Below are 287,693 nucleotides of genomic sequence, written 5' to 3'. Positions count from 1 at the left end.
CATCTTAGTCTTCTGTCTGCCTCCAGGATCATCATCAGGTACCACACCCAACTGAGAAAGAACACATTTAAATTACAGTTGACTCATTTAGCAGACCCTCTTACCCAGAGTGACTTACAGTTAGTGCATTCATCTGAAGATAGCTAGGTGGTACATTTTTCCTCAAAGTAGCTAGAGTCAAAGTCTAGTAAAACAAAAAAGGAAAGTGCAAGGCATTCTTTTCTTTTTTTCGGGGGGGGGGGGGTTGGGTGAGAAGGGTGTTGTGGGATTATTTAAGATACTTTTTGAAGAGGTAGGGTTTCAGATGTTTCAGAAGATGGACAGGGACTCTGCTGTCCTAGCTCAGGGGGAAGCTGGTTCCACCATTGGGGGGCCAGGACAGAGGAGAGCTTGGACTGGGCTGAGCGGGAGCTGCCCTCCCTTAAGTGTGGGAGAACCAAGAGACCAGAGGTGGCAGGACGAGTACTCTGGTTGGGGTGTGAGAGTTCCAATCAAACCAGCAGTATGGTATTGATGCACTTCCTAATTTCCTTCATAATATGATTCAATATAATCACATTTGTGTGGACAGTACTTGCATAGGACAGTATTTTGTAAACAAAGACTTCATGAGCGTTGCGTTGGTGGGCTTGGACTGGGATTTCCAGACTGAGACTGACTAACGTTGTATTCACATCGGCATATACTCTGTGTAGACACAGAGAGTGGAAGACTAGAGCTGTCACTCTATGTTACTGAGGGTAACCTAGCAGATAGCTCAGAGTCTGTGACAGCGCAGTACGTCCTCCGCGTCTGTCTCCTAAACCCTCGCACACACACACAGACACATGCACGCACACACACAATATAATACAGCCGGCACTAATCCGTCTGCCCTGTGCCAAGGTCTGCTGAGAGATGAAATCTGAACAAACAGGAAATCTAAATCCAGCCTTAACGAGGGGTTATGACTTCTGCTATTAGTTTAGCAGACCCGCTGTGTGTGTGGGGGGGTGGGGGGGTTCTTCCAGTCCAGCATTAACACACCTGATTAAACTAATCTGAGTCTAGATTGAATACCATGACTAGTTGATTGGGCTGGAACCAAAGCATGCACACGCTGCCGTGGAGGCAGTGTCACATACCTTAACATACGAGTCACATGTGGCGTGTTTCTTTCCCATAAGGCTCTTTGCCTCCATAACTGTGGGTACAAGATTGGGTATGTAGAAATGAATAATTCACAACAAACAATGAAATACCATCAGGACAATAAAGGGGACACATTTGTTGTGTGACTGGTCTCTGGTATTCAGTGAACCTACATGTATGATGAGAGGTTAGGGCGATGGAAGAGGTAGAATTACACCCTTTGATATCATAAGGAACACAGTATATAAACCAAATCATAAAATGGTTTGAGATTGAGATTTAAAACTGAGATACATTGAATTTAATCCAGGCCTAGATCCTCTTCCACTGGTGCACAGTGAGGTTGAAACTATCTGTGTGTGTGTGTGAGGGCACTAGGTGACATGTCCCACTTTACCTCCCCACTGCTGCAACACAACCTCCACTTTACCTCCCCACTGCTGCAACACAACCTCCACTTTACCTCCCCACTGCTGCAACACAACCTCCACTTTACCTCCCCACTGCTGCAACACAACCTCCACTTTACCTCCCCACTGCTGCAACACAACCTCCACTTTACCTCCCCACTGCTGCAACACAACCTCCACTTTACCTCCCCACTGCTGCAACACAACCTCCACTTTACCTCCCCACTGCTGCAACACAACCTCCACTTTACCTCCCCACTGCTGCAACACAACCTCTACAACTGCTGCAACACACTACTTTACCTCCCCACTGCTGCAACACAACCTCTACTTTACCTCCCCACTGCTACTTTACCTCCCCACTGCTGCAACACAACCTCTACTTTACCTCCCCACTGCTGCAACACAACCTCTACTTTACCTCCCCACTGCTGCAACACAACCTCTACTTTACCTCCCCACTGCTGCAACACAACCTCTACTTTACCTCCCCACTGCTGCAACACAACCTCTACTTTACCTCCCCACTGCTGCAACACAACCTCTACTTTACCTCCCCACTGCTGCAACACAACCTCCACTTTACCTCCCCACTGCTGCAACACAACCTTTAATCTGCAGCAGCAGTGGTGACATATTATTTCAGAGAGTGTGCTGCACTGGTGGGTGTCACCGTGCTGGGGACACTGTGTGTGTGTGTGTGTGTGTGTGTGTGTGTGTGGGGGGGGGGGGGGGGGGGGGGGGGGGGGGGGGGGTGTTCTATGTGTCTGACGGAGGCACACACGCAGTCTGGCCTCTGACTTGAGCTGGGTTGACATTTGTTCCCTTTGTGTTTTCCCTTTAGGCTGCAGAATGACTCTCCACCACAGCCACACAAATTAGAGAGCAAACAGCAAACAGCAACAGAGAAACAGAGAGTGAGGAGAACTAGATGCCAGTGCAAAATAGCTTGGCAGTAAGGCAGAAACCATACAGAAACCCCACTATGATTTGCATAAAGAGCTGCACAATTCTACAGTGCCCTCCGTAATTATTGGGAAATTACAGCAGTTTTTGTACATAGTCCCCCCATTTTAGGGCACCAAAGGTACTGGACAAATTCACTTATTTGTGTATTAAAGTTGTAAAAAGTAAATTACTTGATCCCATATCCGTAGCACACAATGACTACATCAAGCTTGTGACTCTAAAAATGTGTTGGATGCATTTTCTGTTTGGTTTGGTTGTGTTATAGATTATATTGTGCCCAATTGAAATTAATGGTAAATAATGTATTGTGTAATTTTGGAGTCACTTTTATTGTAAATAATTATAGAACTTGTTTCTAAAAACTTCTACATTAATGTGGATGCCACCATGATTACAGATCATCTTGAATGAATTGTGAATAATGATAAGTGAGAAAGTTACAGACGCTCAAATATATTGTACAATATATTGTATATTGTACCCAAACTATTTGAAATTCTACTTTTAAAAATCCACCTCTCTAAAAACAAGTCTCTCACCGTTGCCGCCTGCTATAGACCACCCTCTGCCCCCAGGTGTGCTCTGGACACCATATGTGAACTGATTGCCCCCCATCTATCTTCAGAGCTCGTGCTGCTAGGCGACCTAAACTGGAACATGCTTAACACCCCAGCCATCCTACAATCTAAACTTGATGCCCTCAATTTCACACAAATTATCAATGAACCTACCAGGTACCTCCCGAAAAGCCTTAAACACGGGCACCCTCATAGATATCATCCTAACCAACTTGCCCTCTAAATACACCTCTGCTGTCTTCAACCAAGATCTCAGCGATCACTGCCTCATTGCCTGCATCTGTAATGGGTCAACGGTCAAACGACCTCCACTCATCACTGTCAAACGCTCCCTGAAACACTTCAGCGAGCAGGCCTTTCTAATCGACCTGGCCGGGGTATCCTGGAAGGATATTGATCTCATCCCGTCAGTAGAGGATGCCTGGATATTTTTTTTAAATGCCTTCCTAACCATCTTAAATAAACATGCCCCATTCAAGAAATTTAGAACCAGGAACAGATATAGCCCTTGGTTCTCCCCAGACCTGACTGCCCTTAACCAACACAAAAACATCCTATGGCGTTCTGCATTAGCATCGAACAGCCCCCGTGATATGCAGCTGTTCAGGGAAGCTAGAAACCATTATACACAGGCAGTTAGAAAAGCCAAGGCTAGGCCTCCCGGATGGCGCAGTGGTTAAGGGCGCTGTACTGCAGCGCCAGCTGTGCCATCAGAGTCCTGGGTTCGCGCCCAGGCTCTGTCGTAACCGGCCGCGACCGGGAGGTACGTGGGGCGACGCACAATTGGCCTAGCGTTGCCCGGGTTAGGGAGGGCTTGGTCGGTAGGGTTGTCCTTGTCTCATCGCGCACCAGCGACTCCTGTGGCGGGCTGGGCGCAGTGTACGCTAGCCAAGGTGGCCAGATGCACGGTGTTTCCTCCGGCGCATTGGTGCGGCTGGCTTCCGGGTTGGATGTGCGCTGTGTTAAAGAAGCAGCGGCTTGGTTGGTTGTGTATCGGAGGACGCATGACTTTCAACCTTCGTCTCTCCCGAGCCCGTACGGGAGTTGTAGCGATGAGACAAGATAGTAGCTACTACAACAATTGGATACTACGAAATTGGGGAGAAAAAGGGGTAAAATTCAAAAAAGAAAAAAAAAAGAAAAGCCAAGGCTAGCTTTTTCAAGCAGAAATTTTCTTCCTGCAACACTAACTCAAAAAAGTTCTGGGACACTGTAAAGTCCATGGAGAATAAGAACACCTCCTCCCAGCTGCCCACTGCACTGAAGATAGGAAACACTGTCACCACTGATAAATCCACCATAATTGAGAATTTCAATAAGCATTTTTCTACGGCTGGCCATGCTTTCCACCTGGCTACTCCTACCCCGGTCAACAGCACTGCAGCCCCCACAACAACTCGCCCAAGCCTTCCCCATTTCTCCTTCTCCCAAATCCGTTCAGCTGATGTTCTGAAAGAGCTGCAAAATCTGGACCCATACAAATCAGCCGGGCTAGACAATCTGGACCCTTTCTTTCTAAAATTATCTGCCGAAATTGTTGCCACCCCTATTACTAGCCTGTTCAACCTCTCTTTCGTGTCGTCTGAGATTCCCAAAGATTGGAAAGCAGCTGCGGTCATCCCCCTCTTCAAAGGGGGGGACACTCTTGACCCAAACTGCTACAGACCTATATCTATCCTACCATGCCTTTCTAAGGTCTTCGAAAGCCAAGTCAACAAACAGATTACCGACCATTTCGAATCTAACCATACCTTCTCTGCTATGCAATCTGGTTTCAGAGCTGGTCATGGGTGCACCTCAGCCACGCTCAAGGTCATAAACGATATCTTAACCGCCATCGATAAGAAACATTACTGTGCAGCCGTATTCATTGATCTGGCCAAGGCTTTTGACTCTGTCAATCACCACATCCTCATCGGCAGACTCGACAGCCTTGGTTTCTCAAATGATTGCCTCGCCTGGTTCACCAACTACTTCTCTGATAGAGTTCAGTGTGTTAAATCGGAGGGTCTGCTGTCCGGACCTCTGGCAGTCTCTATGGGGGTGCCACAGGGTTCAATTCTTGGACCGACTCTCTTCTCTGTATACATCAATGAGGTCGCTCTTGCTGCTGGTGAGTCTCTGATCCACCTCTACGCAGACGACACCATTCTGTATACTTCTGGCCCTTCTTTGGACACTGTGTTAATAACAACCCTCCAGGCAAGCTTCAATGCCATACAACTCTCCTTCCGTGGCCCCCAATTGCTCTTAAATACAAGTAAAACTAAATGCATGCTCTTCAACCGATCGCTACCTGCACCTGCCCGCCTGTCCAACATCACTACTCTGGACGGCTCTGACTTAGAATACGTGGACAACTACAAATACTTAGGTGTCTGGTTAGACTGTAAACTCTCCTTCCAGACCCATATCAAACATATCCAATCCAAAGTTAAATCTAGAATTGGCTTCCTATTTCGCAACAAAGCATCCTTCACTCATGCTGCCAAACATACCCTTGTAAAACTGACCATCCTACCAATCCTCGACTTTGGCGATGTCATTTACAAAATAGCCTCCAATACCCTACTCAACAAATTGGATGCAGTCTATCACAGTGCAATCCGTTTTGTCACCAAAGCCCCATATACTACCCACCATTGCGACCTGTACGCTCTCGTTGGCTGGCCCTCGCTTCATACTCGTCTCCAAACCCACTGGCTCCATGTTATCTACAAGACCCTGCTAGGTAAAGTCCACCCTTATCTCAGCTCGCTGGTCACCATAGCATCTCCCACCTGTAGCACACGCTCCAGCAGGTATATCTCTCTAGTCACCCCCAAAACCAATTATTTCTTTGGCCTCCTCTCCTTCCAGTTCTCTGCTGCCAATGACTGGAACGAACTACAAAAATCTCTGAAACTGGAAACACTTATCTCCCTCACTAGCTTTAAGCACCAACTGTCAGAGCAGCTCACAGATTACTGCACCTGTACATAGCCCACCTATAATTTAGCCCAAACAACTACCTCTTTCCCTACTGTATTTAATTAATTAATTTTGCTCCTTTGCACCCCATTATTTTTATTTCCACTTTGCACATTTTTCCATTGCAAATCTACCATTCCAGTGTTTTACTTGCTATATTGTATTTACTTTGCCACCATGGCCTTTTTTTGCCTTTACCTCCCTTATCTCACCTCATTTGCTCACATCGTATATAGACTTGTTTATACTGTATTATTGACTGTATGTTTGTTTTACTCCATGTGTAACTCTGTGTCGTTGTATGTGTCGAACTGCTTTGCTTTATCTTGGCCAGGTCGCAATTGTAAATGAGAACTTGTTCTCAACTTGCCTACCTGGTTAAATAAAGGTGAAATAAATAAAATAAATACAAAAATATTACCCCCAAGACATCCATACCTCTCACCATTACAAGAACAGGGGAGGCTAGCATTTTGGAAGGGGAGGGTATGATATTTGTGCATCTGTAACTTTACTTTTTACTAATAAGTGAATTTGTCCCAATTCTTTTGGTGCACAATTACATTTCCATACGGTTAACCCGATATGGATGAAAATACCCTCAAATTAAAGCTGTCAGAATCCTAACTTTTGGAGTATAGAGCCGAAAGAAGAAATAATGCTTTACCGTCCCAGTAACTACAGAGGGCATAGTATATTCTGTGAATGAACTTACCATGTTCATAAGTGCCCCACTATCAAACCTATTTAACCATGTTAAAAGAAGACAACTGTTTTACATGTCTGTGGTGGAGTTGACAACATGGAGCCTGCTGACGGGAGGATGACATCCTGGTACTCACCATGGACGATAAGGAGTCCATCCTCTGGGATGATTGACAGCTTCAGCTGACCTATAGGCAGAGAGCAGACAAGAAGAGATTCCTAATGATTAGGTCAAACATAGTGGTACATCCATGTGCAACTGTGTTAGCGTCCTCTAGTCTAGTCCAGAACAATATGTGTGCTTAATCGGTAGGCTTAATAGACGTAAATACATTGTATAACCTTGAGCATAAATATTTGCTTTTATGAATCTCTGGATTTCCTTTTTGCATCTCCAGGATCTGAGATAAGAATATTTCCTGTGTAGTGTGGAAGGAAGATGGAGGGGGGGGAGGGACATTGCCTTGCTGATTACACACACAGAAGAGATCTGCACTGTCATTAACACAAGTAACTCAGTGTTGTATTGTGTTCTTGACTTAAACAGGATAGGTGCTGGGAGCTGGCAGTGCCTACACCCAAAGTAAACAGAATTGGCAGAGTTTGCAATCAATCTACGGTTGCTGTGTCCTGGGGCTTTGTGTGTTAGCATATCAACCATGCTGCTATTTACCCTGTGTGATATTGACTTTGGCACTGTAGCTAAACCCTACCCACCCCCATTATTATGTAAAGATGGGATTGGACCAGCTAGGTATGACACTGGCCCAGTGTGCCTAGTGATGTTTGAGATTCCCACACTGAAGTTGGCATGGCTTTCTAGTAAGACTACTGTATTTGTCCTTGAATAACTAGCTGGAAACACTGTTTAAGCATGTGGTGGGTCACTAGAAGGGAGGTTAAGTGGGTCAGAATCTCAAAACGTTGAGAACTATGGGCTGGGGAGCGTTGAGGAAACTAAGGTAAAGCACGGTCATGGAAGGGGAGAAGGAGGTATTTCCAAGACAGGGGTAAGTACCAGGACAGGGAGGGGATAGAAGGAGTGCAGTTTACCAGGACAGAGAGCAACTGTAGCTTTTTAGAAATGAAGGGCACAGCCTGAGAGACAGGGAGTGAATTAATAGAGCTTGGCAGACGAGGGAGCATTGAGCTCGGTGCATTACACCCCACAGACCCCGATGCTACACTGCTTTACACAGAGAGGGCACACACGCACATACACACAGACACACAGACACACACATACAAATCACATAACAGTGTTTTATAACACCTTGAGGAATCTTATTTACACCAAACCCTGTTTTGGCTTTGTGCACCTGCAAATCAAATATCACTTATTGTTCTTTATTTCTGAACAGTGCCTGCTTTAAATGCTGAATAGTACACAGCCCATTAGAGGGCTTGAAATAATTCAGCTGAAGGTGAGAAAGCAGTAAACCTAAACACATTAGCTTTAAAGATCAACAACAGGTGGTGAAAGTCCTAATGCTTGAATGAGGTTAGCTAAGGAGCTGCTAAGTGAGGTTTGGACAGAATGGAGGAAACACCAGCTGGCTATAACAACAGAATGAGATTTAAATGATCTCAAATAGACCCAGTAGTCAACCAGGTGATTGTTGTGTAAGAAAACATATTAAAGAAGCCTTAACTGGCTCAATCAAACTGAGTCACCTATTCCCAAAACAGACAATGGGAGTTCCAGGCAATGGGAGTTCCAGGCAATGGGAGTTCCAGGCAATGGGAGTTCCAGCACACCACAAGATGGCATTACTCTCAATGCCATCACGGGGCCAATCAATGACTAATCAGAAATTACAAGGATTCACATACCGTATACTTTCATTTAATCTCATGAGCTGTTACGAAGTCTGTAGGAATTCCCTGGTTGAAACAGGTTAAACAGTAAAAGGAAATAAAGAGAGGAGTTCAATGCTTAGCCAACTGTATGTGCATGCCTGGGGTAGTAGGAGTAATGCCATCTCCTGCGCTGTCTGTGTCCGTGGCAGCAGTGTGGAGCTACTGGAGCGTTGTTCAATAGCCTGCCATGATGTTAGGGTGGTGGGAGGTCAGAGGGAAAGACCCAGTGTCTGGCGCCAACCAGTCCAGAGAGGAGAACTGTGCTCGGGGCAGAGATAACGGGAGAGACTGGAGACAATGGGAACGCATCTGATGCACCTGTCACTGGCATGCCAGTCTCCATAGTGAAGGACTGAAACTGGTAGAGGGTAGGAGACAGGAAGAGACGGGGAGACACAGAACGACACTGGAACTGGGAGACATTGAGAGAGACTGGGAGAGAAGTTGAGAGACAGAAGGGGAGACTAGGAGAGACTGTGACAGAAATAAAAATGGGTCAGACTAGGAAAGCCTGACAACAATGGGCATCTATCCTTTTGGCATACCAGCTCCCAGCTCATGTCACACAGAGCAGAACCCAGCCACAGTACCAGAGCCAGGATAGAGGACAAAGAGAGTTCAGAGACAACAATGGCTTGGACAACACTACAGAGTTTCAACTTTATTCAATCAAACAATCAATCAAATGTATTTATAAACCTCTTTTTACATCAGCAGATGTCACAAAGTGCTTATACAGAAACCTAGAGGGCAATTGGTGTTGCAGCGAAGGTGAATAAAACACTGAACATATAACATCCACATGGGTCACAATGCACAGTTACACTAAATACAATGAGCTAGTACATCATGTCATAGGGTCGACAGCCTTCAATATAAATATACTCAGTCAGCCTACTAGTGATCAGCATTAGCAGCAGCACAAAAGTATAGCAAGCCAAAGTTGCCTAATACAGTGCCTTGCGAAAGTATTCGGCCCCCTTGAACTTTGCGACCTTTTGCCACATTTCAGGCTTCAAACATAAAGATATAAAACTGTATTTTTTTGTGAAGAATCAACAACAAGTGGGATACAATCATGAAGTGGAATGACATTTATGGGATATTTCAAACTTTTTTAACAAATCAAAACCTGAAAAATTGGGCGTGCAAAATTATTCAGCCCCTTTACTTTCAGTGCAGCAAACTCTCTCCAGAAGTTCAGTGAGGATCTCTGAATGATCCAATGTTGACCTAAATGACTAATGATGATAAATACAATCCACCTGTGTGTAATCAAGTATCCGTATAAATGCACCTGCACTGTGATAGTCTCAGAGGTCCGTTAAAAGCGCAGAGAGCATCATGAAGAACAAGGAACACACCAGGCAGGTCCGAGATACTGTTGTGAAGAAGTTTAAAGCCGGATTTGGATACAAAAAGATTTACCAAGCTTTAAACATCCCAAGAAGCACTGTGCAAGCGATAATATTGAAATGGAAGGAGTATCAGACCACTGCAAATCTACCAAGACCTGGCCGTCCCTCTAAACTTTCAGCTCATACAAGGAGAAGACTGATCAGAGATGCAGCCAAGAGGCCCATGATCACTCTGGATGAACTGCAGAGATCTACAGCTGAGGTGGGAGACTCTGTCCATAGGACAACAATCAGTCGTATATTGCACAAATCTGGCCTTTATGGAAGAGTGGCAAGAAGAAAGCCATTTCTTAAAGATATCCATAAAAAGTGTTGTTTAAAGTTTGCCACAAGCCACCTGGGAGACACACCAAACATGTGGAAGAAGGTGCTCTGGTCAGATGAAACCAAAATTGAACTTTTTGGCAACAATGCAAAACGTAATGTTTGGCGTAAAAGCAACACAGCTGAACACACCATCCCCACTGTCAAACATGGTGGTGGCAGCATCATGGTTTGGGCCTGCTTTTCTTCAGCAGGGACAGGGAAGATGGTTAAAATTGATGGGAAGATGGATGGAGCCAAATACAGGACCATTCTGGAAGAAAACCTGATGGAGTCTGCAAAAGACCTGAGACTGGGACGGAGATTTGTCTTCCAACAAGACAATGATCCAAAACATAAAGCAAAATCTACAATGGAATGATTCAAAAATAAACATATCCAGGTGTTAGAATGGCCAAGTCAAAGTCCAGACCTGAATCCAATCGAGAATCTGTGGAAAGAACTGAAAACTGCTGTTCACAAATGCTCTCCATCCAACCTCACTGAGCTCGAGCTGTTTTGCAAGGAGGAATGGGAAAAAAATTCAGTCTCTCGATGTGCAAAACTGATAGAGACATACCCCAAGCGACTTACAGCTGTAATCGCAGCAAAAGGTGGCGCTACAAAGTATTAACTTAAGGGGGCTGAATAATTTTGCACGCCCAATTTTTCAGTTTTTGATTTGTTAAAAAAGTTTGAAATATCCAATAAATGTCGTTCCACTTCATGATTGTGTCCCACTTGTTGTTGATTCTTCACAAAAAAATACAGTTTTATATCTTTATGTTTGAAGCCTGAAATATGGCAAAAGGTCGCAAAGTTCAAGGGGGCCGAATACTTTCGCAAGGCACTGTAAGTAAGGTGCTCTGTGCATTCTTAGAATGTCTAGTCGACAAAATATCAACAATGTGCTGACAAAACATCTTCAACGTCATCATCTTCCTCTTCAACAACATATTACCATCGTCATCCCCAGCCGGCGCAGAGTTCTTCTTTGTGGAGAATAAGGACAAAACCCTGCATCTCTGCATCGACTACTGAGGTCTCAGCGACATCACAGTGAAGAAACGCAACCCGCTACCTCACATCTCCTCGGCCTTCGAGCTGCTCCAGGGGGGCACCGTGTTCTCCAAGCTGGACCTACCGAACACCTACCACCTGGTGCGCAACATATTAAACCGGTTCGTCTTCGTCTACCTCGATGACATCCTCTTCTTCTCCCACTCCACCCAAGAACATGTGCTCCACGTCCGACAGGTTCTGCAAAGAACCCATTACTCCTGCCAATAATCGACCAATTAGTCTACTCCCTACACTCAGTAAGATATTGGAGGGTATTGTGAGTAGACAAATGTGGGAGTACATGGAAAATAATGATCTGATTACAGCCAATCAGCATGCTTATCGCAGAAACCATTCCACTACCACTGCATTGGTTGACATGACTGACCAGTGGCTCAATGCTATGGATAATGGCAAATTAGTAGGTGTACTATTTTTAGATTTCAGTGCAGCATTTGATTTAGTGGATCATGAAATAATTTTGACAAAATGAATGCATTATGGTTGTTAGGAGGTAGCATTGAATTTGTACAGTCATATCTAACTGACAGGAAACAGTCCACCTATATCAATGGTACATTTTCTTCCCCTAATGTGTTAAACTGTGGAATACCTCAGGGCACTTACACGGTTTGTGCACAAAACAAGACTCCTCAGCAAGCTCCGGCTGGTCTCCTCCAACCTCTGCCTGTCCCTCACCATCCCTGATCTCACATTTCCCTGGTCTTTGTCACGGGTCTCCCCTGTCTGATGGCAACACCGCCATCGTGACTGTGGTGGATCGGTTTTCCAAAGCCACCTACTTAATTCCTCTCCCCAAACTACCCTCTGCCAAAGAGACTGCCCAGCTCATGGTGCAGCACGTCTTCCGGATCCATGGACTACCAGTTGACATGGTCTCTGACCGGGGCCCTCAGTTCTCGTCCCGGTTCTGGAAGGCATTCTTCACCCTCATTGGGTTGTCGGCCAGCCTGTCCTCCGGGTTACACCCCCAGTCCAATGGCCAGTCGGAGCCAGCCAACCAAGACCTAGAGACTACCTTGCGCTGCCTGGTCTCAGCCAACACCACCTGGAGCCAGCAGCTTGTGTGAGTCGAATACGGTTGCAACATCCTTCCCTGCTCTGCCACAGGCCTTTCACCTTTTGAGTGTTCCCTGAGGTATCAGCCCCCTCTCTTCCTTGAGCAGGAAGAAGAGGTCGGCATACCTTCTGCCCAGATGTTTGTCCTCCGCTGTCTGCCCTCCTCAAGACCACCTCTAAGTATCGAAGACAAGCGGCTCGCCACCGGACCCCGGCTCCCCGGTATCATCTCGAGAAGAAGGTATGGCTGTCCACCTGGGATCGGCCCCTCTGGGTGGAATCCTGCAAACTCTCCCCCCGGTTTATCGGCCCGTTTCCCATCTCCAAAATCATTAGCCCGCTGCTGTTCATCTGCTGTTGCCCTGTACCCTTCGTACACATCCTACCTTTCATGTGTCCAGAGTTAAACCCATGTCTCACAGGCCTTTGTCTCCTGTTTCCAGTATACCCGTATTCTTGGTTTGTCTGTTGCCAGTTTGTTTTGTCCTTAAAACCTACCAGGGTTTGTTTCCCTGCTCCTGACTGTTTTCCTGCTCCTGTTTTCTAGTCCTTCCCGGTTTTGACCATTCTGCCTGCCCTGACCCTGAGACAGCCTGCCATTCTGGACCCTTTACACCCTTTCTAGATTATTGACCCCTGCCTGCCTTGACCTGTCGTTTGCCCCTATGGTTGTAATAAACTCTTGTTACTTCTACATTGTCTACATCTGGGTCTTACCTAAACGTGATAGGATGTGTCAGTTCTCGAAATGGCTGCGACAATCATCAGTGTACAGGATATAGGGCAGTGGTGAGATAGGACAGACCTGAAGTCAGCCTGTTGATGGTGACTTTAAAATGATATGGCTCCCTTTCTATTTGGGGATGAAAGTTAGAGTATCAACTGTGCCATAATCATGTTAAATTAATCAAATTAAGTATGGCTAATACTTTGGCAAGTCAAGGGACACTTGGAAATATATGTTCAATTAAACTTAGTGGCATAAAGACTATGCAGTATAAATAAAAAGCTGTAAAAAGCAGTCACACATGGGCGTATGGAGCAAGAGACGCCAACCCTGGTCCTGGAGACCTATAGAGTGCATGAGTCTGAATACACACTGTAGATCTCCAGGACCAAAGTTGTTGACCACTACACTATATACAGTATACAGTACACTACACATCAAAGCACCCAACCACCCACCTACCAACTATACAGGACATCTTATGCATCATCGGTCAAAGACAACGCCAACACAATGGCCTCAGCAGGCGGCATCTTGCTGTCTCCTGTCAGACAGGCCAGTGAAGGCTACAGGAGACAGCCAGTGAACCGCTGCTAATGAGACCTTGTACCCTGGTAACCAGCGGGAGACTGAGCCAAGTCCAACGTTGTTTCATTAACTGAACCCTGTCAGAAATCTTATCTCTCTTTCTGTCTCTTTCTCTTTAAGCTCTGAATCCCTCCACTGCTTATTTGTCTATTTACAGTTTGAAGGCAGAGAGGAGGCATTTCAAAGAAATTCAATCAGAGACCGAAGCGTTTCATTATCAAACACACTGCATCAATAGGACAGCTGGATAAATGATTAGGCGATTGAGAAAGTACAGATCACACCGCTTTTCATGTTACCTCACCACTCTGGGCTGACTGGGTAACTGTAGCAAACTTGCAAGAGCTTTTAAAAAAATATATTGCTTATCTGAAATGGAGAGAAAATGGAACGAAAGACTGATTATAGGAATAAAAAGCTCTCAATGACTCAACAATGTATTTTAGTTGCTAGCAGAGAGAGAGAGAGAGAGAGAGAGAGAGAGAGAGAGAGAGAGAGAGAGAGAGAGAGAGAAGATTTGATGGATTGGAAATTATTTTCCCACCGTAGCAACTGGCTTTTTGTGGTTTTATGCTAAACAGTACTACTCAATTCCTAATTTTATGATTGGATCCCCACACCGCCAATTATGCTTGGTTTGGCCCTCATCCTCGAGGCCGTGGTTTGAGAAGTGAAAATAGTTGTGCAGGGCTTGTAAAGAGAACAGAGCAATAGTTCCTCTCTCTCTCCACTCTCTTCTTAACAAACCCCTAATTCTGTGTGCTAACTGGTAACAAATAAAAAAGTACAGTCACATTTAACATGGTAGATTCATAAGCACAAATACGAATTATATAGAGCAGGATATTTTTCAAGGTTTCTATTGCGAAGTGGTGGGAGTGAAAAACGAGTGATAATTTGCAATGGCTATATTTGGCTCAATTTTGTTGGTTCAAAGACGACAATAGTAGTATTATAAACTTTGAAACAACTGGTTTGAGGTAGGCTTCACTAGAGAACTAGAGAAAAGAGAAAAGAAAAGAGAAAAGCTGTTTCTCCGAACCTCAGGCAGTATAGGCTCAAGCATGCCAGTCAGAGGCAGCCTGTCTGTCTCCTTATTTATGTTTAGAAAACAAATATGAAAACCAAAATTATGGGGGGGAGCACTCATCATGTTTATGCACCCTAATAATCACCCTAAGAATACTTCCAGAACCAACTTTATATGTTGGTGCCTACCCTAGTATTTGTGAAATGTGCCTACCCTAGTATTTGTGAAATGTGCCTACCCTAGTATTTATGAAATGTGCCTACCCTAGTATTTATGAAATGTGCCTACCCTAGTATTTGTGAAATGTGTCTACCCTAGTATTTATGAAATGTGCCTACCCTAGTATTTGTGAAATGTGCCTACCCTAGTATTTATGAAATGTGCCTGCCCTAGTATTTGTGAAATGTGCCTACCCTAGTATTTATGAAATGTGCCTACCCTAGTATTTATGAAATGTGGCTACTCTAGTATTTATGAAATGTGCCTACCCTAGTAATTATTAAATGTGCCTACCCTAGTATTTATGAAATGTGCCTACCCTAGTATTTATGAAATGTGCCTACCCCAGTATTTGTGAAATGTGCCTACCCTAGTATTTATGAAATGTGCCTACCCTAGTATTTATGAAATGTGCCTACTCTAGTATTTATGAAATGTGTCTACTCTAGTATTTGTGAAATGTGCCTACCCTAGTATTTATGAAATGTGCCTACTCTAGTAGTTGTGAAATGTGCCTACCCTAGTATTTATGAAATGTGCCTACCCTAGTATTTATGAAATGTGCCTACCCTAGTATTTGTGAAATGTGCCTACCCTAGTATTTATGAAATGTGCCTACCCTAGTATTTGTGAAATGTGCCTACCCTAGTATTTATGAAATGTGCCTACCCTAGTATTTATGAAATGTGCCTACCCTAGTATTTGTGAAATGTGCCTACCCTAGTATTTGTGAAATGTGCCTACCCTAGTATTTGTGAAATGTGCCTACCCTAGTATTTATGAAATGTGCCTACCCTAGTGTTTGTGAAATGTGCCTACCCTAGTATTTATGAAATGTGCCTACCCTAGTATTTGTGAAATGTGCCTACCCTAGTATTTATGAAATGTGCCTACCCTAGTATTTATGAAATGTGGCTACTCTAGTATTTATGAAATGTGCCTACCCTAGTAATTATTAAATGTGCCTACCCTAGTATTTATGAAATGTGCCTACCCTAGTATTTATGAAATGTGCCTACCCCAGTATTTGTGAAATGTGCCTACCCTAGTATTTATGAAATGTGCCTACCCTAGTATTTATGAAATGTGCCTACTCTAGTATTTATGAAATGCGCCTACCCTAGTATTTATGAAATGTGTCTACTCTAGTATTTGTGAAATGTGCCTACCCTAGTATTTATGAAATGTGCCTACTCTAGTAGTTGTGAAATGTGCCTACCCTAGTATTTATGAAATGTGCCTACCCTAGTATTTGTGAAATGTGTCTACCCTAGTATTTATGAAATGTGCCTACCCTAGTATTTGTGAAATGTGCCTACCCTAGTATTTATGAAATGTGCCTACCCTAGTATTTGTGAAATGTGCCTACCCTAGTATTTATGAAATGTGCCTACCCTAGTATTTATGAAATGTGGCTACTCTAGTATTTATGAAATGTGCCTACCCTAGTAATTATTAAATGTGCCTACCCTAGTATTTATGAAATGTGCCTACCCTAGTATTTGTGAAATGTGCCTACCCTAGTATTTGTGAAATGTGCCTACCCTAGTATTTATGAAATGTGCCTACCCTAGTATTTATGAAATGTGCCTACCCTAGTATTTGTGAAATGTGTCTACCCTAGTATTTATGAAATGTGCCTACCCTAGTATTTGTGAAATGTGCCTACCCTAGTATTTATGAAATGTGCCTACCCTAGTATTTGTGAAATGTGCCTACCCTAGTATTTATGAAATGTGCCTACCCTAGTATTTATGAAATGTGGCTACTCTAGTATTTATGAAATGTGCCTACCCTAGTAATTATTAAATGTGCCTACCCTAGTATTTATGAAATGTGCCTACCCTAGTATTTATGAAATGTGCCTACCCCAGTATTTGTGAAATGTGCCTACCCTAGTATTTATGAAATGTGCCTACCCTAGTATTTATGAAATGTGCCTACTCTAGTATTTATGAAATGTGTCTACTCTAGTATTTGTGAAATGTGCCTACCCTAGTATTTATGAAATGTGCCTACTCTAGTAGTTGTGAAATGTGCCTACCCTAGTATTTATGAAATGTGCCTACCCTAGTATTTATGAAATGTGCCTACCCTAGTATTTGTGAAATGTGCCTACCCTAGTATTTATGAAATGTGCCTACCCTAGTATTTATGAAATGTGCCTACCCTAGTATTTGTGAAATGTGCCTACCCTAGTATTTGTGAAATGTGCCTACCCTAGTATTATGAAATGTGCCTACCCTAGTATTTGTGAAATGTGCCTACCCTAGTATTTGTGAAATGTGCCTACCCTAGTATTTATGAAATGTGCCTACCCTAGTATTTGTGAAATGTGCCTACACTTGTATTTATGAAATGTGCCTACCCTAGTATTTGTGAAATGTGCCTACCCTAGTTTTATGAAATGTGCCTACCCTAGTATTTGTGAAATGTGCCTACCCTAGTATTTATGAAATGTGCCTACCCTAGTATTTATGAAATGTGCCTACCCTAGTATTTGTGAAATGTGCCTACCCTAGTATTTGTGAAATGTGCCTACCCTAGTATTTATGAAATGTGCCTACCCTAGTATTTATGAAATTTGCCTACCCTACTATTTATGAAATGTGCCTACCCTAGTATTTTTGAAATGTGCCTACCCTAGTATTTATGAAATGTGCCTACCCTAGTATTTGTGAAATGTGCCTACCCTAGTATTTATGAAATGTGTCTACCCTAGTATTTATGAAATGTGCCTACCCTAGTATTTATGAAATGTGCCTACCCTAGTATTTATGAAATGTGCCTACCCTAGTATTTGTGAAATGTGCCTACCCTAGTATTTATGAAATGTGCCTACCCTAGTATTTGTGAAATGTGTCTACCCTAGTATTTATGAAATGTGCCTACCCTAGTATTTATGAAATGTGCCTTCCCTAGTATTTGTGAAATGTGCCTACCCTAGTATTTGTGAAATGTGCCTACCCTAGTATTTATGAAATGTGCCTACCCTAGTATTTATGAAATTTGCCTACCCTACTATTTATGAAATGTGCCTACCCTAGTATTTTTTAAATGTGCCTACCCTAGTATTTATGAAATGTGCCTACCCTAGTATTTGTGAAATGTGCCTACCCTTGTATTTATGAAATGTGCCTACCCTAGTATTTGTGAAATGTGCCTACCCTAGTTTTATGAAATGTGCCTACCCTAGTATTTGTGAAATGTGCCTACCCTAGTATTTATGAAATGTGCCTACCCTAGTATTTATGAAATTTGCCTACCCTAGTATTTATGAAATGTGCCTACCCTAGTATTTTTGAAATGTGCCTACCCTAGTATTTATGAAATGTGCCTACCCTAGTATTTGTGAAATGTGCCTACCCTAGTATTTATGAAATGTGTCTACCCTAGTATTTATGAAATGTGCCTACCCTAGTATTTATGAAATGTGCCTACCCTAGTATTTATGAAATGTGCCTACCCTAGTATTTATGAAATGTGCCTACCCTAGTATTTGTGAAATGTGTCTACCCTAGTATTTATGAAATGTGCCTACCCTAGTATTTATGAAATGTGCCTTCCCTAGTATTTGTGAAATGTGCCTACCCTAGTATTTGTGAAATGTGCCTACCCTAGTATTTATGAAATGTGCCTACCCTAGTATTTATGAAATTTGCCTACCCTACTATTTATGAAATGTGCCTACCCTAGTATTTTTTAAATGTGCCTACCCTAGTATTTATGAAATGTGCCTACCCTAGTATTTGTGAAATGTGCCTACCCTAGTATTTATGAAATGTGCCTACCCTAGTATTTATGAAATGTGTCTACCCTAGTATTTATGAAATGTGCCTACCCTAGTATTTATGAAATGTGCCTACCCTAGTATTTATGAAATGTGTCTACTCTAGTATTTGTGAAATGTGCCTACCCTAGTATTTATGAAATGTGCCTACTCTAGTAGTTGTGAAATGTGCCTACCCTAGTATTTATGAAATGTGCCTACCCTAGTATTTATGAAATGTGCCTAGCCTAGTATTTGTGAAATGTGCCTACCCTAGTATTTATGAAATGTGCCTACCCTAGTATTTATGAAATGTGCCTACCCTAGTATTTGTGAAATGTGCCTACCCTAGTATTTGTGAAATTTGCCTACCCTAGTATTTATGAAATGTGCCTACCCTAGTATTTGTGAAATGTGCCTACCCTTGTATTTATGAAATGTGCCTACCCTAGTATTTGTGAAATGTGCCTACCCTAGTATTTATGAAATGTGCCTACCCTAGTATTTATGAAATTTGCCTACCCTACTATTTATGAAATGTGCCTACCCTAGTATTTTTTAAATGTGCCTACCCTAGTATTTGTGAAATGTGCCTACCCTAGTATTTATGAAATGTGCCTACCCTAGTATTTATGAAATGTGCCTACCCTAGTATTTGTGAAATGTGCCTACCCTAGTATTTATGAAATGTGCCTACCCTAGTATTTATGAAATTTGCCTACCCTACTATTTATGAAATGTGCCTACCCTAGTATTTATGAAATGTGCCTACCCTAGTATTTGTGAAATGTGCCTACCCTAGTATTTATGAAATGTGCCTACCCTAGTATTTATGAAATGTGCCTACCCTAGTATTTGTGAAATGTGCCTACCCTAGTATTTGTGAAATGTGCCTACCCTAGTATTTATGAAATGTGCCTACCCTACTATTTATGAAATGTGCCTACCCTAGTATTTATGAAATGTGCCTACCCTAGTATTTATGAAATGTGCCTACCCTAGTATTTGTGAAATGTGCCTACCCTAGTATTTATGAAATGTGCCTACCCTAGTATTTATGAAATGTGCCTACCCTAGTATTTATGAAATGTGCCTACCCTAGTATTTATGAAATGTGCCTACCCTAGTATTTGTGAAATGTGCCTACCCTAGTATTTATGAAATGTGCCTACCCTAGTATTTGTGAAATGTGTCTACCCTAGTATTTATGAAATGTGCCTACCCTAGTATTTATGAAATGTGCCTACCCTAGTATTTGTGAAATGTGCCTACCCTAGTATTTGTGAAATGTGCCTACCCTAGTATTTATGAAATGTGCCTACCCTAGTATTTATGAAATTTGCCTACCCTACTATTTATGAAATGTGCCTACCCTAGTATTTATTAAATGTGCCTACCCTAGTATTTATGAAATGTGCCTACCCTAGTATTTGTGAAATGTGCCTACCCTAGTATTTATGAAATGTGCCTACCCTAGTATTTATGAAATGTGCCTACCCTAGTATTTATGAAATGTGCCTACCCTAGTATTTATGAAATGTGCCTACCCTAGTATTTGTGAAATGTGCCTACCCTAGTATTTATGAAATGTGCCTACCCTAGTATTTGTGAAATGTGTCTACCCTTGTATTTATGAAATGTGTCTACCCTAGTATTTATGAAATGTGCCTACCCTAGTATTTGTGAAATGTGCCTACCCTAGTATTTATGAAACGTGCCTACCCTAGTATTTATGAAATGTGCCTAGCCTAGTATTTATGAAATGTGCCTACCCTAGCATTTATGAAATGTGCCTACCCTAGTATTTATTGATAGAGATGCACAGCAGTAAGCTGGTTTATTTATTTTCTTCTTGATTTCAAAATGGAAGGGAAACCAGGTACCGGTGTTTGTGTGTACTGTATCTAGATGAGTAAAAGGTATTCTTATACCATATTCTGTGTAACATAGTAGCAGTTCATTCAATTGGGGGAGGTAAGGGGGCATGGGATGATCCCTCGTTATGAAAGAGGTCGTGACTGAACAAGTTTGAGAATCACTGATCTTGCTCATGATTAGCAAAAATACAGATGGGCATGCGTCAGCCTATTTATTAGAGCCACTGTGCTGCATCAGTTTGGCCACAGGTGATTATGTTTATTGCTAAATAACACACCAGCCTGACAATATGGACCAATATGTTGTCAGGCTCATTTTTGGAGGGGAACATTTTATTTAAATGATATGACCATTCATTCATTTTGGAGTCGAAAGTCACCAGGGCTGCGTTCAGTTAAAAAAAAATGTAATGCAACGATCAATTAAACGGAAACGGTGTTGTTCTAAAACAACCAGTTGAAAAACAGGGAGGGGTTGGGCTTCAAATATGTCACTCGTTGCTTCAAGCTAGAGGTCTTCACGGGTTACATTTTTTTTTACAGTTTTTCTCAATTGCTAAAACACAATTTCTGAAACCTTGCTCCATTTCCTGAAAACATTAAATACAAAACCTCATCGTCAAGCACTATTTACATAACCTCTGACTCCTCTCGCAAAATGAAACATTAGTCTCAAAACAGTTTTACTTGTGTTCAAAATCAAACACTGCCCTCAAAATCATAAACAAAGTGATCAAAATGATATACACTCTCAAGCAGTCAGTAAACAATACACCGAAAAATAGAAAACACATTGTTCAAAACGTACAATTCTCAGGAGAAGTTCATTTTTAATCTAAAAAAATATTCATATTTTTTCGTCATTGTCTTTTGATGAACGAAAACATGTTCTATCATAGTAGCTCAGAATTGATCAGAAATTACTACTCTGCTTTGCTCTTTGCTATTTTGTTTTCTGTTCCTCCTCCTTGTACCCCTATTTTTACAGTACTGTACCCTGCATCTCACAAACTTGTCCTTTGTCTCTGTGATACTGTAATTCTTGTTCTTTGTTGATTTGAACCTGCAACCAGTCAAAATCTATTGAGCAGTCAGTACTGTTAATAAATGGAAAGCACAATGTTCAGGGCCATACAATTTATCCATTGTACAGTATACAGCCTACAATGCACTGTACTTCAGTATCCATTCTCAGACTTTCTCCTTCCCACCTTCAACAACCTGTTTGCTCTCTGAACTGGCTTATATTGGTTGTGTCGCATCATTTGAAACCGGTTAAATCAATTGTGAGTGGTTGTGTTCAATCAATGACATGTGTTCTCTATTTGTATTTGATTGTTGCCACTTGTGTTTACCGGTATGGATGACATGTGCATTAGAGTGCAGAATGTGTTTTGAGAATGAGAATGTGTTTAGAGTTTTGCTGAAAAGTCTAAGTGAGATCTGCAAATTGTGTTTTACCATGTGAAATGGTTTAATGTATTGACAACAGACTGCATAATAAGCTAAATGAGTCCAGGCAACTGAGAACTTTGTTCAGCCAATGGGTTTTAGTGTTTTAGCAATTGAGAAAAACTGTAAACTGAGACCGGTTCCAAATGGATCCGAGGACAGTCAGACCCATTCCGAAAAGGCCCGTGGAAAAACAGACCCGTGCCAGTTTGGATCCGAGAGACCCAGATTCAAAAGAAGAAAGAAAAAGTAACCTTTGACTGGGTGCTGCCAGCACCATCAATAAACAAGTGATATTGGCCAAATTATCCACAGTTACTTGTCCTTAAAATCGACCTATGACAAATGGCAAAAAAACTATTTGTTGTGTTTGGATGTGTCGCATATCAAAACTTTATAGTCTATTGTTTTATTGGTTTTTCCTAAAACAATAAATGTCCACCTCACGGTTCAGCTGTTGGAGATTAGGGCACAAATGTATCAGGGCATTGTATGCATATAGGCCTATAGGACTAGGCTGCCACTGTATGATATTAATCATGTCGTGACGTGACTATCATTAATGTGATGACTGCTATTTATCGAATACGTAATATAGAATACGTAAACACACACAGTATAGGTTATTGATTACATACATAATACAATGAAAACAGGTCCCTAGTGGACTAACAAAATATACATTATTTTCCCATATTCCATCTCTCATCATTCCCAACATTCGGATGTTGAAATACATTGTCCCAGTGTCCATTGATTGATGTTGAAGTTTTTGGCGGCAAGAGTCTCTCACTCAGTAACAAAGGGATTTTTTCCTTCTCGATACTGCAGGGCAAGAGAGAGAAAGTTTACGACTGGCTGTTAAGTCATAAAACCGGCCCAACTCCTCCCTCTTTCCTCTCTGGTGGGAGAGAGGGGCGTTCTGGCTATCTGCCAGCCATGTGCCGAGCTGATCTGGCACCTTTGATCCTCACCAAGGAGACAGAGTATTAACAATATTTTTAAAAAGAAGCTTAGGCCAAGCCCTAGAGAGACCGAGAGAAAGATAGAGATATGCTGGTGCCATGTTCCCGACACTGACATTTCTTTATCCTTATCAGAAAGGCTACTACTGCTATATAGATATTGGCGTACAGAAGGAGGATCGTTCGGAAATTTCCAATCAGAATATTTTTTATAAAAATAAGCATTATATTGTTAGATTGAAGGAGTAGCTCTGGTAGGCCTAAAACATTATTTTTCATCTCATGTTCAACTGTCAGTCAGCACCGGTGCACACGGCCTTCTTAGGCCTACAGTAGCTAAGCCAAATAATAGCCATACCACACCATACCTTCACAAATGTTTCACAACTTTATTGTTGTAATGTCAAATGTAAGTCAAGTAATACAAATAGGTTATTATATTGTGCCATTAAATTAAGTTTTGCATCTCACCCTCTTAGTGTTTTCCTTTTCAGGGTTTGAGTGCGAGTAGATATAGGCCTACCAGTATGCTATTGTATTGCGGCAAACACAACATTACAGTTGGACTTTAATTTAGCAAAAGAAAATGGCTGAACAGAATGAAACAAAACACTTATTTAAAGAGTTGGTTTAAACCTTCACAAAAGTTTTGAACAGGCTTGGCCAATATTGCAGCAATTACCAACAAGGCGAGTGCCTACCGTAGGCATCCCCAAAAATTCAATGACAGTTCAAACTTAATTTAGCCAATGAAAATGTTACAACAAAATGAAAGAAAATACTTTTTGCGCTGGTTTAGATTCTTAAATAGGCCTACCATAATAATAATAATAATGATATACAATAATAATAATGATAAAACAAATGGTAATAAATACAAATATTAATAAATTCAAGTTTGAACATTTCATCAAGCCTGAATAGCGAGTTGCACACACACAGTCTGCCAACATTCTTCTCATCTTTGTCCACAACAATATTACAACTTGTCCCAACGGAGGACATTACCCTTGTTGGCTTCTTTTCACTGGGCTATACTTTTTCTCATCTAACTTTTGTTTTACTTCAATGAAAAAGGCCTTCCGGACCCGCTCAGGTCCCGGGACGGATCTCGTAATTCAGGGTCTGATGGACCCGTGAAGACCTCTACTTCAAGCCACACTCCGTCACACCCACCAAACAGAGAAAACATAGGTAATCTAAAAGTCTGTTCAAGAACGATTTTGGGGGGAAACGTGACGTTCAGTACAAGCCGGTACACAACGTAGCAAATGGTCAATTTAATTAAGCACAACCCAGAACTGACATAGTCGTTCTACAAACAAATTTCCAACCATGTTTACTTTCTGAACTGTTAGAGTTATACCAACAGTTTAAAGTAATACAGAAATGATTGGTATTTCAGTTGTGGTTGGGATATATTGACCAAATTATCAGCAATGTTTGGGATGTATTTTTCCTTCAAAATTCACCAGAAACAACCCTTTCACAAACAGTTTGTTTTTTTAAATGTCACAGGAAGGAATTCCCCCGGACCTCCCTAGAAGTGTGTTGACCCCCGGAACCCATTGACCCCCCAAAGTTACGCCCTTGAGCTAAGAATCCAAACCTCAGTTAGCATGCACGAATAGAGTCATGTGAAAGACTTATCACCCTCTACACATTACATTTTTCTCTATAAAGTGAAATATTCATGCAGCTTTGAGAATCAAAGCAACAGCTTTCATTTAAATGAAATCAACTAGCAGAGTCGTTTTGGGGTGGGTGGGAGAGGGTAGGATATAGGCAGAGGAGAAATAGAGGGGTGGGAGTGATGAAAAAGGAAAGAGAGAAAAACATGTTTTAAATGAGAAGGATCAGGGTTATGAGACATCCCAGTTCCCTTTTCGGAACAGTGGACAATAACCATTGCATCACACTTACATAAGAAATTAAAGCATAACTGAGAGAAAAGTCTTCCACGGGAGAAGTGAAAGAAGCCATCTGTACTTCACTTGCACAAATTCATAGAGCTCAGTATTTACACTATCATCTTCCATCTAGCCTCCTGTCAACTGTTTTACTCACAAAGATACCCGGCCGCAAACTCCAATAAGATGACAGACTAAACGCCGAAAACACTATCTAAGGCTGAAAGCCTCCTCTCTGCCTACTTCTCTCCATTTTGACATCACCCAGTATTCTCTCTCTCTCCCCTAACAGCTGCTTACATAATTTACATACCATATTCTTCTCTCTTTGCTTGTCACAGAGAAGCAGCACCAGCAGTACCTACAGCTCAGAGCACAAAGTTTCCCAGTGGTAGCCTGACAGTGCTGTCGTCACAATCAGCCCTAAAGTGCCTCTCTCAGCAAAGGACCTCAGCTAAGGGAAGGGAAAATGTATGTCGGCCTATGTAGCCAATTTCCTAATAGGTGGCTCTCAGAGGGGAAATCAGTGAATGGAGACTTAAGTGGCTCTTAATCCAGAGTGGCCGTTCAAGATCTGTCAAGTTCAATCGTGGTACCAAGCACACTGGGGCTTCCTGTTCTGGTTGGGTTCCGGCTGGCACAAGTGTGTGTGATTAATGGCCGTTTATGGGGTTGGCAAGGGCACATTATTGATGGTATCCTCCTAAAATTCAACCAACCACCATTAATAAGGTCTGAGGTCAATGTGGAGGGTCAGCAAAGTCAGCAAATAAGATATTGTGTGTAAGCACCATATTCAAGGCAGAGGGATGAGGAGGAAACATGATTTGACCCCATTTCTGGGTCAATCTTTCAGGAGCTTTTCTTACATTACATGCACCGCATCTGCCAGTGCGACAACTGAGGAATGAGAGAGGAAGACAAGTCAGCATTTTGGATTTAGGGGGCAAAACCTTCCACTTATCCAGGGAGAGGCAAACGAATAAACAACACATTGTGTATGTGGCAGTGCTTCTTCCCCCGATGGGCTAGAACACCACAAGCGAAAGCATTACTGAAGGAACCCGGCAGACATGACCAGGTTTAAAACACGTAAAGGGCATGGGGCCAACGGCTTTGTGCAGGCTTTGCTGGTTTTATCATTCCTTTGTGTGTCATGTGAAAAAGAAGGAGGAAAGCATCTGCTGCACTACAGTAATGACTCTACAGATGTAATCCTCATCTCATGCTGCTGGTACACAGTTACTTCAGTCTCTCTGGGCCAAATACAGCCTGATTATAGTGCAGTTATAGCTCTGTCTATTTTAAGTGTTTAGCTGGGATATAAAGAGGGTTTGAGAACATCCAGTGCAGATCATGATAACAACAACAACATACATGTGTAATGCATATAGTGTCATATCTAATGGTTCAAACCAAGGCTTGGAACTGGTTTAGGAAACAGAACCGCAAACCTGAAAATATATTTTTTTTTGGGGGGGGCAGAACAGAAACAGAACCAGGAACGAAAGTGATCTATGCTGTTCCTGAACAGAAACATTCTTTTAAAATCACGAGAGCTGATAAATAATGTTATTTTACGTTCCATGCATTTTTTTCCAGTCCCACAAAAACGCAACAAAGTGCCTATGCACTCTGTTACTCAGAAGAATGAGTTAACTTTTTCAATGTTAGATTTTCACCTGGTCAGCTCGGGGATTCGATCTTGCAACCTTTCGGTTACTAGTCCAACGCTTTCAGTTACTAGTCCAACGGCAGGTAGCCTAGTCTAACCACTAGGCTACCTGCCGCCCCAACGCTAAGCCAACTCTCTGAAGTTCAAATACATTCAAAGTTATTTCATAGAAGCCGCTCCTTAGGTATTATTCTGTGAGCCTAATACAGATAATTCATGTCATAACAGCAATATGCCCAGCACTTCAATCCAATCCTCCTCTTCCACCCTCTCTCGCTCTGTCCCCACCCGCAAACTTTTGCATCTCGCGCCCTACACTTGTCTGTCCAATGCATGTAAATAGCCTGCCCGCTCCATAGCAAGCTGCTCTATCCGCAATGATTGGTGAAGTAATGAAATGTCGAGCTAGCTAAATGTTAAAAAAATTATAATAATGATGATTTCAGAGGTTAAGAAAGGAGCAGAAAGGAACTATATAAACTGTAACTTTTTTGGGGTTCGAACCGGTTCAGAACTTTATTTTGCTGGTCGGAACAGAGGAACGTAATGAAAAAAAAAAATGTTTCTGTTCAGAACGAAAAAATATAAAAATTATTTTGGTTCCAACCCCTGATACAAACACCATGACCTGAGCCGACCCACCACCAATGTGTAGCACCCACAATTTGTGCTAAATCATAAAAGTATTGAATAGATGTAAAAGACTATAGATCATCTCCAAAACACATGCCTTTCCATTACTTGTTCATGTCTTTTCCAGAGGAGTATATTATATTTCCATATGTATTGTGTCTACTTATACTATCATTCTCTCATGGAACAAATCTGTGACCCCATTAAACCTTGAGCTCCATCTCAACTCCCCCAACCCCCTGGTGCCTATCCTAATGTTCCTCTCCTAGCTTCATGCAGGACAGCTAAATACTACATTATTAATGAGTGTTGCCTTTTGAAACCAGGTGCATCGTCCTGTCTAAATACCATATATGAATTATTTAGCGTTTGAGAAACGAGGGGACCCTCATTACCAGCCAAATGACTTCCCAGCACACCTGAGCCCACTAAAGAGATGCTGGTAATAGGGGCTCATGTTCAGGTATGGTGTATCGGTGTATCATGTGTGTCCATTTACCGAATTCCTGCACTGTCACTGTCTTTATCAATGTGGTGAAGGAACTGTCCAAGTGGCACTGAAAGTTACATTGACCCAAAAGGGTGGAGCTTGACTGACTTCTCAGAACTGACTCAGTGTGGACACACTTTACTAAAATATTCATCATAAATGAAAGTATTTTAGTGCTTGTGTCCATGGCTCTTGGCCTCAAGTGCGGATGGATAGAGAGAGTGAGAGGGAAAGAGAGAGAAAGAAAGAGAGATCGTCACCCCCATATGACTCAACCTCTGTAGCAGAGAGTCGACTCCCCATGGGTTACCAGGAAGTTGACAGGACAAACCCATCTGATTGGCTAGTGCTATGCTACAAGTGTACAATCACAACAAATACAAAAACCTACAGAATACCCCACCAAAACGACAATTAACCACTCAAACCTTTCACTTGGAGCCAAAAAAAAAGGAAAAAGAAGACTTGTACTCACCAAAAGTTTTCAGCGTGAACTCAGGTGAGTTGTCAGGTAGGTTGCCCGGGGTGACGATGTGTACACTGGGAGCTTCCATCCCAGACTGAGGCTACAGCGGGAGAGGAGAGGAGGTCAGAGGAGCTGAGGAAAGAACCAGAAACCAGATGCTATCTGCAGCTAGTAGAGAGAGATAGAGAGAGAAAGAGAGAGAGAGAGAGAGAGAGAGAGCGAGAGAGCGAGAGAGAGAGAGAAAGAAAGAAAAGATAAAGAGAGAGAGAGAGCGAGAGAGTAAAATGGCAGACTGAGAAAGAGGAAAGCAAGGAGAGACAGAGTGGGAGGGGAGAGAGGAGCAGACTGAGCGCAGGGGAAAGAGAGAGAAAGGCAAAAACACAGCTATCCCTGTCAAGTCCACATGAATCCTTTCTTCTTGAGAGAGTGGGGGAAATCCAACTGTAAAAGAGAGAGAGAATGCATGTGCAGGAGGAAGGAGGGGGGACAAGAGCATGCCCAGGCAATGCCCTTTTAACCTCCTAACATCCAACCGCCTGTCACTTTGATAGAATGACAATCATGGACACTTGTGATTGGTCAGGGCAGGGGGAAGCATTTGATTGAAGGAACCAGAGGGTGGGGTTAAAGGAAAGGATGCTGGGTGACAATGGACCAAATGCCTCCACCACATAAACTCCACACACGCACACGCATGCACACACACACACACACACACGCACGCACGCACGCACGCACGCACGCACACACACACACACACACACACACACACACACACACACACACACACACACACACACACACACACACACACACACACACACACACACACACACACACACACACACACACACACACACACACACACACAGTTATCCTGACACTATGATGTAGTATATCTCTCTGTAGTCACTCACACCAGCCTCTATGAATTAGTGATGGCTGGATTTAGCTTCAGTTTTTCCAAGGAACATTATACTTGTCAATACTGCAGAATGTATCTTTGTGTAAAACTCAACAAAAATAGGCTTCCATGACAATAATGATGACGATTGCAAAGTGTACACTGAGTGTACAAACAGTAAAAACCTCTCCTAATATTGAGTTGCCCCCCTTCAATTCGTTGGGCCATGGACTCTACAATGATTCGGAAGCGTTCCACAGGGATGCTGGCCCATGTTGACCCCATTGCTTCCCACAGTTGTGTCAAGTTGGCTGGATGTCCTTTGGGTGGTGGACCATTCTTGATACACAAAGGAAACTGTTGAATGTGAAAAAACAGCAGCATCGCAGTTCTTCTCACAAACCGCTACGCCTGGCCCCTACCACCTTACCCCGTTTAAAAGGCACTTAAATATTTTGTCTTGCCCATTCACCCTCTCTGAACGGCACACACACACAATCCATGTCTCAATTGTCTCAAGGCTTAAACATCCTTCTTTAACTTGTCTCCTCCCCTTCATCTACACTGATTGAAGTGGATTTAACAAGTGACATCAATAAGGGATCATAGATTCACATGGATTCACCAGGTCAGTTTATGGCATGAAAAGCACAGGTATTTATAAATGTTTTGTACACTCACTGTACATGTACACTCATATATTATACAAACACATGCTTGGTCTCTATCAACAAGAAAACAAGCTTATTCAACAGAGTTAAATGACAAAATGTGTTTTGTTTGTTATCCATCACAAAATCTCTCTCAAAAATAACATTTTTAAAATAAATTACCTTGGAAGAGGAATTAATGCCAAGCTACACCATTGAAGCGAATGTGTTCATCTACACAATTGAACTGCATTACACTAAACAGGAAAGAGATGACACTGTCTGCTCAAATTACATGATAAAACCAACTGTACAAACAAATCTGGGGTGAACCTCACATATTTTGGGGATAGAGGCTACTCCCACCATCTCACCCAAAGCACATGAATTCATCACCAATACAGTGCCTTGGAAAAGTATTCATCCCCCTTGGCGTTTTTACTATTTTGTTGCATTACAACCTGTAATTTAAATAGATTTTTATTTGGATTGCATGTAGTCCACAACATAGTCCAAATTGGTGAAGTGAAAAAAAATTACTTGTTTCAAAAAATTAAAAGGGAAAAGTGCTGCATACACATGTATTCAGCCCCTTTGCTATGAAGCCCCTAAATAAGATCTGGTGCAACCAATTACCTTCAGAAGTCACATAATTAGTTAAATAATGTCCACCTGTGTGCAATCTAAGTGTCACATGATCTTAGAATATATAAACCTCTTATGAAAGGCCCCAGAGTCTGCAACGCCACTAAGCAAGGAGCACCACCAAGCAAGCGGCACAACAAACCTGCCAAGAGAGGGCCGCCCACCAAAACTCACGGACCAGGCAAGGAGGGCATTAATCAGAGAGGCAACAAAGAGACCAAAGATAATCCTGAAGGAGCTGCAAAGCATCACCACGAAAACACCATCCCCACAGTGAAGCATGGTGGTGGCAGTTTTTCATTGGCAGGGACTGGGAAACTGGTCAGAATTGAAGGAATGATGGATGGCACTAAATACAGGGAAATTCTTGAGGAAAACCTGTTTCAGTTTTGCAGAGATTTGAGATGGGGACGCAGGTTCATCTTCCAGCAGGACAATTACCCTAAGCATACTGATAAACAACACTTAAGTGGTTTAAGGGGAAACATTTAAATGTCTTGGAATGGCCTAGTTAAAGCCCAGACCTCAATCCAATTGAGAATCTGTGGTATGACTTAAAGATTGCTGTCCACCAGCGGAACCCATCCAACTTGAAGGAGCTGAGCAGTTTTGCCTTGAGAATGGGCAAAAGTCCCAGTGGCTAGATGTGCCAAGCTTATAGAAACATACCCCAAGAGACTTGAAGCTGTATTTGCTGCAAAAGGTGGCTCTACAAAGTATTGACTTTGGGGGGGGTGAATAGTTATGCACGCTCAAGTTCTGTTTTTTGTCGAATTTGTTTGTTTCACAAAAACATATATTTTACATCTTCAAAGTGGTAGGCATGTTGGGTAAATCAAATGATACAAACACCCCAAAAATATATTTTAATTTCAGGTTGTAAAGTAACAAAATAGGAAAAATGCCAAGGGGGGTGAATAGTTTCGTAAGCTACTGTATCTCTGTTTGAAATGTAATACCCCTTGGACAATAAACCGTATTCTGCCCTTCAGCAGAGTTAAACACCTCATAGGTGAAAGGACAATAGCAGATGGATAGTGACTTGTCTTTCTATTGGTTTTGTCTGGATGTTAGCTCCAGTGGTCTAGTAACCTGGTGATGACCTGCCCTTTCCTGGCCAAGCTGGACTAGCAGGGTCCCTACTAATCCTGATTAACGGGCTGTTTTTCGCAGAAGGGGTCCAAATAAAACCAGCACTCAATTGGTGGAGAGATGAGGAGTGGCTTAAAAAGACGACTCACTCTGCATGTAGCTTTATATGTAACTGTATATAGCCCCACCCCAAAACTGCCACAGTAACCCTAATATGTTATTTCATTCGGGCTCCAGAGAGCCTGGTTCGTTAGGTGCGCACACACACACACACACGAACACAGGACACACTTTTCCGTAGCCTTGTCACTCTCTCTTCCCCTCACTCCCTTTCTCTAATTTATGTTCTACTTATCATTGCTTCTTAAGAAAAGACAAAGCAACGTTTTGAAACTCTTGACATTCCCACTCTGCTGGAGGGGGGGAAGCCCAGATAAGCACAGCCCAGGACAGAGTCTACCTCTGGGAATAGACTAAGACAACCACTGAGTCAGGCTGGGTAGACAAAGGATATCCGCAGCAGCTATTTCATGTCATCTCATGTCGAGAATCAGACAAGGAAGGATAGGACTGGACAATTGGTGTCAAAATGTCAAGATTCTCCAGAACTATAATGAATTGAACTTGAGATGGACTTTCTGGCTGCCATGTGTAGTTAATGTCATTTTCCTCTATTTATCTCATGCTAAATCACCAAACATTCCTGGAAATTGTGACACTTTGTTTCTGAGGGTGGAAAGGAAGATCTCAGGCCTGGTTCAAAACTATCTCCCACTCTCTACTCTGTCAGTCTGGTTCCCAGAAGGGTTTGTCATGTCCGGACCTTAGTTCCTTTTGTACGTTTCTATTTTAGGTTGGTCAGGGCGTGAGTTGGGGTGGGCAATCTATGTTTTGTTCTTGTGTTTATATTTCTATGTGTTTGGCCTGGTATGGTTCCCAATCAGAGGCAGCTGTCAATCGTTGTCTCTGATTGAGAACCATACTTAGGTAGCCTGTTTCCCACCCAGTGTTTTTCACCATTCGGGACTGGTTTCAGTTTTTCTTTATTCGCTTGTTCATTTGTTTCCTGTGTTCAGTGTAATAAATATGACGAACACTTACCACGCTGCATATTGGTCCGATATTTCCTACTCCTCCCCAGAAGAGGAAGACGACAACCGTTACAGGGTTTTTCTTTATTTGTACTATTTTCTACATTGTAGAATAATAGTGAAGACATCAAAACTATGAAATAACACATATGGAATCATGTAGTAACCTAAAAAGTGTTAAACAAATCAAAATATATTTTATATTTATGGAGACAGGCGCAGTAATATGAAATAGTGTTTTTTATTTACTCAACACAACCAAAAGAGTGAGGTGTAAACCTCTAAATAATACACAGGAAGAGACCCGTAAAACAAGCGCACAATAACATGTAGCATGGACACTGATACAACAGCACAGGTACTCACAGGACCAACGGGGGTCCGTGAAAACATTTGAGATTCTTCAAAGTAGCCACCCTTTGCCTTGATGACAGCTTTGCACACTCTTGGCATTCTCTCAACCAGCTTCACCTGAAATGCTTTTCCAAAAGTCTTGAAGGAGTTCCCACATATGCTCAGCACTTGTTGGCTGCTTTTCCTTCACTCTGCGGTCCAACTAATCCCAAACCATCTCAATTGGGTTGGGGTCGGGTGATTGTGGAGGCCAGGTCATCTGATGCAGCCCTCCATCACTCTCCTTCTTGGTCAAACAGCCCTTACACAGCCTGGAGGTGTGTTGGGTCATTATCCTGTTGAAAACAAATTACAGTCCCACTAAGTGCAAACCAGATGGGATGTCGTATCGCTGCAGAATGTTGTGGTAGCCATGCTGGTTAAGTGTGCCTTGAATTCCTACTAAAGCTGCATGCTTTAACACTCGGCGGTCCCGTTCTGTGAGTTTGTGTGGCCTACTACTTTGCGGCTGAGCCGTTGTTGCTCCTAGACATTTCCACTTCACAGCACTTACAGTTGTCCGGGGCAGCTCTAGCAGGGCAGAAATTTTGACTTAGGGCATCCTATGACGGTGCCACATTGAAAGTCACTGAGCTCTTCAGTAAGGCCATTCTACTGCCCATGGCAGTGTGCTCAATTGTATAAACCTGTCAGCAACGGGTGTGGCTAAAATAGTCAAATCCACTCATTTTAAGGGGTGTCCACATACAGTGGAATTGCCTGTATGTATGTCTGTCAAATCAAATCCAATCAAATCAAATGTATTTATAAAGCCCTTCTTAAATCAGCTGATATCTCAAAGTTCTGTACAGAAACCCAACCTAAAACCTCAAACAGCAAGCAATGCAGGTGTAGAAGCACGGTGGCTAGGAAAAACTCCCTAGAAAGGCCAGAACCTAGGAAGAAACCTAGAGAGAAACCAGGCTATGAGGCGTGGCCAGTCCTCTTCTGGCTATGGCGGGTGGAGATTATAACAGAACATGGCCAAGATGTTCAAATATTCATAGAGAGCGTACTTATATTCACACAGGACACCGGATAAGACAGGAGAAGTACTCCAGATATAACTGACCCTAGCCCCCCGACACATAAACTACTGCAGCATAAATACTGGAGGCTGAGACAGTAGGGGTCGGGAGACACTGTGGCCCCATCCGATGATACCCCCCGGCCAGGGCCAAACAGGCAGGATATAACCCCACCCACTTTGCCAAAGCACAGCCCCCACACCACTAGAGGGATACCTTCCACCACCAACTTACCACCCTGAGACAAGGCCGAGTATAGCCCACAAAGATCTCTGCCAAGGGGGGGCGCCAACCCAGACAGGAGCTATATATATCAAAGCTATACACTGTGTATACAAACCACAGACTACCTCTAGTTTTAAAAAAATAGGGCCAAGTTCTCTTTTATTCCGAATGCAATTCTTCAACTAATTGCACTTTGCATTTGCACTCTGAAACTGCACTTACCCTGCCTATTTGTTTGTAAATATCCTTTGCTATTTATTTTACATTTTTAGATGTTATATGTTTTATGACTGCTGCAAGATTAATTGCCTCTTTGAGGACATTAACGTTTTCTGAAAATGAATCAATATTAGGAAGGTGTCCTTAATGTGTTATACACTCAGTGTATGTAAGTTGATTATACAGACAATTTGGGACTTTCAACACAATAATATTTCTACCTTGAGCCAAAAGAGAATCTCATTCATGCTGTTGACAATAGCCCTCTATGTACATTGAAAGGCTAAATGTGCTGCTCTGTTCTGGGCCAGCTGCAGCTTTTCCATGTCCTTCTTTGCAACACTTGGCCACATCACTAGGAAATAGACAAGATCAGATAAAACTAGAGCCTGCAGGACTTGTTTGGTCAGCTGTAGTGTTAAAAACTCTGAGCATCTCTTTATCACAGACCTCCCCCCATATTTACAACAATTCAATCAATATGCCTTGACCATGAGAGTTTACAGTCTAAGGTGACACCAAAAAGTTCAGTGTCCTCAACTTGCTCGACAGCCACATCATTCATTACCAGACTCAGCTGATGTCTAGAACTTAGGGAATGATTTGTTAGAACCAGTAAAGAGCGCTTTACCATTCTTGGGTAGAGGAATGACTTTAGCGTCCCTCCGGGTCTGAGGACAAACACTTTTCTCCAGACTCAGATTAAAGATTTGACAAACAGGAGTGGCAATACAGTCCGCTACCATCCTGAGTAGCTTTCCATCTAGGTTGTACGAAAAAAGTATGAAAACGTATGCAGTCAGTACTGTAAGTGGCTCTGGATAAGAGCGTCTGCTGAATGACTAAAATGTAATGGAAATTTAAATGTCAATAACAGTTGGTTTCCCACACCAACTTTACAGAATTCAAAACTGCAATGCCTTTCTATCATCATTAGGTCTGTTATGCATGAATATGATGGCTCACAGTTGTTGTTGGCATTTCATTCCTGAGTTTGCCCACTTTGCCAATGAAATAGTCATTAAAATAATTGGCAACATCAAAAGGTTTTGTGATGAATGAGCCTTCTGATTCAATGAAAGATGGAGTTCAATTAGTCTTTCTGCCCATCATTTCATTTTGGATTGATTTTATTTTTTAAGATCCCCATTAGCCGATGCCAACAGTCTAACTGGGGTTCGACACATAATGAAAAAGACATTACAGACTAAATGCTTTGCAATTTACATACATTTAAAACATGAACATGTAGTGTGTATGTATCTATCAGTTACACATACATGACAGTACATACAACAAGTAGGTCCCATGGGGGAGAGGTGTTGTGCCATGGGGTATTGCTTTATTTGTTTTTTGAAACCAGGTTTGCTGTTCACTTGCGCTATGTAAGATGGAAGGATGCACCCATGGCTCTGTATAATACTGAACATTTCCTTTTAAAGTACTATAAAGCATTTCTCCATCATACTTTATCATATTTATCTTAATTTCATAATAGAGTTTCTTCTTTTTGTTCAGTTTGGTCACATCATTTCTCAATTTACAATACGTTTGCCAATCAGATGTGAGCCAGACTTATTAGCCACTCCTTTAGCTTCATCTCTCTCAACCAGACAGTTTTTCCGTTCCTCATCATTCCACGGAGCCTTAAAAGTTCTAACAGTCAGTTTCTTAATAGGTGATGTGTGAAACTTACTCCTTAGCCTAAAGTGTCCCCACTTGCACCAGCGTATAGCTAGCCTTTTGCATGGCGCGACTGGTAAGGCGGCTTCAGGAAGGCGGTCACGGGCTAGCAAAGCAGCAGTCCTGAGTAGAGCCTCGGTGTGAGCCAAATCAGGAGGGAGTGGTACTCGCTAAGCAAGCAGCGTGACGTCCTTTACAGTGGTGCCATGACCCCTATCTATAGCTAAGTAAGTTTGAGGGGGGAATGTATCATATGGGAATGTGTGAAACTTACTCCCCAGCCTGAAGTGTCGCCACTTGCACCTGCGAATAGCTAGCTTTTCGAGTGACGCGACTGGAAAGACGACTTCAGGAGGGAAGTCACATGTGATAGCAAAGCAGAGGTCCTGAGTAGAGCCTCGGTGTGAGCCAAATCAGGAGGAAGTGGTACTCGCCAAACAAGCAGCGTGACATCCTTCACACATGCTAACTGGAAGAAACAATGTCATAAGTGCAGTTGTCTGGATGCTCCTCATTACACACATAACTCCCCCCAAAAATGTACATCTACAAAACATTGTGTATGATCTCTTACACACTATTTTAGGCCTAGTCTTTGGAATATAGGCTTTTCTGGACATAATTGCTATATGATGGTCACTGTATACAATGGGTGTGGATACAGCTTCATAAAACAGTTCTGCAGCATTAGTCAATACACATGGATGATGTAGTTCCTGTAGTGCCTGTAAACACCCTGGTAGGTTGATTAATAACCTGAACCAGATGACAGGCACTGGTTACAGTGATAAGCTTTCCCTTGAGCGGACAGTAGGATGAATACGAGTCTATATTCAGGTCACCCAAAAAAATAGACCTCTGTTAACATCACACACATTATAAAGCATTTCACACATATTATCCAGATACTGACTGTTAGCACTGCTATAGGCACTTGGTGGCCTATAGCAGTACCCCAAAAGAACAGGCTTGTACCCCAAAAGAACAGTCTGTTAGGACATCTACTGTGTGCATGACACAAGTCATTTTTCCAAGAATTGTTTACAAACAGATTATTTCACTTATAACTCACTGTATCACAATTCCAGTGGATCAAAAGTTTACATACACTAAGTTCACTGTGCCTTTAAACATCTTGGAAAATTTCAGAAAGTGATGTCATGGTTTAGAAGCTTCTGATAGGCTAATTGACATCATGTGAGTCAATTGGAAGTGTACCTGTGGATGTATTTCAAGGCCTACCTTCAAACTCAGTGCATCTTTGCTTGACATCATGGGAAAATCAAAAGAAATCATCCAAGACCTCAGAAGAAAATTGTAGACCTTCACAAGTCTTGTTCATCCTTGGGAGCAATTTCCAAACACCTGAAGGTACCCCGTTCATCTGTACAAACAATAGTACGCAAGTAGAAACACCATGGGACCACGCAGCCGTAATACCGCTCAGGAAGGAGACGCGTTCTGTCTCCTAGAGATGAGCGTACTTTGGTGCGAAAAGTGCAAATCAATCCCAGAACAACAGCAAAGGACCTTGTAAAGATGCTGGAGAAAACAGGTACAAAAGTATCTATATCCACAGTAAAACAAGTCTTATATTGACATAACCTGAAAGGCCGCTCAGCAAGGAAGAAGCCACTGCTCCAAAACCGGCATAAAAAAGGCAGACTACGGTTTGCAACTGCACATGGGGACAAAGATCATACTTTTTGGAGAAATGTCCTCTGGTCTGATGAAACTGTTTTGCGATAATGACCATTGTTACATTTGGAGGAAAAAGGGGGATCCTTGCAAGCCGAAGAATACCATCCCAACCGTGAAGCACGGGGGTGGCAGCATCATGTTGTGAGGGTGCTTTGCTGCAGGAAGGACTGGTGCACTTCACAAAATAGATAGCATCATGAGGAAGGACACTTATGTGGATATATTGAAGGAACATCCCAAGACATCAGTCAGGAAGTTAAAGCTTGGTCGCAAATAGTCCTCCAAATGGACAATGACCGCAAGCATACTTCCAAAGTTGTGGCAAAATGGCTTAAGGACAACAAAGTCAAGGTGTGGCCATCCCAAAGCCTTGACCTCAATCCCATAGAAAATGTGTGGGCAAAACTGAAAAAGGATGTGCGAGCAAGGAGGCTACAACCCTGACTCAGTTACACTAGCTCTGTCAGGGGGAATTGGTCAAAATTCCCCCAACTTATTGTGGGAAGCTTGTGGAAGGCTACCCAAAATGTTTGACCCAAGTTAAACAATTTAAAGGCAATGTTACCAAATACTAATTGAGTGTATGTAAACTTCTGACCCACTGGGAATGTGATGAAAGAACTAAAAGCTGAAGTAAATCATTCTCTCTACTAATATTCTGACATTTCACATTCTTAAAATAAAGTGGTGATCCTAACTGACCTAAGACAGGGAACTTTTGCTAGGATGAAATGTCAGGAATTGTGAAAAACTGAGTTTAAATGTATTTGGCTAAAGTGTATGGAAACTTCAGACTTCAACTGTATACATACCTACTCAATCAAGGGTTTTTCTTTATTTTTACTATTTTCTACACTGGAGAATAGTGACGACATCAAACTATGAAATAGCACATATGGAATCATGTAGCAACGAAAAAAGTGTTCATCAAATCAAATAAGCAAAGAGAAACGACAGTCGATCATTACTTTAAGACATGAAGGTAAGTCTATCTGGGAACATTTCAAGAACTTTGAATGTTTCTTCAAATACAGTCACAAAAATCATCAAGCACTATGATGAAACTGGCTCTCATGAAGACCGCCACAGGAATGGAAGACACTGAGTTACTTCTGCTGCAGAGGATAAGGTCATTAGAGTTACCAGCCCCAATAAATGCTTCTAGCATGACACAAGGCGAGACCCAGATGCAGACACATGAGGCAGATGGTTTTAAGATGTTTAATCATCCAAAAAAGGAGTAGGCAAGAGAATGGTCGTAGACAGTCAAAAGGTCAAAGCCAGTTCAGAGTCCAGGAGGTACAGAGTGGCAGACAGGCTCGGTCGGGGTCAAGGCAGGCAGAAAGGTCAGGCAGGCGGGTACAAAGATCAAAAGCAGGCAAGGGTCAAAACCGGGAGGAATAGAAAAAGGAGAATAGTAGGAGTACGGGAAACCCGCTGGTTGACTTGGAACATACAAGACGAATTGGCACAGAGAGACAGGAAACACGGGGTTAAATACAGGGTTAAATACACTGGGAAAACAAGCGACACCTGGAGGGGGTGGAGACAATAACAAGGACAGGTGAAACAGATCAGGGTGTGGCAGCTTCACAAAGTTCAAGTAACAGACACATCTAAACATCAACTGTTTAGAGGAGACTGCGTGAATCAGGCCTTCGTGGTCGAATTGCTGCAAAGAAACCACTACTAAAGGACACCAGTAAGAAGAAGAGACTTGCTTGGGCCAAGAAACATGAGCAACAGACATTAGACTGGTGGAAATCTGTCCTTTGGTCTGATGAGTCCAAATTTGAGATTTTTGGTTCTAACTGCAGAGTAGGTGAACGGATGATCTCTGTGTGTGTGGTTCCCACCATGAACCATGGAGGTGCTTTGCTGGTGACACTGTCTGTAATGTATTTAGAATTCAAGGCACACTTAACGAGCATGGCACCACAGCATTCTGCAGCGACACGCCTTCCCACCTGGTTTGTGCTTAGTGGGACAATAATTTGATTTTCAGCAGGACAATGACCCAACACACCTCCAGGCTGCGTAAGGGCTATTTGACCAAGAAGGAGAGTGATGGAGTTCCGCATCAGATGACTTAGCCTCCACAGTCGCCTGATCTCAACCCAAATGAGATGGTTTGGGATGAGTTTGACTGCAGAGTGAAGGAAAAGCAGCCAACAAGTGCTCAGCATATGTGGATTCCATATGTGTTATTTCATAGTTTTGATGTCTTCACTATTATTCTACAATGTTGAAAATAGTAAAAATAAAGAAAAACCCTTGAATGAGTAGGTGTGTCCAAACTTTTGACTGGTACTATATATATATATATTTGTGTATTTACACTACCATTGAAAAGTTTAGGTCACTTAGAAATGTCCTTGTTTTTGAAAGAAAAGCACATTTTTTGCCCATTAAAATAAGATCAAATTGATCAGAAATACAATGTAGACTTTGTTAATGTTGTAAATTACTATTGTAGTTGGAAACGGCAGAGGCCAGAACAAATAACTTTCTTCTGAAACTCGTCAGTCTATTGTTGAGAAGGCCAGCATCCAGGAGTCGCCTCTTCACTGTTGACGTTGAGACTGGTGTTTTGCGGGTACTATTTTATGAAGCTGCCAGTTGAGGACTTGTGAGGCATCTGTTTCTCTAACTAGACACTCTAATGTACTTGTCCTCTTGCTCAGTTGTGCACCGGGGCCTCCCACTCCTCCTTCTATTCTGGTTAGAGCCAGTTTGCGCTGTTCTGTGAAGGGAGTAGTACACAGTGTTGTACGAGATCTTCAGTTTCTTGGCAATTTCTCGCATGGAATAGCCTTCATTTCTCAGAACAATAATAGACTGACGAGTTTCAGAAGAAAGTCTTTGTTTCTGGCCATTTTGAGCCTGTAATCGAACCCACAAATGCTGATGCTCCAGATACTCAACTAGTCTAAAGAAGGCCTGTTTTATTTATTTTTTATTCAGAACAAAGGTTTTCAGCTGTGCTAACATAATTGCAACAGCGTTTTCTAATGATCAATTAGCCTTTTAAAATGATAAACTTCGATTAGCTAACACAACGTGCCATTGGAACACAGGAGTGATGGTTGCTGATAATGGGCCTCCGTACGCCTATGTAGATATTCCATAAAAAATCAGCCGTTTCCAGCTGCAATAGTCATTTACAACATTAACAATGTCTACACTGTATTTCTGATCAATTTGATGTTATTTTAATGGACAACGAAATGTTTTTCTTTAAAAAACAAGAACATTTTTAAGTGACCCCAAACTTTTGAACGATAGTGTATACACATACACTGAAGTATCTATACCAATGTTTGCATCTGCACAGTTCTTCCACCAAATTTGTTTTTCAAAAATGTTGTATATATATTTGACTATATGACATTTTAAAGTGAAAAGACTGAGTTAAAGTGTCATTCTGTTACATTGGAATTGCAAGTACGTATGTCTGTCAAAGCTATACACCGAGTATGCAAAATACTAAGAACACTTGCTCTTTCCATGACATAGAATGGTGAATCCAGGTGAAAGCTACAGTATGATACCTTATTGATGTCGCTTGTTGAATCCACTTCAATCGGTGTAGATAAAGAGGAGACAGGTGAAATAAGGATTTTTAAGCCTTGGGACAATTGAGACATGGATTGTGTATGTGTGCCATTCTGAGAATGAATTGGCAAGACACATTGAGGCTGTTCTGAGGGCAAAAGGGGGGTGGTGGTATCGCTACTCCGTTTCGCTGCTAATGTATTATCAAATTAATGATCTAAGTCTCAGATATAGTCAATAAATTCATGTTATTTCTAAGGCTACATATATTAATATGGGCCATCTTTGGAAGTTTACTTGGTAGCTTATCTGAGATATTCATAATATTGACAGAGAAAAAAATAACAAAGCAAGAAAATAACTTTATTTGGCAATCAGGCACTTGTGAGTGTAATAGTGTGATGTGGGGCTGGAGCTCTCTCACCACTTCCAGACTTTTGGGTGGGAGGGTGGACAATGATTATGTCATAGCGGATGCAAGCAATGTTCCCAAGCTCACTGGCAGGCGTCTTCCCAGTCTCTCTATTAGTAGTCCTCCCAGTCATCCTCTTGGGTAATGTGCGTGTTGGGATATTTAGTCCTGCAACAACAGTGACCTCGTGTGGACACATTGGCACAGCACACAGACTCTTCACCTGCGCAATATCCATGACGACAGCGCTGATTCGTCGTTTACGCGCGGACACGACATTTTGTTGTTAGCTAGTTGGGAAAGCAGCTAGTACATATTTTCGTGCAGCTAAACCGTCAACATGTCTTTATATTGATGAATGTAGCTATATTATACATCATATAATTGAAATAGCAGCTAAACGACGTGCAACAGATAACACTGAGCCTTCGAACGTGGGTGAGTGAGCGAATGAACTTCCTATCTACGATACTGTTAGCTTCTGATTTCATGCTTTATAACATCAGTTAGCTAATTAACTGTCATCTGTCTTCCTTTCATATTGAATGAATATGATCGAGAAACCTTAGTTTAACTTTCCCAGTGTGGCATGGTACATCCAGCAGTCTAGCCAAATAAATTTCACCTTCTATTTGTGTAAAGAGACGAGATTATGGAAGGATGATCTCGCGAGATCCCTTCTAGCCTAATTTTACAGCAGCAGCATTTTCTCCCCCAGAATGTTAGTGGACACAATGGTCCGGTTTATGCCTGAACTGATCTGATCATCTGAATGGATGCCTCCCACAGAATGGAATCAATGGAATTACTTCCTGTGCTGGAACCAGAGGATAAACCACGAGCAGGACTGTGGTAAATAAACGTACAGTTCAACAAACTAGGATGAAGTAATACTAGACTTTCAATTCTGCTATTCATGACATGGTGTTCCTGTCTTTGTCCCCAGGTATGCTATGATACCCAGAGGAGGTGGTCCAGGAGTTAGTGTGGGCCACACCTGTATATACATCCCCTCTGAGGATGATGGCAAGGGGAAGATCCAGATCATAGGAGGAGCCAACCCTAATGGCAGCTTTTCAGAATCCCATGTCATAAACCTGGGTAAAGACAAAATGTCACATCAACACAATATTATGCCTGGCACCTGTCTCTTTATTGTGTTTCACATCATTTCAATGTTTTATTTCATATCAATGAGTCAACTCATTATCTTACCAATAACGTCAATCTGTTCTGATATATTCTTTGACTGACAGTTCCATGTTTGTCCCTCTCACCCTATCAGACAGTCACGAGTGGGACATTCCTGAATGGGAGGGTCTGGAGGCACGGTATGAACACTGCAGCTTTGTCCCTGAGAGCTGTCCACAGAGCCTGTGGGTGTTCGCTGGGGCACAGCAGAGTGGCAACCGCAACTGTGTCCAGAACCTACAACTCACAGGTATGGAGATTTGTATAGTGTGATTTGAATACATTGTTGTAGCTAAGTCGGGAGATATACAGTGCCTTGCGAAAGTATTCGGCCCCCTTGAACTTTGCGACCTTTTGCCACATTTCAGGCTTCAAACATAAAGATATAAAACTGTATTTTTTTGTGAAGAATCAACAACAAGTGGGACACAATCATGAAGTGGAACGACATTTATTGGATATTTCAAACTTTTTTAACAAATCAAAAACTGAAAAATTGGGCGTGTAAAATTATTCAGCCCCTTTACTTTCAGTGCAGCAAACTCTCTCCAGAAGTTCAGTGAGGATCTCTGAATTATCCAATGTTGACCTAAATGACTAATGATGATAAATACAATCCACCTGTGTGTAATCAAGTCTCCGTATAAATGCACCTGCACTGTGATAGTCTCAGAGGTCCGTCAAAAGCGCAGAGAGCATCATGAAGAACAAGGAACACACCAGGCAGGTCCGAGATACTGTTGTGAAGAAGTTTAAAGCCGGATTTGGATACAAAAAGATTTCCCAAGCTTTAAACATCCCAAGGAGCACTGTGCAAGCGATAATATTGAAATGGAAGGAGTATCAGACCACTGCAAATCTACCAAGACCTGGCCGTCCCTCTAAACTTTCAGCTCATACAAGGAGAAGACTGATCAGAGATGCAGCCAAGAGGCCCATGATCACTCTGGATGAACTGCAGAGATCTACAGCTGAGGTGGGAGACTCTGTCCATAGGACAACAATCAGTCGTATATTGCACAAATCTGGCCTTTATGGAAGAGTGGCAAGAAGAAAGCCATTTCTTAAAGATATCCATAAAAAGTGTAGTTTAAAGTTTGCCACAAGCCACCTGGGAGACACACCAAACATGTGGAAGAAGGTGCTCTGGTCAGATGAAACCAAAATTGAACTTTTTGGCAACAATGCAAAACGTTATGTTTGGTGTAAAAGCAACACAGCTCATCACCATCCCCACTGTCAAACATGGTGGTGGCAGCATCATGGTTTGGGCCTGCTTTTCTTCAGCAGGGACAGGGAAGATGGTTAAAATTGATGGGAAGATGGATGGAGCCAAATACAGGACCATTCTGGAAGAAAACCTAATCGCAGCAAAAGGTGGCGCTACAAAGTATTAACTTAAGGGGGCTGAATAATTTTGCACGCCCAATTTTTCAGTTTTTGATTTAAAAAAGTTTGATATATCCAATAAATGTCGTTCCACTTCATGATTGTGTCCCACTTGTTGTTGATTCTTCACAAAAAAATACAGTTTCATATCTTTGTTTGAAGCCTGAAATGTGGCAAAAGGTCGCAAAGTTCAAGGGGGCCGAATACTTTCGCAAGGCACTGTAGATCTACAGAATGTGTTGCGTGGATTATTGTAGAGTGTAGTACCATAGAACAGTTCATGAATATGTCAAGTAGCTGTGTTTGCAGAGTAACAATCTCCTTCATATCATGTCTGGCTCTGAGCAATGTCCCATACCTTTTAGTCTTCTGAGGTTTTGTGTTGCTATGTTTTCAGGCGGTGGGTTGTGGAAGGGTGTAGAGGTGAAAGGGACGCCCCCCTGTCCCAGGACGTATCACACTAACTCAGCCAGCGTCGGGGACCGACTGTTTGTCTTCTCTGGAGGGGACTCAGGGGCCACACCTGTCTCGGACCCCAACCTTCACGTCTTCGACACAGGTTGAATATGCATGAATCAGTCTGCCAATACAACACTTACAACACATTCACAAAGCAGTTACAGAGGAACCAGCCCAAATGTGTATCAAAAGCTCAGTAGTTAGAGGCAACAAGCTTGTTGGCCAAATTCGGCCTTTAAAGTTAAATTTCAGAAAGTACCAACTGAATTTAGAGTTAGGAGGAGATATTTTGTGTTTTCCTCTGTCTCCGTTTTTAGTTTCCTGCACCTGGTCTCAGCCAGACACACAGGGCAGACATCCCCCTGCAAGACACGGCCACGTGGTGACTGCGGTAGGACCCAAAATCTATATCCATGGAGGCATGGCAGGAGAGAAGTTCTACAGCGACATCTACTCTCTAGACACCAGTATGTATTCAAGTCAGTCATACACATGAAGATCTTGATCCTGCTTTAGGTGTATTTTATTGTTTCCTCTGTTGAAATAAAGGACACAATAGAATAGAATGGAATGGCCTCCAGTCGAAGCTCGCATCATCTTCAAGACCCTGGTGCTTGCATAAGGAGCAGCAAAGGGGATTACCCCTTCTTACCTTCAGGCTATGCTCAAACCCTACATACCAACCCGAGCACTTTGTTCCTCCACCTCTAGTCTCTTGGCCCTCCCACCCCTACGGGTGGACAGCTCCCGCTTAGCCCAGTCAAAGCTCTTCTCTGTCCTGGCACCCCAATAGAGTACCACAGTATGAGTCATAATATCCATTAAACCTAACGGTCAGACAGGGAAATGGTTCTAATCAATTTTCCTCCATTAATTTTTCCCATAGGTGATTTTAGAAACACTTAAAATAAGGGCTGTTTCATGTAGACTTACCCCGGCGAGACGTTTTGATAACTGTGTTAATCTCTCTAGGACAAGGTGACTTTTATATCATATTTGCCTGTATTTACCCCCAAAAAAGGAAATGCTAAATGACTGCTAATGTGGCTATCATAAAGAACTACAAATGCCATGATGATCTGGGGGAGACTGGCGAATCAAGGCAAATGTAAGAATCTCTGGATTAACTATCTAATGTTATCTAAATGTAGTAATGAATATAATGGCTACATTTCTTTAAATTGGCCATTCTGTGAACTGTTTAAAACTGCAAGTTTTAAATTGACACAATACCTGTTAGCAAAGGTGTCAGCTAGAGATGATGTGCAGGAGCTTGCAGGGATTTGTAGTTTTGCATGAAGTCTACTTTGATGCTAATTAGCATTTTCGAATCAGAATAAATAGAGCTGAATATATTGATAAAAGTCAGCTCGAGATTTACATGGTTAGCAAACTGTCACCAGGGTAAGCCTTCACAAGAAACAGCCCTTATTTTAAGAGTTTCTAAAATCCCCTATGGGAAAAATGAATGGTGGAAAAACGATTGGAACCATTTCCCTGTTTGACCACTAGGTTTTATGGGTGTTATGACACCTCCACTATGGGGCTCTGTGGTGGAACAATAAAGTCAGGAAAGCGGAGTCCCTGCCCATTTTCCGAAAACGTCTGAAACCCTACCTCTTTGAAGAGTATCTTAAATAACTTTCCCGACGCCCCCTCCCTACAAAAAAGGCACTTTCCTACTATCACTGATTTTGCTGATAAATAGTTTGTTGAGGGAAAATGTACTTGATACGATTGTGATGTTGTCTCACCTAGCTATCTTAAGATGAATGCACTAATTGGAAGTCTGCTAAATGACTCAAATGTAGTTCCAGTAAAATCTCTCATTCTATGTTGGCATGAGAAGTGGTATGGCTGGTCCTGTTAACTATTTGGTGCTACACTTTATCTAGGCAGTATGAAGTGGGAGAAGGTCCAAGCCAAAGGAGACATCCCCCCGGGGGTGGCTGCCCACTCAGCTGTGGCCCTCGGAAAGAACATCTACATCTTTGGAGGGATGACCCCAGAAGGGGCCAGCAATGCAATGTACAGATTTCAGTGTGGTGAGGCCAAAAATATCTACTTTGGAATATTTAATGAATGTGGTATTTATTCTGGATCCCCATTAGCTGCTGCCAAGGTCTGGCAAAATGAAGGCCGTTATATCATTTTAAAAACATTACAATGCATTCAAAACAGATTTCACAACACACTAAGTGCGTGCCCTCAGGCCCGTACTCCACTACCACATATATACAACACAAAATCCATGTGTACGTGTGTGTTTAGTGCGTATGTTATCATGTGTGTGTGTACATGTGCTGCCTCTATGTTTATGTTGCTTCACAGTCCCCGCTGTTCCATAAGGTGTAGTTTTGTCTGTTTTTTTCAATCTGATTATACTGCTTGCATCAGTTACCTGATGTGGAATATAGTTCCATGTAGTCAAGCCTCTATGTAGTACTGTGCGCCTCCCACAGTCTGTTCTGGACAAGTAGTGATGAAGTCAATCTCTCCTCCACTTTGAGCCAAGAGAGGTTGACATGCATATTATTAATATTTGCTCTCTGTACATCCTAGGGCCAGACGTGCTACCCTGTTCTGAGCCAATGGCAATTTCCTAAGTCCCTCTTTGTGGTACCTGACCACACGACTGAACAGTAGTCCAGGTGCGACAAAACTATGGCTTGTAGGACCTGCCTTGTTGATAGTGCTGTTAAGGCAGAGCAGCACTTTATTATGGACAGACTTCTCCCAATCTTAGTTACTGTTGTATTAATATATTTTGACCATGACAATTTACAATCCAGGGTTACTTCAAGCAGTTTAGTCACCTCAACTTGCTCAATTTCCACATGATTTATTACAAGATTTAGTTGAGGTCTAGGGCTTAGTGAATGATTTGTCCCAAATACAATGCTTTTAGTTTTTGAATTATTTAGGATTAACTTATTCCTTGCCACACATTCTGAAATGAACTGCAGCTCTTTGTTAAGTGTTGCAGTCATTTCAGTCGCTGTAGTAGCTGACGTGTATAGTGTTGAGTCATCCGGATACATAGAGACACTGGCTTTGCTCAAGGCCAGTGGCATGTCATTAGTAAAGATTGAAAAAAGTAAGGGCCCTAGACAGCGGCCCTGGGGAATTCCTGATTCTACCTGGATTATGTTGGAGAGGCTTCCATTAACCCCTCTAGGGTATGAGGGAGCGTCCCGCCTGGCCAAAATCCAGTGAGATTGCAGAGCGCCAAATTCAAATACAGAAATACTCATTATAAAAATTCAGAAAAGATACAACTGTTTTACATAGGTTTAAAGATTAACTTCTTGTGAATCCAACCACGGTGTCAGATTTCAAAAATGCTTTATGGCGAAAGCATACCTTACAATTATTTGAGTACATAGCCCAGCAGACAAATCATTACAAACATTACAAACAGTAACAAACAGTAACCAGTAGAAGAGTTACACAAGTTAGAAATAGAGATAAAATTAATCACTTACCTTACTTACCTATGATGATCTTCATATGGTTGCACTCAGATGACATTCATTTATTCAATAAATGTTCCTTTTGTTCGATAAAGTCTCTCTTTATATCCGAAAACCTCCGTTTTGTTTGCGTGTTTTCTTCAGTAATCCACATGCTCAAACGCAGTCACAACAGGCAGACAAAAAAATCCAAAATGTATCCGTAAAGTTCATAGAAACATGTCAAACGATGTTTATATTCACTCCTCAGATTGTTTTTAGCCCAAATAATCGATAATATTTCAACTGGACAATAACGTCGTCAATATAAAAGGTAAATAAGAAAGGCACTCTCTCGGTCGTGCGCATGAAAAAGCTCTGTGACACGGCAGGGTCCACTCATTCAGACTGCTTTTACTCCCTCATTTTTCAGAATACAAGCCTGAAACCATTTCTAAAGACTGTTGACATCTAGTGGAAGGCATAGGAACTGCAATTTGACTCCTAAGTCAATGGATACTGTAATGGCATTGAATAGAAAACTACAACAAACAAACAAATCCTACTTCCTGAATGGATTTTTCTCAGGTTTTCACTGCCAAATCAGTTCTGTTATACTCACAGACATTAATTTAACAGTTTTGGAAACTTTCGAGTGTTTTCTATCCAAATCTACTAATTATATGCATATCCTATCTTCTGGGCCTGAGTAGCAGTTTAATTTGGGCACGCTTTTCATCAAAAATTCCAAATGCTGCCCCCTACCCTAGAGAAGTTAAATAGGTAACTCTTTATCCACAATGTAGCAGGGGGTGTAAAGCCATGACACACATTTTTCCAGCAGCAGAATATGATCGATAATGTCAAAAGCCTCACTGAAGTCTTAACAAAACAGCCCCCACAATCTTTTTATCATCAATTTCTCTCAGCCAATCGTGTAAGTGCTGTGGTTGTTGAATGTTCAATTTGTTTACTGTATAATTGCATTGTATCTGGTCAAACACAATTTTTTCCAAAACTTTACTAAGTGTTAGTAACAGGCTGATTGGTCAGCTATTGGAATGACTTTTGCCTGCCTCCAGACCTGAGGGCACACACTTTCTAGTAGGCTTAAATTGAAGATATGGCAAATAGGAGTGGCAATATTGGCTGCAATTTTCCATCCAAGTTCTCTGTATGTGTCATGTTTCTCTACTTTCAGATGTAATAATTGCCACACAAGTCACTGTTGTATCTATCCTGGAGAGAATATTTCCTGACAGCCATACTGTTTTGGGATACTAATGCACCTTTAGGATTTTGTTTCTCTTATCCTGTGCAGACAAACAGCGCTGGACCCTGTTGAGGTTTGAAGGGAACATGCCACCCAACAGACTGGACCACTCCATGTGTGTCCTACCCTGGAGAGTAAGGCCTGAGCACACCAGTGGAGAGAGAGACCAGGCCCAGAGCTCCTCAGCGTCAGGGACCGTACAGCTGGCATTTGTGTTTGGAGGGATGGACACTCAGGGGGTCATACACAGTGACTGTGTTGTAACTGTCTTAACGTGACCTTGATAGCTACTGCTCTGGGAAATATCGTGTGTATGTGCCTGTATGTTTAACTGTTGGTCAATAATTGTTGCAGTTCATTTTAGCGCCACCTTTTTCAAATAAATCCAACCAGTGTCATAAGCCGATCATGGATCAGATGTTGGTTCAGTGCCAGTAGAGCTTAATTTACACCCCACATACATACGGAACTACAAGTAGCTATGCAAAAATGGTGTTGCATGGCAGATGCACGCAGGCCATAGAGCAGGATTCTCCAACCCTGTTCCTGGAGAGCAACAGTCCTAATAATTAGCTGGATAAACTGCACTTGGTTAAGTGTAGTTGGAGTGAAAAATCTACAGGAAGGTATCTCTCCAGGAAAAGGGTTGGAGAGCCCTGCCATAGAGCGCTTAACATTGTCGTCAACTGTGTGGGATGTTAAACTACATTAGCTGATCCCTCCTGAAGTCATATCCGGGAGGGAAATCAGCAAATTGACTACTTCAAAATGGATAGCATGGGCAGTGCCATTGAGGCGGTCACAGATGGTATTATGGTGCAGACCACCAATTCATACCACAGTTACATGAATTTTAAACATGGAATAGTTTGGAAATTTACAGAAAATGAGTGGATGTTCTGTGGTCAGAGGCAATAGGACATCTACCCGCTGCACACAGCCAACAGCCATTGTGGTGTCTCATTAACATATGATTACACAGGTGTAAATTGATGCAGAATAATATCAGAGACAAATCAAAGACATTTGTATCAAACATTTATTTCAATGTCTTTACAGTAGAAAGTATTTTCTACAATGACCAGATTAAATAAATAACTTGTTAACATTGCTTGTGAACATGTTACCCTTCACCCAGAAACCCCAGTCTAGCACCCACCCCACTAAACCCTCCCCCTAGAGAACTCCTTTTCAAACTGCCTGAGAACAGCAGCGAGCCTCGAACAGGCCGACTAGTATACCTCCGCCACTCAGCGAAGAGAACGTCCCTCACGTTGAAACAATATTTCACAAGTCTTTCCAGCAGATTCATGGTTGCGTTTTTGCAGCCCCTTTTTTAACATTTTATGTCCAATATGTACATCTGTGCCACTCCAGACAGCCTTACAACTCATCCTTATCGCCCTGATCTGCCTCGCCCTCTTCTTCTCCTCCCTCAGGCGGGGGTCCACCTGCACTTCCGTAAAGCTTGCTGACGATCGGCTGCACCACCTCTTCCAGCTCCTTCTTCTTTGCCTGGAAGTCCTCCAGCTCAGCCTCTTGGTGAGACTCCATCCACTCAATCTTCTCCTCTACTGCTTTCTCTATGGTTTCCTTGTCCTCGGCTGACAGCTTGCCGCCCAGCTTCTCCTTGTCGCCGATCTGGTTCTTGAGCGAGTAGGCGTAGCTTTCAAGCTCGTTGCGGGCATCAATGCGCTCCTTCAACTTCTTGTCCTCGTCAGCGAAGCGCTCAGCATCGTTGACCATGCGCTCAATGTCCTCGGGAGTCAGACGGTTCTGGTCATTGGTGATGGTGATCTTGTTCTTGTTGCCTGTTCCCTTGTCCTCAGCTGTGACGCGCAGGATGCCGTTGACATCAATCTCGAAGGTGACCTCGATCTGGGGCACACCACGAGGTGCGGGGGGGATGCCAGTCAGGTCGAAGGTTCCCAGCAGGTGGTTGTCTTTGGTCAGGGGACGCTCACCTGGATGAAGGAGAGAAGCAGAATTTTAAACAGATCCAATCTTGTCATTCTTTACAGTGTAAAACACCATTTATGGATGTAGCAACAAGGGGCAGCGATTAATCAAAGGAACATACCCTCGTAAACTTTGATGGTGACAGTGGGCTGGTTGTCAGAGGCGGTAGAGAAGATCTGGGACTTCTTGGTTGGCACCACAGTGTTTCTGGGGATCAGCTTGGTCATGACTCCTCCCACAGTCTCAATACCCAGGGTCAGGGGGCACACATCCAGAAGAACCAGGTCACCTGATGGACAAGACAGGAAACCATTAGTTGTGATCAAAAATGTAACTGCTGTGATACACATAATAGGAACAGCACTGATGTTTTATGACCTGTAGGTATCCATTGTTTGGTTTCAAATCTAAACATCTAGCCTACATTTCCTTATGTAGAAATATGGAAATATGAAGATACCTCATGGTATAGCCTTAACTTAGCATAGTGCATGGCGTAAGCACATGGACCAAGACCCACCTGTGTCCTCCTCTCCAGACAGCACTCCAGCCTGCACGGCAGCTCCATAGGCCACAGCCTCGTCAGGGTTGATGCCCCTAGAGGGCTCCTTGCCATTGAAGAACTCCTTCACCAGCTGCTGGACCTTGGGGATACGGGTAGAGCCACCCACCAAGACAATCTCGTCAATGTCGGTCTTCTTCAAGTCAGAGTCCTCCATCACCTTCTGCACGGGCTTCATGGTGGAACGGAACAGGTCCTGATAGACAAGTAATACAAATGGCAAATTAAAAGAGGTTCCATGAATGCGTTTTCAATTTGAATTGGATGTTCCAAGATCAATGGGCCAGCAGTGTCAGTGTTTTATGGTCATTAGAACCAACTTACCATGTTGAGCTCCTCAAACTTGGCACGTGTCAGGGTCTCTGAGAAGTCCTCTCCGTCGAAGAAGGACTCAATCTCAATGCGAGCCTGGTGCTGGGCAGACAGGCCCCTCTTGGCCTTCTCCACCTCACGACGCAGCTTCTGCACAGCACGGTTGTCCTTGCGCACGTCCTTACCGGTCTTCTTCTTGTACAGCTTGATGAAGTGCTCCATGACACGCTGGTCAAAGTCCTCTCCTCCCAAGTGGGTGTCGCCGTTGGTGGCGACTACCTCAAACACACCGTTGTCGATGGTCAGGAGGGAAACATCAAAGGTGCCGCCGCCCAGGTCGAATACCAGGATGTTCTTCTCACCGTCCTTCTTGTCCAGGCCGTAGGCGATGGCAGCTGCAGTTCTGGAATAAAGGGGGAAACAGATGTAACCAGCACAGTCTTGGCAGATATTTGCAGTGATTTAAATAAATATTGGGCCAGTCATTCTAATGTTAATTCAGTTTCTGCATTGTGAAGACCAACACACTTACGGTTCGTTGATGATCCTCATGACATTCAGGCCGGCGATGACTCCAGCATCCTTGGTGGCCTGACGCTGGGCGTCATTGAAGTAAGCGGGGACAGTGACCACAGCATGTGTCACTTTCTTTCCCAGGTAAGCCTCAGCAGTTTCCTTCATCTTGGTGAGAACCATGGCAGAGATCTCCTCTGGAGCGAAGGTCTTGAGCTGACCTCCACCGATGTCCACCTGAATATGGGGCTTGCTCTTCTTCTCGATAACCTAGAAGATTTAAGTAGTCACCATTAAGCATTTCTCCTCTAAAAACAATTTCAGAGCTACTTCAGCATAGTTACATGCTGAATAAGTAGTATATTATTTGCATAGTGAGTGCTTCAGGAGATTAGGGCAGGGGGTGTGTTTGTTAGGGCTCACCTTGAAGGGGAAGTACTTGATGTCATGCTGTACAGCAGAATCAGTCCAGGCACGGCCAATCAGTCTCTTGGCATCAAAAACTGTGTTCTCTGGGTTGGAGGTGAGCTGGTTCTTGGCGGCGTCACCGATTAAACGCTCCCCCTCTGCGGTGAAGGCCACATAGGATGGAGTGATGCGGTTTCCCTGGTCGTTGGCAATGATCTCAACACGGCCATTCTTGAACACACCAACACTGGAAAAGGAGAAGCATATAGATGAGAACCATGGAAAGTATCAACTACATCACATGATACGCTAGAGTCCTTTAGCCAAATGATTGGGAGTATGAAACCTAAGAATAAATTTGCTATTCATTACAAAATGCTTACCAGGAATAGGTGGTCCCCAAGTCGATGCCAACCACGGTTCCCACACTTTCCCGCTTGTCTTCATCATCGGCAAAAACACTGCTGGCGACCAGCAGAACCATGCACAAAAGCCTCATCTTTATTCTGTGGCTGTTCACGCAACTCTGAAGTACTGTCAAAAAGAGAAAGTCAAGACACTATAAATGTTGTTGCCTAGTTCACGGTGTAGGCCTTTCATCCTTGTACATCAAACGGAACGAGTTAATTTGGCCCTCTGATGCTGACATGACGGTGCATACTGGTGTGTGTAGACTCCTAGGCCAGACCGAGGTTAGCCCCCATGCTAAAAAGAGTTAATGGGTGGCGCACAAAACTACCGGTAATAAATGTGCCCAAATAAAGGCAACATTACATTTGGTAATTTAAAAAATTCGGCGATTTAAAAAAAAAAAATATTTTTTTTTACGAATATCTATCTAGTGGTTGGCTAGCTAACATCGCCATATTATAGGGATTTAAACTAGAGCTAGTGGTTAGTTAGCTGCTGATGCTGCTTTACCAATTGGAGACACCGGTTTCAAAAGGCGTGCAAGCTAGCGAGGTAACTTAGCTACAAAACTGGCTGACCTTTTTCAAGCATGATGGCTAACGTTAGCTAGCTGACGAAAGACAGACAATTTAAAAGGGTAGCTAAACTGTTGTTAAACAATCTCCATGTTTAGATATAAATTAGTTAAATATTCAATTTAATTTCTGGATAACCTGCTGGTCAGATAGCTAATTAACTTAAGTTAAACAGGAAACTAGCCCCCCCAAAAAAGCTCCCTCTGGCATTTATGTAAAATTGAATCTTTATTTTGAGTTAACTTGCGTTTAATTCACATACCTTTGTAAATAATTCGATGGAGTCTTCCTTTGGGGTTTATCTCAATGGAAGTGATTTGCTTCACAGCCTGTGTTCTTCAGAAACCTCTACGATTGTGAGTCTGTAAAATAATGTTTAATGAACGGTGCTCTCCGTATATAAGCCGTCACTTCTTCCCCATCGTGGAGGCTTCCCATTGGCCAGACAGCAGTTCGTTGGAACGCGTTCATTGGCAGCACCAGACATGCTGGCCGCTGCTGATTTGCACACGTTTGGTCAAGTGAACGTCATGATTCATGCTTTACTGTACGACGCTGATAGGTTAGGTGTCAATGTGTCAAGTCCCAATTACGTGAAATGCCGGTGTCATACATAGAAATGTAGTTGGTGCATTGAATTGACAGTCATTTGGGGGTCATTTTCCAATTTCAGTACCACTGTAATCTAAATTGTACTACATTACAGTAAACCCAAGCCTAATACTTGTGCAAGGGAAGTAGTGAACTAAAACCAGTGCCATATAGTGAATTGTATAACATGATGATGGTAGGCAAAAGCCAAATGATCTGTCTGTATCTGTGTGTATAAAAAAAAAGGTAATCAAAGTTAGTTGTTACATCAGGTAAAGTGTACATAAGGATCTGTGCTATCTGGAATCCTTGGGACGTTAGGGTCAGGCAGGGGTGAAAGTAGATTTAATTTATTTCCTGTATAGAATCTCATATGAGACCACCCCCTCCCCCCATACCCGTTAACTAGAATAGTGTAAATAAGGGGTCGGAAATAGTTTTTTTTTTGCCTTGGGCCAATTATTTTCTCAACGTTCGGTAACGGTAGGGGTTAGGATGTGCGGTGGTTGTGACGTCCCAAGGATCCCAATTAGCACGGACCCTGTTCTAAAAGATTTGTCTTCCTTTTCTACCGCATTAACCAATCAGCTGACTGTTTGCAGAGGCGGGGTAATCGCCGATAGCGGCGTTCCATTAGATAGCACAGCCACAAACTCAGAATTGGCCAAATCGTAAAAATGAATGAAACATTTTGTAAAATTTTATTTAAGATGAGGCATAAGGTAGTGTGGTAAGTTTAGAGTTAGGTTTAAAATCACATTTTAAGCAGATAAATTGTAGAAATAGGCTAGGTTTACGACTTTGTGGCTGTGGTAACTAGTGACGACCCTGATATCGTCAATTTGTTGTGCTCACCACTTGTGTAAACAACCGTTACAATCTGTTTAACAGTAGCTGCCTATCTTCTGTTAAATTGCAACGAAACCGTTTATCAGGTGACATACAGTTTACGTTATGTTTATCAGCATACGACGGCACAGCTAGCCAGCTCACCAAGGATTTCTAGGCTAGTTTTGTGTACTTTTGATAACCGTAGACCTGCATCATATCCTTTTTTATGCTCGTGGTAGCGCTACGTTCATCCACGAGCGCCTTTGTATGTCAAGTGAGTAAGGGGCTTTGGTCAACTGATGTCCACTCTTTATTCTGCGAGGGTTCGATCACTGGGAAAAGGATACAACTTGCATCAACAAGGTATTCTAAAAGTAAAGTGTCAGCCTATTTCTGATGTCAATGTCATTGTTAGTAACTAAATGAGCTAACATTACACAACAGTGTACATTGCCCTGTTTCTAGACGTCCTATCTAAACTGTTTGTTAAGAAAGTGTTTGAGAAGTCTTGTAGTGTTAAATCCTGGGGGTATCGTATCATGCCTCAAACCATACAGTAGCAGTCAAAAGTTTGGTCGCACCTCCTCATTCAAGGGCTTTTCTATATTTGTGCTATTTTCTACATTGAATAATAGTCAAGACATCAAAACTATGAAATAACACATATGGAATCATGTAACCAAAAAAGTGTTAAACAAATCAAAATATATTTTATATTTGAGATCCTTCAAAGTAGCCACCCTTTGCCTTGACAGCTTAAAAAATATATATGTATTTCACCTTGATTTAACCAGGTAGGCTAGTTGAGAACAAGTTCTCATTTACAACCACGACCTGGCCAGGATAAAGCAAAGCAGTGCGACACAAACAACAAAACAGAGTTACACATGGAATAAACAAACATACAGTCAATAACACAATAGGGGGAAAAAAGTCTATATACAGTGTGTGCAAATGAGGTAAGATAGGCCATAGTAGCAAAATAATTACAATTTAGCAATTAAACACTGGAGTGATAGATGTGCAGAAGATTAATGTGCAAGTAGAGATACTGGGGTGCAAAGGAGCAAAAATAAATAACAGTATTGGGATGAGGCAGTTGGGCGATTTACATATGGGCTATGTACAGGTGCAGTGATCTGTGAGCTGCTCTGACAGCTGGTGCTTAAAGTTAGTGAGGGAGATAAGGCAGCCAAAGTAGGAATAGGCTTTGGGGGTGACCAGTGAAATATACCTGCTGGAGCGCGTGCTACGGGTGGGTGCTGCTATAGTGATCAGTGAGCTGAGATAAGGCGGGGCTTTACCTAGCAAAGACTTTTAGATGACAGCTTTGCACACTCTTGGCATTATCTCAACCAGCTTCATGAGGTAGTCACCTGGAATGCATTTCAATTAACAGGTGTGCCTTGTTAATTTGTGGAATTTATTTCCTTCTTAATGCGTTTGAGCCAATCAGTTGTGTTGTGACAAGGTAGGGGTGGTATACAGAAGATAGCTCTATTTGGTAAAAGACCAAGTGCATATTATGGCAAGAACAGCTCAAATAATACAAGGGAAACGACAGTCCATCATTACTTTAAGACATGAATATCAGTCAATACGGAATATTTCAAGAGCTTTGAATTTTTCTTCAAGTGCAGTTGCAAAAACCATCAAGCGCTATGATGAAACCGCTACAGGAAAGGAAGACCCAGAGTTACCTCTGCTGCAGAGGATAAGGTCATTAGAGTTAACTGGACCTCAGATTGCAGCCCAAATAAATGCTTCACAGAATTCAAATAACAGACACATCTCAACATTAACTGTTCAGGGGAGACTGAGTGAATCAGGCCAAATTGCTGCAAAGAAACCACTACTAAAGGACACCAATAAGAAGAAGAGACTTGCTGGGGCCAAGAAACACGAGCAATGGACATTAGACTGGTGGAAATCTGTCCTTTGGTCTGATGAGTCCAAATTTTAGATTTTTGGTTTCAACCGCCGTGTCTTAGTGAGACGCAGAGTAGGTGAACGGATGATCTCCGCATGTGGTTCCCACTGTGAAGTGTGGAGGAGGAGTTGAAACCAACTCGGCAGTGTAGCCTAGTGGTTAGAGCGTTGGACTAGTAACCGAAAGGTTGTAAGATTGAATCCCCAAGCTGACAAGGTACAAGATCTGTCGTTCTGCCCCTGAACAAGGAAGGGGCTGTTCCTAGGCCATCATTGAAAACAACAATTTGTTCTTAACTGACTTGCCTAGTTAAATAAAGGTAAATAAAAATTGTGTGGGGATGCATTGCTGATGACACTGTCAGTGATTTATTTAGAATTCAAGGCACACTTAAACAGCATGGCTACCACAGCATTCTGAAGCGATATGCCATCCCATCTGGTTTGGGCTTAGTGGGACTATCATTTGTTTTTCAACAGGACAATGACCCAACACACCTCCAGGCTGTATAAGGGCTATTTGACCAATAAGGAGAGTGATGGAGTGCTGCATCAGATGACCAAGCCTCCACAATCACTCAGCCCAATTGAGATGGCTTGGGATGAGTTGGACCAAAGAGTGAAGAAAAAGCAGCCAACAAGTGCTCCGCATATGTGGAAACTCCTTCAAGGCTGTTAGAAAAGCATTCCAGGTGAAGCTGGTTGAGAGAATGGGCTATCTTCTGTATACCACCCCTACCTTGTCACAACACAACTGATTGGCTCAAACGCAGTAAGAAGGAAAGACATTTCAGAAATTAACTTTTAATAAGGCACACCTGTTAATTGAAATGCATTCCAGGTGACTGACTACCTTATGATGCTGGCTGAGAGAATTCCAAGAGTGTGCAAAGCTGTCATCAAGGAAAGGATGGCTACTTTGAAGAATCTCAAATATAAAATATATTTTGGTTTGTTTAACATTTGTTTGGGTTACTACATGATTCCATATGTGTTATTTCATAGTTTTGATGTCTTCACTATTATTCTACAATGTAGAAAATAGTAAAGGTAAAGAAAAACCCTTGAATGAGTAGGTGTGTCCAAACCTTTGACTGCTATCATTATGAATGTTTTTACCTGTAACCAGTAACAACTTGTCTTTCATGTCCTCGCCTCATTCCCACTGTGTCAGCTGACAGAAGGCCTGACCGAGAATCCTCTATTCTGCAAGCTCCTGGTAACGCTGTTACAGCATGTGGACCGCCTCAGCCTTACTGTTACACTGAAGAGAGAGCTGGAGAAGGTATTACACACAAACAACTTATCATCTTCATGTGCTCAAAACTTTGCTCTCTCAAGCCTGATTGTAAGAATTAACCGATTACTGTAAAGTACATGTCTCAGGACCGCATTTAAAGATTCTGGTGCATCCAAGAGTATTAATTTGTCCCTCTCATAATAATACAATTGTGGTTCTACTTTAAGCAATGACATTGTTGTTGTGTTATTACACTACTAGAGTTGTTGTTGCTATTTAAGACCATGTTATGGACTTGGACTACTCTGTGTGTGGGTGCGTGTTGTGTGAATCGCTTTAAATGACTGAGATTATGTTGTTTTAATCCAGGCTGAGAGGGACCTGCAGACAGAGGCTTAATGGGCTGTGTTCAGAGAGCCTGTACAGGCTACTGCAGGAGATGATCCAGGAGCACTGTGTCAGAAAGCATCACTCCACTGTGCCTCCAGAGGACGACACTGTACAATACAGAACAGTACTCATTGCTCATTGCTCTCTACTATACATAACTCTAGACTGCTCTATTCTTGTTGTGTGTCCAGCAGAGCAACACACAGTACACTTAGTACCATAATCCCTCTTTAAGGTTACACCTATTAATGCACAATTAATGTCTATAGGCCTAGATACAAGTAGATCATTGGTGAAGTAGTTTAACCACCCAAGTGAATTTGATTTCCGAAAGGTTACTTTTTGTTTACATTGATCCTCCAAAGTACTGTATAATGTTAGAATAAACCTAAATCTTGTTTCCCCCTGGCAGTTCTATGAGACTGTGGAGCAGTGTCTGGTGGTGGCCCAGTGTGTCAGGTAGTTGGACCCTAGTGACACCACCAGCCAGGACCAACCTCCTGTCCTAGGACTGAGTGTCCAACAGGTGCTGTAGCTGATGCCACAAGAGGAGGTAGGTACACTTTGTCCGTGATCCGTGAGGCTGATACCTAAAGCATGAGTTCTTTTTATAACCAATGTAAAAAAATATATATTAAAATGGTATGTTATAGACACCTTTTGTGTGATTTCACATGTTTTTGAGAAACTTACCCCAAACAGCTAATCCTTTTCTCATCGTCGTTGTGTAGTAAGGGGGGCCCGGAACTAAAAGAACCAAGGCTCCAAAAACACCCAGATAGGTCATTTTAGAAACAGCAAAGCTCTCAGTGTTGTGATGCAGGTCTTTAGATGTTGTATACATGAAATTGTGTCATTCTGAACTTTATCCGCAATGTTATATAAATCACAAAAGGTGTCTGGACCCTTGAATAACATGCTATTTACATAAAAATGGTGATTTGGTTGGAAAAAATGAAACTTCTTCTTTAAGATCCATTAGCACAAGTTATACTGGCAGGTGCAGCGTGTGTTTAAAAATAAAGAAATGTAAAAAATCCAGCAATTTTCAAATAATTCCCACGCACCGGCAACAACTAATCAAATCAAAGTTTATCGCTTGCCCAGGATGCAACAGGTGTAAAAATACAGTGAAACGCTATAAACTCTTCCTCTGCAATGCAGTGATAAGCCTGTTGTCTTATTTCCGAGTGCTTTTCCTATTTATGTACAGTATCACACTCACACTGCTCTTCTAGAGCTCTGGTAACCCCTAGAGGTCTTGGATTTCTTGGACTTGTTCATGTTTCGCTAAACAGGATATGTGGAAAATGAAACAAACTGCCCAGAGAATTAGAAAAGCATCTCTGGGAGACGTGTTTCCAGTCCTACTATCAGCCTGAATGGGGTAAAGAGACACCAGACTTTTGCCAAAACGTAGATATGTAGCATAAATACGATTTTACATATGACAGTATGTGTGTGTCTTGCTATGTAATGGACACCAAATGTATTTAGTAAATGTGGCAGTATCTGGCTTTATGGTATAGCCGCTCACCAGCATGTGTGTGAATGGTGAAACATACCACTCCTCTTCTTTCTTGGACAGAGGGTGAGAGTGAAAGGCTGAAGAACATGAAGCTGTCTCGCTTGTCTGCCCTTCTGGAAAGCAAAAGGAAAAGAGCAGAGAGTCTGAAGGGGAAGAGCCGTGAGTGCCGCCCTGCTGCAAAAGCAGACTCCCTGCTACCTCTCTGTAAGAGACTCTCAACACTTGGTTTGATGTATTCTTAGGTTTGTCTCACGTGTTGCGACCTTCACTCACGATCGACGTGTTTTCTCCAGGAGCTGTTAGGATGCATTCAGATTCTCCAGTGACTTATCCTTGACCACAGGCTAAAAGCCCAGAAATAACTTGACAGGAAACAGTTTGAGTACTTTGAGGCCAAATGTGAGATCATCATGCAGAAGATCAGGTGTGATTAGCCCCTCCTGTTTACATCTACTCTACACTGGGCTCCTTCAGATGCAGTTGACTGTTAATGAGTGTGAGAAATTGGTATTTCATGCATGTCCATCAGCAATGTTCCGTTTTCGTGTCTCTTTTACATTTCTTAAATATGTCTCTTCACAACAGAGGAGATATGTTGGAAATTCAGCTGGACACCTACACAGCAGACACAATGTCAGCCTATAGAATAACAAGGTGAGAAATGCTGCCCAGCAACTCAATGTCATTATCATATCAACCACTCTGGGGGCTCTCAACACCTACTCGTCATTCCCACTCATGTTGTTCTTTTTGACAGCTTTGTTCATCTACTATGCCTTTCCTTGCCTAAACATCAGATGGTTACTGCATGAATATCAGTCTGAAAGAAGTCGCTGTAAAAAAGACTCATTAGTCTTTACAAGGCAGAATATAAAAAATATATATATTTACACTCACTTTACCGGTTGTGCATGCTGTCGGTCCTTTTGGCGGTAGGTGGAGATAGGGTATCCACAGGAAAGCGTTGTTTACCAGACTTTTTTGCGCCGCCAATAGGTTCTGTCACTTGTATTTTCAATCTGTTGACACATTGCACTTGATGACCGAAGCACATTTCCTGGCAATCAACTGTTAGTGTTTGCCATTTGTTTAGGCTCGCCAATATTGTGCAAGTCTTTGTCACGTGCAAATTGTAACAGGAATGAAAATGAAAACCGGAAATACAAACTATATACAGACATAGCCGTGGAAAGTAGTTTGGGGGTGCAGTGATTTATTAAATGTTTTATGCCAAGGGGGGAAAGATGAATTGCCCCCACTGAAGAAGTCTGTATCGATCCACTAATACAGGACTAGTAAAGGCCCAGTACACTACTTTTGTTAAACTGTTTTAACTAAATGTATCTGAGTGTTTTCCAGCATTTGTAACTTGAGTCTGATAATTATCTGTACAAAAATTAATCTGCTAATAAAAATACTTGCTTGATATATGTTTTCCAGTTTCTTTAAATACTTTGCAAATGCAACTTATTTCTATATGAAAACTGAAATGGTCTATTCAATATTTTTCAATTTTAGCAGACGCTCTTATCCAGAGAAACTTACAGTAACGAGTGCATACAGTTTCGTACTGATCCGCCATGTGAATCGAACCCACATCCCTAACATTGAAACATTTCAAAGACTCCAGCCACCCTTCTCATGGACTGTTCTCTCTGCTACCGCATGGTAAGCGGCAAGTCTAGGTCCAACAGGTTTCTTAACAGCCTCTACCCCCTAGCCATAAGACTCCTGAACAGCTAATCAAAGGGCTGCCCAGACCCCTCTTTTGCGCTGCTGCTACTCTCTATTTATTATCTATGCATAGGCACTTTAACTCTACCTACATGTACATATTACCTCAATTACCTCGACTAACCGGTGCCCTGCACACTGACTCTGTACCGGTACCCCCTGTATATAGCGTCACTATTGTTATTTTACTGCTGCTGTTTAATTATTTTTTACTTTTATTTTTACTTAACACTTTTTTTCTTAACCAACAATACTTCAAGAAGTTTTAATGGCTTGTAGTAAGCATTTCACTGTAAGGTCTACCTGTTGTATTCGGCGCATGTGACAAAAATATTTATCCTTTTTTGTTTTTGAACATTGCAAGTGCCATGCTCTACCAACTGAGCCACATCACCATAAACCACTTACTGTCTCAATGTACTCAATTATTGTATTGTGTATTGTTTTTCTTCATGGTGATGGAGACTACAGGTACAAACCTAGATGACCAGCATTACCAGTACCATACAGTAATGCACATTTCATATTAAGTGGTTTGTAAGGATGGAAAATTAATAATGCACAAAGTGGTTTCCCGTGTTATTTGATCAAGAAAAATATTTAGTTTGATATGGATGTTTTGTCTGCCCATAACCTTGCACATTTTAATGTAAATGTTTGAGGACAGGGTTTTGTTGTTACTGGATGGATTCCATTAGAATGACCATTCTGCATGCAGACGAAGGGACAGGGCAACCACTCTTACAATTCCAACTATTGAATCCTGCAAGATACTGTTCTTAATAATAAAGTGGAGATGCTGAAAAAAGTTTTTGCACACATGACAGACATATATATTGGTCTGCTAATACTAATAAAGGCCCCGTGCACTACTTTTTGTGAAAAACGTTTTTTTTATATATATACAGTGCCTTGCGAAAGTATTCGGCCCCCTTGAACTTTGCAACCTTTTGCCACATTTCAGGCTTCAAACATAAAGATATAAAACTGTATTTTTTTGTGAAGAATCAACAACAAGTGGGACACAATCATGAAGTGGAACGACATTTATTGGATATTTCAAACTTTTTTAACAAATCAAAAACTGAAAAATTGGGCGTGCAAAATTATTCAGCCCCTTTACTTTCAGTGCAGCAAACTCTCTCCAGAAGTTCAGTGAGGATCTCTGAATGATCCAATGTTGACCTAAATGACTAATGATGATAAATGCAATAATCAAGTCTCCGTATAAATGCACCTGCACTGTGATAGTCTCAGAGGTCCGTTAAAAGCGCAGAGAGCATCATGAAGAACAAGGAACACACCAGGCAGGTCCGAGATACTGTTGTGAAGAAGTTTAAAGCCGGATTTGGATACAAAAAGATTTCCCAAGCTTTAAACATCCCAAGGAGCACTGTGCAAGCGATAATATTGAAATGGAAGGAGTATCAGACCACTGCCAATCTACCAAGACCTGGCCGTCCCTCTAAACTTTCAGCTCATACAAGGAGAAGACTGATCAGAGATGCAGCCAAGAGGCCCATGATCACTCTGGATGAACTGCAGAGATCTACAGCTGAGGTGGGAGACTCTGTCCATAGGACAACAATCAGTCGTATATTGCACAAATCTGGCCTTTATGGAAGAGTGGCAAGAAGAAAACCATTTCTTAAAGATATCCATAAAAAGTGTCGTTTAAAGTTTGCCACAAGCCACCTGGGAGACACACCAAACATGTGGAAGAAGGTGCTCTGGTCAGATGAAACCAAAATTGAACTTTTTGGCAACAATGCAAAACGTTATGTTTGGCGTAAAAGCAACACAGCTGAACACACCATCCCCACTGTCAAACATGGTGGTGGCAGCATCATGGTTTGGGCCTGCTTTTCTTCAGCAGGGACAGGGAAGATGGTTAAAATTGATGGGAAGATGGATGGAGCCAAATACAGGACCATTCTGGAAGAAAACCTGATGGAGTCTGCTAAAGACCTGAGACTGGGACGGAGATTTGTCTTCCAACAAGACAATGATCCAAAACATAAAGCAAAATCTACAATGGAATGGTTAAAAAATAAACATATCCAGGTGTTAGAATGGCCAAGTCAAAGTCCAGACCTGAATCCAATCGAGAATCTGTGGAAAGAACTGAAAACTGCTGTTCACAAATGCTCTCCATCCAACCTCACTGAGCTCGAGCTGTTTTGCAAGGAGGAATGGGAAAACATTTCAGTCTCTCGATGTGCAAAACTGATAGAGACATACCCCAAGCGACTTACAGCTGTAATCGCAGCAAAAGGTGGCGCTACAAAGTATTAACTTAAGGGGGCTGAATAATTTTGCACGCCCAATTTTTCAGTTTTTGATTTGTTAAAAAAGTTTGAAATATCCAATAAATGTCGTTCCACTTCATGATTGTGTCCCACTTGTTGTTGATTCTTCACAAAAAAATACAGTTTTATATCTTTATGTTTGAAGCCTGAAATGTGGCAAAAGGTTGCAAAGTTCAAGGGGGCCGAATACTTTCGCAAGGCACTGTATATATATATATATATATATATTATTTGTTTACTTTTTATTTTATATTCAGATTTTTCAGGGGGTACTGCAGCACCTTCAGCATTCCTACTTCCAGCGGCTATGTATACAGACCAACATACTGAAGGTGGGGTTGATAACACTACTGGATATTTTGTTTCCCCATTCGTACCAGCAATAGGACCGACCACACAGACCACCAGAAAATATCATTTTATTCATCATTCTGGCTTGTAGAGGTCGTGAGAACTATCCTGATCCAAACACGAATTTCTGCCCTGACATAGAATTCTATGCAATTCAATGTCGGGTCTTCAGGCTGCCTTTTCCAGGAGTCTTTAGGTGGCCATGCTAGAACAGATTAAGTGGAAAAATAGACCAAATCAGAACTGATAAGAAAATGTATGCTATTAGTTCACAATTGAATTAATCAAATGTGTTTTCAGAAAGTCCCATACTTCTGTCCTTTAGCTTTGCCAGATAATTACACCTGCCTCTCCCCTCTCTCAATCAGTCCTTGTGTTTTCATTGAAGGAAGCTAGAAACAGAGCTGAAGACCGCCCAGTTAGAGAAGAAGTCTGTGGAGTCCAAACTGTCATCCTTTGAGATATTTGGCAAGGGATTCGAGGCAGTAGCCGAGGAATATTCCAGACTGCATCAAGAGATTGACACCAAATATTGGTCTCTGAAGGACTTCTCTCAGAACACGGGCTAACTGAGTTGGTGTCAGACAGTTCTGCCGCAGATCTCTGACACCTTTGATGACAAGCTAACTCCATAGTTATATTATTGTTTGTTTTTGTAATAAAATGCATGATTAGCCGGTGTTGTCTTGAATGGTGTTCATTCTGATAATAATCACCCTGATATGATACAACAAATTCTAAATTCAGACATCAAGTTAGCTGGCCTATTTGAAAAACCACGCCTGACACGAATTTTCCACGGTCAGAAGGGAGATTTTGCGCCTCTAGCGGGAAGATAGTTTCTTGCATCACCGACTGATCTCAAGTTGATGACGTGGGGCGGTTCGTCGACCGGACGATAAGGATGGCCGACCAGAGCAGGCAAATCAAACTCGCCGCAGCCAAGAAAAAGGTAAACATATTAATTCCCACAACACAGGGAATATAACAAGTGTTCAATCCATTACTCTGTTCTGGGTTCGAGTTGTCTGTAGTTTCATGTTTTCACGAACCCGTGTGATGTTGACATTCCACGTCCCCCGACCTTTCTGCAGTCGCCCATCCGAACTCTCGTCCCCCTGTGTGGCTTTCAGTGCGCACGAAATACCGAGGATTCGCTTGGGCCTCTAATCTTAGCTAGAACTATTATGTGGACGATTTATACAGGGCAGTGACTTAGTTTTGCTAATAATGCTGCTCGGCTAGGTATAAATCTGTGATTTGATCAACCCAACTGGCAAGGTAGTTAGCGATATCTAGCTACCGTGCTGATGTTTGGCTAACGTTAGCCATAGCGATTTAGCTAGCTATCACGTTGTCATCTTGTACCGAAGCGACCGGCTAACTCAATATAATATAGAACGGGGTGTCCTATAAATAGGCTTGCTTATTGACACTTTTAACCTTAATGAACTAACTTACGATGAATGCTGCCTAGCTTATTATTGAGTCATGTTTGACAGGAACGGTGATGTGTCACTGAAGAGTGACTGGTAGTTTTGACAGCAGACGCCCCCTTCCCTGTCTGTGTGAGCTACCTGCTGTGTGTACCTAGAAAGACCTAGCTAGATAGCTAGCTACTTAGTTAATCAAATAAAGCACATGCTGTACCATTAACGTTATTTGTTTAAAAACAAATACACTTGTGCATGAAAGTTCTTTCATTACAGATTATAAAAACAACAATTACCTTCCTCAAACATCAGCTGTTGCAGCAATTGGTTATGCTATAAGATCTTGTTGGATTGCATTGGATCTTTCTAAATAGTCGTTCCATTGTCACCCACACCAATGATACCAACAGTACATATTGTAGATCTCTAGTCGAATCGTATATATAGTATATATCTATAGTATATATAGATAGTTCTGAACAGTCTCTGAACAGTCTCACCATTTTCAGCCACACCAAGGCTCCCTGTACTTCCTCTGCGGTTTGTAAGGAATGTCTGCTGATATAGTTAGCCTAGCAAAGGTGTGAGTTCCAGACAGTTGAGTGCTCTCATTGTCCGCTCCTCCTCTCTTATGCCGGCCAGCTGAAGGAGTTTCAGCAGAAGAGTTCTCCTGCCAGTGGAGGAGAAGGAGGACCAGGGGCCAAGAAGACGAGAAAGGTGAAGGGAGGGAGCCAGCCAGACACACCCTCAGCTGACCGACACTCTCCAGACAATGTAAGTCACCCAACTGTATGCTGGCTGTCTCTGTCTGCGTGTGTTATGACTTTGAGTACTCTTTCTGCACACTGCTTCCTTGCAATATTTCACTTGCTGATATTTGCATTTCAATAACAAAGTGAAATGTTGCAAGAAAGCAGTCTGATGATACTTCTCTGGAATCACATTGAACGTTCCAGTGCAGCTTCTGACTTTTACTGGATGTGTGAGGGTCTCCCTTTGCAAGTTTACTGTCAGTGTTTGTCGTATGTCAGGTTATGGTATGTGAAACGCAGCTATGCTCCCGCGATGAAAGGATATGTCTTTATCGGGTGAGAACAGACTATCGTGCTCTTGTCAATTTGTATTCCCGTCAGGACATTGCATCTTTACACACACACCCTTCTGTTTGATTAAGGGTCAATATTATGTTGTGTGTTTAATTGTTGGCAATTGTTTCTTAGTAAAAGTGGTGTGGCAGTAGATGGTTGCTGTAATAATTCTGAGGTTCCTGGATCGTTTTTTGCATTCCTCACTATCTACTGCCTTAGGCTTCCCTTGGGGAAAACAGTTTATCAGCCATCAGTATAGACTTAGCCTGTGCTCCCACCCAGACAGTCACAATGACAGTCATTTGCTTGGAGGAACATTGTCACAGAATATTTTCTGTACCTCCCAGAAACAGATATGATTGTGATGAGTCGGTCACTAACATTGTCTGGCAGTGATGAACCAGGTTGTGGGCTTTTAAAGTCTCTATCTTTCAATGAATGCCCAATTCCAAATGGACCCCTAGCGTTAATCCAAAGCACTTCTTGAAAATGGGAAAGGAAAAGTAGCTATTAGCTTTGTGGTAGTAGCGCCACCCTCTGGTAGGCTAGCGAGGTTGAAGTTCCACCATATTGATTACACCTCATCACGTACAACAACAGGGGCTTAGCGGTAGATAGGGTTCTATGGGTGCTAGTCTCCCTTTTTACGTCACCTCTTGCTGTCTCTTTCTCCCTCCCTCACTTGCTCATTCACTGTCCCTCTCTCTTTCGCCCTTCCCCTCTCCTCTGCCGTAGATTCAGAGTATTCTGAAAGGTCTTAGTCAGACCAATGGATTAACTATGCCTGCCTATGGCAAAAGCCAGGTGAGCCTCTCTCCTTCCTTCCTTCTCTCCCCCTCTCTCTTGGGCTATCGTTCTTCCCTGCTGTCTTTTTCCCTTTTGTTATTTTACACCTGTCTCTTTCCTTCTGCTTCACTCTCTCTTGTATCTGTCCCACTCCCTCCCTACTGTTTCTCTATCCCACCCCTTCTGTTGTTTTTGCTCCTCTTCTCTCCCGCACGCTATTCCTTATGGTCACTGGCTGCTCATAAGTCATTTTTGCGACAGTGAGAGAAGTGCTTGGTATTTATTTTGCCATTGTTGACTTACTAAGATTCTACCAGTATTAAGCCTAGCTAAATGCTGGGTCAGTCCATCTGGGCGTGAGGTTTATAACTTCCGGACCTGATGTTTACTTTATTTACCACACTGGCATGTCTCCATCAGTGAAAACAAGATGTGTGCATGCGTGATTGTCCGTCCACGTGTTGTGATAGTGGTCTCTGACACTACTTTGTTTTCTAGGATATGATGTGTGTATGTGTGTGCTGTGTATGTTTCCAAGTTGCTGTAACCACGCACTCTCTGGATGAGCACTGAAAAGTAATGGCTGTGTGTGTGTTGCTGCCTCAGACCCACGTCCATGGGGAGGTGAGGGGGTCCCCAGTTACCCAGCTACTGGAGGACCCAAACGGAGAGGCCGGCCGCGGCTCTCCTGTGTCTAACCCTGCTAGCTCTGCTACTAACCCTGAGTGTGCCAGCCAATCCCACAACACTGACCTGCAGCAGGTGTGTCCCTCCGTCAGTCTTCTCTCTCGGTCTCGGTGTCTCGGTCTCGGTGTCGCTCTCTCTCTGGTCTCTCTCGGTCTCGGTGTCTCTCTCTCTCTCTCTCTCTCTCTCTCTCTCTCTCTCTCTCTCTCTCTCTCTCGGTGTGTCTCTCTCGATATGTGTCTCTCTCGCTCTCTCTCTCGTTGTGTGTCTGTCTTTCTCTTGGTCTCTCTCTCTTGGTGTCTCTCTGTCGGTGTCTCTCTCTCTCTGTCGGTGTCTCTCTCTCTCTCTCGGTGGGTCTCTCTCTCTCTCGGTGGGTCTCTCTCTCTCTCGGTGGGTCTCTCTCTCTCTCGGTGGGTCTCTCTCTCTCTCGGTGGGTCTCTCTCTCTCTCGGTGGGTCTCTCTCTCTCGGTGGGTCTCTCTCAATGTGGGTCTCTCTCAATGTGTGTCTCTCTCGGTGTGTGTCTCTCTCTCTCGGTGGTGTCTCTCTCTCTCTCGGTGTGTCTCTCTCTCGCTCTCTCTCTCTCTCTCTCTGTTTCTCCTGCTCGGTGTGTGTGTCTCTCTCTAGGTGTGGGTCTCTCTCGATGTCTCTCTCTCGGTCTCTCTCGGTGTCTCTCTCTCTCGGTCGGTATCTCTCGCTCTCTCAGTGTGTCTCTCTCTCTCTCTCTCTCGGTGGCTTTCGGTGGGTCTCTCTCGGATAGGCCTAGCTTACGTTTAACGTATTCACCTCCCTCAGTTTCACTCACAGCTATTTCCTCTCTTTCTTTCTCTCCTTCTCTCTGCCGCAGAACTGCCCCCATGACGGTAATGAAAACCATGCGGATGAGAATAGGTTGGTCACCTCATCATCCAATGCACACCCACACACACAACCTCTCAATCCCTCTTCAGAATGAGTCTGCCCCCTGGTCCTCACTGCCCCTTCTCTACCCTTCACTGCCCTGCCCCCCTCGCCTGCAACTGTTGATCACACACAGAATTAGTAGCACAGTTATGATGGCTGGCAGTGCAATTTGTCACATATTGACTGGTGAGTTCGTTATCAAATGACACTGGGCTAATGTTGTGTTTGTTGTTGGTGTGTGTGTGTCACCAGACCCCTGTCGTCCACAGAGAGCCTGCGACAGCTCTCACAGCAGCTCAACGGTCTTCTCTCTGGGGTATGTACTTTATGGCCACAAAAAGGAGAAATGTGGCTTTTAAGGTCTTCGACCCCTGAGATGTGCACATTGGATAAGTGCAAGCAGTTCACCCCTGTCCCAATGAGGATACACTCTCTTACTTGCTTTGTATATATGCTTGCTCCCAGTTTAGTGTGTTGCATAATCAAGAGTGTTATTTGTGATACTCTCATTGGCTTTGAAAAGCTTGCTTTATATTGGTTTGACTTGTACTGTTTTGTTTCTTTCCCGACCTATTCTAGTCATCCACCACCTATATAAATGGAGACAGTGCTCCCTCGCCAGCCAATGAAAAAGAACTGGAGGTAGGTGACACAAATCAAATCAAATCAAATTTTATTTGTCACATACACATGGTTAGCAGATGTTAATGCGAGTGTAGCGAAATGCTTGTGCTTCTAGTTCTGACAATGCAGTAATAACAAGTAATCTAACTAACAATTCCAAAACTACTGTCTTGTACACAGTGTAAGGGGATAAAGAATATGTACATAAGGATATATGAATGAGTGATGGTACAGAGCAGCATAGGCAAGATACAGTAGATGGTATCGAGTACAATATGTACAAATGAGATGAGTATGTAAACAAAGTGGCATAGTTTAAAGTGGCTAGTGATACATGTATTACATAAGGATACAGTCGATGATATAGAGTACAGTATATACGTATGCATATGAGATGAATAATGTAGGGTAAGTAACATTATATAAGGTAGCATTGTTTAAAGTGGCTAGTGATATATTTACATCATTTCCCATCAATTCCCATTATTAAAGTGGCTGGAGTTGTCAGTGTGTTGGCAGCAGCCACTCAATGTTAGTGGTGGCTGTTTAACAGTCTGATGGCCTTGAGATAGAAGCTGTTTTTCAGTCTCTCGGTCCCAGCTTTGATGCACCTGTACTGACCTCGCCTTCTGGATGATAGCGGGGTGAACAGGCAGTGGCTCGGGTGGTTGATGTCCTTGATGATCTTTATGGCCTTCCTGTGACATCGGGTGGTGTAGGTGTCCTGGAAGGCAGGTAGTTTGCCCCCGGTGATGCGTTGTGCAGACCTCACTACCCTCTGGAGAGCCTTACGGTTGAGGGCGGTGCAGTTGCCATACCAGGCGGTGATACAGCCCGCCAGGATGCTCTCGATTGTGCATCTGTAGAAGTTCGTGAGTGCTTTTGGTGACAAGCCGAATTTCTTCAGCCTCCTGAGGTTGAAGAGGCGCTGCTGCGCCTTCCCCACGATGCTGTCTGTGTGAGTGGACCAATTCAGTTTGTCTGTGATGTGTATGCCGAGGAACTTAAAACTTGCTACCCTCTCCACTACTGTTCCATCGATGTGGATAGGGGGGTGTTCCCTCTGCTGTTTCCTGAAGTCCACAATCATCTCCTTAGTTTTGTTGACGTTGAGTGTGAGGTTACACACATCACAACACCACATGTTGCCCCCTCATCATGGACACGGTACACAGGGAAAAGCACTAAAATGCTATCCATTTGTCCTGATGAGACAGACCCAGTCCCACTCTCCCCGAAGGTGCCCTTGTGGCCCCAGGTTATGTAGAGGTATTCTGTCCTCTGTCCACTTTCACTCCACACAGGCCCCTCTACTCTCTCTCACAATCCCTCCATTCTGGTTCTCTGTGCAAGTATGTGACTGGCCTCGGCCACACAGCTCACATGACCACTTCCTGTTCCTGCATCCTGTCTCGGGTTACACACACATGTACTCCACATAAGTGATACTCATGATTAGAACTGAGTTTGTGTTGCACGGCTGAGACAACAATGCAATCTGAAAGATCGTCGCAGTCAGAACAGAGCAAATGTATGAATTGCTGTCCAGGCCGCCCCACTGTACCTTGCCCAGGCCCTGCAAACATACAACGTTTAATGCATATATCTCATATCTCTCTTGCTCTTGTCTGATAGTCCTCAGATCTCACCTGTTAGATTGTCTTGTAGATTGATGGAGTCTATATAGAGAATGGACTCTCTTCTGTTTGCAAATAATATTTTCAGGTGTCATCTTTCCAAAGCCTAGATCTGTGCTGACTATAGGTATTACCCTTCTCACTAGGATTTCAAAGGATACAACATTTTGTTACAGTGACTACTGGGTTGTTACTTGTTAAATTGGCTGAGATCACATTATGGACTTGTATGTTCTTATTGTGGTCATGCATGTTATGTGGACTTCTAGAGAAACTGGGGTGATGCGAACCCATTAGATCTCATTAGATTACACTCTCCAGTCTGACCGGGTATTGCTGAACTCTTCACTAGTTACCCATGACCCTGTCCTCACTGTGTATGACCTCTCTGAATACTAGTAGGATCAACAAGTACCTGCTGACATCTTTTTCTGTTTGTTATTCACATTATACATCCCTGAAGGAGAGGGACAAGGTGTTATTTACATTTCCCTGAGGGAGAAGGTGTTATTTACTTTCCCTGAGGGAGAAGGTGTTATTTACTTTCCCTGAGGGACAAGGTGTTATTTACATTTCCCTGAGGGAGAAGGTGTTATTTACATTTCCCTGAGGGACAAGGTGTTATTTACTTTCCCTGAGGGACAAGGTGTTATTTACATTTCCCTGAGGGACAAGGTGTTATTTACATTTCCCTGAGGGACAAGGTGTTATTTACATTTCCCTGAGGGACAAGGTGTTATTTACATTTCCCTGAGGGACAAGGTGTTATTTACATTTCCCTGAGGGACAAGGTGTTATTTACATTTCCCTGAGGGACAAGGTGTTATTTACATTTCCCTGAGGGACAAGGTGTTATTTACATTTCCCTGAGGGACAAGGTGTTATTTACATTTCCCTGAGGGACAAGGTGTTATTTACATGTCCCTGAGGGACAAGGTGTTATTTACTTTCCCTGAAGGAGAGGGAGAAGGTGTTATTTACATTTCTCTCAGGGACAAGGTGTTATTTACATTTCCCTGAGGGACAAGGTGTTATTTACATTTCCCTGAGGGACAAGGTGTTATTTACATTTCCCTGAGGGACAAGGTGTTATTTACTTTCCCTGAGGGACAAGGTGTTATTTACATTTCCCTGAGGGACAAGGTGTTATTTACATTTCCCTGAGGGACAAGGTGTTATTTACATTTCCCTGAGGGACAAGGTGTTATTTACATTTCCCTGAGGGACAAGGTGTTATTTACATTTCCCTGAGGGACAAGGTGATATTTACATTTCCCTGAGGGACAAGGTGTTATTTACTTTCCCTGAATGAGAGGGAAAATTTGTTATTTACTTTTACATTAATGAGTTACTGTTTGTATTTCTCCTCCCATCGCTGTTTTTCTTTTCCTTCAATTCTCCCTCCCTCCCTTCCCCTCTTTTTTTTCTTCTTTCGATGCATGCGTGCACGTCAGAGTCGAAACCAGGAGCTGGCAGCCGCACTGGACTCCAGCAACCTAACAAACAATCAGCTCAATACCAAGCTAGACCGGCTGGTAAGAGTGTGTGCTCGTGGGAGTTTGGCGTTCTGCCTTGTGTGGAAAATAACCCCTGACAGCCGCTATAGCAAGACTGACTGGCCACAGATTGAATAGCAAATTACATAACACCCTGGCTAAACAGCAGCTGCGCTGAGTAGTAGCACAGTCGGCCAGTTGATCATGTCATGCACTGTTTTGTTTATTCACCTCACAAATAATTTATTGCACTGCCCTGTTCCCATTGGTAACAGCCAAGCTTTTACATGCTCACCAAGATGGACACGCTGAATGAAATGAGGGCATGTTTAGGCCAACTGTATTGATATTTCTTCTCGAGCCATCTTGCTAACCGTTGCTAACCCCACTGGCTCGGCTAATACGCTGCTGTGCTTCTCTTGAGTGTGCGAGGGAGGTTCCGTGGTGCTCAACAGGGATTTAACTCTTGAAGAGTGAAAGGAGATGACATGGTGTTGGGTTAGATGGGTGACTTACTGGAGATGTTGAGGTGGTGAAGTCTGAGGTGGGGATGATGATGACGTCATGCATTTTTCCTCTGTCCTGTTTTGTCTGACAGACCGAGCACTCTCAGGCGCTCACAGATCAGCTGCAAAAGGTGAGCAGAATAAGGAAGACTCTCTCGTTCTCTCGTCTCCTCCTCAGTGGACAATGACGGGATGTTTTCTGTGTGCTTTCTTTGATCAGGAGCGAAGAGAGTTTGAACAGAAGTGTGTGAAGGAGCAAGGAGCAATGCGGGAACAGCTACAGGTACACACACACAGAAGAAGGAACTTCTTCAAGGTTTTTCATTCCCTCAGAGCACTTTTCTGAATCCATTTGAAGACCTTTGAAAGTAATTGTCTAATGTTCACTCTGCAGTTCCAGATGTGTTCTTTGTATCTGCCTTTGGGGTCAGCACACCATGCTGTTCCCTTTTTACACAGGGATGCGTGCACTGATACACTGAATACTGTCTCATCATTGCAAATGAAACCAAGCTTGATTTGTATCCAATATTTACAAATTGTATCATGCGAGGCGTCAATAACTGGTCTGTCTGTCTCTCGCCCTGTCTGTCTCTCGCCCTGTCTGTCTCTCGCCCTGTCTGTCTCTCGCCCTGTCTGTCTCTCGCCCTGTCTGTCTCACGCCCTGTCTGTCTCTCGCCCTGTCTATCTCTCGCCCTGTCTGTCTCTGTCCATCCTCTCCCCCAGGTCCACATTCAGACCATCGGCATCCTGGTGTCAGAGAAATCAGAGCTGCAGACCGCTCTGTCGTACACACAGCAGGCTGCCCGCCAGAAAACAGGTGTGTGTGTGTGTGTGTGTGGCCTGTGTTGAGAAAGAGAAGGCATTTCTGTGTTGATGTGTCTATGAATGTGAACGTGTTCAGTAATGTGACATATTGTGGTGTGTGTTCAGAGGAGATGAGAGAAAGAGATGGCGTTGATGTGTTTAATATGAATGGGTGAGAGTCTATTTGTGTTAATGCTCACTAAGTGTGTGTGTGTTTCATTCAGGGGAGGCTGAGGAGCTGAGTAACCGTCTCCAGGCCACCAAACAGAGAGTCTCTGAGCTGGAGAGAACCCTGTCCTCGGTCTCCACACAACAGAAACAGTTTGACAAGGTAACACACACACACAGAAACCGTTTGAGAAGGCAACCTACTGTAGTCACACACTGAAGACCGTTTGAGGAGGTAGTCTGCACACTAGACTGATATTGCTACAGTTGAATGCTTTGACGATGATGACTATCGATTTGAGCTTTGCGGTAATGTCTAACAAATGATTGATGTTCTCTTGTATGTGCAGCATAACAAAGAGCTAGAGAAAGAGAGAGACAACCTGAGGCTAGAGGTGTACAGACTAAAGTAAGTCTTACCCTGAGTATGCTGACATTCTACTCAATGGCTGGCCTTTCCTTGTTTGATTTGTGGACTAGGTATGGAAAGGAATGTGGTGGAAACCACACCTCGTCAGTTTGTGTGATTGTGATACATGGAGAGAGATGCCTGTCGTCTGAGGCGAGGTAAATCAGAGGCTCTTTGTGAGTGTGTGTGCACGTTCCTAGCTGACCCTCTGTCTCTGTGCAGTAGTGTGAGTGAGGAGGGGAGGCAGCAGAGTTCAGAGCTGTCAGAGCAGCTCAAGCTGAGGGTGAGTGAGAACAACGCTATGAGACTGGACCTGGATGAACTGCGTAAGAGACTGGAGATGACTGACGACATGCTGCAACAGGTAGGTACACACACACACGGTCTCTCTCACTTAATCACATACACACACCATCATTTGTTCTGCAGTTGTTAAATTATTTCTTTTTATTCCTAGTTTTCCAGTCAGTCAGGGCCTCCCAGTGCCAACCAGCAGATGCACTTACTACTGGAGGAGAAACTACAGATTGAGGCACACACTGCTCAGGTGTGTGTGTGTGTGTGTGTGTGTGTGTGTGTGTGTGTGTGTGTGTGTGTGTGTGTGTGTGTGTGTGTGTGTGTGTGTGTGTGTGTGTGTGTGTGTGTGTGTGTGTGTGTGTGTGTGTGTGTGTGTGTGTGTGTGTGTGTGTGTGTGTGTGTGTGTGTGTGTTTTTGTTTGTTTGTTTGTTTGTTTGTGTTGAATACTTTCCCGGTATTTTATAAATGTTCCATCCCGAAAATAAATAACTTGACCCGCCAAAAGAAGTGTCATTCAAAAGCATTATAAAACATTGGGCTCCTAAGTGGCGCAGCGGTGTAAGGCAATGCATCTCAGTGCTGGAGGCGTCACCAGTTCGAATCCAGGCTGTATCACAACCGGCTGTGATTGGGAGTCCCGTAGGGTGGCCACAATTGGCTCAGCGTCGTCCGGGTTTGGCCAGTGTAGGCCGTCATTGTAAATAATAATTTGTTCTTAACTGACTTGCCTAGTTAAATAAAGGTTCAATTAAAAAAAAATCAATATAAATAGGCCTATGTGTTTATTTGATTAGAGCTTTGGTCATACATTAAAGACATTTAATGAGCCCAAGGTTAAAAAGCCCAAATGATTGATCCAATACATAGAGTGCATTCGGAAAGTATTTAGATCCCTTGACTTTTTCCACATTTTGTTACGTTACAGCCTTATTCTAAATTTGATTAAATTGTTTTCCCACCCAATAAAACCCCATAAATGACAAAATTTTAGCAAATGTATATCATTTTGTCTTTGTTTTTTTTATATCAATTTTACATAAGTATTCAGACCATTTACTCAGTACTTTGTTGAAGCACTTTTGGCAGCGATTACAGCCTCGAGTCTTCTTGGACATGACCCTACAAGATTGGAACACCTGTATTTGGGGAGTTTATCCCATTCCTCTCTGCAGATCCTCTCAAGCCGTCAGGTTGGATGGGGAGTGTTGCTGCACAGCTATTTTCAGGTCTCTCCAGAGATGTTTGATCAGGTTTAAGTCCGGGCTCTTGCTGGTCCACTCAAGGACATTCAGAGACTTGTCTTGAAGCCACTTCTGTGTTGTCTTGGCTGTGTGCTTAGGGTCGTTTTCCTGTTGGAAGGTGAACCTTCGTCCCAGTCTGAGGTACGGAGCGCTCTGGAGCAGGTTTTCATCAAGGATCTCTGTAAATTGCTCCGTTCATCTTTCCCTCAATCCTAACTATTCTCCCAGACCCTGCCGCTGAGAGACATCCACACAGCATGATGCTGCCACCACCATGATTCACTGTAGGGATGTTACCAGGTTTCTTCCAGACGTGACGCTTGGCATTCAGGGCAAATAGTTCAATCTTGGTTTCATCAGACCAGAGAATCTTGTTTCTCATGGTCTGCGTTCTTTAGGTGCCATTTGGCAAACTCCAAGCGGGCTGTCATGTGCCTTTTACTGAGGAGTGGCTTCCGTCTGTCTGCTCTACCGTTTGGTGGAGTGCTGCAGAGATGGTTGTCCTTCTGGAAGTTTCTCCCATCTCCACTGAAGAACTCTGGACCTGCTCAGTTTGGCCAGGCTGTCAGCTCTAGGAAAAGTCTTGGTGGTTCCAAACTTCTTCTATTTAAGAATGATGGAGTCCACTGTGGGGACCTTCAATGCTGCAGACATTTTATGATACCCTTCCCCAGATATGTGCCTCGATTAAAATTCTGTCTCAGAGCTCTACAGACAATTCCTTTGACCTCATGGCTTGGTTTTTGCTCTGACATGCACTGTCAACTGTGGGACCTTATATAGACAGGTGTGTGCCTTTCCAAATCATGTCCAACCAATTGAATTTACCACAGGTGGACTCCAAGTTGTAGAAACATTTCAAGGATGATCAATGGAAACCGGATGCACCTGAGTCTCATAGGGAAGGGTCTGAATACTTATGTAAATAAGGTATTTCTGTTTTTTATTTGTGATAAATGTGCAAAAAATGTCTAAACCTGTTTTCACTTGATGAAGATATATATTTATCTTTTTCATCTATTTTACAAAAAGGTTGTAACGTAACAAAATATGGAAACTTTCAAGGGGTCTGAATACTTTCTGAATGCACTGTAGCTCTACATGCATTGTGATCTGCGCTCCATACTGAGATGGGCTGTCTGTCCCCACCCTGAGCGTTGATTATTCAGAGGACCCAGATTTAGAAATGGCATATAATTGAACAGTTTGAATTTCACGCATGCTGTTATTTATGATGTACCGGTCAATACACAACGTTATTTATCCTGGGGAAAAGGGAGTGGTTGTGGCCGGTAAATCTCGGTAACCGGGTTCCCGCCATTCTACTTAGTGTGTGTGTGTGCCTCTTTAAAGTTTTGACTGCCACGCCATTGTGTTAAAGATCTCTTTTGGTATTATCTGTAGTTAATGGAGTCGGTGGCCCAGCTGCAGACAGAGAGAGACCGCTACGCTGAGCAGATCCAGGAGGAGGGACAAGTATGGAAGGACAAGACGGAGCAGCTGCTCTCTCAGGTACGCTATGCTACCACCCCATTAGCACAGCCTATAGAGGCGGCACAGCCCTGGACGTAACGCTATAAATACCTAGTCACTTTAAGGTTGAGTTGATTGACGTGTGTCCTGTGCAGGTGACACTAGTAGCAGAGGAGAGGGACAGGAGCATCAGTCAGATCCAGGAGCTTGAAGCCCATATCACAGATCTGAAGCACACTGCAGGTGAGACACACAGCTACCCTCCTCAGTTTGCACGTCAATGGTTCTCAAAAAAGACCAGCTTACTGTGTTGAACTTCACCATCCTGTCAATCATTCTCATTAAAAGATTTGCATTGCCGTAAGGACTCTCCTCTCCTCCCCAGCCCTTTTGTCTCAGGAGGGAGAGGCCCAGGCGGAGCCCCAGCCCTCAGGGCCCTCTGAGAGTGAATTGGCCCTCCAGGAGGCCCTCTGCTGCCTGCAGCAGGAGAGAGACTCGCTCAACTCACAGTTCCAAGCCCAGGTGATGACCACACACACACTGCCAGGCAATAATTATTATTATTAATAACACACACTCCTCAGTGAAGTTGCACTCTGAACACTGTCTCATCAAAGCATAAGATGAATTATGGGGTGGGTTGGTGCTGGTATAGAATGAAATCCTGCACACCCTGTCAATCCCTGTTGTGTCTCACAACTGAAAACTCACTGTTCTCTGGCCTCCCTTCTCTCTTTATAGCTGCGTGATAACGAGCAGCTGAGTCGCATGTGCTCTGAGCAGGAGTCCCGTCTCTCGGAGCTGGAGCGTCATGCGGAGCGCGGGGCTGAGGATGCAGAGGACCGCAGGCGCATGCTGGAGGACGTGCAGAGTGACAAGGCCACCATCAGCCGCGCCCTGGCCCAGAACCGCACCCTTAAAGACCAACTAGCTGAGCTGCAGAACGGCTTCGTCAAACTGGTAAAGAGGAGTGGTGCCTTTTTTGCACTCCTGTTTACTTATGTTAAGTCATCACTGATCTGCCAGGTTTTATTAGTGTTTAAACATGGAATATGTGGAAATGAGAATCAGTTATCCAGCCACATTCAGATCGGTGGTGACCTCATGAATGTGTTGAATGTCTCTGTGGTCCTAGACCAATGAGAACATGGAGCTGACCACTGCTCTGCAGTCAGAACATCACGTGAAGAAGGAGCTGGGACGCAGGATGGGACAACTACAGGAGGACCTGCACAATGTCAAGGAGCAGGTAGGGACACGCGGGCACACACATTTCATGGTGAACAGGTACAGGAACAGCATATAGACGCTTGCACGTCTCTTCCAACCCTAGTTGGATTTGAAGTCGCAGGAGTACCAGGCACTGCTGGAGCAGCGGGACCAGGTAGTGGCCCACCTACAGCAGTACTCTGCAGGCTATACAGCCCTGGCGTCAGAGCGGGAGCAGCTCCACAGACAGTACCTGCAGCAGAGCCAGCTGATGGACCGGCTGCAGCATGAGGAGACCCAGGGAAGGGTTCAGTTGGAGATGAGCCACAAACAGCTAGAGCAATACCAGGTCAGGGACGGACACACACGCATGTAGTCACATATCCCCGAACACACACAGAGTCGCACATGAAGAGAGACACACTATGCACACGTACACACAGTGTCTGTATTGACCCCTCTGGCGCCTTCTGCAGGAGAGGCTGGAGCAGTTGTCCAGAGATAACGAGCAGTTGAAGGCTGAAGTCACAGAGCTGCTCAACAGCTCAGCCCTGGCCACACTCCCCAGAAACCGGGGAGACGGAGTGGAGAGCCAATCCCTGCAAGAGAGCCCACAAAAGTCCTCGATCGCTATCCCAGAAGACTTTGAGAGCCGCGAGGAGATGGTGAGGAGAAAACACCTATCAGTGGTGTTAAGTGGGATCTAGTGTTCCCAAATGCTGTTGAGAATCCTACATTACGGATTTCCAAAGTATTTCTCAGATAATTGTCTCTGAAGAATAATTCCTCCTTTCCGTCTCTCTCGGGCCGACTCTTTTCTCTGTATATATCAATGATGTTTCTCATGCTGCGGGCGATTCCCTGATCCACCTCTACGCAGACGACACCATTCTATATACTTCCGGCCCGTCCTTGGACACTGTGCTATCTAACCTCCAAACGAGCTTCAATGCCATACAGCACTCCTTCCGTGGCCTCCAACTCTCAGACCCATATCAAACATCTCCAATCGAAAATCAAATCAAGAGTCGGCTTTCTATTCCGCAACAAAGGAGGAGTTTGTGCGCGGTGCGGTGGCGCGTGTGGAGGCAGAGCGAGATGAGGTGAGGAGCAGACTGGAGGAGGAGAGGAGACTGCACTTCGCTGCCAGACACCAGGCTGCAGCACTCAGCATGGAGCGCCACAGTCATGACCACGACCACGGTCAGTGTCACGGTCACAGCCATGATGACCACAGTCACCTTGAACACACAGGTGAGAGGAGGAGGAAAGGTGTGTGTATGTACGTAGTTGTATGTGCTACTTGCATGACCTGGGTTTTTGTTTTCTAGGAACACTGTCAGTTTTGAGTGTTACCAGTGCAGTGTTTCTGACCAGTTACCCCTCCCTGTTAGTCTCAGGTTCAGAGGGTGTACCAGTGGAGGTACATGAGGCCTTGTATGTTGCCATGGAGAGGTTGCAGCAGCGCTTCACCTCTCTGATGCAGGAGAAGGCTGACCTGAAGGAGAGGGTAGAGGAGCTGGAACACCGCTGTATACAGCTGTCTGGAGAGACTGATACTATTGGTGAGCGAGACACGCATCCATACATATACAGTACCAGTCAAAAGTTTGGACACGCCTACTCATTCAATGGTTTTTCTTTATTTTTGCTGTTTTCTATGTTGTAGAATAATAGTGAAGACATCAAAATTATGAAATAACACATGGAATCATGTAGTAACCAAAAAAAGTGTACAACAAATCAAAATATATTTGAGATTCTTCAAAGTAGCCATCCTTTGCCTTGATGACAGCTAAGCATTCTTGGCATTCTCTCAACTAGCTTCATGGGGAATGCTTTTCTAACATTCTTGAAGAAGTTCCCACATATGCTGAACAGTGGTTGGCTGCTTTTCCTTCACTCTGCGGTCCAACTCATCCCAAACCATCTCAATTGTTTATTTTTTTATATTTTATTGTTAACCCCTCCACCACCACCCCTCTTCTGAGGACAAATATCTTTTTGTTTTTAACAGGTTTTCTGCTACATTTTACATGTACTTTTTACATGTACAGTTGAAGTCGGAAGTTTACTTACTTAGGTTGGAGTCATTAACTTGTTTTTCAACCACTCCAAAAATGTCTTGTTAACGAACTATAGTAATGGCAAGTCGGTTAGGACATCTACTTTGTGCATGACACAAGTAATTTTCCCAACAATTGTTTACAGACAGATTATTTCACTTCTAACTCACTGTATCACAATTCCAGTGGGTCAAAAGTTTACATACTGTGCCTTTTAAACAGCTTGGAAAATTCCAGAAAATTATGTCATGGCTTTAGAAGCTTCTGATAGGTAAATTGACATCATTTGAGTCAATTGGAGGTGTACCTGTGGATGTATTTCAAGGCCTACCTTCAAACTCAGTTCCTCTTTGCTTGACATCATGGGAAAATCAAAAGAACTCAGACAAGACCTCAGAAAAATGATTGTAGACTTCCACAAGTCTGATTCATCCTTGGGAGCAATTTCCAAATGCCTGAAGGTACCACATTCATCTGTACAAACAATAGTACGCAAGTATAAACACCATGGGACCATGCAGCCATCATACCGCTCAGGAAGGAGACGCGTTCTGTCTCCTAGATGTGAACGTACTTTGGTGCGAAAAGTACAAATCAATCCCAGAACAGCAGCAAAGGACCTTGTGAAGATGCTGGAGGAAAGAGGTACAAAAGTATGTATATATATATATATATCCACAGTAAAACGAGTCCTATATTGACATAACCAGAAAGGTCGCTCAGCAAGGAAGAAGCCACTGCTCCAAACTCACCGTAAAAAAGCCAGACTATGGTTTCCAACTGCACATGGGGACAAATATCGTACTTTTTGGAGAAATGTCGTCTGATCTGATGAAACAAAAATAGAACTGTTTGGCCATAATGACCATCGTTATGTTTGTCGGAAAAAGGGGAATGCTTGCAAGCTGAAGAACACCATCTCAACCGTGAAGCACGGGGGTGGCCGCATCATGTTGTGGGGGTGCTTTGCAGCAGGAGGGTCTGGTGCACTTCACAAAATAGATGGCATCATTATGTGGATATATTGAAGCAATCTCAAGACATCAGTCAGGAAGTTAAAGCTTGGTCACAAATGGGTGTTCCAAATGGACAATGACCCCAAGCATACTTCCAAAGTTGTGGCAAAATGGCTTAAGGGCAACAAAGTCAAGGTATTGGAGTGGCCATCACAAAGCCCTGACCTCAATCCCATAGAACATTTGTGGGCAGAACTGAAAAAGCGTGTGTGAGCAAGGAGGCCTACAAACCTGACTCAGTTACACCAGCTCTGTCAGGAGGAATGGGCCAAAATACACTCAGGTTATTGTTGGAAGCTTGTGGAAGGCTACCTGAAATGTTTGACCCAAGATGTTATTCTGACATTTCACATTCACTTAAAATAAAGTGGTGATCCTAACTGACCTCAAACAGGGAATTTTTATTAGGATTAAATGTCAGGAATTGTGAAAAACTGAGTAAAAATGTTTTTGGCTAAGGTGTATGCAAACTTCCGACTTCAACTGTACATGTTACATAACTTTTTCAGATACATTTTTACATACATGCTACTTTTATATAACACAGTCACATAACAATAATACATTACCAAACATCAGCTCTTTAATCCCTACCCTCAGCCACTCTCAGCCCATCCCACCTATCACCTGAGACCCCCTTCCCTTGGTGTCCTTGGTGTCCATGTGTCATTGTTGTGTATATATAGTGTCTTGCAAAAGTATTCATCCCCCTAGGAGTTTTTCCTATTTTGTTGCATTACAACCTGTAATTTAAATAATAGGTTTTTATTTGTATTTCATGTAATGGACATACATAAAAATAGTCCAAATTGGTGAAGTGAAATGAAAAAAATAACTTGTTTCAAAAACAAATAAATGGAAGAGTGCATATGTATTTGTCCCCTTTGCTATGACGCCCCTAAATAAGATCTGGTGCAACCAATTACCTTCAGAAGTCACATAATTGGGTAAATGAAGTCCACCTGTGTGCTTTCTAAGTGTCACTTGATCTGTTGCTTGCTCTGTCACATGATCTCAGTGTGTGTGTGTGTGTGTGTGTGTGTGTGTGTATATATATATATATACACACACACACACACACACAAACTTTGAACATCCCGGAGATTGGAGTATCTGTCTATAGGACCACAAAACTGTACAGGCCACAGAGCTGGGCTTTACGGAAGAGTGTCCAGAAAAAAGCCATTGCTTGAAGAAAAAAATAAGCAATAAGCTTTTCGTGTTCACCAAAAGGCATGTGGGAGACCCCAAACGTATGGAAGAAGGTACTCTGGTCAGATGAGACTAAAATTGAGCTTTTTGGCCATCAAGGAAAACGCTATGTCTGGTGCAAACCCAACACCTCTCTTCAACCCGAGAACACCATCCCCACAGTGAAGCATGGTGATGGCAGCATCATGCTGTGGGAATGTTTTTCATTGGCAGGGACTGGGAAACTGGTCAGAATTGAAGGAATGATGGATGGTGCTAAATACAGGTAAATTATTGAGGGAAACTTGTTTCAGTCTTCCAGAGATTTAAGACTGGGACAGAGGTTCACCTTCCAGCAGGACAATGAACCTAAGCATTATGCTAAAGCAACACTTGAGTGGTGTAATGGAAAACATTTAAATGTCTTGGAATGGCCTAGTCAAAGCCCAGACCTCAATCCAATTGAGAATCTGTGGTATTATTTAAAGATTGCTGTACACCAGTGGAACCCATCCAATTTGAAGGAGCTGGAGCAGTTTTGCCTTGAAGACTAGGCAAAAATCCCAGTGGCTAGATGTGCCAAGATTATAGAGACATACCCCAAAAGACTTGCAGCTGCAAAAGGTGGATCTACAAAGTATTGACTTTGGGGGGGGTGAATAGTTGTGCACGCTCAGGTTTTCAGTTTTTTTGTCTTATTTCTTGTTTGTTTCACAATAAATATTTTGCATCTTCAAAGTGGTAGGCATGTTGTGTAAATCAAATGATAAAACCCGCCACAAAAAATGTATTCTAATTCCAGGTTGTATGACATCAAAATAGGAAAAATGTCAAGGTGGGTGAATACTTTCGCAAGCCATTATGTGTGTGTGTATTGAATTCTGTTGGTGACAAGAATGTTATATATCATTTAAATTGGAAAACTCTTAAGTGTTGAATCAAGCTTTGTTCTTTTGTACCAGTTCATAAACGATGTGCCGTGGAATCTCTTCTAATTTATTTTGCAACCTGTATGGCACAGCTGTCAATGTTTTTGTCCTCAAATTAAACTGGTATGTTTTTCTATTTATGCCAATTCATTTCAGCCTATTTGTATCTTTAATATGTGGCAGGCAAACAAGTTCCCTTATCTTCTCCCTTTTCCACTTCACTCCATTTTTGTGGTAGTGCTGCAATCAGTTGGTTGTGAGTTTGGATTGAGCAGATATTCCGAAATGCAGTTAGCAAAAATATGTGACAACTCCTCCGTTTTCTATTAATAAGTATTATACAATTACAATTATTGATCTGTATATTTGAGTTTAACATTTGTTGTAATATATTTCTGCAGGATAAAACAAATTGTTACCATCTTTGTATGGTAATCTGTATAAAGGCAAAAAGGCCAGTTTTGAACAAAGGATGAGCCTGCCTTAATATTCTACTGGAGAACCATTTTGTGTTTCAGTATAACTTATGTATGAGTGAGGCTTTTAGTGAGCGGTTGAAATCTTTAATATTTCATAAACTCATATTCATTATATAAATAGGCACGTTTAATTTTGGGTTGAGCTCGGGGCATTGTGGAGGCCAGGTCATCTGATGCAGCACTCATAACTCTCCTTCTTGGTCAAATAGCCCTTACACAGCCTGGAGGTGTATTTTAGGTCATTGTCCTGTTGAAAAACAAATGATAGTCCCACTAAGCGCAAACCAGATGGGATGGCGTATCGCTGCAGAATGCTGTGGTAGCCATGCTGTTTAAGTGTGCCTTCTAAATAAATCACAGACAGTGTCACCAGCAAAGCACACCCACACTATCACACCTCCTCCATGCTTCATGGTGGGAACCACACAGGTGGAGATCATCCATTCACCTACTCTGCGTCTCACAAAGACATGGCGGTTGGAACCAGAAATTTCACATTTGGACTCATCAGACCAAAGGACAGATCCACCAGTCTACTGTCCATTGCTCATGTTTCTTGGCCCAAGCAAATCTCTTCTTATTGGTGTCCTTTAGTAGTGGTTTCGACCAGCAATTCGACCATGAAGACCTTATTCACTCAGTCTCCTCTGAACAGTTGATGTTGAGATGTGTCTGTTACTTGATCTCTGTGACGCATTTATTTGGACTGCAATCTGAAGTGCAGTTAACTCTAATGACGTTGTCCTCTGCATCAGAGGTAACTCTGGGTTAAGAAGAAAATAAATTCCACAAATTAACTTTTAACATGGCTCACCTGTTAATTGAAATGCATTCCAGGTGAAGCTGGTTGAGAGAATGCCAAGAGTGTGCAAAGCTGTCATCAAGGGTAAGGGTGGCTACTTTGAAGAATCTCAAGTATAAAATATATTCTGATTTGTTAAACAACACTTTTTTTGGTTTCTACATGATTCCATATGTGTTATTTCATTGTTTTGATATCTTCACTATTATTCTACCATGTAGAAAATAGTAAAACATGATGAAAAACCCTTGAATGACTAGGTGTATCCAAACTTTTGACTGGTTCTGTGTATATATATATACCGCTGTATACAACTGTCTTCAGAAATGCTGTTGGTGAGACACTCAATCATCTCTCTCTGTAAAGACTGGCACGATCAGTGACACACACACTCTTGTCTTTTTCTCTCACACGCACTAACGGGGATGCAATGACACGTTCACTCACGTAGTGTGACAGGTCTGCTCATCCTACTCCTTAATTGTGTATGTCTGTCCAGGAGAGTACATCACCCTTTACCAGAACCAGAGAGCCATCATGAAGCAGAAACACACGGAGAAGGAGCAGTACATCAGTATGTTGGCTCAGGACAAAGAGGAGATGAAGGTACACCACACACACCAAACATGAGAGGGATGCAGTATACCACCAGCAGCATAGCACCCTGCATCCCACTGCTACCTTGCCTCTGAAGCTAAGCAGGCTTGGTCCAGGTAGCCTGGTGGTTAGAGCGTTGGGCCAGTAACCGAACGGTTGCTGCATCAAATCCCAAAGCCGACTAGGTAAAAATCTGTCGTTCTGCCCTTTCCTCTGGTCCCCAAAAAATTATATCCCAATGCCCCCCAGGTAGTGATACGGGACATTGCCCTGTGTAGGGTGCCGTCTTTCGGATGGGACGTTAAACGGGTATCCTGACTCTCTGTGGGCACTGACGATCCCATGCCACTTATCGTAAGAGTAAGGGTGTTAACCCCGGTGTCCTGGCTAAATTCCCAATCTGGCCCTCATACCATCATGGCCACCTAATCATCCTGAGCTTCCAATTGACTCATTCACCCCCCACACCCCCCCTGCTTTCCAGTGTAACTGTTCTCCAAGTCATTGCTGTAAATGAGAATGTGTTCTCAGTCAATTTACCTGGTAAGAGGAGAATATATTTTTGACATACATTTGCACACACGAGTAGTATTTGGTATTTATTAGGATCCTCATTAACCGCTCCAAAATCATCAGCTACTCTTTCTGGGGTCCACATGATACATGGTACAGAACATGAATTAGTCAAGGAATATTACAAGAGTATTGCCAGTGTTCTGAGTGTGTTTCTGTGCCCGTGCAGGCCAAATTGGCAGAGCTGCAGGACCTGGTGATGAGGTTGGTGGGCGAGAGGAACGAGTGGTACAGCCGCTATACTGGGGCGCTGGCTAGCGCTGCAGCTAACCCTGACCTGCTGCCAGCCGGAGAGGAGCAGATCCAGGCTCACCACAGACGCATGGAGCTCAACGCTGTGGATGGACAAGGTATGCTCACACTTATATATATTACAAACACACACACACAGGAAGGTACACCACAAATACACGCACACGGAGACACAAGGAACTCAGCACTGTGGACGGACCAGATACACAAACACACATCAAATAATACAAGTGTGTGTGGAATGTATGCATGTGGAGTAGAACAGGGCTCTCCAACCCTGTTCCTGGAGAGATACCATCCTGCAGGTTTTCACTACCAACCCTAATGTAGTGCACCTGATTGTAATAATTAGCTGTTTGATAAGCTGACTCAGGTTAGTTACGACTGGGGTTGGATTGAAAAAGAGAGCCCTGGAGTAGAACAATACACACACATCCATGGATCGTCATTATACTAACCTCCCTGATCTCTCATCGCTCCCCCCCTTCTCTCTCCAGAGTCTGCGGATGTAAGGTCAGCCGTGAAGCCTAACTCCACCGACCCCCCTCACGGTGGCCCGTCAGACCAGGTCCAGGGGCTCCCCTCAGACTCCCAGGCTCTGATGAGGCCCCAAGAGGACGGCACGACCAGGCAGATCATGCAGCTGCTCCAGGAGATCCAAAACCCCCAGGGGCCCCGCTCCGTGCCCTTCCTGGGGGACAACCCCTGCGTCCCGTTCTTTTACCGGCCCGACGAGCAGGACGAAGTCAAGATCCTGGTGGTCTGATGATGATGAGACTGTGGCGCTACGTTGGAGGATCTCTGAACAGACATACCATTCCACCACGTCACACTCCACTTAGGTCACCTAGGATTTACACGTACACACAGTTCTGGGTATACTGTCTCTCATGCACACTCACTCTCTCTACTTTCTGGGAGAGGTTGTTTCCTCTCCTTCCTTCTCACTCTTCCTGTTGAGTCCTTGGCTGGTCTTGCATGCCGCTTCTTTTTTCTTTTTTTTCATTGCACTAACAGAGTGACTTAAGGATGTGAACTCAGTGTGTGTGGCGGCTTTCCTCTCCTCGTCCACCTCTTCATCCTCCTCCTTCACAACCTCCTTACTTGCAGTGTGAATGTTTGTCTGCTCCGTCTCCTTTAATTGGTATTGAATACCATTCGATGATTGGGAAGTATTCCACCGGATGCTATTGAGATTCTTCCTGTGATTCTCTTGATGGAGAGATGTTTATTCCTGCACATTGATCCCTCCGTCTCTCTCCCCTTCTCTGCCATTTGAACCATAGGCGCAATAAAGTATCTCTGTCGCCTCTCCCTCAGTCATTGTCTCTTATAGGAGAAATGTAAGGCTTTGAGTGATACGTTAGCGGCAACAATGGAATACATGGAACGGTATCAAACACATGGAAACCACATGTTTGACTCTCATTCCATTGATTCAATTTCAGCTATTACAATGAGCATGTCCTCCTATAGCTCCTCCCACCAGTCTCCACTGGTACCTTTATGTTAAGGAACTAACTGGATCCCCATTCACAATGTGTCTGACTCTGGAGCAGAACTGGGCTAGTCTGTCTGTGTGTTTGGTAGGAGAGACAGACATGGCTTGGTTTTGTCTCTGACTCTGGAGCAGAACTGGGCTAGTCTGTCTGTGTGTTTGGTAGGAGAGACAGACATGGCTTGGTTTTGTCTCTGACTCTGGAGCAGAACTGGGCTAGTCTGTCTGTGTGTTTGGTAGGAGAGACAGACATGGCTTGGTTTTGGCGCGTGGGCTGTCTCAATTAATCTCCTCGTCGCCTCTCCTCCATGACCACTGATCGGCGAGTAGACTGACTCACTCAGACAAGTGGTCATGAATGGAGGAGTACCGTATCGAGGCACAGCCCTTGGTAGCTGTTGGTATGTTCTATGGCAGTGGAGTGAGTGAGTTGTCTGAGTAGGACAGGATGGCAGGTGGGGTAGAGGAGGGCATGACGAGTTGGGTACAGTACATGAAGGAGGTAAGAGGCCAGGCTCGAGCCTTGGCCTACCTGGGGCGGAAGTCAGTCAGAAAGCATTGGTAAAGACACTAGCATTTGGAGTGATGGGAGCAGTTTGCACTTTTCACTTCTAAGTAGGATACGCCATAGGACGTCAGGAAAGAGAGGAACTAGCATGTAGACACATGGCTGCTCACCCCTACAACTACCTTGTCTATCCATCCTCTTTTATGTGGAAACACTGAAATTTGAACATATGAGCGTTATCTTATTTATGCACACGAGCCAGTCAACTGATTTGTAATTCCTCAAGTTTTCTCTGCGGTTATTTATTTGAGGCCCCATTTCATAGCACCAGTTGATCATCTCTTGTTTATCAATCTTTCAATTATGTTGTGCTTGTTGCCCCTCAACATATCTCATTTATAATTTAAGTCGCTCCCTTTGAGACTGGATGAAGATTGTGAGTCTGTTTGATAAATGATTCAACCTCAATTGTATCCTCATGATTTGAATGGTAGTTGTCTCTTCTCTCTAAAGTTACATGGGATTTTGCTGTAGGTTATTGCACTAAAATTGTACAGAGCTTCTAATCAAACCCTGTCACATCTCACTTACTTTTGGAAAGTAGCTTTTCTATGGCAGATCCATTCTGACATTTGGTTTCTATACTTGGGAGCCCTATGATGTCATCATGTGCACTTTGGCACATCGGGGCTCAGGGTTCCACGAATGAAGACAGAGTGTGTGTTGAAGTGACTGAAATATTGTGTGTGGTGCACTAGGAGGATGTGTAGGCATGTACAAATGAATAGAGGGTTGTAATCATTCCAGTAACACGGGCAATGGGCAATGGGGGTAAGCTCTGCTGTTTGATTGACAGGTGCAGGAAGGTCCTCTGTTTTTAGATAACCTTACAATGATGACCCAAGTAAAGATAAAATTGCCATAGGCACATCTCTGCCACCCCACAGTTTTTGGGGAAATGTGTGTACTCCCAAAATATTTAGGATATTTTTGAATGTTTATGCTTCCAGTGTATCTCTGACTGCCAATATCCACATTTGATTTTTATTCAAGAATGGAAGTCTTTAAGCATGTCAAAAACAGTCTGGAAAAAATGTTTTGGTGATGCTATGTGAGGTGTATTAAATGAGATATAGAAATGAGTGGTTCTGGAGAGAGTTTTCTGGTGTGTGTGTGTGTGTGTCTGAAGCAAAGCACTTTTTGTAGTAGGACTTGACATGATTTCTGTTGAAAGTGATCCCATCTGAATATTTAAATTCCTGGCTTTCTTAGCATTCTATTTTCCTTTTAGAGAGAGAACTTTTGTTTTGGGAGTGGTAAAACCAAGAGAATATTTTATAGTCATTTACAACTATTGTTTTGAAGGTGGTGACGAGAGAGTAAAAGTAACAGGTGAAATAGTTTTTCCACGCTTTCTAATTCAAACTGTTCTTTTGAATGAATGTGTGGGATTGAGCACATGATGATTAAGAGACAGAGGTGAACTCCTTCTGTTTAAAGGGACTGTATATACTGTAACTGTGTAACATATTGTATATTCATTCTGCCTGGTGTGTGGGAATAAGTGTAATGGCTGTTTGTAGTGTTGCTAGCAGCCCAGAGGGCTTGTCTGTGTGTCTGTCTGATCCATTGTTGGCTTCAGGACACACACGGACAGCTGAAGTGAAGGGGTGGGGGTACCGTCTGTGATTTAATACAAAGGTTAAAAAAAATCTATTTATTTGTAATAAGTATCAAAACTAATCAGTTTTAATGCAATGTAGGATCGTTGTGAGAACAAAATGGCTTCTGGCAGTATATTTCTGATGTGATTTCTCCTGATTAAAAGTGATTGAGCAAAGCAGACAGCATCTGGTCAATGGATCCTTGTAAGCGCTGGAGTTTTTAACTTCTAATATGTCCTGTTAGAGATGTCATTTTGAGTGTGAGATTCCTCGACAAAAGACTCAGACCATTTTGGTGACAGTACGCTGACTTTTAATGTCTTGACAAAGCAGTCCTGTTGGACAGACACATTCCACCGACAGCAGTAAGATAAGATACAGGACAAAGTCGTCACAGCAGGACAGAATACAAATATTTACTCTGCCCCCCCCCATTTCCTCTCCGGACAGAGACTGAGAGACAAGCGACAAATGATTCTACATACTACTAATCAAACACCCTGCCAATACTCAACATCCATAGCCAAGGATTTCATATAACATTATTCACTTATTTGTTTGTCTTTATTTTTGTCATGTTTCATTGTACACCACACTCAGTCACTTATTTGTAATAATTGAATATTCAGTATTCATACAATGTCAACTAACGTCTACACAAGTGGAACACAGTTTCAGACGATGCACCACACAGGATACATTACACAAGTAAGATATGTCCATGATAAAATGTACTCTTAATAATTAATTTTATAATAGCTTTATTTATTGGCTGTTGCTAAGACTCAAGGGTGTTGTGAAGAGGGGTAGGTTTGTATGAGGTGAGTACGATATGGATACTGAAACAGGGGTTTGTGGGTAGGTTAATGAGCCCATGTACTATTATTACCAACGGGGTAAAAAATACAACAAACTACAGATTCCACTGGTAGAAAGGGGGGTCAACTCACATCTCTCAAACAGCAATGGAATGCATGAGTGACATGGGAGCGGGAGAGGTGCACTGTATAGGTAGGTGTGTGTGTATATAGGTTTCTGTATATAGACCATCACTTATTGGGTTGTTGGTGGTTTTAAACCTGACGTCTTCACTCACCCCCTTGACCACTGAGAGAGGGAAAAAAGGAAAGAACAGAAAATGAAAAAAGTTGATAAGCCATGCCAAAATCAGTGTCCCCCGCCCCAACACTTATTACACAGTTCCAATGATATTCAACACACGTTCTCCTGTTACGGTCACTGCTCTTGTAAACACAGGGTCAAAAAAAATCTCATCTTGGACTGGCAACACTTATAAATGGTCTTCCTGAAAACAACTTCAATGTTTGAGCTTTCCTTGTGAGGAAAGGAGAAAGGATGCCATGTGACAGTATTGCGACGAACCGTTAGGGCCTTGTTTGTCTCCTTGCCTCCTCTCAGGCTGAGCATCTACTCTGAGTCTGGTGTGATTGGTGGACAGCTCTCATTAAGCCGTCCAATAAGAACATATTGCACTTTCTATTTAGATCCCGCCTCGCTAAGGTACTGAGTTTCACTAGTGGGGAAGTGGTTCATTGACAAGTGGGAGAGGAGGAGAAGAGACAGACGGATGACTCTGCTCAACGTTGGGCCACAGGTTTTAGCAGGAGACCCTCTAGTTCACAACCCCCCCCCCCAGCACTCGTGGCAGGAGTACAGAGACTGAAGCATGTCTTCAAATGTGCCTTAGGGAGCTGGTTTAGGAGGATTTTACACCGATCTACACCAGATCCACAGGAGGCTGCTGAGGGGAGGACGGCTCATAGTGATCAACGGAGCGAATGGAATGGCATCAAACCCATGGAAACCATGTCCTTGCCCGTCCTCCCCAATTAAGGTGCCACCAACCTCCTGTGACCAGTTCACAGTCTGAACACCTGAACAATCGTTGTATCATTGCAGACACAGCAATACATCATCATCATGGTTATCACATCACATAAGAATGGGCCTTCACAGTGACGCAAGGCCTGGTGGCTACTGAAGGTAGGACATGGACACAGATGCAGAACGTTCCACATGTTCTCCTCACCCTCACTCCTACTGAAGAGGAGGAAGAGGTATTTTGTTTTTCTATCCATGAACAGGAATGGTATGGCCACTCCGAGAGGGCGGGGTTCGCGTTTATTTATTTCCTCTCTCTTGCTCCCCCCTCCACCCTTACTTTGAGGGAGGCTGTGAAGAGCTGCTGAGATCTCTGATTGGTGTGTGAAGGACAGTGTGGATTCACATGTAGGGGCTGAGTGGTGGAAAGGGGGGAGTGTTAGAGAAGAGATGGGTGTCAGGGGGTCCCAAGGGGCAAAAAAGGGGGCTTCTAGGAGTCAAAAGGAGGCAGTGGGCTCTCGGGTGAGAGGGCCCACCCTTCCTTGGACCGCTATTCAATAAAAAGAGTCAAGTAGAAACAGATAGGAAAGAGGACATAATGAAGCCAGATTAAGTGAAGGATGAACAAGTGAATGAAACATAACGAGAGAAAATGTCCCCAAACTCAGAGGCGAGAAAACACTGTTGTGATGTTAGATATAATAGGACACATGAATCAGTGTATCATAAATAATACATAGAAATCACAGAGATAGATACCACATTGTGACACATGAGTCAGTACCATTAATGTGTATATTTTCTCTTTGGGTGTTTTCCGACTAAAAGGGCCCTTGCCCATTTATGTCAGGTTTGTCCGAGCCTGTGACTTTAGGGACCAGTATGGATCATAGCAGAAGACAACAAAAAGAAAGCTGTTGTTCAGATGCAGTTATCCCTTCTGATCCACTCCACTTTCCTAGATAGATGGATAATGCATCTACTCCCGAGAGAGATTCAACACACAGAATAACATGTCAACCAGAACAAAAAAGATCATTATCAATATCCCAAATTATCAGAGAAACAAATATAATTCAGATATGAGAGGAAGAAAGAAAGTCAGCAACCAGAAAGCCATCTGAAGGGGAGGGTGAGAAAGAAAAAATATTTCAGCATAGCGTTCCTTAACCCTCTCGTCCATATTTGCTGAATCCACCCACGCATACACTGCCCTGTCCGTTTAAGTGTGTGACTACTTACACATGTAAATGTGTGTGTCTGAGTGTGTTCGAAGTCTTATCTACAATGGTCCTTAATATACAGTGGAGGGTGAATGCATTTCTCTGTATTCAGGGTATACAATGTGTCTGTCTGTCTGTGGGTTTGTGCGTGTGTGTGACGTGACTGTGTCATCTAGTAGAGAAGGGAGAGGAAAAAGAAGGGTCAGGTCTAGGTAAGGAAGGTTGCTCTGCAGTCCTTGGTCTCTCTGCCGTGGGGTAGGTGGTGAGTCGGAGGGGAAGGGGGCTCAGTAGTCTAGTGGGTTGGTGAGGGCGGGGGTCTTCGGCTGCCAAGAGGACCATGGATACACACAGACGGACAGACAGAAACACAGGGACAGAGGGACACAGATATAAGCGAAGACAGGGATGAGTTAGGATTGTCACTCTGGCTGGGTGTCTCCCCCTTACGCACAAGCAGTATAACTCAATGCCACTCTTAACATACTACTACGCGCACACACACACACACACACACACACACACACACACACACACACACACACACACACACACACACACACATCTGTATGGGACAATGTGGGAGAATACAGTCAGACATAACAGCTAACACATTAAAACACATCATTCCTGCAGATTTCATGAATCTTGGAATATACTGCATACAGTATATAGACTCAACAAAAATATAAATGCAACATGTAAAGTGTTGGTCCCATGTTCCATGAGCTGAAATAAAAGATCCCAGAAATGTTCCATATGTACAAAAAGCTTTTCTCTCAAATGTTGTGCATAAATATGTTTACTTCTCTGTTAGTGAGCATTTCTCCTTGCCAAGATAATCCATCCACCTGACAGGTGTGGCAAATCAAGAATCTGATTAAACAGCATGATCATTACACAGGTGCACCTTGTGCTGGGGACAACAAAAGGCCACTCGAAAATGTGCAGTTTTGTCACACAACACAATGCCAGAGATGTCTCACGTTTTGAGGGAACGTGCAACTGGCATGCTGACTGCAGAAATGTCCACCGGAGCTGTTGCCAGAGAATTAAATATACATTTCTATACCATAAGCCGCCTCCAACCGCAGACCACGTGTAACCATGCCAGCCCAGGACCTCCTCCTCTTCTTCACCTGTGGTATGGTCCAGCCACCCAGACAGCTGATGAAACTGTGGTTTTGCACAACCGTAGAATTTCTGCACTAACTGTCAGAAGCCGTCTCAGGGAAGCTCATCTCCGTACTCGTTCCTCACCAGGGTCTTGACCTGATTGCAGTTCGGCGTCGTAAACGACTTCAGTGAACAAATGCTCACCTTCGATGGCCACTGGCACGCTGGAGAAGTGTGCTCTTCACGGATGAATCCCAGTTTTAACTGTACTGCAGATGGAAGACAGTGTGTAAGGCGTTGTGTATGCGAATGGTTTGCTGATGTCAACATTGTGCCCCATGGTGGTAGTGGGGTGAAGCGAACACAATTTGATTTTATAGATGGCAATTTGAATGAACATAGGTGCTGTGACGAGATCCTGAGGCCCATTGTTGCGCCATTCATCCGCTGCCATCACCTAATGTTTCCGCATGATAATGCAAGGATCTGTACACAATTCCTGGAAGCTGAAAATGTCCCCGTTCTTCCATGACCTGCATACTCACCAGACATGTCACCCATTGAGCATGTTTGGGATGCTCTGGATCAACGTGTAAGACAGCGTGTTCCAGTTCCCACCAATATCAAGCGACTTCGCACAGCCATTGAAGAGGAGTGGGACAACATTCCACAGGCCACAATCAACAGCCTGGTCAACTCTATGTGAAGGAGATGTCATGCAGCATGAGGCAAATCCTGGTCACCAGATACTGACTGGTTTTCTGATCCACACCCCTACCTTTTTTACCTTAAGTTATCTGTGACCAAAAGATGCATCTGTATTCCCAGTCATGTGAAATACATTTATGGCCTAATAAAATTATTTCAATTGACTGATTTCCTTATATGAATTGTAACTCTTCGAAATTGTTGCACTTTGCGTTTATATTTTTGTTCAGTGTACATAGTGTCCATTGGTGACAGGCAGTTGTTTTGGTGCCCAGAAGAGGGCAGTATAGCTCCACTATATTATCATCCATAATATTCTCCTCTCAACCCAATCAGCATGCAAAACGTGAGCAACAGAGGGTTGCAATTTCACCCCTCGAGCTGTGTGGTAGCTGCTACAAAGGCTACATAACACGTGTATAATCTCCATAGTAGTTCTGCCATGACCATCAAGTCTATGCTATCTTTACTTCACTATCAAAAGAGGGGCTAGTTAGCATAAATGCTAAAAAAGTAGATTTCAACTATAGGAGGCAGGGTAAATGATGACCGCCAGAATAGCTAGTTGGATAGACGTTAGACTAGACATAACATACCCTTTACAAATCATTATTACCACCCACAGTATAGCCTTTCTCTGACCGCATCCCTAAGCTCTATTGAATAATATGTTGACATTTAGACAGGATAAATATAGCATAGCAATGTGTCACGCCACCAAACAATCAGAGACAGGACTGGGGACGGGGTGAGATGTCATGAGCCCACACTGACACAAACCCATGGCCTTTGACTTCTGACCCCTAACGAGCAGCTCCGGTCAGGTGTGTGCGTGCACGTGTGTGTATATGCATGTGTGTGTGTGTGAGTGTGTGTGTATGTGTCTGAGTGTGTGTATGCATGTGCGTATCTAGAGGTATCCTCTGACTTTTTTCATCGACACAAACCTCTCCCAAACTAGAAAAAGAAACTTGACTTCAGCAGACAATAACAAAACCAACAAGGCTCACACAGTGACACAAACGATCTGTGTGTGTGCTTGTGTGTGTTTGTCCATGCAATGTCAAAAGAGGCATTAGGGAGTGCTAGGGAGAGCGTTAGAGAGAGCGTGATGGGCATGCAGTGAGGTGACGGTATCTAAGAGAAAGCAGCATGAGGAAGAGGAGGATGAAGATGATGACAGTGATTAGTACCAAACGTACCAGAAGCGTTAGTCCTCATTGGTCACTGATAGTGATTCTGAAAGAGGAACCATAGTCAACGGTGGGATAGAGGTGTGGTGAAGGAGATGGACAGGAAGAAGAATGCAAACAAACACATACAGGTTACAGTGCAGGAGAGACCCACGTCACATGACAAGGCTCTGCTCTCCCCATGGACCAATCAGATTTGGAGCATTATTTGAAAGTTATCTGGGGTGATTGGTTTTATCACGGCTGCTTTAGAGCCCTTGTTTGAGGGTTATTTAGACATTTGAAGGTGTGTGTGAGCAAGAGCATTGTCAGGCAATGTGTGTGTCTCCCGAAGTAAGGCAAGCTGCTGCCCTGACCGTGAGTTCACATCAGATCAGTACAGTGTCCATTAGCTCACAACCACAGGCAAGCACAAGGCAAACGTTAGCAGTGCGGAGGCAGTTTAACAGAGAACGAAAATGTAAAACGCTCGCTCTCATTCTCGCTCTCATCCTGCCCTCTCTTTCTCTCTCTGTTTATTCCAACATGGAGATAGGATAGAGAGGATAGATAAGAGACACCATTCCTAAACTATAAAGACAAAGGTTGGGAGAGGGGGATAAAGGATAATTCTCTAGTACAAAACTATATTCTAGCAAAGGACTCAACCACAGAGGAGGCCACTAGACTACTAGTGAGGGGCTACTGGTGAGGGCTAGGGGAATGATAAGAACATGTGGCCTTAATTCAAGGCACAGCTGTACCACTAATAGTAAATGGAATTGAAGCTGTTAGTTCCTGGGAGGTTCTAGTAGTGTGTAGGAAATGTAAGTCAGTAGCGCCTGAAACCTTCTTGGCAGTTAGCAATGTACAGTGCCTTGCGAAGGTATTTGGCCCCCTTGAACTTTGCGACCTTTTGCCACATTTCAGGCTTCAAACATAAAGATATAAAACTGTATTTTTTTGTGAAGAATCAACAACAAGTGGGACACAATCATGAAGTGGAACGACATTTATTGGATATTTCAAACTTTTTTAACAAATCAAAAACTGAAAAATTGGGCGTGCAAAATTATTCAGCCCCTTTACTTTCAGTGCAGCAAACTCTCTCCAGAAGTTCAGTGAGGATCTCTGAATGATCCAATGTTGACCTAAATGACTAATGATGATAAATACAATCCACCTGTGTGTAATCAAGTCTCCGTATAAATGCACCTGCACTGTGATAGTCTCAGAGGTCCGTTAAAAGCGCAGAGAGCATCATGAAGAACAAGGAACACACCAGGCAGGTCCGAGATACTGTTGTGAAGAAGTTTAAAGTCGGATTTGGATACAAAAAGATTTCCCAAGCTTTAAACATCCCAAGGAGCACTGTGCAAGCGATAATATTGAAATGGAAGGAGTATCAGACCACTGCAAATCTACCAAGACCTGGCCGTCCCTCTAAACTTTCAGCTCATACAAGGAGAAGACTGATCAGAGATGCAGCCAAGAGGCCCATGATCACTCTGGATGAACTGCAGAGATCTACAGCTGAGGTGGGAGACTCTGTCCATAGGACAACAATCAGTCGTATATTGCACAAATCTGGCCTTTATGGAAGAGTGGCAAGAAGAAAGCCATTTCTTAAAGATATCCATAAAAAGTGTCGGTTAAAGTTTGCCACAAGCCACCTGGGAGACACACCAAACATGTGGAAGAAGGTGCTCTGGTCAGATAAAACCAAAATTGAACTTTTTGGCAACAATGCAAAACGTTATGTTTGGCGTAAAAGCAACACACCATCCCCACTGTCAAACATGGTGGTGGCAGCATCATGGTTTGGGCCTGCTTTTCTTCAGCAGGGACAGGGAAGATGGTTAAAATTGATGGGAAGATGGATGGAGCCAAATACAGGACCATTCTGGAAGAAAACCTGATGGAGTCTGCAAAAGACCTGAGACTGGGACGGAGATTTGTCTTCCAACAAGACAATGATCCAAAACATAAAGCAAAATCTACAATGGAATGGTTCAAAAATAAACATATCCAGGTGTTAGAATGGCCAAGTCAAAGTCCAGACCTGAATCCAATCGAGAATCTGTGGAAAGAACTGAAAACTGCTGTTCACAAATGCTCTCCATCCAACCTCACTGAGCTCGAGCTGTTTTGCAAGGAGGAATGGGAAAAAAATTCAGTCTCTCGATGTGCAAAACTGATAGAGACATACCCCAAGCGACTTACAGCTGTAATCGCAGCAAAAGGTGGCGCTACAAAGTATTAACTTAAGGGGGCTGAATAATTTTGCACGCCCAATTTTTCAGTTTTTGATTTGTTAAAAAAGTTTGAAATATCCAATAAATGTCGTTCCACTTCATGATTGTGTCCCACTTGTTGTTGATTCTTCACAAAAAAATACAGTTTTATATCTTTATGTTTGAAGCCTGAAATGTGGCAAAAGGTCGCAAAGTTCAAGGGGGCCGAATACTTTCGCAAGGCACTGTAAATCAGTACAACAACCTAAGTCAAAGATGTGTGAGGTGTGTGTGTTCTACTACAGGAGCTGGGCTTCTGGAAGGGTCCATCTATGACATGTCTCTCATCCATCCTACCTCTGCCTCCCATCTGTTCTCTAGCTTTCAGCACCCTCTGAACCCGACGTTCTCTGTCTATCTGGCTCTGTCCTCTATCACACCAAGATCTCTCCCCTCTCATTTACCTCCATCCATCCTCCTGGCGTCTTCACATCCCCCTTAGCAACAGAGAGCATTGACACTTCAGCTTAGATGTGATTTCATCATCATCACCATCATCATCACCACTCTCATAGTATATCACTTACGCAACCTCATTGGCTTGTCTGTCTCCCTGTAGGACCAAGTGTAGTGTCACACGTTGATAGGCTTGGGGACTTTTTGCGTTGAGATGTAACGTTTGGGTTTGGTTTCACTCACCTGGGCACACCGGGGGGTGCGCGGTTAGGCCGGGAGGGGACTGATGGGGGGGGCCCACCGAAAGGGTCCGGGGAGGCCCCTGGGCGAGAGGGGACAGGGGGGCCAGGAGGGAGGCCAGGGGCTGAGCCACGGGAGACAGGGCGACCAGGGGGACCTGGGGGAGCCCTTCTGTTCGGAGTGGGACTGCTGGCTGGGGACCTGAGGGGGGGAGGGGGAGGGGGAGAGAGAGAGAGAGGCTGAGTGCTTCGGCAGGCAGTTCTCTTTCACACCAGCAGGGGAGGCCACAACATCAGTCCTACTCCCCTCATCCTTTACTCCCCACTCTCTTCTATTCCCTTATTATACCCCTTTCCTTCCATCCATACCTTTTACTCAGAGCTGTTGTCCTCCTTCCATCCATACCTTTTACTCAGAGCTGTTGTCCTCCTTCCATCCATACCTTTTACTCAGAGCTGTTGTCCTCCTTCCATCCATACCTTTTACTCAGAGCTGTTGTCCTCCTTCCATCCATACCTTTTACTCAGAGCTGTTGTCCTCCTTCCATCCATACCTTTTACTCAGAGCTGTTGTCCTCCTTCCATCCATACCTTTTACTCAGAGCTGTTTCCTCCTTCCATCCCCTCCTTCCTCTTCCTTCCCACATCCATCCATACCTTCACCCATATAATTGTCCCTCATTCCCTTCCTCTCGTTTCCTCCCTCTCTCCCTCCATTCGTACCTGCCCCCAGAGTTGTTTCCCCCCGGCCTCAGCCAGGAGTCGTCTACAGGCGGCGGCATGGCGGTGGTGACAGTGGTAGTGCTGATGTCTCCGATGATGTTTAGGGCCTCCCTCAGGGCATGGTACATGCGGAGCATCTCGTCGCGATGATGGGCCTGCTCCTGGGACTCCTCCATCAGGCTGTTCTGGTCCCCAGAGTGGTACAGGTTGGCCAGCAGCTCCGCGTTGATGAACTCCTTGGTCTGTGTGGAGGAGGGGGAAGAGAGAGGGAGAGTAAAGGTGAGGAATGGGGGGAGTTGGAGATGTACGTTTTTCTTTACAACAATAACCTAGGAAAAAGTGGCTGTGGAGATGAGAGGTTTTTCTTCCTCCCTTGCACTTAATTGACCCGTTCTTGTCACTGATTGGTTAGAGATTTCACAGGCCAGCTGGTTTCCAAAGTCTAAACCAACCAGACACAGATTCAAAGACAAGGATGAGAATCCGCTGGCCCTACAGAAGATTACGACACCACAAGCGAAAGCGACCAATGGGGACTCACGTTGTTGATCATGAGGTACATGATGGTCTTGGGCATGAGGTCCCTGATGGTCTTGTTGACAATGGCCATGTAGGAGTCCACCAGGTTGCGGATGGTCTCCACCTGCCTCTCCAGCTGGGGGTCTATGGAGTGCATGAAGTTATCTGAGCCGTTCTCTCCGTCTCCACTTTCACTCTGCTGGAGGACAAGGCCAGGGAAGGGGGTTGGAGGATGAGAAGAGGGGTAGAGAGGACAGGTAGAGGGACAGGGATAGAGGGAAGGAGAGAGAGGCAAAAGGAGAGGGATGGGGAGAGGGAGGAGAAAGAGAGAAATATGTGAATGAGAGTTGAGAAAAAGAACAATGGAGACAAGTGATCGCTCTAATCACACAACGTATTGAAATAATCCTCAATATCACACATCATTAATTAAATCTACTATATAGTCCTAAACTGGCGCTAAAGAGAAACAACCACAAACTGAGCCAACACACACACACTACTGGTGCTAGCTCACCATGCGGCTGCTGTCAGCCGAGAGCCATTGGAGACAACGTGTCTCCTTCTGAACCACTTTCTCTTGGCTCACGCCCCAATGATAATTCCTTCATTTGCTTAGCCTATTCCAATCAGATGGTTGTATAATACAGCTATGGCAGAACCCTGATGAGAGCGACATTTGAACTTCCTGGTTTGGTGCGAATGATGAATGACTGGGCCGTTGATTAGAAACAGCACCAATGAGGCGAGACAAAAAAGGAGACTGTGCCTGTATAAATCTTTAGGGCCAATCAGAGTTCAGTATCAAATTCAATTGCCAACGCTAGCTTGAGCATAGGTGGAGAGTTGGAATAGACATCACGACACAAAGCACATACCTTGCCCTCCTTTTCCTATAGGGTCCAACAGCAATGAAGGACATATTGAGGAAAAGAATGACGGAGGGAGAGAAAGAGAGAGAGGGAAAGAGAGAGAGGGAAAGAGAGATGGTGTTAGACGTTAGATGACTGGCGCCACAAGTACTGTGAGAGCAAACCACCATCACAATCAGCAAAACTGTATGTTTTGGACCGGCAGAGTTACTGACGGAAATGTACAGGTTTGTGTGTGTGTGTGTGTGTGTGTGGTACCGTGACGCGTTCAGGATACACCCCGGCTCTAAGGAAGGAGGCCTTCCACCCATCTATGTCGTCCTGAGTCTCGCAGGCCAACTCCAGCTGACGGTAGTCCTTATACACATTCCTGTGGACACAAAGGGGAAAGTCTGAGTGTGTGTGTGTGTGTGTGTGTGTGTGTGTGTGTGTGTGTGTGTGTGTGTGTGTGTGTGTGTGTGAATAAATAAACAAAACAAACAAGACAAAAAAAACAAAAGAATGACAAAAACTGAACGACTAAAAGTGTCTTCATAGGGTGTTAGGCCACCTCGTCATAGATTCCACACGTGTCTGGAACTCTATTGGAGAGACGGAACACCATTCTTCCACAGGAAATTCTATAATTGGGTGTTTTGTTGATGGTGGTGGAAAACGCTGTCTCAGGCACCGCTTTAGAATCTCCCATAAGTGTTTAATGTGGTTTACATTGTTTTCATGCTCATCAAACCATTCAGTGACCACTCGTGCCCTGTTGATGGGGGCGTTGTCATCCTATGCGGGCATAGCCATGGTAGCCAAAATAATGGCCTGCCCAGCATTTTTATACATGACCCTAAGCATGATGGGATGTTAATTGCTCAACTAACTCAGGAACCACACCTGTTTGAAAGCACCTGCTTTCAAACCTCATTTACCTCATTTACTCAAGGGTTTCCATTATTTTGGCAGTTACCTGTACATTCTTGTGGGAGTGAGTGGGACATGTCATAGTACTGAGCAACCCTACATGGTAAGGAGTTTGCATGCCTGCCTGCTTGTGTGGGTGCTTGCCTTTATGGAACAGTGAATGTGTGTGATCAGTGTGTGTGGAGAGCTGTTTTGTGTAGATTCAGCTTTATTACTTTACTTTTTGAGGTCTGAAAAGATTTGACAAACTATAATTTATGATTGAAATGTCCACCTAAGAACTGACCTTTGCTCAGTGTTGAACAGGGCGAAGATCTGCTTGCTCGACATGAAGCTCTTCTCCACATCCCTCAGCCTCAGGTTGTCCACCTGGAGCATGTACTTCTTCTCTTTCTCCTGCAGGGGGCAGAGTCAACAATACACAGGTTAGAGAAAGTACAGCATGAACCCAAAAAAAAGAGAGAGAGAGAGAGAGAGAGAGAGAGAGAGAGAGAGAGAGAGAGAGTCAGAAAGACTGTCAGACAGAAATAAAGAAAGACAGGCAAAGAGCGAGAGAGGCTGATTAAATGAATGACAGAGAAAGAAGGAGAGGGATACATATACAGAGGGAGAGAGGGAGGGGTGGAAAAGAGGCCCAGCAAAGTGCCTGGTTGTGATTAAAGCAGTGTAACTGTAAGTATCACAGAAGAGAGAGGGGGCAGGCGAGCCGTACAGCACACAGCCTTCACCACAGCAGAAAGGAGGTAGGGCGAGAGAGGAGCTAGACTTTCCTTGACTACACGAGAGAGAGAGAGAGAGAGAGAGAGAGAGAGAGAGAGAGAGAGAGAGAGCCCAAAGCTCAGAAAGCCAGTCGAAAGAGACCCAGAATCCGGGGATGTGAACCACAGAAGTGAATCCAGGGTTAAGAACCAGACCTGGGCATATGGGCAAAGTATCACACACCCTGTGGTCACACGCCACTGAGCTTCACAACCCACTGTTACTAAAAGGAGCCATTCCAACCAGTTTGTGTGTGTGTTTGGTTTTACTATCTTTGTGGGGACCAAAAGTCCTTGTGGGGACCAATTTCGCTGGTCCCCACAAGGAAAAAAAGTTATTTTAGGCTTAGGGGTTAAGTGTAGGGTTCGGGTTACAATTAGGGTTTGGGGTTAAGATTAGGGTTCGGTTAAGGGTTTAGGAAAATGTGGATTTTGAATGTGTGTGTGTGTGTGTGTGTGTGTGTGTGTGTGTGTGTGTGTGTGTGTGTGTGTGTGTGTGTGTGTGTGTGTATACCAGAGTTAACTGTACAACATACCAGAAATGGTATGCTGCCAGAAAACAGCAATGTTGAACTGAACTAGATTTTACTGAGTTACAGTTCATATAAGGCAATCAGTCGATTGAAATGATTTCATTAGGCCCTAATGTATGGATTTAACATGCCTGGGAATACAGATGCATTTATTGGTCACAGACAACTTAAGGTAAAAAAGGTAGGGGTGTGGATCAGAAAACCAGTCAGTATCTGGTAACCAGGATTTGCCTCAAGCTGCACGACATCTCGTTCACATAGAGTTGACCAGGCTGTTGGTTGTGGCCTGTGGAATGTTGTCCCACTCCTCTTCAATGGCTGTGCGAAGTCGCTGGATATTGGTGGGAACTGGAACACGCTGACTTACACGTTGATCCAGAGCATCCCAAACATGCTCAATGGGTGACATGTCATGTGAGTATGCAGGTCATGGAAGAACTGGGACATTTTCAGCTTCCAGGAATTGTGTACAGATCCTTGCGATATGGGGATGTGCATTATCATACTGAAACATGAGGTGATAGTGGCGGATGAATGGCGCAACAATGGGCCTCAGGATCTCGTCACAATATCTCTGTGCATTCAAATTGCCAATGATAAAGTGCAATTGTGTTCGTTGTCCGCAGCTTATGCCTGCCCACACCATAACCCCACCGCCACTCTGTTCACAATGTTGACATCAACAAATCGCTCGCCCACACAACGCCATGCACGCTGTCTGCCATCTGCCCGGTAAAGAAACCAGGATTAATCTGTGAAGAGCACACTTCTCCAGCGTGCCAGTGGCCATCGAAGGTGAGCATTTGCCCACAGACATCTGTGGCATTGTGTGATGTGATAAAACTGCACATTTTAGTGGCCTTTTATTGTACCCAGCCCAGTAATGATCATTTAATCAGCTAATTGATATGCCACACCTGTCAGTTGGATGGATTACCTTGGCAAAGGAGAAATGCTCACTAACAGAGATGTAGACAAATTTGTGCACAGAATTTGAGAGAAATAATTGTTTGTGTGCGTATGGAACATTTCTGGGAATATTATTTCAGCTCACTTTACATTTTGCGTTTATATTTTTGTTTGGTGTAGAACATGACAACACGTGAGTCAGTCTCCACATAGTTACTATTTTCTATGCTCTACCCCAAAACGCACAAACTCCCCTATGACTACGGTAAAGCACGGCCCTTCCCTTCCTAGCTCTGCCCAGCCCATTCCCTGTACATACACCATAACCAACCTCCCCTCATCAAAAGGGTTCAGACCTGCACAGTCAAACGGTCAGAGCCCCCTAAGGACAGACACACACACACGCACATACACACCGCTGTGGAGTGACACTTAACAGGCCAAGTTTGTGTGCCCAGGTGTCCACTACCGGAGACTAAACACGCGGTTACCAGGGACACAGAGGGTGACGTCACCACACTAAACAAGTCCCAGTCCTCCCTCGACTCTCTCATCCCAGGGAGGGAGCGGCCTTTCACTGACTCACACATTTTCCTTTCCCCTGGCCAGCGCAACAAAAAAACAAAACAAGGGAAAAGTGAGGAGAGGGAACGAGGTATGAAGAGAGTGTGAGAGAGAGAGAGAGAGAGAGAGAGAGAGAGAGAGAGAGAGAGAGAGAGAGAGAGAGAGAGAGAGAGAGAGAGAGAGAGAGAGACAGAGAGAGAGAGAGAGAGAGAGAGACAGAGAGAGAGAGAGAGAGAGAGAGAGAGAGAGAGAGAGAGAGAGAGAGAGAGAGAGAGAGAGAGAGAGAGAGAGACAGAGAGAGAGACAGAGAGAGAGAGACAGAGAGAGAGAGAGAGAGAGAGAGAGAGAGAGACAGAGAGAGAGACAGAGAGAGAGAGACAGAGAGAGAGAGAGAGAGAGAGACAGACAGACAGAGAGACAGAGACAGAGAGACAGAGAGAAATAAAGAGAGTAAAACAGAGGGACAAACTGGAGAGGAGGGGGGTAAGAGAGATAGATCAGAGAGATGGAGGAGTGTGAGGAGAAGAGGAGGAGCCAGAGTGACATAGAGTGGGCACTAAGCCATGGATGGCCCCATAGACACAGACTAATACATTGCACTCTGAGGGTTCACTGTGCACTTTATCACTCAGACAGACTGCTATAACACACACACACACAGATTGTGTATGGAAGTCATCAGGAGGTGTGTGTAGGGGCAGACCTAGAACTCCCCCTCTCCTCCCCCTCCCCTCCCTCCATCTCCCAGTAGAGACTGAGGGAGACTGCAGACAGACTGAGTGATTCTCCATATGTTCCTATAAAACCAGCAACGTCAGCCCGGCAGCATATGGGACACACTAAAGGTCAGACAAACACACCACACACACACCACACACACACACCACACACACACTACTCTATGAAAAACCACACACACACACTACTCTATGACAGACCACACATCTGAGCAGATACAGATAAACTCTCTTCTGGAAAATATTCAGCTCAGCGAGTGTGTGAGAACGTGTAACACACCTAAACATTTAAGACACCAACACACCCAGCCCTTTACTTAAACCTCACTCCGGTCAGTGTTGATGCTAGGTATGTATAAACCTATCAGACAAACCACAGAGTGAGGAGTTGAAATACTTTCCATTGTTTTGTTTAGCTTGTGACTAATACCAGCCTAATTATAAAGCCAGAGGAAGTTCACGTTGGATTCATAAACACACTTCACGTCCCACTCCAACCCCTGCTTGGGTAATCCAAACAAGGGCCCCACACAAATGCTCCCTCCAAGACACACACACACACTTGCTAACACATTTGTATTTCAGCACACATACACACAGCATTCAACACATTCATACAATATATTTATATATATATATGCTATATATATATATATATATATCTCGTACAACACTCTGTACTACTCCCTTCACAGAACAGTGCAAACTGGCCCTAACCAGAATAGAAAGAGGAGTGGGAGGCCCCGGTGCACAACTAAGCAAGAGGACAAGTGCATTGGAGTGTCTAGTTTGAGAAACAGACGCCTCACATGTCCTCAACTGGCATCTTCATTAAATAGTACCCGCAAAACACAAGTCTCAACGTCAACAGTGAGGAGACGACTCCGGGAGGCTGGCCTTCTCGGCAGAGTTGCAAAGAAAAAACCATATCTCAGACAAGCCAATAAAAATAAAAGATTAAGATGGGCAAAAGAACACAGACACTGGACAGAGGAACTCTGCCTAGAAGCCCAGCATCCCGGAGTCGCCTCTTCACTGTTGACATTGAGACTGGTGTTTTCCAGGTACTATTTAATGAAGCTGCCAGTGATCAACTTAGATTAGCTAACACAACGTGCCATTGGAACACAGGACTGATGGTTGCTGATAATTGGCCTCTGTACGCCTATGTAGATATTCAATTAAAAAAATCTGCTGTTTCCAGATACAATAGCCATTTACAACATTAACATTATCTATCATGTATTTCTGATCAATTTGGTGTTATTTTAACGGACAAAAAAGTTTATTTTCTTTCAAAAACAAGGACATTTCTAAGTGCATCCAAACTTTTTAACGGTAGTGTATATATATATATATTTGCAAATACAAATACACACACACACACACACACACACACACACACACACACACACACACACACACACACACACACACACACGGGTCGAACACACATACAGCTGGTCTTTGGGAATTGTTGTGGGAGTGCGAAGGTTGCATCTGGTTCAAGAGAGTGTGGCTTTTCAGGTACATAAGGTTAGAAGGGTTGTTCCTTTAAGAGTTGTGTGTGTGCGTGTATAAAGCACATTAGCCTGTGTGTGTGTGTGTGTGTACGTGCGCTTGTGTGTGTGCAAGTCCATGCGTGTGCGTCAGTGCACGTGTGTGTGTGTGTGTGTGTGTGTGTGTGTGTGTGTGTGTGTGTGTGTGTGTGTGTGTGTGTGTGTGTGTGTGTGTGTGTGTGTGTGTGTGTGTGTGTGTGTGTGTGTGTGTATGTGTGTGTGTGTGTGTGGGGAGACAGATTGAAAAGTGCTGGTGACTTGGGTTTGCATCAAAGCCTGGAGAAAACCAGCACAGCATCTGGGAGCAATAACGTTGCTCCTAACCCTTCATTACCGCAGCGACTGGGCCTCGGGCGGGGGCCTAACCCCTCATTACCGCAGCGACTGGGCCTCGGGCGGGGCCTAACCCCTCATTACCGCAGCGACTGGGCCTCGGACAGGGGCCTAACCCCTCATTACCGCAGCGACTGGTCCTCGGGCGGGGGCCTAACCCCTCATTACCGTAGCGACTGGTCCTCGGGCGGGGGCCTAACCCCTCATTACCGCAGCGACTGGTCCTCGGGCGGGGGCCTAACCCCTCATTACCGCAGCGACTGGGCCTCGGGCGGGGGCCTAACCCCTCATTACCGCAGCGACTGGGCCTCGGGCGGGGGCCTACCCCTCATTACTGCAGCGACTGGGCCTCGGTCGGGGGCCTAACCCCTCATTACCGCAGCGACTGGGCCTCGGGTGGGGGCCTAACCCCTCATTACCGCAGCGACTGGGCCTTGGGCGGGGGCCTAACCCCTCATTACCGCAGCGACTGGGCCTCGGGCGGGGGCCTAACCCCTCATTACCGCAGCGACTGGGCCTCGGGCGGGGGCCTAACCCTTCATTACCGCAGCGACTGGGCCTCGGGCGGGGGCCTAACCCCTCATTACCGCAGCGACTGGGCCTCGGGCGGGGGCCTAACCCCTCATTACCGCAGCGACTGGGCCTCGGGCGGGGGCCTAACCCCTCATTACCGCAGCGACTGGGCCTCGGGCGAGGGCCTAACCCCTCATTACCGCAGCGACTGGGCCTCGGGCGGGGGCCTAACCCCTCATTACCGCAGCGACTGGGCCTTGGGCGGGGGCCTAACCCCTCATTACCGCAGCGACTGGACCTCGGGCGGGGGCCTAACCCCTCATTACCGCAGCGACTGGGCCTCGGGCGGGGGCCTAACCCCTCATTACCGCAGCGACTGGGCCTCGGGCGGGGGCCTAACCACTCATTACCGCAGCGACTGGGCCTCGGGCGGGGGCCTAACCCCTCATTACCGCAGCGACTGGGCCTCGGGCGGGGGCCTAACCCCTCATTACCGCAGCGACTGGGCCTCGGGCGGGGGCCTAACCCCTCATTACCGCATCGACCGGTCCTTGGGCGGGGGCCTAACCACTCATTACCGCAGCGACTGGGCCTCGGGCGGGGGCCTAACCCCTCATTACCGCAGCGACTGGGCCTCGGGCGGGGGCCTAACCCCTCATTACCGCAGCGACTGGGCCTCGGGCGGGGGCCTAACCCCTCATTACCGCATCGACCGGTCCTTGGGCGGGGGCCTAACCCCTCATTACCGCAGCGACTTGGCCTCGGGCGGGGGCCTAACCACTCATTACCGCAGCGACTGGGCCTCGGGCGGGGGCCTAACCCCTCATTACCGCAGCGACTGGGCCTCGGGCGGGGGCCTAACCCCTCATTACCGCAGCGACTGGGCCTCGGGCGGGGGCCTAACCCCTCATTACCGCAGCGACTGGGCCTCGGGCGGGGGCCTAAACTCCTCATTACCGCAGCGACTTGGCCTTGGGCGGGGGCCTAACCCCTCATTACCGCAGCAACTGGGCCTTGGGCGGGGGCCTAACCCCTCATTACCGCAGTGACTGGGCCTTGGGCGGGGGCCAACGGCAATTTTCTAAATACTCTTTCTTTCCCCTCCCTACCTCCCTCCATTTCTCCTCTTTCATTCTCTTTCTTCCATTCTCAATAAAATAGAGTCTACATTGCTTGGACTATGATCTCAGAGGCTGCTTGCGTTGAACGAAAACTTTGAATGTGGGCGAAACCTTTTCCAACTCTCTCCTGCAGTGTGATGAGTGAACATGAGATGAGAGTTGTGAACCATCGAGAGGGCTTAGGTTTGGGACCGGTCTGAATCCCTGTCCTTTATTGAACACAGAGGACGTGAAGAGAGAGGAAGGGAGAGAGACATAGAGAGGAAGAGAAATGGGGGGATAGAATGGCTGGATTCCATTATTTTTGAATCAGAGGTTAAGGGAGATATGAGAGAGAGGTCAGAAAATAGTAAAGAGGGACTAGATGAGGGGACTGTGGTTCATTTGGGCCGGCGCTACCCTAAGAAGGGCTCCTGCACCTTACGGGTCCAATGTGGAGTAGGATAGAAAGTAGGATAAAAGTACTAACTCTAAACCTTGTGTTCAACCCTGACCCCTCCAAGGACGCCCCAGCTCCCAATTCCAAATGTAACCCCTTCATCTTTAGTTCCTCCTTTTACCGTAACTCACATAGAGAGGAACATGTTCCAAACATCCCGACAACCAGCTAGGTATATTTTCCCTTAGTTACATGAGGGAAGAAGCCAGAGGGAGAATAGTCGATGACACAATCTCCTTGAAACCTCGATGCAACTTCTACGACTCTATTCATTTATAGTAACACACAATGCTGCCAAACTATAAAAACATGCACAGCAAATCATTTACAACAGTCACATTTGCCTCTGCTAAAATTAGGCTATTTCCAGACGACGTGTCAACAAAAGTGTGGTGATGGACTTCAGTCTCCACTCAAACGCCTTGGAAAACATTTGGAAAACATTTGGCAAACCATTGGCAAACCTAAGGCTCATTTGTGCTTTGCATAGTGTCCTGTGTTGAATGACCACAAATAAAAACTAATCTCGAAGAGAAGGAAGCAAGGTTCTCTACTACATATGAACAACCAGCACAGCAGCAGCTGAAACAGGTTTACAAGTCAATGATATGTCCCTCTTTAGCGGGTAATTACTAAATGTCTAATTATTTCTTATATTTAACTCAGTCATAGGTCATTCCAACACCCCTGGAGCAAACGGGGACCTTTTACAATCAATGTTGACCACCAACAGTCAAAGGGGGTTGGGAGGCTCTGTCTCTCTCTCACACACGATCCCTGCTGACCACATAAACACATGTGAACGTTCCCACACCGCTGGGCAGGGTCATCAATGAGAGGGCAATGTTGAGTTAACGAGTGCGTGCGTGTATATGTCGTCTATACATCTCCAACACGTTCAGTACGTTCAAAGAGACCAGTCTGCAGTCACACACACGCACACACACACACACACACACGCACACACACACACACGCACACACGCACACACACACACACACACGCACACATACACACACACGCACACACACACACACACACGCACACACACGCACACACACATGCACACACGCGCACACACACGCACACACACACACACACACACACACACACACATGCACACACACACACACACACACACACGCACACACACACACACACGCATACACACACACACACACACGCACACACACGCACACAAGTCCACGGACAAAATCATCAACGCACACACACGCACACAAGTCCACGGACAAAATCATCAACGCACACACACGCACACAAGTCCACGGACAAAATCGTCAACGCACACACACACACACAGAAATCATGAGGGACCCAAATATTTTAGTGGTTTTACACAAGCAAACACACACACAAATACATACACACACAAAACCAATGTGGTTTTCCTCTATCACAATGTTGCATATTGTGCTGAGCTTGCTCTGCATTGCTTCCCTTACTGTAGCTCCTGTGAAGTACAGTTGGAATGGGAGGAGGAAGGCATATATATATATATACTTCTATGAACTTTTGAGGGATATGAAACTCTGTAGAGTTGGGGAGTATGGAGGGAACACGAAAGAAGAAAACGTATTGAAAGAAAAAACAGACGCCACAGATGTTTATCTCATCAGCCAGGGGCTGGAAAGAGAATTATTCACCCTGCCTGCTTGACTTGCTCCTTCCCTCGTTCCTTCTCCTGCTGTCTCCTCTACCAGACAGGGGTCACCTCTCATGCCGCTCATCTCAATTACTTATTCTCTTTCCCTCTCTTTCTACTGTTCCCCCCACTCCCTCTCTCTACTCTGTCTCTACATGTATCCCTCCTCTCTCTACCTGTATCCCTCCTCTCTCTACCTGTATCTCTCCCTCTCTCTACCTGTATCCCTCCTCTCTCTACATGTATCCCTCCTCTCTCTACCTGTATCTCTCCCTCTCTACCTGTATCCCTCCTCTCTCTACCTGTATCCCTCCTCTCTCTACCTGTATCCCTCCTCTCTCTACCTGTATCTCTCCCTCTCTCTATCTGTATCCCTCCTCTCTCTACATGTATCCCTCCTCTCTCTACCTGTATCTCTCCCTCTCTCTACCTGTATCCCTCCTCTCTCTACCTGTATACTTCCTCTCTCTACCTGTATCTCTCCCTCTCTCTACCTGTATCTCTCCCTCTCTACCTGTATCCCTCCTCTCTCTACCTGTATCCCTCCTCTCTCTACCTGTATCCCTCCTCTCTCTACCTGTATCTCTCCCTCTCTCTACCTGTATCCCTCCTCTCTCTACATGTATCCCTCCTCTCTCTACCTGTATCTCTCCCTCTCTCTACCTGTATCCCTCCTCTCTCTACCTGTATCCCTCCTCTCTCTACCTGTATCCCTCCTCTCTCTACCTGTATCTCTCCCTCTCTCTACCTGTATCTCTCCCTCTCTCTACCTGTATCCCTCCCTCTCTCTATCTGTATCCCTCCTCTCTCTACCTGTATCCCTCCCTCTCTACCTGTATCTCTCCCTCTCTCTACCTGTATCCCTCCCTCTCTCTATCTGTATCCCTCCTCTCTCTACCTGTATCCCTCCTCTCTCTACCTGTATCCCTCCCTCTCTACCTGTATCCCTCCCTCTCTCTATCTGTATCTCTACTCTCTCTACCTGATATGCAACTGTTCAGGGAAGTCAGGAACCAATACACACAGTCAGTCAGGAAAGCTAAAGCCAACTTCTTCAGGCAGAAGTTTGCATCCTGTAGCTCCAACTCCAAAAAGTTCTGGGACACTGTGAAGTCCATGGAGAACAAGAGCACCTCCTCCCAGCTGCCCACTGCACTGAGGCTAGGTAACACGGTCACCACCGATAAATCCATGATTATCGAAAACTTCAACAAGCATTTCTCAACGGCTGGCCATGCCTTCCGCCTGGCTACTCCAACCTCGTCCAACAGCTCCCCCCCCCCCGCAGCTACTCGCCCAAGCCTCTCCAGGTTCTCCTTTACCCACATCCAGATAGCAGATGTTCTGAAAGAGCTGCAAAACCTGGACCCGTACAAATCAGCTGGGCTTGACAATCTGGACCCTCTATTCCTGAAACTATCCGCCGCCATTGTCGCAACCCCTATTACCAGCCTGTTCAACCTCTCTTTCATATCGTCTGAGATCCCCAAGGACTGGAAAGCTGCCGCAGTCATCCCCCTCTTCAAAGGGGGCGACACCCTGGACCCAAACTGTTACAGACCAATATCCATCCTGCCCTGCCTATCTAAGGTCTTCGAAAGCCAAGTCAACAAACAGATCACTGACCATCTTGAATCCCACCGTACCTTCTCCGCTGTGCAATCTGGTTTCCGAGCTGGTCACGGGTGTACCTCAGCCACGCTCAAGGTGCTAAACGATATCATAACCGCCATCGATAAAAGACAGTACTGTGCAGCCGTCTTCATAGACCTTGCCAAGGCTTTCGACTCTGTCAATCACCGTATTCTTATTGGCAGACTCAGTAGCCTCGGTTTTTCGGATGACTGCCTTGCCTGGTTCACCAATTACTTTGCAGACAGAGTTCAGTGTGTCAAATCGGAGGGCATGCTGTCCGGTCCTCTGGCAGTCTCTATGGGGGTGCCACAGGGTTCAATTCTCGGGCCGACTCTTTTCTCTGTATATATCAATGATGTTTCTCATGCTGCGGGCGATTCCCTGATCCACCTCTACGCAGACGACACCATTCTATATACTTCCGGCCCGTCCTTGGACACTGTGCTATCTAACCTCCAAACGAGCTTCAATGCCATACAGCACTCCTTCCGTGGCCTCCAACTGCTCTTAAACGCTAGTAAAACCAAATGCATGCTTTTCAACCGTTCGCTGCCTGCACCCGCACGCCTGACCAGCATCACCACCCTGGATGGTTCCGACCTTGAATATGTGGACATCTATAAGTACCTAGGTGTCTGGCTAGACTCTAAACTCTCCTTCCAGACCCATATCAAACATCTCCAATCGAAAATCAAATCAAGAGTCGGCTTTCTATTCCGCAATAAAGCCTCCTTCACTCACGCCGCCAAACTTACCCTAGTAAAACTGACTATCCTACCGATCCTCGACTTCGGCGATGTCATCTACAAAATTGCTTCCAACACTCTACTCAGCAAACTGGATGCAGTTTATCACAGTGCCATCCGTTTTGTCACTAAAGCACCTTATACCACCCACCACTGCGACTTGTATGCTCTAATCGGCTGGCCCTCGCTACATATTCGTCGCCAGACCCACTGGCTCCAGCTCATCTACAAGTCCATGCTAGGTAAAGCTCCGCCTTATCTCAGTTCACTGGTTACGATGGCAACACCCATCCGTAGCACGCGCTCCAGCAGGTGTATCTCACTGATCATCCCTAAAGCCAACACCTCATTTGGCCGCCTTTCGTTCCAGTTCTCTGCTGCCTGTGATTGGAACAAATTGCAAAAATCACTGAAGTTGGAGACTTTTATCTCCCTCACCAACTTCAAACATCTGCTATCTGAGCAGCTAACCGATCGCTGCAGCTGTACATAGTCTATTGGTAAATAGCCCACCCATTTTCACCTACCTCATCCCCATACTGTTTTTATTTATTTATTTTTCTGCTCTTTTGCACACCAATATCTCTACCTTTACATCTGCATAATTGTAATTATTTGCCTACCTTCTCATGCCTTTTGCACACAATGTATATATAGACTCCCCTTTTTTCTACTGTGTTATTGACTTGTTAATTGTTTACTCCATGTGTAACTCTGTGTTGTCTGTTCACACTGCTATGCCTTATCTTGGCCAGGTCGCAGTTGCAAATGAGAACTTGTTCTCAACTAGCCTACCTGGTTAAATAAAGGTGAAATAAAAAAATAAAAAAATCTATCCCTCTCTCTACCTGTATCTCTCCCTCTCTCTACCTGTATCCCTTCCTCTCTACCTATATCTCTCCCTCTCTCTACCTGTATCCCTCCTCTCTCTACCTGTATCTCTCCCTCTCTACCTGTATCCCTCCCTCTCTACCTGTATCTCTTCCTCTCTCTACCTGTATCCCTCACTCTCTTTATCTGTATCTCTCCTCTCTCTACCTGTATCTCTCCCTCTCTCTACCTGTATCCCTCCCTCTCTCTATCTGTATCCCTCCTCTCTCTACCTGTATCCCTCCCTCTCTCTATCTGTATCCCTCCCTCTCTCTACCTGTATCCCTTCTCTCTCTACCTCTATCCCTCCTCTCTCTACCTGTATCCCTCCTCTCTCTACCTGTATCCCTCCCACTCTCTACCTGTATCTCTCCCTCTCTCTACCTGTATCTCTCCCTCTCTCTATCTGTATCCCTCCTCTCTCTACCTGTATCCCTCCCTCTCTCTACCTGTATCCCTCCTCTCTCTACCTGTATCCCTCCCTCTCTCTACCTGTATCTCTCCCTCTCTTTACCTGTATCCCTCTTCTCTCTACCTGTATCCCTCCCTCTCTCTACCTGTCTCCCTCCCTCTCTCTACCTCTATCCCTCCTCTCTCTACCTGTATACTTCCCTCTCTCTACCTGTATCTCTCCCTCTCTATACCTGTATCCCCCCTCTCTCTACCTGTATCCTTCCCTCTCTCTACCTGTATCCCTCCTCTCTCTACGTCTATCCATCCCTCTCTCTCTACCTCTATCCATCCCTCTCTCTCTACCTCTATCCCTCCTCTCTCTACCTCTATCCCTCCTCTCTCTACCTCTACCCCTCCTCTCTCTACCTCTATCTCTCCCTCTCTTGCCCCCCACTGGTTCTAGATGAACCCCTCCTACCTAGTGCATTACTGCTCTCCTTATCATCAGATATTGTTGTTTATTTAAATAGCTATCATACAACTCTCCGAAAGCCCCACTCTAAAGCTGAAATGTAAGCAAACTGTACAGCAGGACCAACTGGAGTATGTCCGACAACAACCGTTGGCCTGACACTGTCTCACACACGTACCAACTTCCGTGGATGACGCAATGTGTGAATAGGGAAAAAAATGTGGTCAGTTTTGGTGCGAATAGAGAATAGGAGTGAGAAAATGTGTAGACATCACTCTATTCTTCCCCTACACATAGTTTGGCACATGGCAGCATTACTCTAATCCAAAACTACTCATTGTAATTTGACATACTATCTAATTTCATTTAGAAGTTTACAATCCTGAGGTTTTCTTTGAGCATTTCTTACTAATCCATCTGGAGTGAAAGCATAGAATATGATTTGAGTCAGCTTGTATGGTTTTGGCTTCAGACAAAGCTCCTCCATAGTGCTCAAAGGCTTACACACATTATTGCACACACACACACACACACACACACACACACACACACACACACACACACACACACACACACACACACACACACACACACACACACACACACACACACACACACACACACACACACACACACACACACACACACACGTTTGTTTTACTATCCTTGTTAGGGTTGCAAATTCTGGGAACTTTCCATAAATTCCCTGTTTTTCCCAAAATCCCAACAAGGATTTCTGGAAAACCTGGGAATGTTTTTAAAGTTCACAAAATTTTGGTAAAACTAATCCTAGTGGGGAACGAACAACTGATTAAAATCCTATTTTCCCTAACCCCTAAACATAACCCTAAACCTAACCTTAACCCTAATCTCTTACCCTAACCCCTAACCTTAATTGTAACCCTAACCCTAAACCTAACCCCTAAGTCTAAAATTGCATTTTTCCTTGTGTGGACCAACTTCTAGTCCCCACAAGGATAGTAAAACCAAAAACAGACACACAAAAACACACACACTCACTCACACACACACACACACACACTTGCGCACACATGCACACACAAACACATGCACACAATGTCCATCTAGACCAACATTTAAAAAAAATCATGACAAGGCTGGATAAGTTGGAGTCAGTATTGGTTTTCAGTGTGTCTGGCCTGGCGTCATAGACAAAGGATGTGAGTTGACGTTGAGGCTTCTTTGATGTCCAAACTGTGGAAACAATGTTGGTGCAGCCACAACCACCCTCCATCCCTCATTCCTTCACTCTGCTATTCATTTCTTGAAAAACTTGAAAAATCCATTTCTTTCACACTCTCCATCTCTCTTACCTCTTACTTACCTCCTTCTTTACCTCTGTTTAATCTCAGTAGTGCTGCCCTAGCTCTCTGCCTCTCTCTCAGTAGTGCTGCCCTAGCTCTCTGCCTCTCTCTCAGTAGTGCTGCCCTAGCTCTCTGCCTCTCTCTCAGTAGTGCTGCCCTAGCTCTCTGCCTTTCTCTCAGTAGTGCTGCCCTAGCTCTCTGCCTCTCTCTCAGTAGTGCTGCCCTAGCTCTCTGCTTCTCTCTCAGTAGTGCTGCCCTAGCTCTCTGCCTCTCTCTCAGTAGTGCTTCCCTAGCTCTCTGCCTCTCTCTCAGTAGTGCTGCCCTAGCTCTCTGCCTCTCTCTCAGTAGTGCTGCCCTAGCTCTCTGCCTCTCTCAGTAGTGCTGCCCTAGCTCTCTGCCTCGCTCTCAGTAGTGCTGCCCTAGCTCTCTGCCTCTCTCTCTGTAGTGCTGCCCTAGCTCTCTGCCTCTCTCAGTAGTGCTGCCCTAGCTCTCTGCCTCTCTCAGTAGTGCTGCCCTAGCTCTCTGCCTCTCTCAGTAGTGCTGCCCTAGCTCTCTGCCTCTCTCAGTAGTGCTGCCCTAGCTCTCTGCCTCTCTCTCAGTAGTGCTTCCCTAGCTCTCTGCCTCTCTCTCAGTAGTGCTGCCCTAGCTCTCTGCCTCTCTCAGTAGTGCTGCCCTAGCTCTCTGCCTCTCTCTCAGTAGTGCTGCACTAGCTCTCTGCCTCTCTCAGTAGTGCTGCCCTAGCTCTCTGCCTCTCTCAGTAGTGCTGCCCTAGCTCTCTGCCTCTCTCTCAGTAGTGCTGCCCTAGCTCTCTGCCTCTCTCTAGGTAGTGCTGCCCTAGCTCCCTCTCTCAGAAGTGCTGCACTAGCTCTCTGCCTCTCTCTCTATAGTGCTGCCCTAGCTCTCTGCCTCTCTCTCAGTAGTGCTGCCCTAGCTCTCTGCCTCTCTCTCAGTAGTGCTGCCCTAGCTCCCTCTCTCTCTCAGTAGTGCTGCCCTAGCTCTCTCCCTCTCTCTCAGTAGTGCTGCCCTAGCTCTCTGCCTCTCTCTCAGTAGTGCTGCCCTAGCTCTCTGCCTCACTCTCAGTAGAGCTGCACTAGCTCCCTCTCTCTCTCAGTAGTGCTGCTCTAGCTCTCTGCCTCTCTCTCAGTAGTGCTGCCCTAGCTCTCTGCCTCTCTCTCAGTAGTGCTTCCCTAGCTCTCTGCCTCTCTCTCAGTAGTGCTGCCCTACCTCTCTGCCTCTCTCTCAGTAGTGCTGCCCTAGCTCTCTGCCTCTCTCTCAGTAGTGCTGCCCTAGCTCTCTGCCTCTCTCTCAGTCGTGCTGCCCTAGCTCTCTGCCTCTCTCTCAGTAGTGCTGCCCTAGCTCCCTCTCTCTCTCAGTAGTGCTGCCCTAGCTCTCTGCCTCTCTCTCTATAGTGCTGCCCTAGCTCCAACTCTCTCTCAGTAGTGCTGCCCTAGCTCTCTGCCTCTCTCTCTATATTGCTGCCCTAGCTCCAACTCTCTCTCAGTAGTGCTGCCCTAGCTCTCTGCCTCTCTCTCTATAGTGCTGCCCTAGCTCCAACTCTCTTTCAGTAGTGCTGCCCTAGCTCTCTGCCTCTCTCTATATAGTGCTGCCCTAGCTCCCTCTCTCCCAGTAGTGCTGCCCTAGCTCTCTGCCTCTCTCTCTATAGTGCTGCCCTAGCTCTCTGCATCTCTCTCTATAGTGCTGCCCTAGCTCTCTGCCTCTCTCTCAGTAGTGCTGCCCTAGCTCTCTGCCTCTCTCTCTATAGTGCTGCCCTAGCTCTCTGCCTCTCTCTCAGTAGTGCTGCCCTAGCTCTCTGCCTTTCTCTCAGTAGTGCTGCCCTAGCTCTCTGCCTCTATCTCAGTAGTGCTGCCCTAGCTCCCTCTCTCTCTCAGTAGTGCTGCCCTAGCTCTCTGCCTCTCTCTCAGTAGTACTGCCCTAGCTCTCTGCCTCTCTCTCAGTAGTGCTGCCATAGCTCTCTGCCTCTCTCTCAGTAGTGCTGCCCTACCTCTCTGCCTCTCTCTCAGTAGTGCTGCCCTAGCTCTCTGCCTCTCTCTCAGTAGTGCTGCCCTAGCTCTCTGCCTCTCTCTCAGTAGTGCTGCCCTAGCTCTCTGCCTCTCTCAGTAGTGCTGCCCTAGCTCTCTGCCTCTCTCTCAGTAGTGCTGCACTAGCTCTCTGCCTCTCTCAGTAGTGCTGCCCTAGCTCTCTGCCTCTCTCTCAGTAGTGCTGCCCTAGCTCTCTGCCTCTCTCAGTAGTGCTGCCCTAGCTCTCTGCCTCTCTCTCAGTAGTGCTGCCCTAGCTCTCTGCCTCTCTCTAGGTAGTGCTGCACTAGCTCCCTCTCTCAGTAGTGCTGCCCTAGCTCTCTGCCTCTCTCTCTATAGTGCTGCCCTAGCTCTCTGCCTCTCTCTCAGTAGTGCTGCCCTAGCTCTCTGCCTCACTCTCAGTAGAGCTGCACTAGCTCCCTCTCTCTCTCAGTAGTGCTGCTCTAGCTCTCTGCCTCTCTCTCAGTAGTGCTGCCCTAGCTCTCTGCCTCTCTCTCAGTAGTGCTTCCCTAGCTCTCTGCCTCTCTCTCAGTAGTGCTGCCCTACCTCTCTGCCTCTCTCTCAGTAGTGCTGCCCTAGCTCTCTGCCTCTCTCTCAGTAGTGCTGCCCTAGCTCTCTGCCTCTCTCTCAGTCGTGCTGCCCTAGCTCTCTGCCTCTCTCTCAGTAGTGCTGCCCTAGCTCCCTCTCTCTCTCAGTAGTGCTGCCCTAGCTCTCTGCCTCTCTCTCTATAGTGCTGCCCTAGCTCCAACTCTCTCTCAGTAGTGCTGCCCTAGCTCTCTGCCTCTCTCTCTATATTGCTGCCCTAGCTCCAACTCTCTCTCAGTAGTGCTGCCCTAACTCTCTGCCTCTCTCTCTATAGTGCTGCCCTAGCTCCAACTCTCTTTCAGTAGTGCTGCCCTAGCTCTCTGCCTCTCTCTATATAGTGCTGCCCTAGCTCCCTCTCTCCCAGTAGTGCTGCCCTAGCTCTCTGCCTCTCTCTCTATAGTGCTGCCCTAGCTCTCTGCCTCTCTCTCAGTAGTGCTGCCCTAGCTCTCTGCCTCTCTCTCTATAGTGCTGCCCTAGCTCTCTGCCTCTCTCTCTATAGTGCTGCCCTAGCTCTCTGCCTCTCTCTCAGTAGTGCTGCCCTAGCTCTCTTCCTCTATCTCAGTAGTGCTGCCCTAGCTCCCTCTCTCTCTCAGTAGTGCTGCCCTAGCTCTCTGCCTCTCTCTCAGTAGTGCTGCCATAGCTCTCTGCCTCTCTCTCAGTAGTGCTGCCCTACCTCTCTGCCTCTCTCTCAGTAGTGCTGCCCTAGCTCTCTGCCTCTCTCTCAGTAGTGCTGCCCTAGCTCTCTGCCTCTCTCTCAGTAGTGCTGCCCTAGCTCTCTGCCTCTCTCAGTAGTGCTGCCCTAGCTCTCTGCCTCTCTCTCAGTAGTGCTGCACTAGCTCTCTGCCTCTCTCAGTAGTGCTGCCCTAGCTCTCTGCCTCTCTCTCAGTAGTGCTGCCCTAGCTCTCTGCCTCTCTCAGTAGTGCTGCCCTAGCTCTCTGCCTCTCTCTCAGTACTGCTGCCCTAGCTCTCTGCCTCTCTCTAGGTAGTGCTGCACTAGCTCCCTCTCTCAGTAGTGCTGCCCTAGCTCTCTGCCTCTCTCTCTATAGTGCTGCCCTAGCTCTCTGCCTCTCTCTCAGTAGTGCTGCCCTAGCTCTCTGCCTCTCTCTCAGTAGTGCTGCCCTAGCTCCCTCTCTCTCTCAGTAGTGCTGCCCTAGCTCTCTCCCTCTCTCTCAGTAGTGCTGCCCTAGCTCTCTGCCTCTCTCTCAGTAGTGCTGCCCTAGCTCTCTGCCTCACTCTCAGTAGAGCTGCACTAGCTCCCTCTCTCTCTCTGTAGTGCTGCTCTAGCTCTCTGCCTCTCTCTCAGTAGTGCTGCCCTAGCTCTCTGCCTCTCTCTCAGTAGTGCTTCCCTAGCTCTCTGCCTCTCTCTCAGTAGTGCTGCCCTACCTCTCTGCCTCTCTCTCAGTAGTGCTGCCCTAGCTCTCTGCCTCTCTCTCAGTAGTGCTGCCCTAGCTCTCTGCCTCTCTCTCAGTAGTGCTGCCCTAGCTCTCTGCCTCTCTCTCAGTAGTGCTGCCCTAGCTCCCTCTCTCTCTCAGTAGTGCTGCCCTAGCTCTCTGCCTCTCTCTCTATAGTGCTGCCCTAGCTCCAACTCTCTCTCAGTAGTGCTGCCCTAGCTCTCTGCCTCTTTCTCTATATTGCTGCCCTAGCTCCAACTCTCTCTCAGTAGTGCTGCCCTAGCTCTCTGCCTCTCTCTCAGTAGTGCTACCCTAGCTCTCTGCCTCTCTCTCTATAGTGCTGCCCTAGCTCCAACTCTCTTTCAGTAGTGCTGCCCTAGCTCTCTGCCTCTCTCTATATAGTGCTGCCCTAGCTCCCTCTCTCCCAGTAGTGCTGCCCTAGCTCTCTGCCTCTCTCTCTATAGTGCTGCCCTAGCTCTCTGCCTCTCTCTCTATAGTGCTGCCCTAGCTCTCTGCCTCTCTCTCAGTAGTGCTGCCCTAGCTCTCTGCCTCTCTCTCTCTAGTGCTGCCCTAGCTATCTGCCTCTCTCTCTACAGTGCTGCCCTAGCTCTCTGCCTCTCTCTCTATAGTGCTGCCCTAGCTCTCTGCCTCACTCTCAGTAGAGCTGCACTAGCTCCCTCTCTCTCTCAGTAGTGCTGCCCTAGCTCTCTGCCTCTATCTCAGTAGTGCTGCCCTAGCTCCCTCTCTCTCTCAGTAGTGCTGCCCTAGCTCTCTGCCTCTCTCTCAGTAGTACTGCCCTAGCTCTCTGCCTCTCTCTCAGTAGTGCTGCCCTAGCTCTCTGCCTCTCTCTCAGTAGTGCTGCCCTACCTCTCTGCCTCTCTCTCAGTAGTGCTGCCCTAGCTCTCTGCCTCTCTCTCAGTAGTGCTGCCCTAGCTCTCTGCCTCTCTCTCAGTAGTGCTGCCCTAGCTCTCTGCCTCTCTCTCTATAGGGCTGCCCTAGCTCCAACTCTCTCTCTATAGTGCTGCCCTAGCTCTCTGCCTCTTTCTCTATATTGCTGCCCTAGCTCCAACTCTCTCTCAGTAGTGCTGCCCTAGCTCTCTGCCTCTCTCTCAGTAGTGCTACCCTAGCTCTCTGCCTCTCTCTCTATAGTGCTGCCCTAGCTCCAACTCTCTCTCAGTAGTGCTGCCCTAGCTCTCTGCCTCTCTCTCAGTAGTGCTGCCCTAGCTCTCTGCCTCTCTCTCAGTAGTGCTGCCCTACCTCTCTGCCTCTCTCTCAGTAGTGCTGCCCTAGCTCTCTGCCTCTCTCTCAGTAGTGCTGCCCTAGCTCTCTGCCTCTCTCTCAGTAGTGCTGCCCTAGCTCCCTCTCTCTCTCAGTAGTGCTGCCCTAGCTCTCTGCCTCTCTCTCTATAGTGCTGCCCTAGCTCCAACTCTCTCTCAGTAGTGCTGCCCTAGCTCTCTGCCTCTCTCTCTATATTGCTGCCCTAGCTCCAACTCTCTCTCAGTAGTGCTGCCCTAGCTCTCTGCCTCTCTCTCAGTAGTGCTACTCTAGCTCTCTGCCTCTCTCTCTATAGTGCTGCCCTAGCTCCCACTCTCTTTCAGTAGTGCTGCCCTAGCTCTCTGCCTCTCTCTATATAGTGCTGCCCTAGCTCCCTCTCTCCCAGTAGTGCTGCCCTAGCTCTCTGCCTCTCTCTCTATAGTGCTGCCCTAGCTCTCTGCCTCTCTCTCTATATTGCTGCCCTAGCTCCAACTCTCTCTCAGTAGTGCTGCCCTAGCTCTCTGCCTCTCTCTCAGTAGTGCTACTCTAGCTCTCTGCCTCTCTCGCTATAGTGCTGCCCTAGCTCCAACTCTCTTTCAGTAGTGCTGCCCTAGCTCTCTGCCTCTCTCTATATAGTGCTGCCCTAGCTCCCTCTCTCCCAGTAGTGCTGCCCTAGCTCTCTGCCTCTCTCTCTATAGTGCTGCCCTAGCCCTCTGCCTCTCTCTCTATAGTGCTGCCCTAGCTCTCTGCCTCTCTCTCAGTAGTGCTGCCCTAGCTCTCTGCCTCTCTCGCTATAGTGCTGCCCTAGCTCTCTGCCTCTCGCTCTATAGTGCTGCCCTAGCTCTCTGCCTCTCTTCAATAGTGCTGCCCTAGCTCTCTGCCTCTCTCTCAGTAGTGCTGCCCTAGCTCCCTCTCTCTCTCAGTAGTGCTGCCCTAGCTCTCTGCCTCTCTCTCTATAGTGCTGCCCTAGCTCCAACTCTCTCTCAGTAGTGCTGCCCTAGCTCTCTGCCTCTCTCTCTATATTGCTGCCCTAGCTCCAACTCTCTCTCAGTAGTGCTGCCCTAGCTCTCTGCCTCTCTCTCAGTAGTGCTACCCTAGCTCTCTGCCTCTCTCTCTATAGTGCTGCCCTAGCTCCAACTCTCTTTCAGTAGTGCTGCCCTAGCTCTCTGCCTCTCTCTATATAGTGCTGCCCTAGCTCCCTCTCTCCCAGTAGTGCTGCCCTAGCGCTCTGCCTCTCTCTCTATAGTGCTGCCCTAGCTCTCTGCCTCTCTCTCTATAGTGCTGCCCTAGCTCTCTGCTTCTCTCTCAGTAGTGCTGCCCTAGCTCTCTGCCTCTCTCTATAGTGCTGCCCTAGCTCTCTGCCTCTCTCTCTATAGTGCTGCCCTAGCTCTCTGCCTCTCTCTCTATAGTGCTGCCCTAGCTCTCTATCCCACTACTGCCATGTCTCTAAACAGTAGACCGTTTGACTTTTGCACACACACAAATAGACACACACATACACACACACACCTCAACTTCTGTTCTGGTTCTGATTTCCCAGTAGTACACTCTTAGCACCCCCCCCCCCCCCCCCCCCCCCCCCCCCTGCCCTCTTTCTGATGGGGTGTTGGGGGTGAGGGGGTGATTGAGGGGGGCTAGGGGTGTGATGGGCGATGTAGACCAGTATAAAGAGCCCTTTATTCAAGCCGGACAGGGAGAGGAAATCAGCTTTAGAAGACAAAACAGAGCATAGAGAAGAGAGAGAGAGAGAGAGAGAGACAGAGAGAGAGAGAGACAGAGAGAGAGAGAGAGAGAGAGAGAGAGAGAGAGAGAGAGAGAGAGGGAGAGAGAGAGAAAAGACCACAGGGCCGCACATCTGGAGTTATTACAAGCCTTCCTTCTCGCCAAGAAACGCCGACATTCCTGCCCTGGCTACAAAGCCATGGAGCCTCTGCAGTCATCCAGCCTCCCTCCCTCCCTCCCCCCCCACACACACACACACACACACACACACACACACACACCCAAACACACACACACACACACACATGCACACACACACACACACACAGTCCCACTGACACACACACATTCAAACTCAATGACATACAACCAACACACTCACCCTAACACTTTTATACACACACACACACACACACACACACACACACACACACACACACACACACAGTCCTCCCACACACATGCTTCCCCAAAAAGCTCACCAGCTAGACAACCAATCCATCTCCCCCTCTCCTCCCCTCCCCTCCCCTCCAGCCCCTGTTCCCCCCTGCTACAATTACACAACACACGCAGCAAATTAATGCGCCTCACTTCCTGTTGACCCCTGACCTTCCACTTCTTGCTACCTCCCCAAAAGCCCAAGCTGCAAAAAACCTAAGACCCAGACAGACGGGGAAAAGAAAAAGAGGACAATAAGAGCTCCTCCTCCTTTCTCTCTCTCTCTTGCCTCCATCTCTCTCCTTCCCTCTCTCTCACCAAGGAAACTTTTGGTGACCATTCGTCTGCCACGTAAGCCTGCTGCTAGTCCTCACTCTGCCTCTCAGCGAGAATTCTCTCGTACTGAGGAGATAACCTCTGGACAATGCTGTTACAACTCTGTTACAACCTCCACACAACGTCTCTCTGCTCCAATGGACTGTCATGGACAGACAACAGGAGTCTACCTGAATCAACACTTCTCTGCTGGCAGTGGAAAGATGAGAGGAGAGAGGAGAGAGAGGGAAAGAGGAGAGAGGGAGAGAGGGAGAGAGGAGAGAGAGGGAGAGAGAGAGGGAGAGAGGAGAGAGAGGGAAAGAGGAGAGAGGGGAGAGAGAGGGAGAGAGGGAGAGAGGGAGAGAGTGAGAGAGGGAGAGAGGAGAGAGAGGGAGAGAGTGAAAGAAGGAAAGGGGGAGAGAGGGAAAGGGAAAGAGTGAGAGAGGGAGAGGTGAGAGGAGAGAGAGGGAAAGAGGAGAGAGGGAGAGAGGGAGAGAGGAGAGATAGGTAAAGAGGAGAGAGGGAGAGAAGGAGAGAGGAGAAAGAGGGAGAGAGGAGAGAGAGGGAAAGAGGAGAGAGGGGAAGAGAGAGGGAGAGAGGGAGAGAGGGAAAGAGGGAGAGAGGGAGAGAGGGAGAGAGGAGAGAGAGGGAGAGAGTGAAAGAAGGAAAGAGGGAGAGAGGGAAAGGGAAAGAAGGAGAGAGGGAGAGGGAGAGGGAGAGAGGAGAGAGGGAGACAGGGATTTGGAGGGTGAAAAGGGGACTTCTCTCCGGAGAGACGCCAAGAGGTGAAAGAGGGAGAGAGGAGACGGAGAGCGAGAGTCCATTGACCAACCCATCCAGAACCCTCAAAATGGACTAGGTATCTCTATCCTTTCTGTTTTGTCCTCATCGTGTTAAGTGTCTGTGAAGGAATGATGATGTAAACTGTGTTGGGTAGATGTGTGTTTGAGAGAGTTGGATGGATGTGAGTATGAGTTGGGTATCTATCTATGTTGAGCGCGTTTCTCCACCGGTAAGTCGATCAGTGTTTTTGACCGCTTGGTGACTGTTTCCTGACCACAGCACTACAGAGGGTTGCCAGTAAAGGAGCAGTGTCATCACCAAACCAACTTTACACTAAGATCAAAGAGTTCTTAGTTCACTGGTCATTTCTTGGGTGTAGTGAAAAACACGGATTGTAAATATCCTTTTTACCTCAACACTTAAGTTTAATGAGGGCATACAAACTCCAGTCTAGTTAGCTAAGACACTGACTGTAAATGTGTCTGTGTGTGTGTGTGCGCGTGTGTGGGTGCACGTGTGTGTGAGTGTGCACATTTTCATCTGCTTTCATATGTAAAAAAAAAAAACACAAACTAATTTCAGAGACTACTGACACATTGCACAATTTTAAATCGTCTCCTCTGTGACTCATGACAGGGTTTCAAATGACTCTCTCTCTCTCTCTCTCTCTCTCTCTCTCTCTCTCTGCCTTTCTTGCTGCCTCTCTCCCTGCCTCTGCCTCTCTCTCTCTCTCTCTCTCTCTGCCTTTCTTGCTGCCTCTCTCCCTGCAGGACACAGGAAGGAATACTCATAATCACAACTCATCACTTCTCCCTGACCTCAGCCATTTATTCTCCCATTTTCTTTCTCTGTCTCTTCTCCAGACAAGATCTCTCTTCTTTCTACACTGGGCAGAAATCCCTCTCCTCTCCTGAGCCCACGGGATTGGTCAAATAGCTATTTTGGATACAGTGCAGATAACACAGTGAGTAGTGTGTATGTTTAGGTGTGTTCAGTGTCTACGTGTGTGTGTTTGTGTGTGTGTGTGTTCAGTGTCTACGTGTGTGTGTGAGCGACTGTGTCTGCGTGCGTGCGCGTGAGTGAGTGTGTGCATATAAGTGTGCATGTCTCTGCAGTGTGTGTGTGTGTGTGTGTGTGTGTGTGTGTGTGTGTGTGTGTGTGTGTGTGTGTGTGTGTGTGTGTGTGTGTGTGTGTGCGTGTGCACGCGCGCGCGTGCGTGTGTGTGTGTGTGTGTATGTGCAGTATGTGTGAGTGTTTACATGTATATATGTGTACCTCCTTCACCCTCCTCCCTCATGGACCAGCAGCCCGCCCCGCCTGCCCAGTGTTCAGACTACCTGTTCAGGAAGTAGTGGTTGCACAGTAGTCTGCACATTGGTTAGGCTGGGTGGGGAAGCGCAAGAATCAGGACACAAAGAAACAGCTAGCCAGTGGGTGACAGCAGCCAAAAAGACCATGGCACTACTCTGGGCAAGCCTGGCACAGCATTAAGAATCCGAACCACAGCCTCAACCACAGAAACAGGCCATGCCCAACTATATACCTGTTGTGTTCTGTTCTGAGTTGATGACTGACTGTATGTCCTGAGAAATTGAAATACAGTTTTTTTGAAGATCAGTCTGAGCCTACTTAGTGTCTAAGACGTCTGCCAGGTCGAATCCAGAAATGGTACTTTATATTTTGTAAATATTGTCATGGGCAAGAATTAAAACTGCAGATTTCAACTTTGCATAAGACTGTACATGCTATATAATTAAAATGTTACGGTTGAATGGGAAACACTGGTATTGGTAATGAACATCGATATACTAAAGATGGCTTCTACTGGAGTGGTTATATTTGTATGAAGAACCCAAAATATTCCAACCACAGGAGGGTGACTAAGATACAGCATACAGGAGGGTGACTAAGATACAGCATACAGGAGGGTGACTAAGATACAGCATACAGGAGGGTGACTAAGATACAGCATACATGAGGGTGACTAAGATACAGCATACAGGAGGGTGACTAAGATACAGCATACAGGAGGGTGACTGAGTACAGCATACAGGAGGGTGATTAAGATACAGCATACAGGAAGGTGATTAAGATACAGCATACAGGAGGGTGACTAAAATACAGCATACAGGAGGGTGACTGAGATACAGTACAGCATACAGGAGGGTGACTAAGATACAGCATACAGGAGGATGACTAAGATACCGCATACAGGAGGGTGACTAAGATACAGCATACAGGAGGATGACTAAGATACCGCATACAGGAGGATGACTAAGATACAGCATACAGGAGGATGACTAAGATACAGCATACAGGAGGATGACTAAGATACAGCATACAGGAGGATGACTAAGATACAGCATACAGGAGGATGACTAAGATACCGCATACAGGAGGATGACTAAGATACAGCATACAGGAGGATGAATGACCATAGATTGTTAACCCAAAGTGTAACTGTTAATGACAATTAAGTCACAGCCTGAGCAACATAAAGAAATGGTGGTTGTTTCACGCTGACCAATTGGCAGACGACCTCCAAGAAAGCTCCATCTAAAGTCCCTGACATGAAATAAAATACTTGAACATATTTAAATGATGTCTATGCTTCTGATTCTTTTCTAAGATAGGCTTATGTCCCATACTGTATGATGTCATGTGCCCCTTTGAGTTTTTGACTAGACTGACCCAAAAGAGAAGGGGGTTTACATTGATGTACATCTCTCTCTCTCTCTCTCTCTCTCTCTCTCTCTCTCTCTCTCTCTCTCTCTCACTCACTCACTCACTCACTCACTCACTCACTCACTCACTCACTCACTCACTCACTCACTCACTCACTCACTCACTCACACACACACACACACACATGCAATCGAGACTGATTCACACGATATCCTGGTTCTCAGATTCTACCAGAGGAATGAAAACCACACAGCAAAATGTTTCCAATTAACAGTCCGCTGTTGAGTGCAACTGCTTTTTATAAGATGCAGTCCTTGAGACATACACACACACACACACACACACACACACGTTTTGGTGAATGCTGTTGAGAGCGAGTGCCTCCTATTGCCCCCCAGGTTATTTACAGCTCAGATCTCCAGTTGAGCCTCAGGACTTTACATCAGGACTGGGCTGCAGGGAGACCCCCCACCCACACACACAAACACACAAACACACAACAGCGTGAAGGGTCCCACAGCAGCTCGATGACAACTATAGTATCGTTGCAAGCTAATGTGCTGTGCGTGTGTGTGTGCGTGCGTGTGTGTGCGTGTGTGTGTGTAAATAATGAGAGTCATGGGCTTGGCGTTGGCTCGTGCTTTTGAGGGTTTCTCTTAATTCACTTCTTCTCTGGTTCTCTGGTTCTCTGGTTCTCTGGTTCTTGAAGCTTTGGGGAGCTCTGTGCTCCAGGGATGCTTGATTCAAAGCCCTGGCATGTCTGGTAATACAAACCAGACCCCTAACCCCCCTAGACCCTACCCTCTGTGTGTGTGTGTGTGTGTGTGTGTGTGTGTGTGTGTGTGCGTGCGTGCGTGCGTGCGTGTGTGTGCGTGCGTGTGTGTGTTACAATACCGACTACTGAAGCAGCACAATAGTCTTGACCTCCTCCTCTTTTGTTTTAAGCTGCCAGAACAAGCCATGGGTTCCCAATAATGAGAAGCCAGACAGTAAAATATGAAGCAAGTCCATTTTTTAAAGCTCTATATGTGTGTTAGTGTGGATGTGTCGATGATCCTCTGTATGAAAACACGGACAGAAGCAAAAAAGAAACTCAGTTAAATAGTGTACTTAACATATGCCAGGTTCATTACAGAGAGTGTGTATGGTGTTCATGTGTGGATGAGTGTGTCTGCGTCCATCTGCGTGGGTGTACGTTAGCCAGTGTGTGCTCTGCATGCCCCTCTTATGTATGTGACTGAGTGTGTAGAAATGAAAGCATGTCCACCTTGCCTAGACAAAGGCATGTTTCTGGTCCCTGCTCATTAAGCCACACTAGTCCGTCTCCTCTGAGCTGGAGCAACGGTGCTATGTTAGTTTTGGGTCCCTGTGCTCAGAGAGACCGCAGAGTTCAAATAAATACATGTGGAGCAACGCCGAAAGAGGGAGGGAGGGAGGGATGAAGTTGGGGAGGGGGGCTCCTGTCCTGTATGTGTGTTCTTTATTTGGGATAGGGCTCTGGGGATGGGGGAGGGAGGGAAGGATGAAGTTGGGGAGGGGGGCTCCTGTCTTGTATGTGTGTTCGTTATTTGGGATAGGGCTCTGGGGATGGGGGAGGGAGGGAGGAGACCGGGACTTTTTTTCAGTGGGAGATGAAAGGAAGACCACAGCATCCTACTCTTTGTCCCTGTCTCTCTGTCCCTGTCTCTCTGTCCCTGCCTCTCTGTCCCTGTCTCTCTGTCCGTCCCACATGGTCCTTGTTACTGCGGCCCTAAGCAGCTAACCAGAAACACTCCTCTCCTCCCCCCTCTACTCCTTTACACCCAATTCCCTCCCCTTTCTCTTCCTCTTTCCCTCCTCCTCTCTAGCCCCCTTTGAAATGAAATAAGTTGATGAAAAGTAGCCCTGGGCCCGTATCCACAGTGTCTCAGAGTAGAAAATTGGTGGTAAGTGCTGAGAATATAGATATTTTACTCTTACGGGTAAAAATATATGCTATGCATGAAGCCGCTTTAGTCATAAGAGTCCTACCTAGTCGACAGATATTTAGGGGACCTAATTAGCTGCCCTAACCAGTTATGAGCTACCAGCAGGTGTCTTGATAAGAGAAAAAGACAGTGAGTCACTGGTTCCTGCGCCATAGACAGGTGATTGCTTTAGGGTTGAAAGAATGTTTTGATATTTCTATGTGATCAATCCATACATTTTCTGGACCTACATGCAACAGTATCTCTTGCACTTTTAGCGACAGTGACTTCACAAGGCCATCATTTTTCTAACGATGGTTTAATTACCTACAACGTGTTATTTCAAGTTATCCCTTTGGAGCGCAACGCCACATTGTTAAAAAAAAGATATGCTTAAACTGAGCATGCCTCTAACGTGGGCTATTACAGGCATCTAGGGTGTTAACTTTCGTTGTGTTCAATGAAAAGATAGTTTAAAAGTTGTATGCAACATTATCAGCAGGTGACTGAAACAGGAGTGACAAGTGTGTTGATATAATGGCAATATTGGCAAATTCAGATTTGAACAATAATCAGAATCGATTAAAAAAAAAATGAAAAGGGTTACGCATGCCAACATGTTAGGCAATAATTAAGATCAGGCAAAGTGATTGTGTCAGGCAAAAATGATATCAAATGTTTTACCATTGCAACATGTACAGTCACATTCACTGTGGTTGTCTGAAGCATTCTATAGAGTTCACAGCTGGCCATGCCTCATCGCGATTGATTATTCCCTATCGTTTTTAACAATGTCAATTAGCATCATCGCTATCTGTCCTTTGCGGTACCTCAAACTGTCGTGATTATCAGCTGAGATCACATTTGATGGTTGGATTTTACTCCTGCATCAGAGTGGGTCATCCTAAAAACCTAGTCTGAGCTGGGAGATTTTTTTGTCTTAAAGCAGATTTGAACAGGATTCTTAAGACCTTTTCTGGGATGCTTTGTGGATACGGGCCCTAGTCTTGAAGGGGAACATGCAGGCCGGCCCTGAAAGTGTGTGTGTGTGTGTGCGCGTGTGTGTGTGTGTGTGTGTGTGTGTGTGTGTGTGTGTGTGTGTGTGTGTGTTAGTGTGTGTGTGTGTGTATGTGTGTGTGTGTGTGTGTGTGTGTGTGTGTGTGTGTGTGTGTGTGTGTGTGTGTGTGTGTGTGTGTGTGTGTGTGTGTGTGCATGTAATTGGAAACACACACTCAGCGCAGTGCTCTGGTATGCACATGTGGGTGCCAGCTTTGGTGTCTGACATGCTGGGGGGCCCTGTCTCACTTTGAACAGACCCTCTAAACTACCTCTCTCCCTCTCTCCCGCTACAGCCCCGATCACCCCCACCCTCTCTACTTCCACTAACCCCCCCGACAAAAAAAACATCCATTAACCCGTCTCATCACCTTTAGTGTGTAAAAGAACAGACTCTTTGTTATGTAGAAAAATGTATAATATAACCTTCCTGTTAGAGAGACACAAACAAACACTCACACACACACTCACACTTTCAGGGCCGGCCTGCATGTTCCCCTTCAAGACTAGGGCCCGTATCCACAAAGCATCCCAGAAAAGGTCTTAAGAATCCTGTTCAAATCTGCTTTAAGACAAAAAAATCTCCCAGCTCAGCCCAGTGATGTGAGTCAGTCAGTGGAGCGGCTGTGGCTAGGGCATGGAGACAGCCAGACTGTGGCTGTCTCTAACTTCTAATAGATTTGCAAAGGGTTCTGGGATTGTCTTTGACCAATCTGATCTGGTTCAAATCGTGTCAGGTTCTATTATCAGAACAAGCCTTTTGAAACACAACCACCAAACTACACCAGCACATTTTACTGGGAAAACTCAGCATCTGACTTGGAATAAACTATGGAAAAGAAACATTGAATCTTAAAGTAAAACGTCTCACAGGTTTTTTTTTACAATTGCGAGGACCCATTTCTCAATAATAAGGCCACTTTTTCAAAACTCTTCACACAGTTCTCCTAACCAACTTTCAGCTTGCCACAGCAGTTAATTTCACATCCAAAATGCACTAAAACTACCAAAACACATACATGTCTCAAATCAACTCATTCTTCTATAACACTAGCAAAGGTTGTCACCCAACAAGCACACTATGTCACTCATAAAACAATGACCTAAAAAACATTAACAACAGGTAGCATTACACAATGTTTTCTTTTGTAAAATGTCTTTACAAAACAAGAATGACACCTCTCTACTGTTTAGAATACGCTGCAGTTTACGTTACAGGAATGAATCAGACATCATGCAATATGCTTCAATATGTTTTATGCCATTGTTTCTGATGACCATAGAAGCGATTGCAGTTTCCTGCACAGCAGTGAAAATCCTACCTCTCCTGCCTGTGGGAGGTAACTGTCGGGTCCTAAGCAGAAATACAAAAACAACTACACACAAGTGGGTTTGGAGGCTTTGCTCAATTGACTTCTGTAATGTGCAGTTCAGTCAGATGCCCTTGCAGAATTCACATCTTACCTGTTGTTTTGCCGGAAATATCTCAGAATAGATGCCACTGTTGAGCGTTGCAGATTTGGTTGCACTCTCAGACCAGCCTCTCTCATTGATGGACCATGAATTATTACATGATCAATTATAGTGGCCCTAATCTCATCTGAGACTACAGCTTTTGATCTTCCTCTCAGTCTTCTTCGCATATGTACCCCTCTCCCTCTCCCTCTCCCTCTCCCTCTCCCTCTCCCTCCCTCTCTTCTTCCTCTGTCAGCCACTTCTCTATCTCTGGCTGGGTCCATGTTTACATTACAGTACAGCATTATTCCTAAGATGTCCCCTTTTGTATAGATGGTAAAGACATTGAAAGACTAACACCTGTGTAGGTGTTCAGCTACAATGGGAATCAGCTGTGGTTGGTCGAATTGTTTTGATAGTATTTAATTCTTTAGATTTGGAATATATTTCATTACGGTATTACTGTAGAAATGTAGCAAATTGCTGTCTTATTCAATGTTGTGTTATGTTAGGTTTTGAACTTAAGTTTAACAGTTTTGAAAAGAGTATGTAAACATGTGCAAATTGGCCTGTAGGTACATAGAGTTTTGGTGGTGGTTGTGTCTGAGTGAGAAAAGAATTCATGAATTTTGAAAGATGTAGTCATTGAACGCATTTTGTGCCAAAGCAATGAAAAAGGATCCACAGTTTAGCCCTCATAGACTGCTGTTGTGCTCACTGTGTGAAGAGTTTTGAAAAAGTGACCTAAGTTTTGAGAAATGAGTCCTAGCGATTGTAAAAAAAAAAAAAAAAAAAAAAAATTGTAAAGTAAAACTTAAAGTATCTCACTGAAATAATTCTATTAGTGGTTTTGTAAAAAGCTACCAATAATCACACGTGAGTTGTGGTTAAATGGAGACGCCTCACTGTGGGGTGACGTGTCGTGTGCTGGCGGTAAAGACAGGAGCAGCATTTCAGTGCTCTTCTATTGTCATTCCATCCAACACAATACAGCCAATGGAAATGAATTTAATAAGACATTCTATGAGAAACCTCCGTATGTGAGCTCCTTCCCCCAAAAACTGTGACAGAACCGGGACATAAGCAAATGAGGTACCTTCATTAAATCACTCTGGTATGAAATCTAAACTGAGAGGTGACACATAAAAAGATCACGAACCAGCAGAGGCCAGTGTGTGTAAGCCCTTGTGTCTTTGTGCGCACAAGTGTTTGCATAACCAAAGCCTCACCTCATCATCCTTGTACCAGGACAGGGACTCAGCGGTCAGGACGAACCAGTACTCCTTGGCTCCTCCCTTCATGATGCCAATGTTGTTGATGGTCAGCCAGCCCTTCCTGATCACCTGAGAGAGAAAAACAGAGGGACAGAGTCAGAGAGGCAGGCATACACAAAGCTAGCCTTCTCTATCCCCTCTCGGTCTGTGTATGTATAGCATGTGTGTCGTATCCTATCTCACTACTGCCCCTAGTGGCCATCGAGAGTAACTGCAGGGGACACAACATGGGACAAATGGGACCGGATCTGTGGGCTTATCTACTACCATCTAAGCACAACTATCCTTGTGATTCTATCAGTGTCTCTCCCACACCATAAACATAGAATGCATATGCCTCTGTATTTACCTTAAACCGATCATTAACCGCTCCTCTCTCCGGCTGAATGAGGATGTGGAGAGAACATTACACAGCTGTGCCACGGACAGAGCACAGTGCACGGGGCATAGGCCATTCGTAATGCACAGGGGCAGGCAGCACACTGGCACACTGGCCAGCTAGAAGGTAATACAGCGAGGGAAGGCAGGCAGCACACTGGCACACTAGAAGGTGTTACAGCGAGGGAAGGCAGGCAGGGACAAAGGAGGACAAAGGAGGACAAAGCTATGTGGAGCTTTATAAACTGAGGGGTTTGAGCCCTGAATTCTGATTGGCTGAAAGCCATGGTATATCAGACAGTATACCACGGGTATGACAAAACATTTAGTTTTACTGCACTAATTATGTTGGTAACTAGTTTATAATAGAAATAAAGAACCTCGGGGGTTTGTGATATACGGCCAATATACCACGGCTTGGGCTGTGTCCAGGAACTCCGCGCTGCGTAGTGCACAGCCCTTAGCCTTAGTATATTGCCCATATACCTCCTCCTCGGGCCTTATTATTTAAGTAAGGCTGCTTTCGAACCGAAACACATGCAGCGCATATGTGGATGCAGGGTTGTTTCGTGGTTGTGGGGTGTGGTGGGGTGGAGAGAATGATCAGTTGGTTATTCGCTGGCGGATGCCTAGTCATCATGTGTCATGTCAAAACTTCTGTTTTCTCAAACCTTTCTGTTGGACAGCGATTGTGTTAGTGCAACCAACTGCTTACTTGCCCCTTCTACCAAGGCATTGTTAGTCATTATATTGCATCATATTGGGTGGTTTGAAAATCCACTAGATGGGTAGAGGGGGAGGTAAGAGGGAGATACTAGGGGAGGCTGTTAGTCAAAGCGGCTGCTGAAAGGGGGGAGAGCAGATCTAGGCGGTAAGCGCAGCCAGCTAAACAGGAAACAGCGAGGGCCAATGTGTTTACACTGCCCCTAAGCCCTTTGACCCTCCCGCTTGGGCGGTCACTATGGCAACTGGCAGGGTGTGCCTCTGGAGGTGATGTATTTATCTGTGCTGCACTGAGAGACGTTCCCCCTCCTTCACTAGATATTTAGGCTCTATCAACACACACACACACAGGGAGAGAGAGAGAGCGAGAGAGAGAGACAGAGAGAGAGACAGAGAGAGAGAGAGAGAGAGAGACAGAGAGAGAGAGAGAGAGAGAGAGAGAGAGAGAGATGGAAAATAGTGTAGAGTAAAGAGAGAGAGAGAGAGAGACAGAGACAGAGATGGAGTGGAATAGTAGAGAGAGAGAGTAGAGTAGAATAGTAGAGAGAGAGAGAGATGGAAAATAGTGTAGAGTAGAATAATGTAGAGTAGAATCATGTAGACTACAGTGGAATAGTGCAGAGCAGAGTAGAATAGAGTAGTGTAGATTAAAGTAGAGTCGTGTAGAATAGTGTAGCGTAGAAAAGTGTAGTGTAGAGTAGAGTAGAGTAGTGTAGAGTTTAGTAGAATTGTGTAGAGTAGAATAGAGTAGAATAGAGTAGAGTATAATTGAGTAGAGCAGAGTAGAGTAGAATAGAGTAGAGTAGAGTAGAGTAGAATAGTGTATAGTAGAGTAGAGTAGAGTAGAATAGTGTAGAGTAGAATAGTGTAGAGTAGAATAGTGTAGAGTAGAATAGTGTAGAGTAGAATAGAGTAGAGTAGAATAGATAGAGTAGAATATTGTAGAGCAGAGTAGTGTAGAGTAGAATAGAGTAGAGTAGAGTAGAATAGTGTAGAGTAGAGTAGAGTAGAATAGTGTATAGTAGAGTAGAATAGAGTAGGATAGTGTAGAGTAGAATAGTGCAGAGTAGAATAGTGCAGAGTAGAATAGTGTAGAGTAGAGTAGAGTAGAATAGTGTAGAGTAGAGTAGAGTAGGGTAGAGTAGAGTAGAGTAGATTAGAATAGTGTATAGTAGAGTAGAATAGAGTAGGATAGTGTAGCGTAGAATAGTGCAGAGTAGAATAGTGCAGAGTAGAATAGTGTAGAGTAGAGTAGAGTAGAATAGTGTAGAGTAGAGTAGAGTAGAGTAGGGTAGAGTAGAGTAGAGTAGAGTAGATTAGAATAGTGTAGAGTAGAATAGTGTAGAGTAGAATAGAGTAGAGTAGAATAGTGTAGAGTAGAATAGTGTAGAGTAGAATAGAGTAGAGTAGAATAGAGTAGAGTAGAATATTGTAGAGCAGAGTAGTGTAGAGTAGAATAGAGTAGAGTAGAATAGTGTAGAGTAGAGTAGAGTAGAGTAGAATAGTGTATAGTAGAGTAGAATAGAGTAGGATAGTGTAGAGTAGAGTAGAATAGTGCAGAGTAGAGTAGAATAGTGTAGAGTAGAGTAGAATAGTGTAGAGTAGAGTAAAATAGTGTAGAGTAGAATAGTGTAGAGTAGAGTAGAGTAGGATACTGTAGAGTAGAATAGTGTAGAGTAGAATAGAGTAGAGTAGAATGGTGTCAAATAGAGTAGTGTAGAGTAGAGTAGAATAGTGTAGAATAGAGTCGAGTAGAATAGTGTAGAGTAGGATACTGTAGAGTAGAATAGTGTAGAGTAGAATAGAGTCGAGTATAATAGTGTAGAGTAGAGTAGAATACTGTAGAAGAGAGAGACCGGGGGGTTGAAGAGAGAATAAGAGGGAACTAGAAAGTGTATAGTGATGTTTCCTCTTTATAAATGGCTTTGTATAACTGGTCTTAAAGTTGAGATCTGCGATAGGTGAAACAGCACCACTGGCCTCCCCTTCCGCATCTGTTATTGTTTTAGTTTAGAGGAAATGAGCATCGAGCATCATGGTCAGAGAAAATCATAGTACATGCTGTGCTGTTCTATCACCCATGCAATGATGTGTTATGATGTCCGAGGGAAAAAACATTGTTCGTTGTTGTAATATTGCAAACGGACAGTTCCACTGATAAAGATGAGAAACCAATGGCCTGCTCCCACATTAAAGCTACAGTCTCTATCTCTCTGGGATCTGTTGTTATTGGAGGACACATGGCTGCCTTCTTTATCTGGTTCAAGCTACGGCTAGGGGTTGACTGGCTACCCAAACTCCTTTCTCCGGCCAAACACTACGCCACACCCACGGACCTTAGGTTCTTCTCCACAATGAGTCTGGATCTGAGTACAGTCCGGACGATTTATAGAACGTAAACACCATTCTGATTGGTCCCAGAAACCAATGGGTTGGGCCAGAGCCAGAACACATCTCTAACCAATTTAGTACTCTGATTGGTTAGAGATGATGCAATCGCTGATGGCTTTGTTTTGTACAACATCCCTCATTTTACGTCACTTCAGTCTCAGACTGAAGTACGTAACGTTAGGGAACATAGCGAAGCAGTAGAACTCAGTCGTCAGGCAAGGCTAAGGGAGCATCGAGCGATCACACGGCCAAGGAAAAGGAGGCTCAACTGTTTCGGCAACAAGCTTTGAAATGTGACGTCTCCAAATGGTGTTGTTTCTATGGGAGAGAGAGACGTCTGCACATAAACAGAAGGTGTGCATTATGCAACGGGAAGGCCTATCTGGTCTCAACCCCTCTATGTTCTGTCTATGTCTGGAGGGGGTGGGGCGGGGGTGTACTGTGAGGTGTGCTATTTTTCCTCTCATGCTGGTTTCTAATGGGAGATGAGCAGCACTAGCTGGGTACTTTTCTATTGTTTAGGATGGGAGCACTGCCTGGAGGAGGGAGGAAGCTCCCTAAAGAAGCCCCAGAGAGCTCCCTAGCAACCTGTCCATCTACAGTAATGAGAAGCTCTTACCACACACACACACACATTCTAACAAACACAGAACCACACACACATTCTAACGCACACACACATACAATAAAACACTCCCAAAGAAACACACATATGCAAGCACGCACGCGCACTAACACGCACACACACACACACACACACACACACACACACACACACACACACACACACACACACACACACACACACACACACACACACACACACACACTTGCACACTAACACACACTAACACACTAACACACACACTCTCTACTCACCATGATTTCATCCTGCTAAAGCAGAACAGTTGTAGTGATAGAGGTGAAGAGAAAAAGACAACAGAAAGAGAAGTCCCTCAGAAGAAACAGAGATAGAGTGGGAACACAACTAACACACTGCACTACTAAAGAAAAACAAAGGAACAATATAATTTATTCGAGAACAAATGGAGAAGTAATACAAACTCACTCAAAACTGCACTCACTTGGAGCCATAATCTGGTTTGGGAATAGCTCGACATAGATTTTAGGACTAGGGTTGCAAAATTCTTGGAACTTTCAATAGAGTCTCTGGGTTTCCTGAAATCCAAGTTGGAGAATCCCTGATTTCCTGCTTATTTCTTCATGATTCCAGGAATCCTTCAACCAGGATTTTTGGAAGTTTAAACGTTATTGAAAGTTATCCAGAATGTTGCAACTCCACCTAGAACCTTGCATCTTGGGCCATTACAATGCTTTCTGAAAAGCCCATCAGGACAAACATCATAGTGAATGTACTGTAGGACTATCTGTATGTGCTGTCCTGTGCCTATAGTACCTTGTTGCCAGGTTGCTTCTTCTGGGCTACCTGGCTGCTCCTCTGCTGAGCACTACAGGGGTAAACATAATCATAGGTTAGATTGGTACACACACCTAAACACAGGAACCATTAGTACGTCAGGGTAGGTCAGAGTTCACAGACTGTACTGTGTCTGTACTGGGTTATCTGTTCTAATCGACTGTATCAGGAAAGTGGTCAAGAGGGCGACACTCACTTGGCAAAGCCAATGAAGTCCTCATGGTTGGTGTTCATGTAGGCCAGCTCAATGTCAATCAGCAGCATCACCTAGATGGAGGGACACACATCAGGAGTTATTAGAGTTAGGATTAGACATAACAGTTTGAATTGGGAAGATAGTCACTGGTGTAGTGGAAACCCCCCGCAGGCTCCTGGGGCCCACCCACCCGTCATCTCACACCCATCTCTAAATTGGATTACTTTTTTAAACAAATCATTTTGACAGCAACCCTCCTTTTTAATCTCCACGTGTTGTAAGTGAAGTGTTTGTGTTGTCCATTCTACCTGGTAGTAGTCGCTTCTTTAGGGCGTGGCCCAAACTCCAAACTTTGCAGTGGTCCAGAGAAACTGCGTGTGTGTGTGTGTGTGTGTGTGTGTGTGTGTGTGTGTGTGTGTGTGTGTGTGTGTGTGTGTGTGTGTGTGTGTGTGTGTGTGTGTGTGTGTGTGTGTGTGTGTGCGCGCGTGTGAGTGTCACCTGGTCCTTGGTGCGACTCTCGCGGTCTCGGATATGCTGGGTGACAATCTTGTCCATCTCCTCCCTCAGCATGGGGTACTGAGCCAGCTGTGGGTACAGGACAGCACAGGGCACACCGTGTGGGTAGGGAGGCACAGTTCAGACACAGACCAGACACAAAGCACAGCCAACACAGCCAATACAGCCAAACACACACACTCAAGCACTAACAGCACAAAAAGATACAGTGCACGCACAACAAGAGCACAGCACAGACTCTGCCCTAGTCACAACAATGTAAGTTCATCAGTGTTAATATTGGCTTTTCTTAGTGTGTCTATCTTTCCACAAGGGGTTAATCAAATTACAAGTCAATGAATAGTGCAGAGTCTGTATTACTGCCATAAAACAGTAAACAGTCTCTGCCCAACGAATAGTCTTCTCCCCGATAACACATGATTTTCCTGGCACACTACGGCCTTTTTCCATGTGTTCTTTGTAAACACACCAATACAGACATTAGTGTGCTTCCAATACAGCAGACACACAACAGAATCACAGAGTCTGTTAGGAGGAAAGCCAACTGAAATCACAGAGTCTGGTGGGAGGGAGGAAAGCCAACTGAATCACAGAGTCTGGTGGGAGGGAGGAAAGCCAACTGAAATCACAGTGAAATAAAATAAGCTGACGTCTGGCAAGTTACAATGCATCCTTTGCGTTGGCTGTTCAAGGTCACAGGATCACATTGGAATCAATGAGATCCTTCTCTTCTATCGTTTGATTTATCACTTCCTGGCATGGGCCCAAATACACAGTAGGCAACATTGAGCTCTTTAAGGCACATTCATATGTATAGACAGATAGCCATGTCATTGACGCCTATTATATAACAGTATTAGTGTCTTCCTTCTATACTGTCATCTAAACACAAGTCCTGGTGACTTATAGTACACTGGTTCTTTGGCTTTGATGACACATTGCAGGGCTATTTCACATACTGTGCTATAATGCCATGTCGAGCTATCACTAATACAGATGTAGGGTCTTAATTTAATCACCTTGTTGCAGTCGAACTTTCTTGCAATGCAGGTAACGTTCAACTTGTACTGTAGTTCAGGTTTAAAAAATTCAGACCTGATTTTTCCCACAAATGTATCAACCCCTAAAAATGGCAATTTAGTATAAAACTCACATTTCCTGTTGCTGTAGGATTATTTGGCTCAAATTAAGATCCTACATCTGTACTACTACCTTATGGCCAGGTGACTTACTAGAGCAGACATTAAATTGACCAATCAAAATAAGACTGATATTAGTGGCTTTTTTAAGTTTAAGACCAATTAACCAATGTGTCGTTGTAAAGAAGCATTGCAACTTTCACATCCACAACATAGTTCCAGCGCAGCCAGTTAGCAATGTTCTGTTTGACAGAGATGCATCGTAAAAAGTACTTTGATATACAATAACTCATACAAACAGGGTATGGGCAGCATGCAGGAAGATTGTTACACACAAACACACACACACAATGCACGGGGAGCAGGGGGAGGACGAGGAGAGAGAGTGGAAGAGGGCAGAAAGACCTCTTGTGGATTTTCTGTTTTATGGTCTTGACATAATCCACAAGAGGGCTCTTTTACATTTTTTCAAAAATGTGCTTGAAAAATAAACAAGTCAGTGAGAGGTGAGACACAACAAGATGTAGAAGACAATAAAGAGAGAGAGAGAGAGTGGGAGAAAGAGAAAGAGAGAGAAACAGAGATAGATAGATGTTGTGGGTAGATCTGTTAGTTGAGATGCTGAGACACAACTGCTCCACCTGCAACAGCACTAGTTACTACAACAGATCAAATCATATCGACAGACACGGGAATGGAAGTGAGTAGAATCGACTAGAGGAACTCAAATCAGATGACAGAATCAGAGACTGAGAGGAAGTCGCAAAGATACAGTATAACTCACTGAGGAGAAAACACACAAATGCTGGTTACGATGGGAACTTGGGACAATTAGTTCAATTGCCTACTTTGGCCAATCAAAAACAAAACAGAATAAAAACGAATGTTTGAATAGAAATAGAATGACAAAAAAACAACATGGGAGTTAAATATCATGGTAAGACCAGAGTAAGGATAGACTGACAGTCTGCTGGACTAATGTGTTGGATGCCATATCTAAAACAAAGTGTGAGCACAGAATGATCCATCGTCTCAGTCCTACCATGTTCAGACTATCAATGTGAAAGCGATTCATATTGTTCACCAGCGTTGTACTGACTACATAGCATGTTCCCGAGTGCACACAGGACATAGATAGTGAAGTGTGACAGAAAGCTAACCGTATCACACATCTCGAGAAGATGACGTTGTTTAATCAATAGCAGTGTGCATAGTCAGGTGCCTCCTATTGAAAATAAACAACATACTGTGCATTCAGAAAGTATCCACAACGTGTTTCCACATTGGATTGAATTGTCATCTTTGTCAACGGTCTGCACAACATACTCTGTAATGTCAAAGTGGAAGATTATTATTATTTTAGTGTGCAGTAATTAATGGAAAATAAAACACTAATATATCTTGATGAGATAAGTATTCAACCCTCTGAGTCAATACATGTTAGAATAAGCTTGGCAGCGATTGCAGCTGTCTTTCTGGGTAAATCTCGAAGAGCTTTCCACACCTGGATTGTACAACATTTGCCCATTACTCTTTAAAAAATGATTCAACTTCTGTCAAGTTGGTTGTTGATCATTGCTAGATGCCATTTTCAAGTCTTGCCATAGATTTTCAAGTTGATGTAAGTCTAAACTGTAACTAGGCCACTCAGGAACATTCAATGCCATCTTGGTAAGCAACTCCAGTGTATTGTCTTGTTTTTAGATAATTGTCCAGCTAAAACGTGAATTTGTCTCCAAGTGTCTGTTGGAAAGCAGACTGAACCAAGTTTTCCTCCAGGATTTTGCCTGTGCTTAGTTCTACTCTGTTCATTTTCATCCCGCCCCCCAAAAAACTCCCTAGTCCTTGCCGATGACAAGCATACCCATAACATGATGCAACCACTACCGTGCTTGAGAATATGAAGAGTGGTACTCAGTGATGTGTTGAGTTGGATTTTCCCCAAACATAGCGCTATATATTCAGGACAAAAAGTGAATTTCTTTGCCAGATTTTTTGCAGTATTACTTAAGTGCCTTATTTCAAACAGGACACATGTTTTGGAGTATTTGTATTCTGTACAGACTTATGTACAGGCTCAAAGGGATATTCAATGTTTTTATTTTTACCCATCTACCAATTGGTGCCCATTTACCCATCTACCATTGGAAAACCACCCTGGTCTTTGTGGTTGAATCTGTGCTTGAAATTCATTGCTCGATCGAGGGACCTTACAGTATGTGTGGGGTACAGAGATGGAGTAGTCATTTAAAAATAATTTTAAATGCTATTATTGCACACAAAGTGAGTCCATGCACATTTTTACTCCTGAACTTATTTACGCTTGCCATAACAAAAGGGTTGAACACTTACTTACTCAAGACATTTACATTTCAGCTTCTCATTTTGAATTCATTTGTAAACGTTTGTAAAAACATAATTCCACTTTGACATTATGTAGATCAGTGACACCACATATCAGTTTAATCCATTTTAAATTCAGACTGTAACACAACAGAAAGTGGAAAAGGTCAAGGGGTATGAATACTTTCTGAGGGCAGTGTATCTGACAATACATGACAATACATGTTTGAATCCTTTCATGTGTTGAAAGGGCTCCTCTTTTGACCGCAAGTGGCCACCATCTGTCTTTTGCATTTGCCAAGCTTACAAAGTCAGTACACAGTAAATAAATGTCACTGTCTATTGTCACTGATGGGTGAGTTGACTCTGCTTTGAAAAAATGGTAGTCGGTCTTCTGCGTCAGACACAGTATTCATCATTTTTAGGATACCATCATTGCATAAATGGAATGGCATGTTTGAAGGAAAAACTAATATTTAAATCTGCCATGTAGCTGGCTCAGAGCCAACACTGAGTCTTGTTCTTTGTCATTTGGAAACAAATATGTAAGAGGGCCAGGCACATTTGCAGATAAACTTCAAACACTAATATCACACCACAATACAAAAACCATGGAGAGGAGGAGAAGAGAAAACTGTGGAGTATGATAAGGAGTATGAACGAAGAGACTGACCGACAAAGACAAACTATGAAATGATTTCTTAGCTGTGTGGCTTACTGTGCATTCTATAACGGGAACGTCTACACTACCAGTCAAAAGTTTTAGAAAACCTACTCATTCAAGGGTTTTCTTTATTTTTACTATTTTCTACATTGTAGAATAATAGTGAAGACATCAAAACTACAAAATAACAAATATGGAATCATGTAGTAACCAAAAAAGTGTTAAACAAATCAAAATATATTTTAGATTTGAGACCCTTTGTCTTGACGACAGCCTTGCACACTCTTGGCATTCTCTCAACCAGCTTCATGAGGTGGTCACCTGGAATGCATTTCAATTAGCAGGTGTGCCTTCTTAAAAATGTATTTGTGAAATTTCTTTCTTTCTTAATGAGCCTCTCTTTTGAGCCAATCAGTTGTGTTGTGACAAGGTAGGGGGTAAAATGTTTAACACTTTTTTGGTTACTACATAATTCCAATTGTGTTATTTCATAGTTTTGATGTCTTCACTATTATTCTACAATTAAGAAAATAGTAAAAAAATAAAGAAAAACCCTTGAATGAGTAGGTGTTCTAAAACTTTTGACCGGTAGTGTATGTCAAACTAAATAAATACAATCAGACAATCAGACACAAAAATGGCTACACTAATTTTTGTATCACTCAGCATCTGCCCTCATAAGCAGTAAAAAAACTGAAATATTCTCATAGCTTCAAAGAACTATCAACTGGTTATCATAAGAATATATCAATGTCACGTTCTGACCTTAGTTCCTTTTTTTATGTCTCTATTTTTGGTTTGGTCAGGGCGTGAGTTGGGGTGGGCATTCTATGTTTTTGTTCTCTGTTTTGTATTTCTGTGTTTGGCCTGGTATGGTTCCCAATCAGAGGCAGCTGTCTATCGTTGTCTCTGATTGAGAACCATACTTAGGTAGCCTGTTCCTACCTGTGTTTGTGGGTAGTTGTTTGCTGTTTTGTGTTGTGTCACCTTGCAGGACTGTTTCGATTTTCGTTGTTTCACGTTTGTTATTTTGTGTTCAGTTGTAATACATTTAACATGGACACGTACCACTCTGCATTTTGGTCCGATCTCTCATATTCCTCATCAGTCGAGGATGAGAATCGTTACAGAACTACCCACCAAAAAAGGACCAAGTAGCATGGTAACAAGAAGCAGAGGGTTCTGGACTCCTGGACTTGGGAGGAGATACTAGACGGTAAGGGACCCTGGAGTCAGGCTGGGGAATATCGCCGCCCCAAAGAAGAACTGGAGGCAGCGAAAGCTGAGCGGCGGCGATATGAGGTAAGGCAGCGCAACAGGCAAGAGAGGCAGCCCCCAAAGCTTTCTTTAGGGGAGGCACACGGGGAGATTGGCGGAGTCAGGCGGTAGACCTGAGCCAACTCCCCGTGCTTACCGGGAGAGGCGTAGTACTGGTCAGGCACCGTGTTATGCGGTGAAGCGCACGGTGTCGCCAGTGCACGCTCATAGCCCGGAGCGCTGTAGGCCAGCCCCCTGCAAGTGCCATGCGAGAGTGGGCATCCAGCCAGGGCGTGTTGTGACAGCTCAGCGTGTTTGGTCTCCGGTACGCTATTTTGGCCCAGGGTATCCTGCGCCGGCTCTGCGTGATGTGTCTCCGGGGCGCTGGGAGGGTGCAGTTCGCCCTATGCCTGCGCTCCGCCCGTGCCGGGCGAATGTGGGCATTGAGCCTAAGGTAGAGGTGCGAGTGGTATGCACCAGATCTCCAGTGCTCCCCCACAGCCCGGTTCAATCTGTGCCTGCACTCTGGAGGGTCCGGGCTAAAGGGGTCATCCAGCCTGGAGGAGTGGTGCCAAGGCTGCGCACCAGAGCTCCAGTTCTCCTCCACAGCCCGGTCCATCTGGTGCCTCCTCCATGCACCAGGCCTCCTGTAGGTCTCCCCAGCGACCTACAGGAAGGTCCAGGTGGGTCCTGTGGCAGCTCCACGCACCAGGCTGTCTCTCCGTCTCCTCCCTCCAGAGTCTCCCGCCTGTCCGGTGCCGCCAGAGTCTCCCGCCTATTCAGGGCCTGCTGCAAGGGTCCCCAGTCCGAGGTCGGCGGCGAGGGTCGCAACTCCAGAGGCGCCACATAAGTGGGCCAAGACCAAAGTGGAGTGGGGTCTACGTCCCGCACCAAAGCCGCCACCGCGGTGAAATGCCCACCCAGACTCTCCCCTATAGGTTCAGGTTTTGCGGCCGGAGTCCGCACCTTTGGGAGGGGGGTACTGTCACGTTCTGACCTTAGTTCCTTTTTTTATGTCTCTATTTTTGGTTTGGTCAGGGCGTGAGTTGGGGTGGGCATTCTATGTTTTTGTTCTATGTTTTGTATTTCTGTGTTTGGCCTGGTATGGTTCCCAATCAGAAGCAGCTGTCTATCGTTGTCTCTGATTGAGAACCATACTCCTGTGTTTGTGGGTAGTTGTTTTGTGTTGTGCCATCTTGCAGGACTGTTTTGATTTTCGTTGTTTCACGTTTGTTATTTTGTGTTCAGTTGTAATAAATTTAACATGGACACATACCACTCTGCATTTTGGTCCGATCTCTCATATTCCTCATCAGACGAGGACGAGAATCGTTACAATCAAATGGTTATTTTTGCCTCTTATTCGACCAAACAGAAAGCATATAGCTACAACACTAACCACTATAGATCAATTATTTGAAGTGTTCATTTGCTTCCGATTTGTAGTCCAGCCATCGGTCTATCCCTACCTCTAAAAATGACTCCGAACGTGGCTCGGTTCCTTGGTTACCTTGTCACTACACTTTCGTATGGTGGAGGTGAGTTCGCTCACTACCATATCTATACACTTCAGTGAGGGTTCCTTCAGCTTTTGGATCTGCTTTTTCACTATGGCCTCAAAGGCCAGGTCAGGAGTGAACAGGCCCGTCCTGTAGAGAGGAGGTGGTGACGACGGGGGGGGGGGGGGGGGGAGAGAGAGAGAGAGAGAGAGAGAGAGAGAGAGAGAGAGAGAGAGAGAGAGAGAGAGAACCAAAAAAATCCACAGGGATAGAGAGCAGGTCAAAGCAGAGAGAGAGATAGAGAGGCGAAAGCATAACACAAAAGGGCCACACAGAGAAGAACGTATAAGGAGGAAAAAAAGAGGGATGACAGATTGAGAGACAGATGAAAAAGACGGGATAGTGACAGGTCAGGGGGAGGTGGGTAAACAGTAAAGAGGGAATAAAAGGCAAGTGAGACATTTGGTTTCCCTTGAAGCCATTCTAAAGAGGCCAGCGCTGAGGTCTATCCCTCTATCCAGAAAGGGAGAGAGAGAGAGAGAGAGCCTGCACCACTCCACCGGCCAACAGCTCTGAGTTATGAGCCATGCCAGACCGTAGCTGTGCACCCAACACCCCAGACGAAGCACCTTGCTCTTCCTCTATACCTGACCCTAAATCTTTGTCCTCTTCTCCCTTTCCCCCTATCTCCATCTATCCCCCAGCTGACCACACAGAGCAGGGTCACAGCGTTTGTTATTCTGCTGTCCCAGAGTCACTGTGGTCAGGCCACATTCCATAACATGGCCTGGTCACAGTGGAATTAAGACCACTGGTATTAAAACCACTGGGGCCCCTTTGGCTGAGTGTGGTCCTAAAGGGCCCTCTAAAGCTGACCTTGGCCCTTGGTAATCATCCAGATCTTCACATTGTCATGGCTCCTGTCTGCTGCAGGTGCACAGCCTCCAGTCTCACAAGCAGGAAGTCTGGATGCTGAGGTCACCCAACATGGCTGCCAGGGACAACAGCGGAGTGACACTTTGATGTGACACTCAAGGCATTGAAAATGATTTATCCACTGCTAAAAGGAGTCACCTGTGACTTAACATAAATTAAACATCTTGAGATGTGTTAATTTGACCGTTAATTTGATTTTGAATGTCAATTTGATCATTTTCATCCTTACTCCTGTGTCAAAAGTTGCTACCCTTGACATGTAGCCACAGAGCAGCAACTCAGCAGCATCCAGACCCCTTCTATACCCAGCACAGTTCTCTAACATGGCCATGCGATTGCCACTCTGCCCAGCCACCCCATCCAAAGCGGTAGGCAGGCAGTCCCTCACAATACCCCAACTACCCCAGTACGCCCCCTACTGTCCCAACCCGGGAAAACAGGGTCTGGAAAACCAGGCAGTGCGGTGATACGATAACAGGGAAGACATAGCAGAAGGTTTTGGTGGGAGGGAGAGATGAAACCATAGTGTCGTTCTCCACCATGTGCGTTTACCTTCTGAGTACACTGCCTAACGGTATTGACTAGCTCAGAAATGACCATGTCCACACATTTCTGGCAGGGCTCTTTGATCTTGCCGATCTGCCTTTTCACAATGGTCTCAAAGGCCATGTCCGGGGTGAAGAGGCCAGTTCTGCCCGGTAGAGAGAAAACGAGCGACAGGTTCAAAAAAGAGGGAAAAAGAGAAAGAAGGAGGAAGAGGAGGAGGAGGAGGAGGTCAGGCAGAGAGAATAGTGTTACTTGGAAATAAACTCCTCCTCACAAACCCCTTCCACATAAAGCATAAAGAAGAATCATGCACAGCAAGATAAAGACAGATTAGAAATTTCAACAAAAAACAGTATTAAAAACGAAGCTAAATCATCACATCGTGGTTTGGGGTAAATATTGAGCTAGTTCGATAAAAGCACAACTGAACTTAAAGAACAGAACTTTTATCATTATTACTATACAGCAGGGATCATCAACTAGATTCAGCCGTGGGATGATTTTTACTTGAGCGGATGGTCAGGGGGCCAGAACAGAATGACTAATAATTTGTACACTGCAAATTAACCGCAAGAAGCCCAAACAGATATAACATTTTAAAAAACATGACCATTTCAAACCTCGCAAACATTTGTACACGATCACATACGGTATATCTCTCTTTTGTGTGGGAGTACTTTTGAACATATATCCTAAATAAAAAACTAATTTGCTGGGTTTTTTACAGTCTCCCCAACCCAGCAAAAAACAATGATAACTTTTCAGTCATATTTAAGGGGACAAATAAAACCACCCGTTTCACCAGGTGGGAACCCTGCTATACAGTATGTGAATAGTGTTGCCCACATATTACAGCATAGGACTCATCCAGATGACGCCATTCATTTTGGAATCCCTATACCACTACACCATAATGTCTCAATTCTCTTGAACGGTTTCCTTTTACCATTCCCCCTCCTTCAGAACCACTGACCAGGTAGAGCTCACCCTCATTGTCAGAACAGGTTTGCAGCCATTTTGCTTTCACAAAGGAAATGTGACAAGGAAATGCAGACAAATAGCAATATTGTTCCAAGCTCAAGCAAATTTAGATTTAGAAACACAGAGGGGACTTTCAACAGGTTCATTTCAACAGGTTCACATCCTGAATAGCGATGACGTCACTGTCGGATTCTGATTCATATCGCTCTGGGACCTACGTAAAAGACAGGGCGTTGCCATGGGAGCTAGGTCACACGTGACTGGCATATCAGGCTAGGGCTTCAACAGACAGACAGTCATACATACAAGATACAGACAGGTGGACACGGGGCAGGGCGAGGAGCGAGAGAAAGATACCATCCAACCAGCGGTCACAGATCTAATCACAAATCCCTCCACTTCTGTTTCTGATAACATCAGTATGCGACAGCATGCTGGGTGCATGTCTGCGGTCAATGTGTCTCGAGGTCTTTGTGATCAGATGGGTGACGGCGATTAGAGTTGGCCTGGCCCACAGCCGCGACCCAGGCGGGCGAGGACAGGGGAGGGAGAGGGGGATGGGGAGGAAGGACGTTGCCTAATGCCGTGGATGTTCTTAATGGCGTAGCTGATCTCCTTGCGAAGCTCTTTTTCGTTAAACTCCATCTGTACGGACACAGAAAGGACACACAGACGTGTTAAATAGTGAGCACACGCCTCAGACGCACTGCAGATACCACATAGATAGAGATGGAAGGTCCCTTGTATCCATTGAGTGGCTCTGAACAGCGAACAGAATATTCTTCACAGGAGCAAATTTACAACAACAACCAACCTTCAGACTAAGTACTAACACTGCTTAGTTATTCCATTCAGTCTGACACCTCTGTTAATCATTTGATATGACACAGCTATACCATGAGTTTATGATGACAGACAGTCTGACTGTGATGTTTAACGACTGAGACTGTAGTCTGGCCACAGCAGGCCCAGATCCTGTGGCCAAGGCCAAACAGAATGTTTTACTGTGACGGGATGGAGGGAGGGAGGGAGGGAAGAATGTTTTCCTCATAAAGTCTCTGGGTTGGGCCTCCCGAGTGGTGCAGTGGTCTAAGGCACTGCACCACTACAGACCCAGATTCAATCCCAGGCTGTGTCACAGCCGGCCGTGACCGGGAGACCAATGAGGTGGCGCACAATTGGCCCAGCGTTGTCCAGGTTAGGGGAGGGTTTGGCCGGCTGAGATTTCCTTGTCCCATCGCGCTCTAGCGACTCCTTTTGGCGGGCCGGGCGCCTCCAATCTGACTTCGGTCGCCAGCAGAACGTTGTTTCCACCGACACATTGGTGCGGCTGGCTTTCCCGGGTTAAGCGTGCATTGTGACAAGAAGCAGTGCGGCTTGGCAGGGTCGTGTTTCAGGGGACGCACGGCTCTCGACCTTCGTCTCTACCGAGTCCGTAGGGGAGTTGCAACGATGAGACAAGACTGCCAATTGGATATCACGAAATTGGGGAGAAAAAGGGTGAAAGTAAAACATATATTTTTTAAACAAATAATAAATAATTATAATAATGTCTCTGGTTTGGGGTCGATCCACAGCCCTGTCTGTCTCAAGAGTTAGGAGAGCGGGGGCCCTGGTAAGAGACACACACACATACAGTACAGTACACACACCTTGACCAGCTCGAAAGGGAAGCGCTCGTGGAAGATGCGGTTGATCTTGGCTCCGCCTGACAGCTCTGCTGTGTCGATCTGGTCCCCAGAGCCCTCGATACGCTTCTCAAAGTCCACTGAGAACTGCTGCACCATCCTGGAGAGTAAAGGATACAGGGATAAGGGAGTTAGACGTGTGTGTGTGTGTGTGTCAAATCAAATTGTATTTGTCACATGAGCCGAATACAACAGGTGACAGGTAACAGGTGTTACCGTGAAACGCTTACTTACAGGCCCTTAACCAACGATGCAGTTCAAAGATATAGTTAAGAAAATATTTACAAAATAAAGTAAAAAATCAAATCAAATCAAAAAGTAACATAAGAAAATGACATCAACAAAAAAATGACAACAACAACGAGGCTATATACAGGTCAGTCGAGGTAATTTGTAAAGTGACTATGCATTGATAATAAACAGTGAGTAGCAGTAGCCATTTGATGAATTGTTCAGCAGTCTTATGGTCTTCTTGGACCTAGACTTGGCGCTCCGGTACCGCTTGCCGTGTGGTAGCAGAGAGATCAGTCTATAACTTGGGTGACTGGAGTATTGTTGTGTGTGTGTGTGTGTGTGTGTGTGTGTGTGTGTGTGTGTGTGTGTGTGTGTGTGTGTGTGTGTGTGTGTGTGTGTGTGTGTGTGTGTGTGTGTGTGTGTGTGTGTGCATGCCATCGTGCGTACTTGTGTGTCCTACTCACTGCAACAGGGCCTTGGTCTTGCGGGAGGGGTCGTCAGGTCTGAAGTTCTTGTACTCCTCCACCTCCTTCTCTATAGACAGCAGCTGGCTCTGCAGCTTGGCCCGCAGCCCCGGCAGAGTGTCCCGGATGTGATTGGTCAGTTGCTGCGGAGGGCAAGGTCCTCAGTGTGGGTTATGACACGCGAAGGAAGAGATTACAGTGATCTAGCATACCAGCCTACTACCGTTCTACTCCCTCATCTCTAGTGGATATTATAAACTCGTTGAAAGCATCAAAATGCGTCATGTGGATGGCTCATCTGGTAGAAGACTTCTCTGAAGGCTATAAAAATGAACTGAAAAGATACATATTGTGAACGCTAAAATAATATTCCTACTATGCACTTTGGTAATGATTGAGGGATTTGAACCACAGATCAGGAAAGTATTAGTGTTCCCCTCCACACACACACACACACACACACACACACACACACACACACACACACACACACACACACACACACACACACACACACACACACACACACACACACACACACACACACACACACACACACACACAAAGGAGGACTGACCTGGTTGAGTGTTTTCTGTAGGTAGGGGATTTACCTGTTTGAGTGTTTTCTGTAGGTAGGGGACTGACCTGGTTGAGTGTTTTCTGTAGGTAGGGGATTTACCTGTTTGAGTGTTTTCTGTAGGTAGGGGACTGACCTGGTTGAGTGTTTTCTGTAGGTAGGGGATTTACCTGGTTGAGTGTTTTCTGTAGGTAGGGGACTGACCTGGTTGAGTGTTTTCTGTAGGTAGGGGACTGACCTGGTTGAGTGTTTTCTGTAGGTAGGGGACTGACCTGGTTGAGTGTTTTCTGTAGGTAGGGGGTGCCCATGCGTTCAGCCAGGTGTCTGTATCCAGGGTGGGTCAGGAAGAACTTTCTCTCTGCAGCCATGGCCGCTGTGATGTCCTTCTTCCCATCTATGTCCTTCTGACTCCTGTTCACCACACCAATGTAACCTGGGACAGAGAGCGAGGTCAGCTGATACTGGACATATCAGGATGCAAAGATAGGCACAATGTTGTTTTGTGGAGAGAAAAAAAGAAAGAAACGTTTGTTAGGGTAATTATTATTCTTGTTTGTGTGGGTGAGATTTATTTTCTTGTTTGTTTGCCTGTCTGGGTTTACCACACTGGGTAGTGGGCCAAAGGAGGAGGGGAGTTCTGGGGGAGGTGTGGAGGGTAATCTGGGGTTCCATGAAGTTACCCACATCCCTATTGTGGGATGGTTATTTGTAACAGCTGTCGATTGTACTACATGCCTACATATCCTGCTATGACTGAAACCAAATAAAGAATGTCAGCCACATGGGCAAGAGGGATCACATATCCCCATCTAGTTAAGTTTTTTCATGCATTTCTCTGTTAAGCAGTATGTCTTGCTCTATTACCTTTTGGACTGAACGTCAATAGCCTTGTAAATATGCTAGTGGTTTAACATGAGGCCTTCCGACACGGGAGAGTGACAGAAGCAGAGAAGGTAGAGACAAAGGACATGGAAAACGTTCAGGAGCACATGCCTGGGTTCTAACCAAGCGCCAGTGGAAAAACGACACATAAGCGGATTGCATTAGGGTTTCCCACAAATATATTTTATTGCAAAGAAAATAACAGATGTTTTTTCCAGATGTGTCACTGAAATCAATAAATTGTTTTTGTCCACCTTTCTCTCTCCCTTTCTTTTCTTCACTCTCTCTTTTCTTCACTCTCTCTTTTCTTAACTCCCTCTTAATTTTCTCCCTCTCTGCAATCTTCTTTTTCTCTCTCTTCCTCCAACCCTCTCTCTCTCTCTCTCTCTCTCTCTCTCTCTCTCTCTCTCTCTCTCTCTCTCTCTCTCTCTCTCTCTCTCTCTCTCTCTCTCTTCCTCCAACCCTCTCTCTCTCTCTCTCTCTCTCTCTCTCTCTCTCTCTCTCTCTCTCTCTCCTCTCCTCTCTCTCTCTCTCTCTCTCTCTCTCTCGCTCTCTCTCTTCCTCCAACCATCTCTCTCTCTCTCTCTTCCTCCAACCCTCTCTCTCTCTCTCTCTCTCTCTTTCTCTCTTCCTCCAACACTCTCTCTCTCTCTTCCTCCAACCCTCTCTCTCTCTCTCTTCCTCCAACCCTCTCTCTCTCTCTTCCTCCAACCCCCTCTCTCTCTCTCTCTTCCTCGAACTGCTGCAGTGAGCAACACAACTAGATAACCACTAGAGGGAAGCACTGAGACAGTGTGTGTGTGTGTGTGTGTGTGTGTGTGTAGTCTCACCTCTTCGCAGTGGGAGCAGCTTATTTTCCAGAATTTCTCTGGCGTCAGTCCCCTCATCCATCAGATCCAGCTTGGTGATCACACCAATGGTTCGCTGACCTGGTCACACACACACACATACACACACAGACACACACACACACAAAACATTAACAAAGTCCAGATCTGCTCTGTAGGTAGGTTCAATTGCATCCTTGTCTAACTGTTCTGTCACAACTTGATGTTGAATGATACTGAGAGCACAGATGAAAGCAGAAGGCCTTTAACCTTGCCTTTAACCTCTTTAACCTCTTGTTAACCTCACCCACCCTGTGGGTCCACTTCTTTGGCAATCTTCAGGGCATCCGAGTTGGCCAGATCAGAGTTGGCCGGGGAAACAGCCAGCAGCAGACAGTTGTCCTTGGTCACAAACTGATATAACATGTCTCTGATCTGCTGCTCAATGTCCGCAGGCTGGTCCCCTACTGGGACCTTGGTCATCCCCGGCAAGTCCACCAGAGTCAGATTCAGGACTAGGGGAGAGAGGGGAGAGAGGGGAGAGAGGGGAGGACAGAGAGGAGAGAGATGTGAAAGGCAGAGGGGATAGAAGGGGAGGGTAGAGGGGAAAGGGGAAGAGAGTGTGGAGAGGGGAGAGGGGGGCGAGAGGAGAGGGTAGAAAGGTGGAGACAGAGAGAGATTTGTAAATATGATATCAGATCTGATGAATGATACTAACCTTGAAAATAAAATACTATATAATATAATTAATAGTACCTGATTGAGACTCACTATACAACAACCAACTTTGGGCCCTGCTATACAATCAAACTGGTTGCCAGTTTTGACCAATAGGAAATAGGGAAACTTGATTCACCAAATTCTGTGTATAGAATTAAGATTTTTGTATTCCATTTTATAAAGTTAAACTACTCTTTCCTACAATCAAAGTATTATGAGTGTCGCCATGGTAGTTCTGCCAAGTTGCCCATGTGCCAAGTTGCCCATGTGCCAAGATGCAGGATCTGTGTCCTCACCATGCGGGGAGTAGACCCTGAGATTTATTGGCACAGGTGAGATTCCCTTATTCTGCCCAGTGATGCGGTCCGTCTCCGCCTCGATCTCCCCACGAACCTCATCGAAGTCTGTGAACTTCTTCCCCTTACAGTGAAGGAACTCTGCATATTCTGCAGAAGGAGAGGGGGACAGAGAAGAGGAGAGGAAAGGAAAGGAGGAGTGAGGATAACAAAATCATTCAAGAACCATGACAAAAACAGGACACCATTTTTGGCAGCTTGAATGGAAATGAGGACAATTGTTCTGTCATATCTTTGCTTTTCATCACTCACAGTTTGAAAGATAATGTAGCAACACTAGATGGCACTATGAGACGGACACACACCTTGTAATGATCCTAAAAGAATTAGAAGCCCATTTTGTCCAATTGGTAATACAGGATATGAATAAGGCCTAAAATGTAAACACCACTGCTAACAGGATCTCAGGTGACCATGGTTGGTCTTGACAGAGATTGGTGTTTTGTTTATTTATTTTGCAAAGGGATTATTTAGAATCTACCTCTCCAATGACTTTGGGTAGGCTATACATTACTTGAGCGTTAAGGACTGAACCAGGTTTTCCTCTAGGACAGTTTGGTCTTCATGAGCCTTAAAATATATATTGAAATGTTGTAATATACAGTAAACGCAATACATCTACAAACTGGGTTTCAAAAAACAAATAAAGCAACACCTCACAGCACAACGCCTCTCGCCCATGTGACCAAATGTTTGTGTTTGTACGGACATGTATGTGTAATTGATAGATGCGCGCGCATACACACACACACACACACACACTACACATGTGTATGTACGGACATGTACAGTACATTCGGAAAGTATTCAGACCACTTGACTTTTTCCACATTTTGTTACGTTACAGCCTTATTAAAAAATGTATTAAATATTGTTATTTCCTCATCAATCTACACACAATACCCCATAATGACAAAGCGAAAACAGGTTTTTTGAAATGTTTGCAAATACTTATTCTTGTACTTATACAGGTGCTTCTACACCTGCATTGCTTTCTGTTTGGGGTTTTAGGCTGGGTTTCTGTACAGCACTTTGTGACATCAGCTGATGTAAGAAGGGCTTTATAAATACATTTGATTGAATTTGATTGACTTATATTTCCATTTTTTATTTTGACAAAATTTGCTAAGATTTTGATAAACCTGTTTTTGCTTTATTGTGTGTAGATTGATGAGAAAAAATGACAATTTAATCAATTTTAGAATAAGGCTGTAACGTAACAAAATGTGGAAAAAGTCAAGCTGTCTGAATACTTACTGAATGCACTGTATGTATAATTCATAGATGCACACACTACACACACCCACACATCATTATTTATTTATTTATTTAGCTTTTTTTATTTTGTACATTTGTGTCTTCCATTTCATTTTTATGTTTTAGGCAGAGTTGCAAAGAAAAATACATATCTCAGACTGGCCAACAAAAATAAAAGATTAATATGGGCAAAAGAACACAGACACTGGACAGAGGAACTCTACCTAGAAGGCCAGCATCCCGGAGTCGCCTCTTCACTGTTGACGTAGAGACTGGTGTTTTGCGGTTACTATTTAACGAAGCTGCTAGTTTCTCAAACTAGACACTGTAATGTACTTGTCCTCTTGCTCAGTTGTGCACCGGGGCCTCCAACTCCTCTTTCTATTGGTTAGAGCCAGTTTGCATTGTTCTGTGAAGGGAGTAGTACACAGCGTTGTACGGGATCTTCAGTTTCTTGGCAATTTCTCACATGGAATAACCATTATTTATCAGAACAAGAATAGACATGAGTTCCAGAAGAAAGTCTTTGTTTCTGGCCATTTTGAGCCTGTAATCGAACCCGCAAATGCTGATGCTCCAGATCCTCCACTAGTCTAAAGAAGGCCAGTTTTATTGCTTCTTTAATCAGGACAAGATATTTCAGCTGTGCTAACATAATTGCAAAGGGATTTTCTAATGATCAATTAGCCTTTTAAAATGATAAACTTGGATTAGCTAACACAACGTGCCATTGGAACATAGGAGTGATGGTTGCTGATAATGGGCCTCCGTAAGCCTATGTAGATATTCCATTAAAAATCAGCCGTTTCCAGCTACAATAGTCATTTACAACATTAATGTCTACACTGTATTTCTGATCAATTTAATTTTATTTTAATTGCTTTTCTTTCAAAAACAAGGACATTTCTAAGTGAACCCAAACTTTTGAATGGTAATGTATATATATAATATGTTGCATTGTGATGAAGCCTGTTTTTGAAAGCCGACTCTGACTTATGAAGTTACCATAACAACACTACCAAGCCACTGTCATCAAATCAAATCAAAGTTTTTTTGTCACGTGCCCCGAATACAACAGGTGTAGTAGACCTTACATTGAAATGCTTACTTACAGGCTCTAACCAATAATGCAAAAAAGGCATTTGGTAAACAATTGGTAAGTAAAGAAATAAAACAACAGTAAAAAGACAGGCTATATACAGTAGTGAGGCTATAAAAGTAGCGAGGCTACATACAGACACCGGTTAGTCAGGCTGATTTGAGGTAGTATGTACATGTAGATATGGTTAAAGTGACTATGTATATATGATAAACAGAAAGTAGCAGCAGCGTAAAAGATGGTGTGGGGGGGGTGCACACAATGCAAATAGCCCGGTTAGCGAATGTGCAGGAGTACTGGTTTGTGGGGCCAATTGAGGTAGTATGTACATGAATGTATAGTTAAAGTGACTATGTATATATGATAAACAGAAAGTAGCAGCAGCGTAAAAGATGGTGTGGGGGGGGCACACAATGCAAATAGCCATTTGATTACCTGTTCAGGAGTCTTATGGCTAACAGGACTATTTGCACACACACACACACACACACACACACACACACACCCTCTTTTACGCTTTTTGTGCTAGACTTGGCACTCTGGTACCGCTTGCCATGCGGTAGTAGAGAGGACAGTCTATGACTGTGGTGGCTGGAGTCTTTGACAATTTTTAGGGCCTTCCTCTGATACCGCCTGGTGTTGAGGTCCTGGATGGCAGGCAGCCTGGACCTCAGGAGCACTGGTGTGGTGCTGCCACAGCACTCCTTCACATTTTTTAATTTGAGAATAGACGGGGCTGGTAAAACTATTCCTTGAAAATTAATTTGGATAAATTCCAAATAAATGATTTTTAATTACCACAAATATTCCATGAAAAACAATAGAATGACAGACCGAGTAAATATGTATGGTGGCCTAGAGGTATACATACCCCTTAACTTATGTGTTACAGCCTGAATTCAAAATGGATTTTAATGTCACGTCCGCTGGAATAATTATCGGACCAAGCTGCAGCGTGATCTGGGTTCCACATCTTCTATTTGAAATAAGTGAACCACACAACAAAACAATAAAGACTAAACGAAACGTGATGACAGTGTAGTGCTAACATGCAACTACACATAAACAATATCCCACAAAACACAGGTGGAAAAAGGCTACCTAAATATGATCCCCAATTAGAGACAACGATTACCAGCTGCCTCTAATTGGGAATCACGCCCTGACCTACTCCACCATAGAAAATATCAACTAGACTAACCCCCCAGTCACGCCCTGACCTACTCCACCATAGAAAATATCAACTAGACTAACCCCCCAGTCACGCCCTGACCTACTCCACCATAGAAAATAAAAACTCTCTATGGTCAGGACGTGACATTTCAAATATTATAAAAAATAAGACATAATGACAAAGTGAAAATATGTTTTTTGAAATTTTTGCAGATTTATAGAAAATATCTTATTTACATAAGTATTCACACCCCTGAGTCAATACATGTTAGAATCACTTTTGGCAGCAGTTACTGCTGTGATTCTTTCTAGGTAAGTCTCTAAGAGCCTTGCACACTTGGATTGTACAATATTTGCACATGATTCTTTTAAAATTCTATAAGCTCTGTCAAGTTGGTTGTTAATCATTGCTAGACAGCCATCTTCGCGTCTTGCTATAGATTTTCAAGCTGATTGAAGTCAAAACTGTAACTAGGCCACTCAGGAACATTCAATGTCGTCTTAGTAAGCAACTCCATTGTATATTTGGCCTTGGGTTTTAGGTTATTGTCCTGAAAGGTGAATTTGTCTCCCAGTGTTTGGAAAGCAGACCGAACCAGGTTTTCTGGGATTTTATCTGTGCTTAGCTCTATTCTGTTTCTTTTTATCCCAGAAAACTCCCCATTCCTTGTCAATGAAAAGCATACCCATAACATGATGCAGCCACCACCAAAATATAAAGAATGGTAATAAGTGATGTGTTTTGTTTTGTTGGATTTTCACCAAACATTACACTTTGTATTCACATCAAAAAGTTCATTTCTTTGCTACATTTTTGTCAGTATTACTTTAGTGCCTTATTGCAAACAGGATGTGTTTAGGAATATTTGTATTCTGTACAGGCTTCCTTCTTTTCACTCTGTCATTTAGGTTAGTATTGTGGAGTAACTACAACTACAATCCATCCTCAGTTTTCTCCTATCACAGCCATTAAACTCTGTAACTGTTTTAAACTTACCATTGGCCTCATTGTGAAATCCCTGAGCGGTTTCCTTCGCCTATGACAACTGATTTAGGAAGGACGCCTGTATCTTTGTAGTGACTGAGTGTATTGATACACCTTCCAAAGTGTAATTAATAACTTCACCGTGCTCAAAGGGATATTCAATCTCAGTTTTTTTTTATTTTGACCCATCTACCAACAGGTGCCCTTCTTTGGCATTGGAAAACCTCCCTGGTCGTTGCCGTTAAATCTGTGTTTGAAATTCAATGCTCGACTAAGAGACCATACAGATAATTGTATGTGTGGGGTACAGAGGTGAGGTAGTCATTCAAAAATCATGTTAAACACTATTATTGCAGACAGAGTGAGTCCATACAACTTATTATGGGACTTGTTATGCAAATGTTAACTCCTGAACTTATTTAGGCTTGCCATAACAAAGGGGTTGAATACTTATTGACTCATGACATTTCAGCTTCTAATTTTGTATACATTTGTAAACATTTCTAAAAACATTCTTCCACCTTGACAATATGGGTTATTGTGTGTAGACCAATGACACCAAATCTAAATTTAATCCATTTTAAATTCAGGCTGTAGCACAACAACATTTTGAAAAATTGAAGGGGTGTGAATACTTTCTGAAGGCACTGTAGGTAAATGGTGCTTTCTTCCCTGTCTTCTCTCTGGCGGTGGCGAGAATGATAAAGAACTATACAGGCTACGTGTGCACAGCGGAGGCCCGGCGGAGGCTTCACCACTTTGGCCAGTCAGAAAATTGAATTGTTTAACATCATTGCGCGATCCTGGCGCTGTCCTTTCAGCACCACGAAGGACGCTCTAATCACTTAACATGGCATGTCATCAAGATCTGTTGCCTATGGCTAATAGTCAAACTCATCACATACTATTATTACTACTACAAATAGAAGATTATCACTTTTCACAATGGTGCTCATTTAGTAAAGTTAGATCCAAGCTGAATCAATGTCTTGCAAGATCACAATGATTCATTTGCATTTTCCATAACATAGTAGGCCTGCGACACTACTGTTACACCAACAACACCTTATTTGGAATGAGATTTTAGGATGGTTCGCTGAAGCTGAATAGTAAATTAAATGCGCCAAATACCAACAGAGCCACTATGCAGGATATACGCTTTGAATGAAACAAAACACAAGAAAGGCAAATAATGTTTTAACACCGTCTGCTCTAATTCACTCACAGAACAGCCATTCAGGAATATATAAATGCTTATTACCATGAAACTGATTGAGATCAATCAAACGATTTGCATGGAGATGCAGTATGGATGTTTCACCGGTAAAACGTGAATAATTATCATTCACAATTGAGAGTGATGATGGCAGATGATGCAATTGGAGGATACATTTTATGCATATTCAATATTGATAGGCTATTCATTTGGCTATATCTTACGGTACAAACTTTGACTGAGAAAATGATGACGTCCTATACAAAAACAATCGCTATCCCTCACCTAAAGAAATTGCACTACACCACTGCCCTGGTGAGGAGGCAGGTGGAAGGGAGCGATGGGGAAGAGTTTACCTGTGGGACAGTTGATCAGCTGGAGGACCAAGGGACGGCGGGTGACGATGCCAGAGCCACGGGGAAGGAAATCTCTGTAACACATGGGAGAGAGAAAAGAACCATGGTTATGGAAACACCTGGGCCCATATTCATTAAGCATCTCAGAGTAGGAGTGCTTAATACATTTTTACCTCATAGAAAGTGGGACTGTGAGACATATTGAAGCTGAAAATGGACAGACTGTCACTGCAGTTTCTGTAAATGGCTGTTGCCTGAAAATCGGTGCTGTTTTTCAGGAAACACTTTCTATTTCCACCTGGCAGTCTTTGTCTGGGATGCGATACAATTAGCTCTTTCTGAGAGTAGCCCACTTAAGAGCCTGTGCGAGGTCTGAGCATGCAGGGACTGATAAGCCCTGGGACGAGAGAGAGAGAGAGAGAGAGAGAGAGAGAGCAGAGAGAGAGAGAGAGAGAGAGAGAGAGAGAGAAAGAAAAAGAAGATTGCAGAGGGAGAAAGTGATTGAGAGGGTGAGGAAGGGAGAGAGCAGAGTACATAATAGAAAAAACAGTGAGAGAGAGAGGGTGCAGAGAGGATGAGAGAGAGCAAGAGAAAGGGGAGAGAGAGAGAGAGAGAGAGAGAGAGAGGGTGCAGAGAGGATGAGAGAGAGAGAGAGAAAGGGAGAGAGAGAGAGAGAGAGAGAGACAGAGAGAGAGAGAGAGAGAGAGAGAGGGTGCAGAGAGGATGAGAGAGAGCAAGAGAAAGGGAGAGAGAGAAAGAAGGCGCAGGGAGAGAGAGAGCTGTACTGTAGCTCTAGCACAGCTGAGGAGCACTCTCTTTCCTCAGCTCCATTGTCAGGTGGCAATGAATGGAATCAGTGCCTTGCCAGTCAGGCCTGGGTCTTTAATGGATAAATCACTAGATAATCAGCACCATAATTGCAGGCTTTGTTCAAACAATTGGCAGCTAAAGTTAGTATCCTGAGAGCCTACCCTTATCATGTGACAGTGGTGCTTCTGCAAGCTGAGAACAGGACTCTACATTCTGCGGGGTGTTTGCTGAAGAGCAACGCTAATCTCATAGACAAAATCTTATTGGGACAAATATCCCACATAAAACGATTAATTCTCCATTAATTCTCCATTAATGCTCCATTAATTCTCCATTAATTCTCTATGGCATGGAGTGGGAAGAGAAATTAAACATTTCCTCTTTTTTTTTCTTCTGCAGTTTATTTCTGTGCTCCAGAACACACTCTTTAAAAAAAGACTGAAAGGCTCTCAGAAGACATTCTCCACACACTAGCATTGTAGACTCTATGGACTCCCTCTGAAGCTTTTATCAATGTTTTCAACTGTTCCGTTTTTCTTTTAATTTGCAGCTCTGGGTCAAAAAAAGAGAGAGAGAGAGGGAGAGCGAGAGAGAGCAAGAGAAAGATATGTGTCTCTTCAACTACCTCAGAAAAAGAGAGAGAGAGGGAGAGCGTGAGAGAGAAAGAGCGAGAGAGAGAGAGTGAGAGAGCAAGAGAGAGATATGAGTGTCTTCACCTGCCTCCAGCTATCTGTGAGACTGGTAACATGCAGATGGTATGGTACACAACATGGTCCTAAAGTGGCTGTGTGTGTGTGTGTGTGTGTGTGTGTGTGTGTGTGTGTGTGTGTGTGTGTGTGTGTGTGTGTGTGTGTGTGTGTGTGTGTGTGTGTGTGTGTGTGTGTCAGAACACACTGTGTGTGTTTTCTTCTGTAGTATTCTGCCGACACTGCCGTAACGGCAGTAGCAGCCATGGTGATATTGTTTGTATACAGTGCCTTGCGAAAGTATTCGGCCCCCTTGAACTTTGCGACCTTTTGCCACATTTCAGGCTTCAAACATATAAAACTGTATTTTTTTGTGAAGAATCAACAACAAGTGGGACACAATCATGAAGTGGAACGACATTTATTGGATATTTCAAACTTTTTTAACAAATCAAAAACTGAATAATTGGGCGTGCAAAATTATTCAGCCCCCTTAAGTTAATACTTTGCAGTTATGTTTGAAGCCTGAAATGTGGCAAAAGGTCGCAAAGTTCAAGGGGGCCGAATACTTTCGCAAGGCACTGTATATGCTGTTACATAGCCTGCTGACCTGACACTAGTCGTAGCTAATTCACTTCCACCTGCGGTTCAACAACAGGGGTCTAGAAGGGACATGCACCCAGATAGAATCTCATAGGGTCCTGTTAACCAAGAGCGTGTAGACTACTACTGTGCTTTTCACTGCACCAGCAATACCATCTGCTAAATATGTGTATGTGACCAATAACATTTTATTTGATTTGAATAGTAGTAGTGCCTGATTCATTGCATCACCACCATAGATTTTCACTTTACGGTGCTTGCGGGTCAGTAGCAACCATGGCTGAATATTGACCGACGATGATATTAGTTAAGTATGCTCAGTGGGTTACTAAATGGACAGCTTATGGAACTGCAGTTTATGAGAATATTTTCAGTTATGAATTATGATTGGCCAACTAAGAATAGTAGCCCGGCTAGCCAGATAATGTGACTTCAATTGTGGATATTACTATAACCAGAGGCACAGTGCTACCAGTTAAAGAAGACCCATTTGACCGGGGAAGAAGAGATTTTCTAATTGAACTGCAGTCTCGCAACAAATGATTCTATAAGTGTTTATGAACAAATATGTTCCATCCGTTCTCCAAGGCAAACACGCACAAACTTGTGCGCACACAGAAACACACACATGTACACACACACACACAAGCATACACACTTATAAACACACACGTGTACACATAAACACACACATGCCTAACACACACACATCTAACCTACGTCATTACATTAATTGAATGATATTATCCATTTCATATCACTACCTGAACATAGATAAACATAGAAAGCATTGGCAGCACTGTCTCGTCTACAACAGCTCCGTTTCCTACTGTGTCAAATCAATTTCCTGTCTACGGCCTCTCTCTGGTTGGGGTGTAAACCTGGCTCTCTCTGCACCTTCCTCTCCTCTAGTAGCATCTTGTAGGGGACAGATGGCCCAAACTGCAGATCTCCTCCTCTCCCCCTTCTCCACTCCACTGCAGGTCCCCTCCTTCCCCAAAAACACCAGCATATGGACTATCCAGATGGGTGGAGCCGGCACCCACCAACCAGACCCTGTCACACACACCACACCAATCCATCTCCATCCCAAACGCTGCTATGGCTGGGGGGATGGCTCAAGGCAAGGCATGGTTCCTGGGGTATCCACCCCACACACGTGCACACGTGCACACATTCATACATATGCTACATACTTGCTGAATGGGCTCAGTCACACAAATGAGCAAACACGGATGGACGCACACATGCACAAACCATCATGTAGCAATGCTGACAAGCATTCACCACATCAACAGCCTGTTATATGTGATTGCAGGGGAAAACAGAGTGAAGGAGTAGGTGAACAACGTGCCTGACTCTCTTCATCGTCCCATCCCCCACCCCAGCCTGCCCCTCTCCTCCACCCCAGCCTGCCCCTCTCCTCCACCCCAGCCTGCCCCTCTCCCCCACCCCAGCCTGCACCTCTCCCCCACCCCAGCCTGCACCTCTCCCCCACCCCAGCCTGCCCCTCTCCCCCACACCAGCCTGCCCCTCTCCTCCACCCCAGCCTGCCCCTCTCCCCCACCCCAGCCTGCCCCTCTCCCCCACCCCAGCCTGCACCTCTCCCCCACCCCAGCCTGTACCTCTCCCCCACCCCAGCCTGTACCTCTCCTCCACCCCAGCCTGTACCTCTTCTCCTCTCCCCCACTCCAGCCTGCCCCTCTCCTCCACCCCCACCTTCTCGGTCACGTATGGGCAGCTGTGATTATGGACAGTCCACCCATCTACCACCCGTCTAATCCCACTGGGAGACTCAACCCCTCCCCCTGTCTGGTGATAGCATACAAACACCCCAGCCAGCGGCTATCCACTGTCAAAGCAAGGTCGACTATGAAGGCACTGAGCAGACAAACATATCCACCCATAAGGAAACTGTATAAACAAACAGATATTCAATATTATATTGTGTCTCTGCTGTGTATCAATACACACGTACAGTGCCTTGCGAAAGTATTCGGCCCCCTTAAACTTTGCGACCTTTTGCCACATTTCAGGCTTCAAACATAAATATATAAAACTGTATTTTTTTGTGACGAATCAACAACAAGTGGGACACAATCATGAAGTGGAACGACATTTATTGGATATTTCAAACTTTTTTAACAAATCAAAAACTGAAAAATTGGGCGTGCAAAATTATTCAGCCCCTTTACTTTCAGTGCAGCAAACTCTCTCCAGAAGTTCAGTGAGGATCTCTGAATGATCCAATGTTGACCTAAATGACTAATGATGATAAATACAATCCACCTGTGTGTAATCAAGTCTCCGTATAAATGCACCTGCACTGTGATAGTCTCAGAGGTCCGTTAAAAGCGCAGAGAGCATCATGAAGAACAAGGAACACACCAGGCAGGTCCGAGATACTGTTGTGAAGAAGTTTAAAGCCGGATTTGGATACAAAAAGATTTCCCAAGCTTTAAACATCCCAAGGAGCACTGTGCAAGCGATAATATTGAAATGGAAGGAGTATCAGACCACTGCAAATCTACCAAGACCTGGCCGTCCCTCTAAACTTTCAGCTCATACAAGGAGAAGACTGATCAGAGATGCAGCCAAGAGGCCCATGATCACTCTGGATGAACTGCAGAGATCTACAGCTGAGGTGGGAGACTCTGTCCATAGGACAACAATCAGTCGTATATTGCACAAATCTGGCCTTTATGGAAGAGTGGCAAGAAGAAAGCCATTTCTTAAAGATATCCATAAAAAGTGTTGTTTAAAGTTTGCCACAAGCCACCTGGGAGACACACCAAACATGTGGAAGAAGGTGCTCTGGTCAGATGAAACCAAAATTGAACTTTTTGGCAACAATGCAAAACGTTATGTTTGGCGTAAAAGCAACACAGCTGAACACACCATCCCCACTGTCAAACATGGTGGTGGCAGCATCATGGTTTGGGCCTGCTTTTCTTCAGCAGGGACAGGGAAGATGGTTAAAATTGATGGGAAGATGGATGGAGCCAAATACAGGACCATTCTGGAAGAAAACCTGATGGAGTCTGCAAAAGACCTGAGACTGGGACGGAGATTTGTCTTCCAACAAGACAATGATCCAAAACATAAAGCAAAATCTACAATGGAATGGTTCAAAAATAAACATATCCAGGTGTTAGAATGGCCAAGTCAAAGTCCAGACCTGAATCCAATCAAGAATCTGTGGAAAGAACTGAAAACTGCTGTTCACAAATGCTCTCCACCCAACCTCACTGAGCTCGAGCTGTTTTGCAAGGAGGAATGGGAAAACATTTCAGTCTCTCGATGTGCAAAACTGATAGAGACATACCCCAAGCGACTTACAGCTGTAATCGCAGCAAAAGGTGGCGCTACAAAGTATTAACTTAAGGGGGCTGAATAATTTTGCACGCCCAATTTTTCAGTTTTTGATTTGTTAAAAAAGTTTGAAATATCCAATAAATGTCGTTCCACTTCATGATTGTGTCCCACTTGTTGTTGATTCTTCACAAAAAAAATACAGTTTTATATCTTTATGTTTGAAGCCTGAAATGTGGCAAAAGGTCGCAAAGTTCAAGGGGGCCGAATACTTTTGCAAGGCACTGTACACACACCTGTACACCTGTACACACACACACACACACACAGACACACACGGTCAATAGACCTGTCCAGCACTGACAACCTGCCAGGCATCTGCAGCAGAGCACCATTGACTCACACACATTTACTGCACACACACACACACACTCCAAAGCATGCCTATGTGCACGAGAATATCCTGTGCCTTGCTTAGTGGAAACCCTGAGAGGGAGTTGTCGTTGTCTGACATTCAGCTTCGTAGACTGGAGGCTTTGTGAGGAATAACAACAGAACCACGATGAGCTTTAGTCCAATAACAGTCAGATAATTTCCTCTCCATTGTTTTCTCCTACACAGTCACTCTGATTGATTCACAATAACATTACATACATTTATCTAAACAGACCTAGGGTCAACACATATTCAAAACACACGGTCCTGGTGGGACTTGAACCCACGACCTTAGTGTTGCTAACACCATGCTCCAACACACTTAGGCAGATGGGTGAAAATGATGATAGTGCCATACAGTGCTTTAAACTACAAGACCAGTGGATCTCCTGCCAGTAATGATAATGTATTTGGCCTGGTCTAATAAATAAAATAAAAAGGATTTTTGTTTGTCACATTCTTGGTAAACAACAGGTGTTGACTAACAGTGAAATGCTTACATACGGGCCCTTCCCTACAATGCATAATATCACTCTTCAGCTGTAAATCTACAGACTACAGGCTGTAATCTAATCATGATCAATGGGGTGCAGCAATTACAGTCACGCTATGAATACAAGAACCAGAAAAAGCTTTTTCACTATCCCCCAGGCCACAGCCTTAGTGGCTGAGATTGCTTGTTGTGTCGCCATGTACACCTCCAGATTACAGTCATTGTAGTGAAAGGGCCAATCAAACGGCTCGTTCTTGGCCGATGGCGTGCGCCCAGATTAAAGTAAGGGCGGGAGCCAATGAGAGTGCTGGTTGTTGGTGAGCTGTGTGTAGCCTCACAGATTAAATGTAATCCCTTTGAGCAGTGTAAAGGCAGCAAACCCAGCCCCTCCCACTCTCGCTCTCTCTCTCTTTCCTCTCACTCGTTCCCTAGTCTCTATCCCCTATCTTCCACTATCTTGCTTATTTTACCCTCTCTCGCCAGAATCATTTCACAAGCAACAAGCAATGACACAACTGCCTCTATCAGTTATCCTAAAAACAATAGCGTGTACAAAGTATAGACAACTGTAGGACTAGACCCACCGTCCACCAATAATAATAGGCCAACATAAATGAAACGAGGCGACAAATAAAGTGACATGCAGTAATAAATATCTCAAAGGGAAAAACAACAATCACCAATAAATACCCAAAGTAGACTACACTTCCCAGCAGTGCTAGCCAGTGAGTAGCCCATTATCTATTCGTGTCAGTCAGACAGTAACGGGCTATCTATCTACAGTATATCTTCGTTCGCACAGACTAGAAATAGGATTAGAGAAAGAGAGTCGGGCCATACTCCAGCCCATACTGTCCTTCTTATGTTGGGGATACAGATCATCCCTTGCATTTTGCATTCTTCATATTGTGTAATATACTGTAATTCCGCCCTGCAATAATAATCTCTCCAATTGGACCAGTAGAGATGAATTTTTTTTGACTTGTCAGCAAATGAGAGGAAGCCTACGCAGCAGAAGACACCATTTGACATATTCTAGTCTAAATGCTGCAAGCACCAGCACTCTAATAAAAGTGTGCTCTCAAATTGGGTTCTCCAGAAGAGAACAGGGCAATCCACTCTGCAGTAAGCACTTCTTTGACCTAGAACAACTGCATCCGTAGAAATTGGTGGTGATCTGAGAAATAGATATTCCTATCTTTCGATGAATAATTTATTTGGAAATCTGATGACGAGGCTCATATTTCTAGAGCAATACTTCACCTTAGAGGAAAGTACAGGCTCTGTACACCAAACAGCCAGCAACCAACCCGTGTTCATCTGATAAGGACATATAAAATAACAGGGACAAATTCAACTAATCATTGCAATAGCAACTGTCGGAGGCATCGCACCATGATGTGTGTAACTGATGTCTGTTCCCACCTGTACCTTGGGTACATTAGGTCACCCTTAGCGGCGACCGTGACAGGATAACAGTGTGTGTGAGGTCTCCACTACGAGCTTTCTGGTGAATGATGATTCATTGGTTTGTTTGTCTGGTAGGCAGAACGCCGCCTGCCTCCTGCACTCTCAATAATGAAGTTCGGTGGATGCTGTTGTCGGTTCACTGCGTGGGACAATCACTGTTCTCCACCTTGCACCTCTAAATGATACTTTATTGATACTGCCCAAATGCATGTTTTTGCAGTTTGGTTCTGACAGCAGTTTCCTTCATATTAGAAATTAGTCAATTGATTTGAAACCTGCCTTGAGGCCCTTTTGCACCGTTTGATATTTTAAAGTCCTCTGGTTTCAATAGGATTCTTTATATAGGTAGACTATTACCACCAATGGATAGAATCATCCAGTAATAGTGGTGGTGGTACTCCCCTATACACTGGTCTGTGATCAGATTTCTCCACCTGTCCTGTTTCTAATTATTAAAGGCTAGAAAAGGAAACTTGGGCCTGGATCAGTGCCCTAATTGCGACTTCCACCTCCACCCTGTGTATGGGCCACATGTCCCCCAGCTAGCTGTCTCTGTGCCAGGGTCTGCGGGCTAGTGTAGGTCCCTGCCTTAGTCAAGGTCTAGTGTTGATGTGCTAATTAAACATGGGAGGAGATGGAGAGCGAGTGAGAGAGGGGCAGGGGGGTAGAGAAGAAGAGGGGAGGAGGAAGGACAGAGAGATTTCCGACACCTCTCATCTTCTACCCTGAAATCAGCCAATGTCTGTAAACAACAAAGGTTCCGGCATGCCAATCAGAGCCCAACAGTACATGATTGACAGATATGGGGCCCGGTCGCTTCCAGGAAATACACTGGGAGGCCATTTTGTGTCTCACATCAAATGTATTGTATTATAGTGTATTACATTAAAACATATATACACAGATATATATATATATATATATATATATACCTGTATATATACATTTTTATTGATTTATTTTTTTGGTTGGGGGGTAGAACTTGGTGCTCCGGTACCGCTTGCAGTCTGTGACTTGGGTGGCTGGAGTCTTTGACACATTTCTGGGCCTTCTTCTGACACCGCCTGGTATAGAGGTTCTGGATGGCAGAGAGCTCAGCCCCAGTGATGTACTGGGCCATACGCAAAACCCTTTGTAGCGCCTTATGATCGGATGCCAAGCAGTTGCCATACCAAGCAGTGATGCAGCTAATCAAGACGCTCTCAATGGTGCAGCTATAGAACTTTTTGAGGGTCTAAGGGCCCATGTTTTTTTTTCCTGAGGGGGAAGAGGCATTGTCATGCCCTCTTGATGACTGTGTTGGTGTGTTTGGACCATGATAGGTCCTTAGTGATGTGGACACCGAGGAACGTGAAGACGTGGATGGGGACGTGCTTGGCCCTCCGTTTCCTGTAGTCCACTATCAGCTCTTTGTCTTGTTGACATTGAGGGAGAGGTTGTGGACCTCCTCCCTATAGGCTGTCTCATCGTCGTTGGTGATCAGGCCTACCACGTTGTGCCGTCAGCAAACTAAATGATGGTGTTGGAGTCGTGGGCAGCCACGCAGTTGTGGGTGAACAGGAAGTACATGAGGGGACTAAGCATGCACCCCTGAGGGGCCCCCATGTTGAGGGTCAGTGTGCCTGATGTGGTGATCAGTCACAAGGATCATTCTGGACTCCAGATGTTGTGGTGGTCGGATCCAGTACCTGGTGGTTTGGGAGGGGTATGGTCCAGAGGAGCAGTGTGGGTTCCGGTGGATGACATTCTAGATCCCAAAATCATCCGAGATTTCCACATTCATCGTCCGGACCGGCCCACTCCTTGCATAGCAGGTATTTATAGGGTAGTGTCATAATGTTACCTCATCAGCATAGCAGGTACAGTATTGATATGGTAGTGTCATAATGTTACCTCATCAGCATGACAGGTACAGTATTGATATGGTAGTGTAATAATGTTACCTCATCAGCATAACAGGTACAGTATTGATATGGTAGTGCCATAATGTTACCTCATCAGCATAGCAGGTATTTATAGGGTAGTGTCATAATGTTATCTCATCAGCATAGCAGGTATTTATAGGGTCGTGTCATAATGTTACCTCATCAGCATAACAGGTACAGTATTGATATGGTAGTGTCATAATGTTACCTCATCAGCATAGCAGGTATTTATAGGGTAGTGTCATAATGTTACCTCATCAGCATAGCAGGTATTTATAGGGTCGTGTCATAATGTTACCTCATCAGCATAGCAGGTACAGTATTGATAGGGTAGTGTCATAATGTTACCTCATCAGCATAGCAGGTATTTATAGGGTAGTGTCATAAGGTTACCTCATCAGCATAGCAGGTACAGTATGGATATGGTAGTGTCATAATGTTACCTCATCAGCATAGCAGGTATTTATAGGGTAGTCTCATAATGTTACCTCATCAGCATAGCAGGTATTTATAGGGTAGTGTCATAATGTTACCTCATCAGCATAGCAGGTACAGTATTGATAGGGTAGTGTCATAATGTTAGCATAGCAGGTATAATGTCAGCATAGCAGGTATTTTATAGGGTAGTGTCATAATGTTACCTCATCAGCATAGCAGGTACAGTATGGATATGGTAGTGTCATAATGTTACCTCATCAGCATAGCAGGTATTTATAGGGTAGTGTCATAATGTTACCTCATCAGCATAGCAGGTATTTATAGGCTACTCTCTGTTTATCATATATGCATAGTCACTTTAACTATACATTCATGTACATACTACCTCAATTGGCCCAACCAACCAGTACTCCTGCACATTAGCTAACCGGGCTATCTGCATTGTGTCCCACCACCCAACACCCCCCAACCCCACTTTTACGCTGCTGCTACTCTCTGTTTATCATATATGCATAGTCACTTTAACCATATCTACATGTACATACTGCCTCAATCAGCCTGACTAACCAGTGCCTGTATATAGCCTCGCTACTGTTATAGTCTCACTACTGTATATAGCCTCTCTACTGTTATAGTCTTACTACTGTATATAGCCTCGCTACTATTCTAGTCTTACTACTGTATATAGCCTCTCTACTGTTATAGTCTCACTACTGTATATAGCCTCGCTACTATTATAGTCTTACTACTGTATATAGCCTCTCTACTGTTATAGTCTTACTACTGTATATAGCCTCGCTACTGTATATAGTCTCACTACTGTATATAGCCTCTCTACTGTTATAGTCTTACTACTGTATATAGCCTCTCTACTGTTATAGTCTTACTACTGTATATAGCCTCGCTACTGTATATAGTCTCACTACTGTATATAGCCTCTCTACTGTTATAGTCTTACTACTGTATATAGCCTCGCTACTGTTATAGTCTCACTACTGTATATAGCCTCTCTCTGTTATAGTCTCACTACTGTATATAGTCTTACTACTGTATATAGCCTCTCTACTGTTATAGTCTCACTACTGTATATAGCCTCTCTCTGTTATAGTCTTACTACTGTATATAGCCTCTCTACTGTTATAGTCTCACTACTGTATATAGCCTCTCTACTGTTATAGTCTCACTACTGTATATAGTCTCACTACTGTTATAGTCTCACTACTGTATATAGTCTTACTACTGTATATAGCCTCTCTACTGTTATAGTCTCACTAATGTATATAGCCTCTCTCTGTCATAGTCTCACTACTGTATATAGCCTCGCTACTGTTATAGTCTCACTACTGTATATAGCCTCTCTACTGTTATAGTCTTACTACTGTATATAGCCTCTCTCTGTTATAGTCTCACTACTGTATATAGCCTCTCTACTGTTATAGTCGTACTACTGTATATAGCCTCTCTCTGTTATAGTCTCACTACTGTATATAGCCTCGCTACTGTTATAGTCTCACTACTGTATATAGCCTCTCTACTGTTATAGTCTTACTACTGTATATAGCCTCTCTCTGTTATAGTCTTACTACTGTATATAGCCTCTCTACTGTTATAGTCTTACTACTGTATATAGCCTCTCTCTGTTATAGTCTTACTACTGTATATAGCCTCTCTCTGTTATAGTCTCACTACTGTATATAGCCTCGCTACTGTTATAGTCTCACTACTGTATATAGCCACTCTACTGTTATAGTCTTACTACTGTATATAGTCTCGCTACTGTTATAGTCTCACTACTGTATATAGCCTCTCTACTGTTATAGTCTTACTACTGTATATAGCCTCTCTCTGTTATAGTCTTACTACTGTATATAGCCTCTCTACTGTTATAGTCTTACTACTGTATATAGGCTCGCTACTGGTTTTTTTCACTGTCTTTTTTACAGTTGTTTTCATTTATTTACTTATCTATTGTTCACCTAATACCTTTTTTGCATTGTTGGTTAGAGCCTGTAAGTAAGCATTTCACTGTAAGTCTACACCTGATGTATTCAGCGCACATGACAAATAAACTTTGATTTGATCTACTCAAAATCATTCGTAATGTCAAAGTGGAAGAGAAATTCAAACATTTGTAAAAGAAAAGATGTGAAAAATAAAGCACTAATATACAGTATCTTGAGTATTCAACCCCCTGAGTCAATACATGTTAGAATCACCTTTGGCAGCGATTACAACTGTGAGTCTTTCTGGGTGAGTCTATAAGAGCTTTTTTACACCTGGATTGGGAAGAATTTGCCCATTCTTTTAAAAATGATTCTCTGTCAAATTGGTTGTTGATCATTAGTAGAAAACCATTTTCAGGTCTTGCCATAGATTTTCAAGCAGATTTAAGTCAAAACTGTAACTTGGCCACTTCACAGACTTCTTGGTAAGTAACTCCCACGTAGATTTGGCCTGGTCTGTTTCACATGTCCCTGTGATTGTCTCCACTCCCTCCAGGTGTCGCTTATTTTCCCCAATGTATTTATCCCTGTGTTTCCTGTCTCTCTGTGCCAGTTCGTCTTGTATGTTTTCCAAGTCAACCAGCCGTTTTCCTGTTCTCCTGCTTTTTGCATTCTCCTTTTTCTAGTCCTCACAGTTTTGACCCTTGCCTGTTTCTGGACTTTGTACCCGCCTGCCTGACCATTCTGCCTGCCTTGACCACAAGCCTGTCTGCCACTCTGTACCTCCTGGACTCTGATCTGGTTTTGACCTTTTTGCCTGTCCACGACCATTCTCTTGCCTACTCTTTATGGATTAATAAATATTGTTAGACTCAAACCATCTGCCTCCTGTGACAGCATCTGGGTCTCGCCTTGTGTCATGATAGTTTTAGGTTATTGTCCCGCTGAAAGATGAATTAATCTCCCAGTGTCTGGTCGAAAGCAGACTGAACCAGGTTTTCCTCTAGGATTTTGCCTGTGCTTAGCTGAATTCCGTTTTTTTTTATCCTGAAACTTCCTGGTCCTTAATGATTACAAGCATACCCATAACATGATGCAGCCACCACTATCGTTGAAAATATGAGGAGTAGCACTCAGTAATGCGCTGTATTTGATTTGCCCCAAACATAAGGGAAACACTTTGTATTCAGGACATAACGGGAATTGTTTTGCCACAGGTGTTATAACAACTGTTTGATGAATCGTGTCATTTTACATCTGCCTGCAAGTCATCACATCGAGGAAATATTTTGAGGAATGACGAATTCTAAATAGGAAATGTGCCTCTACAGCATATCTCAATGCAATATGAAACTCAGAATTGGGATCAGCAAAATGTTAAGATTGTTGTCATGGCTGTGTAAAGTCAGTTACCAACTCTCATCACTGTTCACATCCTATATCATGTCATTATTGTTATTTTGTACCTCTTATGACAGTTGTTAAGTAAAGTGTTTACACACTTTCATAAGACTCTGTGGCCTGAGACTCTGCGTCTCCCTCTCACTCTCTCTCTCTCTTTCTCTCTCTATCCATCTCTCTGCATTTACACACTTTCATAACTCTGTGGCCTGAGAACTATCCATCTCTCTGCATTTACACACTTTCATAATAACTACTTCGCTTCTTTGCTTTAATCTCTCAGTGTTTCTACAGTTTCCTGTAAAGCCAATGATGTCACCATGGGGTCAAGGGAGTGAATGGACTGACAAAACATGGTCAGGTGGTCTCCTAGTTCTTTAGGAAACGCCAGTGCCAACAGAATGGTCCCCTGTCCACACGTCCAGACAGGCGGTGTCTCTGTCTGCATCCACACTATGAGCCACCACCATTCTACACGCTGACAGATTCTATTCAAAGTCAAAAGGATAAACAGCAAGCAGCTTAATGAAGGCCAACAGATTAGAGTAGGGCCCCAGTAGAAAGAGAGAATTACATTATTGTGAGAGGGAGTGTAGGATTGACAGTGAGAGAGTGTGTAAACACATGTGCATTGTGTATGTATGTATGTATGTATGTATGTACACTACCGTTCAAAAGTTTGCTGATAATGGGCCTCTGTACGCCTATGTAGATATTCCATAAAAAATCAGCCGTTTCCAGCTACAATAGTCATGTACAACATTAATGTCTACACTGTATTTCTGATCAATTTGATCTTATTTTAATGGACAAAACATGTGCTCTTCTTTCAAAAACAAGGACATTTCTAAGTGACCCCAAATCTTTGAATGGTAGTGTGTGTACGTGTGAGCAAACACAACAAGTTTGGTGTGTATGTGTGTGCGTGTGCGTGTGTGTGTGTGTGTGTGTGTGTGTGTGTGTGTGTGTGTGTGTGTGTGTGTGTGTGTGTGTGTGTGTGTGTGTGTGTGTGTGTGTGTGTATAAAAGTGTTAGAAAACAGAAAACAGAAAACAGCAGGGAGGGGGTGCGGCAGTAGTGTGTGATTAGGAAGACCCAGGTGACGTCAGTGCATCTGGTCAGGGAGAGTAGACCGCATGATGGTACATTCTGCTAGTCAGCAGGCAATTCATTGCGTCGAGACTGCAGTATGCATCTTCATAGGCACTTACAGTATAAACTTGTCAGGATGACAATGCTGCTGAGAACACATATAATTCATATTGACCAGGGCATCCAACTGTTCCCATTGACATTACAAAGAAATGTGTAGGCTGTGTGATTTTGTAGAATAAAGCAAAGCATTGTATTGCGAAATTTGCAACAGCCAAGGGAGGCCTGACAATCAGTCAGTCACCTATCATATCGCCCGGTGCTGAGCGGGTGCACCAGCCTAGCTAAGCACTAACAGATGGATGGGGAGCCGACATCGAAGGGCTGAAAGCGACTCTCCCTTCCTTCTCCTCTCCATGTATTTTCGCAAGGTCATACTGCAGCATAGCGGGGTTGTGTCCCCGGAGAACTGTGGTTTATCCATCATCATCACCGTGACAGTCGTGACAGGGACTATGGCATAATTAATGTTATGTATTCATTCACATCTCACATTAGGTGTACCCTAATCCGTAAATGACTGAAGGTCAGATACACATAATATCTATCCTCTGTGGTCTGTGTTTAGTTTATGAACGACAAAATGGCAACCCTGTCTGAGAAACAACCACACATTAGGCTTTCTTGTTGGAATTGTGTGCTTACAAGGTGCCTACGAAATATTGGGCAGTGGCCTTCAATGCGCTATGCGACCTGAGCGTGGAAGAGCCCACGAGAGGATGGGGGGAAATGCATACCGTATTCAACCCAATTAAACCGGTACATTATGATGTCTTTAATCATAAGAACTGGAAACCTCCAATATGCAATTTGTAATATCAAAGGAAATACAACATGTTGGGGGATTATTTTATATCTACTGTAAAGTTGTACTATTACAAATATTAGAATAGCACCATAGAGAAATACATAATTGGCCAATAAGGATTACAATTATTATAGATTAAGCTTAAATACAATAGTTTTATCATAGGGAGCACAAACAACAAAATCCAACGTCCATTTTGGTTTGGTATTCTATTCTGCCAATGCATATAATGCAGCAATTAGCACATGAAAGGTTTTATGTAACCAAATAAGCTGTTTACGTTTATTATGCGTGAAGAGGAGAGACTGGTGATTCAAGGCAGCAATTTCAGCAACTCGTCTAAATTCGATATAATTGTGAGGTTATCCAATGGATCTCAATGGCTGTAAATCAAGGGATGGTGTGGGGGGGGGGGGGGGGGGGGCTGGGTCTAGATAGGTGTGTGAGAACGAGTGCAGCCTAGGAGGCTTTGATCATGGAGGGATGCATTTGGGTACAGAAACACAAAAACCACTTACTTCCCAACGAAGTTCTCCAACACTGAGCTTTTCCCTGCACTCTGCCCGCCGACCACAGCGATTTGAGGTAGATCCAACTGGGAATTTTGACCGATAGCCGAGAAGGCATCTTGCATTTTATTCACAAGAGGAATAAGGTCTTCCATCCCCCGGTTCCCCATGATTGCAAGGGATTCGGTCGCTCCTTCTTAGTAGAAACAAATGAGGGAAAGCGTTCTCCCTCGGAACCGAGCGCTTGTCCCCCCCTTTATCACCCTTCCGTTATGAGGGTGTTTCAACGTTTGGAATCCGCCTTCTATATAAATATTACTTGCACCCTCATTGATTACGCTTTCCCGGTGTCCCCTCTACACAGAACGCTTCTCCTCTCCTCACTCTCCTCTACAGCTATACGCAACTCTCTACCACGCAGCACCGAGGTATGATCTCTTCTTAGAATACGCTAGGGGATCCTTGCACTGACGCGCATGCACCACTCAGCGGCGATCTACCTCAACAGAATTGCGCCCTAGGCTTTGTGTGCTCTCTCTTACCGCTATGCTGTAAGAAATAGAAAATACAAGCTATGTAAACATTGTATTTATAAATAGGCTATATTGATACATGTTGATACTTTGCTACATTATAGATGAATTATGCTATGCCCATGCTGATTGTGTTTGGTGGGCTTTGCGTGGATGGCAGTGTTGATCTGTCCATGGTGCTGAAATTGTTAAACAACGTCATCTGTTCCTCAGCCTCCTAGGGGAGAGAGGGCGACATACGCTACAGACAGTCACAGTGCGCACACCGAGGAATAATAAGAGGTGCGCATCCCTGTAAAATACCGGGAGCAGGTGCACAGTTTCACCTCCGTTTTACCAGCAAGAATAAGCAATACCTACCAGGAATAAGTGACCTCGGCGATATTCCTTCAAAATAAAAGTCCCACAATAAAGACAGTAAAACATTTTTTTTTTGTCAAAATTCGTTTAAAAAATGTTGGAAATATTAGCAGACTTTGAATTTTGGGAAAGGAAATAGTTAATAGCCGTAAAAGCACAAATAATATTATAGCACTGGCAATATTATTAACAGCAATGAGAGTAATGATTAGGCCCTACTAGATAGTAATTATGGTAACAACAGTAGGCCTAATTTAAATCACAAAACATTATTTATAATGCTACTATTATGAATAATAATATCTTATAATAATCCACTTTAGAAAACACGTTCATATCCCATTGTTCTGTCATTCAGATGTATTCAATATTTGCATATTAAATAGATTTGTTTTATTTACAAAAATACATGTGCCACAATGGGTGCCACAAAGGAGCACTTTTGCAGGTTCCAATAAACCTGAATTGCAGTGCAGCTTACATAAGATATAATAAAATGAACATAATTAAATTCAATTGTCCATGAGCCAGACCCCCAGATTTAGGCTGTCAGGCTCAATGTCTCAAAGTGATTTTTTTTGAAGGTCTATGTCCCTAGAGTTGGAAAATGTGTGATAGCAGTGCATCAATAGTAGCTTTCTGTGTGTTATCACTCTTTCTTTCATCCCTCCATCCCATTCATTGACAAACAATGTCAGCATACAACAAGTTATTGATCACTTGTACCCTTTAATCATATACCATTGGAAAGCTTAGAGTCACAGCAATCCATCAGACACATTTTCAGGAATGTTCAGGTCAACAGAACTTTAACCTTTGACCTCTGGGGTATGTGATGGACATATTAAGTTTGTGCTTTTCAAATAACCAATTTCTATGTTCTATGTTTGTGCTTTTCTAATCAAAAGCAAATCAGCTTCAGTGTTAAATTGAACATACATATTGCACCGTACACAATTTTCTGTACTTTATGTTCCAGTAAACCGGGGGTCCATTCTACTCACTTCCACTTCTGTGGCCCTTTAAAGGCGTTTACAGACGGTCCGCTGTGAGCGTCAAAGGTACCATTGACTTCAATGGGAGTAGGGTGGCAGATGGCAAAACGCAAGCAGTTTTGCAAGTGGCACGGTTCGTGGTGCTCGCTACCGTGATAGGCTTCAATGGGAGAAGGGCTGACCACAACCGGGATGGACGGTGCTATCCGGGTTCCTTAGGACGTCACTACAATAAACCCTAACCTTAACGCCTAGCCTTACCCTAAACATTTTACATTTCAACTTCAATGGGGTATGGATGTCCCAAGGATCCCAGATAGTAGGAACCCAATCGGGAATGCTGGTCTCTACACAAGGTAGGTGGACTTTCTCACCTCGTCCATTTACCATGGCCAACCATTTACCATTGCTGTACATCGTGTCACAGTTAAAGGGGGTTCGATACTACTTAGTAGCACTTCTATTTTCCAAATCCACAGATTTACACCCCAAGCAGTGTAGCGGCTCATTCTGCAGCCCTTGAAGATTGGCAAATCAGACTCCTTTCCTGCAGTCAAATTACCTAGTGGCCTCATCGGTGGAATGTTCTTAATAATTCATAAACATTCTTTTTAAAAAACCTGCCAAAAATCCGGTGTTTCTGTCAAACATGATTTGTTGTATTTCAGTCTTCTGTGTTGTATATAAAGTGTAATATTGGGATGCAAACTCAAAATGGAATACCTTTCAACTCGAATCTGAAATAGCCCACGTTAACATATGTAGCTGAAGAAAAAAGGTTCATGAAATCAATCATTTGCCAGTAACAGATGACATTCATATTCTGACAATCTCTGAAACTCACTTAGATAATAGCTTTGATGATACAGTGGAAGCAATACATGGTAATAAAAGCTACAGAAATGCCAAAGGTGGAGGTGTGGCCGTTTACATTCAGAACCACATTCCTGTAAAGCTTAGAGAGGATCTCATGTGAAATACTATTGAAGTAATATGGCTACAGGTTCATCTGCCTCACCAAAAGCCCATTCAGGTTAGAAGCTGCTATATATGACCAAGTGCTAACAGTCACTATCTGGATAACATGTGTGAAATGCTTGATAATGTATGTGATATAAACAGAGAGGTATATTTTCGGGGTGATTTAAATATTGACTGGGTTTCATCAAGCTGCCCACTCAAGAAAAAGCTCAACACTGCAACTAGTACCTGCAACCTGGTACAGGTTCATTTATCAGTCAACCTACCGGTGTAGTTACAAACAGTACAGGAATGAAATCATCAACATGTATTGATCACATCTTTACTAATTCTGCAGAAATGTGTTTTAAAGTGGTATCCAGATCCATCAGATGTAGCGATCGCAATATAGTGGCCATGTCTAGGAATAACAAAGCTCCAAAGGCTGGGCCTAATATAGTGTATGTTGTTGATGAAAATAATATTTGTTGGTCTGTGGTGTGTAATGAGGAGCAATCAGAAACTGCACTTGAAACATTTATGTTTTTGCATATTCCAGTTACAAATAAGCATGCACCCATTAACAAAATGACTGTAAAAACTGTTAAATCCCTGTGGAAAGATGAGGAATTGAAAAATTGTATTGTTGAGAGGGATGAGACATAAGGAATGGCAAATAAGTCGAGTTGCACAACAGATTGGAAAACGTACTGCAAATGGAAAAATCATGTGACTAAACTGAATAAAAAAAGAAGAAACTATACTATGAAACAAAGATAAATTACATAAATAATAATAGCAAAAAGCTTTGGAGCACCTTAAATGACATTTTGGGCAAAAATGCAAACTCAGCTCCATCATTCATTGAATCAGATGGCAATTCATCACAAAACCCACTGACATTGCCAATTACTTTAATGATTAGCAAACTTAAGTATGACATGCCAGCAACAAATGCTGACACTACACACATCCAAGTAAAACTGATGAAATGATGAAAGACAAGCATTGTAATTTTGAATTCCCTAAAGTGAGTGTGGAAGAGGTGGGAAAAGTATTGTTGTCTATCAACGATGACAAGCCACTTGGTCTGACAACTTTACTGAGAAAATTACTGAGGATAATAGCGGATGATATTGCCACTCCTATTCAATCTAAGCCTACTAGAAAGTGTGTACCCTCAGGCCTGGAGGTAGGCAAAAGTAATTCCGCTACCCAAGAATAGTAAAGCTCCCTTTACTGGCTCAACTAGCGAACCAATCAGCCTGTTACCAACCCTTAGTAAACTTTTTTATTTTATTTTGTTTGTCCAGATACAATGCTATTTTACTGTAAACAAATTGACAACAGACTTTCAGCACACTTATAGGGAATAACATTCAACAACTACAGCACCTACAGTACACAAATGACTGATGATTGGCTGAGAGAAATTGATGATAAAAAGATTGTGGGAGCTGTTTAGTTAGACTTTAGTATTGCTTTTGACATTATTGATCATAGTCTGCTGATAGAGAAACTTATCTGTTATGGCTTTATACCCCCTGTTATTTTGTGGATAAAGATTTACCTGTCTAACAGAACAGAGGGTTTTCTTTAATGGAAGCCTCTCTAACATAATACAGGTAGAATCAGGAATTCCCCAGGGCAGCTGTCTAGGCCCCTTACTTTTGTCAATCTTTACTAATGACATGCCACAGGCCTTGAGAAAAGCCAGTGTCTGTCTCTATGTATGTGGATGACAGCACTATACATGTCAGTTACTACAGCGAGTGAAATCACTGCAACACTTAACAAAGAGCTGTAGTTAGTTTCAGAATGGGTGGCAGAGAATAAGTTAGTCCTAAATATAAAATCATTCAATAAACCATAAACCTCAACTAAATATTGTAATACATAATATGAAAATGTAGTAAGTCGAGTTGAATAAACTTTTTGGAATAACCTGCTTGGATTGTAAACTGCTTGGATTGTAAACTGTCATGATCAAAACACATTGATACAACAGTAGCTAAGATGGGGAGACATCTGTCCGTAATAAAGCGCTATTCTGCCTTCTTAACAACACTATCAAGAAGGCAGGTACTACAGGCTCTAGTTTTGTCACACCTGGACTACTCTTCAGTCATGTGGTTAGGTGCCACAAAATTACACTTGGCTCAGCACAGGGCAGCACGGCTGGCCCTTAAATGTACATGGAGAGCTAAAAGTAACAATATGCATGTACATCTCTCATGGCTCAAAGTAGAAGAGAGACTGACTTCATCACTACTTGTTTTCGTAAGAAGTGTTGACATGCTGAATGCACCGAGGTGTCTGTTTAAACTACTAGCACACAGATTGGACACCCATGCATACCCCACAAGACATGCCACCAAAGGTCTATTCACAATCCCCAAGTCAAGAACCGACTATGGGAGGTGCACAGTGCTACATAGATCCGTGGCTACACACACGTACATATGGATGTTGTATTGTAAGTATACGATGGTGGAGCAGTGACCTGAGGGAACCCACTAAATGTATTGGGGAAAGTGTTTTGAAGTGTAATGTCATGTAATATTTTATATTGTATATTAATGCCTTAATGTTGCAGGACCCCAGGAAGAGTAGGCGCTGTCTTGGCAGGAACCAATGGGGATCCTTAATCAATACAAATAGTACAGGTGTCTTCTTTTTTAAAGCCCATGACCAGGTGTGTGAGGTGTATACTTTTGTTTCAAAGTAGATTTGTTTAAGACTACCAAGAAACACTGTCTGACCCTGACTTGGCCCACTGCAGTAAAAGGTTACATGCAGTATGTTTTTCATATTGGACATACATACTGGACCGTACATCATTTCCTGTACTTTGTCGCAGTAAAAGGTGGTCCATTTTATTCAGGTGCACTTCTGCTTTCCAAATCCACAGACTTTACACCCCCAGCAGTGTGTAAACATACATGCTACAAATCCTACCCTGTTGGGCTAATTGCTGTTCAAGGTAACCTTTGACCATCTGAAATGTCTCTTATTTCAAGGTTGAGATCTTTCCTATTCTTGTCATAAACCACTGCCTTGTTATTACAAATGAGAAAATCAAGTCTGTGAATATAATGTAGCTAATTTTCTAAGAAATTAACGAGAAGCAAAGTCCTCTAAATGAGCAGTAACATGCTGGGGATTTGGATTTTGGATTTGAAAAGCAGAATTGCTCCTGAGTAGAACGGATCCCCCTTTTACTGCGACACAATATACAGAAGATTGTGTACAGTTCAATAAATGATAGGATTACACACAACAATATGTTTTCATCACATAATATCTTATAGACATACTTTGAATAATTATTTGTAATATAACTAGTGTAAAATGTATTGATAATTGTGTCAATGTTCCATCATTTTCACCCAACTGTTTTATTTACAAAGTACACGGGACGGGACTTTTATTCTGAAGGATTCCAAAATGACCCGGAAAAGCTTAGTTAGTCTTGCCTGCTTGACAGCGATTGCAGTCTCAACGGAACAATCGCTGATAAATTTAAAAAGGCTGCAGACCGATACAAACCTGCGCTTCTAAAATAATTTAAACTATTTTTTTTCCCTGTTAAAACGTAGGTTATCGTTATATGGTAAAAAAAAAACCATTACATGTAAATACAATTTAGATAGCTACCATTGATTATTCCGATTACATAAAACAAAGGTATTAACTAAAGCTTGGAGCTAATGCAAGCCAAATAGCTAGCTATGTTGGTAATGCTAGGCTAAATTGCAAGCTAGCTAACGTTATAGGGTAGATAGCTAGCTAGGTATGTTTGCCAGAGGTTGTAGACACGGACTGTAGCGTTGCTAATGCTGACTAGCTAGCTAGAAACTACGGGCAGGAACGTTAGAACATCCTCGCTAGAAAAGCACAAATAACTTCCACTTCCAACGAGCTGTATTTATTATGTTCTATATAGCCAGGAGGCGTATTTAGCTAACTGTTATGTAGCCAACGTTATACTCCGCATGATAGGTAGCTGGATTCAAGGTTTATTGTGGATCAGATAATCAAAAGCTTTTTTTTTTTCTCTTATCAAGATCCTGAGCCGAGGTATCGTCGATAGGCTTTTCTGCAAGCAACCACGGACAGTTAACGTTAGCTAACACGTTACTGAACACAACGCCGGCATGTTTAATCCACACCACCACCAACAGCACCAACAACAGCAACAGTTTCACCATCATCTGCGGCAGCTTCAGCAACTGTTCCAGCACCAGCCCCCTCCGCCGCCTCCTCCACCACAACCCCAACCCCCTCCATCGCACCATGTTCCACATCACCATCAAAGAGGACGGTAAGAAATGTGAACTCGAGGTCGTGGATATAAGGCCCTAAATCTGACTTGTTAGCAACAGCTTCTAAAATCAGACAAGCAGTATAATGTTTCGCTTGGATTACATTTGCCAGGGGTGCGTTCAGTCGAATATGATCTAGATATATCTTCCTCTGGTTCAGTTGATTCAACGTTGCCTAACTGTTTTAGACAAGCTTTCCCAAACGCTGAAAGCCATTCTACAGGGGGCTGCATTCAGTACAAGAGAACGGTGTTTAATAATACGGAAAAGACACTACTGAACAACCTGTTCAAGAACGGTGTGATTATGGTGGCCCAGAGGGAGATGTGTTTGGTCTATGCTGCATTTAGTTTTGCGATTTAAAATGGTCACACACATATTGATCAGGCCACACCCACCAAACGGGAGTAGAAGTACCTCAAAGGCTGGGTTGTAGTCATTAAACCAAAGCAAACAGTTGCAACATAAGCAAGTTGATATTGGACAAATTCAGATAGGCCCCTCATTTGATTCCTAGTGAATACACACCCCTGTTGAAGAACAGTGCGCACCATTTTGGGGAAACTTGTTGTTCAGTACCAATGGATGCTGCTGTGGGGAGGAAGGCCTGCATTGCTTGCTGTTTGGGGTTTTAGGCTGGGTTTCTGTTTTGCACTTTGTGGCAACGGTTGATGTAAAAAGGGCTTTATAAATACATTTGATAATAATGGGTGGAACGGCGCCAATGGAATGGCAAACGCATGGAAACCATGAGTTTGATGTATTTGATACCATCCCACAGATTTTGCTCCAGCCATTACCACGAGCCCACCCTCCCCAATTAAGGTACCACCTGTGTAGAGTACCAACTGGCAGGCGACGTAGCAAACGTTGAATCCAAAAAGTTTAAGCAAACTGAACGCACCCCGGTATCAAAGACAATTTTTAAATAAAGAGGCCTAGAAACTCCTAATCCAATAGAAATCTCCGATCACGCTTGTAGACGATGTCATGGCGACGTAAGTCGGCTAAGCTCATGCGCAGAAACACGGTCATCTTGTGCTGAACTGCACATGTGCAGGCCGTTTAATCAAAGTCACTCAAACGTGTCAGTTTGTCACTTTCACAAGGTTGTAGTACACTTTCAGCTACTTAAGACATTGGCTCGAATCTAGGTTTTGCTAGTGCTGAGTAATTTTAGTGCTTTTTGAGGTAGTTTCGGTTCGATAATTAAAAAATTATCACGGTTTTCGATTTCAATACAAATGTTTTACTTTAAATGCACTAAGCATTTTGTGGGTTGAATGCTGAACAACACAAAATTAAACAATTCGTAATATGTCGCATGATGGTAGTGACTGCCTATTAGTGCTTATCAATTATTAACCATCTTTTATTCACATTACAGTTGTGTATATCACATTTGTTTTATTTGATGAGTTTATTTCATTCCAACTCAACTCATCTCTATAGAGCTGCTGTCTGACAAAATCGCTATTTTTAGTAGTTCATCAAAATAAATAAGGCATACTTTTATGACTGCTGAATGCCAACTATCAATCTCTTAATCATGTATTTTCAGGTAGAGATAGCTCGTGAAGCAACTGCTCTCTATCTCTCTTGGTCGTGCATTCTTCTCTCCATCTCTGTGTCTGCTCCACACAGTCTGGACCAGTAGACATGCAATGGATTATGGTCATTGTTAATTACCATGTTTTCTGCGCTAAACTATGTCTAATATTGGCCTGTTGGAAACTACAACTTGCTATTACATCGCACAGTTCGGGCTTGCGCTGTTTGATCGCTAGGGAAACTGCTTTGCGCTGACAGAAGGGGGGGAAAAACAGAACAAAATGCAATTCAAATAATTGACTGATGTCTGTCAATTAGTTGTTTAACAAACGAAAAAATAACTAACATTTTGGTTAATCACTCATTACTAGGTTTTGCCATTTAGATGTTGAGAAAATTAAATAAGGCCACATTTTTAATTTCACAATTCACATACCCCCCCCCCCCCAATTCTATTGAATTAAACGTTGCACACCTTTCTGTCCTGCTGAACGCACCTCACATTGTCTTTGTATGAATAGTATCTGTTATTGAAAATTACACTGGCCAACTGTTCCAAACTCTGTGGCTGTATTATGTTTAGATATAAATACTGCTTTGTAATTAATGCCCATTGGCTCTGTGGCTCTGTGATCACCAGGGCCATGGCTGGACCAGGCCCTGCTCCTCCACCTCCCCGTATGGTCAACCTGGCTGCCCAGGCCACCATCATTGCCCCCAACCCAATGTTACAAGGGGCTCTAATGATGCAGCAGATGCAAGGTGAGAGCATTTCAGAATGTCAGCAAATGTACAGACAAGTAGATTGACATATGTTTCCAATATGGTATCACATCTTTATATCTACGTCGCTGGTGTGTACGTGCAAAAGGGCTCCCGGGTGGCGCAGCGGTCTGAGGCACTGCATTTCAGTGTAAGAGGAGTCACTGCAGACACCCTGGTTTGATTCTTGGCTGTATCACAACAGGCCATGATTGGGAGTCCCATAGGGCAGCGCACAATTGGCCCAGCATCCTTTTGGGTTAGGACTTGGCCGGGGTAGGCCGTCATTGTAAATAAGAATTTGTTCTTAACTGAGTTGCCTAGTGGAATAAAGATTAAATAAAATAAATAAATATTAAAAGCTGTATGGGTCTCTGCACTGTTAACATTGATTTGGTGTTCCTTATCACTCCAAAGGCCACCTGATAGAAACTATGACCCCATTTAGATCTTTCTCCTCATACTCATCCCCCATCTCCGCCTCTCCCACCTCTCTCCTTCCCTCATACTCATCCCCCATCTCCACCTCTCCCACCTCTCTCTCCTTCCCTCATACTCATCCCCCATCTCTGCCTCTCCCACCTCTCTCCTTCCCTCATACTCATCCCCCATATCCACCTCTCCCACCTCTCTCCTTCCCTCATACTCATCCCCCATCTCTACCTCTCCCACCTCTCTCCTTCCCTCATACTCATCCCCCATCTCCACCTCTCCCACCTCTCTCCTTCCCTCATACTCATCCCCCATCTCTGCCTCTCCCACCTCTCTCCTTCCCTCATACTCATCCCCCATCTCCGCCTCTCCCACCTCTCTCCTTCCCTCATACTCATCCCCCATCTCTGCCTCTCCCACCTCTCTCCTTCCCTCATACTCATCCCCATCTCTGTCTCTCCCACCTCTCTCTCCTTCCCTCATACTCATTCCCCATCTCCACCTCTCCCACCTCTCTCTCCTTCCCTCATACTCATCCCCCATCTCTGACTCTCCCACCTCTCTCTCCTTCCCTCATACTCATCCCCCATCTCTGCCTCTCCCACCTCTCTCTCCTTATTTCTCTGGCTTTCCAGGTAGCATGCGTGGCTTTACAGCGAGCGGGCAGCAGTTCACCCAGTTCTTTGCTGCGGGGGCCCGGTCCTCTCTCCTGGGGCCTGTACCCATGGGCATGTCCATGAAGAATCCCCACATGGGCTTCCCTGCCCGACACTACCATCCCCACACCCGCTACTACAACAACAACAATGTAATTACAACCTCTATTTCATTATGGAGAACTACAAGGCACTGAGCACCCACTCTGAGCAGTTTCTGGTTGAGTTTTAGTCTGAGTTGTTAAGATTGCTTTGATTGTCTTGAAACTGTGGGACAATGTTATGAGGCTTAAAGGGGAAATCCACTCAAACTATCTTTCTGTATTGTTTTCATTAGTCCACTGTTTGATACATTGCCAAAATGTTTTGCGTGTCAGCAGTCAAGTTTTCAAGATATTGGACTTTCAAGAAGCAAAGTGTCACCTGCCACATCATGATTAGGCAAAATGCGTATTCAGTGTATTCGCAAAATATTCAGACCGTTTCCATGTTTTCTTACGTCACAGCCTTATTCTAAAATCGATGAGGAAAAAAACTATTTCATCTAAACACAATACCACATAATGACAAAACAAAAACATTTCCGTAAGTATTCAGACCATTTACTCAGTACTTTTCTGCAGCATCTTTGGCAGTGATTACAGCCTCGAGTCTGCTTGGGTAGGACGCTACAAGCTTGGCATACCTATATTTGAAGAGTTTCTCCCATTCTTCTCTGCAGATCTTCTCAAGCTCTGTCAGGTTGGATGGGGAGTGTCACTGCACATCTATGTTCAGGTCTCTCCGGAGATGTTGCAATGGGTTCTAGTCCTGGCTCTGGCTGTACATTCAAAGACTTGTCCTGAAGCCACTCCTACTTTGTCTTGGCTGTGTGCTTAGGGTCGTTGTCCAGTTGGAAGGAGAACCTTCGCCCCAGTCTGAGGTCCTGAGCTCTCTGGGCTCTCTGGATCAGGTTTTCATCCAGGATCTCTCTGCACTTTGCTCCGTTCATCTTTCACTTGATCTTGATTAGTCTCCCAGTCCCTGCCGCTGAAAAACATCCTCACAGCCTGATGCTGCCACCACCATGCTTCACCGGAGGGATGGTGCCAGGTTTCCTCCAGACGTGCCGCTTGGCATTCAGCCCAAAGAGTACAATCTTGGTTCCATCAGACCAGAGAATCTTGTTTCTCATGGTCTGAGAGTCTTTAGGTGCCTTTCGGCAAACTCCAAGCAGGCTGTCATGTGCCTTTTACTGAGGAGTGGCTTCCTTCTGGCCACTCTACCATAAAGGCCTGAATGTATAGCAAAGGGTCTGAATACTTAAATATGGTATTTCTGTTTTTTATTTTTAATACATTTGCATTGTTTTTCGCTTTGTCATTATAGTGTGTGTTGATAAAGAAATGTTTTATTTCATCCGTTTTAGAATAAGGCTGTGAAGGGATCTGAATCATTTCCGAATGCACTGTTCTACTGAAATGCTCAAATAACACTTCTTAGTCCTCTATACCTGTTTCACACGTTAACTGTTGCTGATTGCTGAGGGAGCAGTTGATTGGTTGATCCAATGGCTCACCCTGTCCATGTAGGACTATGCTTCACGGTACCCGGATAGAAAGAGGGAGCAGAGAGCCGGGGGGAGCACAGATAACCAACCTGCAGCCAGCAGGACCCTGCCCAATGACAAGACTCTCAAAGGTAGGACCGTACCTGAGCACTCAACGCCTGCTAGCAACGCCTGCTAGCAACGCCTGCTAGCAACGCCTGCTAGCAACGCCTGCTAGCACTAGTGTTAATTTGGTGTCTTTCCTTTAGAGCTTGTGAAATCTCAGAAGCATGAAAAGGGTTTGTTTTTTTGTTTTTTCCTATGTCTCCTTCTCTGTATGTTTTTTGAGTGGGTGTGAAACATTCAGTATGTGGTTGGAACAGTAGATAGCCTTGTGTCTCCCTCTACCTGCAGATGGAGGAGTGGGAGGGCCAGGTGGACAGGCACGGCCCTCAGTGCAACCTGAGCCCAAGGAGCCAGCACTGAAGAAGCAGAGGACAGAGGGGTAAGTAACACTGTTTTGACTTTAGAGAATATCTCAAGGTCTAGAGCAGTTGGGCAGTTGTTTTGTTTACGTACCTATTCAGATTACACTTAACTGAGTATCCATGTGTTGAGATGAGTCCTTGGAGGGTAGCAGCTTGTAGTGACATGTATCCCCTCCCTGTTCCTTTCTGTCTCAGGTCAGAGGAGACTGTGGAGCAGCCTCCGGAGACAGATGGGGTCCTAGGTGCAGCAGTGCATCAAAGCCCACCAGATGACAGCCAGCTTGAAGGTGAGTGGTCTCGTATACCATCCTAGCCCTTCCATTCCAGCAGCACTTCCACGCCTCCTCCTCCCACCCAGCTACAGCATTGGCCTTTCACATGTGGCCTGGTGGGACTAGTGCTTCCCTTATCTCACCTGGTCTCTCGCTTCCATGAACAGACTGTTTCATTCTGGAGGATGGGAGCACGGCTGGTCCAGAGGCACTTGAGGAAAGCAGAGCAGCCAAGGTGAGTTTTATAATCAGGCTTTACTGAAGACCAAACTGTCAGTGTGATGCTAGATCAGACAGATGGCACCTGATTTCTGCTCCCAAAGTGATATCATGACCTGCTTTAACGGCCCCTCCCTGTGTATGAGCAGGTCCAGAGTGGAGTGTCGGCCATGCCAGCCTCTGAGCAGCTGAGTGGTGAGCGCCAGGCATTTACACCAGGCCTAAAGGACATGGCAGAGGGCAAGGCTGCCTCAGGGGTATTGGAAGGAGGGCAGGAAGAGGGCAAGGAGGGGGGTGATGCTGCAAACAAGTTCTATTGCTACATCTGCACTATCACCTGTCACAACCAGAAGGTAGCGCAAACACACACACACACCCTGGGGGGGTAGAGTGAAATGTGTTTGCTTTTGGATGGTCCAAGGCAAGCACTCAGCTCTACGTATCCGACAGAGGAATCACTCTACCTCATCTCTCTGTATCGCTCTCTCTCCATCTCTCTCTGTATCGCTCTCTCTCCATCTCTCTCTGTATCGCTCGCTCTCCATCTCTCTCTGTATCGCTCGCTCTCCATCTCTCTCTGTATCGCTCGCTCTCCATCTCTCTCTGTATCGCTCGCTCTCCATCTCTCTCTGTATCGCTCGCTCTCCATCTCTCTCTGTATCGCTCGCTCTCCATCTCTCTCTGTATCGCTCTCTCTCCATCTCTCTCTGTATCGCTCGCTCTCCATCTCTCTCTGTATCGCTCGCTCTCCATCTCTCTCTGTATCGCTCGCTCTCCATCTCTCTCTGTATCGCTCTCTCTCCATCTCTCTCTGTATCGCGCTCTCTCCATCTCTCTCTGTATCGCTCTCTCTCCCTCTCTCTGTATCGCTCTCTCTCCATCTCTCGCTGTATCGCTCTCTCGCTGTATCGCTCTCTCTCCATCTCTCTCTGTATCGCTCTCCATCTCTCGCTCTCCGTCTCTCTCTGTATCGCTCGCTCTCCATCTCTCTCTGTATCGCTCGCTCTCCATCTCTCTCTGTATCGCTCGCTCTCCATCTCTCTCTGTATCGCTCGCTCTCCATCTCTCTCTGTATCGCTCGCTCTCCATCTCTCTCTGTATCGCTCGCTCTCCATCTCTCTCTGTATCGCTCGCTCTCCATCTCTCTCTGTATCGCTCGCTCTCCATCTCTCTCTGTATCGCTCGCTCTCCATCTCTCTCTGTATCGCTCGCTCTCCATCTCTCTGTATCGCGCTCTCTCCATCTCTCTCTGTATCGCGCTCTCTCCATCTCTCTCTGTATCGCGCTCTCTCCCTCTCTCTGTATCGCTCTCTCTCCATCTCTCGCTGTATCGCTCTCTCGCTGTATCGCTCTCTCTCCATCTCTCTCTGTATCGCTCTCCATCTCTCGCTCTCCGTCTCTCGCTCTCCGTCTCTCTCTGTATCGCTCGCTCTCCGTCTCTCTCTGTATCGCTCTCTCTGTATCGCTCTCTCTGTATCGCTCTCTGTATTGCTCGCTCTCCATCTCTCTCTGTATCGCTCGCTCTCTGTATCGCTCTCTCTGTATCGCCCTCTCCCTCTCGCTGTATCGCTCTCTCTCCCTCTCGCTGTATCGCTCTCTCTCCCTCTCGCTGTATCGCTCTCTCTCCCTCTCGCTGTATCGCTCTCTCTCCCTCTCGCTGTATCGCTCTCTCTCCCTCTCGCTGTATCGCTCTCTCTCGCTCCCTCTCGCTGTATCGCTCGCTCTCCCTCTCGCTGTTTCGCTCTCTCTCCCTCTCGCTGTTTCGCTCTCTCTCCCTCTCGCTGTTTCGCTCTCTCTCCCTCTCGCTGTTTCGCTCTCTCTCCCTCTCGCTGTATCGCTCTCTCTCCCTCTCGCTGTATCGCTCTCTCTCCCTCTCGCTGTTTCGCTCTCGCTCCATCGCTCTCTCTCCCTCTCGCTCCATCGCTCTCTCTCCCTCTCGCTCCATTTCTTTTTCGTCTTTAGGACTTCCAGAGTCACATGAACAGCCTGGTCCACCAGCAGAGGATGATGGAGATCCAACACATGTCCAGTGCCTGTCTGGTCACCTTGATGCCCCGCGTCCAGGAGTCACTGCAGGGAGGCCGCAGGGACAGCTCCTTCAGGGACGGGTCAGTACTAATGCACGTCATTAGGCACCATACGGATGAAAACTGACCCAAATAGGAAGGGTCTGTCTAAACTTGTCCAATAAGAAACACTTGTTTTCCTTTTCCATTGCAAAATGTTTTGCTCCGGTCTATGAATACGACCCTGATGGTCCTCACAGAGAGAAGAGACCCGGCCTGCAGCGTTGGTGTGCCACCTGCCAATTCCACTACACCAGTACAGTCATGGACCACCGCAGGACCAGTGAGCACAAGCTGACTAGCCGCACCTCCAACCCCTCCTGTACCGTCTGCAAGAGGCACTTCAGGAGCCCACTCCTGTTCCTGGAGCACATGCAGTCCCAGGAGCACAAGCAGAGAGTCGGCGAGGTGTGTCCGCTGGTCTCCTCATCTCTGCCTCGGCAGCGTGTAAATCCATTCAATTCATTACCTTTCTCGCGCCCCAGATGGCGCCCTATTCCTTATATAGTGCACTAACTAGGGAATAGGGTGCCATTTGGGACGCAACCCGTGTCAGCTATTTCCCTCCCCTTATTCACTGTTCTGTGCTCCTCCCACGACAGCTTCGGGAGGAGGGAGGGCCAGCGGCCTTAGCTGAACTGGTTGCCATGGACGAACAGGGCTGTTTTGTAGATGACGGAGATGAGGAGGGGGAGGAAGAGGACGAGGATGATGGTGACCAAAGCAGCTCCCATGGAAAGGTTAGGCGTCTGCTCGTACGTGCTTTGTCGTTCCTCGCTCCTTCTCCCACGTTCACTTTGTCACAGGATCCATACTAGAGACATTTTGAAGTGTTCTCCATGGAACTTCTGTGTGTGTTGGTTTCCATCTGTTTGGTCATGTGTGTGTTTGGTGTGGCAGGAGGGCTGGCCTACCCAGATGGAGGTGGCTTTACTGGAGGACATAGATGAAGATGAGGAATATGACCCTGACACGGTGTACGGTGAGTGACACACTCTACCAGGGGTCATTGTTTTTTTTATCTCACCTTTATTTAACCAGGTAGGCCAGTTGAGAGCAAGTTCTCATTTGCAACTGTGACCTGGCCAAGATAAAACAAAGCAGTGCGACAAAAACAACAACACAGAGTTACACATAAACAAACATGCAGTCAATAACACAATAGAAAAATCTATGTACAGCGTGTGCAAATGTAGAAGAGTAGGGAGGTAAGGCAATAAATAGGCCATGGAGGTGAAATAATTACAATTTAGCATTAACAGTGGAGTGATAGATGTGCAAATAGAGATACTGGGGTGCAAGAGGATAAGTAACAATATGGGGATGAGGTAGTTGGGTGTGCTATTTACAAATTGGCTGTGAACAGGTACAGTGATCAGTAAGCTGCTCTGACAGCTGATGCTTAAAGTTAGAGAGGGAGATATAAGACTTCAGTGATTTTTGCAATTAGTTCCAGTCATTGGCAGCAGAGAACTGGAAGGAAAGGCGGCCTAAGTAAGTGTTGGCTTTGGGGATTGTCTCACCACACACCAGTCACTGTCTTGAAAAGCCATTTCGAATCAATCATTTTTCTGTTCATGTTATTTGTATATTGCACATTATGATTTTGTCATGTGCCATTCCATTTTCATTGACTAACAGTACCTCTCTCTGCTCATCTCCCAGGTTCAAGCTTTGTGGTTCCCGTGGCTGGGTTCCTCTGTAGAATCTGCCAGCACTTCTACCATTTTGAGTCTTCAGCCCGCCACTCGCACTGCAAGTCACTCAAACACTTTGAGAACCTCAAGGTTGGTTGATTAATCGCACATACTGTGTATGAATTAAGACGCTACCCACACAACATTTACGGGTTTGCCTACGGTTGTCTGTCTATTGCAGTCATCGGCGTTAAATCCTATACGCTTGTGCCTTCTCTCCCTTACAGAAGTACAGGGCCTTGCGTAGCCAGAAGGATGGGACATTGGAACCTACTCCCGTGGACGGAGATGCAGAGTGTGACAGTAACCACAGCCTGCCTTCAGAGGTCCTCGGCAGCCCTGCCTTACTGCCGCCCACCACCGCGCTGAGGCCCTCTCAGCCCTGCCCTCAACCCCAGGACAACACTCCCTCAGCCTCATCTTTATCCCAGCAGCACCTCGCCACTACCAGCACCCCTACCACCACCAGCACGAAGGGGACCCTGGGCCAAGCCACCCCAGAGCAGCAGAGCCTAGCTGGGCCTGAGGACAAGGAGGAAGAGCCAACCCTAGACCTAGGACCAGTCACAGAAGACACAGAGGAGGAGCCAGTCACGGGAGAGACGGAAGAGGAGGCAGCTGCCCAAGAGGAGAAGCTGGGCGACGGGAACGCAAAGGGGGGATCCAAAAGAAGGTCTGGGAGGACAACACAGAGACGTTGAGAGAGTGGAAGAAAAAGATGATATCCAGTACAATCGCTACCCTAGGACAGGGTCGGTTAGTTTGGGACAGGATCCCCCACCTCCTTTTCTGTATAGCTCAATGGACCAAGAAAAGAACACCCTGGCAACTCAAAACCAGGGCTCCTCCTGGCATACCTCGTGTTTCATTTTTTTTTTTTATAACACAACCACAACTAGATACAGATGTATTTCTAACAGGCGTTCAGTTAAACCTGACTGAAGAGGAGAACCGTCGGGGAAACAACGTGTGGACGTTTTGTGTTTCTATCATAAAGTGTTAAGTCAAGTGAAAACACAGGTCAAGCTTAGTTCAACAACACGTTGTGTTCAATCTAACTCCGTAACACATTGTAGCCAAGTTTAGGAAGGAAGTGGTGTTGTTTTAGTCCAGGCATTTCCCATAAAGCTAACAATGCTTTGTCAAGCTTTTAGTGAGACTTAGAATGTAGCATTTTAGCAGTTGACTTTTATCTGGATAACAAAAAAAATGTGAGGGGGGTGGGAACTAAACGTTTAAAAAGTAAACTGTACTTTTGTTTGAATGTCGAGTAACGATGACCCTTGATTTGATCCTAGCTTTGTTGAAGTGTTACTGTCCTTGACATTTTTTTTTTACACAAACTGAACTGAACTGTAATGGAGATTTCTTGGGATGTGTTAGCAGGCGAAGGGATAGGTTAGAGGGGGGGTTCAAAGGGGATAAGTCCGAACTGCTTTGTCTATTTTGCTCAGATACACCGTGAGCTACTGTTTTCCCATCATCACTGTACTACTAAAGTCATTCTGACTTGTTTAGCTCTTTAACCCTGTGGTTGCTGAAACTCTGACTAAATCCCACTGGTGTTGCGCCTAAGTTGCACATGAACCTCCAAAAGGCTGAGCTATTAGCTCATATGGCTTTGTCAAGACTGGGAGAATTTTTTTGGTCAGTAGTGTTTCTGCAATGTTAGGAAGCAGTACATGCTTTTAGTGAGCCTTAGAATGTAGCTTCTCTTACTGAAAGTCTCATAATGTTGTGAAAGTGCTGGAGTAGACAAATCCTAAGACCATTAACAGTTCCTTTAGAGTTGGCTGAGAAAAGATTATCTTTGCCATAGTTTGTTCTCCACTGAGAACCAGTTTTATGCAAAGGTAAGTGATCACTTATATTTTTCCTCAGTTGTGAGCATTAGGTCTGCCTATTGCCAGTTGATATGATGGGTGGATTTCCAAAGCCTGTCGCCCCATTAATATTTACAATTTCAAATGTCCTGCAATGTTGCATTAACATAGTTTACACATCACAACACAAACATGACACTAAAAGAGTTGAGTAGTTTTGTGCTTGTTTTCCAACCTTTTAAATTGCGTCTTTACTTCGTTCTTTTTTTCCCACACACATCTTGTAAGCTCCAGTACACTTGACTAGTAGAGTTGTTTTCATTGGAGTAGAATTGTCCGTACAGGAATTGCATGGCAGTGTTGTCACCTTTCAACTGGGTAACCTAACATCAAGGTTATTATCAACACCAATGAAGTGGAATGATAGGACTTTTGAGTTTTTCCTAACCATGAGACATGCCTGGGTGAAACTCGGGGCCCTAACTGGTCAGGAAAAACTCTTGGCCCCTGGCATGGAGAATTAAGTGTCTTTTCCCCAGTGATAGTCAATTAGTGAAGCAGACTAGCAGTTAAAGAAACTGATAACCAGCAGCTCTGATTTTGAAGAGCACCAATAGAAGGAATGGAATCATTCACCCGCTTGTGATCTCAAATTAAATATGATTTGTCACATGCGCTGAATACCACGGGTGTCGACTTCACAGTGAAATGCTCATCAGCCCTTCCAAACAATGCAGTTAGAAATAGTCCACAAGAAGAATAAAATACACAAGGATGGAGATCTATTCATGGTCCATCACAAGACATGGATAGGCATTTGTCACGGATCTACTGGTGAGGAGACTTCTCTACCTGAATATAGGATGTTTAAGTTGTAGACAGAACTACACAAAACTAAGAAGTAATGTAGCACTCCACAGATAAGTCACCAATCACAGCAAGTGGAAATAGCCACTTTGATTCCTTGAAAGAAGAAAATAATCTTTCCCGTCCAGATTGTACTTTAAGTGAATGGCCAGTTTTATTAGTTAACCTGCACAGAGGAAGAGCAGATACATATTGGTTTTGATGAAGGTAAGCGCAGTTGTCTGCAAGATTCTGGTTCCGGTCCCACTGAAATATTACAGGACCAGAGCGTGATGAAAATGGTCATTTAAGAGACATTTCAAACAAATCTGTATGTTTCTTAATGTATTTTTATTCAACAAATGACAAACTCAGATGAACAAAATAGTTGTTTTCTAGCAGCTAGAAGTTTCTTGTATTTTTTGGGGGATGTTTTCTGTATTGGGTTCCTTTTAATTTATAAATAAAATATGACTATTGCCTCACTTGAATATATCACACCTGTTCATTTTTTGAAATGTTTTAGAGAGCTAGTGCTATAAGTTAGCAATTCTCAAGATGTCACACTCAGTAACATTAAATATACTGTATTTATACCTGGCTAACAAAAACAGAATAGGAAAAAGTGGAACACAGCACAAAACATTAATCTCTTCTTGCACATCACTGAAAAACATTGACCAATGAAAGTCACAGAATTTGGAATATTGTATTATTGCTGTAAAGGTAGTTTCCCCACAAGGAGGTAAATATTGACTACAAACAACCAGTTATGTCGATCACTCAGCTCATTCCACATGCTTTCACCCCATACCAAGCACAGGGATAAATACATACTATTGTATCATTTGAGGACTGTATACAGGTAGCTAAACATTAGTATACATCGTATGTGGTGGTGGATACGTGTTGGCATAAAGTAATCACTTCAACACACAGAATGAACTGTCAGCTTTTGGCTAATTTACCTTCTCCTGTGAGGAACCATTTTAAGATTTCAACAGCAGAGTGTGGATTCATAAGCACTACATGTAAGGGACAGAAAAGGACAAACCCTATTCACACTTATCTAAGTGTTGACACACCACACAGAAACACTTGAGGAAATATGCTCATATAGATGGAAGGAATGTTGTTGATTTGTATGAGAAGATCTCTAGTCAAGCTTTGTCCTCTCACTCTCCGCCCTTCTCCCCTTCAGTGGCTGGAGAATCCTGGTCTGGGAACAATTTCTCCTCTCCTGGGGGTGTAGCAGTGGTCAGCTGACCTCTGAACTCCTGCCTGGCCTGCCGGTTAGACTCCAACAGTTCATGTAGTTTGCCATTCAGGGAGTCGTTGCGTTCCTCCAGGTCATCCAGGCAGGAGTTGATCTGATCCAGCATAGTGTTGATGGCTGCATACTCTGCCAAACGAGAGTGATGTGAGAACAGAAACAATGCAAGTCCTAACAGACAAATACAGGCACTCTTTTGACTTACCTATGTAGACAGCGGATAATGAGAATACACACACACAGTATAGTATCCCTTAGTCACAGGTGAAGAGATGACATTGACATCTGAAACATACCAGTATTACCTTCTTCGTTGAATTCATCTTCATCCTCAATGATGCCATCGTCACTTGGGATGTTAGGATCTCCATTTGGTCCAGACATATTGTTGCTTACGTATAATTAACTACACTAAAATGAAATAGGGAAGGATGCGTTAGCTAGCTAGGCATAGCCCATAGCATTGATAGTAGCTAACTTAACAACAGATGCTAGTTGACTTATATTACTATGTTCATCACCAGTGTACTTGACATATAAGAGTGGGTTCTAACAGAAAATTCCGCTGAAAAAGTTAAAATGACAATCGTAATGCACAAATTGGATTTTGCTTAACTGCAACCGCAAGTGTCTTTGGTCTAACCTGTCACGCACTGTCAGCTGACTGATAACAATATTAGTCGTCGCTAGTTACCACAACCATAAAGTCCTAAACCTCGCCCAATTATATGTATATATTTTTTAAGGATTTTAAATCTAACCTTAACCACTCTGTTAACCTTATTCCTAACCTTAAATTAAGACCAAAAAGCACATTTATACTTTCATATATTTTTACGATATAGCCAATTTATCCTTTGTGGTTGCGGTAATTAGTGGAAACCGAAACAAGCTGCCGGAAATGATGCCTTGACGCAATGTCCAAAAATTGTTTTTCAAATACTTCAATAAATCTACATCTACAATATATCTGTCCTTGTAATGATGAGTATAAAAACATCTAATGTTGCATGTGTATCAGACTGGAACACAATATCAGGATCGATAGATTCACATCAGGCAGTTTTGTGGCCAGTTTCGTGATGTCTATCTTGTGATTTATATTAGTATATTATATTTGGCAAATGCCCTCTATCATTCATTCCAACGTCAATGTTAAACTTTTCAGTGTTTAATTGGATTAATTTTAACGTCCAATTTCTATTGATATTTATGCATTACAGACAGTTTTGTTTATTTTGTCTTGAGTACTAGACCCTATCTCAGACTGCTTCATACGGTAATGAACAATAGGTGGTGCCAATGTACTACGCATCTTGCGAGGAAGAAATACGCCGGCGTACACACGTGTCTCGGACCCTGCATACATGATAGACACAGTCAGCTAGTAGCTAGTGAGCTCAAATAAAATAACCTTATCGAGCTAGCCACTTGATTACTCGACCATGGAGGACCTATCTGCAGATATCAAAGCGTTCCTTCTGAACCACCCATTTCTTGAATTTACGGATGACGGTAAAAAGGTTAGCTAGAAGAATTTCCAAAAAACTTATTTTTACAAAATACTGTATAAACTAGCCAGCTAACGTTAGTTAGCTCATAATGATAGCACAGATGTGACAATAGGCTGCGCAGCTAGTTTGTCAGCCACTAGATTCTGCTCTGTCAAATGGCTGTCTGTATCTGCGAATGATGTGAGGAACAAGACGTAAAAAATTAAAGTTTTGTTTTACCCCCTTTTCAGATTAAATGCACACTCAATGGACATGATTGTCCTTGCAACCTCACAGAGCTCCAGAACTTCACGAAAGGGAAGAAATATCAGAAACTAAGTTCTACTGCAGAGTTCAACTATGGTCAATATGAACCTCATGTTGTGCCCAGCTCGAAGCAACCGTAAGTATTCCAAGAGTCATACTTTCAGTACTTGGTTACAGGACTTTCAGTACCTGATTACAGAACCTGTGTGATTATCAGCTGCCTGTCTGCCTCTCAACCAGTTATTTTAATTGTTACTGACAAATTCTATATGTCTGACCTACAGCAATCATCTCTTCTGCAAGTTAACACTCAGACATATCAATCGCCTGCCACACCAGGTCTTACGGCACATCAATGGCAAGCGGTTCCAAAAAGCAAAGAAGAAATGTCAGTTTGTCGCCACCCAAAATGTCCTTCCTACACTCAAATGTTGATGCTTCCTTTCCACTCAAAGTTTTAGAGGGTTTTCCATTTTGAGTTTTGTTGGATAGGTAGAATAGAACTACCTGAAACACCACATAGGTTGTTTTCATTGTTGTCAGTACAGTTTATGAATGATCTAATCTCTCCCCTAGATGAAGCGTGTGTACAACAGGGGATGGAGTACATTCCAGCCAGCCTCCGACAGAAGAAGCCCAGAGATAGCGATGGGGAGAGGGGGCGCAACACCCAGCGGGGGAACACCCAGCGGGGGAATGGAGCGTGGGCTCCTGACTCCAGCAACGAGGGTGGCAGCGACTCTGAGGACAGCATGAGTGACCTGTACCCATGTTAGCACCTCAGTCATTTCATGTGTAAAACAGTCAATGGGGACAATGTCTGCTGTGGATGAGCAATAACCTGATATGTGGATTCAAGTACATTTAGATTTATTTGATCAATTTCCTTCCTTTCTGGAAGGTGAAAACTGATGTCTGGCTTTTTGTTTCCCTACAGCCTCTTTATTTTCTCTGCAAAAAGAGACTGAGGAGGGTATGGAGGCGGAAAAAGAAGATGACTTTAAAACAGATGACGATGAGGAGATGGAAGTTGATAAACAGGCGCCACAGAAACGCAAGAAGGTCAGACTGCTTAACTCTCAACACTGTCTTTACACCAATAGTGTTGCGTGGTCTTCCACACAAACAGGTCTGACTATGTGGTTTTTGAATGACTGAAATTAGTAACAGCTCTCTTTGTATTCTCAACAGGTTCAGTCTGGTGGTTTCCAGAAGAAATTCAAGAATCATAACTTGAAAAGAAAAGGTTTAAAGACCAATGTGAAAGTAAAACATGTAAAATAAAGGTGAATATAAAATGTTTCTCTAATCGTACTCTGAATTTGTCGAATCCTGTCGAGTGTTGATAAGTAGATGCAAATATGGTTAAACGCTACTTGTAACAGCTACTTAATGATTTGTAGGTCCTATTTCGAGCAAGAGTTGACAGATAAACACTACATCTGTAATGTTCCACACACAAGTATTTTCCAGTCATAACATGGATTCTGCTAATGCCCAGAAGTAAATGTAGCCCTGTTTATAATTTCAACTACAGCATTTCATCTTCATCCATCATATAGCTCCAATTATGAAAAGGTCCCAAACGTACTAGAGTATTCATTCAGTATCAATAGAAGAGATTGTGGAAAAGTTTGATACAGTAACTGCCAGCTAAGGTATTTAAAGACTGGGTTGTAGTCATTCCACTGATTCTGTTGCAAAATCTAAGCAAACAACAAAACAGGGAAGGCATTACCTACATTTGTCTAGTAGAAAGTACAAACAGTTGCAAATCTGTCTCTGGACAGATGCTGTGGTACACCCAAATACAAGGAGGCTGAACACACCTCTTAAGGCATGTCAAAGGCAAGCGGTTCCAAAAACTGAAGAAATGTCTACTTTAAGCCACCCAAAATGTCCTTCCTCCTACCTACTCAAATGTTGATTAGGCCTCTACTGCCATTCATTCCAATTACACTGGTTTGGATATCTCCTTGACGAATATGGCTGCTATTTTCAACCCATTCTGGAACTTTGAGGATTTATGACAGCCCCGTCTATGCCTTCTCCTCAATCAATTAGGGCTGTAATCATTCGTTGCAATTAGGGCTGTAATCAACAGTTGCAAAGCATTCGGTTGCACAACAGAATCAACTGAATGAGTGCACCCTTGAATTTGTCGAAAATAAACTATTTTTTAATCTGAAAATAGTTTATTTTGGACAAATTCAACGCTGTGGATTGACTGCATAGTTTGAATATCATATTGGCAGTTAATTTTAATGTATGGAATAATTCCTCTAAAACTGTCTGGCTAGCTAACAAACATACAGTGCAGATACATTCAAATGCATTATTTTACACTATCTTATCACAGCACTGGCAGGTTGACCAACTCCCTGACCAAATGGCTGATCTTTATACCATCAGGTTCATGTGCATTCTAGTGTTTTCACAAATTCTACAGGAGACCGTGCAATCGTGGGATCTGGTTGTTACTACAAGATCTTTGCTCTGTAGCTTCTGTCGCACAGAGTACGACGTAGGAGCAACTCTGCAGGACATATCTACACATTTCCTGTATCCTTGCAGATCATAATTTCGAATAAACAACAAAGCAAACCTTATCAGATTCGAATGGGGGTAGGAGTGCGTGCATTCTTCCGTATGGTCTCCAATATGCATAGCTACGTTTTCGATGCATGTTTGTTTACCTTCTAGGTAACTTGCCTGGTTGGTCTCCGCAACATCAACAAACATGGATGAAGGACAACACAAAGACAGTTTAATGCAAATTGTATTCGCATACTGCCTAATCTACTTTTTAAATGATGTTTATGAGATATATATATATATATAACTTTTTTAAGTATTCTGCCATTTTCTAATAAAATCTAAATTATTTTGCTTTTCGGCAATGGACTAGCTCGTAGCCAGCAGTAGTTTATGATAGCTAGCTAGCTACTGACCAAGCTAGTCAGCTAAACATTAAAAAATATATATACAATTATGATGAACGTTGATGACCTGTGTTGGGCTCATATGGCAATTTTATTGTTACAGGGGAGCCAACAATATCTCCTAAACTGAGAACATTGAACATAGCCATGATAACTTCATCCCCAAGGTTCACGTGGTGTGACTGTCGCAAACACAAGATTCCTATCAAAGACACCAATGAGCTGTGCCTGCACTGTCTGGGCATCCAACATGCCAAGGAGGCTGTGCTGGAGTATGGGAAATCCCCCCAGTGTGCCAAGATGGACTGGAGCACCTGCATCAACCGCCTCACCAAAGTTCAGGAGATAATGCACCAAGAGAGGATGCACGAGGCAGCACAGTCTGAAGTTAAGCTCAAGTCTGAGACCACCTCGGCTCCCATCAAGGAACCAAAACTGGGGGAAGACCCAGTCCCCATTCTACCCCCACCTCGGCTCTCTACTACCACACCTGTATATTCGTCCACCATGCCAGTGTTGTTCACCATCCTCTCCCTACAGACAGGGCCCAATTCCAGCATCCCAAAATACACTTTCCTCTCACAACTTGCTATTCAGCAGTCAGCTGACTCCACCCCATCCATGCTGACTTCCAGGGTTCGGCAAACGACACCATTTCTCAAAATGCCGCTCGCGCTGCACCAATCACTCCAAACGGAGCCACGGTAGCCTCCAGCGGAGACGCTCTCCATCCTCCTCATCTTCCTCCTCCTACTGACTTTTGCCCCTCTCGAAAGTGGAGGAGGTCTCAGAGAGAGTCGCGGCAGGCTGTCCGGTTAGAGAGGAGACACAGGGAGCTGGTGGAGATGGTTCAACAGAGACTAGAGGCCCAGCAACAGGCCACCCAGCTACAGTGTGCAATTCTGGAGAAGTGTATTGAGTCTCTGGAGAGGAAAGGTGCAGAAGCTGTTGTGTCATACCCCACTTCAGCCCAAACTACACATCTTCATGCCTCCATCCCTTGTCTCAGGAAAGCGAGCAGAGAGACTTATCTCCCATACCATTGTGAAGCAAGAAGAGGAGCCCTCCATCTCATCTGCCTTGAGTCCTCTCAGTCCTCTCAGTGATGTGGAAGGGGAGGATGCCTCTCCGTCAACTGATGGTCCTATCTCCAAACAGGACTTACTGGCAGCTAAGGAGCTTCAGAGCCTCATAGCATGAGCCGCCAAGTACCTTGGCATAGACTTCACCAACCAGCTCCAGCCCACCAGACCCTACCATGGTTCCAGAGTTTGAGGACCTGGTCCAGAGCTCTTGGCCAAACCCTGCCAGCTTGAAGCCGTACACGGAACTGTTCTCCAAGATGTACAGGCTTCACGACTGCCAGTCTCCAGCCTACAACCAGATACCTCAGGTCAACTGCATTATGTCGGCCATCTTCCAGGCAATAAAGCCAACGGAGAACAAGGAGGCGCTGGTCCCGGCTGTGCGATTGCGTTTCACTGAGACTCTAGTTGAGAAGATGTACCAGACTGCTAGCATGCTTGCCAAGACGGCCAACTACCTGCGCTACCTATCCGACTACCAGAGGAGGCTGCTGCTGGAGAACACTGAGGATCGTTCAGCACAGAGTTTTGTGGCTATCCTCAGTGAGCTGAAGATCATTGTCCAGTTCACGCTTCAGCTGTCCTCCCACCTAGGCTGAACTGTCTGGAAGGGTCATGGCTTCTTCTGTAGCCATCCGAAGACAGGTCTGGATTGCCAAGACCAACTACACAGACTCTCTGAAAGACACCTTCCATTTGTGGTCAGTCACACCTATGGGGTCAGCTCAGCTTCAGGCCCTAGCTCGACTGGAATGGTGTGCAAACAGGAACCGTCGTAATGGCTACTTGTTGCAGGTGTAAAAAGTATTTACTTTTACTAAATTATTCACTTGTAGATATTCTCTATAGTCTTATTGGACTCCAGTTTTTTATATAACCAGGCAAATCAGTTAAGAACAAATACTTATTTACAATGACGGCCTACTCCAGATTACACTGGGACAATTCTGCGCCGCCCTATGGGACTCCCAATCTAAACCAGATGTGATGCAACCTGGAATCAAACCAGGGACTGCAGTGACGCCTCTTGCACTGAGATACAGCGGCTTAAACCGCTGTGCCACTCGGGAGTCATGAACAGTTCAATGAACTTTGATAGTGTTTACTTTATCAAGGAATTTTGCAACTGTTGAACAAAGGTAGTGTAGTGTCTGTCTCTACTGCATTGACTGCCTGTTTGGTACATTTAAAAAAAAAATAATCTGAGATTATGTTGAAAAGTATGTTCATTTTTCAATATGGGATTTAAGATATCATGCATTATTTTCTGTCCACTTACTACCTCACTCTTCTCCCGAAATTCTGTCATTAAACAGTATAATAAAAGTACCCCAGTATTCAAAATAGTCCATATTTAGTAGCTAATGATAGAATAGTAAAATGTGATCTTATCCTCATAGAGTATGAAAATACAAATCAGTCCGTAACATGCCAGGATTGAGTCACATTGAAGATGCTGCATGATACACTACAGTAGGCCATCTTGTCTAATTAGGAATGGTCTCAGCTAATTATGCCAACTTGTGTTTACATGACGCAAACATGGCATGACGACAAACCCCCTGGATCAGTGTACGTGGCACACAGCAGTCGGTAGAGCAGCTCCGGGGGCTATCGTAGCAACGTGAAGCATTGTGGGGCAGAGGCGGCCTTCTCTTCATTGAGACCGGCAAGACTTGCTGAAGTAAATATCGGAGGCAGAAGATTTCTGTATTAGCTAATTAATAGTTTATTGACTAAAAGCACTAAGCCTCAGTTTCTTTAGACATGGGGCAGGAGGAGCTTATGAGTCGAGCCGAAGATGTGGCGGACCAGGTAGCTAACTTCGTTATTTCACAGGCTAAAGTTAGTTGTCAGCTAGCTTGCTAACTTTTCAGACCGATTCAGAGGAACAGCGGGTTCTAGCTAGGTAGCCACAGCTGCCCGAGTGGGTTATTCATTTATATCTTGCTAGCTAGCTAATATTACTTGCGCAATTAGCTAGCTACACGTATTATTTGCTAGGTAACTTTAGGAAGACATAGCTTGCCAATTATCCTACGCGTTAGGTAGCATGATGTAGGTAGCTAATTACTGCAGCAGAATACAACTGCAAATATTATTACCGTGCTTTCCCTAGCTACTTGTATTTAGGTAGCTCACATGCAAGCTACCTAGCCAGTGAACTTGGAAGCAATGATTCATAATTCCCGGTTAACTAGTTAATGATGCAACTCTGGCCACACAGTCGCTTAGAATTCTCAACTCCACGATATGTAGCTAGCTAACGGTACCGTCTGCTACCGTACTATTTCACATCTCATTCTCAATGGACTTGTGGTGGAGTTAAGAACTCTCAGCTAGCCACACAGTAACACACTAAAGTTGACTGTCTATGCAAATTCACTCCCCACAGAGACACCACACTCAACTCTTATGAAGTGTGTGTAAGAACACAATAGAAGAGTGTTGTGTAATGTACAAGACAGAGGCAGAAAATGTTAAATTATTGTATGCCCCTTTGGTAAGTCTAGCTTTTTGCCCTGTGGATGAAATTGCAATCCCCTTGGAATTCGGATCTATAAGGGGACTGTGTCAAGAGCCATAGTTCAGGTTACAGAGCTGTTACCCAGGTTGAAGATTGGACTGGAAGTCCAATCGTGCTGTATTTCAGTCGATAGGAAAGACCTGGGCTATTTCCTCTCCTATAGCCTTCCACTATCCATGTGAACTTTTCTGTTTGCCCAGTTTACGTACTCTCCGGACAGACATTAAGTAAAGGTGTAACATAGGCCTGCTACTTTATTGAACACTGTTTTCAATAATCCCCAGCTGATACCAAATATTTAGTTCACCCCGTTGACATTTTAGCATTGCTGTAAAATAGCATAGTTTGGAAATTTCACCTCTTAAATTGCTGTGCCATGAAACATGTCTTAAGACAGGCCTGTCCTACATTTTAAAGGCACATTTTAACAAGACAGTGCTGAAAATTCCTCACTAATAAGCTGTAAGCAAACCGTTCTGATCTAATGTAGGCTACTCGACTGAGGCTTTAGCAGCACCTTTTCGGTCCTCTCTGATTGGCTGCTAGGCCCTCCCATTCGTGTGCTCTATGAATGACATGTGGGAGTTGTTGAACTGTGATAGGCCACCTCAAAACAGGCAGTGCTGATGTGTACTGTATGGTGGGAGGTGTTGTGAGATGGTTACTGTTCTTCTGGTGTACTTTAGTAGGTAGACAATGATCAGTTCCAAAGTATTGGAGGGAAGCCAACATATGGAGGTTTAGTGAATGTAGGGCAGTTGGTTTTTGTTCAAGTTTAACTAAGTGAGCAGGGATTGATTTCACACACACAGTATGAAATAAAATATGAGATGAGTAATGCAAGAAATGTAAACATTATTAAAGTGGCATTATTAAAGTGACTATTGAATCATTTATTAAAGTGGCCCATGATTTCAAGTCTATGTAGGCAGCTGCCTCTCTTTGCTTCTGATGTCTGATAGCCTTGAGATAGAAGCTGTTTTTCAGTCTCTCGGTCACAGCTTTGATGTACCTGTACTGACCTCGCCTTCTGGATTGTAGCGGGGTGAACAGGCAGTGGCTCGGGTGGTTGTCCTTGATCTTTTTGGCCTCGGGTGCTGTAGGTGTCCTGGAGGGCAGGTAGTTTGCCCCCGGTGATGCGTTGTGCAGACTGCACCACCCTCTGGAGAGCCTTGCGGTATTTGCAGATGTTTCTAACCTAGTATGTAGTACTTTGAGACTGACACAAAGCAGGGTGCTTTTCTGAATGCCTGTATTGGTCCAACTTGTCATTAAATATACCATCTTCTAGGGCCTCCCGAGTGGCGCAGCGGTCGAAGGCACTGCATCGCAGTACTAGAGGTGTCACTACAGACCCGGGTTCAATCCCGGGCTTTATCACAACCGGCTGTGATTGGGAGTCCCATAGGCCAGCGCACAATTGGCTCCGCGTTAGGGGCGGGTTTGGCCGGGGGGTCTTTACTTGGCTCATTGCGCTCTAGCGACTCCTTGTGGCGGGCCAGGCACCTGCAGGCTGACCTTGGTCGTCAGGTGAACAGTGTTTCCTCCGACACATTGTGCGTCTGGCTTCCGGGTTAAGCAGGCTGGTGTTAAGAAGCGCGGTTTGACGGGTCATGTTTCATAGGACGCATGGCTCGACCTTCACCTCCTGAGTCCGTTGGGGGGTTGCAGCGATGAGACAAGATCGAAATTGGGGAGAAAAGTTAAAAAAGTTTAAAAAATATATATTACCTTTTTCCCTGCTGAAATGCTACCAGTTGGCCTACTCTGTGTCCCTTCTCCCGAATTTCTTCTGGAAGGACCTTTCATGTAATCTCCTGTAGATTTTCAGTAGATTTATTTAAAGGTCCTCATTCACTCTTTCACTGTCAATGCTAGTGTCTGCTGAAATGTCATTGTACTGTATGTCAGATGTTGGCCTAAATGTCCCTTTCCCCTCTCTGTCCCAGTTCTTGCGGATGACGAAGCAGTACCTGCCTCACCTGGCTCGGCTGTGTCTAATCAGCACCTTCCTGGAGGACGGCATCCGTATGTGGTTCCAGTGGAACGAGCAAAAGGACTACATCGAGGCGACGTGGGGCTGTGGCTACTTCCTGGCCACCTGCTTTGTGCTGCTCAACCTCACAGGACAGCTTGGTGAGCAAGGCTGGGATCATTAGCCTGTTAGTGTCATCAATGTAAACAAACAGCAATCTGCATGGGTCCAGATAGGGTCCAATGTATGGATTGAAAAAAACCTGTTCAGAAGAAAGTCAATCTGGGTTCGTTCCCAAGCCCCATGATGTGATCATTCATTAACTATCGACTCATTTGAGTGGTTAGTGTGGTGTGGGCCTAAGGCTGTAGAATGATAACCCCATGCTGTCTTTGAAAGCTGGGGAAAGATACAGGAGTTGTATTAAGTGGGAATGACACCCTTTTTGGTGAAGATGGGGTACAGTTGTGTGGTTCAATTGAACGAGTTTCTACAATCCTAACCTTCTGTCTCTCTTTTTTTTCCCCCCACTGCAACAGGTGGCTGTGTCCTTATCCTCAGTAGAAATTTTGTACAGTATGCCTGCTTTGGATTATTTGGAGTCATAGCTCTACAGGTGAGGAAATATCACATCTATTGGCATTGCATTTCATGCACCTTTCTGTGATTTTGGGCTGACATTTCAAATGGCTGACAACCCGGACACTGGCTATGTTCATGAATTTCGGGCTATGTAATATTTCATGATGAATTTCTTTTACTTGTTTTTTCCAGACGGTTGCATACAGTATTTTATGGGATATAAAATTTCTGATGAGGTAGGTCTCTTCCAATAAGTTGCTGAATAATATTTTTACATATTAAATTGAAAATATGCAATTGACTTTAGTCTCTTGTACATGACCAATTATATTAGTTGTTTAAGTGTCTTTAAACCACTGTCTGTCTGTCCCACTAATTTTATACCCCCCATACATTGAACCAGTGCTGTAGTTGAGTCACTAAACCTTGAGGTTGAGTCACAAGTCCCCTATGCACGAGTCAGAGTCGAGTCATTAACCCCTTTGGCTGAAGTCCGAGTCACCAATGGTCGAGTCACGAGGCCATAAATTTATAATAGGACTTATTCAATTGTGTCTAGTAGCCACCATTTGACCACTCTCTCATAATTTTTTTAAACTATTCATCACTAGCTCACAAGTTCTACTCGGGACTTGTTTCACTACTTATTTACTACATACATTTATGGTAAGTCAGGCTTTCAGCTACTTTTCTTTTAATTGCCCACTGATAGTGTAGAATTTTTTTCTTGCAAAATGAAAACTGAAGGGAGGCTTATCAGAATGTGGCTATGGGATGAAGGGGAACAGTGGAAGGGTATGACGAGGCAACACGTTCAAAGATGGGCTACTTTTCTATTATCAAGGCCAGAGAGAGAAAAAAAGTTTTACTATCAAGGCCAGAGAGAGACAAACCGTTTTACTATTCAACTCAATACTAGTGTTTTCAATTTTGTAAAGCAGTTTGTGTTTCTTAACCAGGCAAAGCTAAATAGTAGACTGGTGACTGGTGGTTACGGGGAAGCAAGAGAGTCACTTGCATGATGTGTAGCCAATGATCGGAGCGGAGTCTGCCTTCCCACAATCATCGCTTGCGCTCCCGCAGCTCACCAGCTGATGTAAGCTGCGTGTGCCGGTGTGGCGAGTCCTTCCCACTGCAAGAGAACAGAACCCTCGCTGCTGAGCACATCCAGTGCTGCTAATATTCTGCTTATCATAGTAGCCTATCCAGTCCAAGTGCAAATACAAGTCACAAGAAGGCGAGTCACAAGTCATGAAAATCTGGACTCGAGTCAGACTCGAGTACTGCAGCACTGCGTTGAACTAAGTATTGGTCTTATTTCCCCTCTCCTACACAATGTCTCTCTCCCCCCCATTCCTCTATCAGGAACCTTGCTCTTGGCGGTGGACTCCTGCTGTTACTAGCGGAGTCGCGTTCAGAAGGGAAGAGCATGTTCGCTGGCGTCCCCTCCATGGGGGAGAGCTCACCGAAGCAGTACATGCAGCTGGGAGGGAGAGTCCTGTTGGTGCTCATGTTCATGACCCTGCTGCACTTTGACCCCAGCTTCTTCTCGGTGAGTAGGCCACCACCCTGCCTCTATGGTACCACTCAGCAGGGACTAAAGCCGGAGGAGAATAAGCTGTGTAATGCATTTTCTCATGGACATATGTGGAGATCAAGCTGAGTTTGTGTCAAATCAAATTCTATTGGTCACATACACATATTTAGCAGATGTTATTGCCGGTGTAGCGAAATGCTTGGGTTCCTAGCTCCGACAGTGCAGTAGTATCTAACAGTTCACAACAATATACACATCTAAAGAAAAATAATGGAATTAAGAAATATATAAATTAAGAAATATATATTAGGACGAGCAATGTCGGAGTGGCATTGACTAAAACACAGTAGAATAGAATACAGTATATGAGATGAGTAAAGCCGTACAGTATGTAAATATTATTAAAGTTACCAGTGATTCCATGTCTATGTATATATGGCAGCAGCCTCAAAGGTGCAGGGTTGAGTAACCGGGTGGTAGCTGGCTAGTGATGGCTATTTAACAGTCTGAGAAGCTGTTTTTCAGTCTCTCTGTCCTGGCTTTGATGCATGTGGGGTGTTGATAGTTTTTGTTAAGATTATAAGCAATCATTTTTGTATTGTATGGTATTTAGAAATTTGATGGCCTAAGTGCTGCATTCCATTAGACAGGATCTGTTGCAATGGTTGTACTGTATTATTGGTGGTTCAGTCTGACTCCTGACCCATGTGTCCCTCTCCACTCCCCCAGATCCTCCAGAACATGGTGGGCACGGCTCTCATCATCCTGGTGGCCATTGGCTTCAAGACCAAGCTGGCCGCCCTGACCCTGGTAATATGGCTGCTGGCCATCAACGTCTACTTCAACGCCTTTTGGACGGTGCCCGCCTACAAGCCTATGCATGACTTCCTCAAGTACGATTTCTTCCAGACCACGTCCGTCATCGGAGGGCTGCTGTTGGTCGTAGCACTGGGGCCCGGCGGGGTGTCCATGGACGAGAAGAAGAAGGAGTGGTAGGGAGAGGGAGATGCACAAACACCACTGACCCCAGGACACACAAGGACCCCCAGGGTACTCGTCATTTTTCTGACCATCCACAGCAACCTCTCCCTCCACCGTTCTGTCTCCTCCTTTTCTTTTTTCACATTTTGTTTTCCAGCTGCTGTTTGTTTTTATGAGGTCAATATGGTCGGTACTGGATTATTTTATACACCTATTTATGTCCCCTTTATTTTGGTGGCAAGGAAAAAGTCAGATTTTGAATAAACTGTCAAGTGCAAAGTAACTAATTCATGAGTGATGGGTGGATGAAAAAAACATATTGGTTCTGTGTTGGAGAGGTATGAATATCACAATGTATTTATGGATGTTATCATAACCTTTCAGAAATAAACAGTTTTTTGTGAATAGCTGAAAAACAGTGGTGAGTACGTGTATCAGTTTGCTGGCCAAGGAAGGCGCCTGCTTGTTGGACCATCTGTGACTTGCTCATATCAATACTGAGACCTCTGGCACTGAATACAATACGATTCTCCCTCACTCTGTAGGTTGCCATCTTCCCTGCTTTTCAGAAGTCCCAGGCCTCATCGTTACACACATCCAGTCCCATGGCTGTGACTCATGGATTGCATATGGAGATGAGTTGTGGGGGATGTGTGCATTGTATACTACTATTCAAAATGATGGATTGAAGTTGTGCTTGATTGAATATTGAAACAATTGTTAGCACCAGAACTCTTTTTTGGGGCTCTTTGTTCTTTACATCTAGGGCAAATGCCTAACTAGTAACTGTATTTTAACAGGGCAGTAGTGGGAGTTTGACATTTGTGAAACGCCATATTCCTCAATCTAAAGAAGCAAGCAGAACTGAAGAGTCAACAATCACCCTGACTTTTTCCTTTGTTCAGTGTTTTTGCTTTATACTGTATAAGGAAATAAACATCTTGAGTTTATTGATTTTCAGAAGTTTATATAGTATTTTTAATTGTTTTTCTGAGTTCATGGAAAATTACAAAAAAGCATCTGCTTGATCTCAAAATGGGTATTTTTATATTGAGCTTTTTTTTAATCATTCTTGCTGTATTAAGCTTTGGCTAAACTCACAACCAGGGGCCGGTCTTCCCCTTCTGACTCTTATTTTTATTTAACCTTTATTTAACTAGGTAAGTCAGTAAAGAACAAATTATTATTTACAGGGATGGCCTACCAAAAAGGCAAAGGCCTCCTGCGGGGGCTGGGATTAAAAAAATATATAAATATAGGACAAAACACACATCACGACAAGAGAGACAACACTACATAAAGAGAGACCTAAGAAAATAACATAGCAAGGCAGCAACACATGACAACACTGCATGATAACAACATGGTAGCGACACAAAACATGGATCAAATCATTGGGCACAGACAACAGCACAAATGCTAGAAGGTAGAGACAACAAAGCAGCCACAGCTGTCAGTAAGAGTGTCAATGAATGAGTCTTTGAATGAAGAGATGTCCAGTTTGAGTGATTGTTGCAGCTTGTTCCAGTCGCTAGCTGCAGCGAACTGAAAAGACGAGCAACCCAGGGATGTGTGTGCTTTGGGGACCTTTAATATAATGTGACAGTCAAAGCGGTGTTGTATGTGGAGGATGAGGGCTGCAGTAGATATCTCAGATAGGGGGGAGTGAGGCCTAAGAGGGTTTTATAAATAAGCATCAACCAGTGGGTCTTGCGACAGGTATACAAAGATGACCAGTTTAGAGGAGTATAGGGGGCAGTGATGTGTCCTATAAGGAGCATTGGTGGCAAATCTGATGGCTCTAGAGCACCCTTACCCGCCAATCTATAAATTACGTCTCCGTAATCTAGCATGGATAGTATGGTCATCTGAATCAGGGTTAGTTTGGCAGCTGGGGTGAAAGAGGAGCGATTACGATAGAGGAAACCAAGTCTAGATTTGACTTTAGCCTGCAGCTTTGATATGTGCTGAGAGAAAGACAGTGTACCGTCTAGCCATACTCCCAAGTACTTGTATGAGGTGACTACCTCAAGCTCTAAACCCTCAGAGGTAGCAATCACACCTGTGGGGAGAGGGGTGTTCTTCTTACCAAACCACATGACCTTTGTTTTGGAGTTGTTCAGAACAAGGTTAAGGGTAGAGAAAGCTTGTTGGACACAAAGAAAGCCTTGTTGTGAGCATTTAACACAAAATCTGGGGAGGGGCCAGCTGAGTATAAAACTGTATCACCTGCATATAAATGGATGAGAGCTTCCTACTGCCTGAGATATGTTGTTGATGTAAATTGAGAAGAGCGTGGGGCCTAGGTTTGAGTCTTGGGGTACTCCCTTTGTGACAGGCAGTGGCTGAGACAGCAGATTTTCTGACTCATCACACCCATTCCATACACCCCCTCCAAAGGTAGTCGAGTTTTGATTGGCTGTTGGTGTTCCCGAATTTTGCAATTACTGTGGCCCTGCTGCAGCCTGTGAGTAAAACTAACCTGTCACTAAAACCTAAAACCAATACTATTGCCATCATCTGGCTGTGGTTAATACTTACCACATACATGTGAACTCCTACTTTCCTATATTCCTTTCATCCTTTCCTTGCTTCCTTTCCTCTTTTCCTAACTTCCTTTCCTCTACTGGCTGTGGTTAATCCCTACCACATACATGTGAACTTTTCCTTTCCTAGCTTCCTTTCCTTCCCTACCACCCTTTCCTCTCCTCCATCCCTATCTCACTTTCCTTATCTCCTTTCCTAGATCATTTCCACCTATTCTAGTTTCCTTTCCTTGCTTCCTTAATTATTATTTTTTTCCTCTAAAGAAATAAGCTAGGAAGGACATGAGGAAGGGAGGTAGGGAATGAAAGGAAATTATGAAATGAAGCTAGTAAAGGAGGATAAGGAAGGGAGCTTGGATATTAAATGAAAGGGAGTGAGGAAAGGAATCTAGGAAAGAAAAGGAGTTCACATGTATGTGGTAGGAATTAACCACAACCAGTAGACAGGAAAGGAAGAAAATAAAAGGATCTAGGAAAGGGAGCAAAGAAATGCAGAAAGGAATCTAGGACATAAAATGAGGTTGTTCACTTGTATGTGGTAGGGGTTAACAACCGCCAGTAGAGCGGAAAGAAGGAAAGGAAAGGGATTGAGGAAAGAAAGAGGTTCACATTTACAGTATGTGGTAGAGATAAACCACGGCCAGTAGATGGCGATACTATTAGTGAAAGGCTGCAGCTGTATACAAAATCTTGCCCACTGCCCAATACATTTGCACAAGCGTTCCGTTCGTCGTGGTGACTGGACTGGAGAGAAGACTTCATTTCGCCCAGTCAAGCTTTTAGAACGGTAAATACATATATCATTGTAAAATGGCGTCACCTATATTTTAAATATTTAACTTTACACTTGGCTTGCTATCAAAACATCAAACGGGATAACGTCCACATCGTGCGTGATTGCTGCTGATTATTGAGTCCATGGTAGCTAACTAACTACTGATTCGAATGCAACAGTTGGTATTTCAGTGAAGCGTGTTAGCTAGCCAGCCAACTAGGTAGCTAATAAGCAAATGTTATTTGCCACATGCTTCTTAACAACAGGTGTTGAATAACAGTAGAATACCTAATAGTATAACATGCGTGCATTTATTGAGCGCAAACCTTTGGAACCTGCACTCCATTAAATGTTTATTGGTGTTTGTAACCATAGTCTTTGTAATGCGATTGGAGATTGCTACTAGTTTCTATAAAGATATTATTTCAGGAAAATGGATGGATGTCATCATCCATTTTCCACCCTGCATCCAGTCACATCCTTATGAATACGCCAGTGTGTTCAGGATAGAAGATGATTGGAGATTTCCGTAATTGTATTACTCTAATTAATTTTCTAAATGGAAAAAGTCTGTATTTCCCTTGTATTTTTTGCCCCCAGACACAACAGCCCCCTTTGACCTGCATCATCATGTCGAAAGGCACAGTGGTTCTGGCCTACAGCGGAGGACTGGACACCTCCTGTATCTTGGTGTGGTTGAAGGAAGAAGGCTATGATGTCATCACATACTTGGTAAGGAACACACACAAGTAGCTGTATGTGGGGCCAATATAACTTGGGGTCGGACAGCACACAGCCATCCAGTTGGTGCTCTCCTTTATTGTAGGTCAACCTATTAGAGCCTAAATATTTCACTTGTGCAGCAGAAACCCCAGTGAACGTTCATTTCATGCCGTATTAGATATTTGTAAAGAAGGGATTCATTCACCATAGCAGTGAGTTAACCCCCCCCACAAAAGTGCTATCTGGCTGCATAATGCTGGTGAATAGCAGTCTAGATTAACTTTTTGCCCATAGGCCAGTTCAGAATTGCACACAATGCAGATTTATTTATTGTGTAACTGTTTATTCATTGTCTGGCTAGAGAAAAGGGTGGGTATGCTGAAGGGCTATGGCACCACCTGTTGGTTTTGGGTGGGCAGGAAGGCACTGTCCCGATCGGCAACCTGTTTTTCTTGTTGAAATCCCTGTCTGCTCATGTTAGGTTGTTATAGAAAAACCTCTGCCAAGCCACCATTCAGAATTCCACAGAGGCAGACAAAGACAGGCACAGCTACCTCAGTTATGTGGAACAATGGCTTGCCATTGAGATGTACTTTATTGTCCATGAACTTGCAAAGAACAGATGGCTTTATGCTCACAACCCGACACACACTAAGGGCCTGAAAGCTATGGGTCAGCTGCAGTGCAGCACCATTTGAGCAGTTGTAGGGGGTGAAGTGCCTTGCTCAGAGGCACAACGGCAGTCAGTGGTATCTACAGTGCATTCGGAAGGTATTCAGACCCCTTGACCATTTTACATGTTTTGTTTCAACCTTATTCTAACATGGATGAAAGTTATTTTTCACTCATCAATCTACACACATTACCCCATAATGACAAAGCAAAAACAGGTCTTTAGAAAATGTTGTACATTTATAATACCTTTATCACATTTACGTAAGTATTCAGACCCTTTACTCAGTACTTTGTTAAAGCACCTTTGGCAGCGATTATAGCCTCGAGTCTTTTTGGGTATGACCCTACAAGATTGGAACACCTGTATTTGGGGAGTTTCTCCCATTCTTCTCAGCAGATCCTCTCAAGCTCTGTCAGGTTGGATGGGTAGCGTTGCTGCACAGCTATTTTCAGGTCTCTCCAGAGATGTTTATTTATTTTTGTTTATTTTTTTACCCCTTTTTTCTCCCCAATTTCGTGGTATCCAATTGTTGTAGTAGCTACTATCTTGTCTCATCGCTACAACTCCCGTACGGGCTCGGGAGAGACGAAGGTTGAAAGTCATGCGTCCTCCGATACACAACCCAACCAGACGCACTGCTTCTTAACACAGCGCGCATCCATGATTCCATCAATTGTAACCTTCTGCATCACTTTCAACAAGTTTCTTTTATTTTGAAAAGAAACCGCAAATTCCACCGTGCCTAATCCTTATTGTGGCTAGCTTCACAACATGTTCTGGTCGAGCCTCACTAGCCAGATGAAGCTAGCTGGCTGCTTATAATGTTAGCTTTGGGCAACAGGGTTAAGTAGCTGGCTACTGGCCCTACTGGTCATTGTGTTCAGGCTGGTTGTATTAGTGCTAGCTGGGTACTAAGCTAAAGCTAGCTACCCCAGAAGTTGCAGTCAAACAAATGATGCTTTATTACCAACGCGGTGTTATAAACACATCGTTCTTGGCCGGTGTTTACTTGTTTGCAGACATTATTTGTCTGCTTTGACAGTGCTACTGATAGTAGTGGTGGCGCTTGGCTTGCATGTGCAAATTCAGAACACACAACATTCTATAATAGAACTGTGTTATTTGACGTGTCAAATTTAAAAGCTTTTTTAACATGTCAAATAGTTTTATTTGACATGTGTCTTTTTTGACACGCAAAGACCCAAACGGCGTTCCATAGTATGTCGTCAAGCTAATAGCAGTGACGCTATTACTGTGTAACTCCGGTAGGGTAACGTGTACCGGTGCTCGACCAGTCGGTGAAAGCCAACATCGCCCACGACGGTGAATGGTTGATTGTCAAGGGCAATGAATTCCATTATCTTGGCGTTAATGGATTTCGCCTTTGAGTTGTCTCGCTGAAATGTTCTTACTCTTTCAAATGACTGCTCAATCCACACAGCAGACATTGTGGGCGAGGTTAGGAAGGCTGTGTTGCGTAACATTTTACGCGGCGTCATTACGTCATTTACCTACATTTTATATAGGTATACACGTCAGCTTTGACATCGGATTTGCACATCGACGTTAAACTAGACATCGGGCCGTTGTTGGCATTTTAGCTAATATGGTCCTATTCCGATATGGTCACCGATATACATCATGCATCCCTAGTAAAATAAGGTATTTCTGTTTTTGCTTTGTCATTATGGGGTGTTGTGTATAGATTGCAGAGGATTTAAAAAATATATATAATCCGTTTTAGATTAAGGCTGTTACGTAACAAAATGTGGAAAAAGTCAAGAGGTCTGAATACTTTCTGAAGGCACTGTAAGTTAATGCCAGAAATCCTGAGGTTGCCGGCTCTCTCCGCACCTGATTTTCCTGTCTGAGCTGGGTTTTGTTAAGTCTTAGTTTGAGTTACCGGTCAAAAGGAAAAAGACATTGTTGATTATCCATCTCAGCAGAATCCCTCCATGAGATTCATGGAGCAGCAGTGCACTGCTAGACTGTGTGGAAGTATGTCAGTGTTATCATGTCATAGATGTGACCTGAATGTTAAAATGGTGGGCGACGGGACTTCGGCAGCCAATCTGTGACAATCAATGGCTTTGGTCCCTGGCGAGAAGGACCTTTTTTCAATTCAATTTGCTCAACTCCTGAATCCTCTCTCCGTGGCCTCCTTTTGAAAAAGGTCAAAGGTAATTGAGGAGAAGCAGCAAGAAGAGGGAAAGTGGAAAAAAGTATGCTTTTGTGAAATGGGAGGGTGGAATCCCAAAATGTCTAACGTGATCAAAAACAAATTTTGCTAGTTGTGCAAGACATTTTATAAATAGAATGATAAGTAGCATATTGTTTTTAAATGTTTGCATGCTCTTCTCCTTTGAGAAAATAGCTGATTCAAAGAGTGTATGGCAGAATTCAAAACTCTGATTTTCTGACTAAGTGCTCTCGTAAAAAACACGCTAATGAAGTTTGGAGAACATTAAACATTTTCACTGAAACACTCCTGTAGTATACTATTTTGGGCACCAGTTGATTAGATGTAACAAACTCTCTTCTTGCAGGCCAATATTGGACAAGTAGAGGACTTTGATGCTGCAAAGAAGAAAGCAGAGAGTCTTGGAGCAAAGAAGGTAAAAAGCTGAGTCTAAGCGTCATGACATTGGTAAGACAAGGTAGCATAGTGGTGTGGAGGACACGGTAGAGAAGGTTAAAGTGGAGTTCCAGGATCTGGTTGAAGTAACAGTGCAGTAGAATGTCTTGCGGATACAATACAAATACACAGAAATGATAAACAATAAATGCATGGGCTAATAGTACCAGAGGCTACAAAGCCAAGGCCAAAAGCATGGTGGCAACAACAACAAAACATGGCTAAAAGGAGCAAATCCTTCTTGAGTCTCAAGATTAGTCATTCTGAATTACATACAGGGCCGTCAAAGTATTTGCCCTTTTCTGGTTCTCTTTTTTTGTTGCATGTTTTTGATACTGAATGTTGTCAGATAAAAGGAACCTGAAATTACAAATAACAAATATATTATTTATTTCATTTAATAAAGTTATGCAATACTCAATTTCCCTGTGTGAAAAAGTAATTTCCCCCTTACACTCAAACTGGTTGTGCCACCTTTTAGCTGCATTGACTGCAACCAAATGCTTCCTGTAGTTGTTAATCAGTCTCTCACATCGCTGTGGATGAATTTTGGCCCACTCTTCCATGCAGAACTGCTTTAACTCTGCGACATTTGAGTTTTAAACCATTAACTGCTCTTTTCAAGTCCTGCCACATCTCAATTGGGATTAGGTCTGGACCGCTGGACCGTTGGTACGATGTTCATACTGTGGAATGCAGTGTTTGGTTTTCGCCAGGAATAATGGGAACCGTGTCGTCCAAAAAGTTTACGCAAGTTTTCCAAATAGCACCTGGAGGATCATCAAGACTGTTCTACGGACAGATGATTCAAAAGTATAACTTTTTTGACGACGGGTCCCATTATGTCTGGCTCTAACCAAACACTGCAGTCCATAGTAAGAACCTCATACCAACAGTCAATTATAATGATGGTAGTGTGATGGGGCTGCCTCAGGACCTGGACGACTTGCCTTAATAGAAGGAGCCATGAATTCTGCTCTGTATCAGAGAATTCCACAGGAGAATGTCAGGCCATCCATCTGTAAGATGAAGCTGAAGCGCAGCTGGGTCATGCTGCAAGACATTGATCCAAAACGCTCAAGTCTAAATGAAAATGGCAAAAAAGCAACACATTTTAAGTTTTTGAATGGCCTAGTCAAAGGCAAGTCATAATCCCAATTGATATGTTGTGTCAGGACTTGAAAAACCACAAATGTCGTTGAGTTACAACAGTTCTGCATGGAAGTGAGCCAAAATTCCTCCGCAGGGACGTGGAAGCGTTTGGTTGGGGCTAAAGGTGGCAGAGCCAGTTATTGAGGAAATTACTTTTTCACACAGGGACATTGGGTGTTGCTGAACTTGTTTATGAAATAAGTGTGTCATTGTTGTGTCATTTGTTCACTCGTTGATCTAATATTAGGTTTTGGTTGAAGATCTGATAACATTTAGTATAAAAAAATATGCAAAAGTATAGAAAATTAAAAAGGGAGCAAAGAATTTCACGGTACTGTATGTATGCTAAATAAAAATACAATTAGACGTTGGTTGATATGAAACTGATACAACTTTCAATTGAACAATGAGAACAGTGATACATTTGCTACTTTGGGTACATGGTGATGAGCCAGTTCAAGGTTGGATTGTCAGTTCTTGAGGTCTAGAATTATGTGTCCTGACATCTGGGTCACAGAGTTACGGGAAATGATTTAGCAGGCAAATCGTACTATTGTTATCAAAGATATATGAGGTCTGGGTTGTCGTCTTCTTAGCAGCGAACACTGGCAGAGGTCTGTGCTCTTTCTGCCTTGCGAGTTAAGATTTGTAAGCAAAAGTTTGTCAACGCAAAGCCATTGCAGGTGAACTCAACTGACTGCGCTTGTGTATTAAGATTGTCAAAGGAGCATTTAGTGAAATATTGTTGACGTAAGCTTTACGCCGAATGGTTCAAGTGTAACCTCCCTCCATGTATAGGTGTTCATCGAGGACCTGAGGGCAGAGTTTGTGGAAGAGTTCATCTGGCCGTCGGTCCAGGCCAGCGCCATCTACGAGGACCGCTACCTGCTGGGCACTTCAGTGGCCCGGCCCTGCATTGCCCGCCGCCAGATCCAGATCGCACGCCAGGAGGGCGCCCAGTACGTCTCCCACGGTGCCACGGGAAAGGTGAGGGGTAAATCTGCAAGGGGAGAGCCGAGAAGAACCCGGAAGGCTAGGTGGAGCCATTAGCAAATTGTTAACATCTGTCAAGGTTCATTTGAGATGTTTGTCTGTTTTGTTGAAATCTGAATGTTTTCCCAATTAGCTTTTGGAGTGAGTGGGATGGTCACATTCAAATAGCCCTCAGCTAGCACAATGGCATTCATTAGTCAGCCACAAGTGTAACGATACTGGGTGGAGATGTAGTGTCCCTGCTCCAACTGTAGATGGAGACAAATGCCACTGAATTGAGCCTTCAACCAACAGTAACTGCAAGTCACTCACTGGAAGCTTGTCAGTTTACTTGCTTTTTCAACTACCATTGGAAGTGATTTGAACCTTAACTTGTCTTAGGTGAGTGAGAAATCACCTGCTTGATTATCTCTCTGTCTTTGCTAGTAGTTTTTAGATTTTTTTCTGGACATGTTACTAGTGTTTTGTGTCTGAATGGTTAACTGTGACTTTCAGGGCAACGATCAGATCCGATTCGAGCTCACCTGCTATGCCCTCTACCCGGAGGTTCAGGTGAGTTCGGTCTTCCCCAGCTCCTCTGCATGAACACCTGTAACTACACAACATGACTGTCCCATCATCCAACATTTACTTCAGATAATGCACCATACAAATGACATGCGTAACCCTCGCTCCTCTCTCTCCCGCTCAGATTATTGCTCCATGGAGGATCCCTGAGTTCTACAATCGCTTCGTTGGGAGGAAGGATCTGATGGAGTATGCCGAGGTAACACTTCCACATGATAGGATCACTTCATAACATGTTGCCTGACAGTGAGTGTGTGATAGGATCTCTTCATATACATTAGGGATGTGACTTATGTAAACATTTGAAAGTTTAAACTGCCATTTTTAAATGGTTTAAATGTGACCCTCTCCTCCATGTTCTCCATGTTCTCAGTTGGCAGTACATGTCCCAGTTCTCATCAATGTGATGGCTCGCTGCAGTGATGCATGACAGCGTGTTCATAGACCGCTAACAATATGTTAACGCCACGTATGGTTTTTGAAAGCTCGCCCTTTGTACTTGCAGAGCAATCATTGTACAATATCTCCATCCGGGCCATCAAGTTTTTTTGTCATCTTGTAGTCTGGTTCTAGATATGCCATCAGTGCATTGAAGCCTACGTCCTTTACCATTGACAGTGGCTGCATATCAACTGCAATCATTTCTGTCATCAGCGCTGTGATTTTCTCACTCCGTCCGTTATCGCACTGCAGCCAGCAACGGCTTGGGTCTTTCGATGTCTCCCTTTTCAGATGGTTAAGCGTTGCAACTATCCTGCCACTGTAGTTCAATTCCACCTCGGGAGTTCCACCATTTGACCACTTTCTCATTTAACTTCTCAAAGTATACAGGGCTTCGCTGCTGTCGCATCCCTGTCTGACTGCCACTTTCCCAACTGTAAACAACGATGAGGTGCTGAGCGCATTATATCTGTGGCAAATCATTTGAAAGATGCATATATCCTCTAACAAACGTTACAGCATCGTTGCGTAACATGCTGACCAGACCGCTCGCGCCTCCTCCATTGCGCTCATGTTGATTTTTTGTCCACCCACACCAGACGTAATCAGGATATGAAGGTTGAAATAACAAAACAAACTCTGAACCAACTATATTAATTTGGAGGCAAGTCGAAAAGCGTTAAACATTTATGGCAATTTAGGTACCTAGCTTGCTGTTGCTAATTTGTCCTGGGATATAAACATTGGGTTGATATTTTACCTGAAATGCACAAGGTCCTCTACTCTGACAATTAATCCACAGATAAAAGGGTAAACCGAGTTTGTTTCTAGAAATGTATTCTTCTTTGGACTTTATATTGTGGTTGGCAACCAACTAAGTTGCATTACTACTACCAACTGGACTGGAGTGTGGACCTCAGTTCATTTTTCAATCACCCCTGTAGGTATATGCTCCTAAAAACCAATGAGGAGATGGGACGTGGGTATTAGAGGTTGACCGATTAATTAGGGCCGATTTCAAGTTTTCATAACAATCGGAAATCGGTATTTTTGGACACTGATTTGGCCGTTTAATTTTTTTTTTTTTTAAGTAAGGTACGTTGCTAGCGAGCTTTAAACTGATCTTATAAAAAACAATCAATATTTACATAATCACTAGTTCCTGCGTTGCATATAATCGATGCGGTGCCTGTTAATTTCTCATCGAATCACAGCCTACTTCGCCAAACGGGTGATGATTTAACACTGTCGTTGCACCAAACCTAACCATCAATGCCTTTCTTTAAAATCAATACACAAGTATATATTTTTAAACCTGCATATTTAGTTAATATTGCCTGCTAACATGAATTTCTTATAATTAGGGAAATTGTGTCACTTCTCTTTCATTCAGTGCAAGCAGAGTCAGGGTATATGCAGCAGTTTGGGCCGCCTGGCTCATTGCAAACTGTGTGAAGTCCATTTATTCCTAACAAAGACCGTAATTAATTTGCCAGAATTGTACATAATTAGGACATAACATTGAAGGTTGTGCAATGTAACAGGAATATTTAGACTGATGGATGCCACCCGTTAGATAAAATACTGAACGGTTCCATATTTCACTGAAAGAATAAACGTTTTGTTTTCTAAATGATAGTTTCTGGATTCAACCATATCAATGACCAAAGTGTGTTATTATGTCATAATTAAGTCTAGGATTTTATATTTCATAGAGCAGTCTGACTGAGCGATGGTAGGCAGGCTTGTAAGCATTCATTCAAACAGCACTTTTGTGCGTTTGCCAGCAGCTCTTCGCTGTGCTTCAAGCATTGAGCTGTTTATGACTTCAAGCCTATCAACTCCCGAGATTAGGCTGGTGTAACCGATGTGAAATAGCTAGCTAGTTAGAGGGGTGCGCGCTAATAGCGTTTCAATCGGTGACGTCACTCGCTCTGAGAGTTGGAGTAGTTGTTTCCCGCAGCTTTTGTGGAGTGATGGGTAACGATGCTTCGAGGGTGGCTGTTGTCGATGTGTTCCTGGTTCGAGCCCAGGTAGGGGCGAGGAGAGGGACGGAAGTTATACTGTTACACTGGCAATACTAAAGTGCCTATAAGAACATCCAATAGTCAAAGGTATATGAAATACAAATGGTATAGAGAGAGAAAGTCCTATAATAACTACAACCTAAAACTTCTTACCTGGGAATATTGAAGACTCATGTAAAAAGGAACCACCAGCTTTCATATGTTCTCATGTTCTGAGCAAGGAACTTAAACGTTAGCTTTTTTACATGGCACATATTGCACTTTTACGTTCTTCTCCAACACTTTGTTTTTGCATTATTTAAACCAAATTGAACATGTTTCATTATTTATTTGAGGCTAAATTGATTTTATTGATGTATTATATTAAGGTAAAAGAAAAGAAAATATGGGCTCTCTATGGTCAGGACGTGACAGTCACAAATAGAACCAAGTTCTATTTTAGCGACTGGCTATGCAGACGTGCGGGTGCAATGATTTGAATAACATGTATGTGTACATTTATTTTACAAAGCACGAAACTCGAGCAGTGTGGTCAGCACCTTAGTCATTTTGTTAAATTGTTATTTTTCCTTTCATTATGATGACCGGAACCTGCACTGTGATTAGAATTTTGTTTGCTCTGCCATTTCCTGGTTGCTAAAATTCTAATAGTTTGCCTAATTTCAGTTTGTGACAACCGAATATAGTGTAGAGAATCATTGTACCATCTAAACCGCTGTGAAATATTTAGTTGCATAACCCAAAATATTGTGTTTTCAGCAGTTTGAAGTTGGTGTACAAAACCGATAGTAAAAGATGCAAGAAAGAAACTTAAAAAACGGGAAGCATAGATATGTTCTATGTGTGCTATATCTACTGCTTCTTAGAATTGTTTTCATTGAGAATGACAGATATATAACTCACATTTCTATGTGAATTTTGTTGGCTTGCCCAAAAAGTTACATATTGCAGCTTAAAATAAATAAAAACGGTTAGGGATATTTTTTTTAAATGCAAGATCCCAATGTCATTTAAACATTCACACCCAATGTCATTCACACCCACACCCACACCCAATGTCATTCACAGCCACACCCAATGGCATTCACACCCACACCCACAATCCACACCCAATGTCATTTAAACATAAACGTTGACTGACAGTGAGTCAATGATCGTTTTTTTTCATAACATGTTGCCTGGCAGTTTGTCTATGAGGTGGTGTTCTCCACTCTGCCCACTAGAGGGGGATCATGGCCTTTTAGTCCCATGTGTGCATCAGTCACCATTTTTTATCAAGCTTTTCTCCCTTCCCATGATTGTATTATACAACGTTGAACTCAAATAACGCAATGATCAGATTTGAAGTCAAATCAACAATTGCAGTTGTTAAAGAACAGCTGGAGGTGATATGATTGGTATAACTATTATAAAATGTATTGCTCAGAGCGGGTCTCAGTTGAAGTGTTAATATACTGTTATCATTGACTCTTCTCTGACCTTTCCACCCCCCCCAGAAAAATGGCATCCCTGTGCCCGTCACCCCTAAAGCACCCTGGAGCATGGATGCCAACCTCATGCACATCAGGTGAGAAGAACACCAATGATGCTCACAATACTTCATGGTTAAATTTAAGGTTGAAGAAAATACATATGTTTTATTTTTACAAGAATAGTTTGTAACTTTCAGGCGGTATTGGCCCTTTTTGGTCATTTGTCTCCCACATTAGCTATATCCTGTAGAGCAGTGCATCCCAACTCCGGTCCTTGAGTATCCCCAACGCCACACATTTTTGTTGTCTACCCGGACAATGACGCCTGATTCAACTTATCAAGGGCTTGATGATTAGTTGAAAAGTAGAATTAGGTTTGCTTAGTTGGGAAACACTGCTGTAGAATGACAAAGGGAATGAATGTGTTCACCAACATACCTTCTCGTTGTCTGTTTCAACAGCTATGAGTCTGGAATACTGGAAAATCCCAAGGTAAGATCTTCTGCATGCATGAGCAGGCTGAGGAATCAATCAGGACAATTATGGCCCCTAACATGTCACCATTCATCCCAGTGCCAGATTCAGCAGGTTGTTCATCTCACCTCCTGCTGTCTGAATCAAAACAGCAAACTTCTCAAGAGTATCAGGATGGATACACTGGACCTAGGTTCCACATAGTGTCAGCTAATCCATGTCATTGACCATACAGTATCTATCACATCCTTTGTCCTCCTACTCATATTCAACATTTCTCTCCATAGTCAACCTGCCTGGTAGTTTATAGATTCTCCCTGTTTCACATTTTATTTTTTACAGTATATATTATTGTGTTATAATATGTACAAAGCAATAGCTGATAGGAGTAGAGTTGTGAAATAACTTTCCCAAAAAGTTTTTCCTGAAATCCCGGTTAGGGGATTCACAGATTTCCTGCTTATTCCCTCCTAAATTCCATGAATCCTCCAACCAGGATTTCTGGAAAACCAGGGGATTTGGGGAAAGTTACTGGAATTTTGCAACTCTAGATTAGAGAGACTATTGAGATAAAGTTAAGAAGAGCCCCCCCAATCTCTTATATTGGCACTAGCACAGATAAACCAAACCCTGAGCCCACAGTTAGACAGAGAGAGTTTGATCTCTTCAGGGGTCAGAGGTCAAGGCTGTACACAAAGGTCACCCTTGACGACTCAAACCTCATCCCTCCTTGTTGTCTCTTCTCACCCTAAACCTTGCCGAGCCTGGGAAGAGCCTGGGACACACAGACACTGACTTGTCATCAGAAACGGCTCGCATAATTCCCGATTTCATGGGAGCCGGGGGAAGGGTTAGGGCAGCGCGCCCAGCTGGGCCTCCTGGGTCCCCCCGGCTCTTGGGGGACCATTGTTTCTGGTTGCGCCGCCGCAGGCTGCAACGTGGGAGGGACCCATTTCACCGTGACACCAGAATGTCACCAGTAACAGTAAAGTACAAAGGCGGGCAGACAGATGAGCGTCCCAATGGACGGGGTGTCAGGGAGGCGGGGTGTCAGGGAGGCAGAACTGTAACGCAGGCTTTTCTCTCTCCGACGCTCGCCCTGTGGAGAAATTCATCCTGAAAAGAAACGACTCAATAGCATAGCGATGTGTAGTATGACAGTATTGTGTAATTGATTTAATTCATGGTTTTAGTCCCATTTACTTTCACAATGAATTTATCAATGGAATTAAATGCGATGAAATATTTATGGTGGAGGAGATACAAGTGATAAAGGGATTTGAATACATTACTCGGGGCCTGTTATGATCCATTTCAGATTGAACCGACTGTAATAATTCACTCATTTGCTCAGTTTCTGCTCCCGTAGGAGATTATTTGAGATAATACACATTTCCCAAGTACTTTAAACATTTTACTTTTAATGTGTGTGTCATTTAAAACCGTTTCAGGCTTCTAAGAAACCTTACTGTAAATTGAATGTACAACCCAGATGGTAATACTACATCAATGTACTTTGTAATTATTAACCTCTTATCAACATATGCACCCAAACATGACTGTCCGTGAGGAGATATTGAAAAGGTCATCTCAACCTTCTAGATCTCAACTGGGCATCTGCCTCCTAGGAGTCCAGTTACCCCCCCAAGGCCGGAGCAGACTCCCTCCATTCACAGTGCCTCTCCGCCCACCTGTAAACACAATGGCTCCACTCTCCCCACACACAGATTAGGAAATGTCCAAATGGTCGCTCATATGTTCCTTCTGAGATAAGGTAGCCAGGGTCAGGTTGCACTGTGGTTATTCCCACTAGCTGGATTCTCTCCCATTACACCAGAGGTTAGGCTTTAGCTACACCACTAGGCTACATTGTCTTTATCCTCTCACGTTTGACGTTGTTCTTCTAGACAGTTTTACTGGATTAGGAGCAACCGGTGGATTCAAGTTTCTATGAATGATGGAATTTTGATGATGCATTTTTCATTTTTGAACACATTGCAATTTAAGGACAAGCATTTCAACTCTGAAGTTTAAACCCTATGTAACAGATCTATCATTTGCCTTATCGATAACACGTTGTAGCTGCTTTCCTGATCTGATTGAACTTGTATAAATAACGTGAAGCTATTTAACTTGAAAAGGCAAGCTATTTGTCCTGAAACACAATATCCTCTGTGCTGCCAGTTTACCGGTCAGGGGCCGGGTCCCTGGGGCAGTGTGACACTCGTCAGCAGTCATTAAAACATCCCCTCTGTCTAAATGATAGTCCCTGGCTTTGGCTGGACTTCCCCTGGCCCAGTAGCAGCCCAGTAGGAGTGAAGGACAACGATGTTGTGTGGTAAACCCCGAGCCCCTTTGATGGTATTGACTAAAGAGGTGGTAGCGGAACAGACGGTGTTGCTACACAGAGGAAATGAAACTTGTTTTCTGTTAGTTTGGAAATGACCCGGCCCGTGACGCAGCTGCCTAGGGGGAAGGATGCGTTGGATGGTGTGTAGGTGTCTTTTCAAGCATGGAGGGTTAGATTTGTCATGCAACCTTCTCGCCCCTTGGTCAGATGGTTGGGTCTGACCTATTATAGAGCTCTCTGTCAATCTATTTGTCTCTGATGTTGTTGCTATCTTATAGTTTGTGCTTGTTACTAGTGTTGCCTTTTGGGCAAAGCTGTTGGTAGATACTGTAGACAAAGGTTAAGATTTTCTTTATTGGTCAGTTGCACACAAGGTTCAACCAAAATGTTACTTCCGCTTCCAACCCCCCTGAAATACACACATACACAGGTTTTGGAGAGGTGCGGGTGCTACCACACTGGGTACCTGGGGAGCTGTTGTTGTGAGGGGTTAAGTGCCTTGCTCAATGTCATCTAGGATTTGATACAGCAACCCTCCAGTTGCCAGCTCACTTCCCGGCAGATTTTTCCCAACTGACCCGGGATTCGAACAGGCCAGCCTCCGGTTGCTGGCTCGCCTCTCTAACCGCTAGGCTACCTGCCACCCCATGATACGGCCAATGATAATGTTAACCAAATGTAGCGGGGTGTTAAACATAAAAAATAGTCCACACATCTCAGATTTAATACATTCTCAATGTGCCATGTTTGCAAATGGCATTTTAAAGACAAGGCCTGACTTTAGACGTGGTGATTTAAGTGTCAGTTCCAAACCAGTGGGCCAGATTTTCTTCCAGCCCCCCCCCCCCAACTCTCTCCCCACCTCTGCCTTTTCTTTGGAGGCCACCGGACTCAATTGAAAGGCAATGAGGCAGCTAACGTGTGGAAAGATAGAAATTTACTCACTTTAAGTTCACGCTGCCACAGCCCTCTTTCTGGGGGCCGCATTGAGTGGGACCACAGCAGCACCACAATATGGCAGAACTGGAGAATGGCTGCAAAAGGGAGCTATGCACAGCGACATGATGGCTGAGCTTCACGCCCCATTTGACAGCATTGCTCTCCCTTTCTCTCACTCTCGCTCCATTTCTAAATGTTCCTGTGTTTCGGGGCCAGGGGCTTTGGGACCGGTCCACCTGCGGGGGGCTGGAATTGAAATGCATTGATCTTTAAGCACTGGAAACTATTCCCTCGCTCTTTCCATTTCTCTCTCTCTCCCACTTTGTCACTCGCGTCTCGTGAGCATACATGTTTGAATTGATATTCCATGTATTTCCTTGTGATAATGTGTCTGTGTAGAGAGGTAAGAAGGATAACGTCTTTATCATATAGTGAACTCTAGCTGGCAGAAACAATGCATCTTCATTGGTTAGGATTGCGTAGGCTTTAAACTACTGTAGTAGGTAAAGCAACTCTGTAGAACACTATAGTAACCACACAACAATAGTTATCATACCCAGATTCACAGAGCAAGGCCTGCTCAGTCTGTTGTTCAAATAAAATCATGTCGTGTTCCTCGGTTCTGTCCCCTTCAATAGTATGCATCAAATGGGGTTTTCGGGGAGTCGTTTTGCCCCACTCCTTCTCCCTCTCGTTTGTCGTCTTCTTGGGCGCTGAGGCAGAAAATAAAAAGGAGAGATGGGAGCCTTTTAAAGTCGACGTTGGTGTTTAGTTAAAAGGAAAGAAGCGATTGCACTCGTTCCCCGACGTGGGCAATCTCTCTGCGGCTGAGAGCGAGATTAGTTATCGTATGATTTTTTTTCGTCTGGTAAAGGTTTTCATTTAAATGCACCCAGTGGTTATTTTGCATAGTTCCCCTGCAATTTGCCTCAGCTCAGGGGACATTGGCCATCGTCTGGTTGTAATGTGAGGTAATTGGCAGGGGTGTCAGCCCGATTTTTATTTAAGTGCTCAACTACCAACTCCCCCCAACTGGAAAACAACAAACGTCTGTGTCGGCTCCCACAACTTCCTATGGCTCTCAGGGTAGGAGGGGTAGGTTGTTGTTGTGTGGGTCCCATAAAGATTCATTCTTCATCTGAAGAGAAATAAAGGAGAAAATGTCAGTCAGAAAGTCAATTCCAGAAGATGTGGAAAAGCTTATGGGGAGGGGGAGTCTGGATGGCAGATTTGGAAGATTTGCTTGCGCCTTTCCAAACAGCCGGTGAATATTGTGTGGCATTCGCTTGAGTACATCCTGTCATAGTATCAGATGTGCTTTGACTTATGAAGTGTCTTCTTTCAGTGGATTGGGGTCTGTCTTTCTCTTTTTTTTCTTCAGCTGCATCTCTTTCTCTTCTCTCCACCTCCCTCTGCGGTGAAAGGCCAAGCAGGGAAAAATGAAACCAAATAGAGGAGAAAAATAGGATGTAGATTTTTGTCTTTTTCGCTCAGATCCTGACAGCTTTTGAAGGTTATTTTTTTTCACGCATCATCCCATCCCTCCACCCACAATAGACTGGCTATGTCTGCCATGTTCTCAACTGAATCTCCTAGTACCATACCAAGTGCTGAAATGTGAATGTCATTGTGTGTATATTACAGAGCCATGCTCCAGCTGGCCTGTACCTGATGACCAAGAGCCCAGAGGACGCCCCCAACAGCCCAGATGTGCTGGAGATTGAGTTCAAAAAAGGTGTGTGTCCGTCCGTCTGTCTACATCTCCTCATCCCATGTAGTGGGACTTTTTAGTCCTCTAGTTCAGCCGGGGTTTATGATTCCAAGTCCAGTCCTGACCTGTGTTAGTTTGTTCGTCTTGTCCACCAATGGCTTGGCGATACCCACAGCCCCAGGGCTGCTGTAGACCCCGTGCTACCCTGCCTTTCCCTGGCTGTGTTTATCACTCTGACCACCCAGACCTAGGACAGCCCAGCCCCACAACCCGGAGCAGTCTAAACTAAAGCAGCCTGCCTGGGGGCATGGAGGGGCCGGAAGCGTTAAGCCAGCTAATACAATTGACTGAGGGAGGCCCAGGAAAGTGACACATTAGCACAGTTGCCGAAAAGAGACACGCATCCCAGCCTGGGGCCAGAAGCAGAAATCCCTCTAATCTAGATCCTGGTCACAAGTGTCCGTGTGTATAAATGTATAGATGGGGGGGCTACAGGCCACTGAGGCCTGCTGGGGCTTCAAAAGACATGGCAGGACATTAGCCTCTGATCATGGTGATGACCAGTGACAGTTTTATGACGACCAGTGACAGTTTTATGACATTGCTACTACACTGAAGCAGTTCAGAGAGGAATAGAAGAGAAAGAAGGTTTCATCTGTGATTTACGTTGGTATCTGTCTGCTGATTTATGCAGCTTTGAGGTTTGTGGGGTTTATTTGAGATTTATATCTGAAGTAAGTGAAACTGGAGGGAGAGGAGCAATGATAAAGTTTATAGAGAACTGTTAAATCTTCATTTGAAGGAAGGTTTAAAAATAAATAAAAAAAATTAAAAAACCTGGTAATAGGAATCTGAAACTGTGACGTCATCACATAACCTGGTAATAGGAATCTGAAACTGTGACGTCATCACATAACCTGGTAATAGGATCTGAAACTGTGACGTCATCACATAACCTGGTTTCACCTCGGCCCTTTGCTTATTTGCAATCAGTTTTCATAGTTTTTTTTTTCTCTCCCCTTATTGAGTGACGATGACAAAAGCTGTTTTAGTGGCTCACACAAAGGCTTCAGCTTACTCCTCCTCCTCAAGCACAAGATCAGCGCAAGAATGTTTCCATCTTTTCATCTCCCACCAGCCCTTTTTTTCACCGGGCTTTCTCACTGATTAAAAAGATAAACTAAACTTTCTTTCATCAGCAGCAGTTTTCCCCTTCTTTCTGTCCTTTTTTTTTATCCCTCTTCCTTTCATTGAAAGAGGGGGGAAAGGAAAAAGAGAGAGGAAAAATTTAAAGCAGTAATTTTTCCTACAACTGTGTCTGCTGTCCCATTGTTTGCACTGTTCACTTCAGCGCTGAAGAAAAGGGCAGGCAGGGAAAAGAAAGGCCCAGTGAATGATAGACCCGGCGAGATGGAGGAGAGGAGGACGAGAGGCCGGGCCCGGCTCCCGCATTCACACCCTCACTTAATTTATTTGAACTTTTAATCTAATTATTAACTATTTGGGGGATCAGGGGGCTTTGTCGGAGCGCTATCCGTGTGCCCTCTCCGGCTCTGGGAGTTTTCCTCAGGGGCCGAAGTGACAAAGCCCTTGTCTAAAAATATTTTGTCAAGTCCTTTACGTGTCATTCGAACAGGGCTTACATTTGGGCCCATTGAAATGCAACCAGGAGTGCTGCTTTTTTACCGGGACTTGATTGGCAACTGCAAGCATGCTAAATGCTAATGAGCGCTGGATGGATAGGGGAGTGACTATCTGCAGATTTATTTTTCTTTCTTCTATCCTTCGTGTGTCTTCAAAAGCTCTTTTAGCCCCCCCCCCTCCCCCGCCCATGTCCCAGTCTATTGCACCTCCTCCACCTTTGACCTCTGCGTTGCTCATTTTAACCTATGAATACTATGAATAAGCAAGTAAATGAGTGGCCAAAATACATTGGCCAGTTTATTAGGTACACCACCCCTTTCATGAAGATGGTTCGCTCCTACAGACAGTAAGTCACATGGCCATGGTTTGCTATATAAAGCAGGCAGACGGGCACCGAGGCATTCGGTTACTGTTCGATTTAAACGTTATTATGGGCAAAACAGGTGACCTAAGCGACTTTGAGGATGTTATGATCGTCTGTGCGGCGGTTCCAGTATCTCAGAAACCGTTGGCATCTTGGGCTTTTCACGCACGACAGTGTCTAGGGTTTACCGAGAATGGTGCGACAAACAAAAAACATTCGGTCAGCAGTCCTGTGGGCGAAAACAGCTCGTTGATGAGAGGATGAATGAGAAGGTCAAGAATCGTGCAAGCTAAGAGGCGAATAACGGCGCAGTACAACAGTGATGTGCATAACATCTCGGAACGCATCTCGTCGGTCCTTGTCACGGATGGATTATTACAGCAGACGACCACACCGGGTTCCACTCCTATCAGCTAAAAACAAGAGGAAGCGGCTCCAGTGGGCACCGGATCATCAACACTGGACAACTGAGGAGTTGGTTCCTGTTGCGTCATGCTGATGGCAGTCAGGGTTTGGCGTAAGCAGTAAGAGTCCATGGCCCCATCCTGCCTGATGTCAACGGTACAGGCTGGTGGCGTAATGGTGAGAAGACCACCACCCCTTTCATGAAGATGGTTCGCTCCTACAGACAGTAAGTCACATGGCCATGGTTTGCTATATAAAGCAGGCAGACGGGCACCGAGGCATTCGGTTACTGTTCGATTTAAACGTTATTATGGGCAAAACAGGTGACCTAAGCGACTTTGAGGATGTTATGATCGTCTGTGCGGCGGTTCCAGTATCTCAGAAACCGTTGGCATCTTGGGCTTTTCACGCACGACAGTGTCTAGGGTTTACCGAGAATGGTGCGACAAACAAAAAACATTCGGTCAGCAGTCCTGTGGGCGAAAACAGCTCGTTGATGAGAGGATGAATGAGAAGGTCAAGAATCGTGCAAGCTAAGAGGCGAATAACGGCGCAGTACAACAGTGATGTGCATAACATCTCGGAACGCATCTCGTCGGTCCTTGTCACGGATGGATTATTACAGCAGACGACCACACCGGGTTCCACTCCTATCAGCTAAAAACAAGAGGAAGCGGCTCCAGTGGGCACCGGATCATCAACACTGGACAACTGAGGAGTTGGTTCCTGTTGCGTCATGCTGATGGCAGTCAGGGTTTGGCGTAAGCAGTAAGAGTCCATGGCCCCATCCTGCCTGATGTCAACGGTACAGGCTGGTGGCGTAATGGTGAGAAGAATGTTTTCCTGGAACACGTTAGCTCCCTTGATACCAATTGAGCAACATTTCCACAGAGAATCCCAACGAATTCGGGCAGTTCTGGAGGCAAAGTCCGACCCAGTACTAGATGGGTGTACCTAATAAACTGAATTTAGTGTGTCTTTGTAGGGAAAGTTGGGGATGGAGATTGATTGGGGACCACCAAGGCGTGTGTGTGTGTGCTTATTAGGAATGGTCAATGCATTCCAAATAATGCGCACACACACATTCGCTCATACCGCAGTGCGAGGCTATTGGTAGAAAAGGTATGGGTGACTCAGCCCGGGTGTGTAATTAAATTAGGAAAGGCCTGTCTGGGATGTCACAGCCTTCAAATGAGCAGGGCTTTTGAATGTGTTAGTACTTCTCACCACATCCCATTGAAGTATTCTACCATTAACAGCCGTTACCCTCCCTCCACATTCCCCCACATCCAAATCTCCCTCTCCACTCCCTCACTCTTTTCATGGTCTCTCCCATCTCCCTTGTGAACTGTGTTCAGTGCCTGGGAATCAGTCTCTTCACTTTGTTTGTTTTTAGTGAACATTAAACGAATAGGTGGAAATGTAGTAACAATTTTGGCCATGCGTATTGATTCTGTCAGATTCATAAATACAGCTTCTGCCCAAATCCCAAATTTTCTGAATGTGACGAGATCAGATTTGAAACTGTAAGAGAATAATATTGTTAACCTGAATGACCTACTGTAGCACAGTATTATGATGCAGTATCTCTCCAGGCTGTTGCGTAACTGACTGACTGTTCCATTCCAACCCACACAGGTGTGCCCATCAAGGTGACCCACGTCAAGGAGGGGAAGTCGAAGGACACACCGCTGGACATCTTCTCTTACCTCAATGAGATGGGGTGAGTCGGACTTTCTCTTACCTCAACGAGATGGGGTGAGTCGGACTTTCTCTTACCTCGATGAGATGGGGTGAGTCGGACTTTCTCTTACCTCGATGAGATGGGGTGAGTCGGACAATCAGTAGGGAGAGCCAAACTGCGAATGAGAATCCTTTATTGACTACATGGAACCACCATTAGAGGGCAGTGTGTAAACTCTTACTGCAGTGTTTTCAGCAAAGTGTGGGTGTTTGCAGGCGAGAATACAGAAATATTGACTACTGTTCTTGGTGAGTAAGAATTATATTGTGGTTTCCATTGTGGTCTCAGAGGGAGGCATGGAGTTGGGAGGATCGACATCGTGGAGAATCGCTTCATCGGCATGAAGTCCAGAGGTAAGGCAGTGACGAAGTGTAATGAGAGAGCCTATATGTATAAAGAGAAGAGATCCTGAGAGAATACAGATGAATTGAGAGGAAAAACATGTATACTGGATCAATAGCTTTGGTTAAAATGCACTTCCCTTTTATAGAGATTTTAGATTTATAGATAAGCTAGCACAAAGACATACAGTACCTACTCCGCCGTAAGTGCCAACACTTCCATGTCCTATCCATTTGTAAAGCTTCCTGTCACATCTCTAGTGCTTTCAGGCAATTGCAGTCATTTTATGTCAGTGCTAAAAGGGAACACTTGCTATTCCACTTGCATAAAAGTGTTGTGGAGGAAAAGCAAGACCATGAACAAACACAGCATTATGTGCCTCTCTTTCCTTTCAGAGGAAATGTTTTTCTCTGGTTCACCTGTAAACTGAGGGTCTGATGTGACCCACATTCACTTTCACATGCAGAAAGCCTTCGCATTTCTCTTTTTGCAGCCTCCCACACACAGACACACGCTGTTGTTCACACACACACACTCCATCTCGGCAGTCGGCCACTCCTCCGCATGACTTCGAATTGCCCTCTCCGTCAACAGAGCTTCTCTGAAACCTCCTTATTTCTGCATGCTTAAGGGCCGTGAGGGGCCAAGATGTTTGTGGCACCGTGTCCCATGTCAGACAGCACGTCACTGACTCCCTCAGTGGCCCCTGCCTCCTGCCACACTGCATTTCTACTCCTCACAATAACCTGACCAGCAAATTGACTCGCCAACACACTCCGCCTCAGGCGTAGTGGCAGGTAGAAATTGAAAAATGGGAAGCCCACTTTTCTCCCTCTTGGCTGCACAAAAGATCAAAGCTCATCTTTTCTACAGAAATTGGAAAGGAGGAGTGTGAGGTTTGACGGCAGTGAATAACTAGTAAAGATTGTGTGTTGACGGCAGGGGGAGAAGGGGGGTTTGCACAAAAGATGCCAAGGAGGATTGACTAGTTGACAGACAGACATTTATTTGTATGTCTTGGGGGTGGGGGTCAAGAAGGCGGGGCATGGAAATGGTTGTCAAGAATGTTGTCAGTTCTCGACAAAACATTCACTGGTGTATGTAAGTGGTGTACACCTGTCAACCCTTGTCTGAGCTCTGAACTCTCCACTGTGACAAACCATGTTGTGCTGAGGATCTGTAGAGAACGTTATGGTGATGATTAACTGGTTTGATTTATTATTAAAATAAATTTGTTTGTTTTTGGAGGCATTTTTATATATTTTTTCAGACATTTTAGAATATCAGACAAATTTGTACTTTTTTGTTTTTCAGGAATTTAGTTTTAGGCCTAGTTGAATTCAAGAACTACAATTCTGAAGTGTGTGTGTGTTTTGATTCTTGATCAGAGGAACATCAGGAAAGCAGGAAGCAGGCTTAATGTGTGTATTTGTGCCTGCATTCGTGGGCTGTACGCCCAAAGGGGAGCACAGGCTCAGCCCAGGTGGGGTTAATGCTTAGTCTTAACCCCTCTACCCCCTCTAGCAGAATTGGCCTACATACAGAGAAACTGTTTAAAAGATTAATACCTGGAAATCACTGGTGTTTTTGTCCTCCTAAGCTTAACTAAGCCACAGTTGGTTTAGCTAAGGTAAGAGAGACTTTTTATTGTTCATTTGTCTTTCTAATCTCTCTTTGGGGTGCTTAAGGTAAATTGGCTTAAAGGGCAGTTTGAACTGTTTTATCAGATAGTGACAGTTGAAATGCCCCTGTTTAGCCCTCTGTTGCCTTGTTTTAGTGGCTCAAATTGACACTTTTTGAGGTTTAGATAATTAGCAGTTTTACTAAATCCTGTTTTGGGCAGCCAGTGCTTTGTAAGTGCTTCTCAATTTTCAGATGATGTTTTGGTCCCCCCCTCACCTTCAAGTAGGCTCCATCTAAGACAAGAATTGTATCGGTGCCCCTTCTAACAGTGAATTGAGGTCCCAACACAAGGCGCCCATCCGCAGAGTTTAATCCCAAAGACTGAATGGAAAGGATAGGAATATCCTGTTAATGCTGCCCACACGCAACCATAGTCAATTAAACAGAGATGTCCCAGTGGTTTAGCGTATTAGAATGGCATTATTTGAATAGAGAAACGCGATCTCTCCTCTGGTCTCTTTCGGCCTTTTCTTTTCGACCTCATAAGACAGACAGCTGAGTGACAGCTTCATTTCTCCTGTCATCCCCCCCCTCTGTCTTCTCCCTCCGTTCCCCTCAACAGTGCAGTGGGGGTAAATTGCAGGGTCGGGAGAGCCTGGGGCCTAGCTCAGGGCTGGCGGGGGCCTCCTACCCTGTCATTTGCCCGCGACAGGCTCATTCTGACTGGGTTGATATACTGTGGTGCTGGCCTGTCCGTCAGCCAAGGTATTGGAGGAGGAGGAGGGTGAAGATGGCTGGTGCCTAATAGAGCTGTCTGAGTTGAGTTGGTCCTGGAAGAAAGTACAATGAGGTTGTCATGGACACAGGACCACCAGAGACCTCTTCTGATCAATTTAAATTATATTGGTCGCATACACATATTTAGCAGATGTTATTGTGGCTGTAGCTAAATGCTTGTGTTCCTAGCTCCAACAGTGCAGTAAAATCTAACAATTCACAACCATACACACATCTAAAAGTAAGAATGGAATATTTTGTTTGGGGGGGGGGACTATTTTGAAATGCAATGCAACCTATGTGCTTAATTTGTCTCTCCACCATTCGTTCCGCACCTAGTTGTGTGTTTCTGTGCTCCCCCAGGTATCTATGAGACCCCAGGAGGCACCATCCTGTACCACGCTCACCTGGACATAGAGACCTTCACCATGGACCGAGAGGTCAGGAGGATCAAACAGGGCCTGGGGGTCAAGTTCGCTGAGATGCTCTACAACGGTACGTTTGGTGTATTACGCAAAAAAAACACAAACATTTAAAACAATGCTCATACAGCATTCAGAAACGGTACATTCATGGTTATGTTCTCTCCTAGAACACACACTAAATGGTTAGCCAAAAACTATTCAGCCTCCTGATAATATATTTGATTCATATCATGTTCCCTTGCTTTCAAAGCACTTTACATTGATGATAAAATTATGCAAAATACTTTACACTGACCTGGGTGATAAATTGTGCATGGCACACGGCAGCCATTTTGTGCCAGAACACCTCACACAGTGGCAATCACGGTGATTGACAGGTGAGGATTGACTATGTTACTTCTGCCTCTCATAGAGGTAATGTGTGCCTAGACCTCCTGTCCGCCTGGCTCAGGTGTCCTAATCCCCCCCGGCCGGCCTTCCTTCATCCCGTATAATAGGATCACAGCCGTTAGAGACTGATTACTGAGCCACTGCAATTTAAATCCTCATGAGAGGAGGGAGCTGGCCAGGCAGGCAGAGAGACCAGGGAGAGCGAGCAAGACACCAAGGTACAGGCGCTAGCTAGCTCCTTCTAGGAGGGGGACAGAGATTAAACTCATTATGGTCTTAAAGCGTGAAATACCACTGTCTCTGCCTGGCCCACTGCATGGGCTAAAGCCACAGGGGATTCCCTGAACAGAACACAGTATGGAGAGAGAGAGCGAGAGAAAGAGGACAGCTGTGGCTTGATCCATCCACTCAGCCCTGGCCTGACTGTGATACTCACACCAGTGCAGATTCTGTGGAAAGGGACTGGGTGAGAGGATTGTTCTTGGGATTGGGAGGTGGAAGGGCATGGAAGAGGGAGAGAGCCACCCCATGGAGATGGGCGTCATTTTTCTCTATCCCCCCCCCCAGTCCAGCTGTCCCTCAGACCGACAGAGCGGGTCACCTGGGTGAGGCAGGAGAGGGGGGGGAAGGGTCTGAGCCTCACCTGGAGCGATGGGACGAGCGCTCGCATAAGGAGTGGGATGGGAGGAGAATGTGGTGGGGGAGGGTCATATGTGCACAATTGAACCACACTTCTAATGGAGGCTGAAGGATGATTTCCATTATAGTGGCATGTATACATCCAGTTCCTTGTCCCCAGGTTTCTGGTATAGTCCAGAGTGTGAGTTTGTGCGCCACTGCATAGACAAGTCCCAGGAGCGCGTGGAGGGCAAGGTGCAGCTGTCTGTCTTCAAAGGCCAGGTCTACATCCTGGGCCGCGAGTCGCCCAAATCCCTCTACAACGAGGAGCTGGTCAGGTAAGGACCTCTAGCATTGTGTGCATGTGACTAATCTCTGGGTACAGTATAATCAGTTCACTGCATATATTCAGTATCCCCATTGTTTGCTCAGGTCACTTCATTCTCCACTGACCCCACACCAACAATAAATGGACACTGGCTCCAAAGACATCAGAGTGCGGAGCAGGGGTGTCAAGCTCAATTCCTGGAGGGCTTTCTCCCCATTGGTCTCTTCGCTGTGGAACAGTGAGTCCATTCAGACACCTAAGCCCCCAATGCCCCCTGGGCAGGCTCAGTGCTGACCAAAGCCTCCATATGCCCCCTTCCATCTCCACCGCTAATGGCATTTCCAGCCAAAGGAGAGGAGAGTGCTGCTTTTAGGGCCAAAGCACAGGTTTCATGCTAGTTAAGCAGGGGGAGCTGTGCAGCTGAGAGCTCAACCTCGCTCTCTTTCACACACACTCATGTTGGTGACTGAGTGTTGGGTTGCACTGGAGGAGAAGATCTTAGGGGCACTATTCTGAGGTAACAGATGTGCTGAGTGTCCTGTGAAGGATCCCATTGTGGTGCGAAGTCCACTTATACCACCTGAAGTACAGCCCCACACACACACACCATTTCACCCTCCAAACCCATGCTTAACTGTAAGACCCTGGTGGACAGCTAGCTGCGTCTCCTCAGTAAACAGTGTCATTAACACAGTGGTATAGCATCACACACACGCTGCATTGATCTGGGACAAATGTCAAAAGGTTTCCTGCTAGGTGTTTGGCAGTCAATTAGACCACATGGTTTTTCCTATGTATTCACCTTCTGGAAACCTGCTTCCACAGCCATTCAACACCTCATAGACCGCACTCATAAGATGGTAGGTAGGGAGCCTTGTTTTGAGAGTTGATGGTGGTCTTGCCTTTCTTTCTCTCCACGGAGTCTTTTTTTTTTTTTTTTTTTTGACATTCTTTGATTTCCTCCAGCACGGTGTGTCTGAAGAATGAGTGCAGGTCTTAGATTAGCAGCTGGGGCTCCGTGGAGGAGGAGCTGAGGGTGTTAGCGCTGCAGGTAAAAACGACTGTAATTAGGCCCTATTCTCACTACGAGATATGAAGGCAAGTATGAGGGGATGGGGTGGCGAAAAGATAATTCTACTTTTCAATTCACATTACATCCTTGTCTAACCTTTTGTGGTGGCTGGCAATGCGACATTCTTGGTCCGCAGCTCAAATTGACCGTAAATATCACAGTAGCAAGTAAACACAAAATATTCAGCAATAACCAGGTTTCTATCCAATCTTTTTATGCGAATAAAGTACATGTCAGATAAATCACAACAGGCCTGATGGAAACAGACAATCTGTCGGTAAACTTTCCTAATGTCGACAAAACAAAACACGCTTAGCAAGGTGGGCTATTTTTGTGGGTAAAGTTAATTGTAAGAAATGGAGGTGGAAACAAATATTTATATTATAACCATCATATGGAAGTAAACTTGGAGTCATGCGATGACTCGTTGTGTCGTCCACGTATACAGTTTGAGGCTACAGATGAAATAAGTTATGATGAACTTCACAGGGTGGTGAAAGTTCACAGTGATGAGCTTGATGCAACTTTCCAATAAATATCGAGGGTCTTATTCTGGTGACATGATGATCGATGCTTGGCTGCCATTTGACAAATAAACAATCTCGCTGTCCATAATATTCTCATCATGTAGGCTATACCCGCACTGTATCTGGAGCTGGTGGCTAGAGCACAAGTGCCCATACCAGAATGGACACAGTCACTATAAAACGTAAATTTTGTTTGTGACAAGACCGTCAGCAGAGTTGAAAATGCGATGGAAACCCATTTAACTTGTACTTTTTAATTGGGTACATGGGAATTTAACCAAGTTATTTTTATGTGCACTATCCAGCCATTTTATAGGCTAATGTTACTTGATGAAGGCATGATATAAATCAGACTACTAGTCTGATCTACTGTGATCTACTGTGGGCTACTGATGACAACCACAGCTGCAGGTAGCCTAGAGAATCGTATGCTCTCTTATCCCATGTGGGCAGAAATGTAACGGTGTGTTTTTATCGCCTAAAGTAGGCCCGTTTATTTGTGTTTGAGAAAATGTGATCAAGCTTGGTTTCTAGTCACACTTCGGGTGGCTGTGCTAACTAAGTCTTTTTAGTGGAATGAATCAACACAATAGTGATGACATGCTGTTTGAGTGTCTTTTTAGGTCTACATGATGCAACCCTGCATTCAGCGAGCTCAGACTAGTATGTTTCTGTAAATGGTTTAAATGGTTTAATCCTCCCTAGGGCCAGGAGTCTTTCCAGGAGTTTTATTTTAAACCACATGACCGGATTAGAAAAACTATCTGGTCCCATCATAGCACATATAAAACGCAATATAACAAGTCTCAAATATAAGGACAATGTCTATACATTTCAGCTGTTTAAAAAAACATTCCTCTGCTGTTACCTTTTATACTGTAGGAATGTTGGCTCAAGGAGACAATTGTTTCCACTGCCCTGCTTCAACTGTGTCGCGTACTACCTTCGGAGGGTAGCGAGGCTCTAACATAGAGGAACATACTCTCCCCCCTCTCTCTCCGACACACACACACACCTTTACAAATACGCACACCTTACAAAACCACACACCTTTACAAATACACACACCTTACAAAACCACACACCTTTACAAATACACACACCGAGGAGGAGAAGGGAACAAGCCACAAGAGGCCTATATAATACATGTTCACTAGCACAATTTTTACATCGCGGGCGTTGCTTACAAAAAGGATGTCCCAGACAGAAAAACATCCTGCTTAGGAGTTTGTAGAAAACTGGATTGTCTACAAATGAGTTGGGTGTTTGTGCTTTTTCTCAACGTGTGGTTGTTTATTTTCCCCCTCTGAAATCGCAAACATAAAGAGCAAATGCGTTCAGAGAGAAATCTATTGACATTTTGTTTGAATGATGCAATAATCCGTGGTTAATGTTATTCACTGTCCTACCTCTCCTGTGGGCTAGACGGGTGTTGGAATAACTGCAAAAGCCCTTCCCCAACCACATAGCCCTACATAATAACGTGACTTACACCCCTGTTTTTTTTGTCCCAGTATGGATGTGCAGGGAGACTATGACCCATGTGATGCCTCTGGATTCATCAAGATCAACGCTGTCAGGTTTGTGTCCTTCATAAGCAAACTCAATTGTCCCAAAAAGTTATATTTTCATGAAGGCTTCTTGAGCGTCAACCATATTTCTTTTTTACATACACTTTTTTTTTATTTAGATAAATGCGCTACTAACTCTCTGTTCTCTCACTGCAGACTAAGGGAGCACCACCGTTTGCAGGGGGAACATCGCTCCAAGCACTAGGGCTAGACGGTCAGCCTTGGATCATCTTTCTCTCCCCTGTGTCTTAAGCAGCTTTACACTTCCTAATGTTTACTCTCACCCCTTCTGCCTTACCGTAGTAGTTTTCTAGTTCCATATTTCAAATTATGTGTTTGTTACCGTATGTTGTAATAAAAAGTATTTGAATCATTGAAGTGTATTGCTGTCATACTACATTTTGTGCTTAAGAGGGTAAATTAAAATTCTTACATTGATTTAGTATATCTGATGGGTGTCCTTTTGGTACAGAACAGTTGTATCTGGGCACTGTTCCGTCAAGAGGTTAAGGGTATCAGGGAAGCTGTATCATGTAAACAGTATATGTAGATCAGTAGATGACGCTGTTGCCTAGTGGGAGGTTGGTTGGTTGCACTGGTGTGCTTGGGCCTTGTTGCTAGGCTAGCTGTCATCTACTGTAGTGGAAGTGATGAGGCTATTTCTGGTATGTGACGGCGCGACTGGAGTGAAAGGACAGGCCAATTGGGGGTCGACGTATATCAGGCTCAGCATGTGTGCTCTGCTCTGTTCATCCCAACTGCATATGGACAGACAGCCAGCAAGAGATGAACTTATGACACGTATATGTATTGCAGTTAAATGATACCTTCTCTTTGAGTCTCCATTGACATGGATGTGTGTGTCTCAATGCAGAATCTATATATATTTTTTTTAAATGAATTTAAACAAACCGTTTTTAAAGTTAGTGCCCTATAGTCTTATTTTTCATTCTTCCTCTCACACTATATGATCCAAACCCTCTCCAGATCTTGGGGTGTCCCACACTGTTGAAGGGGCGATAGGCTGGATGAGGGGCCGCCCTGAGCCTGAGGTGGACCCAGGCAGGAGCCCTCCTGCTGGGCTTAATGGCCGGTGGGGGATCCCCAGGTCCTTTCAGTCCCACCAGAACCCCTCAACCCTGCTCAATTACACCGCAGGCGTCTCAGTCTGCCTGGTCAATTACCAGCTAGCCCTGGCATTTAGTAACGCGTGCATACATTCAGCAGGTCGCCTGTAATCACTGGCCTTTTGGGGGGGGGGGGGGGGGGAATTGCTTGTGCAGAAAATGAGGGATTCAGATTAGCCAGTGAAGCTGAAGGAGAAAGGAGGGTAGGGTAGTACGAATGTCACTCTCAATCTGTGGTCTGTGGTGGGAGCTCAGTATAGCTCTGTGTAGGGGGAAGATAGTTATGACCTTTCACCTTTGTGTCTTACCCCAGGTCATTAGCCATATAAATGAAGCAGACTGACATGTGAACACTGCTAGGTGTGTGAGAGAGAGTGATGGAGAGCTGTGGTCTGTGGCAGCAGTCAAGGTGCCGCAGTTCAGGGCATTAACCACTAGCCTGTCCAAGGATTGGATGACATCATGAGAACGGCCTGGGCAGTGTGTACCGTGTGTGTTGCCTATGTCTCGTGTTTCAGCGCCAGCCAGCCTCCTGCTCTGCCCGCCCGCCTGTGGCTTCACGGCAACCTGCGTCTCTGTCAGGTATGAAAGCGAGGACACCTGACCAAGGGAATTAATCATCCTTGACCCTGAGTCAATTACCCCTCATTACCCACTCTGTGTCAGCCTCTCCAAGGAGACGCGCCACAATGGGATGACATGAAAGTCAACGGCGTCCCTGAATGGAGCCCTAATGGATGCTCTTCTGTCTGTCTCCGTAGGAGCAGACCTTCACTCTCTGTCACTCTCTCACTGCACACAAAGGACACCATTGTTCCCAGGTTACTGTGGCCTCTTGAGACGGATCCTCTAGTATTTTGTGACAGAGAGGGTGCACGGGTGTGGGTGTTTTGTCTCTGCTGTAGTGAAAAATATGAACGACATGGACTGTAGTCCAATTTGTAACTGCGATATCTCAAATTGTGAATTCAGTTCAAATTATACATATTTTTTTCTTTCTCTCTGGAATTAATCTGTACCTGCTCTAAAGTGTATAACTGAACGAGAAACGATCTCTTCAATCAAGTCAACCTCAAAAGTTTTCTGTAAACTGAAGTTAATGGCAGACAATGTAACAGTAAAGAAGGGAGAGCTGGGGGTCTATTAAGCACAGAAGATGAGTCTATTCTCTAACAGAACGTCTTGGGTCATTTAATCCTAGCCTACCTGTCTGGAGGAGTCAGGGGTCCCAGGTTCACTGACCTCTGCTCTAAACGGCAGCCAGCACAAAAGAAGCTGGAACAATAACAGTCCACAGGAGGTCAATTACCTGCAATTAGAATGCAAGGCAGGTCCCATCATTATGGTGAACCTGTAACCTAAGACGACAGCCCCATAAGCTTTCTCTATTATGTCTGTAGTGCACTTCACCCTGGGACTGGGAGTGTAGACCCTGCGTCCACGGTTCCCAGCTAGACACCTGGAAGAGTGGCAGTAACGCATGAGCGCAGTCCTTCCCTGTGTTCACTCCGTCTGCACTGAGGTAGTCTCTCCTGACAGATGGAAACATTAAGAGGCCGGGTCTCACATGAGCTTTGGTTCTGGGGGCAGAGTAGATTGGCACTGAGGAAGGAACTGGATGGGTGAAATAAAGTTCACAGCATGTACCTTATTGCCTTCAACGCCCCTGGGTTTACAGATCAGTGCAAATGAAGATGTGTGGGGAGGCAGACACTTTTGACTGTCGAAATGCACCCAAATAATATGCATGTAATCCTCAATGTTATGAAACCAATGTGTGACATTATCTGCATAGCATGTAGAGCAAATTAGTCCATCAATATTTTATAATATGAAACCAATTCCACCTGGTTGGGATGGAGTGTAATGCTGTCCAGCACCAGAGGGTTAACAACGGTCCCCAGAGGTTTTCCCAGAAAGCTAATGGGCCAGGAAAAGACAATGAGGTCATCCTCTCGCTGCAGAGTGAGTCGGGGAGATTTACGACAGGCCGAGACACACCACCGATTGGTTCTGACTTACTATATACTGTTCTACTGTGTTAAGTGGAACCGCTGGGATTAATGGATGTAGGCATTAGGTGACTTAATCCCACTGTGATGAGATGTGAGGATGGCATAAGGAGGTTTCAAAGACGGTGACATGTGACACCGAAGATGCCTTGCCAAGTCCACCACCGTGTTCGACATATGAGTTGCAGTATGTTTAATGTGAAGCAAACCCAGGCTGTGAAAGTGTATCAGAGAAACATAACAGCCTCTCTTTTTGCAGTACTTATTCTACAGTACTTGACTGTAGGACAACCTAGCTATCTAATATGCATGGATCCTGTGTTCACGGCAGTTGGGACAGACTTAGTTCTGGTGTCAAAGGACACTGGTATGTTACTTCCTCTCCCCAGAATCTATAAACGGATGGAGGACCATTATGGTCAAAGCCTCGTTTTTGTTTGGACACAGCCAGTGATGAAATATTGATGGAAAATTATAAATATTTTGCCTCCTGCTTAATGTTGCCCATCTGAGAGGGTTAATGAGTGTTTGGGATACCCTGTCTCCTGTTACAGCAACTAGACTTCTAGGGTCTGTCCCCCTGGGGCCAGGGCTAATCGATAGCCTTTTACAATGCCAGATTAACTTTTTCTTGGTCTACGAGGTCTTTGTGGCCAGGCTGAATCTTGTTCACCAAAATACAAGATTTAAATATGTTGGAATGTTTGGTCGATTTACAATGTGGTCACTGGACAGAAATTCTGTTGTATTTCATCATCTGCAAAATAGTGTCCAACACACATTTTTCATATTCTCAATATTATTTTAACAGTTATGTTAGGGGCGGCAGGTAGCCTTGTGGTTAGAGCGTTGGGCCAGTAACTAAAAGGTTGCTAGATTGAATCCCCGAGCTGACAAGGTAAAAATCTGTCAATCTGCCCCTGAACAAGGCAGTTAACCCACTGTTCATAGGCCATCATTGTGAATAAGAATGTGTTCTTAACTGACTTGCCTAGTTAAATGAAGGTTAAATAAATTAATGTTACCTGCTGTCTACTCCACCCCATTCATACCTCTCTTCCTCTTTGTCACAAGAGTGTTCGTGTAGGGATAGATGTGAATGAGGGTTTGCCCTGTGCCCCATTCAGACCAATACAAATCCATAAATGCCAAATCCATGGGGTTTAAAGCTTCTCTAAGAGGGGCTTTCCTCCCCCAGCCAGTTCCATAGAGGGAGTGGGCAACCAGGAAGTCTTCACAGATCTCACCAGGGAGAAGCAGCCAGGATCAGAGGGGTCTGGTCTCTATCCCATAACCAGCTGCCCTGTGGTCTCAGACCAGCTCCAAAACCCAACTCCCCAGGGAAGCAGTAATGTAGTATGTTTATCTCAAATCAATAGATTTATCTCCCTGGCAGTGACTACGCTCTCTGGCTCCCTCCCTGGAGTCTGCTGGTTTGTTAGCAGGCCCACTCATTATGTCCTTCGATTTGTTTCTGGGAGAGGTGGTGAATGGATGAGTGGCGTATCAGGTTCAAGGTGGTGATCCTGCTTGAGTGTATCCCTAGGAAGGTGATTTTAATGTTTAATGGCCCTGTTTACACTGAGTATACAAAACATTGCTCTTTCCATGAGACTGACCAGGGGAAAGCTAGGATCCCTTATTGATGTCACTTGTTAAATCCACTTCAATCAGCGTAGATGAAGTGGAGGAGGCAGGTTAAAGAAGGCTACTTAAGCCTTGAGACAAATGAGAAATGGATTGGGTATGTGTCCTTCAGAGGGTGAATGGGCAAGAGAAAATATAAGTGCCTTTGAACGGGGTAGTAGTGATGTCTGGTGAGGTAGTAGGTGCCAGACCCCCTGGTTTGTGTGAAGAAATGCTACGCTGCTGTGTTTTTCATGCTCAACAGTTATTCGCATGTATCAAGAATGGTCCATCACCCAACAGACATCCGGCCAACTTGACACAACTGTGTGAAGCATTGGAGTCAACATGGACCAGCATCCATTCGACACCTTGTAGAGTCCATCCCCCGACGACTTGAGGCTGTTCTGAGGGCAATAGGGGATGGAACTCAATATTTGGAAGATGTTCAGAAAGTTTGATCAGTGTGCTGAATATGTGCATGTGGTGTAATGACTGATGCTGATTGTCAGTGGTCGGTTGGAGTGTCTTGTTAGCATCTTTGCACATTCTGAAATCTTCATCAGAGCTACTTTTTTCTTAATGACCACTTTACACTACTGCTCTAATCAGGGAAATACACCGTGCAATAGTATATATATATATATATTTGGATCACTTTCACCACTAGAGGGCTAGATAAAGCACCTCATATTCTGATTGATACCATTTGCGCTTCAACAGAGATTGTAATGAGACAGAATTCAATTGTGGATCCATGTCTTTCTCACACAGAGAGAGAATAATCAACCGGTACAACTTGCATTTTATGAATACTTCCTTGACGTTATTTTCATTTTCGTTGTTGTGGAAACAGACATACATATTAACCCAGGTTGTGAACTGTGAGCCTGATTAACCAGGGTTGTAAACTGTGAGGATGATTAACCAGGGTTGTAAACTGAGTCTGAAGGGAAACGTCTGTTGCTTTTAAAGAATAAAGACTATTCTGTTTACTATTCCTGCTGATGTGTGTGTTGATTTCTGTCTGGGTGGCTTTGAATGGCTGGAAGCACTGTGGGCTCCTGTCATTGAAAGGATACACTCTAGACTCTGACTTATGCAGTGATGACAGGCGAAGCTTTAGCTGCTGGAAAAACAGCAGCCAAACACTCTCTTTGTCAGTTCACGGCGAAAAGAGCTCACACACAAGCCCATTTAGCTATTATTTCCTCTCAGTCGCAGATAGACACACAATAAAGTGAACATTTTCAGAGGAAAGAGCTGGGGAAAGAAGAGGAGAGTAGGACAGGTGGGGCAGGAGGGCAGGAAAAATTGGTGGAGGGAAGAGGTGGGGTTGATTGGTGGCAGGGCGGGGTCATGCTGTCCCAGAGGAGAGAGAGAAATAGTGGAAAACATCCGTAATTTTCACCGCAGGATCCAATGTAATTGAGTCATTTCAAATACAGATACAGAGCTGAATCAAAGCAAAGTGGCTGGGGGTTGGGGGCTGAGGAAGCTGAAAAGACAAGGGGGGAAGTAAGGAGGTAAACATGTACATTTCCTGTCATTGGAGAAAGACAGTCTGTTTTCAAATGTTCATCTGTCAAATTTTTTGGGGGGGAATTGCAGGATTTGTCCTGTCAGGGATTTTTTAATTTTAAGGTACTCCTTCTCCAGCCGTCATACAGTTTAATTTCATTTCTGTTTTTTTTCTTCACTTTTGCATCAGTGATACTTACTGATCAGAGGCCTTTTTCTCCTGCCTGATCTCCTTTTTCATTTCCTATTGTCTGTAGTCTTCTTATAATTACACTACACTGGTAGTGAAAATGATCTTTCCCTTTACTGCCTTTTGAAGTTGCATTTTATGAAACTGTTTTTTTTTGGGGGGGGGGGTGTTTCCTCTCTCCATAGACAATGATTTGTATTTGAAGGAAAACTGAAAGCTGGACAGAGAGAGATACCTAAGAGGGTTCTCAATGAAACAATATCCCTGTATGTATCCTGCCTTCAGAATTCCACATATAATTGCAGTATCTCTCAGCATGTAAGGCAATTACAGTTTTACATGGCCCCTTCTTCTGTGGGAGAAGGGGAAATATTCAGCGGCAACTGGGATAAGTATGCGAGTGTTTGTGTTTAACCTTTCTATTTCCCAATAATCCCCAGAGGAGGTACTGTTTTCATAATCCTGCATTTTCTGAGATGTTTCAAAATGGTGTTAAATTAGCTTCTTATTTTTAGCTTCTATCCATGTTTCTTTTTCCAAAGTAATTACTGAACAAGCCAAACATCTGGATATTTCATGGTTCTGGGGTAGCTCAATTAAAGCATTTAAACTCTCTTTTTCAGGACACTGTCTTTCAAAGATAATTCGTAAAAATCCAAATAACTTCACAGATCTTCATTGTAAAGGGTTTAAACACTGTTTCCCATGCCTGTTCTTCTGACTCAGAAAAACACCAAAAGAAAGATGCCCAGGGTCCCTGCTCATCTGCGTGAACCTCCCTTAGGCATGCTGCAAGGAGGCATGAGGACTGCAGATGTGGTCAGGGCAATAAATTGCAATGTCCGTACAGTGAGACGCCAAAGACAGCGCTACAGGGAGACAGGGTGGAGAGCTGATCGTCCTCGCAGTGGCAGACCACATATAACAACACCTGCACAGGATCGGTACATCCGAACATCACACCAGCAGGACAGGTACAGGATGGCAACAACTGCCCGAGTTACACCGGGAACGCACAATCCCTCCATCAGTGCTCAGACTCTCAGCCTATTGCGGACAGAGGCTGGACTGAGAGCTTGTAGGCCTGTGGTAAGGCAGGTCCTCACCAGACATCACCGGCAACAACGTCGCCTATGGGTACAAACCCACCGTTGCTGGACCAGACAGGACTGGCAAAAAGTGCTCTTCACTGACGAGTCGAGGTTGTCTCACCAGGGGTGATGGTCAGATTCGTGTTTATCGTTGAAGGAATAAGCGTTACACCAAGGCCTGTACTCAGGAGCGGGATCGATTTGGAGGTGGAGGGTTCGTCATGGTCTGTCACAGCATCATCAGACTGAGCTTGTGGTCATTGCAGGCAATCTCAACGCTTTGCATTACTGGGAAGACGTCCTCCTCCCTCATGTGGTACCCTTTCTGCAGGCTCATCCTGACATGACCCTCCAGCATGACTATGCCACCAGCCATACTGCTCGTTCTGTGCATGATTTCCTGCAAGACAGGAATGTCAGTGTTCTGCCATGGCCAGCGAAGAACCCGTATCTTAATCCCATTGAGCACGTCTGGGACCTGTTGGATCGGAGGGTAAGGGCTAGGGCCATTCCCCCCAGAAATGTCCGGGAACTTGCAGGTGCCTTGGTGGAAGAGTGGGGTAACATCTCACAGCAAGAACTGGCAAATCTGGTGCAGTCCACAAGGAGGAGATGCACTGCAGTACTTAAATGTAGCTGGTGGCCACACCAGATACTGACTGTTACTTTTGATTTTGAAAATTAGCAGTCATATGTATGCTTGTATGCTTTTTTCACAACTGCATGAATGCGTAAGCTTAGCACTACTGTACTTCACTCAAAACCAGTTCAAACACCTGGCTTGCATTTAGACAGGCAGCCCAATTCTGATATTTTTCCACTAATTGGTCTATTGACCAATCACATCAGATATTTTTCAGAGCTCATCTGATTGGTTAAAAGATCAATGAATGAAAAAAAATATCAGAATTGGGCTGCCTGTCTAAATGCAATCAATCATGGAGTCTGATAATTGCATGTGTGCATTTATTCCCCCTAACCCATTTATACTGTGATAGATCTACGTCACAAGCCTGAAGCAAGTGGAACATTCAGAGGAAAGTCATGTTTTTGTCATTTGGAAGGAATCCCACAGGTTGGTTATTCTTCAGCATGTTGTTGTAAAGCTTAGCTCTTACCACAGACACACACACACACAGTGAGAAAGTCTGTACATTTCACCACAGACGACCCAGGAGACAAGAGACCCTTCTCAACAATAATGGAGAGGAGAGGGAGCAACATGACACTTGATCAGCCTTGTATGGTAACCACACTCTGCACACCCCACCATCCCCTCCATTCTCATGAAAGTTCCCACTGTTGACTGGCAGGACTCCGGAGGCCCACCACACCTGCTTTGGCTATCCCTGTTCTCCTGTACCGCTGGGAGAGAGAGAGACTGGAGGCTGCAGGCGGCCGAATCTCTAATGGTTCTGTGTGAATTTGACTTCCCTTCCTACCCATCCCTGAGTTTGAATACATTGCTGAGCACATGGTAGCAATATCGGCGCAAGATCATACTTCACAAAAATGTGATATCTTAATTTAGTGGTGTCAGTCTGTTTATGGTAATGGGAACCCCTACTTCTCAGCCACTTAATTTCTTCTCTTCTTTTTTGGAAGTGATAAAATGCATGAGGCTGAGTAGGCAGGAAAATTGATATCTCTGTGTCCATAAGAGGCAGCAGACCAAGGGAACGTCAATCTCCTTGTCTCACAGGCCACCCAAATCTGTCATGTCCAAGCACCCCACAGCATTGACACATGTCTATATCCCACACATACTGTACACAGAGTATATGAAACATTAAGAACACCTGCTCTTCCCATGACATAGCCTGACCATCTGAATCCAGGTGAAAGCTATGATCCCTTATTGATGTCAATTGTTAAATCCACGTCAATCAGTGTAGATGACGGGGAGGAGACAGGTTAAAGGAGGATTTTTAAATATTGAGACATGGATTGTGTGTGTGCAATTTAGAATGTGAATGGACAAGACCAAAGATTCAAGTGCCTTTGAACAGGGTATGGTAGTAGGTGCCAGGCTCGCCAGTTTGTGTCAAGAACTGCAACACTGAAGGGTTTTTCATGCGCAACAGTTTCCTGTGTGTATCAAGAATGGTCCACCACCCAAAGGACATCCAGCCAACTTGACACAACTGTTAGGAAGCACTGGCGTCAACATGGGCCAACATCCCTGAGGAACACATTCAACACCTTGTTGAGTCCATACCCTGATGAATTGAGGCTGTTCTGTGGGCAGAAGGGGGTGCAACTCAATATGAGGAAGGTGTTCCCAATGTTTGGTGTACATACAGAGAACGCATTGTTTGCATTGTTAGGGGAAAATGTAAAGCACTGCATTTCATGGACAATAAAAAATATACATAAAAATAGGCTACTCAAACAAATGTGCTTTCATTATACATCGTCTCCAAATGAATTTGAGTGAGGCCTACTTGCATCTTGTTCTTGTAGCATTGGGATTGGGTGGAATTTAAGGAACATGAACTGTTTTGCATAAACGTCTATAAATTTGAGGCAATTTTACTTGCCTCTCTCCAAAGTGCTGGAATCTGCCAGATGTGTAACGATAGATGTTTCCACATGTGCAAGGAGAAAATGAGAAGGAAAATCAATATTCCTCCATTTTCATCTCTCTGTAGGCTTACATGTCAACTGTTTTGGGTCCAACCAGATTGGTTACACGATGCTCCCCATATTACACAATAAAACACGTCTTTACTCATAAGGAATAGGCCTGCATGCAAAAACAGACACATTTAGCCAACTGTGGAGGCAATTGTAACACACAACAACAACAAAAAACATTTTAAAACCAATTGCCTTGTAGCCCATTATCTGAGTAGGCTACATTCAGTGTTAAACAAATGAGGGCACACAAATAGTAACAGAAGAAAATTAACATAAAACTGCAAATTTGTTTGAAAATGTTTTGCCAGTTAAATAAATCCTGTGAACTGGTCAAATTCAAGACCATACGCACTGTTAGCGATGTGACAAGGGCGATGTGAGGAAGTGGTAAAAACGTTTTACCTGGAAACAATTCATATTTATTGAACCAAACATCGGTAAAAGAACAGTGTTGTGCTACTGCATACTAAGTGGGCAAGTTTAAAAATACACATCAGCTTGTTTTTATACAAAAACATTTCTAAAGAGCATTCCAAAACAAACATTCACACCTAATGCCTCATGTAATCAAACATTTTCATATTGATCAACATGCTGCTCGTGCTCTTTAAAAATCAAAGGTTATGTACAGTTGAAGTCGAAAGTATACATACACTTTAGCCAAATACATTTAAACTCAGTTTCACAATTCCTGACGTTTAATCCTTGTAAAAATTCCTTGACTTAGGTCAGTTAGGATCACCACTTTATTTTAAAAATGTGAAATGTCAGAATAATAGTAGAGAGAATGATTTAATTCAGCTTTTATTTCTTTCATCACATTCCCAGTGGGTCAGAAATTTACATGCATTATATTAGTATTTGGTAGCATTGCCTTAAATTCTTTAACTTGGGTCAAATGTTTCAGGTAGTCTCCCACAAGCTTCCCACAATAAGTTGGGAGAATTTCGGCCCATTCCTCCTGACAGAGCTGATGTAACTGAGTCAGGTTTGCACACAATTTTTCAGTTCTGCCCACAACTTTTTTATAGGATTGAGGTCAGGGCTTTGTGATGGCCACTCCAATACCTTGACTTTGTTGTCCTTAAGCCATTTTGCCACAACTTTGGAAGTATGCTTGGGGTCATTGTCCTTGGAAGACCCATTTGCGACCAAGCTTTAACTTCCTGACTGATGTCTTGAGATGTTGCTTCAATATATCCACATGCCATCTATTTTGTAAAGTGCACCAGTCCCTCCTGCAGCAAAGCACCCCCACAACATGATGCTGCCACTCCCGTGCTTCACGGTTGAGATGGTGTTCTTCGGCTTGCAAGCGTCCCCATTTCTCCTCCGAACATAACAATGGTCATTATGGCCAAACGGTTCTATTTTTGTTTCATCAGACCACATGACATTTCTACAAAAAGTACAATCTTTGTCCCCATGTGCAGTTGCAAACCGTAGTCTGGCTTATTTTATGGCAGTTTTGGAGCAGTGGTTTCTTCCTTGCTGAGCGGCCTTTCAGGTTATGTAGATATAGGACTCGTTTTACTGTGGATATAGATACTTTTGTACCTGTTTCCTCCAGCATCTTCACAACGTCCTTTGCTGTTGTTCTGGGATTGATTTGCACTTTTCGCACCAAAGTACGCTCATCTCTAGGAGACAGAACGCGTCTCCTTCCTGAGCAGTATGACGGCTGCGTGGTCCCATGGTGTTTATACTTGAGTACTATTGTTTGTACAGATGAACGTAGTACCTTCAGGCGTTTGGAAATTGCTCCCAAGGATGAACCAGACGTGGAGGTCTACAATTTTTTTTCTGAGGTCTTTCTTTTGATTTTCCCATGATGTCAAGCAAAGAGGCACTAAGTTTCAAGGTAAGGCTTTGAAATACATCCACAGGTACACTTCCAATTGACTCAAATGATGTCAATTAGCCTAACAGAAGCTAATAAAGCCATGACATCATTTTCTGGAATTTTCCAAGCTGTTTAAAGGCACAGTCAACTTAGTGCATGTAAACGTCTGACACACTGGAATTGTGATACAGTGAATTATAAGTGAAATTATCTGTCTGTAAATAGCTGTTGGGAAAATGACTTGTGTCATGTACAAAGTAGATGTCTTAACCGACTTGACAAAACTATAGTTTGTTAACAAGAAATTTGTGTAGTAGTTGAAAAACAAGTTTTAATGACTCCAACCTAAGTGTATGTGAACTCCGACTTCAGCTGTATGTAACCACGGTTTTGTGAGCTATATGGGTCACTCCAATATATTGGTATCACTCCGCAGTGGAGGGATACATCTGAGGTGAGGATTTACAGATTCACTCCTGTGTACACCTGTGTCATGGCTGGGGTCCGCCCCTATATATGGACCCCATGGCCGCGACACGTTCTCTACATCATTTTTGAGGCGCCTGTAGTGCCATAGAGGATTGGAGTGATCCATATAGCTCACATAACCGTGGTTACATACGTAACCTTCGTTATGTTTCACTATATTGGATCCCTCCAATATATTGGTATACCCATACCAGATTTAGTTGGTGCTAGAGGGACCTGGCCAGCAAACGGCGAAGTCCCAGTGCGGGACTGAGACGCAGGGGCCATCAATGTGGAAGGGGGGGTCCTGGCCGAGTCCCTGGGAAGCGGAGGCGATGCCCAGGACCGCTGAACCAACCATAGAGGGGAGGTACCACATTTACCCAATAGTATCTAGCAAAGCCCAGCTGGCCGCAGCACCAATATTAGCGAGGGACACGCCTCTCAGTAGAGCCCAAGACGCAGCCACACCTCGTGTTGAATGTGCCACCACAGATCCCAGCACTGCCCTGCCAACCAGGTGGAATGCTGTCATAATCGTGTCCATGATCCAGTGAGAGAGCCTCTGCTTTGATAACCCAGCCCCCAGGACTCTCTCACCATAGCAGACAAAGAGCTGGTGTGTTGTTCTCACTCACCGAGTCTGCTCCACATAGGCAGCCAGTGCCCATACAGGACACAGCATGCCGGAGGGAGGCCTGAGACAGCAGGTCAGATCTCAGGGGCAGTTGCCAAGGTGCCCCAGACAACAGGGACAGGAGAAGGCCCCAGACAACAGGGACAGGAGAAGGCTGAACCAGGGTCATCTGAGCCAATATGGGGCCACCAGCAGCAGAGGATGCTCTGCCATCCTGGTCCTGTCTGGCACACCCTGGATCAGGGGAAATGCGTAAAGCTCCAGCCCCGGCCAATTGTGAGCCAGAGCATCCAATCCCAGAGGCCCTGGTGGCTCCGACAGAGTACCACAGGGGGCAGTGTGAATTGTCCAGGGAGGCAAACAGGTTCACCTACCCAAACTTGTCACAGGTGCTGCACCAGAGGTCCCAGAGGCAGTGGGACCTCACTCATGTGGTGATGTCCGTTCTCACCAGGACCTGTCTTCCCTTCAGATGTGGAAGGAAAGACTGTATGGCCAGCAGTATAGCTCGGAGCTCTAGTGTATTGATGCGCCTGACGCTCCAAGGGGGTAGCCAACAGCCGCTTGCCGACTTGCCCTTGGCCACACCCCCCAGCTGATCTGGGAGGGGTCTGTACTGACCAGCAACACATCCTCAGCATCTCCACCCCCTAAGAGAAAGGAGCAACAGTGCCACCTCAACAATGCCCTGAGGCACTGTGCAGTCACCCGCAGCTGGCGGTGACGGTGGCGCTTCGGGTGCAGTCGGTGGGAATTGAACCCCCGTTGAAGAGGCCGAAGATGGAGCAGGCCCAGGGGAATCAGCAATGAGGCTGCTGTCAGCAGGACCAACAGGTGTTGGCAGGTCAGGGCGGATACCACCCGCCCCTGCCGAAAGTGGTTGAAGCAAGATAAGATCGCCAGTACCCTTCTGGTGTGCAGGCATGCTCTTATGAGGACTGAGTCCAGTTCCATGCCAATGAAGGCCACCCTCTGTGTGGGCGTCAGATGACGACTCTTGTCGATTACAGTAATGCCCAGCCTGCCGATATGGGTCAGTGGCATGTCTTTGTCTGACAGCACCTGGGTCCTGGTCGGGGCACAAATCAGTCAATCGTCCAAGTAATTGAGGATCAATAATCCTTGGGATGTGACGTGCCAGGACCACATCCATGCACTTTGTGAAAGTGCGGGGTGCAAAGGAGAGGCCGAAGGGAAGAACCATGAATTCGTAAAGCCGTCCCTTCAAAATCAAGTCGGTGGTACTGCCAATAAGCTTGGTGAACAGAATAAAATAAATGGAGTAGAACCCATCCAGCCGTTCTGATGTCCAGAATTATAGTCGGTACACCTTGAGCATTGTGGACAACACCCAGGGTGACTCCACACCCTCCTCCCACTTTGCCCTTTGAGACCGGGAGAAGCGGCCGGGGAAAGGTGTGTCAAGGGTTCTGCCGGAGCCTGCCTCTCCTCTGGCACCCTGAGCGCCTGGGTCTCCCAGGCACGTCCCTATGGCGGTGACAGTTGACAGGTTGTTGATCCACCGCACTGTCGTCCTTCAGCACGAGGCGATGGGGAAGGAGAGGGACCCCACCGTCGTTCGGGTGCAGGTGGGTAGCGACAGTCCGTCTGCCTTGGACCCGGTGCCTGAGGAGGCGGCATGAACCGTCTCAGGGTCCCCCGGTCCCTACAACCCTTATCGGTCTGCTCCAGAACATCAACCTCTGCTCCAAACGTCAGCCCTAGGGTGATGGGTAGAGGGGCAATTGTTCTCTGGAGAGCAATTGGGAGATGGGATTGGGCCAGCCAGAGAAGGCGCCGGGAGGTAACCACCTGCACCATGGCAGAGGAATAGGAACCCGGTGAGGGATAAATTACCCAGTACCTCTGCAAAAACAGGGAAGACCCATTTGGGAAAAACAGGCAAAAAAAAACAAAAAAACAGGTAATGGATTTTATTTATTTGTTTTAGCAAACTGCAATATTACCTAGCCGGTTTAATATCCAAGCAGTAAAAAGCGCTGCAGCTCGACGCGTGACTTAGGAACGGGCCAATCAATGACAGCTTGGACCTTAGCGGGATCCATCTTAATGCCTTCAGCGGAAATAACAGAACCGAGAAATGTGACGGAGGGGGCATGAAAAGTGCACTTCTCAGCCTTCACAAAAAGACAATTCTCTAAAAGGCGCTGGAGGACACGTCGAACGTGCTGAACATGAATCTGGAGTGACGGTGAAAAAATCAGGATATCATCAAGGTAAACGAAAACAAAGATGTTCAGCATGTCTCTCAGGACGTCATTGACTAATGCCTGAAAGACAGCTGGAGCGTTAGCGAGGCCGAAAGGAAGAACCCGGTATTCAAAGTGCCCTAACGGAGTGTTAAACGCCGTTTTCCACTCGTCCCCCTCCCTGATGCGCACGAGATGGTAAGCGTTACGAAGGTCCAACTTAGTGAAAAACCTGGCTCCCTGCAGGATCTCGAAGGCTGAAGACATAAGAGGGAGCGGATAACGATTCTTCACTGTTATGTCATTCAGCCCTCGATAATCTATGCAGGGGCGCAGGGACCCGTCCTTCTTCTTAACAAAAAAAACCCCCGCTCCGGCGGGAGAGGAGGAGGGGACTATGGTACCGGCGTCAAGAGCTACAGACAAATAATCTTCGAGAGCCTTACGTTCGGGAGCCGACAGAGAGTATAGTCTACCCCGGGGGGGAGTGGTTCCTGGAAGGAGATCAATACTACAATCATACGACCGGTGCGGAAGAAGAGAGGTGGCCCTGGACCGACTGAACACCGTGCGCAGATCGTGATATTCCTCCGGCACCCCCGTCAAATCACCAGGCTCCTCATGTGAAGAAGAGACAGAGGAAACAGGAGGGATAGCAGACATTAAACATTTCACATGACAAGAGACGTTCCAGGAGAGGATAGAATTACTAGACCAATTAATAGAAGGATTATGACAAACTAGCAAGGGATGGCCCAAAACAACAGGTGTAAAAGGTGAACGAAAAATTTAAAAAGAAAGGGTTTCGCTATGATTACCAGAGACAGTGAGGGTTAAAGGTAGCGTCTCACGCTGAATCCTGGGGAGAGAACTACCATCCAAAGCGAACAAGGCCGTGGGCTCCCTTAACTGTCTGAGAGGAATGTCATGTTCCCGAGCCCAGGTCTCGTCCATAAAACAGCCCTCCGCCCCAGAGTCTATCAAGGCACTGCAGGAAGCTGACGAACCGGTCCAGCGTAGATGGACCAACAAGGTAGTGCAGGATCTTGAAGGAGAGACCAGAGTAGTAGCGCTCACCAGTAGCCCTCCGCTTACTGATGAGCTCTGGCTTTTACTGGACATGAAGTGACAAAATGACCAGCGGAACCGCAATAGAGACAGAGGCGGTTGGTGATTCTCCGTTCCCTCTCCTTAGTCGAGATGCGGATACCCCCCAGCTGCATAGGCTCAGCACCCGAGCCGGCGGAGGAAGATGGTAGTGATGCGGAGAGGGGGCCAACGGAGAACGTGAGCTCCTTTCCACGAGCTCGGTGACGAAGAACAACCCGTCGCTCTATGCGAATAGCGAGTTCAATCAAGGAATCCACGCTGGAAGGAACCTCCCGGGAGAGAATCTCATCCTTTACCTCCGCGCGGAGACCCTCCAGAAAACGAGCGAGCAAAGCCGGCTCGTTCCAGTCACTGGAGGCAGCAAGAGTGCGAAACTCAATAGAGTAATCTGTTATGGATCGATTACCTTGACATAGGGAAGACAGGACCCTGGAAGCTTCCTCCCCAAAAACAGAACGATCAAAAACCCGTATCATCTCCTCCTTAAAGTCCTGATACTGGTTAGTACACTCAGCCCTCGCCTCCCAGATTGCCGTGCCCCACTCACGAGCCCGTCCAGTAAGGAGAAATATGACGTAGGCGATACGAGCTGTGCTCCTGGAGTAAGTGTTGGGCTGGAGAGAAAACACAATATCACACTGGGTGAGGAACGAGCGGCATTCAGTGGGCTCCCCAGAGTAACACGGCGGGTTATTGATTCTGGGCTCCGGAGATTCGAAAGCCCTGGAAGTGGCCGGTGGATCGAGGCGGAGCTGGTGAATCTGTTCTGTGAGGTCGGCGACTTGGGCGGCCAGGGTCTCAACGGCATGTCGAGCAGCAGACAATTCCTGCTCGTGTCTGCCTAGCATCGCTCCCTGGATCTCGACGGCTGAGTGGAGTGGATCCGAAGTCGCTGGGTCCATTCTTGGTCAGATTCTTCTGTTATGCACGTGAGTGAGGACCCAAAAGCGGTTTAACAAAAACAGAGTCCTTTAATGTCAAAACACAGGGAAGACATAGATCCTCTTCAGATGTATATAATGGCAAAATAGACAACCCGCAGAGAGGGCGACAAATGAATCATAAAGTCCTTCTGATATTTACAGAAGAGTCCCCCTTCTTAGCAGCAGAGGAGAATAGTTGGGTTAGAGTCCCCTTCTTAGCAGCAGAGGAGAATAGCTGGGTTAGCGGCGACAGACTGCTGGTCTCTCTGGGTAGGCGCGGGTCGTAGAGGACAGAGGTACCTGATCACACGTAGCATCAGATGAACAGGCAGATTCCGACAGGACGGGGCAAGGGTGAAGAAAACGAGACGATAGTTTGGTTCTGGCATGAGAAACTCAAACGAGAATCTGACAAAGACAGAAGCAGGAACAGAGAGAGAAATAGAGACCTAATCAGAGGGAAAAAAGGAACAGGTGGGAAAAGGGTGAACGAGGTAATTAGAGAAGATGAGGAACAGCTGGGGGAAGGAGAGGAAGAGAAGGTAACCTAATACGACCAGCAGAGGGAGACGGAGTGAAGAGAAAGAACAGGAACAAGACATAATATGACAATACATGACAATATGATGGAGTAACTCCGTTAAGGAACTCCAAAGTTAATGTCTCTACGTAGTGGAAAGCCCACCATGATATTCTTACACTCTGCAGAGGAAAGAACCAGAAAAAAAATAGCAGGGTAATTAGCGCAGAACCCACGCATGCAGCAGCATGATAAAGCAATTCACAACACACACATAGAACAAGCCTGTCGGCAAGTTGTGAAAGGTAAATTACATTTTATAATAGCAAGAGCCACCATACTAATGGATGCACGCGGAGTCGTTTTGTAACGCTAACGAAACAAGTACGATAAACCACGGGCGGAAGATACAGATCAAACGTGTGGAGCACTCAAGAGGGGCAGCTACTCCAGGCTGCAAACAGCCAGTGAGTATACTACCACGCAATATATTTTTATTTCACCTTTATTTAACCAGGTAGGCAAGTTGCGAACAAGTTCTCATTTACAATTGCGACCTGGCCAAGATAAAGCTAAGCAGTTCGACACATACAACGACACAGAGTTACACATGGAGTAAAACAAACATACAGTCAATAATACAGTATAAACAAGTCTATATACGATGTGAGCAAATGAGGTGAGATAAGGGAGGTAAAGGCAAAAAAAAGGCCATGGTGGCAAAGTAAATACAATATAGCAAGTAAAACACTGGAATGGTAGATTTGCAGTGGAAGAATGTGCAAAGTAGAAATAAAAATAATGGGGTGCAAAGGAGCAAAATAAATAAATAAATTAAATAAATACAGTAGGGAAAGAGGTAGTTGTTTGGGCTAAATTATAGGTGGGCTATGTACAGGTGCAGTAATCTGTTATATTACACTTACCAGTGACTTACCAAGAGAACTTCAGAAAGTTTGTACCTCAAACCATACGGCCATGGGGTCTATATATAGGGGCAGACCCCAGCTGTGACACAGGTGTACACCGGAGTGAATCTGTAAATCATTACCTCCGCCACGGAGTGATACCAATATATTGGAGCGATCCAATATCGTGAAACATAACCCACCAACCACCATCTGACCGGTTTCCACGTTGTTGTCTTAATTTAAAGTTAAGGTTGGCAAAAAAGTGGCGGTAGGGTAGCTTAGTGGTTAGAGCGTTGGACTTGTGACCGTGAAGGTTGCAAGTTCAAATCCCCGAGCTGACAGGGTACAAATCTGTCGTTCTGCTCCTGAACAGGCAGTTAACCCACTGTTCCTAGGCCGTCATTGAAAATAAGAATTTGTTCTTAACTGAATTGCCTAGTTAAGTAAAAGTGAAAAGTGTTATTAAGGTTAAGTTTAAAATGACATTTTACAGTTGCAATATGTTACTTGTTGGGTGACGTGACCAAATTCACATAGGGTTAGGGTCTAAGCAAGTCTAAGAAGCGGTATATCTGTTCTATGTGCGCTATTCCTATGTACAGTGCCTTGCGAAAGTATTCGGCCCCCTTGAACTTTGCGACCTTTTGCCACATTTCAGGCTTCAAACATAAAGATATAAAACTATTTTTTTGTGAAGAATCAACAACAAGTGGGACACAATCATGAAGTGGAACGACATTTATTGGATATTTCAAACTTTTTTAACAAATCAAAAACTGAAAAATTGGGCGTGCAAAATTATTCAGCCCCCTTAAGTTAATACTTTGTAGCGCCACCTTTTGCTGCGATTACAGCTGTAAGTCGCTTGGGGTATGTCTCTATCAGTTTTGCACATCGAGAGACTGACATTTTTTCCCATTCCTCCTTGCAAAACTGCTCGAGCTCAGTGAGGTTGGATGGAGAGCATTTGTGAACAGCAGTTTTCAGTTCTTTCCACAGATTCTCGATTGGATTCAGGTCTGAACTTTGACTTGGCCATTCTAACACCTGGATATGTTTATTTTTGTACCATTCCATTGTAGATTTTGCTTTATGTTTTGGATTATTGTCTTGTTGGAAGACAAATCTCCATCCCAGTCTCAGGTCTTTTGCAGACTCCATCAGGTTTTCTTCCAGAATGGTCCTGTATTTGGCTCCATCCATCTTCCCATCAATTTTAACCATCTTCCCTGTCCCTGCTGAAGAAAAGCAGGCCCAAACCATGATGCTGCCACCACCATGTTTGACAGTGGGGATGGTGTGTTCAGATGTGTTGCTTTTACGCCAAACATAACGTTTTGCATTGTTGCCAAAAAGTTCAATTTTGGTTTCATCTGACCAGAGCACCTTCTTCCACATGTTTGGTGTGTCTCCCAGGTGGCTTGTGGCAAACTTTAACCGACACTTTTTATGGATATCTTTAAGAAATGGCTTTCTTCTTGCCACTCTTCCATAAAGGCCAGATTTGTGCAATATACGACTGATTGTTGTCCTATGGACAGAGTCTCCCACCTCAGCTGTAGATCTCTGCAGTTCATCCAGAGTGATCATGGGCCTCTTGGCTGCATCTCTGATCAGTCTTCTCCTTGTATGAGCTGAAAGTTTAGAGGGACGGCCAGGTCTTGGTAGATTTGCAGTGGTCTGATACTCTTTCCATTTCAATATTATCGCTTGCACAGTGCTCCTTGGGATGTTTAAAGCTTGGGAAAATTTTTTGTAGCCAAATCCAGCTTTAAACTTCTTCACAACAGTATCTCGGACCTGCCTGGTGTGTTCCTTGTTCTTCATGATGCTCTCTGCGCTTTTAACGGACCTCTGAGACTATCACAGTGCAGGTGCATTTATACGGAGACTTGATTACACACAGGTGGATTGTATTTATCATCATTAGTCATTTAGGTCAACATTGGATCATTCAGAGATCCTCACTGAACTTCTGGAGAGAGTTTGCTGCACTGAAAGTAAAGGGGTTGAATAATTTTGCACGCCCAATTTTTCAGTTTTTGATTTATTAAAAAAGTTTGAAATATCCAATAAATGTCGTTCCACTTCATGATTGTGTCCCACTTGTTGTTGATTCTTCACAAAAAATACAGTTTTATATCTTTATGTTTGAAGCCTGAAATGTGGCAAAAGGTCGCAAAGTTCAAGGGGGCCGAATACTTTCGCAAGGCACTGTAGATGTGTTCAATGTGCGCTATTTCTATGCTTTCTGGTCTTAAGTTTCATATTTGCGTATTTTACTTTCGGTTTTGTACACCAGCTAAAAACAGCTGAAAATGCAGTACTTTGGTTATGGAAAATACACTGCTCAAAAAAATAAAGGGAACACTTAACAACACAATGTAACTCCAAGTCAATCACACTTCTGTGAAATCAAACTGTCCACTTAGGAAGCAACACTGATTGACAATACATTTCACATGCTGTTGTGCAAATGGAATAGACAACACTATAGACAATACTATAGACAATTATAGGCAATTAGCAAGACACCCCCAATAAAGGAGTGGTTCTGCAGGTGGGGACCACAGACCACTTCTCAGTTCCTATGCTTCCTGGCTGATGTTTTGGTCACTTTTGAATGCTGGCGGTGCTTTCACTCTAGTGGTAGCATGAGACGGAGTCTACAACCCACACAAGTGGCTCAGGTAGTGCAGCTCATCCAGGATGACACATCAATGCGAGCTGTGGCAAGAAGGTTTGCTGTGTCTGTCAGCGTAGTGTCCAGAGCATGGAGGCGCTACCAGGAGACAGGCCAGTACATCAGGAGACGTGGAGGAGGCCGTAGGAGGGCAACAACCCTGCAGCAGGAAAATGACCTCCAGCAGGCCACAAATGTGCATGTGTCTTCTCAAACGGTCAGAAACAGACTCCATGATGGTGGTATGAGGGCCCGACGTCCACAGGTGGGGGTTGTGCTTACAGCCCAACACCGTGCAGGACGTTTGGCATTTGCCAGAGAACACCAAGATTGGCAAATTCGCAACTGGTGCCCTGTGCTCTTCACAGATGAAAGCAGGTTCACACTGAGCACGTGACAGATTTGACAGAGTCTGGAGATGCCGTGGAGAACGTTCTGCTGCCTGCACCATCCTCCAGCATGACCGGTTTGGCGGTGGGTCAGTCATGGTGTGGGGTGGCATTTCTTTTGGGAGCCGCACAGCCCTCCATGTGCTCGCTAGAGGTAGCCTGACTGCCATTAGGTACCGAGATGAGATCCTCAGACCCCTTGTGAGACCATATGCTGGTGCGGTTGGCCCTGGGTTCCTCCTAATGCAAGACAATGCTAGACCTCGTGGCTGGAGTGTGTCAGCAGTTCCTGCAAGAGGAAGGCATTGATGCTGTGGACTGGCCCGCCCGTTCCCCAGACATGAATCCAATTGAGCACATCTGGGACATCATGTCTCGCTCCATCCACCAACGCCACGTTGCACCACAGACTGTCCAGGAGTTGGCGGATGCTTTAGTCCAGGTCTGGGAGGAAATCCCTCAGGAGACCATCCACCACCTCATCAGGAGCATGCCCAGGCGTTGTAGGGAGGTCATACAGGCACATGGAGGCCACACACACTACTGAGCCTCATTTTGACTTGTTTTAAGGACATTACATCAAAGTTGGATCTGCCTGTAGTGTGGTTTTCCACTTTAATTTTGAGTGTGACTCCAAATCCAGACCTCCATGGGTTGATAAATTTGATTTCCTTTGATAATTTTTGTGTGATTTTGTTGTCAGCACATTCAACTATGTAATGAAAAAAGTATTCAATAAGAATATTTCATTCATTCAGATCTAGGATGTGTTATTTTAGTGTTCCCTTTATTTTTTTGAGCAGTGTATATTTCACAGCGGTTTACAATGATTATCTACACTATACGATCTTGTTTTGTCACATAAACTGAAATTAGGCGACCTATTATAATTTTAGCATCCAGGAAATGCATATTTAAGAAGTTACATTTAGAAATAGGCGGAGTTTATGACTTTGTGGCTGTGGTAACTAAAGACGACCCATCTGACCTCCATCAGTACTTCTTCCGGTTAAAATGGTCATGCTATCTGTCAAGTAACGCGTGATTTCATCAAATACATATATCCAAAATGGATGGTTCTGAATCTCGCGGTATCGTGTAGAAAGGGGCTCAGCTTCTTCTTCCTGAGGTCGGCGCGTGTGCTGCTTGATTTGCTCGCTAGTCTAAAGGTTTTTTTTGGTGTGTCGCTGAGCTGCTGTAGTAGGGATGATGATGATGGCGGAGTTGGTACAGGGACAGGCCTCGGTGGCTCAGCCTGGAACGAAAGCAGATGGCTTCGCCGACGCTTTACACCGGGCCCGACAGGTAATTCATTACAACGAAGAGAAACCGAATGATTTCAGACGAGAAACGAACAAGACCATTCTGCGTGGTGGAGGAGTGCACTTTTTTTTCCTACCAGCGCACCCACAGAACCCCCTTTACTTTAAAAAAAAAAACACACTTCTCCCGTATATATAGCCAGCAAACTAGCCACACTAGGTCCAAGTGACTGCATGGCTGTGCCTGCAGATTATGAGAATGCGGACCAAAAGACGCACAATAAAAAGTCAAAATAACAAGCAAGTTAATTAGGCAAAGCATGATTGACGCAACATAGAAATCAACTGCATGAAACTGAGGTGAGGGTAACTACTTTTTTTTTTTTTTTAAAGCAAGGCATAAGCAACAAATTGCAACCTGTTGTAAAGCCACATAAGTTGAAGCTAGTTAACACTAGCTAACTATTTCTACCACCAGCGTCGAGAAACTACCGGTATGGCCGTGGCCTAGTTTCGTGGTGAAGCCAGAAATATCAGCTGATTTCAGCCAAGTGCTGTCAAAAGTTGTCTTAATAGCAGAAAACAAGACAACTCGATGTGTTAAATTGCAACCACTCGCACATTTACACTGGATAAAATAAGTTGGCTAGCTAACTATAGCGATGTAGCCATGTCAAACTATTTCAGAATCCAGTACCGAGTTGACGTTGGCTAGCTGTTAAGCTATCGAGTGCTTCAGTCTGGTAGCAAAACTAGCTAACCTCGATTATACAAATTAAGCCAGATAACATGCACGGTTAACTAGCAACGGCAACAGCTTATGTTGACCGTGAAGTTTAGCGAAAATGTGATCACTGAACTTTTTTTTGCAGCCAGGGTGTCAGCTAGCTAAATGGTATTGGACGTTATAACTCAGTAGCTACTGGCTAGCTAACGGTACAACAACGTTACTCCTGTCTTGGAATTAGCCACCGGTAACTAACTAGCTAACCTTATCTAGCTAGTTAGCTAACGAGTTGTAACGTCCAATATTTCTTATGCATTTTTTTTGCTGGCTAACTAGCTACTTCTTGACGTCTCGAAGTAAGCTATGTCATTTGGGCATATGATGAAAAAATGCTAGGCACTGTAGTTATTCAGAATTTATTAATCTTTAACCTCCCAAACACAATATTACAATTGATCATCAAACCACAGCTAGCTACATAGCTACTACGGTGTAAATTATTACATTTAAAATACCAGTATCATGCATGCAACATGGTAAAAGTTTCCCGAGATGACTATAACTTCAGGACGTAGGCTATTGAAAACAGTGAAGGAAAACTGCCAACCGCTCCCCATTCCTTCCTAGTTGGTATCTGCACTCGGGGCCGAGTTCTTGTGAAGCCTTTACTCCCAGGGCTAAAACCCACACCTGTTTTCACATAGTCTCGGCCAGGGAAATATGACAAAGAAAATAATGAGCTGAAATCCTCCTAACTGCGTATTTTAAAAGCAACTATTAGTCTTCATTACCATAATCGACACTAACCCAGATATTCACAACATATTCACCCTGAGAAAGACACATTCCTGCAAATAAACCCAGATGAACATATGGCATAAGCACATGTTTGGGTGTACTGGTGTCCATTTCATAATGCCTGAGGTCTCTTCCCCCAACTCTCTCAGCTGTGTGCGTATCCCATGAGCTACAAGCGTGTGGCCTTGTAGTCATGCATCACGCTTGTGGGTCAGGTTTTAGTTTTCCTCTGATAATGGCACTGTGCTGTCCCTTGCGGCTTCCCTATAGGCCCCAGGTCTGTGCTTCTGGGAAGAGGAATAGGACAGCCATGCCATTTGCCCATTTAGCTTTTATCCACTCCATAGGGGGAAAAGTAGAACAGGTCCAGAGACCCTGCCCATTTTACTGCTAGCCTGTACAAAGACCAAAGATTTCAATACACTGCTTCTTAGTGCTGAGTGGTTAGTGCTTTTTGAGTTTGTTTTCGGTTAGATTTATAAAATATCACATTTTTCCATTTCAATTATGTTTTTAAACATTTAAATGCATTATGTGGTTTGAATGCTGTAACACAGAATAAAACAATTAATAACTCATGGTAGTGACTGCCCATTACTGCTTATCATAACCAGGATTAATTCATATTACTTTAATGAAATATTACATTTGTTTTATTTGATTACTTTATTTCATTCCAACTCAACTCATCTCTATAAAGCTGCTGTCTGACAAAATCACTATTTTTAGTAGTTCATCAAAATAAATAAGGCATCATTTTATGACTGCTGAATACTATCAGTCATTTAATCATATATTTTCAGGTTGATGCCTTTGAAGCAACAGCTCTATTTGTCTCTTCTCTCCCTTTCTGTGACTGACTCACAGACCAGACAATGGTTTATGGTCATTGTAGTTCATTACCATGTTTTCTTTGCTCAACTATGTAGAATGCACAGAACCAATATGGGAATTCAAATAAATGAATTGTAGGTCAATTAGTTTAATAAATGGATAACACGCCTAACCAGAATACAGTTTCTAACTGAAAATAGCACTTGTGTGTTATGTTTTCTGTAGGCCCTATGTATCGGATATTGTGACTGAACATTAGGCCTACTGTCATTCAGTGTTGAGGTTGAGTTGCTATTCTCTCTCTGATCAAGTAAATGCATGTCGTTTCTCCTTAAAGGTGCAATATGCAAAAATCCCTCCACCATTTCCTGGTTGCAAAAATTCTCATTGTTCGCCTAATTTCATTGTATCATCTAAACTGCGGTGAAATATAATTTCATTAACCAAAAATATTGTATTTTTAGCTGTTTGACGCTGATGGACAAAACCAAGATTAAGAGGCAAAAACAAAACTTAAGAATGGGAAGAATAGAAATAGCTTTGCTCTGGATGGGTCAACATGTAGTTCATACATGCATAATCTGCGCGGAATTACTGTGTGGACTTTTTCTGGAAGCTGTGCCATTTCCCCCCACGTGGGCCAGCCCCCAAGCAATTTGAGTTCAATCCAATGAGCTTCAGCCCCTTGTCATTTGAGTGACATCTAGCAAGAGGCACAAGATGCACCCAGAGCAGAGCGAGGGAGCAATGATGTGGTACACATGTGTAGTAGTTTTTCGGGGACCAATTTTTCATTGCGTTACTTTCCGAAATACTGGACAAAAACTTTATAAAAGTTCCGGAGAATCTTTCACTTCACAATGTTTTTGATATAGCTGAATATTTATGCAAATGTCATCCAGTCCTTAATGAAAAATAGAATACAAATATTTTTTACTTCAAGAACCTTAACATCAATGCCATAGTGTGGTATGCAGAGCTGAATTACCCCCTGACACATGAGTGTTTGACCTGTAATTTCAGAGCAAACTGGCCTCACCAACCTTGGGCATGTTCCCTGAGCATCAGAATATCCTCTGGCATTTCTTCCCTCATGGACCTAGCCTGCCCCAAACCCCCTTGACACTCAGCAACAGTTGTTTTGTGAGGACTATACTAGTCTTCTAGGCACGAGCCTTTCGCTAGGTAGTTGATTTATCAGTGTGCGGCTCACAGTGTTGACATACCACCCCGACATTTCCCAGAAAGAAGGTTTAGCTCTAGGGAAGAGGGGGAGCCTTCACTCACCCAGTCCGTGGCCCCCTACCCAGTTCAGCTCAGCCCTAACTGGGATCAGGAGCCATGTTGGAAAGCTGTTTTTTTTTCTCTCCTCCCCTCTCACTTTCAGAGGCAGGCAGGAAGCTCTGTGTGGTGGCACTGAAGTAGATAATGATCGCTGAAGTTGATGGAAGGCTCTAATTGTCAGCCTCTAATTTGCGACTATGTTGCCGAAACTCTATACTTTCTTTAATGGCTAGAGGTAGTGGCGGAGGAGGGGTTTAGGAGAAACTGGCCTCGTGCTTTTGTGCGACGTTTGGATTTGAATGTCAATCTACTGAGAATACATGTAGTTAATTGGTGTTGGCAAGGGGCAAATTTCGGGTGAGGAGTTGCAAGCGGTGTTTTGTCAAATGTGCATGTGGTGCTGCTATAGCTAGTTTCATAACTAGGTAGTTACTGCCTTTCATTTTCCTTCAGATGTAGGGGACTGAGTAAAAATGTCTGACTACTGAAATTAGAACATGAAAAGTAGTACATAGTTTTGGGTAATAGTTTTGCTGGCTAAATAAAGGTAAAATAAAACCTTTCTAATGATATAACTAGTCTAATTATCTAGGACAGGTTATGTGCTGCTATCATCAGTGTGCTCACCCTAGCCCTCCCTCTCCTCTATCCCTCTTGTCTCCTCAGATTGCGGCGAAGATGGGAGGTGACCAGATGCCCCACATGAACAACTCTTCTCCAGTCCTAGACCCCTCTCTCTACGGCTACGGAGGCCAGAAGCGCTCAATGGATGATGGAGGTAAGCAGGCGGTGGCAGTGGGTCTCTCCACTCTCCCTCATGCACTATACAAAACAATCCTCCTGTTTTAATATGAGCCTTAACACTTATCCCCGTTACAGTATGCTCAACTGGGTACCCTTCAAACGGCTTTGGGAAAGAGCGCTGCAACCGAGTGTGAGGGTCCTTCTGTTTTTTATGTCATCTTACCGTACTTGTTGAGGACTGTGGTACAACACTTAAGCCAAATACCGTGTTGGCTTAATCAAACCCTGTTGTCTGAAGTGCCATTGCAAACACTATGAAGTAATTGATTAGTCCACCTTAGCCTTTTAAATCCACTCCATATTTCAGCTGTCTTGAGACTGTGGTGTAGCCAACTGACCAGGATAACCAGCGACCCCCAGGTCAAGAGATCAGTCATGACGGCACTACGTAATGTGAGCTCTTGTCACTTGTTTATGTATATTCTGTCTCGTAGCCTATTTGTGGAAGGTGTAGGAGCTAGCCAGTATGTATGTCAAGCAATGGGGCCCTCTGGATAGCAGGTCTGTTGCATTTTGAATGACATGTAATTGTACTAGTAGTGGGCTGGCTTGGATCGGTGCTGCCTTGTGCCAATGGGAGGGGAAATGTGGAAGTGGGTAGAGTAACCACTAGCCAGGAGGAGTTGGGAAGTGCTCTGCCTCTCTGTAGCTCGATTCAGACAGAGCTTTCTCCTCCTCGTCCTGTGTTATTTCAGGGCAGGATTACTGTCCAACACCACAAAGTAAATTAACTGTTAGGTCAGAACAGAAGCAGATCCCTAGTTACCCAGAGGCCATTGAGGGGATTTCTCATTCTAACCCTCCCTCTTCCTGCAGCACAATGCTCTAGCTGCGACAGATATGATTGATCGACATTGGTTGCTTGATAAACCACAAACTGCAGGTTACATGCCTCCAAAGCTGTAAGGGATTAAAAAAAAGGCCAAATGCAGCGAGCAGCAGCAAGTGAAACAGGTTTGTTGTTAGAGGCAAGTCCACCAAGTAGAGAAAGGAACCGTGCTTCTAGAAATGTGGATAATGCTGATTGAGCTCATATCAGTTGTTGCTATTCATAAAGATACATTTTTGTAACTATTGTCGTTATGGTTACTTTTTGTTATGCTAATGACCAATGACGTGTATTTACAGATGAAAACAATTCAATAGACAGCACAACTGATCTGGATGTCATTGTAATTGAGTGAGCCCTTACATTAAGGATCTTGCTGCATTGGCTTCGCGTTCACACTTCCAGTGGTTATAGGAATTGTAATTCTGTGGTGTTAGTGTGTTTGCTACATCTTGCTGCAGAATCAGTTCAGCAAATGGGCTGCAGCTGCCTTGAAGGAATTGCAGGGGATGAGATGAGACCAGTTCGGGGGGGGGGGGGGGGGTCCTTGATGTGGAAAATTACCTTCTAAGCTTACAGGCCCAGTAAAAGCAGGAGCAACAGAAGTCAGCTAAACCTTATGTAAGGCTTTACTCATGACTTAACTCCAGCCTCTCCCTGAGGAAGCAGTTCTGTCAGAGCATTTATGTTATAAAACAGGAAATGGCTTGGCCTAATCTAATAAAGGGGTTAAGAGGTATTGTCTGATGGTCGCAAAGGTCAGTGTGAACATGGTTTTACGTTTTTGTATTGAAGCCCTCGATTCACATTCCGGCTCAATTCCGTTATGCTCTCGCAGTTTGAAACCTGGCAAACTAGAACTGTATGCATTTTCATTTTCCAACATCTGCGTTTTCCTTTGGGCCTCTAGCGCTGGGTGTGTTTCTGATTTCAAATGTACACCGCATTTTGTCTGTGAAAGAATTCATGACTTGTCCTAATACTTGTGTCTAAAGTGTGTATCTGTCATTGCTCATAGTTTTCCCTCTGTAGGTCAGTATTTTCCTGCGTACTTTACTCAGTCTGTTTTAGAAGCATATGACAATGGAACACTCAGTAAATTTGAACTAGCCTATCTTGTTTACCAACTAAATGTTTTCAATTCACCAAGCATGTTTGACAAGCTGTCCTTAGTTTCCACGTTATTATTATTGTTATTATTATTGTTGTTGTGTATGTCGGCGGTTGATTCTTCTGGAATTGTAGCTAACCCGCAAGGGTGTGGCTTTGCAGAATGGTGGAATGTTTCGTGTGGTTACCCATATGCACCCAAAATGTAGATTTGGGCAATTTTGTGTCGGTGAAGCAGAAACTCCAGTCAGTTATTGTCCTCTTAACCTGTCATGGTGTGGTATATTTTCGCTCTGAATGCATGGCTGAATAAGTTGTGTGCAGTTCTGGTGGCTGTTTGGCTGGCCAACTCACTGGTTTTCAACAATTTGCTCTTCAGTTTCTCAAGGTTAAGCTACACAAAATATGAAATGTAACAACAGTCAGCTGTTGCGCTGTAAATACACCGGTCACCCCTGTTAGGTCCTTAATGGTCACTTTTAAATAACACAAGTACCATTTAACACCATTTAAGTTAAGCGAAAGTCCTCCGCAGTGTAATGTCTGTGTGAATTTACACCACATCATACATGCTTTATATTCATAGGCATTTAATTCCTTTACCTCAATGCATTTCCAACAACTAAATATGTGCAAACGACCGTAAAAATGTAGTGAACCTTGTAGATATCCGTTTATGGTGTTCTGTCAGTAGCACCATATCATTCAGTGACCCTTTAGGTCCACTGCTTATTGCAACCTGTCAAAATGCATGTCTGTGCTGATAACCAGTGACCCGGGTACTATCTCTGAACCATGCACACGCCTCATTTCCATAGCTGTGCACACCCCTGCTGTGTGTCAGACAGAGCCATCTCCATCTGTTTTTTTTTTATCCAATCCACCCAGAGTCACTTCTCTTGGTCCTGCAGCCACAATGGTTATTCTGTATTTTAGAGTTTTGCATTGATTGGAGTTAATTTGGTCTCAAGCTAATTGTTTCCCCTGTTTCTCTTCCCCTTCCTGTTTTCCCATCACATCGTTTCTCAGTAGGTAACCCGCTGGGTGGAATGGTACATCAAAGGTGAGACTCATCTTCTCAAATGACTTTGTATTGATGGATGTGTGAGTAGATATTGATTAAACAGTAGATCAATCAGGCTATGAACCTCACTATTGCCCCTGTATCCAGTAGCATCTCAGATAGGCCTATTTGTTCTGCATGCAACTTTGTGGTTTTAGTCAAACATGTTCTTCTTGTCATCAAGTTTGGCACAGAATGACACTTTCATGAATTAAAGGGATACCTAGTTGGAAGTTTTCATGTCTCAAGTTGAGCAGAGTCTATGTTGTGTAGAAATCGGCAGCCATCAATCCAAATGAATGGGAAATATGGGCGCAACCTAAGATGCCGTGTTTCCCCTATAATAATTTAGCCGAGGCGGGCCGCCACTCCAGAAAAAGATGATGCATTTATTTATATATTTTTCGTGACTAAAACAATTTCAGTGTAAACTTAAGACTCAAACCAGATATAATGTATGTAGTGAAGATAATGGATAATCTTTAAGAACTAACAATCCCCATAATAAAAACTAGACGGGCAGAACCTAAAATAAAAAGTCCTGGCATGGAGCCCCCCATTTGATTTTGTTTGAGTCAGTCAGATAGCATAAGACCATGGCAAATACCATTTAGCCTTCTGTGTTGCTCTCCCTATCCCCCAATTCCTTAGACCTCTGAAGCAGAGGTTCTGTTGTCTTTAGTTCCTGTAGGTCTGATATCTGTAATAGTATTGGTTAACAATGCAGATTTTTTTTATTGAAACAGCTCAATGTTTATGAAGGGGTTTTAGATTAATTGCATTTTGTTCTTGACCTGCTCTGGTGAGATGCAGTACTGACTTTCTCCTCCCTAGGGACTCAGGCCATGAACACTCTCAGTCTCTGGTGCCTACATTATTGTCTTGTTAATGTCAGTATTGCCTTGTTACTTAAGCTTTAGGCCTTGTATAATGTATTGTTCATTTTACAAAGTTATTAAATAATTTTTGCGTTCGCTTCTCACGACAATTTTTTGATCCTGTTCAGCAAAATTTGTACTTCACTGCACGTGGCTTTACTGTAATATTAGATGGAGTCAGATTAATAAAAACATGAAATATTATTTTGGCTTACGTTTTTTTCTCAGCCCCGTTGCAAAATGTGTGGGGTTGCAGGAAAATTGCTTTAAAAAAGCAAATATGTCAGGTTATCTAAAGTTTTGGTCAGAGACGGTGCCATTGGCCACCCCCACTACCAACCCAACCCCCCCCCCCCCCCCAAACCTCACTTTGTCATTGCTGCTGAAAAAAATCCTGGGGGAACACTGAGATGCATCTTTGGGTTGGGGGTGAACTATCCCGTCAAGCTTTCATAAGTATGATAATAAAATCCTATAATTTGTAAGTAGGCCATACTACGTCCCAGTAGATACTGTATATACCCTTAACGGTTTTGTACTGGGGCCTCGGTCATTGATTGTTGTCGTGGTGTCTTGCAGGGCTATTATGACAGAAGACTTCAAAGTGCCTGATAAGATGGTTGGATTCAGTAAGTAACACTATTTAGCTGTTGATAATACTCCCACACACATTCTAGTGATTGTCTCCAACTTACAGTACTCACATGAACTGTTTGGGGTCATTTTAAACAAACATGGGCTGGGATATTGACATTTTAACTGTTGTAATTCCCTTTCCTCTCACCCACACTCAGTCATTGGAAGAGGAGGAGAGCAGATCACGAGAATTCAGTTGGAGTCAGGCTGCAAGATTCAGATAGCTGCAGGTAAGTTCTGCCTAAAGAAGAGACAGTGGCCCTCTATACCTTAGTTTGTCATGTCGGTACTTGACTGAGTTGCTACTAAGGTCCTTCCTGTTATCGGTGATAGCGTTTCCAGGAAGCCCAGAAGCACACCCTGAGTACGAGGCAAGCTCATGACACAACCTGCTCAACAGGTTCAGCTGAGAGAAACTGAAGCCTTGTCAAATCTTGTCTACAACCATATACGCCCACAATGAATATATTGAGTCATTTTGTAGTGAAATAACCAATGTGACTTCATAAACATGAATCAATAATAAGGTAGCATGTAGGCTGTTAACATGGAGGTGTGTATAATGGAGCGTTGTGTTGTGTAACAGACAGCGGCGGCATGATGGACAGGGCCTGCACCCTAACCGGAAGTCCAGAGAACATTGAGTAAGTTACAGCACATTCCCCTCAGGGATTTGGTACCTTGGTTTTGGCTACATAGTGATCAGATGGAAATATATTGTAAGGAAACATGTCTGCTCAGCAAAGTGGCACTAGAGCTGGGTGATATGACAATATGGATTTTTGGCCATAAATGGAAAATGTTTGTGATAATGGTAAATCAGCGGTTTAATTATAAATATTTTTATGGGGGGGGGGGGGGGGGGGGGGGGGGGGGGTCATAGTCGAGTCACTCAAGGCCTAGTCCTGTGTGCTCAAGGTCGAGTCATGAGACTGAGTCCTGGTCCAGTGCTCTAGTCTGTGTGAATCCAATAATAATGTGGTCGTGATTGCCTGTAATAGCCTATGAAACAAGTCCTTCTCACACAGGCTAACACACACTTGTTATATAATGTTCAATAGTTATGTGTAATCGGTAATGCTGTTTTGAAGGGATGAATGGTCTCTCTACGGAGTTGGCTATTGCTCCTGTCAGATTGACCATATTATAATTTACAATAATTGTGATGGGCTCTCGGCTACTTTTTTGTAATGCCCGTTTTATTTGTGTAGTTTTTATATTCCAGAGTGAAGACTAAATGGAGACTGGGGAAATTGGGAGGGTAACACAATAGTATAGTTTTCAATTTCATAAACAGTTTGTTTTTTCATAACCAGGCAAAGCTAAATGGTAGGCTGGTGACTGGTGGTTACGGAGAAGCAAGAGAGTCGCTTTGGCGTCTTGTCGCCTACGAGCGGTGCCTGCCTGTCTGCCCACATGTCTTTCTCCTCCACAGCTCACCAGCTGATGTAGGCTGCGTGTGCCGGTGTGGCGAGAGAACAGAACCCTCACTGCTGATCATAGTAGCCTATCCAGTCCAAGTGCACATACAAGTCACAAGAAGGCCCCAATGGTCGAGTCACAAGAAGGCCCCAATGGTCGAGTCACAAGAAGGCCCCAATGGTCGAGTCACAAGAAGGCCCCAATGGTCGAGTCACAAGAAGGCCCCAATGGTCGAGTCACAAGAAGGCCCCAATGGTCGAGTCACAAGTCGTGAAAATCAGAACTTGAGTTTATTGCAACACAGTCACAATAAATGTGATTATTAAACTATTATGCCAGATAACAAAAAAGGATTCCCTAGACAAAACGTTTTTCCAGTGCCAAGTAAGACAACTGAGATGGTAGCCTATGATTGATAAAGTAAGCAATTACATCTAATATATCTTGGAAATGCACGATTTTATATTTTGATGTGCAACCTTTAAAAATAGTATCCATAATTATCAGATTTATTTTTGGCTCCAGAGAATTTTCTGAAATCTTTGTACGTATTGACCTATAAGTTATATTATTCGCTAGCTGATAAACACGTAGCTAGATTGCTAACTCTAAATATGATATTATTGCTATATAGCAATGTAGGCTAATTGATTAATGTATCAGTAAATGTAGGCTAATTGATTAATGTATCAGTAAATGTAGGCTAATTGATTCATGTATCAGTAAATGCAGGCTAATGTCCCACAAATGCTTTCCAGCGCAATGCCCGAGCTATGTGATGTAGGCCTATTCACTGTAAATAGCACGCTCTGCTCCGCAGTGGCATAAAACCCATACAACACAGCCTACACTGGTTGTAAAGTGTTGCCATGAACTCAATATTAAGAGGTGAGAAATACATGATATACTCTCAGAAAGCTGTCACTCTTTGCTCTGTAACTAGAACATTGGTCGCTTTGAAAACTGTTTTTCCCGCAATAGCATTTTGAAGAAAGGTCATATGCTGATGCCTCTCCGACTGCATCTCTCCCTCTGTGCGCGCTGTGGGGAGTGGGAGCCGGCAGCGAAGCGGAGACCGGCATATACTTTCATAGCAGGAATCAACATAATGCGTAGACTATTACTGTTGACCAAATAATGCTTTTACAATCTACGGGAACGTTGTCTAGCAAAAATCGGCCACAATTACAGACCTAAGCAAAATGCTTCTGCAAGAGGAAGGCTGTGTCGGTTTATCGTACTGCTCTACGCGGCGCCCTCCTGAACTCCACCATAATGACCAGCGCCGGATGAATGGTCTAGTGCTGTTATTAGGTGGCACCACCTGACACTATTCAATATGTATTATTTGCACATGGAGAAACCCATCAGGTGTAGTTTGTATGCATGGTCTGGCTATGAATGAACATGGACATGAGTGGACTGTGCCCCTCTCCCACCAGGCAGGCCAAGAGGCTGCTGAGTCAGATTGTGGACCGGTGTCGGAACGGCCCGGGGTTCCACAGCGAGATGGACAGCAACAGCGCCATCCAGGAGATCCTCATCCCTGCCAGCAAAGTGGGCCTGGTCATTGGCAAGGGAGGGGACACCATCAAACAACTGCAGGTACGTCCACGAGACGCTCAGTGGATTCTGTGGTTGAGGCACACGTGTATTAACAAAATGCTCCGGTCTTAGTGATTTGTTTTTAAGCGGCTAAATAAATGTCTCCTTATGCTACTGTTTTGGGTTATTGAAGTTAACTACATTCGTTTAGGCAGTTCTTCAGAAACCGTGGGTATTGAAATGGAGGAAGTTGTCAATAAGCAATGGGAAGATATCTACTCGTTTGTGCTTCATTGTCAACATTATTCAACCATCTCACTTCCTCTATATCTGGAATAGGTAGTTCAGATTATTTTTGACCTGTTTGCTCCCCACAGGAGAGAACCGGTGTGAAAATGATGATGATCCAGGATGGCCCCATGCCCACTGGAGCAGACAAACCCCTGAGAATCACTGGGGACCCCTACAAAGTGCAGGTCAGTCAGTCCCTGAAACCTGGATCCCCTCCTTCATAGCGACACTCCACGCCTGCTCGTGTGCTCAATAAAAATATAACGGCAACATGTAAAGTGTTTGTCCCATGTTTCATGAGCTGAAATAAAAGATCCCAGAAATGTTCCATACGCACAAAAAGCTTATTTCTCTCATTTTGTGCACCCATTTATTTACATCCCTCTAATTGAGCATTTCTCCTTTGCCAAGAGAATCCATCCACCTGACAGGTGTGGCATATCAAGAAGATGATTAAACAGCATGATCGTTACAGGTGCACCTTGTGCTGTGGACAATAAGGCAACTCTAAAATGTGCCGTTGTCAAAAAACACAATGTCACAGATGTCTTATGTTTTTGAGGGAGCGTGCAATTGTCATGCTGACTGCAGGAATGTCCACCAGAGCTGTTGCCAGAGAATTGAATGATCATTTCCCTACCATAAGCTGCCGCCGTCATCTTAGAGAATTTGGCAAGATGTCCAACTGGCCTCACAACCGCAGACCACGTGTAACCACACCTGCCCAGGACCGCCACATCTGGCTTCTTCACCTGCGGGATGGTCTAAGACCAGCCACCTGGACAGCTGATGAAACTGAGGAGTATTTCTGTCTGTAATAATGCCCTTTTGTGGGGATAAAACACATTCTGAGTGGCTGGGCCGGGCTCCCCGGTCATGTGAAATCCCTAGATTAGAGCCTAATGAATTTATTTCAATTGACTGATTTCCTTATGAACTGTAACTCAGTAAAACTGTTGAAATTGTTGCGTTTTCTATTTTTGTAAAGTATAAAAACTTGTCAGAAGACCAATGAATTTGAAAAAGGCAAGGATAGAGGATTCAAGGTATCAATCAGCCTTTTTGTATATTACAGTTAAAAAGGCACTCGCACATCTGAGCAATCTAATTTGCAGGTGCATGGCAACAATTGAACAAGATGAAGGAAAAAGGAAACCGCACACTGCTCTTGATAGTATCACCAATCTTTAATAAGCTTACGAATCGGCCACACGGCCTTCGTCAGAGTGTTTGGGATTTTTTTTAAAATTTGCACCATTATGTGGACCTAGCCCCTCCCACAATATACAACTGTATATTACAGTTAAAATATGTCAACATTTCTGTGCTGGTGGCATGGGTGTTTTGTAGCAAGCACGAGAGCTGGTGGTGGAGATCATCCGGGACAAAGACCAGGGAGACTTCCGGGCCAGCAGGGGAGACTTTGGATCCAGACTGGGGGGAAGCAGTCTGGATGTGGCAGTCCCCAGGTTTGCTGTGGGCATCGTCATTGGCAGGAACGGAGAGATGATCAAGAAGATCCAGAATGACTCTGGGGTCAGGATCCAGTTCAAACCAGGTGAGACCGCTCCCCTCTACTAAAGGTGTTTTCCCTTGTGCTTGGCTAATACAATTGTCAATGTTAGTGATGGCCTCAATCTGGAATCTATCTGGAATCTCTTGTTTGCCTGTCTTGTTCTTCAATTGACTCACATGGTGGCTGTAACAACAAATGTCTTGGAGAATCTGTAATGTTCAGTGAGGCTGTGCCATGATTACACTTCAAAGCGACTTAGTCATGCATGCATACTTTTTCCCTATGGCTGGTCCTGGGAATCAACCCCACTACCCTGGCGTTACAAGTGTCGTGCTCTTCCAACTGGGCTACAAAGGACCATGTTTAATGTAACAGTTCTGACTAGTGTCCCCCCCTCTCCTTCAGACGATGGCATCAGTCCCGACCGGATTGCCCAGGTGATGGGCCAGTCTGACCGTTGCCAGCATGCAGTGCATCTCATCAACGAGCTGGTCCAAACGGCACAGGTACAGGTACAGCACGGATTCCACTTTTTTTACTTTAAATATTTTGCCATGAAATGAACAACCCCTTATGAATCGTATCAGATTGGTTCACTCCTGCCTTACAGTATTTCTGAAGTAAGCTATGCCCCCCTTAAACTCCTTGTTGCCTGTGTAGCAGGCCTCCCCAGCCCATTCTCTAGCTGGCTGGCTCCCGGACAGGGCCAGCCTGGCCCCCTCTCAAGCTTCTCTGGACCCCCTAGCCCTGTGGCTGGGTGGTGGGGGGGACCTCCTCAGACAGGTGTACAGACAGGTAACAGGGCAGTGGGTCTCCACCTCCTTTCTAGTTTCTGTCACCTGACCCACTGCCCCTGAGCAGAGAATGTACACTGGGTGGGTGAGCTTAGTCTCTGAGGCATGTCTCCAACCCTAGAACATAGAGAATCTCCCACATGGTGGCGCTCTTGGTCATATCCCATGGTTTACTCTTTCTATCGGGTTGAAGGTAAAATAATGCAAGTCACATGAATTTGAAGAGAATGCCTAACAATCTGAACTATTTAATTTGACAAGATTTTGCTGCACTGGTGATACTTGGGGGGGGGGGGGGGGTAAAATGTTTGTGCTGTGGTGTCTGTCTAGGAGCCTGTTCTCACCCACTGGTTCCTCTCTACAGGAGAGGGATGGCTTTGGGAGTCCCGTGGGGCCCAGAGGCCGGGGCAGAGGCCGCGGAGACTGGAACATGGGTGCGCCTGGTGGACTGCAGGAAGTGACATACTCGATACCTGCCGACAAATGTGGCCTGGTGATTGGAAAAGGTGAGAAGGCAAACGCAGTGAGTAAATTATTCTGCAAGTTTTACATTTGGTGCTGTCAAGATCCATCACCAGCAAAAACAATCTTTGTCATTTGGATGTATTTTTGAGTAAAGCCATTAACCCTTTTAAAGTCCTATTCTGGTCTCATTTTCGCCTCATTTAAAACCTGAGTAAATGCACAAAAGGCACATCTCATATGGTGGTCCAGGTATGACATGGAACAAGTGGGGGGGTGGGAACAAGGTGCGAGTCCGGTGACATCAGACCAACTCCTTGAAAGCCCTTCTCAAAGTTCAGTTGAGCAAAGTAGTGTTTCTTTTTTTATTTATTTTTTTATTTTTTTTTTACCCTTCAATGTGTGTGTACTTCCAATAGGAAAAGTGTTTTTTAAATTGTTCGAGGCCATCCCCTACTGTGCCTTCTCGGGGAAAACCAAGCCTTAATGCATAATGTTGTCTTTCAGTCGATTCTTTCTTTTACCAGCGGTCTTCATCACTTAAAGAGGCATAAGCAATTTATCAAGAACCTTGATTATGCCCAAAGTGAATCATTGCCAGGCCATTAGCTTGTGCTTGTTCTCTCGTGATGAAATGCCATTTAAAGTTGCACAATGAGCCCGTATGGTGTGGGTCCAGCCACCCCCTCACCTCACCCCCTCCACTGGCTCATGCATGCAGCACAAGTGGCATTGTGTCCCATCCCTAAGGGCTTAATGACAGGGATAATGCATGTAATGTGACATTAATTGTTAAAGGTTCATAATAACAGCCTTCAATCACGTGGAAGGTTTTCTGGCATCTAATGAGGCCCTTTCAGCTCAATGGAGTGGAGTGAGGGAATGAATGAGAGGAATTAGCTTATTGGCCATTCATGCTCACTCCATTGCCAGCTATTTAAAAGTCATTGACCATTGCGCTTACGGAGGAGCCCTGAGTGTGTCCCTGTCCTATGGGTGTGTGTGCTGTGGTGGGCGTGGTTAGAGGGGGGGGGGGGGGCTCTTTACCTATGATAGAAACAAGGCAATAGAAATGTCAAGTGGCTTTTGTGAGGTGGGGGGGGCGAATAAACCTGGGCGTTGCGTCCCCCTGCGAACCCCCCTCTCTGCATTAGCATATGAACTGGTCCAATATGACTGTGGGTCTGGGTCCTGTCAGCCTGGCCTTAGAGACTGAGGTGATTAATATCTTTACGATGCCTTTATGCAGCTGCTTGACCCACTGATTACACCCCCAAATACACACAGCCTGGTAACTTGGGGCTCACGCCACCCACCCACACATACAGGGCATAAAATGTACTTTTTGCTCCACCAGCCACTGTGGCAGGTAGATGGATAAAACAAAACAAACCAGACTCTTCTTTTTTTTTACCAGCCAACATTTTTCCCCTTCTAAAATTACACCAACAAAACAACGGCTGAGCATGCTTTGTAATGTTTCTGAAGCAATAAATGCATTACTAGTAAGAAGTAATGTGGTAGACTGTCAAAATGTATTTTTAATTAAACAGTCATTTAACCAAAATATCACAGATGTGACAAATTCACCTGCCCCTTTTAAGGGCGGGAATTTACCGTGGTAGGTAGCGTGGCTCAAGTCATGTTTGTGCTTGTGAGATTGAGTCTGACATATAGGAGCGTTGTCTTTGTAGTGACTGGCTGGGGGGGTAATTGTTTGCGGGATTCAACTCTAGACAAATCATCAACTATCATCTTCCGGCCTCCCGAGTGGCGCAGCGGTCTGTTTCAGGCGTCACTACAGACCCGGGTTCAATCCCAGGCTGTGTCACTACCGGCCATGACTGGTAGTCCCATAGGGCGGCACACAATTAGCCCAGCATCGTCCGGTTAAGGTATAAAAAAAAAATGTTAAAAAGATCTTCTGAACATGTGTAAGGTATTAGACCCATGTCTTTGTTGTGGTTTATGTTAACTGTGGAGATATAAACATTCAACTGAAAGAGTACTTCTACTCTTGTGTCCACAACTCATATTCAAGGATTTACTTTCTTTGCAAATGAAATTCAAGAAAAGGTTTATATTCAGAAACATTCTTGAAGCAGACAAATGAGAGACAAATGATTGGGCTCCCTGACGACTATTTTGGCGAGTAAATAAACTGCCTCTACCCTCGGTTCTATTGGCGAACGTACAATTACTAGAGAAACTGGACAAGCTCCGTTCGAGTATCAGCGGGACCTGAAGAACTGTAATATCCTATGTTTCTCTGAGTTGTGGCTGAACAAGGACATGGATAATTATCGAGCTGGTTTTTCTATGCATTGTCAAGACTGAAAGGCTGCTTCGTGTAAAGTTAGGGGGGTTGTTTCTTTTTGTTAACGACAGCTGGTCTGCTGTATCTCTAATGTTAAGGAAGTCTCTAGGCTTTCATGGCAGAAAGACCTGTTCAGTAAATCTGGAACATTTCTTCAAGTGCAGTTGCAAAAACCATCAAGCACTGTGATGAAACTGGCTCATGATTACTCGCAACAGTTAAGGAAAAGCCAGTTACCTCTGCTGCAGAGGATAAGTTCATTAGTTACCGTCCTCAGAAATTGCAGCCCAAATAAATGCTTCAGCTTTCAAGTAACCGACATCTCAAAATCAACTATTCAGAGGAGACTGCGTGAATCAGGCCTTCATGGTCAAATTGCTGTAAATAAACCACTACTAAAGGACACCAATAAGAAGTATTGCTTGGGCCAAGAAACACAAGCAATGGACATTAGAACTGTGGAACTCTGTTCTTTGGTCTGATGAGTCCAAATTGAGGTTTTTCGTTTCAACCGTCGTCTTTGTGATGCAGACTAGGTGAATGGATGAGCTCTGCATGTGTGGTTCCCACCGTGAAGCATGGAGGAGGTGGTGTGATTGGGCTTTGCTGGTGACACTGTTACTTATTTAGAATTCAAGGCACACTTAACCAGCATGGGTACCACAGCATTCTGCAGCGATACGCCATCCCATCTGGTTTGCGCTTAGTGGGACTTTCATTTGTTTTTCAACAGGACAATGACCCAAAACACACCTACAGGCTGTGTAGGGACTATTAGACCACGAAGGAGAATGATGGAGTGCAGCATCAGATAACCTGGCCTACACAATCACCCGGCCTCAACCCAATTGAGATGGTTTGGGATGAGTTTTAACCACAGAGAAGGAAAAGCAGCCAACAAGTGCTCAGCATATGTGGGAACTCTTTCAAGACTGTTGGAAAAGCATTCCAGGTGAAGCGGGTTCAGAGAATACCAAGAGTGTGCAAAGCTGTCAAGGCAAAGGGTTGCTACTATGAAGCATCTCGGATATAAACAATATTTTGATTTGTTGAACACGTTTGGATACTACATGGTTCCATATGTGTTATTTGATGGTTGTGATTTCTTCACTATTCTAAAGTGTAGAAAATAATTAAAAAAGAAACACCATTAAATGAGTAGATGTGTCCAAACTCTTGACTGGTACTGTATTTTTCATAGCTGTCTATTTACCGCCACAAACCAATGCTGGCACTAAGACTGCACTCAATGAGCTGTATCGGGCCATAAGCAAACAACCAAATACATAGCTGGAGGTAGTGCTCCTAGTGGCCATTGATTTTAATACAGGGAAACTGACATCTTTCCTCATTTTTACCAGCATGTCCCCTGTGCAACTAGAGGCTACAACTCTAGATCACTTTTACTCCACACACAGAAACGCATACAAAGCTCTCCCTCACCCTCCATTTGGCAAATCCGACCACAAGTCAATCACACTACTGTGAAATCAAATTGTCCACTTAGGAAGCAACACTGATTGACAATACATTTCACATGCTGTTGTGCAAATGGAATAGACAACAGGTGGAAAGTATAGGCAATTAGCAAGACACCCCCAATAAAGGAGTGGTTCTGCAGGTGGCAACCACAGACCACTTCTCAGTTCCTATGCTTCCTGGCTGATGTTTTGGTCACTTTTGAATGCTGGCGGTGCTTTCACTCTAGTGGTAGCATGAGACGGAGTCTACAACCCACACAAGTGGCTCAGGTAGTGCAGCTCATCCAGGATGGAACATCAATGTGAGCTGTGGCAAGAAGGTTTGCTGTGTCTGTCAGCGTAGTGTCCAGAGCATGGAGACGCTACCAGGAGAGAGGCCAGTACATCGGGAGACGTGGAGGAGGCCGTAGGAGGGCAACAACCCAGCAGCAGGACCGCTACCTACACCTTTGTGCAAGGAGGAGCAGGAGGAGCACTGCCAGAGCCCTGCAAAATGACCTCCAGCAGGCCACAAATGTGCATGTCTCTGCTCAAACGGTCAGAAACCGACTCCATGAGGGTGGTATGAGGGCCCGACGTCCACAGGTGGGGGTTGTGCTTACAGCCCAACACCGTGCAGGACGTTTGGCATTTGCCATGGAACACCAAGATTGGTAAATTCGCCACTGGCGCCCTGTACTCTTCACAGATGAAAGCAGGTTCACACTGAGCACGTGACAGACGTGACAGTCTGGAGATGCCGTGGAGAACGTTCTGCTGCCTGCAACATCCTCCAGCATGACTGGTTTGGCGGTGGGTCAGTCATGGTGTGGGGTAGCATTTCTTTGGGGGGCAGCACAGCCCTCCATGTGCTCGCCAGAGGTAGCCTGACTGCCATTAGGTACCGAGATGAGATCCTCAGACCCCTTGTGCTGGTGCGGTTGGCCTTGGGTTCCTCCTAATGCAAGACAATGCTAGACCTCATGTGGCTGGAGTGTCAGCAGTTCCTGCCAGAGGAAGGCATTGATGCTATGGACTGGCCCGCCCGTTCCCCAGACCTGAATCCTATTGAACATCATGTCTCGCGCCATCCACCAACCCCACGTTGCACCACAGACTGTCCAGGAGTTGGCTGATGCTTTAGTCCAGGTCTGGGAGGAGATCCCTCAGGAGACCATCCACCACCTCATCAGGAGCATGCGCAGGCGTTGTAGAGGTCATATAGGCACGTGGAGGCCACACACACACTACTGAGCCTCATTTTGACTTGTTTTAAGGACATTACATCAAAGTTGGATCAGCCTGTAGTGTGGTTTTCCACTTTTAATTTTGAGTGTGACTCCAAATCCAGATCTCCATGGGTTGATACATTTGATTTCCATTGATAATTTTTGTGTGATTTTTGTTGTCAGCACATTCAACTATGTAAAGAAAAAAGTATTTAATAAGAATATTTCATTCATTCAGATCTAGGATGTGTTATTTTAGTGTTCCCTTTATTTTTTTGAGCAGTGTATATATTCCTGCTTACAAGCAAAAACTAAAAAAAGATGTACCAGTGACACGCTCAATATAGAAGTAGTGCAATGAATCGGATGCTAAGCTACATGGCTGTTTCACTAGCATAGACTGGAATATGTTATGGAATTCATCCGATGTCATTGAGGAGTTTACCACCTCAGTCACCGGCTTAATAGTGCGTCGACAAGGTCGTCCCCACAGTGACGATACGTACGTATCTCAACCAGAAGTCATGGATTACAGGCAACATCTGCATTGAGCTAAACGGTAGAGCTGCCTAACTGTCTGCAAGACAAATTACCTGATTGTGGACTACAGGAAACAGTGGCCGGAGCACGCCCCCATCCACTTCGACAGGGCTGTATTGGAGCGTGTCGAGAGCTTCAAGGTCCTCGGTATCCACATCACTAAGGAATGGTCCACACACAATGCCTTTTCCCCCTCAGGATATTGAAAACATTTGGCATGGCCCCTTAGTTCTACAGCTGCACCAGTGAGAGCATCTTGACTGGCTGCATCACCGCTTGGCGTCCGGCCACAAGGCGCTACAGAGGATAGTGATATGACCCAGTACATCACTGGGGCTGAGCTTCCTGCTATCCACGACCTCTATACCAGGCGGTGTCGGGAATAGAGGTCGACCGATTTATGATTTTTCAACGCTGTTACCGATTTTATTGGAGGACCAAAAAAAAGCAGATGCGGATTTTCATATATTTGTAATAATGACAATTACAACAATACTGAATGAACAAGAACACTAACTTAATATAATACATAAA

The 287,693-nt window shown here is 44.4% G+C and overlaps 12 protein-coding genes and 1 pseudogene across 44 annotated transcripts in view; 9 read left to right on the top strand and 4 right to left on the bottom strand.

The window, feature by feature from the left end:
* LOC139387870 (regulator of G-protein signaling 3-like) overlaps positions 1–28,506 on the bottom strand; it is a 239,518-nt gene extending 211,012 nt beyond the window's left edge. The window contains exons 1-4 of the mRNA XM_071134175.1: positions 28,297–28,506; positions 6,901–6,951; positions 1,125–1,183; positions 1–51 (exon numbers count right to left, since the gene is read on the bottom strand). The exon at positions 1–51 is cut by the window's left edge and continues 44 nt beyond it. Coding sequence (XP_070990276.1) covers positions 1–51; positions 1,125–1,183; positions 6,901–6,951; positions 28,297–28,375 — 240 coding nt within the window. The 5' untranslated portion in view covers positions 28,376–28,506. The remainder of the gene's footprint in view (positions 52–1,124; positions 1,184–6,900; positions 6,952–28,296) is intronic.
* Positions 28,507–42,088: 13,582 nt separating this feature from the next.
* On the top strand, positions 42,089–50,757 carry LOC139387872 (Rab9 effector protein with kelch motifs). 8 transcript variants are annotated; one of them, XM_071134187.1, is made up of 9 exons: positions 42,137–42,323; positions 42,604–42,737; positions 42,832–42,986; positions 43,171–43,326; positions 44,863–45,024; positions 45,242–45,391; positions 46,820–46,969; positions 47,487–47,575; positions 49,698–49,875. In XM_071134187.1, exons 2-8 carry the CDS (start codon positions 42,658–42,660, stop codon positions 47,528–47,530), a joined length of 897 nt encoding a protein of 298 aa, XP_070990288.1. In that variant the 5' UTR covers positions 42,137–42,323; positions 42,604–42,657; the 3' UTR covers positions 47,531–47,575; positions 49,698–49,875. The 8 variants fall into 8 exon arrangements, 7 of the variants coding, with proteins under 7 accessions (XP_070990286.1, XP_070990285.1, XP_070990289.1 ...); XM_071134185.1 differs by lacking the exon at positions 47,487–47,575 and having other exon boundaries at positions 42,089–42,323; positions 49,698–50,617; XM_071134184.1 differs by lacking the exon at positions 47,487–47,575 and having other exon boundaries at positions 42,107–42,323; positions 42,675–42,737; positions 49,698–50,757.
* On the bottom strand, positions 50,671–54,809 carry LOC139387871 (endoplasmic reticulum chaperone BiP). The gene is made up of 8 exons (XM_071134180.1): positions 54,652–54,809; positions 53,787–53,937; positions 53,419–53,650; positions 53,015–53,265; positions 52,495–52,885; positions 52,129–52,366; positions 51,730–51,897; positions 50,671–51,613 (listed from the first exon to the last, which is right to left on the bottom strand). The coding sequence occupies exons 2-8, from the start codon at positions 53,900–53,902 to the stop codon at positions 51,033–51,035; spliced, it is 1,977 nt and encodes a 658-aa protein (XP_070990281.1). The 5' UTR covers positions 53,903–53,937; positions 54,652–54,809; the 3' UTR covers positions 50,671–51,032.
* A 4,063-nt stretch (positions 54,810–58,872) lies between these two features.
* On the top strand, positions 58,873–61,697 carry LOC139388171 (HAUS augmin-like complex subunit 4; annotated as a pseudogene).
* Positions 61,698–66,151: 4,454 nt separating this feature from the next.
* On the top strand, positions 66,152–91,802 carry LOC139388380 (golgin A2). 9 transcript variants are annotated; one of them, XM_071134999.1, is made up of 27 exons: positions 66,165–66,244; positions 67,368–67,499; positions 68,549–68,617; positions 69,206–69,361; positions 70,129–70,172; positions 70,437–70,500; positions 70,764–70,826; positions 73,900–73,980; positions 74,540–74,578; positions 74,668–74,730; positions 75,174–75,267; positions 75,479–75,585; positions 75,773–75,831; positions 76,054–76,195; positions 76,289–76,378; positions 78,774–78,881; positions 78,998–79,085; positions 79,228–79,364; positions 79,584–79,802; positions 79,978–80,091; positions 80,176–80,400; positions 80,528–80,716; positions 81,104–81,305; positions 81,446–81,616; positions 87,034–87,140; positions 87,874–88,054; positions 88,454–91,802. In XM_071134999.1, exons 1-27 carry the CDS (start codon positions 66,197–66,199, stop codon positions 88,720–88,722), a joined length of 3,261 nt encoding a protein of 1,086 aa, XP_070991100.1. In that variant the 5' UTR covers positions 66,165–66,196; the 3' UTR covers positions 88,723–91,802. The 9 variants fall into 9 exon arrangements, with proteins under 9 accessions (XP_070991105.1, XP_070991107.1, XP_070991106.1 ...); XM_071135000.1 differs by having other exon boundaries at positions 66,177–66,244; positions 81,452–81,616; XM_071135004.1 differs by lacking the exon at positions 69,206–69,361 and having other exon boundaries at positions 66,152–66,244.
* Positions 91,803–91,979: 177 nt separating this feature from the next.
* LOC139388382 (dynamin-1-like) lies at positions 91,980–178,415 on the bottom strand. Of its 9 annotated transcripts, XR_011629279.1 has the most exons (25): positions 177,981–178,415; positions 161,988–162,061; positions 155,842–155,991; positions 155,137–155,340; positions 154,829–154,927; positions 153,389–153,549; positions 152,540–152,682; positions 151,806–151,941; positions 150,731–150,798; positions 149,179–149,317; positions 140,771–140,857; positions 140,273–140,343; positions 140,056–140,107; positions 139,518–139,532; positions 135,496–135,528; positions 135,102–135,215; positions 103,923–104,032; positions 102,986–103,097; positions 102,734–102,748; positions 101,878–102,051; positions 101,337–101,578; positions 100,618–100,815; positions 100,383–100,415; positions 97,715–97,751; positions 91,980–92,733 (listed from the first exon to the last, which is right to left on the bottom strand). XR_011629279.1 is itself a non-coding variant. In XM_071135012.1 (24 exons), the coding sequence occupies exons 1-23, from the start codon at positions 178,139–178,141 to the stop codon at positions 97,730–97,732; spliced, it is 2,580 nt and encodes an 859-aa protein (XP_070991113.1). In that variant the 5' UTR covers positions 178,142–178,415; the 3' UTR covers positions 91,981–92,733; positions 97,715–97,729. The 9 variants fall into 9 exon arrangements, 7 of the variants coding, with proteins under 7 accessions (XP_070991113.1, XP_070991117.1, XP_070991114.1 ...); XM_071135012.1 differs by lacking the exon at positions 100,383–100,415 and having other exon boundaries at positions 91,981–92,733; XR_011629280.1 differs by lacking the exon at positions 91,980–92,733 and having other exon boundaries at positions 97,736–97,751; positions 100,276–100,415.
* Positions 178,416–184,283: 5,868 nt separating this feature from the next.
* On the top strand, positions 184,284–197,827 carry LOC139387951 (cdkn1a interacting zinc finger protein 1a). Of its 2 annotated transcripts, none has more exons than XM_071134352.1 (15): positions 184,284–184,432; positions 184,887–185,143; positions 187,336–187,457; positions 188,525–188,697; positions 190,117–190,225; positions 190,488–190,578; positions 190,757–190,848; positions 191,001–191,068; positions 191,202–191,405; positions 193,015–193,160; positions 193,319–193,526; positions 193,721–193,858; positions 194,019–194,100; positions 194,784–194,905; positions 195,043–197,827. In XM_071134352.1, exons 2-15 carry the CDS (start codon positions 184,977–184,979, stop codon positions 195,514–195,516), a joined length of 2,196 nt encoding a protein of 731 aa, XP_070990453.1. In that variant the 5' UTR covers positions 184,284–184,432; positions 184,887–184,976; the 3' UTR covers positions 195,517–197,827. The 2 variants fall into 2 exon arrangements, with proteins under 2 accessions (XP_070990453.1, XP_070990452.1); XM_071134351.1 differs by having other exon boundaries at positions 184,288–184,414.
* On the bottom strand, positions 197,819–199,646 carry LOC139387952 (bublin coiled coil protein). 2 transcript variants are annotated; one of them, XM_071134354.1, is made up of 2 exons: positions 199,063–199,646; positions 197,819–198,886 (listed from the first exon to the last, which is right to left on the bottom strand). In XM_071134354.1, exons 1-2 carry the CDS (start codon positions 199,139–199,141, stop codon positions 198,660–198,662), a joined length of 306 nt encoding a protein of 101 aa, XP_070990455.1. In that variant the 5' UTR covers positions 199,142–199,646; the 3' UTR covers positions 197,819–198,659. The 2 variants fall into 2 exon arrangements, with proteins under 2 accessions (XP_070990455.1, XP_070990454.1); XM_071134353.1 differs by having other exon boundaries at positions 199,054–199,631.
* A 453-nt stretch (positions 199,647–200,099) lies between these two features.
* On the top strand, positions 200,100–201,820 carry LOC139388461 (surfeit locus protein 2-like). The gene is made up of 6 exons (XM_071135127.1): positions 200,100–200,280; positions 200,502–200,653; positions 200,802–200,905; positions 201,094–201,288; positions 201,455–201,579; positions 201,709–201,820. The coding sequence occupies exons 1-6, from the start codon at positions 200,203–200,205 to the stop codon at positions 201,799–201,801; spliced, it is 747 nt and encodes a 248-aa protein (XP_070991228.1). The 5' UTR covers positions 200,100–200,202; the 3' UTR covers positions 201,802–201,820.
* A 1,195-nt stretch (positions 201,821–203,015) lies between these two features.
* On the top strand, positions 203,016–205,888 carry LOC139387967 (uncharacterized). Of its 4 annotated transcripts, none has more exons than XM_071134405.1 (2): positions 203,016–203,220; positions 203,563–205,888. In XM_071134405.1, the coding sequence occupies exon 2, from the start codon at positions 204,718–204,720 to the stop codon at positions 205,141–205,143; it is 426 nt and encodes a 141-aa protein (XP_070990506.1). In that variant the 5' UTR covers positions 203,016–203,220; positions 203,563–204,717; the 3' UTR covers positions 205,144–205,888. The 4 variants fall into 4 exon arrangements, with proteins under 4 accessions (XP_070990506.1, XP_070990504.1, XP_070990505.1 ...); XM_071134403.1 differs by having other exon boundaries at positions 203,025–203,142; XM_071134404.1 differs by having other exon boundaries at positions 203,032–203,296; positions 203,563–205,541.
* Positions 205,889–206,113: 225 nt separating this feature from the next.
* On the top strand, positions 206,114–213,109 carry LOC139387966 (surfeit 4). Of its 2 annotated transcripts, XR_011629235.1 has the most exons (7): positions 206,117–206,359; positions 209,021–209,207; positions 209,586–209,662; positions 209,821–209,864; positions 210,994–211,180; positions 211,895–212,215; positions 212,692–212,829. XR_011629235.1 is itself a non-coding variant. In XM_071134401.1 (6 exons), the coding sequence occupies exons 1-6, from the start codon at positions 206,312–206,314 to the stop codon at positions 212,159–212,161; spliced, it is 810 nt and encodes a 269-aa protein (XP_070990502.1). In that variant the 5' UTR covers positions 206,114–206,311; the 3' UTR covers positions 212,162–213,109. The 2 variants fall into 2 exon arrangements, 1 of the variants encoding a protein (XP_070990502.1); XM_071134401.1 differs by having other exon boundaries at positions 206,114–206,359; positions 211,895–213,109.
* Positions 213,110–215,367: 2,258 nt separating this feature from the next.
* On the top strand, positions 215,368–243,835 carry LOC139388343 (argininosuccinate synthase 1). Its single transcript, XM_071134959.1, has 15 exons — positions 215,368–215,479; positions 216,068–216,199; positions 219,413–219,481; positions 221,452–221,640; positions 222,142–222,198; positions 222,338–222,412; positions 226,178–226,248; positions 226,615–226,645; positions 231,561–231,651; positions 235,679–235,763; positions 236,073–236,137; positions 238,890–239,021; positions 240,141–240,297; positions 243,401–243,466; positions 243,614–243,835. The coding sequence occupies exons 2-15, from the start codon at positions 216,098–216,100 to the stop codon at positions 243,660–243,662; spliced, it is 1,239 nt and encodes a 412-aa protein (XP_070991060.1). The 5' UTR covers positions 215,368–215,479; positions 216,068–216,097; the 3' UTR covers positions 243,663–243,835.
* Positions 243,836–266,470: 22,635 nt separating this feature from the next.
* Positions 266,471–287,693, top strand: part of LOC139387819 (far upstream element-binding protein 3-like) — a 28,268-nt gene continuing 7,045 nt past the window's right edge. Inside the window, exons 1-11 of one of the 4 annotated variants that reach the window (XM_071134065.1) lie at positions 266,471–266,663; positions 270,930–271,041; positions 274,036–274,069; positions 275,527–275,576; positions 275,742–275,813; positions 276,170–276,227; positions 278,448–278,610; positions 278,928–279,026; positions 280,192–280,399; positions 280,763–280,863; positions 281,516–281,657. In XM_071134065.1, the coding sequence (XP_070990166.1) occupies positions 266,565–266,663; positions 270,930–271,041; positions 274,036–274,069; positions 275,527–275,576; positions 275,742–275,813; positions 276,170–276,227; positions 278,448–278,610; positions 278,928–279,026; positions 280,192–280,399; positions 280,763–280,863; positions 281,516–281,657 (1,138 nt within the window). In that variant the 5' untranslated portion in view covers positions 266,471–266,564. Of the gene's footprint in view, positions 266,664–270,929; positions 271,042–274,035; positions 274,070–275,526; positions 275,577–275,741; positions 275,814–276,169; positions 276,228–278,447; positions 278,611–278,927; positions 279,027–280,191; positions 280,400–280,762; positions 280,870–281,515; positions 281,658–287,693 lie in introns of all 4 variants that reach the window. The other 3 variants (XM_071134064.1, XM_071134063.1, XM_071134062.1) reach the window with 3 other exon arrangements.

The sequence above is a fragment of the Oncorhynchus clarkii genome, chromosome 29 (assembly GCF_045791955.1).
Source record: "Oncorhynchus clarkii lewisi isolate Uvic-CL-2024 chromosome 29, UVic_Ocla_1.0, whole genome shotgun sequence".
NCBI classification, from domain to species: Eukaryota; Metazoa; Chordata; class Actinopteri; order Salmoniformes; family Salmonidae; genus Oncorhynchus; species Oncorhynchus clarkii.
The sequence above is the reverse complement of the archived record's forward strand: the minus strand, read 5'-3'. Positions and strand labels throughout refer to the sequence as shown.

Bases quoted from the DNA above. Each gene is read 5' to 3' on its own strand.
- LOC139387872 (XM_071134181.1), top strand. From the start codon at position 42,658: ATGGATGCCTCCCACAGAATGGAATCAATGGAATTACTTCCTGTGCTG. The intron at 42,738-42,831 runs GTAAATAAACGT...CTTTGTCCCCAG, and splicing joins AAACCACGAGCAGGACTGTG to GTATGCTATGATACCCAGAG. The intron at 45,392-46,819 runs GTATGTATTCAA...CACTTTATCTAG, and splicing joins CATCTACTCTCTAGACACCA to GCAGTATGAAGTGGGAGAAG.
- LOC139387871 (XM_071134180.1), bottom strand. From the start codon at position 53,902: ATGAGGCTTTTGTGCATGGTTCTGCTGGTCGCCAGCAGTGTTTTTGCC. The intron at 53,651-53,786 runs GTAAGCATTTTG...CTCCTTTTCCAG, and splicing joins TTGGGGACCACCTATTCCTG to TGTTGGTGTGTTCAAGAATG. The intron at 53,266-53,418 runs GTGAGCCCTAAC...TAAATCTTCTAG, and splicing joins TCAAGTACTTCCCCTTCAAG to GTTATCGAGAAGAAGAGCAA.
- LOC139388380 (XM_071134999.1), top strand. From the start codon at position 66,197: ATGGCCGACCAGAGCAGGCAAATCAAACTCGCCGCAGCCAAGAAAAAG. The intron at 66,245-67,367 runs GTAAACATATTA...TATGCCGGCCAG, and splicing joins TCGCCGCAGCCAAGAAAAAG to CTGAAGGAGTTTCAGCAGAA. The intron at 76,196-76,288 runs GTAGGTACACAC...TTTTATTCCTAG, and splicing joins CTGACGACATGCTGCAACAG to TTTTCCAGTCAGTCAGGGCC.
- LOC139388382 (XM_071135010.1), bottom strand. From the start codon at position 178,141: ATGGGGAACCGGGGGATGGAAGACCTTATTCCTCTTGTGAATAAAATG. The intron at 149,318-150,730 runs GCAACGTCCTTC...TCTACCGGGCAG, and splicing joins AAGAACATCCACGGCATTAG to AACTGGCCTCTTCACCCCGG. The intron at 95,015-100,617 runs GTGAGTGAAACC...TCCTCTTGGCAG, and splicing joins GCACCCCCCGGTGTGCCCAG to CCGAAGACCCCCGCCCTCAC.
- LOC139387951 (XM_071134352.1), top strand. From the start codon at position 184,977: ATGTTTAATCCACACCACCACCAACAGCACCAACAACAGCAACAGTTT. The intron at 190,849-191,000 runs GTGAGTGGTCTC...TTCCATGAACAG, and splicing joins AGATGACAGCCAGCTTGAAG to ACTGTTTCATTCTGGAGGAT. The intron at 193,161-193,318 runs GTCAGTACTAAT...TGGTCCTCACAG, and splicing joins GACAGCTCCTTCAGGGACGG to AGAGAAGAGACCCGGCCTGC.
- LOC139387952 (XM_071134353.1), bottom strand. From the start codon at position 199,141: ATGTCTGGACCAAATGGAGATCCTAACATCCCAAGTGACGATGGCATC. The intron at 198,887-199,053 runs GTATGTTTCAGA...CTCGTTTGGCAG, and splicing joins CAACGAAGAAGGTAATACTG to AGTATGCAGCCATCAACACT.
- LOC139388461 (XM_071135127.1), top strand. From the start codon at position 200,203: ATGGAGGACCTATCTGCAGATATCAAAGCGTTCCTTCTGAACCACCCA. The intron at 201,289-201,454 runs GTTAGCACCTCA...GTTTCCCTACAG, and splicing joins CATGAGTGACCTGTACCCAT to CCTCTTTATTTTCTCTGCAA. The intron at 201,580-201,708 runs GTCAGACTGCTT...TATTCTCAACAG, and splicing joins CGCCACAGAAACGCAAGAAG to GTTCAGTCTGGTGGTTTCCA.
- LOC139387966 (XM_071134401.1), top strand. From the start codon at position 206,312: ATGGGGCAGGAGGAGCTTATGAGTCGAGCCGAAGATGTGGCGGACCAG. The intron at 209,663-209,820 runs GTGAGGAAATAT...TGTTTTTTCCAG, and splicing joins TTGGAGTCATAGCTCTACAG to ACGGTTGCATACAGTATTTT. The intron at 211,181-211,894 runs GTGAGTAGGCCA...CCACTCCCCCAG, and splicing joins TTGACCCCAGCTTCTTCTCG to ATCCTCCAGAACATGGTGGG.
- LOC139388343 (XM_071134959.1), top strand. From the start codon at position 216,098: ATGTCGAAAGGCACAGTGGTTCTGGCCTACAGCGGAGGACTGGACACC. The intron at 231,652-235,678 runs GTGTGTGTCCGT...CAACCCACACAG, and splicing joins GGAGATTGAGTTCAAAAAAG to GTGTGCCCATCAAGGTGACC. The intron at 235,764-236,072 runs GTGAGTCGGACT...TTGTGGTCTCAG, and splicing joins TCTTACCTCAATGAGATGGG to AGGGAGGCATGGAGTTGGGA.